General features: G+C 41.8%; 1 protein-coding gene and 1 long non-coding RNA gene across 5 annotated transcripts; one reads left to right on the top strand and one right to left on the bottom strand.

Annotated features, from left to right (window-relative positions):
- Positions 1–43,987: 43,987 nt before the first annotated feature.
- Positions 43,988–49,013, top strand: LOC116971064. The gene is made up of 3 exons (XR_004411393.1): positions 43,988–44,322; positions 47,226–47,231; positions 49,002–49,013. It is a non-coding gene; the product is annotated as an uncharacterized LOC116971064 (long non-coding RNA).
- zcchc7 (zinc finger CCHC-type containing 7) lies at positions 46,046–256,603 on the bottom strand. Of its 4 annotated transcripts, none has more exons than XM_033017878.1 (9): positions 256,524–256,603; positions 251,181–251,852; positions 133,759–133,802; positions 130,859–130,969; positions 117,574–117,744; positions 113,965–114,000; positions 47,471–47,566; positions 46,985–47,102; positions 46,046–46,582 (listed from the first exon to the last, which is right to left on the bottom strand). In XM_033017878.1, the coding sequence occupies exons 2-9, from the start codon at positions 251,830–251,832 to the stop codon at positions 46,074–46,076; spliced, it is 1,737 nt and encodes a 578-aa protein (XP_032873769.1). In that variant the 5' UTR covers positions 251,833–251,852; positions 256,524–256,603; the 3' UTR covers positions 46,046–46,073. The 4 variants fall into 4 exon arrangements, with proteins under 4 accessions (XP_032873769.1, XP_032873770.1, XP_032873768.1 ...); XM_033017879.1 differs by having other exon boundaries at positions 256,335–256,586; XM_033017877.1 differs by having other exon boundaries at positions 256,472–256,586.
- Between the last annotated feature and the right edge of the window lie 852 nt (positions 256,604–257,455).

The following is a 257,455-nucleotide window of genomic DNA, read 5'->3' as shown; positions in this document are numbered from 1 at the left end:
GGATGTCGGACGGATGGGGCGAGAGTTTTATATATTAATAGATAGATAGATAGATAGATAGATAGATAGATAGATAGATAGAGCATGAAACCAGCCTTTTTTGCCCGACGCATCCATGCCAAATAGGTGCCTATCTATGTTAATCCTGTTTGCCATATTGACTTACAGAAGGTAGTTGAGGCCAGTTCATTGGCTATATTTAAGAGGGAGTTAGATGTGGCCCTTGTGGCTAAAGGGATCAGGTGGTATGGAGAGAAGGCAGGTACAGGAGACTGAGTTGGATGATCAGCCATGATCATATTGAATGACAGTGCAGGCTCGAAGGGCCGAATGGCCTACTCCTGCACCTATTTTCTATGTTTCTATGTTTCTATCTCCCTCTAAAACCTTCCTATCCAAGTACCTGTCCAAATTATTTTTAAACATTGTCATTGTACCTGCTTCCACTAGTTCTTCTGTTAGCACATTCCATATAATAATAATAATCAACTTTATTACGGACTCGAGGTCCAGACAAGGGGCAACATTACATTAAAAAAATGCATTGCATATCATAAAGTACATATAAAATCTTGGTATATCACTTATAAAAGCATCATAAATTATATTTAAAAAAAGCACAATACATAAGTTAAAAATCCAGATTAAAAGAATGATCAATGTCCTACAACGAGACAACAATACCAGTGTCTCCACAGCTGGGATTCGTAGCGTGTAGTGCTAAACCTTATGTTTGACAAGGCCACAATAATTACATTATTAGAGTCATTTATCCTGCAAATAAATTTATACATGTGATGTCTTAGGATAGCTTCTAAAGTACTGACTCCTGCAGCCACAAACATATTACTGGCACTACACCATCCTTAGCAGTGTTCTCATCACTTTCTTCATTAAAATTCTGCGCCTCAGATCCCCTTTAAATCTTTTCCCCTCATATCTTAAATCTATACCCTCCTGTTTTAGACTCTCATCCCCTAATGAAAAGACTGTATCTTATCCATGACGATCATAATTAAAAAAAATCCCTATAAAACCGCGTATTACGATAAGTAAATATGCTGTCTTAACAACATTTTATCAAACCAAATGAAGATAACTGGTATTCACCCTCACTCCAGTATTTTATGCACTCTGCCAAAAATGGTTGGGTTGATTTGCGTATCTGATATAAATATAACTAACCTCCACTTACTGCAATTTTCTGAGGTATTGCCCAACTTTATAAGGAGAGTGTTGTAATATCTGTTGGCTCTACACTTCAGAGAGGTGTGGTTAAAATCTGTTTTGCTCATTGGCAAAAATAATTGGAGTAGCAATGGTGAAAATCAATGTAGAGTGATGTAATTATTCCATGGTCTCCGGTACCATTGACATCATATCACACTGAGACACAAATCTTTCCAGGTGAGGCAATGATTCATGGGTACCTCCTACAACCTTATCTATTGCATTTGGTGCTCTCAATATGGCCTCCTCTACATCAGTGGACCAAGCGTAGACTAGGCTGACTCCAATGACAGTCATGAGTTTGTTTGTCCTTTGCCTTCTCCACTGCCATGGTGCAAATAAGATGAACCACACCTCAATTCCACTTGGGTAGTTTATAACCCAATGGTGTGAACAGTGAATTCTCAAATTTTGTACAACTTCCTAGATGCTCTATCCTTTGTTCACCTTTTCCACCCCACCTCACCTAGATTCCACCCCACCTCACTTTTCCCCAGATGATTCCACCTGACCACCACCTACACAACAATCCACCTGGGTTTCTTCTCATTTGGCTGATCTTTCCTATCCTTTATCCTTGCTTGGCTGATTTGTTAATCTTATTTCCACATATCAATCACCAGCCACTGTCTCCGCCCACCTCACTTGAATCCAACTATCATTTACTAGTCACTGTCTCATCCCTCCCTCTCACCGCTTTATATTAGCTATCTTCCCCTTATGCTCTTAGTCATGATGCAGGGTCCTTTGCTCCATAGATTTTACAATTTTATATTTTTTAATTGAATCTTCACTTCAGCAGACATTCGTTGGTAGGCCATAGTTTGGCTTCCTAAATCTCGACACTTTGATGTTAAATTCAATCCCTAAATTCCTCTGCCTTCCATTCTCCCTTCCTCCAATAGGATGTTCTTAAAAACATTCATTTAATAGATAATTTGGTTGTCTGTCTTCATCTTGGGTCCATATTTATCCAATTCAATTTGGTATGGTGACTTTTTATATCTGCCTTCATTACCGGTGTTTAATAAATGCAAGGTGTTGCTTTGGTTCGAAAATAGAGTAGCAAGCTGCAGAACAAATAAGTTATCCTCAATTCTAGTGGTTCCAAGATTGTTCCTCTTTCTGCCACTTTTGTCTATATGTGGAGCCTCAAGGGTAATAATTTAAGTCACAACTTTCAGGAAGTTTTGGATGTTACCAGAACTGACTGAGGATTTATCAATCAGTGAAGCAACAACATTCACAGGTCTTCCCAAGCAGCAGGCCAATGAGTGAAAAATAAATAATATGTTGCCCTGCTTTAAAGAGAAACATTTCCAGATCTCCTTCTCCGACTGCAAGTTGTTTACTCTAGCCTTATATGAGAGTTTTATGTATCAGACAAACCCAGAATCCCACTGGTGAATGGAATTGTCATATTCACTTAGTCATACTGTGCAACTCCCTGAAAATCATTCATTATACGTTAAAGTTAACAGATATATATTATTTTCACTAGAAATAAATATGAATATGACATTTACATTTTCACAGTTGAGTCAAGTATTTCAATATGTTTACCGTCTTTCAGAATTTCCAATGATCAGAATTTAGCTGTAGCTATTATGTAGTAATGCAGTAAAATGTCCACATCACTCAAGAACTAATAAACTAAAGGCTTGATCCTATCTCTAAAACTAACTTCTCTATTCAGGGGTGAGTACATATTTGTCCCCTGAGAAAAGCAATAGAGAATGATTGTGAGAAAAAAAGTGTATGCATGATTCCAGATGAGTATACTTTACTTTGGAAAGGGACCCCAGAAAGGGATAGTGGAGCAGCAATGGCAGGAGTTTCTGGGAGAAATTCAGAAGACACAGGATCTTTTCATCCCAAAGAGGAAGATTCGAATGGGTGAGTTGACAAAGGAAGTCAAAGATAGCATAAACCTAAATGAGAAGGCATATAATATTGTGCAGATCAGTGGGAAGCTAAAGGATTGGGAAACTTTTAAAAACTAACAAAAGGTAACTAAAAAAACAATAAGGGGAGAAAAGATGAAATATGCAGGTAAACTAGCTAATAATATAAAACAGGATAGCACCCCCCTCCTCGCGGCCTACCAGCTGGATTGGTGCGGCCTTTCCTGCCGGGTACCCGGCCCAGAGCTTCAACAGCGGCGGCGCAGCGCTGGATACATCGCGGAACGGGCGATTGCTTACCTGGATCGCCATTGAAGCTCCGGAGTGTTGGGCCTGCTGCTTTAACATCGGAGTTGTTGTTTGTAGAGCTTCCAGCGTGGGCGGCGCTGACTTCAACATCGCAGAGTCCTGGGGCCCTTTGCCGAGGGCCTCCAGCGTTGAATCTCCGCCCAGCACGGCCTGTGGACTTCGGGAGCCACGGACTCAGGTAGGAGGTGGCAGATTCGGATGTCCAAGCCGCTGAGGATGTCCTCCAGTCCCGACGTCGGACTTCCATCACCCCGGCGTGCGGGCCTGAACATCGGGCCACCCGTAGCGGCGACAGCGGGGGGTTCGGGAGCCCCCCGACCACGGGAGGACAACAGAGGAGGGTGATTGAATTTTGGAGCCTTCTCTCACAGTGGGAAACTTTGATCCCACTGTGTGGGGATGTCTGTGTTAAAGACTATCATGTTCTGTGCTCTTTATTAATCGTATGACTGTATGGCAACCACGCATTTCACTGGACCAATTGGTACATGTGACAAATAAATGTATCTTGTACCTTGTATCTTGATCTATCTTGGATAGAAGGTTGACTGACAGGCAGGCGGCGAAGAGTGGGAATAAAGGGAGCCTTTTCTGCTTGGCTCCCAGTGACTAGCAGTGTTCTGCAGGGGTGATGTTGGGTCCGCTACTCTTCATGTTGTATATTAATGATTTGGATGAGGCAGTCTCAATTACACTGCCAGATTAGCTCGAGCTATCAATTCCAGAAAAATATTGCCCCATCCTCAGACTATTCTAGTTCATGTAAATGGGAGGAAGCAGAGGCAAGAGAGCGATATAAAGTCTGATCAGTGGACCAAAGTTGAAACAAACAGAGCTCAATAAAAGTCTGCATCTGGAACATTGAACATTTCCTTGGAGGTTATAGACCTCTGGCTTCCCCAAATGTATCTATGGATCTAAGCAATGGCAAGCCTTTTTCTGTTTGTCTCAAGGTTTGATTCATTTCTCAACTGAACCAGCTAACTGCAGTAATTGATTCCATTGCTGCTGAGTTACAGTGTAGATACCAGAAATGCAAGCAACGTTCATAATTAAAATTCCTTGTGACAGACCTCAAATCTCAACGGCCCTCGGAAGTGGTATTTGGTTATATCAAAGCCAGTTAGCGATGAGAAGTGAATTCTGTTCTTGGAATGAATAATTAATAAATAAAACACATTTATGTGGGTTTGTTTAGGATAACACTTTGTGCTAATGCTTTCTATAGCTAAATGGCATAACATTGTTAACTCTCACAGATCGATCATGAAAAATGACAAGGCCTGAGCAGGATTTTAAATATGACTTCTTTATGACACATTATGTACTCAGGCGCACATCCAGAATGTGGTTGATGAATATTCATGAGGTGAGGGGGTGGTTTTTATGACCCAGCTGCCTACTTTCCCCATCTCACAGCCAGACAGGGTGCTGTCCGTGTGGAGTTTGCATGTTCTCCCTGTGACTCTGTGGGTTACCGCTGGCTGCTTCAGTTACCTCCAATATCCGAAAGACATGCAAATTGGTAGGTTAATTGCCCAGTGTACTTTGCCCCGTGTATGCAAGAGATTGGCAGAATCTAGAGGGATATATAAAAGGTTGATGAGAGTGTTGGGGAAATTAAAAAAAACACAGGTTTAATGTAAAAAAATTGTGTAATTGAGTGGATGATGGTTTTTGAAGAGTTAGTGGACTGAAGGGTCGTTTCTGCATTGTATATCTCTGTGAAATATAATTTTAGCCACAGCAAGTTGACAGAAGTTTAAAATATCTTTGCAGATGACCTAACAGCACATTGTGTCAAACACATGGAAACATCAAAGGGGAAACCACCTCTGGTACAACTGTGTGAATTTTGTGGTCAGGATGTGAAAAATTAGAAGAGCCATAAGATTTTCTGCGGGTAAGATGATTTAAGAAGGCTGCTGGTTGGTTTTCAGTTGGGCCTCTGGATGTTCTAAACTAGCAAGCATCCTGTTTGTCATGTAGCAAGAATGTGCAAACCAGTTGGTGCACAGAGAGGTGATCTGCTTTTAGTAATGATGGTTTAAAATACATATTGACTATAATAAATAACCTGATCTCTTCCACCTGGCACTTCAGATTTTTTTGCTTTTGTTTGAAGTGACGGCCTGGATTTTGTTCTTGCGTCTTGGGAGATTTCTTAAACATAAAACAAATAGAATTTGTAACCAGGTCACAGATGATGCCTATAATAAATTGAGATGACAGATTGAATAAATCTGGCTTATATTTTCTTGAGTATTGAGGATTTAACTGTGACCAAGTTAACACCTAGAAAATGATGGACATTAGTATGAATAGATAGAGAATTTTCCTCTATTGTGGAATTGAGAAAAGGGGCGCACTAACTTTATGTTAAACTTGAATCATTTAGCGGAGAAATAAGGGAACATATTTTTTGTTTAAAGATGATGGCAATTCGGAATTTACATAACTTTGAGACAATTGATTTTTTTCTTACTGAGAGTCGTATACGTTTGTAGGGAGAGGGAATCAAGGGACGTATAGCTTAACCAATACCTAAAAGCAGGTTTAAGAGGCTATATAGCTTGTATGCAATGGTTTTAAGGATCTTGTTACATCAGAGATACCACTCTATAGAAGTCAGATGTAATATTTAATTGTTTGCTGCTATCATTTTCTGCCCTTTGTTTAGAGCAGCTTTAAGAAGTTCCAGTGTAAGTTCTGTCTGCAAGCATCCTATCGCTTGTCTGAGCTGAAGAGGCACACATGGACCCACACAGGAAAGTTACCTTATCAGTGCTGGGTAATTGCTTGTTCTTAATAATCAGATTTGTAAATGTGATAGTCTACTGCAGGTGTATTTGTTTGTTTTTTTGGGGGGGGTTTTCCCCCTTTTTAAAAAAAAATATTTTATTTTTATTAGAAGTACAGTAAATTACAGTAATACAAATCACATATATCTTATTACATTTGTTTTACCACTTCGTTTTTCGAGCTTTAAAAAAAGGTAGAAATAAAAGAAGTAAGGAAAGTGAGCAAGAATCGTGAAGGTGCAGGAAAGTGTTGGGAGAAGAAAGCCCCTTAGGGAAGAAGTTAGAGAAGGAAGTAAAGAAAGAAAATAGACCCTAGAAAGAAAAGAAATAAAAGGAAAAACAATCGCTCTATTATAACACAAAACTCCGCAAAAAAGGATATACCAACCGTGTTTTTTTAATTTTTAAAAATTTTTATACCCCCGTTACCAGATCCTGGTACCATTTATATTTTAAATTACTATTGCACCTTATGCTTGTAATAGTTACATAAATGCAGACCACGTCTTTTGGAAGTGGTCTGCTTTGCCTGCTAGGAGGAGTCTCATCTCTTCCAGGTGTAGTGTTTCGAACATGTTTGAAATCCACATTTTTATTGTTGGTATTGGAGCATTTTTCCAAAATTTGAGTATAAGCTTTTTTCCCATTATTCGCCCGTAATTAAGTAAGTTCTTTTGAAACACGTTTAGCTCGGGGTTACCTTCCGATATTCCAAAAATGATCCATTCTGCTTTTGGTACAAGTTTTATTTTAATTAATTTTGTGAAGATTTCAAATATTTTGTTCCAGAATTTTTAAATTTTTATACAAAAAACAAAAGAGTGCGCTATGGTAGCTTCTTGTGATTTACATTTATCACAAATGGGTGAGACATTGGGGAAAAGTTTATTTATTTTAGTTTTTGAATAATATAGTCTATGTAATGTTTTAAATTGAATTAGAGTATGTCGTACGTTGATCGAGCATTTATGCACATATAGTAAGTATTTATCCCAGCTCTCTTTTGAAATTTTTATAGCTAGTTCTTGTTCCCAGTCTCTTCTAATACCATCGGTTGTAGGTATTTCTATATTTAAAATAATGTTGTATAAGTATGATATTAGATTTGCTGATTCAGCCTTTGTCTTCATGGCTTCATCCAATAAGTCTGGGGGCATGTTATGATAGTCTTTTGTGTATTTTTTCAGATAGTCACGGATTTGAAGATATTTAAAATATTGATTATTTTTCAAATTATATTTCAGTTGTAATTGTTGAAATGATAATAATTTTCATAATTCATACAAGTCTCCGAGCGTTTTGATTCCCATTCTTTCCCATTGTGTAAATGATTTATCTATAATTGAAGGTTTAAACGACGGGTTATTGACTATTGGCATTAATACAATACAATACACAATACAATTCAATTTATTGTCATTTGGACCCCTTGAGGTCCAAACGAAATGTTGTTTCTGCAGCCATACCTTACAAAACAAAAAGACCCGAGACACAACACAGTTTACACAAACATCCATCACATCGTTGTGATGGAAGGCAAAAAAAAGTTATCGCTCCACTGCACTCTCCCCCCCGATGTCAGAGTCAGAGTCAAAGTCAAAGCCCCCGTCTGACGATGGCGATTGTCCCGCGGCCATTAAAGCCACGCCGGGTAATGCAAGGTCGCGCACCGGGTCTTGGTGTTAGAGCCCCCGGCGTGCGCTCGCAGAGTCCCGCGGCCATTCCAAGCCGCGCGGGGCGATGGTGTAAGGCCCCGCTCAGGTAATCTTCAACCCCGCAACTCGGGCGGGAGAAGTCGCCGTTGCGGAAGCCCCGAAAAGCGGTCACCCAGCAGGGACCCGCAGGCTCCCGGTGCCGCCGTCCGCCAAACCCGCAGTTGCAGCCTCCGAATCTCCGGAGGTCGGGTGGCAGCAGCGTCCACCACAGCTCCACCCGCTCCGGACTCGGCCAGCTCCGTGACGGTGAGTAGTCGGCAGCTCCGCAGCTGGGACCCCAGGTCGTTCCTGTTGGAGGCCGCTCCACGTTGCAGCCCCAACGACAACGGAGACCCGACAAAGAAAAGGTCGGGTCTCCCGTGCAGGGGAAAGATTTTAAAGTTACCCCCTCCCCCCCACACACATACCCCAACAAAAGAAATAACAAAAACTACATAAAAACGAGACAAAAAATAATAAAACACAGACGGACTGCTGACGAGAGTCGCGCCGCCCACCGAAAAGAGATAGATTTCTTAATTTTAGATTCTGTTTTATTTGTTTCCAAGTTCTAATTGTGCTATGTATCATTGAATTTTTATTATAATTTTTGTTATTCAGATTCATTGGTGAGAGGAGAGTCGCTCCTGTATTACACGGAGAGCAGTCCTCTCTCTCCATTACAATCCAGTCCACCTGCTGGGCAGAATTGTCCAGCAGGTGAATCATATTTTTAATATTTACTGCCCAATTATAGTACATAAAGTTAGGGAGCGCTAGACCACCCATCTCTTTTGGTTTACTAAGGTGTGCTCTTTGTATTCTGTGGGATTTATAATCCCATATAAAATTTGTAATGTCTGAGTCTAGTTTTTTGAAAAACTTTTTTGGAAGATATATAGGTATTGATTGAAATAAATATAGGATTTGTGGTAAAAAGATCATTTTTATAGCATTTATTCGACCGATTAAAGACATCGGGAGCGTTTTCCAGAATTTGATTAGGTTATTTAGTTTCTTAAGTAAGTGGCTATAATTGGCATTAAACATAGCGTGATAATTTCTAGTGATTTCAATTCCTAAATATTTAAATTTTTCTGTGGCTATTTTAAAGGGGAATTTCAAGAGATGTGTTGAGTCTTTCGGTTTTATCGACATAATTTCACTTTTGTTCCGGTTTATTCTGTATCCTGAGAAAGATCCAAAGTCCTCAATTAGATTTAATATGTTTGGTATACTGATTTGGGGTTTTGTGATATACAGTAGTACATCGTCTGCGTATAAGGATATTTTGTTATTTGAGTGTTTTGTATTATAACCGTAAATATCCGGGTGTGTTCTGATTTTTTCAGCTAAAGGTTCAATTACCAGAGCAAATAACAGCGGTGATAATGAACATCCTTGTCTATTGCCCCTTGATAATTGGAATTTCGTAGATAGTATATTATTAGTTAATATTCTAGCCGTGGGTTTGTTATATAATAATTTTATCCATGCGATGAAGTTCTCTCCCATTTGAAATTTTTGCAATACTTTAATCATATAATCCCATACTACTTGATCAAACGCTTTTTCTGCGTCCAATGAAATGATAGATAACTCTTGTTCTTGAGGTTTGTGAGAGTGCATTTAGTTAAGCAGACGTCTCAGGTTATTAAATGAATGTCTCTTAGGTATAAATCCCGTTTGATCCTCATTTATTAATTTACTAACATATTGACAGTCTTTTAGCTAGTGTTTTCGCTAATATTTTTTGATCTGTATTTAACAAAGTAATAGCTCTATATGAGCCTGGTTCTTCTATATCTTTATCTTTTTTAAGTATTAATGTGATCGTTGATTCTGCTAGTGTTTCAGGTAAGATTTGTTCTTTAAAAGCGTATGTATACATTTTCTGTAGACGTGGTGTAACTATGTCGTAAAAACATTTATAAAATTCATTACTGAATCCGTAATTTTCCTAATTCATACAAGTCTCCGAGCGTTTTGATTCCCATTCTTTCCCATTGTGTAAATGATTTATCTATAATTGAAGGTTTAAACGACGGGTTATTGACTATTGGCATTAATACAATACAATACACAATACAATTCAATTTATTGTCATTTGGACCCCTTGAGGTCCAAACGAAATGTCGTTTCTGCAGCCATACCTTACAAAACAAAAAGACCCGAGACACAACACAGTTTACACAAACATCCATCACATCGTTGTGATGGAAGGCAAAAAAAACTTATCTCTCCACTGCACTCTCCCCCCCGATGTCAGAGTCAGAGTCAAAGTCAAAGCCCCCGGCTGGCGATGGCGATTGTCCCGCGGCCATTAAAGAAACGCCGGGTAATGCAAGATCGCGCACCGGGTCTTGGTGTTAGAGCCCCCGGCGTGCGCTCGCAGAGTCCTGCAGCCATTCCAAGCCGTGCGGGGCGATGGTGTAAGGCCCCGCTCAGGTAATCTTCAACCCCGCAACTCGGGCGGGAGAAGTCGCCGTTGCGGAAGCCCTGAAAAGCGGTCACCCAGCAGGGACCCGCAGGCTCCCGGTGCCGCCGTCCACCAAACCCGCAGTTGCAGCCTCCGAATCTCCGGAGGTCGGGTGGCAGCAGCGTCCACCACAGCTCCACCCGCTCCGGACTCAGCCAGCTCCGTGACGGTGAGTAGTCGGCAGCTCCGCAGCTGGGACCCCAGGTCGTTCCTGTTGGAGGCCGCTCCACGTTGCAGCCCCAACGACAACGGAGACCCGACAAAGAAAAGGTCGGGTCTCCCGTGCAGGGGAAAGATTTTAAAGTTACCCCCTCCCCCCCCACCCCCCCACACACATACCCCAACAAAAGAAATAACAAAAACTACATAAAAACGAGACAAAAAATAATAAAACACAGACGGACTGCTGACGAGAGTCGCGCCGCCCACCGAAAAGAGGTAGATTTCTTAATTTTAGATTCTGTTTTATTTGTTTCCAAGTTCTAATTGTGCTATGTATCATTGGATTTTTATTATAATTTTTGTTATTCAGATTCATTGGTGAGAGGAGAGTCGCTCCTGTATTACACGGAGAGCAGTCCTCTCTCTCCATTACAATCCAGTCCACCTGCTGGGCAGAATTGTCCAGCAGGTGAATCATATTTTTAATATTTACTGCCCAATTATAGTACATAAAGTTAGGGAGCGCTAGACCACCCATCTCTTTTGGTTTACTAAGGTGTGCTCTTTGTATTCTGTGGGATTTATAATCCCATATAAAATTTGTAATGTCTGAGTCTAGTTTTTTGAAAAACTTTTTTGGAAGATATATAGGTATTGATTGAAATAAATATAGGATTTGTGGTAAAAAGATCATTTTTATAGCATTTATTCGCCCGATTAAAGACATCGGGAGCGTTTTCCAGAATTTGATTAGGTTATTTAGTTTCTTAAGTAAGTGGCTATAATTGGCATTAAACATAGCGTGATAATTTCTAGTGATTTCAATTCCTAAATATTTAAATTTTTCTGTGGCTATTTTAAAGGGGAATTTCAAGAGATGTGTTGAGTCTTTCGGTTTTATCGACATAATTTCACTTTTGTTCCGGTTTATTCTGTATCCTGAGAAAGATTCAAAGTCCTCAATTAGATTTAATATGTTTGGTATACTGATTTGGGGTTTTGTGATATACAGTAGTACATCGTCTGCGTATAAGGATATTTTGTTATTTGAGTATTTTGTATTATAACCGTAAATATCCGGGTGTGTTCTGATTTTTTCAGCTAAAGGTTCAATTACCAGAGCAAATAACAGCGGTGATAATGAACATCCTTGTCTATTGCCCCTTGATAATTGGAATTTCGTAGATAGTATATTATTAGTTAATATTCTAGCCGTGGGTTTGTTATATAATAATTTTATCCATGCGATGAAGTTCTCTCCCATTTGAAATTTTTGCAATACTTTAATCATATAATCCCATACTACTTGATCAAACGCTTTTTCTGCGTCCAATGAAATGATAGATAACTCTTGTTCTTGAGGTTTGTGAGAGTGCATTAAGTTAAGCAGACGTCTCAGGTTATTAAATGAATGTCTCTTAGGTATAAATCCCGTTTGATCCTCATTTATTAATTTACTAACATATTGACTTAGTCTTTTAGCTAGTGTTTTCGCTAATATTTTTTGATCCGTATTTAACAAAGCAATAGCTCTATATGAGCCTGGTTCTTCTATATCTTTATCTTTTTTAAGTATTAATGTGATCGTTGATTCTGCTAGTGTTTCAGGTAAGATTTGTTCTTTAAAAGCGTATGTATACATTTTCTGTAGACGTCGTAAAAACATTTATAAAATTCATTACTGAATCCGTCTGGTCCTGGTGTTTTTCCATTCTTAAGTGTGTTTATTGTGTCTTCTATTTCCTTAGATGTAATTTGTGCTCCCAGTTCCTCTTGTTCCTTCAGTTCTAGTTTTGGAAGGTTACAATTGTCCAAAAATTCTGAAACTTTATTATTGTCTATTAGCGTTTTCGATGTGTATAAATTCTTGTAAAATTGAGTAAATCTTTTATTGATATCATTAGGTAGTGTTAATAATTCCCCTCTATCTGATTTAATCTTTAAAATTGCGTGATCTTTTTCCCGTATTTTCAGTTGGCGTGCTAAAAGTTTATGGGGTTTATCCCCAAATTCGAAATGTTCTTGTTTTGTAATTTGGAATAAATTTATAACATTCTCTGACAATAATTTATTTAGCTTAAATTTCAGTATTAAAATTTTATTATGTTTATCCATAGTTGGATCTTTAGCATTATCTATATCTAGTTGTCTGATTTGTTCTTCTAGTTGTCTTTGTTCATTCTTATTATTTTTGTTTTGAAAAGCTTGATACGAGATAATGACTCCTCTAATAAATGCTTTGAAGGATTCCCATAGTAAAGTGGGCGATATATCTGGTGTATCGTTTGTCTCAAAAAATAGGTCCATCTGTTTTTTTAGATATATACTCCTTTGTGGGTCTTTCAGAATTTGCGAATTAAACCTCCAGAACGATTTGTTCGTAGACATTCCTTCTAATTTTAAAACAAAAGTTAGCGGGGAGTGATCTGAAATCGTAATGGTGTGATATTTAGGGTTCATAGTATAAGGGATTAGTTTTGTATCCACTAGGAAGTAGTCTATACGTGAGTGTGTTTTGAGACTTTTGCCTCCATCACAGTGAGAAGGTGCTATGTGGACTCACTGTGGTGGATGTTAATATGTGTTTATTGTTGTTTTTTTATTGTATTGTATATATGTATGACTGCAGGCACGAAATTTCGTTCAGACTTCGGTCTGAATGACAATAAAGGAAACCCTGTAAAACCCCCTGTAAACCCTGTACCATTGAATAAAACGAGTATTCCCTTCCAGTCGGATTCGCGATCCTCCAGACGTCTGCTATATTTGTATTTTTTATATATGTATTTAAGAGTTCACTAGTTTTAGATTTCATATTACCTCTTTGTTTTTGCATCGATTTATCTAAGTACGGATCTAAAACACAGTTGAAGTCTCCTCCAATTATAACATTTTGGTAGTTAAATTCTGCGATTGTATTCAGGATTTTATTAAAAAATTGAGGATTATCAAAATTGAGCGCATATATGTTTACCAAAGTGATTGGCGTAGCATGGATCTCTCCTGTAACTATAAGACATCTCCCTTCCTTATCTGATATAATGTTCTTTGATTTGAATGGTATTCCTTTGCGAATAATAATTGCGGTGCCTCTGGATTTCGAAGTATATGAGGAGTGAAATGTTTGGCCTATCCAATTCGCCCTCAATCTCATCTGATCTTGATGTTTATGGTGCGTTTCTTGTAGAAAAGTAATGTCCGTGTTTTATGTTTTCAACTGAGCTAGTATTTTTCCCCTTTTAATTGGTTCATTAATACCCCTTATATACCAGCTACACAGTGTGATTCCTCCCATTTTCTTTTGTTTATCATCTTGCATTTTCTCTGATTTTAATACCCTTATTTATTACGGTGCATCCATACCTCAGGACTCTGGATATTTGGGGGGCGTTTATATTACTAACTTCCTTGGTAGATCCCTTTTGCGATTGTCCTTGAAAAAAAACCACAGAGTAGTGACATATTGTGATTAAGAAAAAAATTGAACAAGTAAAATTACAGTGTCTGGAGTATTCGACACTGTAGTGCGTGTCCCACCCATCTGTGGGGTTCGACATCTATTCGACTTCCGAAGTTGATGTTGTACAATTAGCTCCGCTCCCTTTATTACTCTAAACCTAGGAGGGCGGTACCATTTCAAAATCAGTTATATTTCACCCAATTACACTATATATATATATATATTGAATTGAATACCTTTATTGTCATTCAGACCTTACGGTCTGAACGAAATTTCGTGCCTGCAGTCATACATACAATCATACAATAATAAACAACAATAAACACAAATTAACACCACCACAGTGTATCCTCCAAGCACCTCCTCACTGTGGTGGAGGCAAAAATCTTAGGGTTACTGTCTCTTCCCTCCTCTTCTCCCTCTGCGCTGAGGCGATTCCCCACCGGGCGATGGCACAACAGTCCCACGGCTCACCGAACCCTGCAAACGGGCCGGTTCAAACACCGCGTCCCGGGGGTGGTCGAAGCTGCCGCCCTCCAGTCCAGCACACGCAGCCGCTGGCTCGCGGCTCAACCCAGGACTCAGGTCACCGCCGCCAGAACGCCGTCCCAGCCACCGGAGCACCGTTCCAGCCCCGAGCCGGATCGCCCTCACGTGAGTACCGTTCTCCCTCGGGCTGGGCCACTCCGATGGGAGTGCCGTTCTCCCTCGGGCTGGGCAACTCCGACGGGAGTGCCGTTGCACCCTCGGGCTGGGCCACTCCGACGGGAGTGCCGTTCTCCCTCGGGCTGGGCCACTCCGACGGGAGTGCCGTTGCACCCTCGGGCTGGGCCACTCCGACGGGAGTGCCGTTCTCCCTCGAGCTGGGCCACTCCGACGGGAGTGCCGTTCTCCCTCGGGCTGGGCCACTCCGACGGGCCACAGCCCCTCACGGGAAAGTCTCTCAGCCCCTCGCCAGGCCGCTCTCACGAGAGCGCAGTTCCAGCCCCGGGCTGGGCCACCCTCACGGGAGCTCAGGGCGAGTCCTGTCAGCTGCCTCCAGAGTCCCGAGGTCGCCAGCTCCGCCATTAGGCCTCAGCGTAGACGGAGGCAGAGAAGGGGGATACGACAAAAAGGTCGTATTCCCCCGAAGGGAGAGACAGCAAGCCCCGTTTCCCCCCCCCCCCCCCCCCCCCCACATAAACACGACCTAAAAACCAAAAACGTAACTAGACAAACCGAAAAAAACAACACAAAAAAGTAAAAGACAAACGGACTGCAGGCGAGCCGCAGCCGTTCCCAGCGCCGCCACTTCCGGAATATATATATATTTCATTCAGACTGATCAGATCTGTGTTCAGCTACTGTGAAATGTATTTATCTAACACTTTCATCTACTAATTATTTATAATTAGTTATACCTTTGATAATAGTAAGCTGTTAGCTGTAAGGGTTAACCAGAAACAGGCTCCTGGAATTATGCCAGGTGCCTGAGTCTCCTCCCTTCCCCACACGAACTACATAGCACTTAAACTTTCAGTATTATCTACTTTAATTCTAAAATTTGTTATCTCTATATACGAGCTAGTCAGTCTTTTTAGCACATTATTACATTTTGCCCATTATATAGTTCAGGTTAGTTTCCATTTATATTTCTATATTAGTATTGTTAATTGTTGTTAATTCTCTATATTTTGTAAAGCTATTTTAAGATCTTAAACCGCCATTTGTCCTTGTGATGTTTTCCACATTCGGCTCTGCTGTTCGTCTCTGCGTTGCTTATCAGTCTTTCCTTCATTTTGAACAAAGAATGTCCTTGAGTTGAATTCCAAAGCGTCCAAAGGAGATAAGGTGTCTAGACCAGCGCACGTGGAAATGCTCTTCCATTTTAAACTTTTAGAGAATGGTGTTTCTTCCCTTATCTTCGGGTGTTCTCTGTGAAGTAATAAAAGGAAAGAATTTGTCCATATCGTCCCGCTGCCTTGTGATTAATCTTCTGTTTCTGCCACAATCTCTTGGGCATATTTATAAGATGCGTCCGAATTAGTGAAAGTTTTCTCTTTTCCCTTGAAAGTAATGCGCATCCTGGCCGGATAAAAAACGCCACATCTGACATCTTTAACTCCATGGAGAATCTGTCTTGTCTGTGAGAATTTTCTTCTCTTTTGCACGATCTCATAGGGATAATCCCGGAGGAGTTTGATAGAGTCGTTTCCAAACGTCATCTTCACTCCGTATTTGATTTTTTTCATCAGCTCTTCAAGTGCTGAAATGTCCCGAAGTTTGACTATGATCTGTCGTGGGTGGGCTGGATCTGCTTGTGATCTTGGCTTAAATCTAGGTATTCGATGTGCCACTTCAATTTCCGGTTCCACAGGTAAATTGAGTACATGTTTGATTAAGTTGGCAGTGAACTCACGGGCGTTGTTTCCCTCTGCCCCTTCAGTTACTCCCAGTATTCGTAAATTTTGGCGTCTTGAGCGAGCTTCGAGATCAAGACATTTATCTGAGACTTTCGCCAGTTGACTCTTGAGGCTGTCTAGTTCTAGCTTCATTCCCTGCATATCTTCAGCCATTTGATCAACAATTGTTTCCATGTCGTTCATTGCAGTTACATGTGAAGAAACAATTACATGCACAGCCTCAAACTTCTTCTTAGATTCTACTTCCCCTTTATTAATTCTCCCCGTTAGCTCTTCTTGCACATCCTCAATTCGTTTTTGTATAATGCCAATGCAGTCAATAACTTTTTGATTACCAGCATTGATGTTCGACATATTTTCCATCAATTTAACATTAATATTTTCCATCATTTTTGAGTTTCCAGCTTCAATATCCTTTCTCAGTTCTCTTACCGAGTTCTTTATCTCCTCCATTTCATTTTTCTCCTTAGTAGCCATCTCAGTCTTGGCTCTTGTAGCCATTCCAGAATCCACTTCAGAGGTCTGTTCTTCAGTTTTCTGTGCTTTCAGCAGTTTTGAGATTGTTCTCTGAGGGCTCTGAGCTGAAGACGGTTTTTTCATTTAAAATCCTTTATCCTCCGTTTAAATCACAGCGCTTACTGATAACGTCATCAGCACGACGTCCCGGGGCTCCGGTAAGTTTTTTGAATTGGTCCCGACCTCCAGACCCGATTTTAACGCGAAAAATCGCGATTTTACAGCAGCGGAGCTAAAAGTTGCGACTGCTAGTCCAGCATGGCGCCACCGGAAGAATACTGCAGGTGTATTTGTGTAAAGAAGGTGGCCTACAACAGCCAGAGTTTGTGTAGATGAAGTGTGAATTATACTGACCCTCAGTGAAGGTTTGTGTACAACTGGGTTACGAATGGTTTTGCGTAATGGTGATGTTCAGCCTGATCTTCGGCAGTTTTAGGTTATGTGACACCTAGTGTCATTGGATTCTCCGCCATCAGGTAGAACACATATGGATTCAACTTGTGTTTGTACTCTCTCTCCGATTACTCCAGCATGTATTTCACTTTTTCAGACATATGGCCAGTGGTTTGGATTTCAGAGAATTTTGGTTTGAGCTGAACAAATGCACAAATTACATGGAAGATAGACACAAAATGCTGGAGTAACTCAGTGGGACAGGCAGCATCTCTGGAGAGAAGGAATGGGTGACATTTCGAGACCCTTCTTCAGACTTCAGCTCCCAAGTAGAATATGAGGTGGTGTTCTTCCATTTTGGATTTGCCTTCACCATAGCAATGGAGGTGTGTGCATGGGAAGGAGTGTTAATATAAGATCCAAGTGTAAACTCAAGATGGTTGTTATGTATAGAGCATAGCTGCTCTGCAAAATGGTTGTCTAGTCTATGCTTCCCTCCTCCAGTGTAGAGAAGGCCACATCATGAGCACCAAATGCAGTAGACCAGGCTGAAAGAGATGCAGGTGAACCTCTGCTTTACTTGGAAAGGCTGTTTAAGTCCCTGGATAATGGTGAGGGAGGAGATGAAGGGACAGGCATTATACTGACAGATGCAGGGGAAAGTGCCAGGGCATGGGGGTCTGTGGGTGAGGAGGAATGAACACAACATGTTAACATTTCCTCTCCCATCTCAGTTCTGATGCCGGATCTCCTCCCAAAACACTGATATCCATCTTTTGCTTCCACAGATACTACATTACCTGCAAGTGTTCGATAATTTTTTTCTAGATTCCAGCATCCGCAATCACTTTTGACTTCATATAACACTCAGAAACTTCTCTACGGAAAAAAATCCAAGCAATTGATAGATAAATTGTTGATTGACCAGAAGGTTATCAAAGTTAGTAGGTAAGGAATTCTGTGAATCTTGAAACCAATTTCCTGGTAAGAGATTACCTTTCCCAAACTCGTATTCTACAAGTTCTTTAAAATAAAATTAGTTAAGTTATTAAATATTGTTTCCTGGAGTTTGACACATGGATGAAATGTGTATGAAGGATCTGTAGATGCTGGTTGAAACCGAAGATGGACACAAAATGTTTCTTCTTCTTCTTGCCTGTGGCGTGCACAGCCTAAAGTTGTAGGGCAACTTGTTCTATTTGATTGTGCACGCCAGGTAGATTGCATTCGTCGAAACAGGGCGGACCACGTGAAGGGTGCAATCTCCCACCCCATACATAACTCAACGGGACAGGCAGTATCTCTGGAGAGAAGGAATGGGTGACATTTCGGGATGGACCCGAAACATCTGAGTTACTCCAGCATTTTGTTCCTATCTTCGGTTTGACACATGGAGTTGTGTTGGCATTTTTCAGACCTATCCTGGCATTCCCATTTTTTATTTGCTTTCTTCAGAAACAAATATTCACAATAACTGGTGAATATGGAATTAAAAAATCACACATTAGGCAAGGTTAAGATTCCAGGGTGGATGGGATATTCTCTGGTCTTTTCATAAATTAATATCATCTCTGATTGCTTTGTTACATGTGGCATTGGTGTTCAGTCACCTGTCATTTGGCAGGGAAAGCCGTCTCCACAAAGCTTTCAATGTTAAGATTTGAGAATCATAATTTCTTAGAAAATCTAATTATGGGAAAGGGACATTATGATAATTGTTATCAATTTTGGAGTGATAAGAAGTGAAGTGCTAATTAAATGGATTTAATTTGTTTGACTCATCTTGCATTTCCAGTGCAGTAATTTGAGTTTCACCATCTGTCTTCTCCTACCACGTCTTGTTTTCAATGTTGTGTAATTTGGATGTGGAGTGTTCCTGCATTAATCGCGGTATTCTGGTTTTGCACTAGGTATGTGGAAAACCCTGTCGCCATCCCAGTAATCTGAAGAAGTACATTAGAACAGTTCATAGAGAGAGAAATCAGGGTGGAGATCGACAAGGATCATGCCTCCCCAAAACGTCTGAAGGACTTTCCGCCTCACGAAATGGAGAGTAATCAGTTGATCTCAGGAGAACTGGAATTTGGGAATGGCACTTTGTTTACTGTAACTTAATCTGGTCTTGATGGGTGGCTCAGGCCCCTCAAAATCCTCTTTCACAACAGCTGCATCAAGCCGTGGCGTAGTGCCGAGCATGTCGCATACACTCTGCCCTGCTCCTGTTGATTCCAGTGCTATCGTCCCATCTACGTAAACAAGTCTGTCCACTGCTTTAGAACAGCATCATAAAGTGACAAGACCGCTGCCGTCTTTCAAGTCCCTCTTGACCAGTCCCCCCATGGATATGCTACAGAATTCATTTCATCAGGAAACGACCTTAGAGAAGAAGCTCTGGTAACTTGTACATTGACCCATAATCAGTTGGAAACACATTGCACAAGGTGAGATTATGCAGCAGCTCTGGACTAGTTAATTTATTTCCCTTACGTTAATACAATGTTGTTTTGCTCGCATACGGGCTTCGGTCTGCCAGAACAATAGTCCTTAATGCAGTCTTCAAGTGAACCTGCTACATTATATTTTTTCTGTTTCAAATATTTCTGATTTGTTACAGCTTGCGTTTTTTCTTGATGACCCAGTTATAATATGAATTTGTCATACTAAATGATGGTACAGAAATTACAGAGTCTAATTAGAGACAAGAAGTCAGATTTACTGATCAACTTGTCAATGACTCAATCCCCAAACAACACCATCCCCAGCTCATCACCATTCCTACCCATCACACACCTCCAGGTGAGGAACATTGGTAACATATATATTTAAGTGGACCTTGGTATTATTACATAGAAAATTGGTGCAGGAGTAGGCCATTCGGCCCTTCGAGCCAGCACTGCCATTCAATATGATCATGGCTGATCATCTAAAATCAGTACCCCGTTCCTGCTTTCTCCCCATATCCCTTGATTCCGTTAGCCCTGAGAGCCATATCTAACTTTCTCTTGAATATATCCAGTGAATCGGCCCCCACTGCCTTCTGTGGCTGGGGTGCGGGAAGAAGAAAGGAAGAGGAGGAGCCAGAGGGCTGAGGGAGAGCTGAGGAGACAGCAAGGGCTACCAGAAATTGGAGAAGTCAATGTTCAAGCCGCTGGGGTGCAGACTGCCCAAGCAGAATATGAGGTGCTGCTCCTCCAATTTCCAGTGGTGCTCACTCTGGCCATGGAGGAGGCCCAGGACAGAAAGGTCAATTCAAAATGAGACGGGGAGTTGAAGTGCTGAGCCCCAGGGAGATCAGGTTGGTTAATGCAGACCAAGAGGAGGTGTTCGGCGAAGCAATCGCCAAGCCTACGCTTGGTCTCACCGATGTAGATCAGCTGACATCTAGAGCAGCGGATGCAATAGATGAGGTTGGAGGAAGTGCAGGTGAACCTCTGTCGCACCTGGAACGACTGCTTGGGTCCTTGAATGGAGTCGAGGGGGGAGGTAAAGCGACAAGTGTAGCATCTCTTGCGGTTGCAAGGGAAAGTGCCCGGGTAGGGGTGGTGCGGGTGGGAAGGGACGAATTGACCAGGTTACCATTGACCATTGAACAATTAAGTATGATTGACTTTGAATGCCTGGCAGACGTGGTGTATGTTATGTGGGCCAAGAACATTACAATTATTAAACTACAAAATCTTTTCATTTTTCTGCAACTCCTACCCTTCTCCACCACGGGTTTGATTTTAAAAAGCCCCTTCATGAGGTAATTATTGCATGGACTTCCTTTGAGTGTTGGTGTCGCCTGGTGGTCCTCTTTCCCCACAATGTAAACAACAAATACATCTTAAATTCTAATGTGCCATGGATCTGGCTGATTTCTGTGCAGTGGCGGAAGGTGCAATATAGCTACATGCAAGATAACTAAGAAACAACGAACTGCAGATGCTAGTATTCAAAAGGAGACAGTAGCTCAGTGGGTCAGGCAGCATCTCAGGAGAACCTGGATAGGCGACATTTCGGATTGGCACCCTTCATACAGCATGGAGAGGCGACATTTTGGGTCGGGTCCCTTCTTCAGACAACATGGATAGGAACGTTTTGGGTCAGGGCAAGTTTTCAGATGCCTGCAGGTGCTGGCCCATTGCAGAGTGTGGAATGCAGGGCATGGAGGGAACTGTTGCGGGAGGCAGGGGGAGGAGGAGGAGGAGGAGGAGGAGGAGGAGGAGGAGGGTAATAACAGGATTACACATAATGACCCCTGGAATTAATTCTGTCTCTCAATAAAATCATGGTTAATCTAATCTTGACGTCAAGCTGCGCACTCTTGCCTGTTCCCTACAATTCTTGACTGTCCTTGACACCAGAACTCTGCCTTTCTTGGCCTAAGTTGTTCAGCCACCAGGGTGTTCTGGGATAGAGAAATCCAAAGAATCATGAGCCTCTTAAGAAAACAATGTTTTGGTTTCCGAATATGGACTGGAGGCAGTGAAGAATGTTTGCAGCGTGATTCCTTGATGAATGGGCTGTTTTATGAGGAAAGGTTGAGCAGGTAAGCCTACACTCATCTGGGGAGCTTTACTGAGCAGGTAGGTAATGAGTGTAGCCTTTATTTGCTCAATCTTTTCTTAGAAGACAAACCTTTTGTAGATGGTTTATGCATGCAACCTATAATGTAGCTACCTCATCACCACTAACCACGCCCCATCATATTAGTATAACTGTGGTATCCTCCCTTTGTTTCCTCCCACTTGGTCCCGGTACGCCTGAAGGCTGGATGCAGTCAGTGCTGGGACGTGTGTGCCATGTGCTATAATAAACTCTTGGTAAAGGTTACAGTGTGTCAGCAATCACTCCTTTACATGGTGTCAGATAGTTAAACTCACGCCTCCCGTTTACCGGTTTTCTTTTATTTGTCCCCTGAGTGCCCAGTGTTGGGTTACCTTTGATATGGCATCCTCATGCCGAAAGCCATCTCCCCTTGTCTTTGACGCTGACATTGCGGAGCGATGGTCGACTTTTGTGATGGATTACACTCACTTCGTCAATATTGCGCACCGGAATGACCCAGCCGCGGTCAAAGCCTCACTCCTGCTCAACCTGGCCGGTCCCGACGCCATGAAGAGAGCTCAGGCTTTTGTCTACGATCCAGCCAGCCTGTCGAGCCAGCTGAATCTGCCGATGACCCGGTATGTCTTTTGCGCAAGTTTGCAGAGATTTGCGACCTGCCCTCCAACCGCATATTGGAGCGGGCCAGGTTTTTCTCACGGAAGCAGCAGCCGGACGAACCTGTCGAGTGTTTCATCGCTGACCTGCGCTACCTTGCTCAGCGGTGCCGTTTTGAGACCATGCGCGACCAGCTCACCAGGGACATTCTCGTCACTGGCATGCTCGACCAGAAACTACGTGCCGACTTGCTGCAACGGCCTGACATAACCCTGACTCAAGCAATGCATGCGTGCCGCATCGCCGAAGTGATCTGACAGCCGAGCCATAAATCTGACTGGCGTTGCTGGACAACGAAGTATGCAGGGCAACTTTCGCCCTCCACCGCGGCCCGTTCGTACATTTCGGGTCCCGCGCTCTCAGAAGTGTCCAAACTGTAATTATGTTCACCCCACGGAGTCACAGTGCCCAGCTCTTGGAAAATCTTGCAATTTCTGTAAGAAAATGAACCATTTTGCAGCTGCCTGCCGGTCCCGTGGGAATGTGCCCTCAGCTCCTAGACAATTCCTAAACAACCTTCAGCAAGTTGATAGTGAGATGGATTCTCAGTCCTCTGTCGACACTGCCCCCAGCTCTGAGCTCAGCTATTCCATGGGAGATGCAAGTGTTTACACTCTCCTCCACAGCCGATCTCGCCTCCCCGATCCATCTGTGCTCATTACCGTGAACAATAAGTCCTTCTCTGCGAAGCTGGATACGGGGGCAAAAGTGAACGTAATGTCAACATCACTGTTTCACAAGATAAGAAATAATGAGCTGTTGACTGCAGATCGCTCTGTTTTGCGTGCCTATGGGGGAGAGGAGCTAACACCTGTGGGGAGGGCGACCTTCCATTGCGTGCTACAGAAGTCATCCCGTGACCTGTCGTTCTTTATTCTGGATTGCGACTGTGTAACTCTACTGAGCAACCAGGCCTGCCAGGATCTTGGTCTGGTGTCCTTCGACCGTACGGTCCACGAGGTGCAAGCAGTGATGGATCCACTATCCGAGTACCCGGACCTGTTCGACGACAAGTTGGGGAAGCTGCCGCTGGTGTATAAAATCGCAACAGACCCCTCCGTGGTGCCTGTGATCCGCCCACCTCACAGAGTGTCGTTCGCCATGAAGGGCAATGTGGAGGCTATGCTGAAGGACATGGTTGACATGGGAGATGGAGGCTGTCAGCGATCCCACCGAATGGGTCTCCACCATGGTCGCCACAATGAAGAAAGGGAAGAATGAAATACGGGTATGCATCAACCCTAAGGACTTGAATCTGGCGATTAAACGGCCCCACTACCCTATGAGGACTGTTGAAGATGTTGCCGCCCAGGTCGGACAAGCCACGGTGTTTTCCGTCCTCGATGCCAGGAGTTCATTTTGGCAAACACCCCTGGACAAACGCTCCTCGGACTTGACCTCATTCGGTACACCCTTTGGCAGGTTTAAATTTTTGCGGATGCCGATCGGCATCAACTCCGCCAGTGAGGTATTCCAGCGTTCTATGGAACAATTGTTTGCAGGTCTGCCCTGCGCGATTATTGTGGACGACATTCTGGTCTATGGAAGGGATGTGGCTGAACATGACCGCCACCTCCGACAGATTCTGGACCGCGCACGTCAGATCAATCTAAAGCTGAACCAGTCAAAATGCAGGTTCCGGGTGCCTGAGGTCCCATATGTTGGCCACATTTTCACGGCCCACGGGTTAAAGCCCGACCCGCAAAAGACCAGCGCCATCTCAGAGCTGCCTGCCCCGACAGATGTTACCAGTCTACAGCGCTTCCTGGGTATGGTCAACTACCTGGGCAAGTTTATCCCTGACCTCAGCGAGTTGAGCGCACCCCTGAGACAACTTACTAAAAAGGACATTGCTTGGTTATGGTTTCCACACCACCAGCAGGCGTTCGACCTACTAAAGACGAAGCTGATCAGCACACCTACTCTGAAGTTCTTTGATTTACTACGTCCGGTCGTGGTTACGTGCGACGCTTCTCGTTTTGGACTGGGTGCTGCTTGCCTGCAGCCCCATGATGATGGTTCGTTGCAGCCTATCTCCTATGCCTCTAGGACCATGACGGACACAGAGCAGCGCTATGTGCAGATAGAGAAGGAGCTGCTGGCGGTGGTGTTCGCTTGTTCAAAGTTTAAGGACTTCCTCTTTGGCACCAGGTTCACTGTTGAGACGGATCACCAACCCCTGGTGACGATCCTTAACAAGCCTATACACAGCGCTCCAGCCAGGCTACAGCGGATGATGCTGCAGCTACAGCGGTTTGACTTTAAAATCGTATATAAGAGGGGCACCGAGATGCATGTGGCTGACGCGCTGTCCCGGGCCCCCCGGACTTCCTGCGACCAGCACCCCTTCGAGCAGGCAGACCTACAGGTACTGAACGTAAACTTCGTCCCTTCCAAGCAGCTCCAGTGCCTGGTTGAGCACACCGCTAACGACCCCGACCTGCAACAGTTTGCTGCTGTCATTAAGCGCGGGCGGCCTACCAAACGGACTTCATTGCCTGCTGGCGTCCACCCCTTTTTTCTGGTTCGCGATGAGTTGGTCCTCCGGGACGGTATTATTATCAAGGGACACAAGGTGGTCGTCCCTGCCTCGCTGCATGGTTTGTACTTCGACACTGCCCACATGGGGCATCCCGGGGCAGATGCCACTATCTCGCATGCCCAGGAACAATATTATTGGCCGGGCATGGCAAAGTACATCAAGGCCAGGGTGGCCTCCTGTCCGGACTGCAACTCTCTTGCCCCGCATCAGCAGCGACAGCCGCTTCTACAACAGCCTGCCCCTGACATGCCCTGGTCTTCAATGGCTGCCGATATTTTCGACTGGCGTGGGAAGCAGTACCTTGTGTTGGTCGACTCCTACTCAAATTGGTTCGAGGTGGACCTTCTCCCTGCCATCACCTCCGAGATGGTGATCAGTAAGCTACGCCGTCATTTAGCCACGTTTGGTTCCCCTGTTCGGTTGCAGACCGACAACGGCCGCCAGTTCACTAGTGCCGAATTTCAAGCTTTCGCTGCGAAGTGGAACTTCAATCATTTCACCAGCAGCCCGGAGTACCCGCAGAGCAATGGACTGGCTGAACGGGCGGTCCGCAGTGCAAAGCACTTGCTTGAACAATCCCGTCTCTCCAACGGTGATTTCTATCAGGGTCTGCTGAACCTTCGGAATATTTCCAGGGACAGTACAATGCGATCCCCTGCCCATTCGCCCTCCGATGCCGATCGCCCAGCAGTCCCTGATGCCCAAAGTCCTGCAGCCTGCTGCTGTCCAGCAACGAATTGCTCAGAAGCACGAAATCCAGCGCCGCTCGCACGACAAGTCCTGCCGCCCCCTATCCCCACTGCTGCCTGGCCAGGTCGTCCGTTTGCAGACGTCTACCGGCTTTTCCCGACTCGCCACCGTGGTCGGGTTCGACAGTTCGCCACGGTCCTACCTGGTGGATTTTGAGGGGACTATCTACCGGCGCAGCCGCCAGCACCTGTTGGCGGTCAACGAGCCCAAACCACCTCCTGCGATTCCGTATACCCCTCCATCGCGTGTCGAGCCTTCCTCCACCAGCTTACCCTCTGCTCCCTGCATGCCCCGGTCGGTCCGTTTGCCTCGGTCTCCTCCCCCTGCTCTTCCAGGGTTCGCTTCTCCGGCCCTGCCGTCCCCTGTCAGGTCTTCTCTCTCTCAGAATTCTGCTCATTCAACCCCTTCTGTTTCACCTGGTTCACCTGTGCCTCTCGTTTCCCCTTTCAAGCTTGGGTCTCCACCTACCTTCTCTCTCCCTCCTGTTCCTGTTCCTGTCCCTCCTCCTATTCTTTCGGGTGGGGAGGGTGAGGGTGCTGTGCGCACTCGCTCGGGTCGGATTGTCAAACCTCCGGCTCGATACGGAGAGTTCGTTTAGCTTTGCAGGTACTGTATTACCAACCTGCCATTGCCGTAACTTGTTCAATTTGTAAGGGGAAGGATGTAGATGGTTTATGCATGCAACCTATAATGTAGCTACCTCATCACCACTAACCACGCCCCATCATATTAGTATATGTAAAGGTTACAGTGTGTCAGCAATCACTCCTTTACACCTTTCATCCCAATAATCCGGTAGGCGGCGCGGCTCTTGCCAGCAGCGGCCTCTGCAGTCCGTCTGCGTTTTTATTATTTTATGTCTATGTTTTAATGTAGTTTTTGTTATTTTTGTTGGGGTATGTGTGTGGGGGGGTGGGGGTGGTGTGGGGGGGAGGGGGAAACTTTTAAATCTCTCCCTGCACGGGAGACCCGACATTTTCTTTGTCGGGTCTCCGTTGTAGTTGGGGCTGCAACGAGGAGCGGCCTCCAACAGGAAAACCGGGGACTCCAGTGCCGACACTCACCTCACCGTCGCGGAGCTGGCCGAGTCCAGAGCGGGTGGAGCTGTGGTGGACGCTGCTGCGACCCGACCCCCGGAGATTCGGTGGCTGCAACTGCGGGTTTGGCGGACGGCACCGGGAGCCCGCGGGTCCCTGGAGGGAGACCGCTTTTCGGGGCTCCCGCAACGGCGACTTCTCCCGCCCGAGTTGCGGGGTTGAAGAGCTCCTGGAGCGGGGCCTTACAGCACCGCCCCGCGCGGCTTGGAATGGCGGCGGGCTGCGAGCGCGCACCGGGGGCTCTAACACCAAGACCCGGTGCGCGAACTTGCATCACCCGGCGTGGTTTAATGGCCACGGGACAATTCGCCATCGCCCGCCGGGGGCTTTGACTTTGACTCTGACATGGGGGGGAGAGTGCAGTGGAGAGAGAAGTTTTTTTGGCCTTCCATCACAGCAATGTGATGGATGTTTATGTAAAATATGTTGTGTCTTGGGTCTATTTGTTGTAATGTATGGCTGCAGAAACGGCATTTCGTTTGGACCTCACGGGGTCCAATTGACAATAAATTGAATTGTATTGTATTGTATTGTATAACTGTGGTATCCTCCCTTTGTTTCCTCCCACTTGGTCCCGGTACGCCTGAAGGCTGGATGCATTCAGTGCTGGGACGTGTGTGCCATGTGCTATAATAAACTCTTGGTAAAGGTTACAGTGTGTCAGCAATCACTCCTTTACACCTTTCATCCCAATAATTAACCGAGTGAATATTCTTAGTCCTGCCTCAAATGCAAGTAATGAGACCAAAACTGTACACAATGTGACAATTGAAGCGTCACATTTGTAGAATATTTACCTATTTCTATACCTAAACCCTTGGGCAAAAGAATCCGGCATTCAATTTATTTTTGTCATTACATGTACCTACATGCTAACTTTGTGTTTCATTTGCAAGAACATCTTGCTGCTCTATATAAACAATAGCGTGTTTTCTGTTCTTCTTATTCGAGAAAATAAACTAAAATTTTCTTAGATTTTTCATCATCAGTCAGATATTTACCTGTACAGTTAACACATCTAAATTTATTTGAAGACTTTGTATCTTCTGTACAATTTATCTTCCCACCGTTCTTCACCGTGCTGTTTGTGAATTTGGCTATCTTTCGACCCTGCAAGTATGTAATCAATATATTTATAAAACTATGGCAAACTATTAATTAGAGTTTGCCAACTTGAACATGATCCATTTATCCCAAAATCCTGTCTGATATTTAGTCAATTCTCTCTCCATGCTAATATATATTCTAATGCAATGAGCATCTAGTTTATGTATTACCCTTTAAATTTAGGAGAGCTCCCCCTCCCCTCCCCCCACTCACCATCAACAACACCACAATCACATCTGTGGAGTCATTTAAGTTCCTTGGAACCATCATCTCCAGGGACCTTAAATGGGAGGCCACCATTGACTCCACAGCCAAAAAGGCCCAACAGAAGATGTACTTCCTGCGGCAGCTCGGAAAACACAAGCTGCCACAGGCATTGATGATCCTGTTTTATACTGCCATCATAGAGTCTGGCCTCACTTTCTCCATCATGGTTTGGCTCAGCCACCAAGCATGACATTCGGAGGCTGCAGCGCATCGTTCAATCAGCCGAGAAGGTTGTTGGCTGCAACCTTCCCCCCTTCGACGAACTGTACACTGCAAGGGCCAGGAAGCGAGTGGGTAAGATCATCTCTGAACCCTCTCATCCTGGCCACAAACTCTTTGAAGCACCTCCCTCTGGAAGGTGACTCCGGACTGTCAAAGCCGCAACAGCCAGACATAAAAACAGCTTTTTTCCACGAGCAGTAGCTCTACTCAACAACCAAAAGTCTGTAGCCTCCTTTTGCTCGTATTTTATTTCATTCTTCACATCTTTAAATTTTAATGTTTTATTCTTAATTGTTTACTATATATCGTGTTGTTGCTTGCGAGCAAAGCACCAAGGCAAATTCCTTGTATGTATACATACTTGGCAAATAAAATCAATTCAATTACACATATTGAATAGCTTTTGGAAATGCAAGTACAGTGCTTCCACTGTATCCTTTTAACCATCCCTCTTATTACTTTTATTAAAAAAACTTTAAATAAATTTATCAAACATTATTTCCCTTGTAACTGTTGATTCTGCTTGCTTGTGATATGAATTTTAAATATCCCGAGGTTATTATAATAATGAATTGCGTTTAAGAAGGAACTGCAGATGCTGGAAAATCAAAGGTACACAAAAATGCTGGAGAAACTCAGTGGGTGCAGCAGCATCTATGGAGCGAAGGAAATAGGCAACGTTTCGGGCCGAAACCCTTCTTCAGACTATATAATAATGCAGTTCACGTTGTTTCGAATCATAGATGTTACCAAACTGACTTTCAGTCTGAAGATGGGTCTCGGCCCGAAACATCACCTATTCCTTCGCTCCATAGATGCTGCCTCACCTGCTGAGTTCCTCCAGCATTTTTGTCTACCATCAGTTTCTTACTTTCAGTTTTGCTGTTTTCTTGAATTGGATCAACTCAACTGCAAATGTTCAATTCACTGGGACCTTTTCAGTATTTAGGGAATGGCTCAACCAATGCATACATTGTTTCTAAAGGCACCGCTTTTAAGAACATTAGATCAAGGGTTCACAACCTGGAATAAAATTTCCCCTCAGGGGGTAAATTTTGCCAACCCCAGGGGGTAAATTTGTTGATTCTGGATTTGTTCATATTTTTTCTCATTGACTGACTGTGTTTGGTTCTGTTCATCATTAGTTCATAAATAAGTGAAATAACATTGTTATGCGCTAATAAAGTTTCCTGGGGTAAACGGGATGAAAAAGGTTGGGAACCCCTGCACTAGATGCATGGCATCAGATCAAGGGAACTTTTTAACATTAGTTCCTTTGCTTAGTGCTCTGGTTCCTCTCTCCCTTTCCCTATGAATTTCTATTATTACGGGATACTTTTAATATATTTTACTGTGAAGGGAAAACAAAATGTTGTTCAAGTCCCTGTCACTTCTTTACTTTCCATTATTAATTTACAATCTCACGCTCCGAAGAACCATCATTTATCTTAGCTACACTCCTTTTGTATATACTAGTCCAGCCCCTTAAAAATTTCTAAAAATATTTCTTGTTAGCTTATTCTAATAATCTATTTGTCCTTTTATTTTTTTCTTATCAGCCTATGGTAATTTCTAAACATTTGCCACCTTCGGGTCACTCACTCAGCCTCACAACATTGCAGGTTATTTTTAATTTTATCCCGTCCCAAATTTCCTTAGTTAGCCATCATCCTTCTCAGAGTATTTTATTTCTCTGTGGAATTGATTTTTGATGAGAATTTTGAATTAGTTCCATAGATGTCTGCTACTGCTTACCCACCTTCTTACTTTTTAATCTATTTACCCAGTCCACTTTATCCTTGTAATTGCCTTTATTTTGGCTCAAGGCACTAGTTTCAGACTTAAAATTTCATGATCAGTTTAGCAGTGAGAAATTTATCATGATCATTCATTCCCAGAGGATCCCTTACCATACAATTATTAATTAATCCTAGCACACATGAGGCAGATCCAGAATCATTTTTTTCTTGGTTGGTTCCATAATGTATCTCAAGAAATTGTCTCAAATACATTTTATGAGCTTGTCTTCCAGCCAACCTTTACCAATTTATTTGTCCAATTAATGTCACCCAAGATTATTGCAATACCTTTCTTGCAAGGAATTAAAATGCTGCTAATTAAGCTCCAAATGCCTGAATGGTGATAGTAAGTGCAGAGCACAGCAAGTGCAGAAAGCCCCCCTAAGGTTTTAGACTGACTCTTGGTTGGGAAATTCAGACTTTAGGAATGTGCACAACAGGGGTTAGTGTAGTTCTTCAACAAAGAGTACAATGGACAGAACACTTCTACAAGTTATGGGGGTGGAGTTCCCAGGACCGGATTTAGATGAAGAGAGGCCCTAAGCTATTTCACTTGTGAGGCCCCCCCTCCCAATCCCCCACCCCCACAACTAGAAGACCATGACTACGCGACAGTGACAGTGTGACACTTTTAGATCCTACTGTATGTTGTCATTAAACAGTTGGTTTTAAAATACATATTGGATTCACCGCAGAGCGGGCGATGCTTTACCTGGATCTGGTTTGAAGCTCTGGAGTGTTGGGCCTGCTGCTTCAACATCATGGAGTTGTAGTTTGTGGAGCTCCCAGCCTCGGGCTGCGCTGATTTCAACATCATGGAGCCCTGGGATCCCTTTGCTGAGGGCCGCCAGCGTGAATCTCCACCCTGTTCAGCCTGTGGACTTTGGGTGGTGAGGGAGGGAAGGGAAGAATTGACCAGGGAGTTGCGGAGGGAGCGGTCTTTGTGGAAAACAGACAGGGGGGGGAGATGGGAAAATGTGGCGAGTGGTGGGGTCACGTTGGAGGTGGCAAAAATGAAGGAGACATTTTGTTGTATGTGACGGCTAGTGGGGTGAAAGGTGAGGACTAGGGGGATTCTGCCCTTGTTACGAGTGGGGGGATGGGGAGAGAGTGCAGTGTTGCAGGGTATTGAAGAGACCCTGGTGAGATCCTCATCTATAGTAGGGGAGGGGAACCCCCGTTCTCTGAAGAAGGAGGACATTTCCAATGCCCTGGTGTGGGACACCTCATCCTGGGAGCAGATGCGGCGTAGATGGAGGAATTGGGAGTAGGGGATGGTGTCCTTACAGGAAGCAGGGTGGGAAGTAGAGCAGTCTAGATAGCCATGGGAGTCAGTGGGTTTATAGTGGATGTTGGTGAGAATTCTATCACCTGCGATGGAGATAGTGAAGTCAAGAAATGGTAGGGAAGTGTCGGAAATGGTCCAGGTGTATTTGAGTGCCGGATGGAAGTTAGTGGTGAAGCGGATTAAGCCAGTCAGTTGTGTGTGGGTGCAGGAGGTAGCACCAAAGCAATCATCGATGTAGCGGAGGTAGAGGTCGGAGATGGGGCCCTGGTACGCCTCTAACAAGGATTGTTCGACGTACCCGACAAAGAGGCAGGCGTAGCTGGGGCCCATGCGCGTCCCCATAGCTACGCCTTGTATTTGGAGGAAATGGGAAGAGTCAAACGAGAAGTTATTGAGGGTAAGGCCAACTCCGCTAGGCAGAGGAGAGTATCAGTGGACGGGTATCGGTTGATTCTCCGGTCGAGGAAGAACCGGAGGGCTTTGAGACCATCCTGGTGGGGGATGGAGGTGTAGAGTGACTGGACGTCCATGGTGAAGATGAGGGGATGGGGGCCTAGAGAATGGAATGCCCGGAGACGACGGAGAGTGTCTGAGGTGTCTTGAACATAGGTAGGGAGGGATTTAACCAGGGGGGGGATAGGGTGGTCAAGGTATGTGGAAATGAGTTTGGTAGGGCACGAACGGGAAGAGACAATGGGTCTACCAGGACAGTCAGGTTTGTGGATTTTGGGGAGAAGGTAAAATCGGGCCGTGCGGGGCTGGAGAACGATGAGGTTGGAGGCTCGGGGGGGGCAGGGAGCCGGAGTGGATGAAGTCAATGATGGTGCTAGAGATAGAGGCCTGGTGCTCGTCTGTGGGGTCATGGTCCAGGGATAAGTAGGAGGAGGAGTGCGAGAGTTGGCGCGTGGCCTCAGCTTTGTAGAGATCGACGCGCCAGACTACCACGGCGCCTCCCTTGTCGGCGGGTTTGATAACCCAGTCTGGGTTGTTGTGGAGTGAGTTGATGGCAGTACGTTCAGGGGGGGAGAGATTGGAGTGAAACAGGGGAGTGCAGAAGTTGAGGCGGTTGATGCCCCGCCGGCAGTTTTGGATAAAAATATCTAAAGCCGGAAGGCCATGAGGGGGGTTCCATGAGGAGGGGGTTCGTTGGAGACGCGAAAAGGGATCATCAATGGGGCGCGAGGACTCCTTCCCATGGAAGAACGCTGTGAGGCGGAGGCGACGATAGAAGAGCTCCAAGTCGTGGTGGGCGCGGAACTCATTGAGGTGGGGACGGAGGGGGACAAAGTTAACGCCTCTGGTGAGGACCGACCGTTCGGTGTCGGAGAGGGGGAGGTCAGGGGGGATGGTGAACACATAGCAAGGATGGGGGTTGGGGCCGGAGGAGGGCAGGTGAGTGGACTGAGGCCGAGGCGATGTCTGGTGGGGGGGGGGGGGGGGGGGGGGGGGGGGGGGGGGGGGGGGGGGGGGGGTATGAAGACTGTAGTGTGGGTGGGGAAGAGCAGGGGTCACATAGTTTGAGGGGGATGGGGAAGACCCAGTGGAACAGCCACTGAGGTTACCAGGGTTAGGGAGACTAGCACTAGGACCCAGTGCAGTCAAACCCGGGGGAGTGGGAGTTAGCAGCGTGGAGGCTTCAGGCCCGGTGCTGAGTCCAAGGCGATGGCTGTGGAGTGGCGGGCGTCGGCGGAACCGATGGTAGGAGTCCGCGGGCAGTAGAGTCTGGGTCGGCGGGCGATGCGTGTGAGGTCCCGGTGGGCGGAGGGTCGGTGGGGCGGCGCGGTTCGGCAAGACCGGTGAGGCGACAAGGTGAGTAGGGCGCATTGCGGCGGCCATGTTCGGTGAGCCCCGGTCTGGCGGCGGTGTTCGGTAGGTCCAGTCCGGCGGCGATGTTAGATGGGCCGGGTGCGGCAGCAATGTTGGGTGGGCCCAGTGCGAGGTGGGTCGGCCAGGTGCGGATGCGAGGTGTGTAGGCCCCAGTGCGGCGGCGTGGTGGGTAGGCCCCAGTGCGGCGGCGAGGTGTGTAGGCCCCAGGTGCTCCGGCGAGGTTCGGCGGGGGAAAAGGGTTAAATAAACTACATACCTTTTGCTTTGTCCTGCACTTCCAATGATCCAAGGATCTGTGGAGCAAATTCCTCTCCACAACGAATATATACCTCACCTGCATTTTAATCCCTCTCACCCCCCCCCCACCCCCCCACACACCACCAAAGCCTCCGGAATCGCAAGCACAGCGCCACTGATGGTAGGTTTTGTAACAACGCCACTATCTCAAAAGTTTTATACACCTTGGTGGAGCGAGCAGAGGCCCCCCTAGATCTCGAGGCCCTAAGCTTAAGCTTGTCTAGCTTATACGTAAATCCGGCCCTGGGAAGTCCTCATTTAGGCCTTTCATTGACCATTTTTATGAATGCATCTTTTGTGCAATTATGCTTTGCAACATACAAGGAATATGATTTGCCATACAGTCATACCAATAAAAAACAAGAGAACACACAAAATGCATTTTAACATAAACATCCACCACAGTGACTCCTCCACATTCCTCACTGTGATGGAAGAAGAAAAAAAGTTAAATCTCTCCCTTGTTTGTCCTCCAGCGGTCGGGGGCCTCTAACCTTCCGGTGACGGGACGATCTTACTCCCGTAGCCGGCAGCGGGACTCCCCGTCAGGGCGATCAAGCTCCTGCATCGGGGGGGAGTCTCAGCTCCCGCGCGCCGGGCGATCTACCCCGGGTCGGGGCTGGTCGAACGTCATACGGCCTTTGGAGCTTCCCGACGTCGGTCTCAACCCGAGACTGGGAGCTCCTTGATGTTAAAGTCCGCAGGCCGCAGTTGGAATGTCGATCCCAGGCAAGGAATTGGCTCCGATGGTAAGTCCACGCCCCGTGGTGGGGCTCAAAGTCAATCCCGAGCAAGGCCTCCAGTTACACGATGTTAGGCTGCAGAGTGACCGGAGATATGATCCAGAAAACAATCGCATCTCAGGCAAGGTAAGAGATTGAAAAAAAGTATTCCCCCTACCCCCCCGCCCACATAAAACAAACTAGAGAACATTAACACATAATTTTTAAACATACTAAAAATAACAAAAAAATAAAAAGGACAGGCTGTAGGTGATGCTGCCATCGTAGCGCCACCCGGTGGAATGGAAAATTTGTACTTTTCAAGCATTTGTATGAACTGCTATATCCTTTTCAGAAATAATGTACTGAGAGTTATATATAATTTAGTTTAGTTTACTTAGTTTAGAGATATAGTGCGGAAACAGGCCCTTCGGCCCATCGCGTCCGCGCCAACCAGCGATCCCTGCACATGATTAACATTATCCTACACCCACTAGGGACAATTTTTATATTTACCAAAGCCAATTAACCTACAAACCTGTACGTCTTTGGAGTGTGGGAGGAAACCGAAGATCTCGGAGAAAACCCATGCAGGTCACGGGGAGAACATACAAACTGTACAGACAGCACCCGTAGTCGGGATGAAAGCCGACTTATAAGGCAGCAATCCATCGCTGCGCCACTGTGACTGCCCGTGTCCAATGACCCTCACAAAGTCAACTTGAAAGATATCCCACATTTTTATTTCTCCCCGATAATGATAAAACCCTGCCTATTTGTGTTGTACTTGGAAGGTCTGGATTTATTCAAAAAGTCTTCAATGCTTTTTAAAGAGTTTATGGTTCATTTTATATTATAAAGAAGAATGAAGAGAACAACAGGGATGTGAACTAAGGTAGTCCAGCTGAACGAATGCTTTTGGAGTCATTTATTAATAAAATAATGAGGGCAATTAAAAAATGAATAGCAAAAGCATTAGGAATTCTGAAACAAGTATTTTCTAATTTTCTCGAATGCTGGAAATACACAGATATCAGCCAGCATTTGTGGAGACAGGAAAAACGGAGTTACGATGGATAACTGTACATCAGAACTGGCTGGTTCTGATGCATCAAGTTCAATGTCATCATCAAACGGTGTGATAAACATTGAGAATAACAGTCGATTGCATGTGAACCTAGGTTGGCTTAACAGACAAGAGGCAGATGAAATTTAACACACAAGATTTTACCTGAATGAGGAGAAAAGTGGATTAAAGAGCAAGATTTCAAGGTGTGTGCAGGAGCAGAGCGACCTAGATGACGCATAAACCTCTGAAGGTGTCAGGATATGTTGAGAATGCAGTTAATAAAATGTATGAAATTCTGGTCTTTGCTAAATGAATAGAGTATAAAAGCAGGAAGATTATGTTATAGAATCATAAAGTTGTACAGAATGGAATCAAGCTCTAACGCAACTTGCCATGTCAGACAAGTTGCCCATCTGAACTAGTACAATTCGCCTGCATTATAGACAATAGGTGCAGGAGTAGGCCATTCGGCCCTTCGAACCAGCACTGCCATTCAATGTGATCATGGTTGATCGTCCACAATCAGTACCCCGTTCCTGTCTTCTCCCCATATCCCCTGACTCCGCTATCTTTAAGAGTCCAATCTAGCTCTCTCTTGAAAGTATCCAGAGAACCGGCCTCCACCGCCCTCTGAGGCAGAGAATTTCACAGACTCACAATTCTCTGTGTGAAAAAGTGTCTCATCTCCATTTTACCCCTTATTCTTAAACTGTGGCCCCTGGTTCTGGGGCCTCTAATCCTTCTAAATTCCAGAGTATACAAGCCAAACCGCTCCATTCTCTCAGCATATGACAGTCGCGCCATCCCGAGAATTAACCTTGTAAACCTACGCTGCACTCTCTCAATAGCAAGAATGTGCTTCCTCAAATTTGGAGACCTAAACTGCACGCAATACTCCTGGTGTGGTCTCACTAGGGCCCTGTACAACTGCAGAAGGAGCTCTTTGTTCCTATACTCAACTCCTTTTGTTATGAAGGCCAACATGCCATTCGCTTTCTTCACTGCCTGCTGTACCTGCATGCTTACTTTCATTATTTGCATTTGCACCCTTCCCAGCTTAATGACATCCTTCCTTTGGCTGAGCTTCCAGAACTCCACACAATACTCAAAACATGGTCTCACTAACATCTTGTGAAATTACAACATAACGTCCCAACTCAATGTCCTGACTATTGAAAGGAAATTGTGCCAAAATTCATTCACTGTATCTTCGGTTTGCTTCCAGTTCCTCGTGCTGGCGAGAGCAGGAACAGGGAGATATACGGGACCTGAACGTGTGGCTGAGGAACTGGTGCACAGGGCAGGGATTTAGATTCTTAGATCACTGGGATCTGTTTTGGGGTAAGGGGGAACTGTACAAAAGGGACGGATTGCATCTTAACAGGTGTGGGACCAGCATTCTGGCAGGCAGGTTTGCCACTGCTACACGAGTGGTTTTAAACTGAATAAGGGGGGTGGGGTGTCGAATGGGATAGTGGAGGATGGAGTTAAAGGGAAAGGGTTTCTTAAATGTGTGAGCGTAGAGAAAGAGGGGTGTAAAATGAGGGTAGAAGCAATAGGTAGCAAGGTGAAAAGTAAAAGTGGCAGGCCGGCAAATCCAGGGCAAAAATCAAAAAGGGCCACTTTTCAGCATAATAGTATAAGGGGTAAGAGTGTTGTAAAAACAAGCCTGAAGTCTTTGTGTCTCAATGCAAGGAGCATTCGTAATAAGGTGGATGAGTTGAATGTGCAGATAGCTATTAACGGCTATGATATAGTTGGGATCACGGAGGCATGGCTCCAGGGTGACCAAGGCTGGGAGCTCAACATCCAGGGATATTCAATATTCAGGAGGGATAGACAGAAAGGGAAAGGAGGTGGGGTAGCGTTGCTGGTTAGAGAGCAGATTAACGCAATAGAAAGGAAGGACATTAGCTTTGAGGATGTGGAATCGATATGGGTAGAGCTGCGAAACACTAAGGGGCAGAAAACGCTAGTGGGAGTTGTGTACAGGCCACCTAACAGTAGTAGTGGAGTTGGGGATGGCATCAAACAGGAAATTAGAAATGCGTGCAACAAAGGTAAAACAGTTATAATGGGTGACGTCAATCTACATATAGATTGGGTGAATCAAATTGGCAAGGGTGCTGAGGAAGAGGATTTCTTGGAATGTATGCGGGATAGTTTTCTAAACCAACATGTAGAGGAACCAACAAATGTAGGTCCCTTGCAGTCAGAAACGGGTGAATTGATCATGGGGCACAAGGACATGGCAGACCAATTGAATAACTACTTTGGTTCTGTCTTCACTAAGGAAGACATAAATAATCTGCCGGAAATAGCAGGGGACCGGGGGTCAAATGAGATGGAGGAACTGAGTGAAATCCAGGTTAGCCGGGAAGTGGTGTTAGGTAAATTGAATGGATTAAAGGCCGATAAATCCCCAGGGCCAGATAGGCTGCATCCTAGAGTACTTAGGGAAGTAGCCCCAGAAATAGTTGATGCATTAGTGATAATTTTTCAAAACTCTTTAGATTCTGGAGTAGTTCCTGAGGATTGGAGGGTAGCTAATGTAACACCACTTTTTAAAAAGGGAGGGAGAGAGAAAACAGGGAATTACAGACCAGTTAGTCTAACGTCGGTAATGGGGAAACTGCTAGAATCAGTTATTAAGATGGGATAGCAGCACATTTGGAAAGTGGTGAAATCATTGGACAAAGTCAGCATGGATTTATGAAGGGTAAATCATGTCTGACGAATCTTATAGAATTTTTCGAGGATGTAACTAGTAGAGTGGATAAGGGAGAACCAGTGGATGTGTTATATCTGGACTTTCAGAAGGCTTTCGACAAGGTCCCACATAAGAGATTAGTATACAAACTTAAAGCACACGGTATTGGGGGTTCAGTATTGATGTGGATAGAGAACTGGCTGGCAGACAGGAAGCAAAGAGTAGGAGTAAACGGGTCCTTTTCACAATGGCAGGCAGTGACTAGTGGGGTACCACAAGGCTCAGTTCTGGGACCCCAGCTATTTACGATATATTAATGATTTGGACGAGGGAATTGAATGCAACATCTCCAAGTTTGCGGATGACACGAAGCTGGGGGGCAGTGTTAGCTGTGAGGAGGATGCTAGGAGGCTGCAAGGTGACTTGGATAGGCTGGGCGAGTGGGCAAATGCATGGCAGATGCAGTATAATGTGGATAAATGTGAGGTTATCCACTTTGGTGGCAAAAACAGGAAAGTAGATTATTATCTGAATGGTGGCCGATTAGGAAAGGGGGAGATGCAATGAGACCTGGGTGTCATGGTACACCAATCATTAAAAGTAGGCATGCAGGTGCAGCAGGCAGTGAAGAAGGCGAATGGTATGTTAGCATTCATAGCAAAAGGATTTGAGTATAGGAGCAGGGAGGTTCTACTGCAGTTGTACAGGGTCTTGGTGAGACCACACCTGGAGTATTGCGTACAGTTTTGGTCTCCTAATCTGAGGAAAGACATTCTTGCCATAGAGGGAGTACAGAGAAGGTTCACCAGACTGATTCCTGGGATGTCAGGACTTTCATATGAAGAAAGACTGGATAGACTCGGTTTGTACTCGCTAGAATTTAGAAGATTGAGGGGGGATCTTATAGAAACGTACAATATTCTTAAGGGGTTGGACAGGCTAGATGCAGGAAGATTGTTCCCGATGTTGGGGAAGTCCAGAACAAGGGGTCACAGTTTAAGGATAAAGGGGAAATCTTTTAGGACCGAGATGAGGAAAACTTTTTTCACACAGAGAGTGGTGAATCTGTGGAATTCTCTCCCGCAGAAGGTAGTTGAGGCCAGTTCATTGGCTATATTTAAGAGGGAGTTAGATGTGGCCCTTGTGGCTAAAGGGATCAGGGGGTATGGAGAGAAGGCAGGTACAGGATACTGAGTTGGATGATCAGCCATGATCATATTGAATGGCGGTGCAGGCTTGAAGGGCCGAATGGCCTACTCCTGCACCTATTTTCTATGTTTCTACCTGTGTTGCTACTTTCAGGGAATATGTCCTTGTTTCCTTATGTCTCTCTACTTTGCAACATTCTGTGTACACAACCATTTAACATGTAACTCCTGGATTCACTTTGAAATCAGAGTCAGTCAGAGGTTCCAAGAGAATTGAACAAAATAATAATTTACAAAACTGGGGGAAAATCCAGACTGGGATTTACTGGATTGCTCTAAAGACAGTTTACATAGACTGAGGGGGCTCCTTTGATGCTGTAATAACTCTAATTTTGATAGAAGCCTGTTTTCCCAATTTAAAAATTAACATGAGAATGAGAGCAACCTGATCGGAATTGTGTATGCCAGTGGAATTTTGATGTCATGCGCAGAGCCAGGGCTCCATTAATTCATAACAAAATCTTATGCAGGGAACATTTTGCTGTTAGGAATCCGTTATAATGAATCGATCCACCTATATCGGATCCTGCAGAAGGAATTTGTTGACCAACTGGGACTCTGGAACAGAGACCCATTCATTTCTAGAGCCCTGTACAAGAGCTCCATTTTCCAGATATCTTCCCCATTCTTGTTTTTGTGATACATATATATATTTATATATATATATGAAAATGTAGATAGGTTAGTGAGTTTACAGCCAAAACATTTTTGGAGTTGCAGAAAGTGAGGAAGGCTGTTAAAGGACACAGTTATGTATCAGTTACAATATGGATGAAGAAAAGGCAGATGGAGTTTGATCCAAGCAAGTGTGAGGTGTTGTACTTTGGGAGGTTGGATTTAAGGGGAAAGTATATAGAGATAATGCCAAGGCTCTTAAAAGCATTGATATATCTTGGGACCCAGGTCTAGAACTTTTCACTGTACCTTGGTACATGTGACAATAAACTAAACTGAACTATAGCTACCTGATACGGCAATTTAAGTAGGTGTAATGGTAAAGGAGGCATATGGTATACTTGCCTTTATCAGTCAGGGTATTAACTATAGGAGTCAGGAAGTCATGTTGCATGAAACTTTGATTCTGATACATTTAGAAAATTGTGTAGTTTACCTCAATGCAGGAAGTATGTGGATGATTTGGAGTTTACCAGGATGCTGCCTGGATTAGAGTGTTAAGCCCCTGTCCCACTTAGGAAACCTGAACGGAAACGCCTGGTGACCTTGCGCCCCACCCAAGGTTTCCGTGAGGTTCCCGGAGGTTTTGGTCACTCTCCCTAGTAGTCGAAAGTGGTTTCCACGTAGTCGAGGTTTCTGCGATTATTTCAACAAATTCAAAACCGGCCTCGACTAAAAATAGGTTGCCGCTTGGTCAAAGCCAGTGGAGTGGGGTTGCTATTTACTTATGCTGACCGGCCATTTTGATTGGCTCATTGGAGTTTTCAGCAAAGATCCTATAGGATCTTTGGTTTTCAGGACCTAGAAGATCCGCCGGAAGGTAAAATGCCCGCTAACTTTATTAAACTTCTTAAAACTGTCTCTTCACTCCTTCTTCCCCCCCCTCTCCTCTCCCCTTTTCTCTTCCCTTCTTTCCCCTTCTCTCCCTCCCTTCTGCGCTTTCTAAATTACTTACCGTGCTCTGTGGCAGCCGTTTATCTTCCTCATCGTGCAGGCAGCGCTCCTCCACTGTCCCTGGCCCCATCTTCGCGATGTGTTTGTTTGTGTGTGTGTGTGTGTGCGGTCGGTAGCAAAGAATCTTTGGTCAGTAGATGCAGCTCACGCTTCGGTCGAGACTTTTGGACGAGTGACCAAAATCTCTGGCGACTCATGGAAACCTTCGGTGGGACGCAAGGTCACCAGAAGTTTCCGTTCAGGTTTCCTAAGTGGGACAGGGGCTTTAGCTACAAGGAGAGGTTGGATAAACTAGGACTGTTTTCTGGAATGTCCTAGACTGTGCAGTGACCTGAGAAAGTATATAACATTATGAAAGGCATAGAAAGGGTAGAATGTCAGAACCTTTCTTCCAGGGTGGAAATGCCAAAGGCCATAACTGTAAGGTTAAATGGCAATGTTTAAAGGAGATGCACTGTCTAGTTTTTTTTTACACAGAGTGGAATGTGTCTGAAATGCACTGCCATGAGTGGTGGAAGAAGCATATATAATAGTGGTGTTTAAAAGGCTTTTAGATAGTCACATGGATATGCAGGAATTGGAGGGATATACAGTCTGTGGGTAAGCCATTTGCAGACTCCATGTAACATTTGCTCAGCACCCCACTCCCTCCCTGGTGACCCTTGTGCCCCCAGATCCACTCTATTATTATCACTATTATGGCACAATTTTATTTTTGGAACATGTTACTCTAATTTACTGCTCTCCTAAAACCTATAACCCCCCTCCGTACCATTCCAATTCCTGCACCCATTATAATTTTATTCTGCTGCCTATGTCAATAGGTCTAGAGGCCTCTCACTAAACCTCTTTGCCCCTCTTTCCTCCTTTAAAATCTTTTGATCTCCCGTGCCTCATCTGGCTTGGTGTCAATTTTGACGATGTCAAGCTGACATGATATACCTTGGGAAATTTTATGTGACGCATATTGCTATTTATCTTATTGGAGGCAGGCACCAGACCCACTGAGTTGGCACTGATCAATCTCATTGTCTCATTCCCCTTCTCATTTTCATGCAGCTATGCTATTTTCCCATATCCCATCAGCTCTATTTTGATTCTTTCGACGAATTTACATCAAGAGATAATTTGTAATAGTCCATTACTAGATGTGGGAGGAAACTAAAGTACTTGGGAGTCACAGGGAAACAAACTCTACACAGGATCAACTTCAGTACCCTGGAGCCGCGAGGCAACTGTGCAGTGGTGTTCTGCCTTGTTATACAAAGAATCTGCCAACTTCAACTTGAAATCAGTGCAAGAGGCTCTCCAGTCTCAACAAGGCCTAGTGAGGTTCCATCGAATCTGATACAAGGGACTTGTTAATTCCTACCAAAACTTATCTTGACTGCCCCATAAATATTATAATGTGGATGATTTTATTTTGGTAATTTCCCCAGCACAAGAGATCTATCAAATTGCATTGCATTCTAATACAAAGTGTCTACAATTAAGTGTGCGCATGATGCAATGTAATTTTTTTTTTAATGATTCCATTTGTGTTGAAAAGGAGCAGATTTTTTCCCTTACCCTCTCACTTATTTGTGAACAGGAGCGTTGAGGTGAGAGAAAGTGCACAGTAACCACTACCAGTTTCTTGAAACTTATACACTCAATTTTTGGAATGTATTTATAAAGAACCTTTAAGTTTCATAATAGGATGTAGTTAAAAGCCTGGTCAGAACTGAATTTAAAAGGTCTTCGAAGAGGTCAGGTTCATTTCTGGTTCAGAAAGGTTGTCAAAACTGTAAAGAATCTGTCTCAACCCAGATTTGGCTAGGAAGGATGATGAAAGTACACAATAATTGGCCGCCCAAAGATTATGTGGAGCGAAATGTGATTAATTACATGTGAATCATTTCTCCAACATCCAATTTCTGGAATGTTTCCTCTCATATTCTCAACAATTCATAGATTCATAGAACATCTATTACGTGGACAATTTTATTCTTTGCTCTGTCTTAGAGAGTGTTTGTGTAATTTATGTATAAGTTATGTTTTTATATGGTGGCTGAGTCTATGTGCCTGTGATACTGCTGCAAGATTTTCCTTGTACCTGTACTTCACTGTACTTGTGCATATGACTTTGAATACTTGGCTTAATTTATCTCAGGATTCCCCATAAATGGAGAATACGACCCAATCTCCATTTATGGGGAAAGTGTGGAGAGAGTGTCCAGCTTTAAGTTTCTGGGCACTCACATTTCAGAAGCCCTCACATGGTCCACAAACACCGCCGCGCTGGTCAAGAAGGCACAGCAACGACTGTTCTTCCTGAGGACATTAAAAAAGACTGGTCTGCCCCAACAGCTGCTGACAACGTTCTACCGCTGCACCACAGAGAGCATACTAACGTATGGCATCTCTGTGTGGTATCTCAGCTGCACGGAGGCGGAGAGGAGAGCTCTTCAGCGCGTCGTCAACAGAGCGCAGAGGATCATCGGGACAGAGCTACCAGCCTTGGAGGGCAATCTACCACACGCGGTGCCTCAGGAAGGCCCTCAGCATCCATAAGGACTCATCACACCCCTGCCACGGTCTGTTTCAACTACTTCCCTCCGGCAGACGTTACAAGGCCTTCTACGCCCGAACCTCCAGACTCAGGAACAGTTTCATCCCAAGAGCTATAGCGGCTCTGAACCGGCCCTAATGAGTGCCCCCCCACCCACCCCCTTTGGACAGTCTCCCTCAGATGGTCACGTCAATCAATTCAGCTTGTTTATTTATGTATTGTATTTATTTACCTTTCCTGGACATCAGTGGAGCTGCACACTAAATCTCGTTGCACTGACGTGCAATGACAATAAAAGATATATTATATTATTAATAGGAAAAGACAATAAACATTCTACATGAAGAGATTTATTACATATGGAATGCTGAAATTTTAATAACTTGTAAAGTGAGAACACAAGCAATAAGTCATTTTACAAATTGTAACAAAGAACAATGTAGCACATAACTTCACAGCATGTAATTGAGATGAAAATTCATCAAACCTTTGTTAAATGAAACTATTAATCTATTTGGGAATAAAAGTAAGTATTAACTTGGGCCGTTGTTTAGAGACTATCTTGATGGCCCGCCTTCTGATTTTGCTGTCTCTTTCTACACAGAATGTTCAAAAAGCAGGTCATGACGAATCATTGTCAATGTATTCATCCTGGCATTTACAGAAACCCCGATTTTGCTTGGTACAGGTGCACAACCTTTTATTCGAAGATCCAAATAACGAAAACCTCCGAATAGCGGACATTTTTTTGGTCCTTGAAGAAAGGTCCTTGAAAACGTTCACCGAGGGCGGCCCGCAGAGGTGACAGCGGAACCTCCGGTCGGTCCTCGAAGAAAGGGGAACTAAATCCCCATTCATAAAAGAGAAGGTGAGAGTATATTGCGCGGGAGGGTTAATAATTGACAATATGCTGCTGCCTGCCCGCTGAGTTAAAAAGTGTATCGTGACTCTTGCGTGGGAACTTTTTAACTCAGCGGGCAGGCAGCAGCAGATTGTCGCTCCCTTCAGTTTCACCCCACCTACACCCCTCTGCTTCCCGGCCATGTGTGTGACCCCTTCCCTCCCCTCTCCAGCTCCCCGCTCATTGCACCGGCGCGGGGGCTTTGCACTGTCTTCACGTCGGCGATGACAGCAGGTCAGTGCCAGTCACCGGAGACGTCAGGACCAACGGGACACCGACCCCCAGGCCCACTGCAAGCACGGAGATCCCAGAGACCCACAGCCAGCAGCAGCCCAGCCCCGTTCCAACTCCAGAGGAAAACTGCAAACTGGCCGGAGACGTCAGGACCACCAGAAGCCGTTCCCCGAGCTGCGCCCCCTCATCGGGACACCGACCCCCAGGCCCACTGCAAGCACGGAGATCCCAGAGACCCACAGCCAACAGCAGCCCAGCCCAGCCCCGCTCCAACTACAGAGGAACCTGTGTTGCGGATGAAGGGGCGCAGCTCGGGGCGTCGTAGGGGCCCATCGGGGAGCGGGTTCCTGTTGGTCTTGACGTCTCCGGCCACCTGCCATCCTCCGGGAACTGTACCGCCCTTGCAGGAGAGTGGGGTTGTTTGCAGTTGCAGAGGGAGGGGGCAAGGGCGGTACAGTTCCCAGTCTCAGCTCCAGTCCAGGGGGGTGGCCGGAGACGTCAGGACCAACGGGACATCGACCCCCAGGCCCACTGCAAGCACGGAGATCCCAGAGACCCACAGCCAGCAGCAACTCCAGCCCAGCCCCGCTCCAACTCCAGAGGAACACGTAGGGGCAGAAGCTGATGGTGTGCAAGGTACGTCTTGTTCTTGGGGTGGCGGATGAGGGGGCGCAGCTCGGGCTGTGGGCAAACTGCCACTTGTCGCCGTAGCGGCCCATCGGGGAGCGGATTCCTCTGGAGTTGGAGGGGGAGGGGGGTATTGTGCTGTTTGTTCGCCCCCCTGCTATCCCAGGGACAGGGAGACACAGCGGCTTTTTAGACTGGTGGGCAATCACTTCCAAAGTTCTGCCCACACAGTCAGTACACCTCTCCTACACTGCATTTCATACAAACATTTATTCTGCAAGAAAAAACTACATTGAAGACTCAAACTCGCGACCGAGTAACTGCCGGGATCAAGGCGCAAACTCGCGACCTTGCGGATATGAGCCGAGCACTCTACCACTGAGCCAGCCATTAAAATCTACGCTAAAAAATTTCCATTCCGAAGGCCGACAAATTCTGAATTACGAAAAGTGTCTGGTCCCAAGGCTTTCGGATAAAAGGTTGTGCACCTGTATCACCTTGTGGCTTGGTGACATGCAAGCTTCTATGGGTGTGTTTCCATATATGTCATATTAAATTAGAACCAATGATGTTTACATTATTTAATTGTTGCCATGTGGCATCTATAATCCCAGAAACAAATGCAACTATTTACTATTTTGACTAGTCTACAGATTCTTGCAATTTAACTTCTAGTGCTTCTTGTGCTTTTTTTTTTGTTTTATCATTAAAAGATTATTTGGGATGGGGGATGCTGTGTCAGATACTTTTGTTTTCCTAGCCTTTATCTTTTTTTTTGCCTGCATACGTTTCTGTTTGCTTATCTTGATCTTTTTTCGATCTAGTCGTGCTTCAGTCTGTGGAGGATTACTGTGCACAAACAATCGGGAGCTCCCATGTTTTCTCCGGTGAGCAGCATTCGCAGCTTCTGATTTTGCTGTTCCCCCCCTTGGAAAATCATCTTCGGCACCTTCATTGAACTTTTTCAGAGAAGGGGAAGAATGATGGTGATGTTTTGTTTTGCGTTTTGTCAAACTACTTTTGTTTCTATCTCCTTGCTCTCGTCTCTCATATCTTTTTCTAAGCATCTCCTTCCTCTGTTTTTTCTTTGCTTTCTTGGAAACCAAATCTTCGTTTGCAGACTCCCTGCACATTCTCTTAGATGGAAAGTCGGTTTCAAGAAGGCCGGCATCTTGAAGTTCTGGAGGAGAAAAGGCAAATGAACACTTGAGAAACGTAACTTCCTTTACTTTTCACCTGTCCAGTGATCATGAGAGGAGTAAAAATGATGGTTCCGATATCAACCAAAGTTCTTGCAATTAGTTATCAGGTTTAAACTAGTTGATTAAAACGCTGGTCTCCCAGGGCTCCACTGTTGCCACTCATCAGCTGGTTGTTTTTAGTCTAGTGACAGTGGTCTGTTGTTGGTTCTCTTCATATTATCTCTTACAAAGTAATGCTTTTGAGATTGGGAGCTCAAACCGATCACTACATTCCACAGAATCTACCATGTAAGTCATATTACAAATCAGAAAATCCTAACTGACCAGCTTCTTTTCAGAGACTGATGCCAGTTATATCCTGAACAATAAATAGGACTAACCTTCAACTTTCTTCCACATCCTCCGTTCCCTACATTTTATGTCCCGCTCAGTATCATAATAGTACACAAGTGACGAGGTAGGAAGGATATGCTTATGCATCCATTTGTTTGAGCACTCCTACAAATGACCAAGGCAGTTTTTTTTAGTATAAACAAAAATATGAAATGCATTCTCAATCCAGGATACAAGACATTTGCAGATCCAAACAAATTTGCTCTGCTATCTCACATTACTAACCAGATATCAGTGCATCAGGTTATTAGTAACTAACACTGATTTCTGCAGTGAAACATGCAGCAAAATCACAGTTAATAAATATTGAAATTAAATTCTCTAAGACAGCAACATTTCAGATCATATGTTTTGACTTTGTTTTTGCGAAATATCTTAAATGCAATTTTACAATCATTAGTTTTAAATACGGCAAAAAACTATGACATTCAAAGCACAAAAATGATACAGTATAGATTCATGATTGAGCTTACGTGGCCATAGTGTCCTCTTTTTGCACAGTTGTAGCAATACACAGATTTCCTGGCTGCAGGCTCAGATGGTCCACTTATTATTGGTCCTTGTCTGGTCTACAACATGGAAAACAGCAATTTGCTCATGATCTTTAAAATCTATCAAAAATGATCAATAGAACGATGAAACCACAAGGTACTTAAATAATAATACTGTCACCGTAAAAAGATTGCATGCTTGGGCTAATCTACATGAAAAAACATTTTCATCAGTCCATACTAGATTAACTAAGCCGGAGGGGCTGGTGCAAAAGTAGCAAAATTGGATGCAGGAAAAACACAGAGATATCTCAAATTATGTGCTACCATCTCATTAGCATGCCATTTGGTATGTTCCCTTAATAGGCGGAGGCATTGAGTATAAAAATTGGGACATCAGGTTGCAGCTGTACATAACATTGATTAGACAACATTTAGAATATTGTGTACAGTTTTGGTTGCTCCACTACAAGAGCAATGTGGCACTAATAGTGAGCGAACTTCACCAGGAAGTTGCCTGGAATGGAGACTTGTAGTTATTAAGAAGAAATTGAATAGGCTCATTGAAACATAGGAGGCTAAGGATCAGGATAATTGAAGACTGCACACAAATTTAAAATAAAATAAAATTCAAAGATGTGTCCTTTGGAAAGCAATGTAAAAAAAAATCTAAAATTAAAGACCAAGGAGCAAGACCAAGGAAAGAATAGGGCCAATAGGTTCAAAAAGATAATGCATGTCTGGAGGTGGAAGATGTGGATAAGGATCTTAATGAATACTTTGCAGAGCAGAACTTTGAAGAAATGTCGTGAGGGAATAAAAATATTTCACAATGGATTCATAGAAATATAAAGCAAAGGAACTGGTGCCGACCACTAGGCAACCATTTTTACACTAATCCTATCCTTACCCACTTTACACTACACACATGGTCATCAACTGCCACCTCCCCCCCCCCCCCCCCCCCCCCCCCGCCAACAGGATTCGACTCCTCATCTTCACCCTATTTACATTCAAAGGGAGCAATATAAATTTACATTTGACAGTTAGCCAATTAGTGTTTGTACTGTACTGCTCACATATACTTAGTCAAAGCATTTGACTAATTTTAAAATAAGCTATGTTAATAAAATCCAATTGGAAGTAATTTTTTCAAATCAGTTGTGGAAATCAGTCGAAATGCAGCAGCAAATGTTGAAACTAGAGAAGCATAGAAGTACATTGGAACTTAAATGAATAAATTCCAACTGAATTATACTTTTCACCTACTACTAAGATTAAAATTCAGAACAGATGAGATTACAAATGATATTTTGAGAATAGAATGGGAGTACACAAATTTTCAAAAAATTGATTGGAGAATACCTTTTGGTTGAGACACCATAATCTGATAAATCCTAAATGTCAATAAATTGCAGATAATGCAAGTGATTTACATAATATAGAGATTATTTAAAAATATTTGTACTATACGTCCAGTGGAGTAAATCAATCCTAATATATGTGCTCGGAGCCTTGTTGGAGACTGTTTTGTGGCAAAACCTCCGCTCCCCCTTCCAGTTTACGGTCATGTTGCCAAAAACCTTATTCGTAACTTTGTCATATTCAGCCTCCTATCACCAAGCTAATTTCAGATGTAATTTGACAAACTGCTCCTCACCCCATGGGCTCTTACCTTTTGGACTAGTGGTATTTTGTCAGAGGCCTCACTCAAGTCCGTATGGACTTCATCAACCACTCTCCTCAACATATTTAATCACCTCCTTAAAAAAATTAGTCAAACAGGAACTTCCCTAACAAAATCATGCTGACCATCCCTGATCAATCTCCTTGCCTATCCAAGTGCAGAATAATCCTGTCTCAGATGTTTTTCCAATAATTTCCATATAAGGGTTCCTTCTTGAATTAATTCACTGCCCTCTAGTTATCTGGCCCCTCTGCTATGGTTAGCAAAGATTTGAAAATTTCTGTTTGAGCCACAGCAGTATCCTCCATTGCCAACCTGCGACCTACCTGTGCTCTTTCGTGCCCTTCTTAACATCTCATCTTGGTTCAGGAGCGAGTCTCCATCGCATGACTTAATGACTCGAGTGAGATTTAAAGATGCTAAGAATTCCCGAGATTTCCTGCAGGGTCTCATTTTTTTAGCTCTCCCATCCTTTCAGGAGCCACCTTTGTTTTCTGTATCCAATCCTTGAAAGCTCTTTAAATCAGCCAACATTACCACCATCATTATCCAAATAATGGGTAATGATAAGTAAGAGGTTTTACATATTCTGTTGTGCTGCTGCAAGTAAGAATTTCATTGTTCTGTTTGGGACATATGACAATAAAACATCCTTGACTCTCTTGGGGAAAAAAAGAGTACTGGAAAGAGAATAATGAGTTGGTTGAGTGGTACCAGAACAACAATCTTGCGCTGAATAGTAGCAGTTTGATCGTTGACCTCAGGGAAGGAAAGGCAAGAAAGAGGCCATACACCTGTCTTCATCAGCGGGATGGCAGTGGAGAGAGTTAACAACTTCAAGTTCCTGGGTGTACACATCTTCGATGGATCTGTCCTAGGCCCACCCATCACAAACAAAGTTCACCAATATCTATACCGACATAGAATAGCACAGCACAGGAAAAGGGCCTTTGACCTACTGTGTTTCCACCATGATACGAATCTGCCTGCACATGGTCCATATCCTTCCATTCCCTGCCTTTCTAAATGTCTCTTAAACGTTGCCATTGTATCCGAATCTACCACATCCCCTGGCAGTGCATTCTAGACATTTACCATCCTTTGTGCAACAAGAAAATATTTTTACCCTCTCTTAATCTTATGGTCTCTACTATTTGTCAGTTCCACTATAGGAAAAATACTGTGACCATCAACCCCATCCCTGCTTCTCATTTCTATCTACTTTTATCAGGTCTAATTTTATGTACTTTTATACTTGGCTTCCTGTCCTCCATCAAAAATAATCCAAGTTTGTCCAACCTTGTTATAGCTAATGGTTTCCAATCCAGGCAATGCCTTGATAAATGTCTTCTGCATCCTCTCTAAAGCAAATACAGTGACCACAAAGGCAGAGAATACTCGAGATATGGACAAACCAATTTTTTAATATAGCTCCAACATAACTTCCTGACTTTTATACTCAATGGCCTGACAAGATGAAAGCAAGTGTGCCATAGGCTTTCATTTCATCCCCTTATCCATTTATCATGCCACTTTCAAATCTCTGTACACCTCTGCTCCTAAGGATCCTGCCATTTACTTGATTTATTCTGACTGAACTGGATATTCGTTACCAGGTGCTTCCCTGTTGTTTGTATCTTTTGAAAACGTCCCGCACTATAAACAACGGCCAATTTTTGTGTCTTCTACAAACTTATTAATCAGACCAATTTAGTGTGTAGAATTAAAGAAAAACTCCAAGGCTTTTTATACATACTTTAAAAACAGGAGGGTAACCAGAAGGTAGAATTGCTCAAGGGTAAAGGAGGTAATTTGTACGAATTGGTGCATGTAGGCAAAGAACTACATTATTTTTAATCAGTAGAAGGGCATGGACAGTGAGCAAATACTGTGTGTAGGAAAGAACTGCAGATGCTGGTTTAAATCGAAGGTAGACACAAAATGCTGGAGTAACTCAGTGGGACAGGCAGCATCTCTGGAGAGAAGGAATGGATGCTGTTTCGGGTCGAGACAGTTCGTCAGACTGATGTCAGGGGAATGGGCGGGGCAGATAGAATGCAGTCGGAGACAGTAAGGCAGGTGGGTGAACTGGGAAGAGGAGAAGAGAGGGAAAGCAAGGGCCATTTGAAGTTAGGGAAGTCAATGTTCATACCGCTGGGGTGAAAGTTACCCAAGCCAAATATGAGGTGCTGTTCCTCCAATTTGCGCTGGGCCTCACTTTGACAATGGAGGAGACCCAGGACAGAAAGGTCAGATTGGGAATGGGAGGGGAGTTAAAGTGCTGAGCAACCGGGAGATCAGGTAGGTTAAGGCGAACTGAGCAGAGGTGTTCAGCGGACGTGAGCAAATACTAATCCGCTGAGAAGATGTTGGGTCTCTTGAAGAGCATGAAGGTGGATAAATCCCCGGGGCCTGATGAGATCTATCTTAAGTTATTGGGAAAGGCAAGAGAGGAGTGCAGAGGCCCTGTCAAAGATCTTTGTATCTTCTCTAGACACCAGTGAGGTCCCAGAGGACTTGAAAGTAGACAATGCTGTTCCTTTGTTTAAAAAGGGAAACAGAAAGAATACAATAAATTTTAGGCTGATGAGCCACATGTCAGTGATAAGGAAGCTATTGGAGAGGATTCTTCATGATCCGATTTACTTGCATTTGGAAGCAAATGGGCTAATTAGGAGCAGTCAACATGGCTTTGTCTGCGGTATGTAACAGAAACAAAGTGGTTTCAATAGGGAATTTTACCTGTCATTTTGATAGCAGATGTCCAAGAAGTAAAACCAAAAAAAAAGTATTTTTGTCATGCCTTTGGGCAGAGGTTTGAAACAGAATGTTTCAGAAGCAATAAAGGAGCTGGTGTACCAAAATAAAATCATATACATATACAAACCATATACAAAAGTAATTTGTTAGAAAGGGGAAAGAAAAGAGTAGGGATAAAGTAAATGTACTCCAATTGGTAAGAGATGAGAAATGATGATTGTCAGAAATTAGTATTATAGTTTCAGCTTTATCAGTTGCATTAATGAGTTGGATGAACAATGGGGTTATACCTTCTAGTGTGCAATACACTATGTTAGGAAACACAGCAATACATGCAGTTTTTTCAGTAGCACAACGACTTGGATTTGGTTTTGAGCACCAGACCTCATGATAAATTGTCTATGGAGAATTTTCCCAGAACAATGTCAGAATGAATGGACTTTAAATTATGAAGTAATGTTGTATTCACTTAGATTTCTGAGTTCTGATTATGTTAAGGTATTTAAATTTAAAAGAACATGTGTCGACTGGTGTAATTACAAGACTCAAACGCACGTAAAGATACAAAAACATCTTTATTAAACACTTACAGCATTGGATCTGCAGTATGTTACATCTCCGAGCTGCTACATCTACTGCCTGACGTAGACGAGTTCTTAATATTATAAAGCACGTACTAGGCGGGGCATAGGCTAGCATGCAATAGCCAATCTACATCTCTTCTTGTAGAAAATAAAGAAACTATGGTGCCTTAAACAATATAATAAGGGGATGCTAAGGATATGCTAGCAGGATTATACAAAATCGCCATGTCTAACAGGTGGCCTGCAAACCCTTTCAGCACTCGTGCGGTAGGAGATCGCCTCACCTCCTTTAGCGGGATAACAGACTGGGGAATGGAGTGGGGTCACTACCGGCGACCCGGCAGGGCTGGTGGGAGGCGCCATAGGCGAGCCAAGCGTCAACCGACGTGGGGAACGCAGAAGTAACGGCTGGTGGTGGAGTCGCTGGAACGGCTGTGGGAGCGAACACGAGAGGCGGGGCATCAGGACCCGGAGTTGCAGGACGCGGTTCTTTCACTGGAAGGATATGTTGACGGTTGCGTCTGTAGATGACTCCGTCCACTTCGACCAGGTATGAACGTAGTTCTTTGGACGGGCCGTAAATGTGCCCCAGTCGTGTATGGCCCTTGTCAGTTTGCAGGCGAACCACTTGTCCACGTGCAAGTGGTTTGAGTGGCTTGCTGGACTTGTCAAAGAAACGCTTCTGTGTGTCATGTTTGAATTGTAGCTGCTTCTGCACCACGGGCGGGGAGCGAACGCGCGGCTGCAGCAGCTGCTGAGAGACGGGCAGGGATGCACGGGTTTGGCGAGACATTAGTCGCTGGGCTGGAGAGCCTAGGATGGGTCCCATGCAATGTTTCATAGATCGAGCGAGTCCAGGTATACGTCGGATTTGGCAAGGTGAGAACGTTCCAAAAGTTGGTTCGCACTCCGAACAGCTCGTTCGGCCAGTCCATTGGACTGCGGGAACTCGGGGCTGCTGGTAATGTGTCGGAAGTCCCATCTTTCAGCAAAGTTCTTAAATGCTTGGCTGGTAAATTGCCTGCCATTGTCAGTGGAATACGTGCAGGGGAGCCATGCATGGAAAGGTGCCATTGCAGCTTCTCGATCACTGCCTCCGAGGAAATGGTTTGCAGTAGGTCTATTTCGAACCATCCCGAGTAAGAGTCAACAAGAACTAGATAGTGTTTCCCATGCCATTCGAAGATGTCGGTGGCCAGCGAGAACTACGGAAGAGGAGGAACTGGTTTGGGCAGAAGAGGCTGCTTCTGCTGATGTGGTGCTAAACAGTTGCAGACAGCGCAAGTATCGGTTCTTGTACGTATGTATTTTGTCATTCCGGGCCAGTAAAACATACTTTGCGCCCGTAGGAGGGTGGCCTCTGTGGATGTCGTTGTAGTATTCGTCCCATAGTGCGGTTAGGACCACCACCTTGTGGCCCTTGACTATGATCCAGTCCTGTAGCACTAATTCGTCAGCAACTAGAAAGTAGGGGTGCATCTCGAGCGGGGCATTTGACTGTCTGTGGGGCCAACTGTCCTGTATGACTGTTGACAGCAATTGTAAATCTCATCCGCAGCCGTGTGTTCGGCAAGACGGCGCAAACGATCAGTCGGCACAAACGAGATCTTCATGACTGAGAATTTGTCCTGTTCGGAGAGGTGCTGTTCACGGGTTTTGCGCGGGGCTCTGGATAGCGTTTCTGCTATGTGCATGTCTTTACCTTTCTTGTAGACGGTGTGGAAGTCAAAGCGCTGCAGCTGCATCCGTTGCAGTCGTGATGGGGGTGAATTGGCTTGTTCAAAATAGTGACCAAGGGTTGATGGTCAGTCTCGATGGTAATGGTCTTACCAAAAATGAAGTCCTTGATTTTAGAACATGCGAAAACCACAGCGAGCAGTTCCTTTTCAATCTGGGCACATCGCTGTTCGGTATCAGTCAGAGTACGGGATGCATATGAGAAGAGCTTGATGCCACCATCGGTAGTGGTATGTAGGCACGCCGCGCCTAGCCCGTACTGGGACGCATCGCAGGTGATCATAACGGTAACTTTAGATCAAAATATGCAAGTGTTGGCGCGCTAGGCAGCTGTAGCTTGAGGGTGTCAAAAGCCCTTTGATGCTGCGGGTACCAGGACCATGTTGTGTCTTTGTGTATCAGCTCACGCAGGGGAGCCGATAACTCGCTGAGGTTAGGAATAAATTTACCCAGGTAGTTGATCATGCCGAGGAATCGTAGCAAACTCGTGACATCAGTGGGAACTGGCAGTTCATTGATGGCTGCAGTTTTCAATGGATCAGGCTTGAGGCCACTGCTGGTGAAAACATGTCCGACGTAAATGACCTCGGGAACTCGAAACCTGCACTTTAGTGGATTCAGTTTGAGATTAATGTCTTTGCACGGTCGAGCACTCTCTTAAGATTAGCATTATGTTCGGCCAGGTCGCGACCATAGACGTGAATATCTTCAACAATGATGGAGCACGGGTACTCTGCAAACAGTTGTTCCATGGTGCGCTGGAAAACTTCGCAGGCGGAGTTGATGCCGAAGAGCATCCTCAGAAATTTGAAACGGCCAAAGGGTGTGCCGAAAGTGGTGAGGTTAGATGAGTCCGGGTCTAATGGAATCTGCCAAAAGGAGCTTTTGGCATCCAGGACTGAGAACACTGCTGCGTTTCCAATCTGTGCAGCGACATCTTCTGTGGTTCTCATTGGGTAGTGGGGGTGCTTGATTGCAGTATTCAGATCTCTGGGATCGATACAGATGCGTATCTCCTCTTTGTTTTCCTTAGTTGCAACGACCAAGTTGGAAACCCAGTCCGACGGGTCGGTGACTTCAGCAATGACTCCCATTGAGACCATGCGTCTGAGTTCATTGTGTATTCTGTTGCGCATGGCATGTGGAACACGATGTAGTGTTCGGACTACAGGTGTGACTGTAGGATCAACAGTGATTCGATATTTTGTAGGCAACTTGCCAAGTCCATCATCAACAGGTCTTTGTACTGGGAAAGCAGTTGTTGAGCTGGCTCATCAGTGAGGCATAATTTGTGGTCCGCACGTCCAAAATACACCAGGCCTAGATCGTGGCATGCATTGATACCAAGCAAAGTCTCTGAATTTGATTTGACAATGTGAAACTGCAGGGTGCGCGTCTGCTCGTCTACTGTGCACTTTAAATCAGCTTTTCCCAGTAGGATCTCTCCCCCGTAAGCCCGAAGCGTTGAGGAGTCCTTAGGCATTTGTTCTGCATTTAGAATTTTATTAAATTCTCTTATCGAGTTGACCTTTGCCCCGTGTCTACTTTGGCGAGTATGGGCCTGTTTTTCACGAACACAGTCATTTCAGGGTCAAGTAGCTCTTTAGATGAAGGGAGAAGGGAGTGAATATCAGAACTGTTATCAGCACTGTCTGAACACTGCTCATGGGATGGCGTTTCAAGCTCTTGGGAGTCAGTATCAGAGAACTCTTGTTGAAGCAGGTGCAAGTTTGGCCTTGAAACATTAGCAGTCCCACGGGAACGGCAACATTTCGCGAAATGGTTTTGTTTTTTACAATAATTGCAGGTCTTTCCGTAAGCAACAGAACTGGCGACCCTTCACATGAAAATAGTTACAATTCTGACATCGTGCAGCAGGCACATTAGAGGCTTTGAGGAGTGGTCAGTAAGATTGACATTGTGTTGCTGTCGTGGGTTGAAAGAGACAGGATCGGCATGGGGTGCAGTAATCTCTGAAATTCGACACGTGGATTGCTTGGTCAAGCTCTCAGTTTGCTATCAATGATGCCCCCGACAAGCTTATCTCTAACAAGTTCATTTGTCAACACACCGAAACGACAGCGCACAGCCATGTGTTTTAAGTCACTAATAAATCGTTCAATAGGTTCATCAACCTGCTGCAAACGAGCATAGAACTTCATCCTTTCAATTATGTGGTTGGACGGCAGATCACACAGCTCTCTAAATTTTCTGAGCAGAACAACGGGGTCATCTATAGTCTCGGAAGGAACTAGGACCTGCCCGTTGTCATCCAGAACAGCAGGAGCAAAGTCAAAGTTGCTGGCACGATTCATTGCCTTAGGACCCGCTAGATTAAGCAGGAGTGGTGCTTTCAAGTCAGCAGGGTCATTCCGATGAACAAAGCGGATAAAATGAGTGTAGTCACGTTCGAAAAGACGCCATCGCTCAGCGATGCATGAATCAAAGATCAGAGGGCTTGGTCTGCTGCACGAATTAGCCATAACGGAGATTAAAAAGTGATAAAATAAAACTGATCAAAAATAAAAGAAACCCGATAAACTTAGCGGAGTGAGTCTGAGTCACGATCTGACACCATGTAATTACAAGACTCAAACGCACGTAAAGATACAACACATCTTTATTAAACACTTAAAGCATTGGATCTGCAGTACGTTACATCTCCGAGCTAGCTGACGTAGGCGAGTTCTTAATATTATAAAGCACGTACTAGACGGGGTTACTACTAACAAGCACTATGATTGGCTAGCATGCAATAGCCGATCTACAACTGGATACATATAAATGAATTCATATGGTGATGCAATTGAGAACAGTTAGAATCAGCTATCAAGGAGTGAAATCAATAAACGGTATTATGTACGGGGTGTTTAAATCTGGATCATTTTCACCCAAAAGCCATCAAGGAAAAAGACCAATTTATATTTATAAATTATACCTAATTTATAATTGGCACAAAACACAAACTTCCATTAAGGACCATATACTGAATATGCAAACCAACCAATGTTTGATGATAATCCGGTAAAATAAAAGTACATATGGATGAAAAAAAAGTATATAAAGACACAAAGTTCAGGAGGAACTCAGCAGGTCTGGCAACATCTCTGGAGAACATGGATATGCAAAATTTTGTGTAGGGACCAATTCAGATTGATTGTGGTCAAGAAGGAACTGCAGATGCTGGAAAATCGAAGGTACACAAAATAGCTGGAGAAACTCAGCGGGTGCAGCAGCATCTATGGAGCGAAGGGAATAGGCAACGTTTCGGGCCGAAACCCTTCTTCAGACTGATTGTGGTACTGGATGAGGGCAGGACAAAATGCTGTGAGATAAGAAGGGGAGTGAACTGTGAAGCCTGAGGAAGGGGTACAGGTGGAAGGGGACGGGGGATGGGGGACGGGGGGGGATTGTGTGAGAAATGAGTACGCATCTAGGTGGGGCACAGGGAAGAGAGGAGGGGGGAAAAGGTAGTGCTTGTTGGTCACTTTCCTAGATAATTCAAAGGTTCTTACCGCTGGGTTATAAGCTACCCAAGCAGAATATAAGGTGCTGTTCTTTCAGGTCCTCTCTCTGATAATGTTGGAGGCTCAGGACAGAAAGATCAGTATGAGAATGGGAAGGAGAGTTAAAATGCTGAGTCACTCCAGCACTTTGTCTTTTGTTGTAAACCAGCAATTCCATGTGTCTAACCATATAAATTATTTGAAATCTTTATTTGTGAAGAACAAGGAATTGTGAACAAAACGAGCTCTAATAGTTATGAAGAAACAAGGAACGGTAGATGCTGGTTTACAAAAGACACAAAAGTGCTGGAGTAACTCAGCAGGTCAGGCAGCATCTCTGGAGACAAGGAATGTGTGACATTTCAGGTCGGGACCCTTCTTCAGACTCTGAAGAAGGGCACTGACCCGAAAGGTCACCTATATATGTTCTCCAGAGATGCTTCTCTGGAAAAGGACACCGACCTGAACCATTACCTATCGATGTTCTCCAGAGATGCTGCCTGACCCGCTGGTTACTCCAGCACTTTGTGACTTCTAATGGTTTTGACATGTTTTCAACAATAAAGATCCTGAGAAAGGGAGAACTAGAATAGTATATTTATATAATGCAGCCAATAATATATTTCCTGCTAATGCTGGAATAGAAGGATTTTAAGTTGAGACATAATAAATTGGCATTTGATAGATAAAATTCCTTCTCTTTTACTGAAATCGATGCAAAGTAGTTAGCTTTTAGGATAATTCATTGCAGGAATTTGAGGAGGGGGGGAGGGGGGGACCATATACCTGCTTTTATCTTGCAGTATTGCTAGAAAATGAAGTACAAGAACGACATGATACAAGCACCTTACCAGCCATGTCAGAGTGGGGTAATACTCTCACTAGTCTCAGTAAGTCATGTGATGAATTCTCACTCCTGAGGCATTCCTGACATTAAGTCATGGCCCACTGTTATTTCGAGTACAATATAATAATAACCATACTTCAAAGTACTTGATAGCTACAAAGCATTTTGAGGTGCCCTGCGATCATGATTGGCACTAGATAAATGCATATTTCTCTTTTAAAAACATTACTAATATTAAAAATGAAAATGCAGTAAAATAACCAGATATTTGCATGAATTTATACAGTGCATCAAAAATAGCAAAATCACTGTGACCATCAACATGCGTCAAAATATTAATAAAATTATTTGGTTCCTTGCTACTCACTGGAGAACAATGCATTTGAGAATTTATCTACAAGCACAGATAGAACAAGGAGAAAGGATCTATTGGTGAAAATGCCTCCATGTCATAATTTTAACGAACATTTAAATAATCTGTACTTGCAGACTGATATCTTGCAGATTACCACACTATCAAAATATAAAAGTAATAAGTCAGTAGATAGCAATACCTATAAACGATTCATCCCATCTGCTATCCTTGGTGAAAGCTTTTCATGCACCAGTAAACTCAGTAAATATCAGAAGATAAAGCGTAAGCCAACTACGCCATGGATTTGCTCCTAATGTCTCCTGAAAGTGCAGCCCGATGCGATTACAAATGATTTTCTCCTAATGTCATTTTACATAACCCTTTTTCTGCATGAGTAGTTACTACGGATTGAATGAATGTCATTAAAACAGTTAATCATTATCTTGCGACACTAGCCTCCCTCCTTCTCTCACATTGGAATCTCCATGACAAAGAACCAGGGGACAAAATGCACGGGCTGTCTGGGCAACCCATCTTTGCAAGTAATTTTTTATGTAAATGCACTTGTCCGGCAGTTCCCTGGGTGACCTTGAGCTATTCATATCAAAACTGACTTCAATTCGATAAGCGTTCCCTTCAAATAAAACTCATGATTGCAAACAGGTACCTTTAACAACAGGGATATAATATCACGTTGGGGTAATCATTTTATTCAGAATTGTGTTTTGGGTATCAATGATGGTGCACCTGTCTTTCTTCAGACCAAAAATTAAATTCACTTATTTGAGCAAACAGAATTCTTAATGGACACTATGTAATAAATGATTTCAGAAGCAACTGGATTTGGAGGTCTTACTTGCCATTGGTGCATTAGTACAAGAATGCCATGCTGAAATATGGGCCAATAATTACTTGGTCTAAGCCAAAACAGTCTCAAAGAAACAGTAAATGCTGGAATAGGAAGACCTCAGTACAGTTTACTGAATTAATTTTTAAAATTCCACAATTCGAGTGACAACATTTTGCTTCATAACCAGAAATGGATATAGATAAATCTACCTTCAGAAAGCCAAACCCCATAAAAACATTTGCTAATAAGTATATCAGCTGCTCCTGGAGGTACCGAGGTCTAAGCGGAAGCTCAGAGGGGATAGAGCCTTCTCTGTTGCTGCTCCGACATTATGGAACACTCTGCCGTTGCACATCAGACAGGCCCCCTCACTGTCCATCTTCAAAACCAGTCTTAAAACCCTTTTCTATTCCTTGGCTTTTGACCCTGCATGAGACTTTGCTCCTGTTTTAGTGTTTTTAATGTTTTTTAATTGTTTTTACTCTCTTTTTTAATGTTTTTATTGTCTTGTAATAATTTTTTGTTCATGATTAGTCATGTACAGCACTTTGTTGCAACAGTGGTTGTTTTTAAAGTGCTCTATAAATAAAGTTATTATTATTATTATTATTATCAGAGAGACAAACAAGTAGGGTTATGCAGTTATATCTGTAATAAAATTTCAGCAGGATAATTAAAAATGCCATCTTCAGTTTTCCCCTTTGCTGTGGACCTGATGGTCTGCTATCCATTCCTTATATTTTCAGTGTAAACTAGTAACCTACTACTAGCTAAAGAATCAACTTCCCTATCAATTTCACTGACCTCTTGCAAATATATTTATTTTTAATTTGCATGCGTAGGTGCAACAAATGCGCATTGTCGATGTTTAAAGGTGGAAAGTAAAATAATTAATATTTTCTCTTGCTGTGCTAATTACTATCTATTGAATCTGTGCAACACAATGCACGGTCACCTTGATTACATTTAATATGCAATCATTTTATTTTCATTGTTTTGATTTGGGTAGAAGTATTGAATACATTAACGAGAACAAACAACGATGAATCAACCCCTTACCCACTATACATTCCCAAATGTACAAGTTATATCAGTGGCTGAACAAACCTGTAAAAACAATGGTTGCCACATTTAAACTGGATAATTGTATGTTTTTTCTTGTTTGTATGATAAGTTTGATTGTAAAATCACAAATGTATACCTGTGGTACACAAAATTGCTGGGGAAACTCAGCGGGTGAAGCAGCATCTATGGAGCGAAGGAAATAGGCGACGTTTCGGGCCAAAACCCTTCTTCAGACTGATGGGGGGTGGGGGGGGAAAAGAAAGAAGGAAAAGGGGAGGAGGAGGAGGAGCCCGAGGGCGGGCGGATGGGAGGGTGGGAGGAGACAGCTAGAGGGTTAAGGAAGGGGAGGAGACAGCAAGGGCTAGCCAAATTGGGAGAATTCAATGTTAATGCCATAAGGACGCAAGGTCCCCAGACGGAATATGAGGTGCTGTTCCTCCAATTTCCGCTGTTGCTCACTCTGGCAATGGAGGAGACCCAGGACAGAGAGGTCGGATTGGGAATGGGAGGGGGAGTTGAAGTGCTGAGCCACCGGGAGGTCAGGTAGGTTATTGCGGACTGAGCGGAGGTGTTCGGCGAAACGATCGCCCAACCTACGCTTGGTCTCACCGATGTAAATCAGCTGACATCTAGAGCAGCGGATGCAGTAGATGAGGTTGGAGGAGATACAGGTGAACCTTTGTCGCACCTGGAACGACTGCTTGGGACCTTGAATGGAGTCGAGGGGGGAGGTGAAGGGACAGGTGTTGCATTTCTTGCGGTTGCAACGGAAAGTGCCCGGGGAGGGGGTGGTGCGGGAGGGAAGGGAAGAATTGACGAGGGAGTTGCGGAGGGAGCGGTCTTTGCGTATCTCCTCAATGTATACCTGTTACTGTTAGAGGACATATCACTTTCAAATAGTTTACAATGTTCACCCAAAATATTGATTTCCAAAACCAGTTTTTAAATACATTAAAAAAGCGAGAGCAGCTTTAGGAACTCAGCAGGTCAGGCAGCATCTGTGGAGGGAAATGGATACCTGACATTTCAGGTCAGGGTCTTTCATGTAGGTTACAGAACTGGAATTATCTTTGTTCTAGAAAGAAGTGGAGGGCCCCAAGGTCTTCCTGACAGCTTATAGGGACTGGATGGTCCATGGTAAAGATGAGGTGGTGGGGGTAAAGGAATTGGAGGTGGTTAAAATAGCGCAGAACATGCAAGGTGCCCCATATGTAGATGGGAAGGGACTGAATAAGGGGGGAGGGGAGAAAACAAGATAGAGTCGAGGTACAAGGAATTAAGTTCAATGGGGCAAGAACAGAAGTATAAAATTGGCATACCAGGTCAGTCCTGCTTGTGGATTTTGGGGGAGATAGAAACGGCAGTAGGTTGGGGAACTATCAAGTTGCAGTCAGATATCGGCCTGATGTTTGTTGGAGGGGTCATGGCCAAGGAGGAAGTATGAGGTGGTGTCAGCAACCTGCTGCCTGGTCTGGTGGAGGTAAATCGCCAGACCACAACACCACTGCCCTTATTGCACTCAATAGTTGGATTGGAGGGGAGAGGGGGGGGGGGGGGGGGGGGGTAGTGGAAATGTCAAGCCAGCCAGTTGTTAGAAATAAAATTGGTTGTTAGAAATAAAAATGTTGAAAGATGGTAAAAGGCCAGAGGGGGATGTCCAAGAGGAAGAGGAGTGAGGAGAAAGGATCATCAATGGGAAGGGGGGACATGAGGACTCCTTGCCAAAGAAATAGGTTGTGAGGCAAAGATGATGGAAGACGTCACTGTCATGGCACAGGCACAGAGGTACCAAGGGAAGGCCTCTGCTGGTGGCAGACCACTCAGCATTAGAGAGAGGGAGGTCATAAAGAATGGTGAAGACTCAACAGGGATTGGAGGTATGGTCAGGTATGGGATCAGCACAGTGCGATGGGAGGGAGAGCTCAGAGGGTGATGGAAAGGGTGCTCAGCGGAAAGAGGAAGAGGGCTTAGGAATGAGATCAGCAGCGGGTGGGGCAAAGTGTAACTGGCAGCAGGGAAGAACGATGGGCCCCCTGCATGTTGTTGGAGGCTTGGAGGTATATGAGCTTACTATCCTTGGTGGATGTTAGATGCACGTAAAACCGCAGGTGAAAAGTGTGGTTCAGGTAGAGGATAATGAAGAATTATGGTCCAAGGCACTTTGGGAAAACGAGGCCCGACACTGAGGGAGAGAAAGGGAAAGGACCAAAAGATACAGGTCTGGGTGAGGACATTGATTTCTACTGCTGTTTGACACAAAAGCGGTGGAGTGAAAAGGGGTCATATGTCTAGTTGAAGAGAGGGAAATACAAAGAGCATACCTTGAAGAAACGTTGCAGTTGAGCAGTATGGAATGGAAGATAGACACAAAAAGCTGGAGTGACTCAATGGATCAGGTAGCAACTCTGGAGAAAATGGATGGGTGAGGTTTGGGTTGGGACCCTTATTCAGACTGATTCTGGGGGGGGGGGGGGGAGGGGGTGCTGGAAGCAAGAAGAGATGAATCAGGGCCAGCACCAGATGACCTCAGGCAGGGAGGTTTCCTAATAAGCTCATTGTTGACAGGGGATGGTGTGATCCCAAGATCCCTTGTATGATCCCTCAGCGGTATGAACATTGACCTCCAATTTCAGGTAGTCCTTGCTTTCACCCTCCTTCCCCTCCCCTTCCCAGCTGTCCCACAGCCTACTGTCTCCGCCTCTTCCTTTCTTCTTCTCGCCCCTCACCCCCACATCCGTCTGAAGAAGGGTCTCGACTCGAAACGTCGCCTATTTCCTTCGCTCCATAGATGCTGCCTCACCCGATGAGTTTCTCCAGCATTTTTGTCTACCTTCGATTTTACCAGCATCTGCAGTTCTTTCCATAACCAAGATCCCTTGTGATCCCTTGTGTATCTATACAAGTCAGAAAAACAATACATGATTACAATCATGTAAATGGATCAATTGTAATCATGTATTGTCTTTCTGCTGACTGTTTAGCATGCAACAAAAAGCTTTTCACAGTACCTCGGTACACATGACAATAAACTAAACTGAATTATAGTCATAGAGAGTCATAGAGTGATACAGTGTGGAAACAGGCTCTTCGGCCCAACTCGCCCACACCAGCCAACAATGTACCAGCTACACTCATCCCACTTGCCTGCGCTTGATCATATCCCTCCAAACCTGTCCGATCCATGTACCTGTCTAACTGTTTCTTAAATGATGGGATAGTCCCAGCCTCAACTACCTCCATACACCCACCTTTGTGTGAAAAAGTTACCCCTCGGATTCCTATTAAATCTTTTCCCCTTCACCTTGAACCTATGTCCTCTGGTCCTCGATTCCCTTACTATGGGCAAAAGACTCTGCATCTACCCGATCTATTCCTCTCATGATTTTGTATACCTCTATAAGATCTCCCCTCATCCTCCTGCGCTCCATGGAATAAAGACTCAGCCTACTCAACCTCTCCCTATAGATCACATCCTCTAGTCCTGGCAACATCCTCGTAAATCTTTTCTGAACCCTTTCAAGCTTGACAATATCTTTCCTGTAACATGCTGCCCAGAACTGAACACAATATTCTAAGTGCGGTCTCACCAACGTCTTGTACAACTGCAACATGATCTCCTAACTTCTATACTCAGTACTGATGAAGGCCAAAGTGCCAAAAGCCTTTTGGACCACCTTGTCTACCTGCGACTTGACCTTCAAGGAACCGTGCACCTGTACTTCTAGATCCCTCTGCTCTACAACACTACCCAGAGGCCTACCATTTACTGTGTAGGCCCTGCCCTTGTTCGGCGTTCCAAAATGCAACACCTCACACTTCTCTGTATTAAATTCCATCAACCCCCATTCCTCAGCCCACTTGTCCAATCGATCCAGATTTTACTTCGGAGTCACGTGAGTGACTACGTGAAGAAGCCCGCCAGGACGCATGCGTGCCATTGCGCTACACGCATTGCAATTCGTCATTGTCGGGAGGAAGGACGTTCCTCCCAAATGGCAGGATTTTTGAACCTGCAACAGTAGGTAAGGGAACGTCGTTTTCTTTACTTACCTTTTTTCTACAGGAAGGCTGTTGAAAGCTGGCGGGGGAGGAGTCTGCAAGCAGCAGGCAGCCAGCAACGGCCGATGGCACGACAGTCTCCCTTAGCGGGAGTTCGTGCGACTTTAGCTCCGGGGAGAAAACACCGACAAGGAAGTACTCCGGAGCCGTCAGTCCGACAAACTCGGACAACAGCCCCAAGGACTTACGCTACATGGGTCCGTGGGGCTGCGGAAATCACAGCGGGAGGCAGGACGTTTCTCCCGAACGGCAGGTTGACAACCAGCAACAACAGGTAAGAGACATTTTCCTTACTTTTTTTCTTGATTGCAGAAAGGCTGCCGAGCTGCCGCTGAACAGCAGCAGGCAGCCAGCAACGGACGTCGGCATCACTATCTCCCATAACGGGAGCGAGTGCCAAACGTCACCCCAAACAGGTGGAGGAAATCGGAACCAACAACCCACAAAGACAGTGGGTTGTATTGTGTTCTGTCCCCTTTTTTAAATTAGGGGACAAAAGGAGAAAAGCACCGGCAGCAGCAACCAAAGGCAAGGAATAGCTGTGCCCGACTTTCTCTCCCGACTCGCTCCCGCACCGGGCCGGGCGGGAGAGGGAGCAAAACTAATGTTTCCCCGCGCTGGGTCTGTACAGGAGGGGAAGCTGGACAAAGGAGTGTCCACAAGTGCTGCTAGTGAAGCTGGCTGGGGAAGACAGCGGAGTCGCAGGCAGCCGGCAGCAGCTGAAGGCACGTTTATCTCCCGTAATAGGAAGAGCAGTGCCGACTTTTGGTCCCGCGCTGGCCAGAACACCACGGCCGGGCGGGAGACCATTCAAATGACTTTTGACCAGTCAATAACGGCAGCAAACGGGATGGAACGACGCTCACCCGTAGCAATGATTTTAACTTGGACCTGCAGGTAAGAGCTGCGGTCTTTTTTGTATTTCCATGCTGATTGCAGGTGCAGAAACAATGGGCTGCGACAAAGCTGGTGGGCTAGATGGAATCAGCTGTGCCCGATGTCGCCTCCGCACCGGCCAGATCCACGCGGCCGGGCGGAAAGGCTAGACACAAAACAAACAAAGTCGTGGACTCAGAGGAGTCCGACTTTGAATAACCGCCGGCGGCCAGCGCCCGAGAGCGCTGGAGCGGGAAGAAGCGGTGTATGGAGCTTTGCTCCAACGTGACAGACTCCGGGAGATGGAGTCGGGTCACTGTGGGCCCTATGATAAACCCACAGCAGTACCTCTTTCAGGGCTGCACAGTGCTTCTACCTCATCAGAGGGGAGCACTGCGGGTCAGTTCTGGGCTGACCTGGAAGCGGGGTCCGCAGAAGAAAAGACAAGTGTGCAGGTGGTGCAGGAACAGGAGAACCTACTGGAACCCAGCACCCCCAAGCACCCACCAGCAGAACTGGTGAAAGCTCGAAGGACCGGTACCCACAAACATGAGTCTTTTAGGCCATGGCCCAGGCCGGCCTTCTTGGAAGATGCGGGACCTCCAACGCCAACCAAACCAAAAATCCAGACCCCAGCGCTACAACAACAGCGAAGAACCTACAAAAAGTAAACCTCCCACTGGTAACTATAGAGGTAGGTGGGTCTGGTTCCCTACAATATACAGTGGGCATGGAGATTGGGTGGAGATTACACTCTTTTCTGAATGCATGATTAAGCAGTATCCAGGGATATACAACAGAGTTTATATACAAGTACAGCCCTCCAGTTCAACATATACTGAACCGAATGTTCGTGCTTTCTGATAAAGGGAAATCAAAAGCGCAAGCTGAACTGAAGGGGCTTCACATAAAAGGTGTAATTGAGAAAACTCAACACGAACCATTAGAATTCGTGTCCAATATATTTATCAAAACAAACAAGATGATGGTCATCGCATCATCATAGATCTGACAAAATAGATACCTTTGTTACTGCTTAACAATTAATTCCTTCCCTAAGGTTACTTCAAGGGCCAGCACCGATTTAAAAGATGCTTACCATTCAGTGCCTATACGAGGTGACCACAGATGTTACTAAAAATTTAACTGGATGGGACAACTCTGACAGTATAAAGTACTGCCAAATGGGTTATCATCAGCCCAGGCTGTTCACAAATTTTTTTTGAAACCAGCCCAAGCGTTTCTACGGAAACGTATACACATGGTCATGGCATATTTAGATGACATACTCATTATGGGCAAAACTTTGGAATTGGCCAAACAAACTGTAACAGCCACACAAAAGTTATTTGGAAAACTGGGATTCATTTTTAATCCAGTTAAATCTAAACTAACGTCTTCCACACTATGGACTACCTGGGGTTTCACTATTGACTCAGTTCACATGTCGGTGACTCTGCCTAAGGGAAAGGCTAGAGATTTAATAGAGGCTTGCAATAACCTCACTGACATCAGCAAACCATCCATCAGATTGGTAGCTAAAGTAATTGGCATAATGATGGCTGCCTTTCCAGCCACACAATTTGGAAGCACTCTAAACTATGCAGGTCACTTTGACAGATCTGTGAAACTACCAATCAAGCTAAAATGGAACTAAAATGATGGATAGACAACATCTGGCCTTGTTCCTATCCAAGCATTGTCAGTAACCTTTCCATGGTACTACAAACTGATGCCAGTGCACTTGGGTGCGGAGCCACCAATACCGTACCACCATGGTAGCATACATTAACCACAGGGTGGAAACAAATCGACATCATGTGACAATCTGGCTATACAAATCGGCAATGGTGTATCCAGAGAGATATTTGGATATCAGTCACTTACCTACCAGGAAGACTAAATTCAGTGGCAAACACCAGGTCACGCAAATTTAATGAAAAACACCAAATGGATGTTGAATAAAATAGTATTTGCTGATATCACAGCAAAACATGGAGCACCAGATATCGATTTATTCACATCCAGACTTAGCCACCAGTTATCAAGTTATTTTACGCATTCCCGCCTTTTCCTGCCTCATCAGTCGGGCATTAAGGAAATACAACAAGACTCTGCATCTGGTATTGATAGTACCCGATTGGCCTACACAACCATGGTTCCCAGTGGTATCAAACATGGAATCAGAGACATGAACATCCAATCTGTTCTGCAATATCTGGCAGGCCTCCACTATGATGAGGGGCTCAGTTACAGTTCCATCAACTGCGCCAGAAGTGCCCTATCGACTTACCTATGGCAGGGGACAGACCATTACACTGTTGGGACTCACCCACTGGTACAAAACCTATGAGGGGAACCAGATACTCCCTAATATGGGATGTGAGAATAATCCTGAAGATGCTCAGGAATTGGTCTCCAGCAACAGTTCTGTCCCTACACAGACTGACATTAAACAGTCATGCTAATGGCATTGGTCAGGGCACAGAGGATACAGTCACTGCAAAAACTAGACTGGACAACATGACTTCCTCAACAGTAAATATTAAGTTTCATATTTATGAGATAGTAAGCAGAACAGAAAAGGGATCAGCAGGCCTCAATATACAATTAGGTCATACCCAACAGATGACCGTCTGTGTATAACAAGACATCTGTCGTTATACATGAAGAAAACGAATATCCTAAGAGGCAATGAAAAGGCACTTTTGGTCAGCCACTAGCAACCACACCAAGAGTGACGGTCCAGACCATCTCAAGATGGCTGAAACAGTTGCTAACACAGGCTGGGGTGGATACTAAATTTAAAAAATCTCTTTCCACCAGGGCTGCAGCTACATCGGCAGCATACAATTGGATGTACCAATGGACCAAATCCTCAAGGCAGCAGGATGGTCTGGAGGGGAAACATTCCAATTATTTTGTAATAAACTAGTAATGAAAGCTGGAACGTTTGCAGAAAGAATTTAAGTTCTGTAAATTAATTTAAACCCATAAAAAGGGGTTATAAACTTGTGTTAAACATTTTTATGATTTCAATGTCGAATTCATGTCCAAATTATGTTAACACAATTCCTCCCACAGTCAAGGCAGACGTGATGCATGGACTCGTTCCACGGCATGAAATCACAGAGCTTTAAAATCTTCACGTAGTCACTCACGTGACTCCGAAGTAAAATAGTAAGATTAAACGAGAACTTACCAGTTTGAAGTTTGATCTGTATTTTATGAGGAGTTACGATGAGGGATTACGTGCCCTCCGCTCCCACCCTGATCATATACTTAACTGGTACCTCTTCTCTAATCTTACTATGTTTAGTCATTACAGTTATCTGTGATTTCACACCGCTGCTTTGAAGAATGACACGCATGCGTCCTGGCGGGCTTCTTCACGTAATCCCTCATCGTAACTCCTCATAAACTACAGATCAAACTTCAAACTGGTAAGTTCTCGTTTAATCTTACTATTCTGCTGCAATCTTTCATAACCATCTTCACTATCTGCAAAACCACTCACTTTTCTATCATCAGCAATCTTGCTAATCTTGGCCTGTATGTTCTCATCCAAATCATTGATGTAGATGACAAACAGTAACGGGCCCAGCACCAAACCCTGAGGCACACCACTAGTCACAAGCATCCAGTCTGAGAAGCAACCTTCCACCATTACTCTCTGTTTCCTTCCATAGAGCTAATTCGTTATCCATTCTGCTATCTCTCCTTGGATCTCATGCGATCTAAACTTCCAGAGCAGCCTACCATGTGGAACCTTGTCGAATGCCTTACTGACATGTACACAACATCTGCAGCGCTGCCTTCATCAACCTTTTTGGTCATGTCTTCAAAAAAAAAATCAGATTTGTGAGCCACGACCTCCCATGTACAAAACCATGCTGACTATTCCGAATCAGCCCTTGTCCATCCAAATGCCTGTTTATTCTATCCCTCAGAATACTCTCCAGTAACTTACCAACTACAGATGTTAAGTTCACTGGCTTATAGTTCCCAGCATTTTCCCTGCAGCCCTTCTTGTAAAGAGGTACAACATTTACCACCTTCCAGTCTTCCAGCACCTCTCCTGTATTTAAGAACGACTCGTAAATTTCAACCAGGACTCCCGCAATTTCCTCTCTAGTTTCCCCACAATGTACTCGCCCTGGAGATTTGTCTACCTTCAAACACGACAAAGTACTTTCAGTACTTCTTCAACAGTAATCCTAATTGCTCTCAAGACACTTCCAGTGACTGCTCCAATTTCCTGTCTTTCTCTTTGGTAAATACAGAGGAGAAATACTCATTGAGGACCTTGCCCATCTCCCATGGCTCCACGCAGAGGTGACCAGAGATTCCTGAGTGGTCCCACTCTCTATCTAGTTACCCTTTTCCCCTTGTGTATTTATAAAATCTTTTGGGATTGTCCTTAATGCTACCTGCCAGAGCTACTGTATCTCCTGGCTCTTATTTGCCCTTCTGATTTCTTTTTTTAGTTTACTCCTTAGTTCCCGAATCTCCTCTAGGGATGCACTTGATCCCAGCTGCCTATACCCGGAGATGTGATCATTTAGCTTGGAGGATGTGTAATCGATATGGGTAGAGCTGCGAAACACTAAGGGGCAGAAAACGCTAGTGGGAGTTGTGGACAGGCCACCTAACAGTAGTAGTGGAGTTGGGGATGGCATCAAACAGGAAATTAGAAATGCGTGCAACAAAGGTAAAACGGTTATAATGGGTGACTTCAATCTACATATAGATTGGGTGAATCAAATTGGCTGGGGTGCTGAGGAAGAGGATTTCTTGGAATGTATGCGGGATAGTTTTCTAACCCAACATGTAGAAGAACCAACTAGGGAGCATGTGTGTGTGTGTGTGTTTGTGTGTGTGTGTGTGTGAGTGTGTTCCACTCTGACAGTCGCCGTTCTAGTTCCCGGTTTTTCAGGCGAGTGCCGTGAACTTGACAGTCGCCGGCAGTCCGCTGAAAAGTCGCCTAAGTGGGACAGGTCCTTCACTAGACGAACCACTGGTAATATCACCTCTGAACACAGCCGTGACATCCTCCTTAACCAACAATGCAACACCCCCCCCCCTCCTCTTTTTTCCTCAGCCCTGTCTCTCCTGAAGCTCCTGTACTCCGGAACATTGAGCTGCCAGTCCTGCCCTTCCCTTAACCAGGCTACAACGTCCCAGTTGCTTGTACCTATCTATGCTCTGCCTTAACCGTCAGGCCCCTTGCATTAAAATACGTCAGTTTAAACCAACCCTCCTTCTTCGCTCTCCGCCTTTCACCTGCCTATTCTGTCCACTGACCTTTCCCACACCACCCTCTATACTAATGCCTAGCCTCGTACATGCCACTATCCTGCACGTGATCCCACCCCGCTACCAATCTAGTTTAAACCTTCACGTGTAGCATTAGCAAACTTGAGGAAGGATACATAATTGCAAACTGGTTAACCAACTTTTATGGAAAGGGGGGGGGGGGGGGGGGGAGGGGGAAAGAGGGAGGGGAGGGTGGAGGGAAGTGTTTGTAAGAGTTACCTAAAATTAGATAATTCAACGTTTATACTGATGCGTTGTTAGCTACACAAGCAAAATAGGAGGTGCTAATCCTCCAACTTGCATGCGGTCGCACTCTGGCAATGCACGAGGCTCAGGACAGAGACGTCAGTATGGGAATGGAAAGGAGAGTTAAAATGGGAGACTGGGAGATCCAGTGGGCCTTGACTGATTGAGTGTAAGTTTTCAGAGAAACGGTCGCCGAGTCTACGCTTTGTCTCATCAATGTACAGGAGCCCATATTGGGAACACAGTCGATGAGATTGGAGGAGGTGTATGTGAACCTCTGTCCCACCTGGAATGACTTTCAGGGTCTGTAGATGGAGTCGAGGGAGGGGGTACAAGGACAGGTGTTTAATCTCCTACGGTTTACCTGGGGAGGGGGTGGTTTGCATGCGAAGGGATGAGCGAACCAAGGAGTTGTGGAGGGAGCGGTCTGTGCGGAAGGCAGAAAGGTTGGAGATGGGAAGATGTGATTCATGGTGGGATCACATTAGAAGTGACGGAAATGTCAGAGGATGATGTTGTGGATGCAGAGGCTGGTGGGGGAAAGGAGAGGACCCGGGGAACTCTGTCCTAGCTGCGTCTGGGAGGAGCTCTTCCACCCCCTTCTTCCACTAAAGGTCGGTTAATCAGTTCCACAGTTTGCAACTGTGTATCCCACTTGGGATTACACCGTCCCAAGCAAAGATACTAGTATCTTTGGTCCCAAGCCAACAATTGGCCATGCAGGGAACCTCCCTGCCTGAGGTTATCTGTTGCTGGCCCTGATTTGTCCTGGTCTTTTCTTGCTTCCAGTACACCCCCACACAATCACACTGAAGAAAGGTCCCGATCTGAAACCTCACCTATCCATGCTGGAGCTACTGCAGTATTTTGTGTCTATCCTTTGTATAAACCAGCATCTGCAGTTCCTTTTTCTTACACAAGAGACTGCAGATGCTGGAATACGTATCAAAAAATTAAGAGCTTGGAGAATAGGATATGGGATTTTGAATGTTAAACCTAAGAAGGTTACTAGATTGGATGTTAGCATGCAACTTCTACAGATACATTGTAGTAAGTACCCTATCGGGATGCATCAAGGCTTGGCTTTGTAACAGCTCTTCCCAAGACTGCAAGAAATTACAGTGTGTTGTGGATGTAGCACTGTTCATCACACAAATCCCAGCCTTTCAACCACTGACTCCATCTACGTTGTCTTGAAAAAGCAGTTAACTTAATCATGGACCATTTTTACCCGTGATAACCTCAGCTCTTCTCTCTTCTCTCGTCAGACAGAAGATACAAAAGCTTAAAAGCATGTCATGGAGTCATACAGTATGGAATCAGGCCCATCGGCCCAACATCGACCAACATGTCCCATCTACACTAATCCACCTGTCTGTGTTCGGCCCATATCCATCTGAACCTATCCTATCCATGAACCTGTCTAAACATTGTGATAATACCTGCCTCAACTACCTCCTCCCGCAGCTCATTCCACCACCCTTTGTGAAAAAGTTACCCATCAAGTCCCTATTAAATTATTCCCCCCCTCACCTTAATCCTACGTCATCTGGTTCTCAATTCCCCTACTCTGGGCAAGAGACTCCGTGCATGTACCCAATCTATTCCTCTCATGATTTTGTACACTTCTATAAGATCCACCCTCATCCTCTTGCATTACAAGAAATAGAGTCCGAACCTGCTCAACCGCTCCCTATAGCTCAGGCCCTTAAGTAATGACAACATCCTCGTAAATCTTCTCTGCACACTTTCCAACTTTACAACATCTTCCCCATAATATGGTGCCCAAACCTGAACACAATACTCTAAATGTGGCCTCACCAAAGTCTTATACAACTGCAACATGACCCACCCACAACTTCAATACTCGATATTCTCGATAGGCCAAAGTGCTGAATGCCTTTTTGACCACCTTATCTACTTGCGACACCACTTTCAAGGAACTACGTACGTGCACTCCACAACACTCCCCAGAGCCCTACCATTCACCGTCTAGGTCCTGCCCATGTTAGACTTCCCAAAATGCAACCTCATATATTTCTTTGTATTAAACTCCATCAACCATTCCTCAGCCCACCTACCCAACCGATCAAGATTGCGCTGTAATTTTTGACAACCATCTTTATTATCTACAATATCACCCACTTTTGTGTAATCAGCAAACTTGCTGTGTCATTGATGTAGATGACAAACAGAAATGGGCCCAGCACCAAACCTTGAGGCACACCACTAGTCAAAGGCCTCCAGAATGAAAAGCAACCTTCCACCAACACCCTCTGCTTCTTCCATGAAGCCAATTGTCTATCCAATCAGCTATCTATTCTTGGACCCTATGCGCTCTAACCTTCCAGAGCAACATAACATGCGGAACCATGTACTGGCAGATTCAGGAACATCATTTTCTCTGCTGTTATCAGACTTCTGAACGGTCCTCCCATAAGATAGTATGATCTCCTAACTTACCTCATTGCGGACCATGCATTTTATGGGCAAAGCTATAACACTGCAACACTATATTTAGGTATGTTGCAAAGCGTACCTGAAGCGTCGCTGAAAATCTGTCGCTGCGGGTGTGCGCGATTTTGGCGCCATTTAGAGGGGGGCGGGTTTAAAACGCGATTTTCTCTAGGCTGTTCAAATCGAAGTAGTTCAGCCTAGTTAATTATTAACGAAAAATCGCTGGAAGACCCCGTCGCAAAAGCTATTATTAGTTTTAAAGGCCTCGTAAAATAGTTATAGTAGTTTAAAAATCAAACTCTAAACCCGCGACCGCCAGCAACCGCAGGGTCTCATAAAGCAAATAACTGAAGGTAGGCTGTATATTTTTACATTAAAAAGGGCTTCTAAAGATCCCTTTATACAAAGTTTAATATTGCGAGTAGCTCATTTTGGGCCTATTATATCCCGCAGTATTTTTCTGGGCATTTGAGGGCACAAATCTACCGCAATGTGAACGTTCTAAACCAGCGCGTTCACAGGATCCCACTAGAAAGCTGATTTAAATGGGCATTTATTTACAGCAATTGAACACTAAATTCCTTCCATTTGGTCTATAAATTAATGTAAATGAGATTTAAAAATCATGTTTTATTGTGAATTATTTGTGAATATTATTTGGACATTTAGGCTATTTAAAAATGTTAATCATTTATTAAGAAATGGATAGATGTTTAGATCTAGTAATTGAAGTCTGAAATTAGCTACAATTAGGTAACTAACTAATTATATGCTTTAATTTCAGGTCATCCAAGTAAGATTATTTATATTTGTTTCAGAATGCTTCAATCTATGATAACTGAAAATTTCATTCAGTTCTCTTAATTTTTAAGAAAGTTATGGGCTTTTGACTGTTCACGATCACAGCTTTTTTGTTATGTCCATAGAAAATCAATAGGGAACTAGATGCTCATTTCCCAGTATGAAAATGGCCATAACTTTTTAAATACTTGAGATATGAAAGTGAATTAGGTGTCAAATTAAACTTATTTTTATGCTGTATCTGATGGGATAAATTGCAGACTTGATTTTTTAAATCTCAAAATTTTGTAACATTGCTACTATATTCTGGGCTATATTCTGGTATTTTCTCCTATAGTATAATTAGACCGGTTAGTACACAACTATTTTTATTTTATCTCGGTACACTTGATAATAATAAAACAATACCAATAATTAGATTCGACTCATATTTTTCTAATCATCTTTCACTAGAGGCATTAAGAACCAGTACTTACTCATCAATACTTAATGCACAAGGTAGATATCTGCATCTCTGGGAGATGATCATTGGGGGCTGGGGTGAGAAATCAGGAAAAATTAACAAAAATAGAAAATATTGGAAATAATCGAAGTTCAGGCAAATCTTCATAAAATAAATGCATTTAATCCTTTAAGTTAGTGATCTTTCACCAAATATGAAATGTTAACTGTTCCTCTCTCCTCAGATAAAGCGAGATGTGTTGAGTATTTCTGTTTTATATATTTCACACTTCTAACATGGAGTATTTACGTTTTACAGCATTGGTCGTCATGATAGGTTATGTACTGTCAAGTAAAAATAAGGATATCAATTTTGTAACAGTCTATTAACAGATGAGAATCATCAACAACTAACACTGGCAAATGGAGTATTAAATTGAATGATGCTATGTCTAAAAATCAATTTTATTGAATATGCTACATTAGCATAAGAAGGTAAAACAATTTTCAAGGAGGAAAAAGCATCCTTTTTTATGGTAGAAAGTTATGTGCGGTGTGGGTGAAATTGGTTCGGCTTTGAGTTACTCTCTCAACATAATTCATAATGCTTGAGAAATAGCAGTTTTTTAATAATCTGAAGAACTTATTTTCTTTTTAAAGTTTTGCTTATACACACACAATAGAATACACACTGCAGCAATGCGTGAGCAAGTTCTTTGGCTGCATGTTAAATATCTTGACAGCAAATACATTAAAAACAGAAAATGCCATAAATGTGAAGACCGACAAGACACAAGAAAGCAGGAGGATGAGTAAACCATCTGGCCCTTCAAGCATTCCTCACCATTCAATATGGCAAATCTGATCCTGGCCACCATTCCTCCTCAGTGACATTTCCCCATAGCCTTAATTTTTTTCAAAAAGTTTTCAAAAAATGAACGGCTTTTTAAAAAAATAATACCCACAACCCTTCAAAGTTCAGAATTCTAGACATTCACCACCCAGAGCAAAAATAAATTCCTATGCATCTCAGTTTCAAATGTCTGCTCTCTTATCCTGGGACATTATGCCCTCTTTTGAGGGTCCTCCACGAATGGAAATATCTAACCTCCACGCTGACATCTACCTTGTTAGGATCTTATATAGTTATATAAGATCACCCACGTTCTTCTGCACTGCAAAATATATTAATGCAACTTCTTCAGCATATTGTGATAGGACAACCCTCTCTTGACAGGCCTTAACCTGGTGAATCTCTTACGGACTGTCTCCAATACCAGTATATCCTTTCTTAAATACTAGAAATTCACCTTCATATTCAATCCCAACCATAGTTGTAAAAATAGAAAATACTGGAAACATTCACCAGATCAGACAGCATTTATGGAAAGGCAAACAGACGCAGTGTTTCAGGTTGAAGACCTCTCCATTCTCGTTCTACAGACCTGTGGTGGTTTGCCAGTATTTTCTATTTTTATTTCAGATTTTCAGTTAATGTACCCTTTTGCCATAATTGTGTCCATCCTGCAAATATCCTCATTGTTCATGATCCAGTTGCCACTACTCCTGTTGCACGCTCTGGTTTGTCTCCTCATTTGGGGCACTTTGACAATGCTTATCCTACTTTCTCTTTCTCCCAATCACTTGCTTGATGTTCCCCATTTTTATCCTTTTATTTTTAATTAAAACCCTGACATCTATATATAGTCATTTGTTTCATGTAATGGAACCTGTATTCCATTCCAAAAGTGTTACTCTATGACTTCCTGAACCAGTCTGAATTCAGATTTCATGTTTTTAAATTCAGACATTGTCAAAACTCTGTTTTTACCGCTGCTCTAGAAATAAACACAATTATGCGGACTTTACAAGTATTTAGATCCTTACACCCTTTTCCAGTGAGCATGAGAAAACTGTTGCATTCATGCTGCCTTGTTCACCATCTCAAGCCTTACAAGTTCCTTATAATGTACCGTTAGCTTTTCTGAGCTACATTAAATATTTGCACAGAAGGCTACAGTGCTTTGAGAGTGTATTTAGTCTTTGGCTGAATGAATAGTGAACCTATTGCTTCAGTCTTCAAGGAAGACTTCGAGGAATGCTTAATGGGTGTTAAACACTTGAATTAGTTGTATTTGTTCTTCTGGATGAGTAGCCTTTGCACAAGCAAAGCCTTGGTTCTTTGTCCTCATTGTCTGTCTTTTGTTTCTTTGGCCCCATGCCTATATTAGCTACATTAGTTATAAAAGCTTTATATGGTCACTGGATCCATTTAACTTTTTTTATAGAAGGGTGTGAATTCACAACCTGCTATATTGAAGGAGATAACAATTATTACACTTAATAAGATTAAGTAGCTACATAAAAATAAAAACATGTAAAATCAGAAATATACTTGAAGATTTGGAGTAAACTAACCAAATAATTTTTAAAAGTGCAGAATTTAATTATTTCTTCCAATGTACAAGCACATAATATATACATAATATACATTATGTAATGATGCATTAAAACTCAAAAATTACACTCAGGAGGCAGAAAATGTCAGCAAGTCGAAAGAATCTTCAAGAGACGAGGTTGACTAGCTTTTCTGACTTCAGTACATCCTCTATAGTTGATAGATGAAGTTCAAGAGAGCCAAGAGTCAAGAATGTTTTATCGTCATATGTTCCAGATAGGACAATGACATTCTCGCTTGCTGCAGCACAACAGAATATGTAAACATAGTACATATCGGGAGAAGAAAAAAAAGTTCTGTGTAAAAAATTATAACCGGGACCTGCTAATATTAAAAATCATCTTGTAAAAATCTTATAAGAAGCACCCAATAGACTTTTATGTCAAGCTGTTCACTGGTAGCACCGTCACCAACGACACAGGTTTATGGATTCAATTATCGTTAGACTTGAGCATATAATCCTGCGCAGCACTTAGGTACTGGAAAAGCCAACCTTTTGATGAGATTTCAAACTTGAGTATCATTTCTCCTGGACAAATATGTATAAGGTCCCGCAACATGATTACGAACAAAATTCAATATTTATGCCTAAACCAACCACGTTTAGTTTAGTTTAGAGATACAGCGAGGAAACAGGCCCTTTGGCCCACCGAGTCCGCACTGACCAGCAATCCCCGCACACCAACAGTATTCCCACACTAGGGACAATTTACAATTATACCAACCAATTAGCCTACAAACCTGTACGTCTTTGTAGTGAGGGAGGAAACCGGAGCTCCCAGAGAAAACTCACACATGTCATGGGGAGATCATACAAACTCCATACAGGCAGCACCCCTAGTCAGGATTGAACCAGCTCTCTGGCGCTGTAAGGCAGTAATTCTACCGCTAAGCCACCACCCAGTTCTTTTGTAACTTTGCTGCTTATAACTGGGTGCTACATTTTCCTGCATAACAAACTGATTTACACTTCATATTCTTTCTTTAGACTTTAGAGATAGAGCGGAAAAACAGGCCCTTTGGCCCACCAAGTCCTCGCTGATCAGCTATATCCGTACATTAGCACTATGCTACACACAGGGAGAATGTATAAACACCGTACAGGCAGCACCTGTACTCAGGATCAAACCCAGGTCTTTGCCACGGTAAGGCATCACCTGCAAGAAACCCTTATGGCCTCGTAATAACATATACAGTGCCCTCCATAATGCTTGGGACCAAGACCCATAATTTATTTATTTGCCTCTGCAGTCCACAATTTGAGATTTGTATTAGAAAAAAGCACATGTGGTTAAAGTGTACATTGTCAGATTTCATTAAAGGCCATTTTTATACATTTTGGTTTCACCATGTAGAAATTACAGCTGTGTTTATACATAGTCTCCCCATTTCAGGGCACCATAATGTTTGGGACACATGGCTTCACAGGCGTTTGTAATTGCTCAGGTGTGTTTAATTGCCTCCTTCATGCAGGTATAAGAGAGCTCTCAGCACATAGTCTTTCCTCCAGTCTTTCCATCACCTTTGGAAACTTCTATTGCAGTTTATTAACATGAGGCCAAACAGCGCCGACCTTAGGAGGTGCGGGGCCCAATTTGGAACAATTTTGGTGAGCCCCAGGTTCCTAGCCATGGTCTGTAGAATCATAGAAATACCAATAAAGTATATTATAGACTTTATATCTCTATGGTAGAATGGAAAGTAATCAAAATGTGCGCTTAAAAAGTGCCTGCGAGTTAATGGACCAAACAGATCTGAGCTACATTTTAATATAAAATTGCATACATGTAAGCCTACAAGTAACAAACAAAATATTGGCGAAAAACCAGTCCAGGCATTACATTTTGGCCTTCTACCCCATCTAAACTTAGGTGTGTGCGTGTGTGTGTGTGTGTCTTGGTTGTATGTATGTTAGTTGTCTGTGCGTGAAGTGTGTGTGTTAGTTGTCTGTGCGTTATGTGTATGTGTGTGTGTGTGTGGGAGGGAAGGAGAGAAGGGAGGGAGGGAGAGAAGGGAGGGTGGAGAGAAGGGAATGAGGGAAGTAGAGAAAGAAGGGAGGGAGGGAAAAAGATAAAGAAGGGAGGGAGGGAAGGAGAGAAGGGAAAAGAGAGAGGAAGGATGGAAGGAAGGAGAGAAGGGAGGGAAGAAGGTAAGGGTGAGAGGGAAGGGAAGGAGAGAAGGGAGGGAGAGGGCCGGCGGCGGGGATGGATGCCGGGGTCTGGGCGTGAGCTGAGGCCGAGGTTTGTAAACGTTACTCCAACCCCCGGCCCGGCCCTCCCTGTATTGTTCACCGTGTCTTCCCGGGGAGAGGGAGGGGAGCCGGGGCTGTGTGCGTGAAGCACCGCGACTGGAGGGGCGGGAGCGTTGCCCCGGGACCGGGAGGGCACCTCCCCCTTCTCCATTACCCCTCACACACCCCTCCCCGTCTACCCCTTGCTTCCCCCTCTACCCCTCTACTCTCTCTCCCCCCTCCACCCGGGGTAGATCTACCCGAGCCGAGAGTAGATTACTCCAAAGCAAAGCTGAGAGATTAAAGGATAGACAAAAATGCAGCGGGTCGGGCGGCATTTCTGGGCAAAAGGAATAGGTGTCATTTCGGGTAGAGACCCGTCTTCAAACTGAGTCAGGGGAAAGAGGAACTTAAACCACCCCCCCCCCCCCCCTTCCCTCCGACACGGACACGGAGCGATCGCCGGCCGCACTTTTTTTTGGTAAACATCTATTTCCTTCGGGTTTTTAAAAAAAATGTCCTCCTTACCATTTCCGTACTTTTTCGCTAGCTGCCATGACCCGTTTGATGTCATCCTTCGACCTGCTCCTCATAGCTGCTCCTGGTCTCGGCTCGCGCCGATCTGCCGGACATGCTGTGTGTGTTTGTGAGTGTGTTTGTTTGGATGAGTCTGACGGGAGAAGCGCCGGCACCAAGAGTGAGCGAACGCGCGGACAGACGGACGAAAGCAACAATCATATAGCCGAATAGGTGACCAAAGATCTTTGTAGGTGACATTTCGGGTCGAGACCCTTCTTCAGACTGAGTCAAGGGAAAGAGGAGCAAGAGATATAGACGGTACTAAGGACAAATGAATGGAAGATATGCCTATATCTCCCGTTTCCCTTAACTGTCTCGACCCGAAATGTCTACCAATGCCGCTCTATGATCATTGCTTTCGTCCGTCTGTCCGCACGTTTACTCGCTCTTGGTCCCGGCGCTTCTCTCCTCATGGCAGCTATGGAAAAAGTCGACCCGAAATATCACCTGGTCCTCTCCAGAGATGCTGCCTGATCTGCTGATTTACTCCAGCATTTTGTGTCTGTCCGGTTTAAACCAACATCTGTGCCGTTTAAAAAGAAAAGTTTAAATAACATTTAAAAACACATAAACTGTTCCCACGCAACACTGCGAGAGGCATAACTGAAGTTGGGTCGGGGTTACTGAAATGACGGAAGTTAAGCTCCGGTGCGTACTACACACGTCAGTCCATTGTATTTCGCAGGAGTGGACCATCTTGCGCACTATAAGATCTTTGATCCAATTGATCCTAGAGCGGAGCTCTCGGATGTTTTGATTACTCTAGTGCGGGGCCCCCTTAGCTGTGGGGCCCAATTGGGAGCAATCGGTCCAATCGGCTTAAGGCCGGCCCTGAGGCCAAAGGTTGTGCCAATGAAAGTCAAATAAGCCATTATGAGACTGAGAAACACGAATAAAACTGTTAGAGACATCAGCCAACCTTAGGCTTACCAAAATCAACTGTTTGGAACATCATTAAGAAGAAAGATAGTACTGGTGAGCTTCCTAACAGTAATCGTAAAGGGACTGGCAGGCCAAGGAAGACCTCCACAGCTGATGACAGAAGAATTCTCTCTATAATAAAGGAAAATTCACAAAAACTTGTACCGACAGATCAGAAACACTCTTCAGGAGTAAGGTGTGGATTTGTCAATGACCACTGTTCGCAGAAGACTTCATGAACAAGATTACACTGCACTGGTTTGCTGTAAAAATAGAATGGCCAGGTTACAGTTTGCCAAGAAGTACTTAAAAGAGCAACCATAGTTTTGGAAAAAGATCTTGTGGACAGATGAGACGAAGATTTACTTATATCAGAGTGATGGCAAGAGTAAAGTATGGAGGAGGGAAGGAACTGCCCAAGATCCAAAGCATTTCACCTCATCTGTGAAACACTGTCGTGGGGCTATTATGGCCTGGGCATGTATGGCTGCTGAAGGTACTGACACGTATCTTCATTGATAATACGACTGCTGATGGTAGTAGCATAATGAATTCTGAAGTGTATAGACACATCCTATCTGCTCAAATTCATGCAAATGCCTCAAAACTCATTGGTCGGTGCTCATTCTACTGCAAGATAATGATCGCAAAAATATTGCTAAAGCAACAAAGGAGATTTTCAAAGCTAAAAAATTGTCAATTCTTAAGGCCAAGTCAATCACCCGATCTGAACCCAATTGAGCATGCATTTTGTATGCTGAAGAGAAAACTGAAGGGTACTAGCCCCCAAAACAAGCATAAGCTAAAGATGGCTGTAATACAGGCCTGGCAGAGCATCACCAGAGAAGACACCCAGCAACTGTTGATGTCCATGAATCGCAGACTTCAAGCAGTCATTACATGCAAAGGATATGCAACAAAGTACTAAACATGACTACTTTCATTTACATGACATTGCTGTGTCCCAAACATTATGGTGCCCTGAAATGGGGGGACTATGTATAAACACAGCTGTAATTTCTACATGGTGAAACCAAAATGTATAAAAATGGTCTTTATTAAAATCTGACAATGTGCAATTTAACCACATGTGATTTTTTCTATTACAAATCTCAAATTGTGGAGTACAGAGCACATGAATAAATAAATGATGGGTCTGTCTCAAACATTATGGGCACTGTATAACCTGGTCTGTTGAAATGAAAAAAGTTTGTGACATGATAAGGATTAAGATGACAGATGTTGGCATTTCCACCTTTTTCACATTGCCCTACTTAACTATTTTTTCTCATAATAACATAGAACTTTATTGCTGATAGAACTTACAAGAAAGTGAGTGTGTAAGATTGTCCTTTAGATTGAGCTGAAAGATTTCAGTTGAAAAGAAGGGAGCTCAACGGGCTTTAGTTAGACAATATTCCCCAGAGATGCTGCCTGACCCGCTGAGTTATTCCAGCACCTTGTGTCTTTAATTATGGGCACATATATTCCGCGAATGGTGATGTTTATGAGTGTATGTGTGTGAACTTGGGAATATGGGAATTAGAGAATATGCAATTTTGATCGTCAAGTTACATTTAATTAGGTTTGTGTGCGCGCGTGTGCACGTGCAAGCGCACACATGCAGATGTTGGTAATGATGTATTTACGATATGCCAGCTGTCCAAATTAAAATAAAATTGATCCTGAAATCTTAAAGCAGGTATCAAACAGGTATCTTATAGTCGATATCACCCACTACCCAAGTCACAATTGGTTTTAATGTTCCTAGTCAGAACAGCTGTTATACTTTCCCCTCAAAAAATAACATTATTCCATCAGCTAAAATATGCAGTTAAACTACCCATTTGTTTGAGTTCTTGGTAATATAATGGTTTATGTTTTGTAAATGTTTTGCAATATTTTCAGCAGTTTCTATTCACATTTAAAGGAAAAGCACTGTTCTAAAATAAGGCGATGGCTGCTGTCCAAGCTGTAAGTATGATGGGTGATCCTTGTGATTCATTGAATTGTGATGTTAATGCCTTAAATATATGACCATGAACCAACTTTGGGCTGTGAATACTACTTTCAAGACCTATGACCAACTTACATTTTTACGTAGTCTTTGTGCATTAAAAAAAATGGTATCCAGCTATTTTACTGTTAAAGACACAATAAAGGGTAGATTAAAAAAAAATGCTGCAGTCCTTTAAGGGTTAAAAATGTGACAACATGATTGAAATATCCAAGCACTAGTGTAACAGTCACACGAGGCCTTGCCACATTGTCATGTGCTCTGATATACATGTGCACCATCACCAACAGGGTGAAAAGCCCGAATACGGAATTTCATGTTACTTGAATGTTAGCGTTTCTCAAATTGAAGAGCCTCGTGCTCCTCTGGTTAACAGATAACCTAACATGCACGATAATGTATTAGTACATCACTAAAAAAATTAATTCATCATCCACATTCAATTTATATACCTTAAGGCAACACATGCTATTGTTTACTCATGAATTTGAAGTTATGAATTTTCCCCAGTTCTGTAAGAATAACTGCAGTGTACAGGACGTTGTAATTTTCAAAGAACAACACAAACGCACGCACATTAAAACACAGAAAAATAAGGACACCGTTTAATAGATTAAAATATTCTATTTTTATAATATTAAAAAGATTTATCTTCAAAATACATCATGGTCTTTGTAGCCTTACATTGGGCTTGTGGTTCCCTTTCATACTTACAGGAGCAGATGGGCTGCATAAATAAGCATACTGCTCTGAGGCTACAGACCACCGATAACCCCCTTCAATTTCCATGCCAGCTTCTTTCTTTGTAATTCAAATCTGGCCAGAAACTGGCAGCTATGAAAACTGAAACAAGCACTGCCACAAATACCTTGTAATGCTATCGACCTTGTCTGCCCATGCAGTAAGAAAAGGGAATGCATATGTGTCTGCAGTCATCCAGATAACACAACTAATTTTTGGATAACAGAGGCCTGGTCTGACTGTGCACCAAAGCAGTCATTACCAGGCAGGGAAGGAATAAGTCTCTTCAAATACAGGATGCATTTAAAACCACATACAGCAGCTCAGCCACTTTCAAGGCTGCTTTCATTACCAATTTTAATTTGCTGCTTCAGTTTGCTGGTGAGATAAACTCTTTAGTGCTGTTTTTTAATCTGTTTGCCACATTTTATGTTTAAGATTATAGTAATATCAGAGTGTGGAAGGAATCCTTTTGTGGGAAATAAAGAAATAGATCCTCTTATCGGCAGCAATCAGAAAGTTCATTAATCACTATGGCTTTGTGCCCTCTAAATTGAAAGGTTAAATAATCCTCTCAGGAATATTTCTCAGCACTGCTGATTGTCCAGGAAGGAGCAGCCATTCAAGCACTCTAGATCACTGACAGAATATTTTTCACTGTTTTGACCACAAACAATGATGGACAAGTGGGATGACTCAGGCAGAATTCACTTGAAATAAGTAGCAGAAGGTTGACTTTGTGCTTTAAATGAACAAAGTGTTCTAATACCACAAAAAGATAAGCCGAAAGATGAAGAAAAAAATCTTAAACAACTGTAGGAGATGTGAAGCCTCCACAAGCATTTATTTATGCACAATCCAACATCAGGGCTAATAAATACATCATTTAGTAATTAAAGATCATTACAATTATATAAAAATACCATAGATTGCATTTCCCGAAAAAAATCTCAATCTGGTGAATAATAAAATGCAAATTGATAAACTAAATTAATTAGATATCATGAAGTTGAAAGCAAAGAACTTAAACTCATCTCAAGTTACAGATCGGAATCTATTCTATACAATTAGTCTTTTTCCTGACAAAATATATAATGAGAGGTTTGGACTGACAATGGGGACAACTCATTCTTGTTTATTGCCATCTTAAATTAGAATTCTACGTTAAATTGGGGATTACTGTAGCAAGGAGACTTCCCAGAATTTGACCTTGGCAAAATTCTGATAAATAATATTTAATGATTAATTTCCCATTCCCAGTGTGAGAGCTACAGACCATGATTTAGCAAGAGATAGCTAACTCTGCATCTGAACTATTTTCCATATTTTAACATTGGCTGTTGTGCCACTATTATCCAAATCTGTGATGGTATCAGGTGGCTGAGGTACCAGATGGTTCCCTGTCCTTTGCCCAAGTAAGTACAATAAACGCTCAGTTATCTGGCTTTTCATGTTCATGTTCCACTTACTGGTACTGTAGGCCTGGTATTAGAGCAGCACTAAGAGAACTTCCAGGCTGAACAAGGGGCTATTCAACATAATTGATTAAGCAGCACCTTTCAAGTCTGGCATGTACCAGATAATCAAGCCTTTGCTTTACTGGCAATTGCTCGAGTAGAGAGGGAGACTAGAGCAGAAAACTACAGGGCAGTTGATTTAACATCTGCCTTAAGAAAAAGGTAGAAGCTTTTACTGAAGGCATTATTGCATGACAATTAGAAAAATAAATCATGGTAATTAGTAAAAATGGATTTGTGAAAAAGTTTGACCAAATTGTTAGAATTCCTTTGAGAAACATGTTCCGTGGATAAACGGGAATAGGTGTACACTAGGCCCAGACCAGAAAATAACAACTCCTGGTATGGAAAGTAGATTGATTGGATAACAAAAAAAAGAATATAATAAAATGTGCTCTCACCGAATTTGTGTGGAGAGGAAGTAAATAAGTCACAGATTTTTTATAATTCACATTTCTTGACGTAGGCATAAATGACGCAGCTTTGCATTGTGAAAAATTATGATGTGGGCAATTTTCCAGGGACACAAACCTCCATAGGGCAGGGGCATCTGTAGAATATCATTGTTTATTATAAAGGAAACTGAAACAAAAATAGTGAGGTTATACAACAGTTGCACGGATTACAGTTAAGACTATATGTGGAGGATCGTGTTTAGAATTGGTCATATTTAAGGTAGGATGTTCATGCATTGGGAGTAACTCAGAGAAGGTTTACTGGAATAAAACCAGAGATGGACAATTTGTCTTACATGGAAGTGTGGGACAGGCTAGGCTTATATCCACTGAGTGGATGTAAAGAGGATCATTCCTCTTGTGGAACAAGCTGGATCTAAAGATCACAATTTAAAACGTCTACAAAAAAAACACGAAGTGCTGGAGTAACTCAGCGGATAGGCATCATCTCTGGAGAACAGAAATAGGTGATGTTTTGGGTTGGGACTCTTCTCTTTCGAGAAGGTCCCGTGCCAAAACGTCACCTATTCATGTTCTCCAAAGAAGTTGCCCGAATCCAAGTTACTCCAGCATTTTGTGTCCTAGATTATGCAATTTCTTTTTGAATTTAAAGCATTCTCTCAAAGGCCAATTAAAGCTTTGTACAGTTGTTGCGCAACATCTTTCTGCCTGTACTCCAGCTTTTCACTAATTTAGTTATTTCATTTACAAAATTTAGAATATTACCGATCTATGCATTGGGGAAACCCTGCCCATATGGCCTTTTACGTCATCATCCAAGTTGTTTATATTGCACGCCTCATATAATCCATGCAGCACCCATACGGCATTTCCTGTCACTTTGGATATTTGTCCATTTACTAGAGGCACGATATCTCTCAAGGGTTTTTGCTGCGGTGCCCAGACCTCTTCAAAATGATGGTCCCAATTCTCTTTTCCCTATCCCTTTATCCGAAAAAAACCCTCTGATTTTTTCACCGATCTGCCTTAGCAGAGGCTCAAAAGCTTGAGAGCCTACTCCAATGCTTTCCACACACATTTCTTGGAGTCATACAGCACAGAAACAGGCCCTTTGGTCCAACTCGCTCATGCTGACCAAGATACCTCATTTACGTTAATTCCACCCAACAGCGTTTGGCTCTAAACCTTTCCTATCCATGTGCCTGTCCAAATGTCTTTTAAATTATGTGACAGTACATGCCTCTATTACCTTCATACACCCACCACATGACCACCATGAACACTTTCCCTCTACCCTTCCTCTCCAACACAAACACAGAAAAGAATATCAGGCAACAAATTTTTGGTGCAAAATTTTTTTTTTTCAACTGAGTGCCAATAGCTGAAACAATTGTTGGTCCAATTGTACGAGCATCTCACTCACTCATTAGAATTTCAAATTGAGTGCATTGCAAATTCCCTGACTATAATCTTTCAAAGAGATCCTCATTTTGAAGCTTTCTTAAGATTGCATTTCTATGCATTCACTCCATCCATCTAAAAAAGGGACATCAGCGAATTATAGGCCAGTTGACTTGAAATCTGTTGATGGGAAAATAACATGATTTAATTGAAGGATAAGTAGCTGAACACCTTCAGAATTTTCTGTTGATCAGAGAGAGCCAGCAAGAATTTGTGAAGACTCAAGAAACTGCAGATAGTAGAACCTTGAGCAAAATGCAAAAGACTGGAGGAACTCAGCGTGTCAGGCAGTTTATGTGGAGAGAATGGGCAGATGACGCTTCGGGTCAGGGCCCTACTTCACACTGATGGATTAGGACAGAGAAAACTGGAAAAGAGAGCTTGGTCTGGGGCAATGCCAAGCAAGGAGAGATGGGTACAGAATGGTGCAGTAACTTAACGGGTCAGGCAGTATCTCTGTTGTTATCAGTGATGCTTCGGGTTGGAATTCCTTGGGATCTAGGGATTGTAGTAGGGAGAGCTTTCCTCCCACTCTCCCTACTACCACTGGGTTTACTGTATATACATGTAGATCCCTCTGCTCAACAATACCCCCCAGGATCCTGCCACTCATTGTCTAGGTCCTGCTCTTCAGATCAGTCTGAAGAGTCTCGCCCATTTCTTCTCTACAGGGATGCTGCCTGTTCCGCTAAGTTACTCCAACATTTTGTGTCTATCTTTGATTTAAACCAGCATCTGTAGTTCCTTCTTACACAAGAGCCTGATGTAATCAATCTTCGCTATCTATGATACCATCCACTTTAGTGTCATCTGCAAACATACTGATCATGCCTTGGTACATTCTTAGTCAAATCGTTGACATAAACCACAAAATGCAATGGGCCCAGCACCGATCCCTGAGGTACACCATGAGTCACAGGCCTCTAGTCTGAAAAACAATCTTCCACCATCATCCTCTGCTTTCTTCCATGAAGCCAATTCTCTATCCGGTCAGCTAGCTCTCCCTGGATCTCATGCAAGCAGCCTCCAAAATCTAATGCTGAATTCCATTTACACATCAACCACTTTTTTTTAATTTTTTGAATCATAATTTCACATTCTTTCGTTTACCTTTGACCAGCAGTGTATAAAGTGTCATTTCTAATAATTTGCTTTTCTCCCTTACTGGGGAACTTTATTAATACTACCTCAAGAACTCTACACAATACTCCAGAGGAACTAATCAAAGATTTATAACGCTTCGACATGTTTGCTGACTTATATACTCAATGCCCGAAGCAATGATGGTAAGCACACCATTAGCCTTCTTTACATTTTATCCACATGTGTTGCTTCGTTCAACGACATACAAACTTGGACCCCCAGATCCCTCTGCGCATCAATGCTGTTGTGTCTCTTGCCATTAACTGTAAACTTTCCCCTTGTATTTGACCTCCCAAAGTGCAACATTTCATAGCTTGGATTAAAATTCACCTGCCATTTCTCTGCCCTTATCCGTAACTGATTAATATCTCGCCGTATATTTTGACAGCCTTCCTCACTGCCCTCACAACTCCACCAATTTTAGTGTGGTCTGCGAACTTATTAATCAGCCCATCTACATTTACGCCCACGTCGTTTATATGTATCACAAAGGTCCCAGCACAGATGCCTGTGGAACACCATTGGTCACATACCTCCAGACAAAATGACACTCTTCCACCACTAGACTCTGTCTTTTATGGGTAACCAATTCTGAATTCAAACCACCCAAGTCGCTGTGCAGCCCATGCACTTTCATCTTCTGGATTAGCCTACCATTTAGGACTTCATCAAATGCCTTATTGAAATACATGTCTACAAATCCACTGCTGTACCCTCATCACCTTGTCAAAAACAAAAGTTAGTAAGACATGACCTGCCGTGAACGAAGCCATTCTGACTGTCCCTAATTACCCCATTCTCTTCCAAAATCGAGTTAACTGAAGAATCCTCACCAATCAAAGTCAAAGTCAAATTTATTTGTCACATGCACCAACGAAGGTTCAGTGAAATGAAATTTCCAGGCAGCGATACACTTAAAAAAAGAACACACAATACACAATAGAATTTAACACAAACATCCACCGCAACATTCTTCACTGTGGTGGAAGGCAACAAAGATCAGTCATTCCTCCTCCTTTGTTCATCCGTGGTCGGGGCCATAAACCCTCCCTAGTCGCCGCTACGGACGGCTGGATGTACAGGCCCTCTTGTCAGGATGATCTAAAATCCGACGTCGGGACAGTTGAACACACTCCGCGGCTTGGAGCGCCCGAATCAGCACGTTCCTACCGGAGACCGCTGTATCAGGATGTTATAGGCCGCAGGCTGGCGGTCGGAGCTCTTCTCCGACGATCCCTGGCAAGGGATCCCAGACTCCGGATGGTAAGTCCAAGCCATGTCCTCGGCTAGAAGCTCTGCAGACCACAGCCCCATGATGTCAAAGTCATCAGGCCAGCATTCGGAGCTCTCCTTTCTGGCGACCCCCGGCAAGGGTTCGCCCGCTCCGCGATGGAAAAGTCCATGCTGCGCCCGTTGCTGAAGCTCCGGGCCCGACTCCGGGAAAGGCCGCTCCAATCCAAGCCGTTAGACCATGGGCAAGGCGACATGGAAAAAGTCGCCTCTCCGCTGAGGAGGCGACCGAAAAGCGGTTTCCCCCTTTTCCCCCCCACCACAAGACATACCGAGAGACACCTAAACTAACATTTGGACACACCGCAAAAAACAAAAAAAGTCGAAATAACAAACACGCTGCTGGCAGGGCAGCCGACTCGCAGCGCCCCCAACCAACCTAGTTGCGGAGCTTCCCTACTACTGATGTGAGGCTCACCGGCTCACGTGAGTCTCACTGACCTAATGGACTATCTCTACTTCCCTTCTTAAACAACATTGGCTACTCTCCAGTCAACCTGTGCCTGTAAAGGGTACAAAGTGAATACAAAGGCCCCTACAATCTCTTCCCTTGCCCCACTTAAGAACTTGGAATAAATAACATCAGGCCCTGGGGTTTTATCTATCTTAATGCCTTTCAATAGACCCAGCACTACCTTCTGCTTGATCTCAAACTGCCCTAGAATATTAGTATACCCCACACTGATCTCACTCTCCTACATGTCCTTCTCCTTGATTACTGTAATACAGATGCAAATGACACTGGTTGTGAAGGCTATATCCCTGGAGGTATTTAAATAGGAGACTGGTGAATTTGTGAATGATCGGGGAATTGAGGGCTACTAGGAACAACCACAGAAAAGGAGTTAAAACCTAACCTGAAGAAGTTCTCGACCCAAAACGTCACCCATTCCTTCTCTCCAGAGATGTTGCCTGTCCCGATGAGTTACTCCAGCATGTTGTGTCTACCTTCGATTAAAACCTAAGGCAGATCAACTATGATCATATACAATGACGAGGCAGACGTGAGGGACCAGGTGGCCTACATCTCCTCTTTTCTTGTGTTCTCACGACCCTGGACCTTGCCCAGTTTTGATGGAAGTCATTACAACAATATAGATATTTCTTGTCCCAGAAAAGATGAAAGGAAGAGCTATAACTAAGTGGGATGATCAAAACCAAGTTCATTTTTGCCTGAATTTGGATAGGTTTATTCTGGAAGTCATGGGACTATTTGCACTCCAGAGGCTTGACCACATATCTTTGGCTAACTTTCTGAGCAGCACAGCCAAAATGCTGCACTGTTGACAAACTATCTCTCAGATAAGCAGGATAGTAAAAATCCTTCAGGTGAAACCAGTTTGTGCTGACCAATATTTACCAAGCAAGGTTACCAAAGTGAACTAACTGGAAATTTATTGCATTGTTTACATTTCTTCCTGTATGCAAAATAACTACTTTGTTTGCCCTGGGTGTAGCTAAGACTACACTCGATCATGATGTGTTGCAGAATACTTGGAGGATGTGTAAGTGCCTTGTAAACAGAGATCTTTCTTTCTATCAATTAGCTGTTATGTTAAGGATAGCAAGTTGTCAGGTATGCTTATTATTTTATATTCTCACAACTGGCCAACAATAGGTGAAACACAAGGAATGCAAGAATAAATGTGGCTGTAATGCAGAGGAAGAGCTGAAGTTGGAATGAACTACAAGGTCTTTCTTGTGATATGATATGTTTAATTGTCGTAATCACCCACACTCAAAAGTAATTATACTGACATAAAAAGCAACCGATCATGTAATGCCACATGTTTAAAATATAAAGCTACAAATTTAACGTATTTTTCTATCGGGCCTTCCCTTCCCAAGGTTGTCCCTTCCCAAAATGTTCTCTCTCTGACTGACTATTCACCCCAGTAACTTATTCATGTTAAAGACTCCATAAACATATATTGTTCTTGAAATACTTAGCATATCCATTAATTTTAAAAGGTTAATGTTTCAGATAAAGATTCTACTTCAAAAAATAACATAATCTTTGATGAATTCACCAGATGAAATTTTGGCAATTTACAAGGTAATGTAACAGGGTTTGTTGAATTCTTACATAAATTACCAATAAGGAATGTGAACAGATACATAAAAAATGTTGCAATCTATTTAATTTTGTACACACACACAGATCAATTCAGACAGTGTAAAAAAGTGTTCATTACTGTATTCTAAGAATCAAGGCAAGAGAGCTGCAATTTGAATGAAAGAGGCATGCATTATTATTATTTATTATTAAATCGTTGAAAACATTAGTGACGCAGCGGTGCTGGTTTCCGACAGAAACCAGCACCACTACAAATTGTTTAAGAATCTAAAAAAAAAATCCATATTTATATCTCTTTGATGACCTGAGGACGATTCAAAGTGCTTTACAAGTAATTAAAGCTTATTCATTGCTGTAATGTAGAAAATGGCTTAGCCAATTCAGCAAAACAGCAATGATATAAATGGCCAGATTTCAATAACATTTAATTTAAATTAAAATGTTGCAAATGCCCAGTCCTTTAAAGTTTACAGGGCATAGAGAAGAGGACTTAAGAAGGATAGGAGGACAGAAAGGATGTATGAAATGACCTTGGTAAGTAAGATTAAGGAGCATCCTAAAACATATAATTAGAAGCAAAGGGGTAGCCAGGAAAAGAGTAGGTCCTAAATGAATACCTATCATTGGTATTTACCAGGGAGAAGGATGTGGAAGGTGAGAGAGTTGGAGGAGGGTTATGCTGATATTTGGAACATATTTATATCAGGAGAAAGTGATAAGACATTGGTAAATGTTAACCTGGATAAATCCAGGACCTGATGGGATCAATCCTAGGATGCTATGGGAAGCAAGAAAATGATTGCTGGGACTCCTGAGTTGCTGACAGAGATTATTGTTTTTTTTGTTAGCTTTGTACCAGAAGATTGGAGGATAATCCCAGATTCACCAAGCTTTGCAGGGATGAGCCAGGAAAGTACAGGTTAGTGAGCTTCACATCAGTAGTGGGATAATTATTGGAAAACATTCTAAGGGACAGGATTTAAATTCACTTGGAAATGCAGGGACCAATTAGGACCAACATGGCCTAGCCCAGGAAAAGTCCAGTCTCGTGAATCTAATTACGTTTTTTGAGGAGGTAATAAAAAAAATTTGTTGGAGGCAATGATGTAGATGTGATGTACTTGCACTTTTGCAAGGCTTTTAGCAAGATTCTGCATAATAGTTTGGTCTAGAAGGTTAAAGTACAGGAGATCCAAGGTATATTGACAAACTGGATCCAAAATTGGCCTGGTGATAGGACGGAGGGGGTAGTAGTGGACTTTTCTGACTGCATGTCTGTAATCAGTGGGATCAGTGATGGGACTTTGGTTGACATATACACAAATTACGTGCATGAGAATGTAGGTAATCTGATTAGTAAATGTGCTGGTAATATAAAAATAGTGGAGTTGTAGATAGTGAAGAAGGTTGGCTAAGGATACAGATCAGCTGGAAAGTCGGGTGATATATCGCAGAAGGATTTTAATCCAGATACGTGTAATGCATTTGGAACCTTAACAGCTGCCAGCGACGTTAGGAACATTGATATACAAAGAATATGGTGTGCCAGTTAGTCATTCTCAGAAAATAGTAGCACAGGTGAAATAGAGTAGTGAATAGGGCGCCTGGTCTGTTTGCTTTCACAGGCAAGGCATTGGGTTATAAGAGTTGGAAAGTAATTTTGCAGCTGGGCAAAACATTGGTTAGGCAACACTTGGAGTATTGTGTACAGTTCTGGTCGCCACACAACAGGAAGAATGTGGTAGCATTAGAACGTGTGCAGAAGAGATTCACCAACATGTTGCCTTGAATGAGGGTTTTAGTAACAGGACAGATTGGATAGGCTGGGTTAGTTCTCACTGAAGCATAGGTGGCTTATTGGTGACCTTATAGAGCTTTATAAGATTATGAGAATCAAAGCTGAGTAGATAATCAATCTTTTAATGCAAACTTGCATAACTGCTCAATGTATAGACATCGCTCTCATGCCCCAGCTCCTTCACCAAGATGGAATAACATTTGTTTGATTCTATGTACTGTTTGCTTCATAGCAAGCTAGCTACCAGATGCTGCAAATGTTAGTCACGACATAAGATATGGGCCGTTTTCCACTCCCTAAAGACATCTTATGGGGCTCCTCTCATTTGACAAGGTTCCACATGGTAGGCTGTTCTGGAAGGCTAGATTGCATGGGATCCAAGGAGAGATAGCTGAATGAATAGAAAACTGGCTTCATGGAAGGATGCAAAGGGTGATGGTGGAAGGTTGCTTTTTGGACTGGAGGCCTGTGACTAGTGGTGTGCTTCAGGATTTTGTGCTGGGCCCAGTACTGTTTGTCATCTATATCAATGATTTGGATGAGAACATACACGGCAAGATTAGTAACTTTGGAGATGATACAAAAGTGGGTGGTTTTGCAGATAGTGAAGATGGTTGTGAAAAATTGCAGCAGGATCTTGATACATTAGCCAGGTGGGCTAAGGAATGGTTGATGGAATTTAATACGGAGAAATGTGAGGTGTTGCATTTTGGAAGGTCTAACAGGAGCAGGACCTACACAGTGAATGGTAGGGCTCTGGGTAGTGTTGTAGAGTAGAGGGATCTAGCAGTGCAGGTGCATGGTTCCTTGAAGGTGGAGTTGCAGGTAGATAGGGTGGTCAAAAAGGCATTTGGCACATTGGCCTTCATCAGTCAGAGTATTGAGTATAGAAGTTGGGAGTCATGTTGCAGTTGTACAAGAAGTTGGTGAGGCCGCACTTAGAGTATTGTGTTCCGTTCTGGGCACATGTTATAGGAAAGATATTGTCAATCTGGAAAGGGTACAGAGAAGATTTACAAGGATGTTGCCAGGACTAGAGGGTCTGAGCCATAGGGAGAGGTTGAGTAGGCTGGGACTCTATTCTTGGAGCTTAGGAGGATGATGGGTGATCTTCCAGAAGTGTATAAAATTATGAGAGGAACAGATCAGGTAGATGCACAGATGTCTGTGCATCGAGTAGGCGAATCGAGGACCAGAGGACATACTGTAGGTTTAAGGTGAAGGGGAAAACATTTAATAGGAATCTGAGGGGTAACTTTTCCACACGAAGGGTGGTAGGTGTATGGAACAAGCTGCAAGAGGAGGTAGTTGAGGCTGGGACTATCCCAACATTTAAGAAACAAAGACAGGTATATGGACAGGACAGGACAGGTTTGGAGGGATATGGACCAAACGCGCAGGTGGGACTAGTGTAGCTGGGACATGTTGGCCGGGGTGGGCAAGTTGTGCCGAAGTGCCTGTTTCCACACTGTATCACTCTATGACTCACTGTAATGTAGCTGAAATCCAAAAATTAGTAGCACAAAGTGTCAAGACCCAAGACTTTGTTGCCAGTGACCATTTTATTGTTTACATATACTCTGAATGTTAGGAGTATCGCTTGGGGTGGAAGATTGCAACCTTCACCCTGTTTCGATGAATGCAATCAACCCGGCGTGCACAATCAAATAAGATCAAATAGGCCAACTTGTCCTACAACTTTAGGCTGAGCACGCCATATGCAAGAAGAAGGAGTATCGCTAGCTGCTGGGCATTTTTCTGCTTCCTTGCATTTAGCTTCTATACAAAATAGTTAATTTATTGCACAACATAACACCAACTAGCTTCTCGAAATTTCCTAAATTAAAAAGCTCTCACCATCAGTATCCATGCTGCAACATTGTCAGTTTCCATATAATACTTCTTGATGTACCACATATTCACAACATAACAAAATGGCAGCCTCACGAGCACTGGAAGAAGCATCAATAAAATGCTGCAAAGTACTTACGCAATCTTACCAAGTAGAATGAATGCAATGATTACAATATATAATTATCAGAGCATATACAGTGATCAGCTAATACCACATTATATAAACAGCAGTATAATTATATTATCTTCAACACCCAAACACAGGCTGTACAGGTAGCTTTCAAAGCATGTCCAAACACAAACTCCTAAAAAAATTCCAAAATAAAAAACCCAAAATGTCACACAAGATCAAAAATCAAGTTTATCTGTTAACATAATTATACGAATTAATACAAGTATATTATCCCAAAACACATGTTGAGTTAACCTCCATTCTAATAACATGTCTTGTGTAACTTATTTCAGGGATGGCATTGCGAACATTCAATATTTCAAAACAGATATAAAAATGCTACTAAACTTGAGTCAGAATGCCCCCTTTACTCAAATCCCCTGAAAGCCAAAGCCTTAATTCTACTGTTAATCTACACAATACTTATACAGTCAATGCTTCAAATCAATTATTTTAATGATTAGATCAATTCAAATCACCACTCTGATGTGCGCTTTGTCGTCACCATAATGATAATGTCTTGCAGTATCAATTTTATGTATTACTCCAGCTTTTTGTGTCTCTTTTTGTGTGTATGTTTGGAAAATAACTGTATTAGTTTCATTTTCATGTATCAGTTTTAACATTAAAAACAAGTCATTCTTAAGGAAAATACATATTTATTCAAGAAGGAAAGATTGTAAAGTTGACTAAAAGCTTCAAAATGGTGATGAGTCTTGTAAAGATGGAAAGGAAAAATAAAAAAAGTGGTTGAGGGATGGAACGAGAGAGTAGGCTCTAACGTTAGCCCTTGTGTGAAAGTTTGTTTCTTAAAAAGCAGATGGCAACAAGCGTTGAAGGCAATGTTTAATTGATTCGTCAGACGGAAGTGGCGAGATTACAATGAGCACAAACATTGCTCAGTGCTTCTCGGGCTCCCACTCACAGAACAAAGGACAGTTAGCACAATTATACATTTTTCTTATCAGTAAAACACTCCGACCAAGCCTGAATATGGCATGACTGAAAGATTCTGTAGGCTTTCACAATATAGGAAAGCTGGGTCCAAATCGAGCTCATCCAATGACAAGTTATTACTTATCTCTGGACTGTCAGCTATTTTTTTTCAATCTTGGCTTCTTTATGGCCTTGAAGAAGCACATGTTATTACTGCAGGCTGCCATCTTAATGTCTTTATTGAAAAGACAACCTGTCCTCCATATTGTTTCATATCATTTACAAAGTCATTCAGACTTGGCACCAAGCCATTCCTTTGTTCTACTAGTCCATGCTTTTGTAGAAGAACGACCCCATTTTAGATTTGACTATTAGCTCTTTCATTCCCTCCTTTTTATCAAACGTGATAACATTCACAGTCCTTGGTAGGTACACACACTGGTCGCAAGTATTAGAGCAATGATTAGCTGAATGATAGAGCCATAATGTATCACAGTACCACAAAGTCCATCAAACAAATGGTATGGCAACCAGTTCTCACTCTCTTCATTGACAACCATCCTGATGAAGCTTGTTTAGGGTCAATGGATCAGGTGCCACCTGTAGGCGGTGTAATCCTTTCAGTCGATATTGAGGTTGTGCCATAAAGTTCGCACCTGTCCGAGGGTGTTGCCAGTCTCTTTGTAGATCGTTGCACAGGTGAGGTGCTCCCCCATCCCCTCTCGTCCTGTGGTGGGGTTCATCACCTTGATCTAGACGCTAGCGTAACCGTGGATTTGGACAGCTTCTCCTCCCAGTAGGTTTGGGTGGCCTGCTTCCACATCATCACATAGAAGCGGCTGCTGGGCTGGAAGCCAAAGACAAAGCCAGCATAGATTGCAGTCTGTGTTTATGTAGAAGGTGCCATCGAAGTTGATGGCGTTGAACTCCTCAATCCGACAGCAAGGCCAGGGTCAGAGTTGGCGGTCTGCAGTACCTCCCTGCCCTTGTTGCGCACTACCCAGTTAGGAACGATCTGCATCATCCCCTTTGGAACTTCCTCAGGTCAGTCTCACTGATGACGCTGTTCTCGGGGCACACGTCATAGATATCTGGGATGTTGTTGTCAAAGTCCTCCTTGCAGGTGTCTCCTCTGCTGTCACCATCGGCATCGATCTGGTCAGGGTTGGGAACAAAACAGCAATTGTCCTTCTCATCAGAAACACCATCATTGCCATCCTCATCAATGTCCTGATTGTCATCACACTGATTACCCACCAGGTCTGAGTCATTGTCTTCCTGGATAGGCTTAAGGGCCTGTCCCACTTGGCCGTCATTCCTGCACCATTTACGCGATCTGCTAGCGTGTGTGGGTAGCGCGGGACGGGCGCATGGAGTGGTGTGGAAGAGTGTGGAGTGGCGTGGAGGAGTATGGACTTCGTCCTGCACAAAATCTTCGCATGCCACCGGCCTGTCGTGTAACTGACGGCCAAAGTGGGAAAGGCACAAGACCCTGGCGCGGCGCAACGTCTCACCTCCAACAGCAGCAGAAGCAGGCAAACGATCGCCGAGCTCGGCCTGGGGCTCACGGCCGTTGCGGATCCGGATACACCCCCACTCCTTTTCCCAGAACGGAGCCAAGACAGTTGGAGATAGACACAAAATGCTGGAGTAACTCAGCGGGACCGGCAGCATCTCTGGAGAGAAGCAATGGGTGATGTTTCGGGCCGAGATCCTTCTTCAGATTGAAGAAGTCTCGACCAGAAACATCATCCATTCCTTCTCTCCAGAGATGCTGCCGGTCCCGCTGAGTTACTCCTGCATTTTGTGTCTATCTTCAAATGATGTCTGTGCGGACACTTGATGACGCGCGCGACCGTCGCGCGTCAGTCACTACCGGCCTGTCGCGTAAATGACGGCCAAGTGGGACAGGCCCTTTAGGCATAATCTCTTTCAAGAGGTGCATCTGTTTCAAAATGTTCAGCTTCTCTCTTTCTAGACCCTTGGTCATACGATAGAGCTCAAAATGCTTCAAGATGGTTGATCAAATGTGGTTTGTCTTTCCAAAGTTGTGACCAAAGGTTTTGCGCTTCCTCCTGATCTGTAAAGATGTTCTTACTTCTGTATGGATCAGCTTTACATGGCGCTGCAGGTAGTGGTCAATCACAAACACCTTGTTACCTCCTAGGTGGGGGCAAGGTCTTTCACGCACCTCTTCATGCTGCTCTTTTATGTGTTTCTTAAGTCCGTCAACTCCTCTGTAAACAGCACAGCAACCCTTATGCTGACATCGATACACGGTGGGGAAATCTTCCCTTTCCAAGTTTGACTTTGGTTTCTGGCCACGTTTTTGCCAAGATTGTTTCTTCACATCCTGAATATTGCACTTCTTAACTGGTAACTTACTCTTCTTCTTCCAATATGGTTGAAAAGACTCATCTGAAGCGCCATTCTTAACTTTTATTTCACTGTCATCTTCACTTGATAAATACCTTTCAGAAAGATCACTGGACTCCAATCCATCCACAACATCATTTCTTATAGAACAAGATGTTTCATTGCAGTTAACTGTTTTTTTCACATTTAATGGTTGAATTGCATCTTATACCTGAACTTTTTCCCAAGAGCACCCTGTATATTCATGATCAGAGCACAAGAACATATCCTTCTTCAATGGGGATTCCGAGTTGTCCACATCCACTGACCGCAAAGTGGCTCCACTGTATGTACAAGGCTGAAAGTATGCTAACACTGGGACAGGTTGATGCTTCGCAACATTATCACCCTTACCATTTTCAGTCAATGTTCCATTCTGAGGTGAAAGGGTTATTGAACCATCCAGAACTTCCTCCATTGAGTCCTTATTTCTACTGGATGGGCACTGTCCCTCATTCAAAACAATGCTGTAACTTGAATGCATGTCCAGGATGTAACTGTGACCCTCTGTATTCAGAGTTCTGAACAGTCCTTCAAATTGCTAGTATTCTGCCTGATGCACCTCTACCCCATTACAGACATTGGACTTTGTCTCTGGAACTGGTGTGCTACAATGCTCAGAACTATATTCTCCACAATAACCTTTCCTTTGCTCTACCCATTTTAGGCGAGCCTGGCTTGATTGCATTTATTCATGTTAACCCTTTGTGTCTTGCTGACATTGAAAAAGGGTGCAAGATTCTTTAGACTCATCATTTAGCTGTTGAATAACTATTAACTGGGTTCCTGCTTAATTAATGTTTCTATACTTAGCAGACTTGATTCAATTTCAATAAGTTTGTTTTTATCTGTATTCTGGGTCAAGGGATGAACCATGGACATATGAACATTCAAATTGTGAGCCTTCTCGAACCGCTTCTCACATTGGTCACAAGCAAATTCAAGTTCAGCTTCTGTCTTGTGCTTGGTCAGTGTTATAAACGTAAGGACAGTTGTCAGCCTTATTCAGGAAGTCTTGGTGCAGGGGTGTTTCCCCAAGTCCAGCTCATCTTGGCCAACCTCAGGATAAAAAGTAGGGTCAACAGCCCCATTGTACTTTCTTGGTTCTCCTCCATTTATAGTCAATCGTATCAGATGTCTTCAACGGGAGTGATCTTCAATCTTCATGGCGGTTGGTGTCGTCGTAGTAGCACCTGGTACAGTCCCCTCCAACATAGTCCCAATTTTGTCCGGTCCCAGTAGTATGGACTGTCTGTATTCAACTGGCAGTGACTTCTGCATGAATGCCTGTGAATGCAAGACTGACAAGGTTGTGCTTAATTGCTGTGCATATGTAATTAATTAATTGCTGTGGACCTGTAGGTCACAACTAACTTCCACACTTTAGTGTCCTATTCATTCCCTCCACTAATCCAGAATTCTACTGGTGGTGGGGGATGTGAGATAACTCTTTAACTACCTATGGCAAACCCTTTAAAAATAGATCATCATATAAAAAAAACAATTAAAAAAATATTCCCAATTGTTCCAATCTATCTCTCCCAATTTACAATTTCAAATTAACAGATTTTGTTCTGAGATAAAGGTATCCCCAATCTCATCTAACACATCTACCTGAATGCCACATGGCCATCGTGGAATTCAGGTCTCTGTTTGAACTCTATTCAAAAGGTATGAAACAAGGAAAAGAAAAGAAAATAAACCTAAAGTTAAGAGAAAACAAAGAATAAACAATTAATTTTCATATATTGCAAACTCATTCAATGACATCCTATTTCATCTGACATGGACCATTTCATCAAAGTATATATATGATTATATAAATATAGCCTGATGTCAAGTATCCCGATAGGCTTTGGGAGAAATTTTAAAAAACATAGCAAAATTCTGAACACAATAAAATGAAGCTGCCAGTATCTTAGTAGCATATCCTTGAACAGAACACTGAGCTTCTCTAGTCAGATAAGAGACAGAACTTGGATGACTGACAACTCGAAAGAACAAGGAGATCTGAGTAATCAGATAAGAGCCAGAACTTGGATGAGTGACAATTTGAAAGAACATTTAAAAATACTTTTGAAATAGCTTTTCGGTTTTAACAAATACTAACTTTCGAACATTGAAAGAAAACGAGTACAAAAACAGGCAAAATACACAAATTTAATCCGAGCAGTTAGCCAAAGTAGCGCAGCCCCTCTCGTTTCCAAAAAAACCGTGCAAAACATTAGAAATGTCTCTCTGTATTAATTTTATATTTCCCTCCCTTGTCTGACAAAAGCGTTCTGTTTAAAAAAAAAACTTTGTTTCTATGGGAACCAATTTGCAGAATTACCAAGCTAGGAAATTCCCCTGGCAGATTTTGTGAATTAGGACTGGGAGGTTTGCAAAAGTCATCTTCTTTGTTGCAGTAGGAGTTTAAAATGAACAAAGGGAGTAGTTCAATGTAATGGTGGGTGGGCTAATGTTGCAAAATGGGAGTGGTCTGAGCTGTGATTGGACAGTGATCCAGATTGTGGTTGACCACCTCCCCCTAGATCTAGACAGTGTTGCCATTGCCAGACATAGGGTTTTGAGAGGCTCGAGAGGATCTCGAGAAGACTTACTGGTACTGGGTTTGTTTTCAGAACTCTATCAGCGCCTTCTTTCTCTGCCTTAGCCCTTATCTTCTATTCCTTTGAATTCCCACTGAAATTCCATCTGAAGTACTTTCTATTCTTTTAATAGTTCTGTCTTTATTCCACAATTCAATTCCTCTTTTACAAGCATAATTTATCCAACCACTATCTCGTGTCTCTCTCTCTCTCGAGACGGAGAGAGAGGAGAGAAGAGAGCGAGAGAGAGAGAGAGAGAGAGAGAGGAGAGAGAGCAGCAGAGAGAGCAGGAAGAGAGAGAGGAGAGAGAGGAGGAGGAGAGAGAGAGAGAGGAGAGAGAGAGAGAGAGAGAGAGGAGGAGATAGAGAGAGATGAGAGGAGAGAGAGAGAGAGAGAGAGAGAGAGAGAGAGAGAGAGAGAGAGAGAGAGAAAGAGAGAGAGAGAGAGAGAGAGAGTGAGAGAGAGAGAGAGATAGGGAGAGAGAGAGAGGGAGAGAGAGAGAGAGAGAGAGAGAGAGAGAGAGAGAGAGAGAGAGAGAGAGACAGAGATAGAGGACGATAGAGAGAACGAGAGAGAGAGAGAGAGAGATAGCGAGAGAGAACGAGAGAGAACGAGAGAGAGAGAGAGAGAGAGAGAGAGAGAGAGAGAGAGAGAGAGCGAGAGAGAGAGAGAGAGAGAGAGAGAGAGAGAACGAGAGAGAGAGAGAGAGAGAGAGAGAGAGAGAGAGAGAGAGAGAGAGAGAGAGAGAGAGAGAGAGAGAGAGAGAGAGAGAGAGAGAGAGAGAGAGAGAGAGAGAGAGAGAGAGAGAGAGAGAGAGAGAGAGCTAGAGAGAGAGAGAGAGAGAGAGAGAGAGAGAGAGAGAGAGAGAGAACGAGAGAGAGAGAGAGAGAGAGAGAGAGAGAGAGAGCGAGAGAGAGAGAGAGAGAGAGAGAGAGAGAGAGAGAGAGAGAGAGAGAGAGAGAGAGAGAGAGAGAGAGAGAGAGAAGAGAGAGAGAGAGAGAGAGAGAGAGAGAGAGAGAGAGAGAGAGAGAGAGAGAGAGAGAGAGAGAAGAGAGAGAGAGAGAGAGAGAGAGAGAGAGAGAGAGAGAGAGAGAGAGAGAGAGAGAGCAGAGAGAGAGAGAGAGAGAGAGAGAGAGAGAGAGAGAGAGAGAGAGAGAGAGAGAGAGAGAGAGAGAGAGAGAGAGAGAGAGAGAGAGAGAGAGAGAGAGAGAGAGAGAGAGAGAGAGAGAGAGAGAGAGAGAGAGAGAGAGAGAGAGAGAGCGAGAGAGAGAGAGAGAGAGAGAGAGAGAGAGAGAGAGAGAGAGAGAGAGAGAGAGAGAGAGAGAGAGAGAGCAGAGAGAGAGAGAAGAGAGAGAGAGAGAGAGAGAGAGAGAGAGAGAGAGAGAGAGAGAGAGAGAGATAGATAGATATCTCCTCTCTCTCTCTCTCTCTCTCTCCCCCTCTCTCTCTCTCTCCCTCTCTCTCTCTCTCTCTCTCTCACTCTCTCTCTCTCTCTCTCTCTCCCTTCAATAGTCTCCACATTCCATATGCCTCCTGGTCAAGCCACATTACTCAAACGTTTGGTCAATTTGTAATTCAATAGTCTATAATCCGTGTTGTTCTAATGAAACAAATAACAAATGAAAGAAATAACACATGTGTTGTGCAGCCGTCTTTCCGTCACTCTTATCCAAATTATTTCCATGTTTATCCAATCACCAAATCACTTCTTAGTACACAACTTAGTACACAAATTGTAACAAACTTTTTCAGCCTGTTAAGCCCAATCCTTTATTTTGTAACAAACCTTTGCAGTCTGTAAAGCCCAATCTGGCTACTCTCTCTGGAAGCAAATTCACAAGTCTTTTCAAAACATTGTCTCTTCAAGACATATTGTCTTTTCAATACACATCTTTTCAAGACACCCAGTCTTTTCAATACACATTTAGTGACAAAAACTTTATAGCCTGCCGTGCCCAATCCTTTAATCATTTCCAATACACAAGCCAATCCTTTACTCATTTCCAATACACAAGCCAATCCTTTACACAAGTGGTCTTACCTTTGTGGTCTGCTTCTAAGGATCTTGTCTGGAACCAGGCCAACCTCAGACTGAGGGACCTTAGTTTTTACCGGGAGCTTCTTCGGGACACCAGACTCAAATGGTCCGACTAGAGCTCAGTTTATCTCCCCTTCAGATCCCGGTTAACTGCACCCTCTTACTCAGTCATCTGTTGCTGGTTCCAGCAAGATCTCTGCCGACTACAGCCAAATGTGAAAGTTTGTTTCTTAAAAAGCAGATAGCAACAAACGTTGAAGGTAGACCATGGCAATCTTTAATTGATTCGGCAGACTGAAGTGGCGAGATTACAATGAGCACAAACATTGCTCAGTGCTTCTCGGGCTCCCACTCACAGGACAAAGTGCAGTTTGCACAATTATACTTTTTTCTCATCAGTAAAACACTCCTACCAAGTCTGAATATGGCTTGACTGAAAGATTTTGTAGCCTTTCACAATATAGGAAAGTTGGGTCCAAATTGAGCTCAAGTTATTACTCATCTCTGGAGCGTCAGCTATTTTTTTTCAATCTCGACTTCTTTATGGACTTGAAGAAGCACATGTTATTACTGCAGGCTGCCATCTTAATGTCTTTATTGAAAAGACAACCTATCCTCGATATTTTGTTTCATATAATTTACAAAGTCACTCAGACTTGGCACCAAGCCATTCTTTTGTTCTACTAGTCCATACTTTTGTAGAAGAACGACTCCATTTTAGATGTGACTATTAGCTCTTTCATTTGTATCCGATTTAGAAGATTGAGGGTTCAAAGTCTGTCCAGAAAGCTTGGCATGTAATAAAGACCATCTTTGGAAGGCAATGCTAATCTATGGGCACATCTGCCCTCTCAGGTCATTGTATTGTATCCCAGTTTTATTTAATTGTAATTTATTTCAATTTTAAATAAACAAATAATTCAACGATTTTAACCCTCTTGATATCAATCTGCTTGTTCTATATTATTTTCATTAATGATAAATCAAAAGAATTTAACTCAAAATCGAAAAGTTAAATCAAAAGAATAACGGGCAACATGGCGGCGCAGCATTAGAGTTGCTGCCTTACTGGGTTCGATCCTGATTACGGGTGCTCACCGTACGGAGTTTGTAGGTCCTCCCCGTGACTGCGTGGGTTTTCTCCGAGATCTTTGGTTTCCTCCCACACTCCAAAGACGTAAAGGTTTGTGGGTTAATTGGCTTGGTATAAGTGTAAATTGTCCCTAGTGTACGTAGGATAGTGTTAATGCGCAGTGATTGCTGGTCGGTACGTATTGTGTGAGCGCTGTATCTCTAAACCATACACTAATTTCACCTCCCCGACTACAGTAAAAGGTCCCTTCTATTTGTGGGCCACGCCTACTTCCAAGCAATATTAGCTCTAATGCAATCAGGTTAAACTCCAGAAGTCAGAACTGCTTCACATCCATTGTAATGTAACAGCAAGGTGAAAATCACACACTGGTTTCAGAATATGAAAGATAAAAGATTTCTCTAAAATCAAGAAATAAATGAACACAAAAGATAAACATTTAAAAATAATGCATACTTGCAATATATCCCAAGTAGCTCCCATGTTTTGTGTTTACTTATGTACATCTTTAATTGTTACCAAAACAAGACTATCATTCAGCACACATTTTCTTTCAAGAATATGACCCCAACGAAATAAACCGCGTCAACAAAGCCTTGAAATTCTTTGCCAAAGTGTAAGGAATCATCTCTCCAGTAGATGGCAGAGAGTATCTGAAATATAAATAATTTTGCATTGTGCAAGCTTGCAATGTGTTTTCAGAACCGTGTAGCTTTATGTTCAATAGTACGATAAAATATACATCTTAGTTGCTTTCACAATGGAGTCATAGAATCATTCACCACAGAAACAGGCCCTTTGGCCCACCATCAAACACCTATTTACAGCAGAATTTACTGCACTAATCCCACCTTTATTCTCCAATTAGCGGAAATTTACAGTAGCCAAATAACCTACCAACACACGTCATTGGAATGTGGGAGGAAACCCATGCAGTCACAGGGATGACGTGCAAACTCTACATGGACGACAACAACAAAGACTCAAAGTTGTGGAGTTACTCAGCAATTTAGGCAGCATCTCTGGAAAACATAAATAGGTGATGTTTCGGGTCGAGACCCATCTTCAGACTGATTATGGGGGGGGGGAGCAGAAGAATGCTGGAAAATGAGAATGCTGGAGAGGCAGGATAAAACATAGCAGGAAATAGGTTGACTTAGGCGAGGAGGCCTTTTGATAGGTAGCTGGTTGGAACAAAGGCCAGAGATAAGGAAGGAAGACATGTGACAGGTTTGAAGTTGCTGATTGTGAAGCCAGAGAAAAGAAAGTAGAGAAATAGGTGAGGGTCCAAGTGGGGCACAGGGGAGAGAAGGAAAGGGGAGGGGGAGTTCAGTGAAGGGTTGAATAAATCTGGAGAAATCAATGTTCGTACCTGTATATCGGCAAGACTAAGCACAGGCTCGGCGATCGTTTCGCTGAACACCTCCGTTCAGTCTGCCTAAACCCACCTGATCTCTCAGTTGCTCAACACTTTAACTCCCCCTCTCATTCCCACGTGACCTTTCTGCCCTGGGCCTCCTCCATTGTCAGAGTGAGGCCAAGCCCAAATTGGAGGAACAGCACCTCATATTTTGCTTGGGCAGTTGACACCCCAGCGGAATTAACATTGACTTCTCTAACTTGAAGTAGCCCTTGCTTTTCCTCTCTCTCCATCCCCTCCCCTTCCCAGTTCTCCGACCAGTCTTACTGTCTCAGACTACATTTTATCTCTGTTTGCTTTGGTGTTACCTTCTCCCAACTAACAATGATCGATTCTACATTTTCTTTGAGCTCCGTTGGTCCTGTTTTCACACCTTACACTTCCTTATCTATACACTTCCTTATAAATGTGCCACCCACTCCCCCTACATCAGTCTGAGGAAGGGACTCGACCCGAAACATCACCCATTCCTTCTCTCCGGATATGCTGCCTGTCCTGCTGAGTTACTCCAGTATTTTGTGTCTATCTTTGTACCGTTGGGTTGTAAGCTACCCAAGCAGAATACGAGGTGCTGTTCCTGTAGTTTGCGTGTGGCTTCACTCTGACAACGAATGCAGCCCTGGACAGAAAAGTCAGTGCGGGAATGAGAAGGGGAGTTAAAATGGTTAGCAAGCCCCGGGAGATCCAGCTGACCTTGGTGGTCTGAACGCAAGTGTTTAACGAAGTGTTTACGTTTGATATTGATATACAGGAGGCCACATCGGGAACACCGGATGCACTAGATCATTTCTACATTTGAACTCTAGTCACTGGAGCTGTGAGGCGGCAGCTCTACCTTCAGTGCCTTGAGACCACCCTTAGTCTCAGGATTTTGTGCAATCTTGCTGCAGGATCAAGGCTAAAAATAATATTTTTTATATGCATTAAAATAAAAAGAGAGGTGTGCAAGGCATGAAACCATCATGGACAATAAAGAATTTATCTTGCATCCAGTTATCATGGAGGGTGCTGTGAAAATTACATTGGTAAAACTGTACATAAAATTCTCAAGAGGAGTAACATAAAAAAAGAACCGCTTAAGGAACTCAGCACGTAAAGGGCCTGTCCCACCTAAGTGTCCTTGGCACGCAAATTACGCGACCTCGTGGTCGCATTGAGGCGCACGGGCATCATATGGCCGCGCGGGGCCAGTTCCACTGAGAAGCGCGGAGGGGTATATAGTTGTGCACGACATCGCGTGGGGCTCCGAAGGTTTTTGTAGCGAACAAAATCTTTGCGCACCAACGGCCCGTCGCGTAACTTACGGCTAAAGTGGGACAGGCCCAAGATCCTGGCGCGATGCAACGTCTCACCTGCAACAGCAGCAGAAGCAGGCAAACGATCGCCGAGCTTGGCCTGGGGCTCACGGCCGTTGTGGTCCGGATCCGCCCCCACTTCTACTGCCAGAGTGGGGCCAAGAAAATTGAAGATAGACACAAAATGCAGGAGTAACTCAGCGGGACCGGCAGCATCTCTGGAGAGAAGCAATGGGTGATGTTTCGGGTCAAGACCCTTCTTTCAGACTGAAGAAGAGTCTCGACAAGAAACATAACCCATTCCTTCTCTCCAGAGATGCTGCCGGTCCCACTGAGTTACTCCTGCATTTTGCATCCGTCTTCAAATGTCATCACGCGCTCCAGACGGCTGTGCGGTCAAATGAAGTCGCGCATGACCTTCGCGGGACCGTCGCGGCTCAACGCGACCACGTGGTCGCGTAATTTGCGTGCCAAGGACACGTAAGTGGGACAGGCCCTTAAGGCACCATCCGTGGAGGAAATGGTAAGGCAATGTTTCAGACTGAAGAAGGGTCTCCCCGACCCTAAATGTTCTCTGTCCATTCACCTCCACAGTCGCCACCTGACTCACTGAGTTCCTCCAGCACTTTTAATTTTTGCTCAATATCCCTGCATCTGCAGTCTCCTGTGAATGCACTAGAATGTTGCCTGGAATGGAGAGCTGTAGGTTATAAAGTGAGATTGGATAGACTGCTGAGAGGTAGCGTTCTTCAATTATGAGAGCATTGACTGGATAGATGGTCATAATCTTTTTCGGGAACTAGAGAGCACATGTTTAAGATGAAAAGCGAGAAATTTAAAGGAAATCTAAGGGATAGGTTTTTCACAGAGAGTGGTGAATAACTGATTCCATTGTTGTTTTATCTTGTATGGATTTAACACTGCAATGTATTTATGTGCTATAGGCATATTTATAAAAACTGCTTTAAGTGAAGATATCAAAGTTACATGAAAAGCAAAATGTATTTTTCATGCAAAGCATAATAATGCACAAAACCCTCAATGACACAAGTTCAAATATTGGCTGATAATGTAATATGGAAATCTGTATTGACTATTTTAGCCATGTTAACTTTTACGGAAATTTTATTAAAATACATTTGTCTCATGATGGTTCGTCATTGATAAAAATACATCTATTGATGCTCCTGAACACATGTGATGTAACCTGGGGTCATTGGATGTTTCGGGTCTTTCAACATCAGACACCATCATCCAGGTGACCCAGCCATGGTTGATCAGACCACGATTTATGTTCAGGTGGCATTATAAATAGCTGGAATTAAAACAAGCCAAATTCATGGTGGGCCAAATGTACTCAGAAAGCTTCAACACATACAGATATTTAAATATATTGTGTTATATCTATTTAATATTTGTTTGTCAAAAAGCAATCTTGAGCAAGATCATATTATGTAATTATTGATACCTCAGTTACATTTAAAAAAAACAGCTGAATTATTTTTCCGACTAACTGCCTAACTTAAAGGAAGGGTGAAAATCAAATTAACATGATTTGAGATTGAAGTCAGAAAACAGTTAATGCAATTAACAATAAACATTAATGAATGTTTTTGGAATTTCACACATCTTGTTTTGATCTAAGTTTAAAATATAAAATATTTATTTAGAGCACATAAATATATATTTTAACAAAGATAAAAGAAACAAAAAAATTAGCTCTTTGACAATCAGTAACATCAGAAACATAACACTGGTAGCCCCTCCCCAATCACCACTTCACACCTACTCACAGCCTGACTCCAGTCTGCAAAGACTGGACCCTTCCCCACCCACTACTCCCCAATCACCACTTCACACCAACTTGCAGCCTGACTTCAGTCTGCAAAGACTGGTCCCTTTCCCACCCACCCCTCTCCAATCACCACTTAACACACACTTACAGCCTGACTCCAGTCTACAAAGTCTGGGTCCCTGTCCATGACCCACCCTCTCCTTGCAGCCCAACATCAGTCTGGCCACTTCTCCATCGCCAACAATAGAAATTGAGGAGGTGGAGAGGCTATTCAGTAGAAAGAAAAGCCGGAAATCTCCAGGACCGGATGATGTTGTTCCCCCTCTACCCTCAAGTTCTGTGCCGAACAACTGGCACCGGTCTACAAAGACATTTTCAACCAGTCTCTGCAAACCTGTACTGTCCCTGCCTGCTTCAAAGTCTCCACAGTTGTCCTTGTACCCAAAAATACAAGGATTACTGGTCTTAATGACTACAGACCTGTCGCACTGACCTCTGTAGTCATGAAGACCCTAGAAAGACTTGTGTTGGCCCAGCTGAAAAATATCACAAACCCACTCAGCAGTTTGCATACCGGGCCAATAGATCTGTGGATGACGCAGTCAACTTAGGCCTACACTTCATCCTCCAACACCTAGACCGCCAGGGGACCTATGCAAGGATTTTTTTTGTGGATTTTAGCTCTGCATTCAACACCATGGTGCCAGAGCTACTACGCTCCAAACTTTCCAAGTTGACTGTGCCTGAACCCCTCTGTCAGTGGATCACCAGCTTCCTGACAGACAGGAAGTAGCATGTGAGGTTGGAAAAGCACATCTCGGACCCGCTGACCCTCCGCATAGGTGCACCGCAAGGCTGCGTACTCTCCCTTCTCCTTTACTCTCTCTACACCAACAACTGCACCTCCAGACTCCACTGTCAAGCTTCCCCCCCCCAACCCCCACCCCCCACCACACACACACACTCAACATCAACAACACCACAGTCACATCTGTGGAGTCTTTTAAGTTCCTTGGAACCATCATCTCCAGGGACCTTAAATGAGGGGGGGGGGGCACCATTGACTCCACAGTCAAAAAGGCACAACAAAGGATGTACTTCCTGTTGCAGCTGAGGAAACACAATCTGCCGCAGGCAATGATGGTCCAATCCTATACTGCCATTGATGAGTCGATCCTCACCTTCTCTATCATGGTCTCGTTTGGCTCAGCCACCAAGCACGACATCCGGAGGCTGCAGCGAATCGTCCAATCAGCTGAGAAGGTTATTGGCTGCAAACTTCCCCCCCATTGACGAGCTGTACACTGCAAGGGCCAGGAAGTGAGCGGGTAAGATCATCTCTGACCCCTCTCACCCTGGCTAAACTCTTTGAAGCACTTCCCTCTGGAAGGTGACTCTGGACTGTCAAAGCCGCCACAGCTAGACATAAAAACAGCGTTTTTCCACGAGCAGTAACTCTACTCAATAACCAAAAGTCTGTATCCTCCTTTTGCTCTGGTATTTTATTTCATCATATGTTTAAACTATAATGTTTTATTCTTAATGTTTTAATGTTTTATGTTTTATTCTTAATTGTTTACTGTATGTCAAGTTGTTATTGGCGAGCGGAGCACCAAGGCAAATTCCATGTATGTGTACATACTTGGCCAATAAACTTATTCATTCATTCATTTTTACACATAGAAATGTCAGCTGTTTTTGGTTATATGGAGCATAGTACGAGATCAATTCTTGGGATCTGAAAAGTGAATGACACAAAAAGTCCTCGTGTTTATATTTTAGATTTACAGTAAATCTGCAGAAGTACAGATTATTTATCATAATCTATGCAAGTCCTCTAGCTTTTCAGAATGTTAATTCAAACCTTTCTTTTCAGAAAGCAGTACTATGTAAACATATTCTGTAGGAGGATCCTTCTTATTATGGAAGCTTAATCATGCTATTCTTTTTTAATCTATTATGCTGCAGGCTCTCTTTTTTATTTTATTTAAATACTATTCATTCAAATTGCTATTTTTAAGAAAGACTGCAGGGCCTATTTGAGAGCCTTTTTTACCTGCTGCTGTAAGGATGCAAATCTATTCTGGGCTAAACAAATCACAGAAATCAGTGTAAAAAGTCAGTCAACATGAAGAATCAAACCAATTTCCAATTATCATGCGTTATTTATGCATTATATTAATACACTACTTTTGCTAGTAGACATTTGCAAATGAATATAGGTTTCATGTTATTGAGGCATTGACTATGCCACTAATTCTATGTAGAAGATGCGATCAACAGCTCCCTCTTTGCTATCATCAATAAAAGGGTGCATTTCCTTATTCGTATTTTCCAATGTACATTAAAGCAGTACAAATTTGTCTTAATTAAATACATCAAAACAATAGACATTAAAGGGACTTTTTTAATTTAAAAAATGGTATAGACATATTTAACATCTTATTTTCATGGTTATGGATCAGAATGCAAAAGAAAACAAAAGCCAAAATGTACATCATTTTTTCTGATCCAGTGACCTTTTATAAACTAGATTTTCTTGTTTTGTGTGCCAATCCATGAATGCAAACGTTATAGTTTTAAATCAGTTTTAGAACTAATTAATACAAGCTACAGTTCAAATAAGTATACCACATTAAAAAAAAGTTATATTTCCTTTAAACCATTCTGTATATAGTTGAAATAAAATGTTTGCTACTTTTTTCAGATATTGTAATGTAAATAGTAATAGTAGTAGCAGTACTATTACTTGTAATTGTAATCAAACAAAATATGTTTAGATTTAGAAAGTAAAATAACTACTTTGAATTGTGCAGTGAAGAGACAATTTTGCTATGAAACTTCTTTGTACAGTTTCCCTTATTCTGGCATTGCAATTTTGTGAAAGGACATGATTTGTTAGTAATTTGTACAGTCTAACAATTACAATAATTAAATCAGTCAACCACCAAATGGCATTTTGAAAACTTCATAAACTGGCCCTAGAAGTTAACATGGCATAGAATAAGCATACTGTATACCATTGTCATAACAGACCATTATGTCCGTTATTGACGATTGTCCGCTGTAACTGAGTAAGGGCAAGTAGTAGAGCATTATTGCATAGTGTGGCGGGCTGAGCCATTTTGTTATCGAACCGTCGTTGGTCAGGGTCAAGCTCTTGTGTGGACCGGGCGTGATCTGGGCCGACCAATTACGCGGTCAGGGGGGCGGGCCGTTAGGCGGTTGGACTTCAAAGGTTGTAGTTGGAATTCGAAGGATTGGCAGTTGGAGTGGAACTCGGGTGCTCACGAGCGATGACACAGTAGTAGTAAAATATTAACTTGATGCGAGCGTGAGCGACGGGGCTGAATCGGTTCATTATTACACAATGCGTGGACCTCTACAATAGTAGAAATAAAGAATTCCAATGCTGGTTAATACACAAAAAGACGCAAAGAGCTGAAGGGACTCAGGAAGTCAGGCAGCATCCCTGGAGTACATGGATAGGTGGTGTCTCGGACAGTGTCCCTTTTTCAGACTCACGGTCTGGAACTGAGCCTGGAATCCAGGTGATTTGATGACCTCAACTTGCTGGCGGCCGGGGGAGAGGCGATGATCAGCGGAGTCATTGATCGTGAAAGTGGCGGCTAGAATGCAGGTAAGATTAGCAATGGCGGGCATGACCTAGAAGTGGCTGGAGAAGCTGTGTGGGGCTGGCGTAGGAAGTAGTAGGTCCAGCCTGGAAGCAGCCGAGAAGTCGGTGCGGGCCAGCGTCGGCAGCCCGGCCTGGTGGTGAAGGTTGGGAGGTCCAACCTGGAGTTGGTCAGGGTGGCGGTGCAGGCTAGGGACGGCATCGGCAGTCTGGACTGGAAGCAATCGGGTAGGCGGTGTGGGCCAGGGATTGTATTGACCGGCCAGCCTGGTGGTAAAGATCATTTGGTCCGGCCTGGAAGCGGCCGGGCCGGGGGTAGATTCGGCAACCCGGCTTGGAAGCGGTGTGGGCTGGGGGTAGATTCGGCAACCCGGCTTGGAAGCGGTGTGGGCCGGGGGTAGATTCGGCAACCCGGCTTGGAAGCGGTGTGGGCCGGGGGTAGATTCGGCAACCCGGCTTGGAAGCGGTGTGGGCTGGGGTTGGCAGCACCGTGTCTGATTACTGTGGGAACACTCTGTCCGATATAACCGAAGTCCATTATACAAAGGTCCGTAATAAGGGTGTACTGCAATTTATTACCTTTAAACTTTTAGTATAATAATCTGAACGATCGCAAACAATGGACATACAATTTAGGATGTTGGTGGATAAAATGTAAGATGCAATATGTGATCTCATATGGCAAGAGAATCACAGAAGGAAATTGACTTCTCCTTGAATAATCTGATTGGAAATATGTGCAAATACAAGAATGAGTATATGCAGAACTTTTCTCTTAGCACAAAATGAAATGAATTTCATCACAAAAAGAAGACATGTGGGAGGCACACATACACTACCTTGCTGTATAATGAGCTGAGCTAACAATTTTCATTTTATTCAATGGATTCTACTGACTGGATAGTACGTGAAAATGTCAGAAATAGATGATTAAAAATTAATAACCAGTGACAATTTAAAAGTAAAATTAAAATGAGGTTATGTTTAAATGTTTTTACCGTTAAATGGTACTGCCTCCATATTTCAGGACAAGCCTGTAAGAGAAAAGGAAAAAACAATCAGCTCAGGTCAGTTATACACCAACTTCAATGGGCGTGAAATTTTGGTCTAATAAACTGCCATTGATCTTTGACCGAGAATGACTTCATTACAACTTTAGAAATACAAACATTTCTGGGCAGTTGTCAGTTTAATAGTATTTCATATGACATTGGTAATATGTCAATGATCTAAAGAAATCAATTTAAAATTAAGAGGTTATTTGTTGCATTAAGTAGTGTTTAGAATTTAAATAACAGATAAAGCAAAAAACTGTCGATATTGTCAAATGACCATTAGATGCAGGCAATTCAAATTCCTGTAGTTGAACTTTGTTTTGAAACCCTTTAGAAGGATTGCCCTAGTAACCTTCTAACAAACTACAACGTCATTCCAAAAGTTGAAAATATACTGTCTTATAGAAAGATCCTGAAAAACAGGCAAACCCGACTACCTGCCATTTACTCCATGTACACTTCAAGCTTGCTTAGAAAAGCAGCAAACATAATCAAAGACTTGTCCCTTCCCAGTCATTCCTTCCTTTTCTCTGCTGCAGTCCGGCAGAAGGTACAGAGGTTTGAAAGCACATGTCACCGGACTCCGGAACAGCTTCTTCCCCTCTTATCAGGCTCCTGAAAGGTCCTTCCATCTGCAAGGGTACTTTCCGATTCACCTCTACCCCATTGTGAACAGTGGACCTGTCTATGGAACTGATGTGCAACAATGCTGAAAACTATGTTTTGCACTCGTACCTTCCCTTTTGATTTATGTATTATACACAAGTTTGACTTGATCGTATTTATGTATGGTATATCTGATCTGTTTCGATAGCATGCAAAACAAATATTTTCACTGTACTTTGGTATATGTGACAATAATAAGCCTAACCCTCCTTCCTGATTTCAGGACCTTTCTGCATGACAATACAATTTGTCGTAGTGTTTATACGAATTCTGTGTATTTTCAAACCAAAGGAATCCCTTGAGACATTCTGGTCTGTCTTTTGCTATTTGATTAAGAAGTGGAATAACCCAAGGTTGTTTTTTATCTGCTATCAAAGCCCACCAGCTTTATCCCACACCAAATAAACGGAAGTATCAAATTTTGCCACTTTTGACCACAATGAAATGGACAAAATGTTTGCTTATTAAGTAACTTTTGAATATTTGAAACTGTTTTTAATTAAGCATTGAGGAAAGACAAATTGTTTTTTAAATAGTATTTTGCATCATTAGACTCAAATATGTCAAAGGATTATTTGAAGCAAACAATTTTACTTATGATCCAAGCAGATTTCATTTATTGTACAATATGTAGAACAAGATGTTGCCAATAAAACTAAATTATATTTCTTACATCAAAATTTCAAATTTTGTTAATCTTTTAAAAGCAAAAGTGGATAGGAAAAAATAAGCTTCTGGGAGAATATACTGTATATAACCTAATCAGATAGGAACAAAAGCTTTAATTTAAATTGAGTCAATTATTATAATAAAAGTTTACTTCGTGGTTCAAGATGTTGATCTGATTTCCTCTTAACTAAAATAGTAAATATTAGAAACAAGTAAGAAAAAAATAATTCTTCAGATTTCCTAACATGTGATTTGGCTTTCTCTCTAATTTTAATTAATTGGAAACTTTAACGTAAATGTATTAATCTAGTGATTAATTTTAAATACAAGCAAAGTTTTGATTGGGTGCATTTCAGATATTCAACATGCCAGCATCTATTTGATTTGTTCAAAAATGGCTAAAAATACATATGCCTTCATTTATGTAAATGAACCCCTTAAAAAGAAACTGTCTTTAATCTTTACTTCAGGTCAACTTTTAGGATGCGTGGGTTAAACTGCCACCTGATTGTTTCTATATTTTCATTAGCTATTAAAAGAAGAGCAATAAATGCTGGCCTTACCTGTGAATCCAGAATTTAATCAGAAATTATTAAATGACACATTTATGTGAAACAAATAACTTAATTTCATGCTGCAAGTTAATTTCAGTGAATATAATAGTTTTGTTCAAATTTCTTGTAAAGTCACAACATATCTAAGCTGGAGTGAATAAACTGTGGTCCATCTGCACTTTATCAAAGTACTTTTATTTTATGAACACAATTATTGATTTTTTCAATTATCCCTTATATTTATTTTTCCTTTCCCCGAAATTAAATCTGTGTCCTATTAATTTGAATTTTCCGTTTTTTTGGTATGTGCAAAGCATTTATTTTTAAACATTGGCAGGAAGTGCACATTTTACAAGTTTAAGATATACCTGCAGAAAAATTGTTTTCATATTCATTGAATTTGCGTCAGCTCACATTTTCTCAAAAAATAAAATACTTTTACATCTGCTGTTTAATTCCTACTTCCCTATTCTCAAATGTGAACATCAAAGAAAATAAAAAACAATTTTGAACAGGCCCCGACAGCTGACAGAGACTTGAGTGCTCAATAGACAGGGCCCTTGCCACCAGTTCGCATATTTCCACAACAATGAACAAACACAAAACACCACTAAATGGCCTTTCCCTCATCCAGCTATCCTTAGACAGTAGTCTGTCTTATACTAGAGGACCTTTATACAAAATCCTGCTGGGAAAAGAACAGACAAAATCTTAACGTGTTTTGTGACTTGCAGATAAAGGAAATTCCTATAATTCATATATAAACTTGCAAATTCTGTGTATTTGTAACCGTAATTGGGTAAGTTAACAAAAATCCTAATTTGCCAGCAGGTCTCTGGAAAAAAAACATTGCTGTGATGACTGACAGGGCTTTCAGAAAATATGTTCACAATCACAGACAGTGAAGGCCATGACCTAGATCGTTTAAGAGCTTGTCTTGTCAAATTATCAAAAGCTTCTTCCTTTCTGAATAAAGAGTGACATAAGTGAGTGTCACGAAACGGCACACTGACATGCAGAGCTTACAATAACAGAATGCACGTCACATACATGCATAACATTGGTATTGGTAATGGCAGGTCCTAATGAGTGAGCGACTTGCCCAGGAGACTTGGGATCCTGCAGCTACAGCCGTTCCACTCAGAAAAAGTCTTGCAGCACTAACTGATCTGTGGCATGGCACCAGGACACCAATCACGGTAGATAACTTACATTTCTATTTTTACTGCGATCTCTGGTGTTTTGCCAGCTTGGTTTTTGTTAAGAATGCCCCCGCTGCATGCTGTAAGTCAGCTCAACACAGCAAGGTCAAGCTCTCTGGAAGTTGCTTTATGGGAATCAGTGAATTTATTTTGCACTTCAATGTTACAAAACATCTAGTCAGCCCATACCCAGAAAATCTAAATATATTTAAAAGATACTTTGTTCGTCCTCAGCATTAATTTTTTTTTTTACTTTGCAAAATGGAAGAATAAATCTCAATAAAGCAGCAAAGCATTCCCCATGAATAGGTAATTCTTTCAAAAAATGTTGCAAAATACAAAACAAAAGGAACACTATTATCAACAGAAAGATATATGACCAAATTGATTTCACAAGTGAATTTTTCCTTTTTATTTTAGATATTGATGATCTTTGTTTCTTTATTGAGTAGAATACTTACGTCTGCATAGTGACCAGTCATGCTACAACGATGACACTTCTTTTTCCAGTATGCCCTTTCAATGCACTCCTTAAACCAGTGACCAGGCATGTTGCAGTTCGTACAATATCTCTCTGGGCAACTTCTCTGAAGGTGACCTCTAACTCCACACAAACAGCAAGGAGGCCATTTCTACAAGGGAGAAAATTTACAACTTTTACCAAGCAAAATCGAACTGATTATAAAATATTGTCATGTAACAGATATTATAGCAAAGAACTGCAAGTCACCATTAATTTCCTTCACCTTTTGTTCCATTTATTTGTTTAGTGTTCTTGAAAATTCCAGCATGACAATAGGTATAAAAATGTTAAAGATAATGGACATTGTAATTTTATTTTTATGAATAAAATACTGTAAACTTGGCATATATAATTAATACATTTAAAATACAGGTTCCTTTACTGTTGCCTGTTTGATCACCACTCAACCACTTTAGTTTATTGTTTTGAGTTATAACAAAAAGTGGGATTAAAGCTTTGTTATTGATATAAATGTTTATTGAATTACATAATCCCAACCCAACAAATAATATTTAACTGGTAGAGCCCAGATGCTATGATTTAGGATATTCAGTTTCATAATATATTGAATACAACAATCACAAAAAATCAGGAACTACGGGAAATGTGCATTGCCCCGATTAAAAAAAGAAAAGCAATTCATAGGAAAGCGAGGCCATTCAGTTGGAAAAATGGGTAGACTTAAGTAGAAAATAATTCAAGATAGGCAAAATTTATACAAATAAAATCTGAGGAAATATGGGAAATCTGAATGGCTAACTTTTATGCAAAAAAAAGGAAAATAAACTGATACTGTTAATAAAACGAGTAAAGCTTGAGAAACAGGCCCCACAGAAACGCATTAATTTCCACATTAACATTGGTTAGATGAATAAATCTACTCATTTTGTTGTTGCATTTTTAGGTGTGGATGTGAGGATGTTAAAAGAATATTTGTAACTCCCTACGACAAGTAGGAAGGAAGACAAATCATTATTAATTTGCATAACTCAACATAATCAACCAGTTTAAAGTTACGTAGGAGGTGGGCAGGAGACCAATGCATTCTCTGAAGATAGGATAGTCACCAAATCTTTTAAGAAAGGTGCTGCCCCCTTTTAACTCAATTTTCACAACATTTATACTACTCGAGTGTCGGAAGAATAAACTGATGCAAGGGTCTGTGTGAACGTCCAACATGGCACAAAAACATGTTCATTTGTTCACCCCAAATACTCATATTTTAATTCAATGTTCCAATCACTATTTACCATTCCCATGCACATCCATTTCTATGTTTCAAATAACTCCTGCTCACTCTCCAATACCTCTTCCATCCAACTGCACATATGTATCTCAGCCCTGGCTACATTCAATCATCCCAAGATGTCAACAAAATATACCCCTCCCCCCCTCCCCAATCCTGCTACCAGCCCCTCCACAAGTTGTATTCTTCCCTGATACACAGAAAGCTCTTAAATCTGAGCAGGCGATAAGTGTAAAGCATAATATTTGAAACCATCCTGCCATTAAATACATCAAGAAACCCTAACTTTAGAAATCCCTATGCACAAATCCCTTCAATCCCCTTCTCAATTCCAAGTAAATACTTGGACCTTAATTTGAAGGTCTTTTTTTCACAGAAGGTTGTTACCTTCTGTGAAAAAAAGAGTGAGCAGGAGTTATTTGAAACAGAAATGGATGTGCATGGGAATGGTAAATAGTGATCAAGTTTGGCTGCAATCAAGTTTGTTTGAAACAAAAACTTTTCAAATTGTTCAAACGAAGCGATAGTGGTGCAGCAATACAAATCTTCTTTATCAAGGAAAAGAAAAAAAGAAAGAAACTGAGCAAAAATCACTTAGGAAACAAGATGAGACATCAAATAGAATGAGATGAGGAAAGAGTATACTTGGTGAGAAAAAGCAGTAAAATGTAAGAACATTATTCAAATGAAAAAAACAGAAGACTATTGTAATCTATGATTATTGAGGAGTCAGAGGAATAATTCTAAATGCACAAATATTTATAGCCATAAACCATTGAACATGTAGCCACAATCATCATGATTTGGAACAACATAATTTATGGAAAGGAACAGAATCGTTTTGGAATTTGTGGCCCATTTGTGATAATATTAACAACTTCAAATGTGTGCATCGGGAATATGCAGTTTTCTGTAAATGGGAGAAGGAAATTGCCTCGCCACAAAGTATCCACTGCCTGATGGCCTCATGCATCGTGCCATTTAGTTCCCACATTGGCCTCATCGCAGGAGAGGAACCCACTTAACCTCAATTCTCAGGAATTGTTAAAGTAGTAGTAGTGTGGGGCTTTACGAACCATCCAGACTGTCCTACTAGTGTGGCAAGAAATTGTGATATGAAAGACTGGAATAACCTGAGCCACACTGATACGCTGGGAAATGATCTCTTAGCAAAAGACCACGTATCATGGATTTTATTGAAAAGCTTTCCTGCATCTCATTTTTTGTTTGGGGGGGGGGGGGGGGGGGGGGAGGGGAGGGGAGGGGAGGGGGAGGGGGAGGGGGGGGGGGAGGGGGAGGAGTGGGACGAATGGTTAACAGAAAATTACTGTTCATTCTCCACTGAGATTTTATTGGTTTTATTAGGGCCAAGTGAAGGCAGACTGATGTGATCAGAGATCAAAATTTGCTCAACATCTGTACAAAGTCATATTATCAATTTCTTCTGATACAACTATCAATTCAGGAGTGTAGGAGGTCAGGCACAGAGAACAATAGGTAAAGTAGAAGTGAACTGTAATTTTTCCAAATCATATCTCCTCAAAGATTGTCATGGTTTGCTCATGAAAACACAGACCAACCCAACCTAAACGAAAAGAGTTAGCCCGTTGAACCTGTTCTGCCATTCAAAGAGATTATAAGTGATCTGTAAACCCTCTTTGGTAACAAAATCTCATAAATAAATAAGGGTCCAAAGGTTCTTTATTAGTCACATACAACAATTGGTGTAGTGAAATGCGGATTGCCATTGCAGCACATAAAAAAGAATACAACATAACAATAATAAAGACATTTAAACATAAAAAACATCCCCCCACAATGGTTCTCACTGTGAGGGAAGGCACAAAGTCCAGTCCCCATCCCCATGTCCACCCATAGTCGGGCCTATTGAGGCCTCCGCAGTCGCCTTTACGGAGGCCAGATGTTCCAGGCCGTTCTCATGAAATCTCATAAATAAATAAGAATCTACGATCTAAAATTAATTGCCATTTGCAGAAAAAGATTGAAGATTTATTTACTAAATTCACTCTGGGTCTCTACTCCTGGGTCACTACTAAGTGTAAAAAGTTTATATTTACCCCTTCAGTTCCTCTAACTATCTTGGCAATGTTGATCCATTCTTGTAATCTTTCAAATTCCAGGGAATATGATCCCTAGTTTGCATTACCTCTCCTTGTTATTGGATTGCTACTCCTCTCCTTGGAATCAAAGTATTTATACAGAACTCACAAGTCAACAAATCTTTCTCGAATTTCCCTTGTATTCTAGATGTGGTCTAACTAGAGATTTGTATAGCTTTAGTAGAACTTCTATATAAGAGTTCTCTAATCATCCAGGTGTGTTGGCCAGCCATCCTTTCATAAGAGGTTTCATTTATTTCATCAATCTGCCATTGATATTTTGATCATTTTTGAGCTTGCATCCTAAATGTTTTTGAACTTCCATCATATCTATCTTTTCACTGTCAAGGAAGATATTTTCTTGCACTGAACTCCATTTGCTTTAATTTTCCTATTCAGGTTATTAACAATATTTTGGGAGAAATGTTGGTATTCAGACTACTCCACTTGGGATGCCATTCATTTTAGTGTCATTAGCAAAGTATGATTTTCTATATTGTGCATTGTTTAGCCCTGAATTGATGTGGTGAAGGACCATAATTTAAATCATGCAAGTGGAACACATGCCCATTATCGATACTCACTTTTTTTTATGCTGCTAAGATCATCTTCTAATTAGGTCAGTATTTTGTCATTACTTCCATGAGAGACATCTTCAGCTAACAGATTCTTGAAATATTTTACTAAAAGCCTTTTTGAAGTGCAAATTAACAAACATCCGCAGACAAACATCTGCCACGTATCTCAGTCGGAGATGACCTACAAACCCCAAATGAAAAGCAAAAAAACAGCCGATGCTGGAACTACCACATTAATTAATTTGATATCAACCTTTAGGAGATAGCTCCCAAATCCAATCCATATCTCCCCCACCAACTTAGTAACTTGTTTTCTCTTTTTCCAGTTCTGAGAAACAGAATTGGACCTGGAATGTTATCGGTTTCTCTTTCCACTGATGTTGCTTGGCTTGCTGAGTGCCTTCATTGTAAACCCACATTGGTTATATGATTAGCATAATATTTTCAAGGTGCTCAGTCTCACTCTCTTTAATTATACATTCTAATAATTTTAAAATAACGATCTCTTATCCCCGTATCACAGCTCACTGAACTTCTGTCATTTTATCAATTGACATATTTGACAAGTTTACTCTGAGAAGTTTCATCCCAGAGATGTCACCTTTATCTAGATCTAAAAATGTGGTTTGCTATTTTGCATCCCTCCTTTTCAAAATTGTTGCTAAATACATGCTAATACATAAAACTGTGAAGTAATCTGCTTTATTACTATTTACTAATTCTACATTAGTCTGCTCAAATGTTGGTTTTAGAACATTTTGTTCCAGAAATTTATATTGAAAATGCTCAAGAAATTTCCCATCTTTCTATCATATTCACCTTTCTATTCACCTTATCTTAAATATATGAAAGTTAAAATCATCAATTAAAATCACTCTGTATGCTTGTCTAATCTGCTTTTATAGATGCCTGCATTACATAGATAATACGAGGTGGCCTGTTTACAATTCCCAAGACAGTCATAAAAAAATTTCTGTTCCTCTTTTCTTCCCGTTAAGCCTCGACTGCTCTTGAAAGTACCATTTTATAAGCATTGAGATTATTTTCCTTTTTCCCTACAACATAGAAGGTGGTCGTTCAGACATTAAGTCAACACCAGCTCACAGAGAAATACCACCCCCCATTAATTTTCCCTGGAACCTATTCTCACCTATTCCCATCAACACACCCATATTCTACCACTCAACTACACAACAGTGGGAACTTTTAATTCTTAATCCTTAGACAACAAAATTGTTCTTCCATATCAAAAGAGAGTTAGATAGAGTTCTTAGGGCTAGCGGAATCAAGGGGTATGGGAAGAAGGCAGGAACGGGGTACTGATTGTGGATGATCAGCGATGATTACATTTAATGACGGTGCTGGCTCGAAGAGCAGAATGGCCTATTCCTGCATATATTGTCTATGTATCTATGTATGTATATCTTCCTTGTAACGTGTATATATTGTTCTAAGGTTACAGTCATGTCACAGTAATAGCCGCTATATCACACTCTCAAAGTTGACTGCATGATAGAATTTTTTTTTAAATCTGTTGGACGCTCTGTGTATTTCTGCAAAAGCATGTATTTAGACCATATACAAGAATCACATACCATTCATTTACTATATGCATCCTGAATTTCAAAGCATTAAATTATTTAACTTAATCCAAAACATCAGCACGGATGGTCAACGTGATACTTAACTTTGTACTATAAACATAATTGTTTCGAACAATGAAATGTTGTAGCTCAGTTTAAGATAAGTTTCACTAACATTGAAGACAATTTATTTTCCCTAGGTCAACTTTTTAAAAATCTCCAAGGTATTGATTAATACAATTTCTTTAACTTTGCCTTAATAGTTTAACATATGTATAGTAGGAAAATTTTGCTAAGTATTTGTTCAGCACGGACTAGAAGGGTCGAGATGGCCTGTTTCCGTGCTGTAATTGTTATATGGTTATATGGTTATTATTAATCATGGTTTCATGGAATTAACAGATTGTTCAATAGGTCAGACAGGGAGGCTCTGGCCATATAGAAATTATCCTAGTTCGCTTACAACATTACGTTATGTTAGAAAATAAACTGTGGGGAGGATTCACAGTGCGCAAAGAAAATGGAAAATTTGGTAAGGAATGCTAATCAAGAGTTCATGGAATTAACAAATTATTTAATAGGTCAGAAAGGGAGGCACTGATCACATAGAAATTATCCTAACACCGTTAGAAAATAAACAGTGAGGAAGACTCAGCAAAGTCCGCAAAGAAATATATAAGAAAAGTGTGCAAATGTTGTTCCACAGGAAGGGTCAAATCAGATTAATTTATACATAATTTTACAAACCCACTGACCTCCACAACTATCTCAACTACACGTCTTCCAACCCGGCTTCCTGCAAAGACTCTATCCCCCTACTCCCAATTCCTCCGTCTACGCCGCATCTGCACCCAAGATGAGGCGTTCCATACTAGAACATCCGAGATGTCCTCATTCTTTAGGGAACGGGGTTACCCCTCTCCCATCATAGATGAGGCCCTCACGCTTGTCTCCTCGGTACCCCACAGCTCCGCCCTTGCTCCCCTTAGTCACAACAGAGACAGAGTCCTCCTAGTCCTTACCTTTCACCCCATTAGCCGTCGCATACAACACACAATCCTCCGAAATTTCCGTCACCTCCAACGGGATCCCACCACTAGCCACAGAGACTGTTCCCTTCGCAACTCCCTGGTTAACTCATCCCTTTCCACCCAAACCCACCCTTCTCCTGCAATCGCAGAAGATGCAACACCTGTCGCTATATCTCCTCCATTGACTCTATCCAGGGACCCCGACAGACCTTTCAGGTTAGGCAGAGGTTCACTTGCACCTCCTCCAACATCATCCGTTGTTCAAGATGTGGACTCTTAAGGGCCTGTCCCACTTGGGCGTCATTTGCGCGCCATTTACGTGACATCATTTACAAATGACGCCCAAGTGGGACAGGCCCTTTATACATCAGCGAGACCAAACGCAGACTGGGCGAGCGCTTCGCGGAACACCTTCGCTCAGCCCGCCTGAACCAACCTGATCTCCCGGTTGCCGGACACTTTAATTCTCCTTTCCATTCCTACACAGACCTTTCTGTCCTCGGTCTCCTCCATCGTCAGAGTGAGGCTAAACGCAAATTGCCGGAACAGCATCTCATATTTCGTTTGGGCAGCTTACAGCCCAGTTGTATGAATATTGATTTCTCTCACTTCAGGTAGCCCCGGCATTCCCTCTCTCGCTATCACTCACCCTCCCAAGTCGCACTAGCTTCTCATTTTCACCCTACAAACAGCTTACAATGGCTAGTTTCCTTTATCAACGTTACTTTTTTGCATATCTTTCATTCATTGTTCTTTAATCTCTCCACATCACTGTCTATATCTCTCGTTTCCCTTATCCCTAACCAGTCTGAAAAGGGGTCTTGACCCGAAACGTCTTCCATTCCTTCTCTGCAGAGATGCTGCCTGTCCCGCTGAGTTACTCCAGCTTTTTGTGTCTATCTTCTTTAATTTATACATAATTAATAATATTTAGAAGACTGAAAGGTTGGTAGGATTGAAACTGAGAAGTTTTTGCTCTTGTCGGAGATCTAGAACTGGTGTTGGGATGGGGAGCATCATCTGTGGGTAAGGGATAGTCCTATTTGAAGAGGAGCACTCTGAAGGTAGGGAAACTTGTGAATTTTCAAGCCTGGAGCACTATGGATGGTCATTCTTTAATGTTAGAGACCAGGGAGAACACATTTCTGGACTTGAGGGAATGAGGCATATGGGATACAGAGATATAGAAGAGACGAATGTTTGAAAGGGCGGCAGAGAATTCTGTGCCTTTGTCTTGTTCTTATGATTTCTGACATTTAATTATTTTATCACACACGTCACTAAAAGCTATGAATGCAAGTTTTCTTTTTAATTGTGCGTGTGAGCACGCATGCACCCACACAAAGCACGGGCAGGAGATTATGTAATATATGTAGCTTTTATAGTACGCTACAATTATAAAGTCAATTATTCTGTGTCAGCACCTCCCTCCCACCTTGACCAATTGGATTACAACAGATTAAAAAAAAATCATGACAGGTCAATGCTGTTGTTTATTTTCAATATCAGTCTTCCAAGTTTAATTTAAATAATCCCATCAAAAAATACTTTTATTTTCAAGAAATTTGTTTTAAGCAATTTCTAGAAAAAGCAAGTTCCACAGCCTAATTGCAATCAGGATAAAGAAGTTTTACTTAATCTTCCACCGGACAAAAATTCTCATGGTACATTTCTGAGAAAGCGCCAGGGATTTATCCTGAGCATGTTTTTTCTCCAATTAGCATCATTAAATTAGATTATCAGGTCACAGTCACAGAGCTGCTTGTGGAAGCTTGCTGTGCACAACTGGCTTCTTATTGTTATTGCCTTGACCACACTTCAAAAAGTACATAATTTTTAGCAAATTACTTTGGGACATACTTTAATGGATAGGAAAGGCACAACATAAATATAAGCCTGCCTTCCGTTTCTTTGTGGCCCTGAGTTGTGGTCACACCCTCGAAGTGAAATCTTCATGTGTAATCTATGAAATTCTTTCATAATGTTAAAGGTTTCTTCAGGAAACAACTCAATTGATTCATTGCTACAATTTTATTTCAAACAAATTTAAGAATAAGAAAAATCTGTTCTTGATGAATGCATTAGTCAATTTCATTCTTATGAACATGGACCATGTCTTCCAGTAAACACGTGCAATATGTACTCCTGATTCTGAGTGCTCTAGGCCACAATTGATTATTCTTTGACATTTTTTTTTTTGCAAAAAAAAATATACAACCATGCATAAAAATCATGCAAAGACAAATGATAGTCAACATTGCTCTAATATTGCTCTAATGCCCCTCCTCCCGTCTCCTCCAGACCCCCACCTCTTGGACTCTCCCGATGGCCCTCTACCTCTTTAGACCTTTTCATTTCCAACTACCGGTGGGACATCAACCGCCTCAACTATTCCACTCCCCTTACTTAAAAAAAGGAAGAAGTGTTTCGACCCGAAACATCACCCATTCCTTCTCTCCAGATATGCTGCCTGTCCCGCTATGTTACTCCAGCATTTTGTGTCTACCTTTGCTCTAATAACTATATATTTGGTTGGAAATAGAGCAAACAATCCCTGAAATAAACCTCAAATAAACAATATTGTTATATTTGAAAGGATGATCGTATAATAACAAAGAATGCCAGTTGCCCATTGGGTTCATATCAGCTCTCATGGAAGCAATCTCATCAGTCCTTTTCCCTATCTTCTAATTCCCTGAACCCCTGCAACTTATTATTTCATACATCCCCATCAATTCCCCTTGGATTCATTTTCTGTCATTTACCTGCACTAAGTGATGAATTGCAGTACAGAACTGTACAGCACAGGAACAGGTCCTTCGGTGCACAATGTTTGTGCTGACAACGATGCCTAGTTAAATTGATCTGTCCCTGCATGATCCATATCCCTGTATTCCCTGCACTTCCATGTGCCTATCCAAAAGCCTCTTGAACGCTACTATTGTATCTGCCTCCACCACCACCCCTGGCATTGCGTGCCAAGCCCACTGTGTAGAACTGCATGCAATATTCCAAATGTGGCCTGACCAAAGTCCTATAGCACTGCATTATGACTTTCTGACTCTTATACTCAATGCCTCAAACAATGAGGCAATCATATCATATGCCTTCTTAACTACCTTGTCTACTTATGTTGTCACCTTCATCGAGCTATGAATGTGGACCCCAAGATCCCTCTACACATTAACATTGTAATGATCTTTCCATTAATTTTATTCTCTCTCCTTACATTCAACCTCCCAAAGTGCATCACTTTACACTTGCTTGGGTTAAACTCCATCTGCCATTTCTCTGCCTACTTCCACAGCTGGTCTATATCCCGTTGTATCACCTGAGAGCCATCCTCTATCTGTAATTTCTCCAATTTTGGTGTCGTCAACATACTTACTCACTAAACATGTATATTTATGTTTAGGTCATTTATATATATCACAAACAGTAGAAGTCCAAGCACAGATCCCTGCAGAACACCACTGGTCATAGACCTCCAGCCAGAATATCTACCTTCCACAACTACCCTGTCTTCTATGAATAAGCCAGTTCTGAATCCATATGACTAAGTCATCATGTATCCCATACCTCTCAATCAGTCTACCATGAGGAACATTGTAAAAAGGCCTGTAAAATCCATGCATACAATATCCATTGCCCCACCTTCATCAATCTCCTTCATCACCTCTCAAAAAACTCAATCAACTTTGCCATGTACAACGCTATGTTGACTATCCCTAATTAGCCCAATTTATTCAAAGAATTCTCTCCAATAGTTTCCCTACCACTGACATGAGGCTCACCAGCCTATAGTAGCCAATTAATCTCTGCATGCGTTCATGTGGGAGGAAACTAGAGTACTTAGAAGAAACCCACACATTGACACAGAATATGAGCAAACTGTAATAGACAGAACCCAAGGTCAATATTTAACACCGGCTCCTAAAGCTGTGAGGTAGCAGCACTACTTACTGCACCACTATCGTGCCTGTACATCACCATGCCACCTGTGGCCAATTAGCCAATGATCTTATGTTATAAGCTTGCTCGATAGATCATTTCATAGAACACATCTCACCTAGGAGCAACAGGCAGCACAGACTCAAAGAAAAAAGAAAAGAGACATTTTTTAAATGACCGAAGAGAACTCAATCTAACTGGAGAATGGAGCAAATTTCAGTAAGATATCTTTGGAAATAACCATTAATGATAGGGCTCTGGGGAATGTTGTAGTGCAGAGGGATCTAGGAGTGCAGGTGCATGCTCCTTGAAGATGGAATCACAGGTAGATATGGTGATCAATAAGGCTTTTGGCCTATTGGTCTTCATCAGTCAGAGTATTGAGTATAGAAGTTGGGATAGGATAGGATAGGAATCCCGTCTATATCTGGGCGTGCATATTTCCGAAGATCTTTCCTGGTCCCAGCACACTGATGCAATTATAAAGATGGCACATCAGCGCCTCCACTTCCTGAGAAGATTACGGAGAGTCGGTATGTCAAGGAAGACTCTCTCGAACTTCTACAGGTGCACGGTAGTGAGCACACTGATTAGCTGCATCGTGGCCTGGTTCGGCAACTTGAACGTCCAGGAGCGGAAAAGACTGCAGAAAGTTGTAGGGATCTATCGCAGTCGCTGCGAAGACCCACACCATCCTGGTCACACACTCATCTCACTGTTGCCATCGGGAAGAAGGTACAGGAGACTGAAATCTGTAACATCCAGGTTCAGGAACAGCTTCATCCCCACAGCCATTAGGCTGTAAAATGTGACAACAAATAAGCTCTGAACATTAACAGTCTATTATTATTATTGCCCTATATCTGTTTATTTATTGTGTATATATGGTCTATAGACACACTGAACTTTTATCTTCTGTTTTGTATTATGTTTACATATTCTGTTGTGCTGCAGCAAGTAAGAATTTAATTGTCCTATCTGGGACACATGACAATATTTCCTTCGCTCCATAGATGCTGCTGCACCCGCTGAGTTTCCCCAGCAATTTTGTGTACCTCTGACAATAATACTAGTTCTTGACTCTTGAGGTCATGTTGCAGTTGTATAAGACGTGGTGAAGCCGCATTTAGAGCATTGTGTTCAGTTCTGGGCAGTATGTTATAGGAAAGGTGTCGTCAAGCTGGAAGGGGTACAGAGAAGATTTACGAGGATGTTGCCAGGACTAGAGGGTCTGAACTATAGGAAGAAATTGAGTAGGCTGGGATTCTATTCCTTGTAGCGCAGGTGGATGATCTTATAGAGGTGCATAAAAACCATGAGACGAACAAATCAGGTAAATGCACAGAGTCTCTTGCCTAGAGTTGGTGAATCGAGGACCAGGGGACATAGGTTGAAGGTGAACCGGCAAAGATTTAATAGGAACCCGAGGAATTTGTTCACACAAAGGGTGGTGGGGGTATGGAACAAGCTGCTGGAGGTGGTACTTGAGGCAGGGACTGCGATAGTCCCTTCGATGGTTTGGAGGGATATGGGCCATACGTGGGCAGGTTGGACTAGTGTAGATGGGACGTTGGCCAGTGTATGCAAGTTGGGCCAAAGGGCCTGTTTCCATGCTGTATCACTATGATTCTGATTCTATGATTAGGTTTAGAGTAAAAATGGAAAAGGACAAAGAATATCTAACTAGCTGTTAATAGATGAGAACAGTACAATGCATTGACAAACTTTGACATACCACAACTGCAATGTCATGTGATTAACTCAATGTCATCTAACACAAGGGGAAGCCAGTTATGCGCACCCTCTCTAAACCTGCAAGGTTTTGGCAATAGAGAATGAAGTGGGGTCATCTCCGAACAGAGAAGGCTAGTGCCTCCCTTATAGATGACAAATGGCAAATTGCAAATATCTCAACACAGTCAGAAACAAGGTAATCCTAGCCTGCATTGAGGTTGCAGCCAAGGCTGCAGCAGGTGACAGCTGTCAGTGAGAATGTCGATGGTGAAGCACAGTTATATTGTACAGTATTTCTTGTTCACATAGGTGGGCTATTCATTGAATACTTAGATAGATATGCCATCCTGAGAAGAGCTTTTCTCATCATTTCTTTCCTTTTCCAGTGGCTTGTTTTACTCTGCATGCCTCAGCTCACCCTGCCCGTCATGATATATTCCTCAGAGATGATCATCATCACATCGCATTAGATCTCTTCAGGAAAACATCATTTATCAACTACCATGCTCTACCCTTTAGATTAAAACTGCATGTGCATTTGATAGGCAAATTTCATGTCTACACAGTTGTATTGTAGGGAGATTTGTGATAGCTCCCTCAAATATTAATGAGATAAATGACTAGTTAATCTGTTTTAATGTTGTTTGAGAGTTAAAGAGTTAGTTGGAATGTTGGAAGAGCACCCCTACTTTCCTTTGAGCAATGTAATGGATTCATTTTGATCCAGAGATCCCGTGTATCTAGCCAAAGATCGTCAAGAATGTTTATTTGTCATATGTACTGGATACTGTTACAATCTGGGCCAACCTGTTAACAAAGAGAATCTCTCGGCACACAATTGCAGAATCAGTATCAATTGCAGACTAAGCTCGAAAGTCATAGTTTATTAGACAGCACAAGCAAAAAAGTATCAAGCAGCAAACTTGACGGCATAAATCGGAAATATTAAAATTGAACAGCATTAAAAGCTAACACGTTACCTTTGGAGCCAGGCAGGTTTTGGATATGTGTCCCTTTTTGCCACAGTTCCTGCAGTCCACATTTTTGTTAGTTGGTGCATAGTAACGATAGCGATAACCCACAAATGACCCCTGAAAAGAATCAATGATTAATAATATAAAACAAAATAAGGAAAAGTTCCTTTGTGGTATCATTTAATTTCTTTGCACAATTACACCCAGAAAACCATCCTATTTTTCTGTGGTTCCAAGTTGACTAATGAGCAGATCAGGCTGTGGATAGCACAAAGCCTGAAGTCAATGTCTCCCGAGGCTCCGTTGCCAGGACTGTCAGGAGAATGACTTATTTTGGGTATTTTAAATGTCCCTGATAACCATAGATTAAATAATTAAAACAATGAAATGTATTCAATTATCAACTAAAAATATCAATATGGGAAAAGTAAAAAAATCTTTACTGACTTTTTTTAATTGGTTGACATTCCTTTGAATGAGATTACATAATATACTGAAACATACCATGATGCTCTACAAATCTTCCTGCCCATGATTAGTGATTAATCAATAATCAAGATTTAACCAACCATCCTCTTTGCATGTTTTCCTTTGCATTAACCAAGTGTTGCCCAAATAGAACAGTCCATTGGGGGAGCCAAAACATCAAATTTAGTTCTACATATACAATTCAAAATAAATAATTCAACATTGATCAAACAGCCAGACCCGATTTCACATTATCGACGTTTTACACTTCAGACAGGCACGCCAAACTCAATTTATGGAAATATTATTTGTGCAGTTTGTTCTTGCAACTTAATTGCAGGAAGTTGTGCAGTTTGTGCAGTTGTGCAGTTTGTTCCTGCAACTTAATACTTCTTTCAGAATATCTTAGCATCAGACATTATTTCACATTTTACGTACCTACTGAAATATTGCAAAAATGACAATTTATATTTTGAAAGCATTGCTTTCAAAATATAGCAACAAAACAAAAGGAAAAGAGAGATATAACGGAAGCCAGAAAACAAAATATTTAGAAATTGAGAAACAAAAGCAAAATAACTGGTCATTTTAAACAAGGAGATAACAGAACACTTTGATAATATCAACAGGATTAGAGAAAGTCAACACGGATTTCTGAAAGGGAAATCTTATTTGATTAATTTACTAGAGTTGTGAAGTCATAATTGGAAGAATAAATAAGGGAGAACCAATAGCTGGACACTTGGGTTTTGATAAAGACTCACATGTAATGTTAGTGTGCAAAGTTAATATGCATGTTATTGGTGGGAATGTATTGGCATGATTGAAAACTGGTTGATGGTCAGGAAACAGGTAGGAAGAGGAAATAGGTATTTTTCAGGCGATAGGCTGAAAAGTAGTGGGGCACCTCGGATATCAGTGCTTGGGTCAGCTATTCATATTGTACACATTAATGATTTGGCTAAGGGAACCAAATATAATATTTCAAAGTCTGCTGACAACAATGATGTGGATGGGATAATAAATTGTGATGAAGTTGCAAAGTGGCTTTATGGCACTTTAGACTGTTCAACCTGCCCACGCCGACCAAAATAAGTTCTCACAGCTTCTTTGTAAGTCCCTCTGCATCTCGCATATGCAATAACACCTTTTCTGTAGAGTGATAACAGAATTGAAAGAACTATCATCTATCAGCATCGTACCTATTCCCAGCAAAACCTACCCACTCCTACACTCTGCGCTTTAGTTAAACATCCTCTTTTTAAAAAAATCAAAGTATTGATATTCAGCCACCTTCAAGAATGTGTGGATATACTCACCCCAAGTTCCAACCGTTCCTCCACACTACTTATATTCAGTTCTCGTGCTTTATTGCACCTTCCCAAATGCACTGCTTCAATCTAACCTGGATTAAATTCCATTAGCCAATTTTCTGTCCAATTGATTATACCATCTCTTCCATCCCACAGCGATCCCTCTCACCGTCAACCATATGATCAATTTCTGTAACATCTATGGATTTCCTCATTGTATCCCTTATAGTTATGTCCAAATCATTAATATATCAAACATTGTGTTCAATTTTTTTAATTAATTACTCCAATAAATACACTAGAGGGATAAATTAAAAATTAAATTTAACTTCAACTTGCCTTCAACGCACATGAAAATTCACTATTATAGACTCCTAATATTTGCAGTGGTCTGAACATTGCAGCCATTTGAATACTGTTAAACCTAGTAAAAATCCAAATAATAGTTCAGTTATCAGTTAACACCAACATTTAAGAATCTACATTTTTGTATCTAGTTAGTTCAGATCAAACCTTTGCATTTGATACTAGTCAAATCAAACAAGAACTATCCCTGTAGCCGAGAATACCAGATTAAAGCCTTGATTGATAATTTTATATCAGCATCATTACCATTTCGCCACAATGCCGCAGCCTCACAGTGCCAGAGACCTGGGTTCAATCATGACCTTGGGTGCTATACCACATAGCACATTCTCCCTGTGACCGTGGATTTTCTTCAGGTGTTCTGGTTTTCTCCCACTTCAAAAAGAAGCTGAGTTCTGTAAATTACCCCCTGTGTGCAGAAATGTGTACCCCAGGGTACAAAAATGCGATAACATAGAACTAGTGTGAACGGGTGAGCTATGGACTCGGTGTACCAAAAGGCCTGCTTCCAATCTGCATCTTTCAATCAATCAATGATTTACTTAAGAAGTATAATTAAACTGTGTGGGAAGGAACTGCAGATGCTGGTTTAAACCAAAGATAGACACTAAATACTGGAGTAACTCAGTGGGACAGGCAGCATCTCTGGAGAAAAGGAATGGGTGACATTTCGGGAGGCCCTTCTTCCGATTGATTAAACAGTTTTTTTTCATTAAAGTGGTAATAGGCTTTGCATTCCCTTGCTTCTGAAAAACTCACCTTTCGATCTTTTTCAGAAATTAACCACTGAGAATGACGGTTACCTAAAAAATAAAATAAAGTTTCAATGAATATTATGAAACCTGGATGAAAACTAGAAGAATTAATTGTAACAAGTTCCATTTCCACATTAAGAAAATAACACAGATTTTTACCCCAATATATCACCATTCAATATTTTTCAGAAGCTAAAACAACTTGAGAATTTACAATGGTGAAATTACCATTAAAACACAAAGTACTTGTGCTAGAACTCCAGGATAAGTGCTCAACTGAGAAAACCCAGGCCAAAACGAAAGTATTATCTAAAGACACCAACTTACAATAAATGACTCCATATGCGAAAAAAAACACTTGCACAGACTACAATTACAAAGAAAAACACATACTGCATGTCATACGTTTCCTTTCTGCCCCAACTATTTCTTCTCCACCAAATCCACCTACTGCCTTGCTCTGCTGCCTCTGACATTTCCTTTACAGCCTGACACAAACTCTGTTCGCAAATTCCTTGCTCTCCAAATAGCGATATGGTTGATCTCGCTATGAAACCTCTACAACCTACCTCTACAGGACGTACTCTTGCTCTCCATCCTCGCTGCTCAACTTCTGCTGCCAACTCTACATATCTATGCCTTTTCCTTTCACAAGCCTCATCCACTAAGTTCTCCCAAGGCACCATCAGTTCTATAAAATACACTATCCGCTGACTAACTGACCATAACACTATATCAGGTCTCAAACTAGTAGTCATTATTTCCTGCGGAATAACAAGCTTTCCTCCTAAATCTACCCGCATCTCTCAATCACTGGCTCCCCGTAACTGGCCTGACTCATACCTATCTGCAAACTTCCATCCTCTACCTTTCTCTCCCTCACAGCCAAAATGAATTGCTGCACTCCCAGTCCTGATGCCTACTGAATTCACCTGTACTCTCCTCCTCTCAATTGCTGCAGCTATGTACTTCAAGACCTGGTTATGTCGCCAACCCTGAGAAAGACTAGTTCTACATCCTGACAAAATATGCCTCAACGTTGCCACCTCTGAACACAAGGGGCACGCCGGGTCCCCACCTACCCATTGTTTGAGGTTCTGAGGTGATGGCAGCACATCATAAATAGCCCTTATGAAACTTATATGACCCGCCTCCGTACACCACAGGTACCTCCAGCTAAACCTCCTCTTTTCTACACTTTCCCAGTTCATCGACTGTCCCTGAGTAACCTGAACTACTGCCCTTACACTTCTCACTGCTTCCTACTGATGAAGTACCTGCTCTACAACCAATTTCCTCTTCTCTGTTTGACCTGCTTTCCCTGTGCTAAGCCCTAAGCCTCTTTCCCCTTGCTGCACCCTACCAACAATGTCTGTATGCCTCAGAACTGCTTGTGCTTCTTCTACTGCCTGCTTTGAGTTCCACTTCCTCCCTCTAGCTACACTTGGCACCAGATTACTAACTAAGGTATCCTCACTCCCTGATAATTGCAACTCTAACCTCACCTTAGCACACTTAAACTCCTCTGTTAGGCTCGGCAACGGTAAATGGAGAATACCTTTCCCATATAAAGCCACATTACTAAGACACCGTGGAACTCCTAACCATTTCCTTATATATATGAACTAACCAATCTCTCTAACCGTTGCACCTTAGAAATAGGCACTTCATATACTGTCAATGGCCACATCAACCTAGGGAATAGCTCAAACTGCAAACACCACAGCTTCAACTTGCCTGGAAGCCCTGATTTCTCTATCCTTTCTAACTTGTCAGTAACATCCTTTCTAAGTTGCTGGACCTGTTCAGTGTCATCCAACTTCCTGTTATACCACCTACCCAAACTTTTAACTGGTTTCTCCATTATTGACGGGACTTCTTCTTCATCTACACAGAACCTTTTCTCTGCTACCTTTCCTCGTGCCAAAGAAATACTCCGTGACTTACTAGGCTTAATCGCGTTTATATCAACGGGTCGATGGTGGAGAGGGTCAAGAGCTTCAAATTTCTGGGCGTGCATATCTTTGAAGATCTCTCCTGGTCAGAGAACACGGATACAATTATAAAGAAAGCACATCAGCGCCTCTACTTCCTGAGAAGATAATGGAGAGTCAGTATGTCAAGGAGGACTCTCTCGAACTTCTACAGGTGCACAGTAGAGAGCATGCTGACCGGTTGCATCGTGGCTTGGTTTGGCAACTTGAGCGCCCAGGAGCGGAAAAGACTGCAAAACGTTTTAAGCACTGCCCAGTGCATCATCGGCTTTGACCTCCCTACCATTGAGGGGATCTATCACAGTCGCTGCCTCAAAAAGGCTGCCAGCATCATCAAGGACCCACACCATCCTGGCCACTCACTCATCTCCCCGCTTCCTTCAGGTAGAAGGTACAGGAGCCTGAAATCTGCGACATCCAGGTTCAGTAATAGCTGCTTCCCCACAGCCATCAGGCTATTAAACTCAACTCAAACAAAACTCTGATCATTAATAGCCCATTGCACTTTATCTGTTTATTTATGTGTGTATATATATATATTCATTGGTATATGGTCACACTCATCAGTTCTGTTCTGTATTTATTTATGCCTACTATATTCTGTTGTGCTGAAGCAAAGCAAGAATGTCATTGTCCTATCTGGGACACATGACAATAAACTCTCTTGAATCTTGAATCTTAATCTTCAATCTAGCCCATTTAAGAGTATAATTTAACTTCTCTAACAATCTTCTTGTACAAGCTACTGTTGTGGTCACCAAGGTCATATCGTCCATATAGGCCCTGATTGGAGGGAGGCGCAGTCCTTCCTGCCGTTTCTCCCCACTGACGACCCACTGTGATGCTCAATAGTGCACCCTTCCATAATGCCCATCTCTAGTCTCTGCTGTGCTGTCGTAAAGTCTGCTGTATTAAAACACATTTGGACATCTTGGAAATATGCTTTCACTAAATTTACTATTGATACTGGAACTCTAAATAAATCAAAAGCACTACAAATAAGACTATGTGGCACAGATCCAAAAGCATTTGCCAGGTCCAAAAACACTACATGCAAATCTCTTCTCTCGAGCTTGGCTGTCTGAATCTGGTGCCATATTACACAAATGTGTTCTAAGCAACCTGCGAAACCTGGGATTCCTGCTTTCTGCACTGTGGTATCTATTAACCTATTCCTTTCTAAATAACTTGGCAGCCTCTGTGCCACTATACTAAAGAAAATTTTGCCTTCTATATTTAGGAGACATATACTGTAGGGCTTAAACAGACAACTCTGAAGACTCTTTCTCCTTGGGAATGAAAATTCCCGCACTATACGCCAAACCCCTGGTATAACCTGCTTCTCCCAAACTATAAGCAAGTTCCTCCACAAGATTCTAAGCACACAAGGTGCACTTTTATATACCCAGTAAGGGATTCCATTTGGCCCTGGGACCAAAGCAGCCTTCACAGAACTTATTACGGCTTCCACTTCCTTCCACTTTGGTGGCAAAACATCTAACATACTCTATCTCTCCTAAGGATGGTATATCCGGAAGGAAACCCATTCCCCTTTTCTTTTCTGGATCTGAGTTTGTCCTTTTTTTAATATTCCTCTTCCTTTGAAGCATTGAGCTTTCCACTATTTTCCTGACTAAACATTATTTTAACAAATTTAAATGTATCCCTATAAAATACTGACCTGACTCGCTCCTTCTTCTTTCTCTTCCTCCAAAGGGGTTCTGTCCTCCTTAATATTGCTAACTGATTTCTTAACTCTTCTTGCAAAACATTAATTCCCTCTCTCTCATCAACTGTAGACTTTCTCCACTGTCTCCTCTCCTTCACTAGTCATTTATTTCTCTCTCTCTCGTCTAGATCTAACCACCTGTAGATACATCCATATTCCACTCAAGTAAAGAAAATAAACACTGATTTTTACCCCAATATATCAACATTCAACATTTTTCAGAAGCTAAAACAACTTGAGCATTTACGATGGTAATGATATCAAACAGAAGACTGAAGTATTTTCATGCAGGCAATATTAAAAATTCAAAATTACACTAATTGTAAAATTGAACTAATTGGAGAATTTTGATGACATAACTGAATTTTGCCAAGCCATGCAAAAATAAGAAAAATGCATGTTTTAACCTATTTATTTTATAAAGTAGCAGATTTTAAATGAAAGTATGGAAGACAGAATTATAGTAATTAGAAACATTTCACAAAGAAAAACAACACAATGCATAACAAACAAATGATTGACAATTTTAATTGCTTTCTATTTCAAACTGGAGAGGAATATTTTAATATGCAAGTTCTTTAAAAGCAATCGTGGACCATTATTCTTTATGCCCAATATGCCTGAATCTACCTGAAGGAATATAACATTAGATTTAGATTTTAGGAGTTAGATGTGGCCCTTGTGGCTAAAGGGATCAGGGGGTATGGAGAGAAGGCAGGTACAGGATACTGTACTGTACAGGATACAGGATGATCAGCCATGATCATATTGAATGGCGGTGCAGGCTCGAAGGGCCGAATGGCCTACTCCTGCACCTATTTTCTATGTTTCTATGTTTCTATTATATTTGCCAGTATGGTTAAGCTGCAAAGTTTTGTTTAGTACAGTACCTACTTAACTAAATAAATTAATTTATTAAAAATACATGTCTAATCACTGTTGTAAAGCTGGATCGGTTTACTGAAAAGTATACATTGAAATAAGATTATTTCAGCAGTTTTTCCGTATTAGAATTAGCATTTTATTGGTTATGTGCTTTCAAAGCTCAAATATCGATAAAAAAGATTGAAAAAATATTCCTGCAATAGAAGATTCCTGACCATATGGGTTATTCTATAGCAAAGTAAATAATTTCTGGTGTTGGTATTTATACTATTTGGATTGATAATGCTACAAGGATTTTTGGGATGGTGAACAACACACAACACAGTTCACCCGTTTCAAATGTCTGGAAAGGTCCTAAATATCTGAGAGATCTGCCTACCATCAGAAGTCAATTAAATTAAATTATTACAGATTAATTTATAATTCACGTTGTCTGTTCGTCCCATTTGTCAATATTATCTGTAAATTTATCAACAACATAGAAAATGCAAAAAGTACTAAAGTCGCGCTCCCGTAAACATCCATTTTGTTACCATATCAGGGTTTGCCATAGTGGTGGGGTAGAGAAAGAACGTAACATAGGTTGCCACTGTCATCAAAAGATTGCACAATTGTTACACCCTGAATCTATAAAATCTCACAAAATAATTTTTACCTTTGTTTAAATGTAACTACCTGATAGAATGATGACCAATTAGTTATTTTATTCAAGGAATACGAGTAAATAGCATCTATGAAACCTATTCCAACAACATTTTCCACAAAAATCAATCTTGAATACAATGCTGCATTCAAGAAAAAAAGATTAAAAAGCTCTAACACATCCATCTAGTTATTTCAGTATTGAATTGATTGAATTGAATTGAATACCTTTATTGTCATTCAGACCTTACTTGAGCATAGTACAGCCTTCTTGTTTAGAGCCTAACTCACCACAAAAGGAAAAAAAATGAAGACGTTGTTTGAGGCCTAGTATTAATCCAGTTTCCCTTTAAACTGGTAAAGTATCGGAAATCTCAATGGATTGGTTTAGAAATATTAATTAAGAAACAGTACAATGTATATTTTTAAAATCAATTTTCACCACTGACTGAAAATAGGGATGGCAAGCAGTATTTAACGTAAATGATATTTGGATTGAGGTGGCTAGGGTTGCAAACTATTCAGCCTCGACTCACAAGACATCACAGAAATTGAACACAATGCATTGGTTCAGAAGGCATTTGCCTTCTGCTGAGACTGCACTGAAACCACTTTCAATGTCACTATCACTACACAATCTGCCTGTATATTTTAAAGTAACTTTTATTAAAAAATACTTGAAATTTATAATACTGATGTATGGTTCAAGACAGAAACCAGAAGTTGCTTTTACATTTTTAAATAACATTAAGTAGCCAACAGCTCCGATCTACAACATATAGCAAACTTATTTAAATGTTAGCAGCAAATTATTATAAACTAGATATATTTTGGGACCCATACTTTCTATTACCATATAAATGGATAACTTCACAAACAGTGATTCCTTTCTCTCAAATTCATTCAATTTCTCAGTTCCTGCTTGGAAGGAGTTTCAACTACTTTATTTCTCGGTTATCCATTCCTTTGCTCCAAATGCTCTTAATAGGGATTGTCTGCTCCCTTTTCTCAAACTTATTTTGTTTTTGTTGTGGACATGATTATACTTTGGGCTCCATAAGTTAATTTTATATTGGAAGATTACAATTTTTTCCATTCACTCATAATGCAATTGCTATTCCCTCTGATCTAATTAAAAAACACGGCAGTTTAGCAATCAACCATTTCACAAGTGGTTGAATTTTCGGCACGAGGAACCTAAAGGTAGCTGCTGCATCACTTCTTACGATTCCTAAAGTGCCTGCACACATTAGCACCTTTGACGTTAAATCATTATATTGTTAGGAAGGCATTGTGAAGCCTATTTTGCAAACACTTGGTAACTATGTAATTTAATTGATCATTCAAGAATATTTAAATCTAACATCATGAAGATCCTTAGTATGCAAGAATAATTTGTACGATTATGTACGATATCATTTCAAAAAATATATATATGGAAGACCTAAATTAAAGTGGTAATTTCTGACGCTTACTCAATGTATTGCAATGCGCACAGTGCAATGTAATAAATGGGGCCCAGATTTACTTCCCATTTCCAAGTTCTTGACCATGGCTGATTGCTAAGTGCAGTTTGCTCCCTACTGATGCGAGAATCATCACTGAATACTTTTACTTCTCTCAAGGATGAGCTCAAGAACAGCTGGTGAAAAGATGAGAGTGAAAAGAACCAAAATCTATTTTAGAACGACAACAGGCAAAAGAGCTGTTTATTTTTTAATGTGAAAATATTTAATTTTATATGGATAAATAGTACAACTATATTTTGCTAAGCCATATGCACTTTGCATACCGTTCATGATTTTAGTGGGTCACAAACTATATTATTATATGTTCATTGAACACAGTTAACTTATAAGCAGGTTTCCAGCTCATGCAATTTTTATGTATGCAACAAAATGCGACTGTCTGTGCAGCCTATATTTGAATGTATAAGTACTGCACAACTGCACAATACCTGTCATTCATACATGTACTCTGGAATACGGAATATGATAATATATTTTAATCTTAATACAATTTTGATTTTCACTGGATATTAAAAATGATCAATTTTCACTTACATCCTGATCTTTTGCATTTGATCATTTTTGCTAGATATTTTAAGATCTATTTCAAGGCCGCTGTATTTATCTTATTTCATCAAATGCTAAGTTCGTTAAAATGAAAGCAAATGCATAAAAAAGCAATGCTGCAATGCACATGCATGTGTATATCGTCTTACAATGCACTTTATATATTTATTTGTAATGGAAAATATTTAATGATGTGTTGTAGTAAGTGATCGCTGTGCAAGTTTACGTTGCAAGGTGCCAAAAATCTAAACATTGAGAGTATTTAAAATGCCATTAAAATGGGAAATAATATTATTTGTTGCTTCATCTTATTTTTTGTATAAACATTGCAAAAATACTATAAAATATCCTATTTTCTGCTTCCAACTGCTTTCAGGAATTATTTTTGTTAAGAGTAGCGACGCACAAGATCATAACAAGAAAACCACAGCACTGCCATTATGTATTCCACAAAGCTCCTCGACAATTTTAAGCAATATATTAAATTTTACATCAATAGAAAAATATGATCATAACAATTTTTTTCATATTGTGGAAAAATGCTGCTCTAATGGATTAAACTCTGTGCTCCTAACCTTCAACGTGATTATATATCTTTATGTGCTGCTGAAAACTGCCAATTCTGATGACTACCCAAGTTTGATTTTAAGGTTGAAATCTGGTTGGTCACAGTATGTTTTACAGTTACTGTGCATTATGCTTTGCTCTTTATTAAGCCAAATGGAATTGATATATATCATGGTTATCCACCTAATACTTCTATTGATGTCAGCTTAAACAATTTTGGGAAGACTATGGTGGCACTTGATCCAATTTTCTGAATAGCATTTGCTAAGAGTTGGAAAATGATTTGATTTTCTGCACAGCAGGATAAATTTAAACCATTCTAAATCATATTCAAAAAAGTATCCAACCAAAAGCTCCTAAATAGTAATAGTCTTGACAGTTTCTTCAAATTAATCTTTTTAACCCTAGTGTGATCAAGTGGAATTGTATTTAGAAATTTTGCATTCAGACCACAATTTCACTATATTTGAAACTATGGTTTGCAGCCTTTTGTCACAATATCCACAATGGTAAAATAATTTTACTAAATATATCAAATTTAGATAACATGAATTAATATACCATAAAGTTGCACAAGTTTGGAATGTGTCAAATATGTTTCTGCAAAGGAACTGTTTTCTCCAGAAGACACTCCCGTTAATGTTAACAAAATCTTTGTTATGGGCTTCTTTGAATGTTTTCAGAGTGTAGCTCCAACAGGCAATTGGATTGAACTCTTTGGTTAGGTTGTAATTGGCCTGTATGATAAAGTACGAGAGGTAAAAACAGTCAACTGACCATTTTTAAGAGTTCTGTCGGACAAACAGAAAGCATGTGTAGGAAGGAACTGCAGATGCTGGTTTATACTGAAGATAGACACAAAATGCTGGAGTAATTCAGCGGGACAGACAGCATCTCTGTATAGAAGGAATGGGTGACGTTTCGGGTCAAGACTCTTCTTCAGACTGAGAGTCAGGGGGGAGGGAGACACAGGGATATGGAAGGGTAAGGTGTGAAAACGAGACATCAAAGGGGACGAAGGTCAAGGAAAATGTAGAATATATCATTGTTAGCTAGGGGAAGGTGCAAAGATAAAATTTAATCAGGAAGACAGCCAGATTGTTCAAACTAGGATGGGGAGGGATGGAGAGAGAGGGAAAGGAAGGGTTACTTGAAGTTAGAGAAGTCAATATGCATACTGCTGGGTTGTAAGCTGCTCCAGCGAAATATGAGGTGCTGTGCCTCCAATTTGCGTAGGGCCTCACTCTGACAGTGGAGGAGGCCCAGGTCAGAAAGGTCAGTATGGGAATGGGAGGGGGAGTTAAAGTGTTTAGCAACCGGGAGATCATGTAGGTTTAAGCGGACTGGGCGGAGGCATACAACTAAACGATCACGGAGTCTGCACTTGGTCTTATATATAGAAGTTCACACCTGGAACAGAGGGTGCAGTAGATGAGGTATGAGGAAGTACATGGGAAGAGTGACACAAAGTGCTGGAGTAACCACTGAATTTACATGGGACCATTTTTTAGACAAATTTACAAGGCATCATTTACGTCCTCAATGCACCTCAAAGCATTTTAAAACAATTCTTATAATTCTGAATAATTTTACAATGTAGGGACCATGGCAGCCAAATGCACAAACGGCTACAAACAGCAATACATGGATGATTAAAAAAATTATAATTTTGCGATATTGACTGAGGGATTAACAATGGTCATAACACTAGGAATAATTCCACAGTCTTCTCTGATTATATTGTCACATAGGCACAGTACAGTATCGATGGATGCAAATCCTCCTTTACCTCCCACAGTACAGCACTGTAATTCAGTATTCTTTAAAGTGATATTTACAAGCTTCTAATTCAGAGGTCTGAGTGCTACCATCCACTTGAGCCTCACCTCATATAGCATTGATATGAAAACAGCAAAAAAATATTATACCACAAACAGTGTGGATCAAAACAACAAACAATTGATGAGTTACTGTAGGATCATTTAATATGTAGCAATTAGAAATAAAAATGTGAATGCTGGGAATCAATGAAACTCAAATTATTGAAAATGCATAAAGTCAAGACCAATTATAGACTGAATTGTGCATCTTTCGTATTTTCTTCCATTTGTACATAACAATGCTTTTAGGGGAAGGAACTCTTTAAAAAAAAATACATCTGATCTGTAATGTTTTCTCAAAAATTGTTTTAATCCTGCTGTGATATTTACTGAAAACTAAATACATTTACACTAGCATGGTGCGACTCCTAAGCAATGCAAACTTTGAATATTGCCCTATTGGTTATGTGTTATTAGAAGTTTGAGTACCTATCACCACTGTTGTAAAAATATTGTGTTCAGTATGTCTACAGCAAGCGAGGTTCCTTAGTTCTAATAAATACCACTTACAGAATTAATCCTTAATGAAGCAGACCAAATCAGACTTAAAATAACACTGCATACATTGACATTAAAAGATCTATGCTTATTGTCATGGCACGGCCAAGAATCAATATGTAAGAAACAGTAAACCCTTCCTCACCACCCTCCAAATTGTTGATCGCTACTCTTGAGGTTTTATAACTAATATTTAGATTTCCATGGCTAAATAAAGTAATACCCAAGAATTAGTAATACAAATGTGTACATCAAAATATATAGTCTAATATGATACTGAGTGGGAAATGGCAAGCAAAATCAAAGTTTTGCATGCCACATGTTCTTAATCATCTTAGTTTGTTGTTACCACATGGTATTGCATGGGCTGAACATTTTTCAACAGGGTTTTAAAATCAATAATAGCTATGTGTGCTTAAATAACTTTAACCAAAACTTATATCAGCCATTACTGAATATCTATATGTAGAATTATAATAAAGCATGCAGTTTCTGGATAAATAACACGCAGCTGGATTCAATCTTAAAACTTTTTTATATTATTGGATCACTTTTACTAACTTCTAGACTTCTGTTAAATGAATTTCGATATATCATGTACAATTCATTCTTGTGTTGTATCATGTGCCACATGCCACCTTCCTGGTGTCTGATCATGCAAAAGTTATTTGGTGAGATAACTGAGTGGGTTTCAAATAAACAATGCAAGTCATTTTTTTCATATGTACCTAACCATCATCCTAACCTCATTATTCAGGTTCAAGTTGAAATGAGCAATTTATCATAGGGGGAAATACTAAATGTAAAATTAACTATCACCATCCCAGAAAACAATTTGCTGCATTTTCTCACTGATAATTATTCAGATATTCTTTGCTGCTCCATACTTTTTAATTCTGCTCATGTTCTGTTCAAGATGGTAAAAATATTTTCTCTCCAAAAGAAAACGCTTACTTATAAAAAGTGGTGAAACAGAAGAATCAACCTGTGTGTATTTTCTCTTTCTCTTTCTCTCTCCCTCAACCTCTATTTCTCCTCCATATTGACAACCTAACAAAATAACAATTTATCACTAATTTAGCTAATACAACGAGATCAACAAAATGCTCACCATTGAGGTTATTCTTTTCAGTTAAATTATAGGTGATCAAATTAAATTTCCAGTATTTGAGGTAAACTGCATGCAAGTTAACAAAGATAAACAGAGCAGATAATGGATTTTATTAATTTAGGCTGAAATATTTTGCTTGTGCACTGCTCAAGTCTCTATGGTCCCATTCCACAAAATGTCATAAAAGATTACGGGTAAGAATATCCCACTTCATTGAAATAAAATCCAAATATTAATCATTTTGAAAATATCAGATTATTTCTCTCCAGCACCTACCTCATTGTTAAACTACACACTGCTTTGATGATCCATTTTCCTACAATTCTGTTAAGGAGAATGGATTTGTCCACTCACAACCACACCTGACAATCATACAACAAGCTTCTTTACAGGAGGTTCCGTTAAAAAAAAAGATGAAGACGATACCACCCTCCTGGTACAATGCAGTAATCCCCTAGCACTCCTGAATGACACATGCACATGGGTAATTTCCTGAGTCAGGGTCACACAGCTTGGATTTGATTCAATTCACTGACTCTGTGTAAAAGACAATGTAGTGCACTGTGTAAACAGGGACAATGTTCACTTTGGGTCCACATAAATGAGTTCAAAAATGAAACATTTTGCACCAGCGATGATATATGGGTTTTGTTAATACTGTGATTTCTAAATGTTGGAAAAAGATCAGGCCGTGTGTTCTTCAATTTATTTGCAAAAGTAATATGTCGTCTCTTAAAAAATAAGTTACGGAAAGGAACACAATACAAGTGTGGTGTAAGGATTTACTTTTCTACAAAACCATTCTAATTACATGACATAAGGTCCTTTGTACATTGCCGGATATTACATGTGTTAGCAATGAGCTATTTAAAAAAAAATTAAAACCTAAGGTATCCAGGAGCTTTTAGTAATCAAGCCTAATATAATAATTAAACAAAGACTCATTATTTTTAAACAAAAATCTGCTTCCATAATTTGGTGATGAATTGAAGAGAACTACTAGTACATACATCCACTTTCTCTATCGCTCTTTTAAAACATCACTGACTCCTGATATTAAAATCCCAGAGTCATGTCCACATAGTACAGTGATTTCAGAAACAAGAACATCGCCAAGTGGGCTTGCTTTTAAATATCAGTGTTACATTTAATTAACAAAATACCTTCTTCATCGAGCATCAATACACTACTTTGGAGATCAATTGAACAGTTATGTGGAATAGTCAGTCTGCCTACCTAGCTATGGAAATAGCTCAAATTATTCTTAGTTTCAATATGAAGTCTCACTTAAGGTAAAACCAGCAAGAAAATGTGAGTGGCAACAATGCAAGTTACCATGAAGAGGAAGAAATAGACTTTGGCATACTTAAAGATGAACATAATCTATCACTGTATTGTATAGGGGATCAAACCAAAAGTATATGCATGTTTGTATGTATGTCACAAATATGCGTACATATATATCATGCTTAAGGTACAAGACCAAGTTTGTTATGGAAACAATAATGACATTTTCTATTCCATAACTGCCGCCACTTCACAATTATTGTAAATCAGATGTCTGTATTTTTTTTAATCCATAGATATAAAATTGATTCACATAGGATTGACAATTTTATGATGACAGATAATAAAAACTGAGAAAGTTAATTATAGTTAGTATGATAATTATAGAATAGATTGGTTAGAAAATCAGGAAGGAAACCTAGACTTCAGATTAATGATTGAAGAATGATGCAAGTACATTTTTTATTATCCTACATAGAGTAAATTAAAATATAGAATACTTTTTAATAGTTGAGATAGAGTGTATGCCATCATTTTAAATGTAACTGTCATTGTACTGGCTAACTTCTGCAAATGCACTGGAGAAAGTCTCCTGACTGGAGCATCATAGCCTGGTACAGTAGTTCCATGGCAAAGGCCGCAAGTGCACAGAGTGGTGGACTCAGCCCGATGGGTCATGGCCACAGTCTTCCCCTCTATCAAAAGCATCCACATGAGATGCTGCCTCAAGAAGACGGCATCCATCATTAAGGATCTGCACAATTCGGGCTATGCCTCCTCTCACTGCTGTTATCCAGCAAGAGATACAGTCCCACACCACCAGTTTCAACCACTTTCATACAACCATCAGACTCTTGAACCGACCTGTACAACCCTAATTCTAGCTCAATAATAGAGCACTACAGAGCACCTACACTACACTACCATGGACTTGTTTCTAATTGCGATTTTTTTACTAAAGTCGTGTCTTAGTCTTTTTCTTTTCACTGTATTGCATAATTTATGTATAATTTTAAGCACTATTTTTATTGTACCTGTACCTCTTCGTAATTGTGCTTATGACAATAAACGTGACAGTATAATTGAAAAGCTAGAGTATAAAAGAAACCAAAGAACAGGCAGGGAAAGGGACTAGAATCAGTCACACAGCACAGAAACAGGACCTTCGGCCCAACTTGCCTATGCAGACCAAGATGCCCCATCTGCAGCAGTCCTATCTGCCTGCATTTGGCTCATCTATTTTCTATCTATCTATACTATTACTAAAACTTTCATCTTGACCACTTCTGGTCTGCGTTGTAATTAAATTTGCACAAAAACGATCCCCCATAGCGCTACGATTTTTCGCCACCTTACTCACCATTCTCCTCTGCTGCAAGTCAAATAAGTTTTGTCCCCATTGGTGAAATAGTACGAAAGTTATGAAGGTTTAAAAATCGTAAAAAAACGCCCCTTCTGGAACCCGCTGTCAATAACGCGGCAAGGAGAATAAAAAGCTGAAGGGGCGCAGTGTGTTGAGCAGCTTGCGGACAGTCAGCGGCTCATGGAGAGTCAGCGGCTCGCGGGCTGCTTCTGCGACTACCAGAACGACCAGCCGGAAGCCTCTGAGTGAAGACGGAGTGGGACTGGGATCTGCTGCGTGAGGCCGAAAGCTGAAGGTGCGGGGTGAGCAGAGTGCGTGCCCCCCCCCCCCCTCTCTTCCCCCTCCTTCCCCCACCCCCTCCTTTCCCCACACTCCCCCTCCCCCACACACCCCCTCCCTAACCTCCCCTCCCCCACACCCCACCCCCTGAGTGGTGGAATATTGCTTTGGGTGAACGGGTTGCGTTGGGGGAACAGGTGAGTGGTGGAATATTGCATTGGGGAATGGGTTGCGTTGGGGGGACCAGGCCTCCCGTGTGACTGGGACCCAACGGGTCCCAATTAGTCTGGTATATCACTAATCCTCTCCTATCCATAGACCTATCCAAATGTCTTTTAAATGTTCTTATAGTACCTTCCACAAATATCTCCTCTGTCAGCTCGTGGCATATACCCACCACTGTCTAAGTAAAAAAGTTGCCTCTCAGTTTCCTATACATTTTTCTCCTCACACATTCAACCCATGTCCTCTGGATCTTGATTCCCATACTGAGTAAAAGACTGTGCATTCATCCTATCTATTCCCCCCATGATCTATACCCCTCATCCTCCAACGCTCCAAGGAATGTAGTCAATGTCTAGTACAACTGTAACATAACATCCCAACTTCTGTACTCAACACCCTGACTGACGAAGGCCAATGTACCAAAAGCCCTCTTAACCCCCCCTATTTACCTGTGGTGACACTTTCAAGGAACTGTGTACCGACACTCCTAGATCCCTCTGCTCCACAACACTGCCCAAGGCCCTGTCATTCACGGTGTAGGTCCTACCTCGTTTGACTTCCCAAATTCAACACCCTGCACTTATTTGCATTAAATATGATTAGTCAATCAATAGCCACTTGGTCAACTGATCTAGTTCCTGCTGTAATTTATGATCAGCATCTTCGTTATCTACGATGCTACTCACTTTAGTGTCACCTGCAAACTTAGAAACATAGAAACATAGAAATTAGGTGCAGGAGTAGGCCATTCGGCCCTTCGAGCCTGCACCGCCATTCAATATGATCATGGCTGATCATCCAACTCAGTATCCCGTACCTGCACCTAAGCATAACTTACTCATCATGCTTTCTGCATTCTCATCCAAATTGTTAATATAAACCACAAACAGCACCGATCCATGAGGCACACCACAAGTCACAGGCCTCTAATATAAAAACTGGCTTTCACCTTCACCCTATGCTTCCTTCCATGGAGCCAATTCACTATCCATTCGGCTAGCTCTCCTGGATCCCATGCGATTAGTACAGCATTTGGCAGGATACGATCGACCAAATATCCTAATTCTGTACTGAAAATTCTAGAAATCTGGAAACAGATTTAAAAGTTGTATATAGAAAGGGCGTATTTCAAGTACAACCGCGTAAAAGATAAAGCATGAATTAAAATCGATGGTAATGTTGTTAGAAGGATCCACCTAAAAGTAAAATTCTGGCTATTTGAACCTCACAGAATCCCTGTTTAACAACTACCGGTACATGCAATATATTTATGCAAAATACACTGAACTGATTTTATAATTAACTAACAATGATTTAGGGAGTGTATGCAATGTGTTGCTCAATCTCAAAGTGTAAGATGACTTCTGCTCACATAATATCAGTGATGCTACAAGTGTTCTCAACATCCCTGGGTTACGGGGGGAAAAAAATGACCCTCATTACCTGCTCTTAATCTCAATTCAATGCCTGTAGCTGGACATGTGAATACATTTACATTGAGAATAGACAGAATCAGACTCAGCTGTGATGTTGTTTGTCCTCACATCAGTCAATCAAAGAAGAGGGAATAGTCATTGTCTGTGCCACTTAAGGTGCTCAAAGGCAGAGTGCTAGTAGAACAGTATCACATCAAGAAGCTGATGACTTCAAGAGGGGGGGGGCAACTGGTTAGATGATAATTACTTCACTAAGTAAATTATAAAAGCAAAATAATACAATTCTGTTCTACCATTTTCATTAACTAAGGGTTTGCAAGTGCATAACTGCAGAATTTCATTACCATTTATATCTTTGTTTCAGTAAAACCCATTGTGTTTTTTGCTGTACACTGTTTGCATTATATCATGAGGTTAAGTAAAGGGCAGGTTTTGTGTGGTATATACTATGCTTTACATTCATTCAAATCTTAATCAAATGCTTAAGCATGTACATTCCTAAAAATGTGATTTAAAAAGATTCCAGCAGCCAATCTATATATTATGTAGATAAAGGATACACAAACACAATCAAAAGCAGTTTTGCTTTGTGTTTTACACAGAAAAAGTGAAAACAATGCAATCTACTCCACAACCCAGGCTTTTGGGATGGTACACACTAGTGATCACACAATACTGATGCACTACAGTTACCCCTGGCAACCTTCCTCAACTGTAACAATGCTGCTGTACAATAGCTTTCCCTGGATTTCTTTCTCTTCAGTTAGCTAAACGCTTGGGGACCATCTGCGTCGGCATGCTTCAAAGAACGGCCTGCCTGTGGGCCTGTCACTCCGAACATCACCTCTCTGACCCTGACTAAATGGAACTTTCAATGCATTTCTGTCCTCCCTGTTGACTTCTCCTATTAAGGCAACTTTTGACAAAGAAAGCGGAAGAGTGGGCTAACTGCACCCAAGAAAGGTGGTGTCTGATACATTTGAACACAAGGATTAGGAAACCAATACATAACAAAAGATGTGAAGGAAAATGCAGTGGCGTAGAACAATATTGTTTTAGTCAGTTTCTTCAAAAATACAAAGTGTACCTGTTTCAATCAGTCAACTGGGCAATAATTATTCAAAGTAAGAAACAAGTTCTGTGCGACAATAAACTTAGATCTATTTTTAATGAGTCATTTGGATTCTTTTTTGGGGGGAGGGGTGGATGATTGAGGAATTATATGATATGAAATTAAATGGAAGACTGATTGCTCTACAGATGAATCCAGGTTTCAAGGTAACAACTTCATATTTGATCAATCTGACTTTTCCTGAGCATATTCCTAAAGTAAATATTAGATTGGCTCAGCTAAAGCCCATTCATGACTGCCATGGGTTGTGGGTCCATACCTCAAGACAGTGCTGAGTTTTGAAAATGAAGCTAAATTGAGGACCAACGTTTCTTTTGAGATGGGTACAAACAAAAATGTGGGTTGTTTTACCTGCTATAGACTTATCCCTCATGTTCAATTCACAAATTATAATATTTACTTAATTCGTTGTTTTTAAAACTTTACTGGTGAACATCGGCTAGATGTTTAACTGCCACAAAATGTGCACCTGAAATCAGCTGGGTGTGAAGTGCTCATTGTTGTAAAAAAGCACCAGTTTTGCAGTTTTAAATAAACGTTTATTCAATTACATAACTTCTTACTCAAATACAAAATCACTAAGTTACATTATAATTGATTTTTCCAAATTTTAAATATTCCTTCATATTTGTATCCATCACATTGAATAGACTCATCAATGATGATTATGCTTTGCTTTAATTCATTTGTATTCCAGTCACAATGGATTGATTTCTGATTTTGTTTAATATTGGATAATTCCATTTTTTTTAACTCACAGTAGCACCTTATTGCGAGCATGTACACATGTAAGAAATAATTAGAATTTCTTTCTTTCAAATTAAGGCAAAATAAGATTAACAAATATTTCAGCTCATGGACTCTAACAGATGAATTACTGTTACAGTACACTATGTGCAATTAGCACTGCACATGGATTCTTCAAAGAAAAGAATTATAAACTTCCATAATGCATTATCTCGTGCCTTCTCTGGCAGGTGCGGACTAAAGATAAGGTATAATTTCAGGAGAACCATGGCTAATTTTCTTCCAGTCTCATTCGTCCAGAAAAAGCCAGGCCAATGGAGGCTTTTGCCATAACCCTAATCAAGATGAATATTAGGGAAATTGTTAAGATTAATTTTAGGTCATATTTAATAATAATTTTGGTTGAAATCAAATTTTCTCTAAAATAATTGCCAGGGACCTTCAGGCAAGAAAGTGTTTGTTTGGACATTCTAGAGTGATTTTAGCAATTAAAAATATTTTGTATATAAGAAAATTTCATAAGATCTGAGAGTTTAAAAACAGAGATGATTATTCACCGCTTTCAAAATGCACACGTATATTTGCATGCCAATGTCACGAGCGAGAGAGAGAGAGGGGGTAGGAAATAGAGAGAAGAGAAGAGAGAAAGGGAGAAAAGAGGTGGAGAGAGAGAGAAAGAAAGAGGTAGTGAAAGAGAGGGGTGAGGAGAGAAGTGGAGAGAAGAGAGAAATGGAGAGAGGGAGAGATGTGAAGAGAGAAAGTGAGAGAGAGGTGGAGAGTGAAAGAAGGTAGAAAGAAAGAATGAAAGGGAGCGAGGAAGAAATAGAGAAGCAGAGAAAAAGAACTGGAGAGAGAGAGAGAAAGTGGTAGCGAGAGAGGTCGAGTGAAAGAGAGAAGTAGAGAGAACGATGAGAAGTGGAGAAAGAGAGGAGTGGAGAGAGAAGTGGAGAGAGAGAGGGAGAGAAAGAGAGAACACACACACATACACGGAGAAACAAGGTGACTGGATCAAAGCTAAGGATCCCAACCGAGCCTATGCATTAGGTAATCCAATGGTAACAGTTCAAGCATTCAATCAAAATTGCAGCTGGTGGAAAAACTGAAATTAGTTGTAAAAGAAGACTAAAACTGTTTGATAAAAGCAGTGGATCTGAGAATTCATGAGTGGCGAGAACAGAGAATCAAATTCAATTTTTAGCTTAGGGACCCACTGAGGCAAAAAAAATGTCAATGCAGTCCTCTCAATAAAGGCACGGCCGGATGAGTTTTACAATCAAAGCTAATGCATAGAGAACTGAAATCCCAATTCTAATGTAAAATATTTAATAAACAAATATATATATTTTAAAATAATAATTTCACTGAAAAGTATTCCAAAAATAACCTTCAATATTCGATAGTATTTTGTAAAAATACGCCCTCCGAAGACATATACATTTTGTAATTCTCTTCCGTTCAAGCTTTTCATGCCCATACATCTTTCCAATGAGCTTAAGTCTGTTGTTGTTTCACAACTTAGGGATCTTCACTCCTTCAGCTCCTAGTGAAACATCTTTCACTTTTTTCAAATCGCAGCTTTGAAATTGCCTTGATCCAATCATCAATCTGTGCAATTGTGACAATTATATAATATTTTCATTCATTACTCCAATACTTTCAATGGGATTTGTTAAACCATCCTCCATTCTATCCAGCTCTTCCCCAAGGTCCACTTTGTTTGATTCAAATCCTATAATCGTCAGTATATTTCTAACAATGGCTTCTCCTGCCGCCTTTATGTATTTGTCTCTGGTGTACCCAAAGGTTGCTCAGATACTACGTTTTACATTTGCATGCATCTCCTTGGCAAAATCTTTCCAATTATTTTTCTGTTTATGCTCTTAACAGCCAACTCTACATCTCCACTAGTTTTTATTTTAAGAGATAAAGTGTGGAAAAGGCCCTTCGGCCCTCTGTGCCGACCAACAATCACCCGTATACTCGTGCTACGTTACCCACCTCTGCAACCTACACACTGGGGCAATTTACAAAAGGCAATTAAACTACAAACCTGCACGTCTTTAGAATGTGGAAAGAAACCGGAACACTGGAGAAAATCCACGTGGTCACAGGGTGAACGTAGAAAATCCTTACAGACAGCACCTGTAGTCAGGATTGAACACAGATCTCTGGCTGTAAGGCAGCAACTCCACTGCTGCGTCACTGTGCCGCCCCAATTCCACACCTATCTCTCTCTCTACCCGTCATTTCATATCAGTCAAGGAAACAGTGATTATAAACTAAAATCTGCAACAGCCTCCCAATTCTTTCTTAATTCCTACAATTTATGATCCTACATCTTTAATCCTATTGTTGTTTTAAACAGTAATACACTGATAAAAAATATTTTTTATTTTGCTAATGCTACCACCCCTCTGATATGTCACACCAAAACCTCACAATCCAAAGGGCAAAATCTAGCAACAGAAGATCCTGTTAGGATTAAGTTAAGATCTTTCTTGAACTTAATATGAATTAATTAAAATGAAAAGCAAGCATGATTAACGAGCAACAAGAAGTAATCATAAAAATAGGGCAATCAAATTCTTTAGTCAGTTTTCTTTAAGCTACAAACCATAATCCAACTGACTGTAACACTATTCACATGAAAAATAAGCAAAAAGGATACAATAATATGAATACAGAATTTATCAGCAATATTTTTCCCCAATCAAATCCATCCTTGAGGTTATTGGTGTGACATAGATTGAGGTATTTCAACAAATTCAATATATTTACCAAGGTAACATTTTCGCTCTGCTTCAGCCACCGGGATATCCAAGATGCACAAATCAGATACTCTCTAATTAGACATTCAGATTCTTATTAGTTTATTGTCATACACACCACGGTGCAATGAATTTCCTTGGTCGTATGAAGTTCATAGAGTAAATAGTATAGATGGTAATGATAGTGCCAGGCTGTAACACAATCTGAACTTGAGCTAAAAAAGTGCAATAATGGAATAACCAAATCACAATCACAATGATACTTTATTAGCCAAGTATGTATTGCAACATACCATAATTTCATTTGCCAAGTCAGTCATACAAATAAAAAGCAACGGAACACACAAAACACATTTTAACGTAAACATCCAAAACAACGACTCCTCCACATTCCTCACTGTGATGGAAGGTGAAAAAAAGTTTAAATCTCTTCCCTTCATTGTTCTCCCGCGGTCGGGGGCCTCGAGCCTTCTGTTGACGGGCAGATCTTGACTCCCGTAACCGGCGGCGTTTGGGCCCTCCGCATCGGGGCGATCAGCTCCTGCATCGGGGAATGTCAGCTCATCCGCGCCGGCGATCGGACCCCAGGTCGGGGCTGGTCGGACCTCTGCGTCGTTGGAGCGTCCGAACCTGGCCTCTCCCTAGACTGCTAGCTCCCGATGTAAAATTTGCAGGCAAGGGATCAGCTCTGATGTTAAGTCCACGCCCCGCGGTGGGGCTCAAGGTCAGTCCGAGGAGGCCTCCAGCTCCATCGATGGTAGGCCGCAGAGAGACCGGAGATCTAATCCGGAAAATAAAAGAATTCATATGAACATGCCGCATCTTCTCAGATGCCTAAAAAGGTCAATACTCTGATGTGCTTTCTTGATCACTGCATTACTGTTTAGGAACCAGGTAAGGATGCTGATTATATGGATGTATATGAACTTGAAGATGTTGACCATTTCCATAGGACCTGAACTGCACACTCCCCCCTCTCCCTCTCTGGCCAAAACCTGAAGAAAAGCCAAAAGCTTTATGCTTGAATCCATGGTAAATGGTAGCCAAATAAACAAAAGGGATAAATCTGAATAAAAGATAATGTCCTAGAAACACTCATCGGGTTAGGCAGCATATGTGAAAATGTTTAATTGTTTCCTCTTGCAAATTTCTGTAATCTAATTCTAGTATCCTTATTTCAAAATATAGTTCATTTCATATTTTCTTTCAAAGGGATGAACTTACTTTATGTCTTTCTTCACAGTATATTTATTGCATGATGACATTGGTAGAAATTACCATGAATACATACTTTCTGGAGGCAAAAATCCTACCTTCACACTGCTATCCTCCCCACAGTTAAGTGATCTAATATTCTGTTAAATCAGATGGATTTAGAATTATCTGTACTTTCGCAAAGCTGTTCCGTATTGCTTCAATGACTGCACCCCCGTGACAAAATAGAAAATTGTCCAAATATGTAATGGATCTTAAAAAGGACATATCCAATCTGACTAATTACTATTCTGTCAATCTACTATGAATTAATGGCAATGTGGTGGAATGTATGGTTGACATTACTATTAATCAACACATTCACAAATAACTTGTTTACTGTACTGCTGTCTGGGTTCCATTGCAACCTTGATCAAATTATGGACAAAACAGCTGAAATTAAAACAAGAAGAGTGAGAAAGCAAAGTCCAACTTCAAGAACTGAATGTGGCATAATGAAACCCTGGTAACATTGAGGTCAGTGTCAATTAACAAGGAAACTCCTCACAAACTGTGCTGTTGAAGGGCAATCATAAAACTTAGAAAAGTGCAGCACAGGAACTGCCCCTTTGGTCCACGAAGTCTGTGCTGAACATGATGCTAAGCTACACAAATTCATCTGCCTGCCCATGATACATACCCCTCCATTCCCTGTATATCCATGTGTCTTTATAAAAGCCTCTTAAATTCCACATTCATACCTGCCTCCACCATGACCCATATGGCAGAGCATTCTAGGCACCCACTACCCACTGTAAAAAAACCTGCTTCTCACATCTCCTTTAAACTCTGGCCCTTTCACAGTAAAGCTATGCCCTCGAGCCTTTGACATTTCCACCCTGGTCTGACTTTCTACCCTATATACACCTCTCATAAGTTTATATATTTTTTATCAGGTCTCCCCTCAGCCTCCAAAGCTCCAGAGAAAACAATCCAACCTCTCCATATAGCTAATACCCTATAATCCAGGCAGTGTGATTGAACTTCCTTGCCATTTCTCCAGCTGATCTATATCTCGCTGAATACAGCCTTTCCACCACAACCCTCTATCTGCTATTAATAAGCCAGTTCTAAATCAATATCACCAAGGCATGGTGAATTCCGTGCATCTTAATCTTTGGATCAGGCTACCATGGGGGACTTTATCAAATGTCTTACTAAAATCTCCTTGCAGACAACATCCACCATCAATATCCTGTAAAGTTCAAGCAAGATCCCTCTACTTTTGCACTCAACTTTGATAAAGGCTTTCCAAATGAACTGTTATACCTGCAATGCTAACCTCAAGTGCTTCACATACAAGGACAAGGACATGAGATTAGTTGACACAGTGGCATATTAGTAGAGTTGCTGCCCCACAGAACCAGCAATCCGGGTTTAATCTCGACCTCTGATGATGTATGTGCAACTTGCATGTTCTCTCTGTAACTACATTGGTTTCTTCTTTGTTACATCCCAGAGAAATCCTAGTTTAATAGGATATTTCACTATTTTTGGACTCTGTTCTCCTTGTAGATTTTCTCCACCCATCTTTGTGTCATCAGTTAATTTAGCTAGAACACACTTAGTTGCATTATCTAAGTTATTGATGCACACTGTAAATACATGAGGTAGTAGTGCTGGTCTCAATGAGCCTCAATCTGAAAATGATCTATTAGTCCTGTGGCTTTTCCTGCGATTAACTAATGCTCATCCATGTTGATATATTTCTCCCAACTTCATGATCACTTATGTTGTGCAGTAACTCCCAATACATGGTCCCTTATCGGATGCCATTCGGAAATCAAAATGATTAACATCTACAGATTCTCCTTTATGTCGTTTACATCGTCAGAGTTCCTTTAAATTTGCCAAACACAATTTCACGTTTATGAAACTATATTACGCCCAATGGATTGTATCAGGATTTCTTAAATGTCCTGTAGCTATTTCCCTTATAATTGACCCCAACATTTTCTCAACAATAAAACATTCGGCTAACTAGCTACTAATTTCTTGCCTTCTGATTCCTCCTTTTTTCAATATTTGTGGAAGTTCACTACCAACCTACAGGCATTTGTTTTAAGACCATAAGCTAACAGGTTTGGGGGCTTGTACATCCTTCTTTCCATTGGTTTATCTAATTTTGTATTTATTTCCCTCTAGTGGTAATGATAAATTTAATTTCTCCCTTTTTTTGTCTCCATACTATTATTATTAAGATGTTTTTAATTTCTGTTACCATGAAAAGATACAAAATATTTATTCAATATCTGCCACATCCTCATTTCCTGTTTCTTCATTGTTTGCCCCAGAGGGACCAATATTTATTTTTGTACTTTCTTCCTTGTTATGCATAGATAAAAACAGATGGTTAGAGTTTCTATTTAGACTTTAGAGATACAGCACGGAAACAGGCCCTTCTGCCCACTGTCCGTGCCGATCAGCGAGAAATCTCACGCAGTCACAGGGAGAACATACAACTTCCGTACAAACAGCACCCATTGTCAGGATCAAACCTAGGTCTCTGGCGCTGTAAGGCAGCAACTCCTCTGCTGTGCTACTCTGCCGCCCTCAATCAGATGCTAAAAGACTTTAGAAAGATCATCAATATCAAATGATATAAAAATCTAAATCAATTTACCTTCAAAAATCATTCCCTTCCAAGTCTTAAAATGGTTGTACATTTTAATATACAAAAAAGGCATGGTTCTGGAATTTTAAATTTAATTTAGAAAGAAAGACATTTTGTATCTCAAAAAGGTGCAGGCAGTAGATGAATATTCTCTACCATTTTGATGGTTAGTGTGAAAGAATGGGAACAAATTTCAGAGTGCACAAATAGCGTTCTCACCTACATAGTTAATATATAATGCTAAAATATTCACATTAAATGTAAACTTACAAACAGTTTCCCTGATTAAAATTCTGTAAATTCATTGTTTATAAGAAAAGAAAGTGTTGGAACGGTCAGACTCACACCTAAAATTATCAGCACGACACTTAAAAAGTACAGAAGTTTGAGTTTTGTCAAAGCTGAGTCGCCTTGATGAACCCGAGATCACCAGGACAAACCTGAGACCGCCTGCGCCTCCTCTTGAGGCAAGAGTGAACTGCAAGGAGAAGCTTGCAATCACCACACCTCTTCCTTCGAATATCAGGATTGAGATGCCAGGTGGTTTTTCTGGGCAAAATAAGCATGAAGATGACAAACTTTTCAATATTATACCGATATTTAACAATTGCCCCAAAGTTATATCGGGTTCAGGGGCAGTTCAATTTCCTTGTAGCAGCAGAACTGAAGCAGCTACAGAAAAAAAAGAACTCTCATTCCATCAAATTACTCACATTCCATTCTTTCTATGTATGACTAACCAAATTAATAGCCATTTCATTTCACAGATTAGATTTCAAATAGGTGTGTGAAGTTCCAATGTGCAAAGTTCTCCCAACACAATCCAGGTGCAGCGACAAACCTTGAAAGTAACTTGCAAGGAATAACTCATCAGTAACTATCGGCGAGCACTTAATGCTACAACATTGGTCAAAAGTGTTCAGACGTATTTTAGGCCACTTCAAAATAAATGTTATTCCCTTATCATGTATCCGTACACTGTATTGCCTTTGTATTGTCTTTCCACTGACTGGATAGCACGCAACAAAATCCTTTCACTGTACCTCGACAATGACACATGACAATAAACTAAACTGTAATTGTAAATAACAAAAACATAGTAACAAATAACTTGAAATGTTACTGAAAATTACTTTATTTTTCAGCTAGTTACTGAAAATATCATAATTTACTATTTTGTGCACTTTAACAGCAGCTAGCAATTTATTCAAACCTGATTCCACTGAACAGAAGAGGAGACCATTTAAATTTCTTTCAAATTGTCACAAAACAGTGTGGACCTTCATGCCATATGCTTACCTGAACTCTAATTCACAATATAGGTGAAACGTTTGCTCTAACAGAGAAGCACTGGATTCCCTTAAAATATTCCTGACCATACAAAATTAAATATAAAATATTATAACATAAAATAACATTAAATTATTATAGCTGAAGATCAGATGCTGGCTCGAAGGGCCGAATGGCCTCCTCCTGCGCCTATTTTCTATAATGTCAAGAGCTTCATTTGCTGTCAGCAGCACAAATGACTCAATTGAAAATTTTACCGTAAGACTACTTTTTTTTTCTTTTTCATGGCACTGTAGTCAGTTGGACTGGTCATGTAATGTATTATAGCTTTTACCACAACTGTGGTGTCAGAAAGCAAACCTGGAACAAACTAAATTTACTTTTTATTTATATTTACACGTTTAATAATGAAATACATTAGCAAAGTAATGCATTTTTTTATATAAATAAAATTTAATAAGATCTGTACTCATTTTGAAAATGAAAACCTCATTGTGAATTAATTATATTATTATAAATGGGAGCCAAAACAGAAGATTTGCTCAGTTTTACTAAATAGCCTGTTTGAGAATAAGCGAGTTTGGTATTCTGACTGCGCATGCCCAGGTCATGGGTCACTCGCGATAAATATTCTCGGCGGCTGTGCTGCTGCGTGGGTGCAGACCTGCGTTTCGTCTGTGGTCGGGATCGGGCCGGGGTCTCCGGCACCGTTAAGTTGCTGCTGGGCCGTCCCCGTCCCCTCCCGAGTGTCCTGTCCCTGTCCAGGGGCGGCCAGGGATGTCCGGGTCGGCCCTGGGCTAGCGGGGCGCCGGCCCGTCCCGGGCTTGCAGCCAGCGCGGAGAAAAGGTGATAGCTCCAGTTCGGCTCTGCCGGTCCCGCCGGGTTGACCGGTGGCCCTGGGCTGGTGGGGCGCTGGCCTGTTGCGTTTGCGGCTCGGGCTTGCAGCCGGCACGGAATGATAACACTAGCTCCATTGCTCCGGGCCGTTGTCCCGTCAGTCCAGGACTGTCGGTTAACCCGGTGGAACAGACAGAGCTGAGCTGGAGTTGACGCTTCTTCTCCGCGCTGGCTGTGGGCCTGGGCCGCCACTGCAGCGGGCCGGGGTCCCGTCGGTCCGGGGTCACCCCGGGCGTCTCCGGCCGCCCCCAGATGGGGATGGGGCACTCGGAGGGGAACGGATGGTCCAGTGGCGTTTCAGCGGCGCCGGAGACCCGGGTTCGATCCTGGCTGCGCATGGGGTGCGGGTCTGTGTGCATGCGGCGGCACGGTTGCTGGGGGAGTTTATCGCGAGTGACCTTTGACAAATCCCATGATTCCTTGCGTTTTTCGGAATACCGAACTCGCTTATTACACATTTAAATGAAATTAGGTACATTTTCAACTTCAAGCGTAGAACTGGGCAAAAGAATTTCATATGTAATCATATTCAACATAAGAAATACATCACCATATTTGATAGACGAGGGTATCCAAAGATAAGCACAAAGCTCTGGAAATATACAATTTACCCAAATATCCTTTCTTGTAAGATGGAGATACATGGAACTTTTTCAATCAGTCTGAAGAAGGGTACCAACCCAAAATATAATTTGTCCATTCCCTCCACAAATGCTGCCTGATCCACCGAGTTCTTCTTGCAACTTTGTGTTTTGATATATTCTTATAAAATCTTTGCAATGCCCATTATAGATTTTAACAGAATTATACTAAATAATAGCAACTAGTGGCTTTACTGTACTGGTTTGAAATTGCAGAAGTGTATTGGAATTACAACAAAGGATAACTTATTATTTTTGAAAGCCAACAAAATTTACTTTCAAAATTTAACAAATAAAAGCCCGGGTGCAATGTTATGGATATTGTAATTAATTCGGTAATTAAAGTTAATTGTAATTTAGTTGCAATCAGTGCTGTACTGAAATAGGGACGTGCATACTGCTCCAGATTTACTGTAATAGGATAAAGATCACCAATGCCAGGAGAGACAAACTATAAATAACCAGAAATAAGGATTATTTTTTTACATTTTGGGTTGATCTTCAAATCAAATAATACAAAAAATAATAGGTATCAAAAAGAGGCTATTATATTAGACTATTATATACTGACAGAATAAATTCAGTCACCATGTGCAGCATGACACTTTTTTTTTAAGATTCCAGTATAGGCAACATGCTGTAATTTAAATATGCATCTTTAATTAATACAATGGTATGCATAGATATTTGAAATAATACAACTGAAAAGCCATTTATTAAAACTCATGTTCTGCATAACAGTTGTAGTACTTTCATCTCAGAAGGCTAAATGAGTGACAAGGATATGGATCCAAATCTATCTGGCTGCACAAGTACCAAAGATAACAATAGTAATCAATGTTTAGATATTTATAGAACGTTAAAGCAGATTCAAAGGTTCACCATTTTTGAATTGGTATTTTTACACACATATTAAAATTGAGGATGTTGGAAAAATAGGGCCAGGCTCTTGGGTGGGGAAAAAACCCTCAATACTGGCTATGTTTGTAGTCACACAAAGACAAGGTAACTGAATTTGAATTATTCTTCATGCTCATCATATCTCCTCTATCTTTAAGATCCAAAGTGTTCCTATGTACCACCACTAAAATTGAATAATATTGTACAATGACAGAATAATGAAAAAATAAACAATAATGAAATATCATATATGTAATACATTTTACTAATTTATATTGATGAAGTTGCGTCCTGGTATTACTCCGTTTTTACAGGAATTACCACAGCAACCTAACGAGATTTCCCATAAAATTGGTAACAATAAAATCTAAAATGTAATTATTAATCTCCAGATGAACATATCACTTAGATGTACATTGAGAAAACAGAATACATTTTTAATTACTTTTTTCAAAAGAAAATATATTTGAAAAATCCAAGATGCAAGTATAGAAAAGTAATCTTTGTAAAGAAAAAGTATGCAGGCAGCATAGATTTTTCTGCTTTCTGTGGAATGATTTGATAAAAATGAATGAGCAGGAAAGAATTCTGGACTATGTTTTCATAAATTTGAATAAATGCCTGGAGGCTGAAAGTGAGGGTCACCAGGGTCCTCCAGACGGATGTACAAGTCAACAAAGAATCACTGCAGAGCACAAACCAAGAGAGTTACAACAAAGTAGCTGAAGATTTGACAAAAGAAAACCTTGTGAACAGCACTGCTCTAATGAGAATGAGCAAACATGCTGTGTCTGCTGTCAATGCTCTCTTTTCATCTCATTCTTTTTTTAATACCACCATCAGAGTCAAATTTTAAATTATCTTCTGACCAAGATGTATGTGCACTCTTAATTTCAGCATCATAAAACCACATGCATTGTTCAGAAACACTACAAACCTTCAATTTAAATTTATAGTTAGAGCAAATCAAAGCAATATGCACTCAACAATTTTAATAACCTATTAAGTTACTACTTCAATTTCATTATATAAATATTTTCCTTGGGGAGCAATACCATCATGAAGAAAGATAGAATATTTTTTTGAAAGATAAATAGCATCATTAATCAGCAACATCTCTTTTCTATTATCTTTCAAAATGAGATGTTATTTTTCAAAATGAGTACAGATCTTCGTGTAATTAGCTCCTTTTTCACCACCAAGAAATGACAAGTGTTCTGAAAATTAAAAGAATTTCATTAAGTAGAATTTACCATGATATCATCTATCTTTATATAATTTATAAGTGACAGCAATAGAACTGGGAATCCAACAGCCTTTACCGCAGCAGAGTTAACATTTTGTAGGAAATAATCCAGCTGACTTTTCACAAGTCTTCAAGCTTTTGGATAATCAAATGATCTTTAAAGTTTTAGGTCAACATATACCACTTTTGATTAAAACCCATGATTCCCATAATAACAAAGTGGCGGACAACTAAAGTCCTTTGAATGATTGTGAGAAACCAACACTGCCAGAATGTTTACTAGACTATTTACAATTTACTTGTATTATGAGATACTTAAGCTGCACAAATGCAATTGGTGATGTTGCAGTAAGTGGTCTGATATGAAATGTAAAACAGCCACATGAAAAACAGACTAATGGCCCTGTCCCACTATACGAGTTCATTCAAGCGCTCTCCCGAGTTTAAAAAAAAAAATCAAACTTGTGGTTAGCACGTAGAATGAACGTAGCGGGTACGTCAGAGCTTGTGGACATCTCTTAGTGGCTAAACGCTAACGGCAGGTACTCGGGAAAAGCGGTATGCTCAGCAACATGTTGAAAAATGTCCACGAGAGCCCCGAGTACCTGCGAGCAGCCATTACCGTAAATCTCCGAGTTCGAATCAGGGCAAACTCAGGAGAACTCTTTGAATGAACTCGTACAGTGGGACAGGGCTTTAAATAAAGCAGCTTCAATAGAATCAGGTTTACTTGCACAAAACAGATATATTACTCACTGTCCGATGAAGAGTCGTGAGCACATGCTTAAACTCTTACTGCAGAAAAGCAGCAACAGACATTAACAATATTTGTGCTGACCACCCTTTCCAATGATTTCCCATGCCATTAAATTTTAAAAGACAAACACAAATTTTCGTACAAAAATGAAATATTTCTCCCTGCATATCCGTTGCACCCCACCACACTTACTGAGATTAAGTCACTGAAATGTAAAAAAAAATCAGAAGCTGGCTACTCTGCCACCTAAATAACTGAGTAAAACATTATAAATTCGACACAATCATTAATGGGGACATTTTTACCTTGGCAGTTTTGCATGCAGCTGAGGTATAATTGGAGCCAACCAGAATTGAAAATCGTAAGAGTCCAGTTAATAAATATCGACAAAAAAGGTTCATTTAATCAACAATAGATAATTTATCAATTAATCTATACCAACAACATAGCAATCATTAATCTTGTAATTGGTTCCATGTCAATAGAACAGAGAGCATTGAAGTAATAGCTCTCAACAACTAATCAACAAAAAAAATCTATGATTGCAGTGTACAAATTTAAATAGCAAATACAAATGCAAAGCCAATAGTTTCCGTAAAGTGGCATCACAAGGTGGTGAAGATGACTTTTGGCATGCTGGCTTTCATCAGTCATGGAGCTGAGTATGGAAATTGTGACATTACCTTAATGCACATTGGTGAAGCCACATAGTCTTTTTCCCAGGATAGGGAAATCAAGAACTAGAGGGCATAGGCACCGGGGACTAACTGCAAAGCTACTTTGGGTGCTGCCAGACAGGCGCATGGTACGCTACATCATGGAGCTGTTATCAAACCGCAGCTTTGCACTTACGACCAGTGATGGACAGCAGAATAGGCTACGTAGACTGAAAAATGGCGTCCCACAGGGATCTGTCTTGGCTCCGCTGCTTTCAAACGTGTACATCCATGACCTCCCAGAGACCATCGCTGGAAAATATGGGTATGCTGACGATCTAGCCATCCTGATGAGATACAAAGAGTGGAAGACAATCGAAAGCTCCAGAATGGGCCTCGACCGCCGATGCAACACTCCTAAACGACCCAAAGGAGCCACGCACTTTCTACTCTGCACGCTGGAACAGCACCACCAACCCGGACCTGGCCTTCGCAAAATGTCGCAACAACGAACCGCTCCCAGTAAGACACATCCTGGACAGGTTTCCCCGGTCACACGATCGACCGTCGCTCATAACCATTCCATCTCTGGTCCAGGGAAAGACGTCAAGAGGTGGTACTTCCGGAAAGCAAACTGGGTAGGCTTCACACAACAAGTGAATAAGGCAGCCGCTGGCCTCCCACACCCACGCCCCACCATCCAGAAAAATGCCTACGACTGATACTGCAAGATGCTGCTGGCCTCCGCCAAGAAGAACATCCCCCGCGATGTACATAAAGCCTATGTTCCCTGTTGGGAAGACGAATGTGAAGAGCTACTTCGCGCCCACACAGAATCACACACCAGCGAAGACAGGGACAAAGCAGCGAATGACCTAATCTGCAGACTAAACGAGAAACGCAGGCAAAGATGGATGGAGACAGTGGAATCAATTGATTTCACACACTCCAGCCATTAGGTGTGGCAGACCATGAACAAGCTGATGGGCAGGTCGACAATCCCAGCTCAGTGTCCCATCACTGTCTCATCATCCAGTTTGTAGCAGAAGTCCCTTTTGGCCTTTTTGATGGCCTTACCAAGGTCGTATCTGGACTTCTTGTAGGCCACTGTATCATCGGACGTGAATACCCTGTGTCTGGACTTCAGAAGAGTGCGGATCTCAAAGTTCATCCAAGGTTTCTGTTTGGGAAACACTCGGAAGGTTTTTGTAGGGATGCAGTCCTCCACATATTTCTTTACGAAGTCTGTAACGACTGTGGCGTATTCGTTCAAGTCCGTTGCCGAGTCCTTGAACATTGCCCAGTCTACAGACTCCAAACAGTCCTGGAGTTGTTCCTCTGCCCCCCCCCCCCCCCCCCCCCCCCCCGACCAGCTCTGTACAGTCCTCACTTCTGGGGGTGCACTCTTCAATTGCTGCCTGTAGGCAGGAAGAAGCAGCACCAGGGTATGGTCGGATTTACCGAAGTGAGGGCGAGGGATAGAATGATAGGCATTCTTGATGGTGGTGTAGCAGTGGTCGAGGGTGTTAGGTCCTCTGGTGCAGCAGGAGACATGTTGGTGGAAGTTAGGGAGTGATTTCTTTAGGTTTGCCTTATTGAAGTCCCCGGCAATGGTGGTAAATGCCTCGGGGTAAGACGTCTGGTGTTTGTTGACCACGGCGTGCAGCTCCTCCAGTGCCAGAAGGACATCTGCCTGGGGTGGGATGTAGACTGCGGTCAGGATAATGGAGGTGAATTCCCTTGGGAGGTAGAAGGGACAGCACTTCACCGCCAGATGTTCCAGGTGCGGAGAGCAGGAGTTGGACAGGACTGCCATGTCTGAGCACCAGGCAGAATTGACCATGAGGCAGACGCCCCCTCCTCTCCCTTTCCCAGATGCCAGGGTACGGTCCATACGGTGGATGGAGAACCCTTGTATTGTATTGTATTGTATTGTATTCAATTTATTGTCATTGTCTCAATTAGAGACAACGAAATGAATTTCCCTTACAGGCAGTATCATAAAAATAAATAAATAATAAATAATAAAACATATTAAAAATAAAATTGAATTAAAAAAAAAGCACAAACACAGAAAGTCCACTACACAACATAACATAAATGGCACCAAGGTGAGGAAGGCACCATAGTCCAGCCAGCCTCCCCTCCGTTCTTCCCAGATGTTCATCCATGGTCTGGGCCTTCCGGGCACCCGCAGTCGTCGCCCCGGGTGGCCCGATGTTCAGGCCCTCACGCCGGGCTGGTGGAACGCCGACGCCGAACCCCGACGGTGAACATCCTCCTCCTCAGCGGCCCGGACCTCCAGATCAGCCGCCTCCCGCAGCCGGAGTCCGCAGCTCCCGAGTCCGCAGCTCCCGAGTCCGCAGCTCCCGAGTCCGCAGCTCCCGAGTCCGCAGCTCCCGAGTCCGCAGCTCCCGAGTCCGCAGGCCGAGCTTGGCAGAGTCGCAGGACCCCGCGCTGTCCATCAACGCCGCCCGCGTTGGGAGCTCCGCAAACCGCAGCTCCATGATGTCGGTGCAGCAGGTCCAGCACTCCGGGCTCCAGATGGAGACCCCCGGTAAAGCATCACCAGCCCCGCGATGTTACAGCGCTGTCCCGCCGCTGCTGGAGCTCCAGTCGATCCCGGCAGGAAAGGCCGCACCAATCCAGGTAGGCCACTGGGGGGGGGGCGAGGACGCGACTCGAATAATAGTCGCGTCCTCTCCAGGAAGCGACTGAAGAACGGTATCCCCCGCACCGTACCCTCTTCCCCCACATAAAAACACCAAAAAAAACACACTTTAACATAACTAAATAAACAAAAAAACAAAAAGATACCGGGCTGTAGGTGGAGGCTGCTGACACCAGCACCACCGGAAGTACAAAGTTCAAAGTTGTGAGAACCCTTCAGGCTGGACCGCTGAGTCTGGGGGGCTGGGGGTGAGCCATGTCTCTGTGAAACAGAACAGAGCATTCCCTCAGCTCCCTTTGATAAAGCAGCCTTGCCCTTAAGTCCTCCACTTTGTTTTCAAGGGACTGTACGTTGGCCAGTAGGATAGTATGGAGAGGGGGCCGAAGTCCCCAGCGCTTCATTCTGACCTGAAGTCCTGCCCGTCGGCCACGTTTCCGGACACAATGGAGGCTTCCCCTTTGCTTCCAGGTACGGTGCTTGCTGTACCTGCTGTTTCTGCGGACCTGCGCTGGAACGGAGAATCCCTCACAGACGGCAGCTCCAGCTCCGTAACGAACGGGGGTTCCCTCAAAGTCGGCAGCTCCAGCTCCGTTGTTCCTGGAAGATCCAGCCCGTCGGCTCTGGGGGTCATCCCGGGGTCTCCAGGTACCGTACCTGGGTTCCTCAGTCTGGTCGGGTGATTTCCAGCCAGCGTGGGAAAGTTTAAAGTCCGGGGCTCCTGCAGCTGCGGGAGATCGTGAAATTGCGAGAGCCTTGAGGTGCTCAAGCAGCTTATCTGAAAGGGCACCGATTTCTGCCGTTTTTCTGATCCAGGTAAGTCGTTGGAAGTTGTAATTGAGCCTTTTATGTTCCGGAGCTCTGCAAAAGTCGCCGCAGGCAGGCGCCATCTTGCATCAAGGCGCCTCACTCTGTATAACATGGTGAAAAATATATAATACCAGTTAAGTAGCAAATAATTTGCAGCAGCAAGCCAACAAATGAAGTGTCACTGGGGCATCCATAGGAAAGGCTATACCAGCACATGAAATTATCTTACCCAAGATGTTCCGATGGCTGCAACAGGCCTTTGTGGGACTTTAGAAAATGGCACCAAAACCTGGCGACTCTTGCATCTGGACTCAGTGGCCTGTTTCTCAGCATTCTGTACTCAATCTGGGATTGCATTTACGTATGACAATAATCTTACGGATCTGGATGCTAAAATACAATTTCACTGCATCTTGGTACACGTGATAATAAAGAACTAGGTAAATTAACCAGCCTCAAATTTTCAGTGCCTATCCCTCAAGATCCCTCTTCTCAAAGAATTCTTACAAATAGGAAAAGGTTTGAAATGACTTCTATGATATGCAAAACAATGACATCAGATAACTGACGGTATCATAGCGATCAATCCACTATGCAGAAAACTTCCCAAATGTAACTCAAAATTTAAATAGTTACAAAGATTTATTGCATTCATTCAAAGACCTATGATCAACGAGATGGGATTGTAAATGCTGTACTTGTTTTATTTTTTTTAAATACAACTTTCTAAACCTAAATAAGAGACAAGGTTCCAAAGTTCAAATCGAAATACCTGATGCTATTACACTTGGGATGTTTAAATGTTTACTTTTCATATTGTGTGCTGCCGTTATGCCAAATGTTATATCCAATTTACTATTTGGAACCAAGCGCTATAGCAGAACTATCTGTGTATCATATCAAATGATATCTTAATGGCTTAAGTCAAATCACCATTACAAAATATCATCCTAATCAATACAATGGTTGAGCTCCAATTAATATTATAGTAAACTTTTTATTATAATAAATTATTTTGCATTCAATACCATAACAGTCAGCCCATTAGTATATCAAGTATGCCTATTGTTCCATCTCTCACAATCATTTTGTCTAGTCTGATCATCTCTCTGTGTCACTCCTGCCAGTTTACATGCCGAGATTAAAGAACGAGGCATCAACTAAAAGAGCAACACAGCAGTGGTTGCTCTTTTAGTTGATGGTCTTGAATTGTCGCGACCATTTCACCAAGCCTGGTCGGCATGGACTCAGTGGACCGAAGGGCCTGTGTCCACACTGTATCTCTAAACTAAACCAAACTAAACTTCCAATAATTGCATTGACAACTGCATTCCAAAGAAGATGAGGTTCTATTTTAAGCAGAAACCTTGGATAAACAGGGAGATTCACCCTCTGCTAATGTCTGAGGTTTTCAAGAAGGAAGAACTTGTCCTGTACAAAACAGCCAAGTATGAGCTCCACAGTGTTATCAGGGATGCCAAGAAAGAATAACAGAACAAACTAGAAGCACAATTTAATAATAGGATGCCAGGTGACTGTGGCAGGGCCTGAATATAATCAGGGGCTACAAGCTTAAAATCAGGGTCGATCTCTGGTAATGATGCATCTCTATGAGCTCAATGCTTTTGACTCAATTTGAAAAGGCAAACAAAGTTTCACCAAGGCACGTCTCCCCCATTCTCCACTGACTGTCCCATATATCTCAGCGGCAGATGTAAGATCCACTTTCATATGAGCAAACCCTTGAGAAATCGTTGGCCTGGATGGAGTCCTTGAACGGGATCCGAAATTGTGTGCCAATCAATTGGCTAGTCTTTGCCGACATCTTCACCACATTAAGCTCTGAATCATCTTGACAATAAGAATAACTATGTCAGGAAGATATTCATTGACTGCAGCTCAGCCTTCAACATCATAATACCATCATAATAGCTCATCTGTAAACCTCTGGACCTTGGCCTTGGGACCTACATCAGCAAATGACTTAGAGACTTTGAGGTGACTGGAAGACCTCAGTCGATTAAAATTGGTTCTAACATTACCTCCATCCTGACCCTCAACAATGGTGCTCCTCATCCATGACTTTAAGTTCGCCGATTATATTATTGTTGTCTGCCAGTTCAACAAAAAATGAAAACATGGAGTACAGTCGCCTCCTTTACTCTGGTATTTTATTTAATGCACATGTTTAATCAATGTTTTATTATTAATGTTTAATGTTTTATGTATCTTTCCCAACTGTCACTGTATGTCATGTTGTCACTTGCGGGTGGAGCACCAAGGCAAATTCCTTGTATGTGAATACTTGGCCAATAAACTTATTCATTCAGTACTGGAGGTCACAGCCTCAGAATAAAAGGGCGTATCTATAAAAAGATGAGGAGGAATTTTTTTAATCAGAAGGTGATGAATCTGTGGAATCTCCAAAAAATGGAGATTGTTAGGTTCTTGATTAGTGAGGGTGTCAAAGATTATCGGGAGAAGGAAGGGGACTGGAGTTGAGAGGGAAAGATAGATCAACCATGATTGGATGGCAGAGTAGACACGATGGGCTGAATGGCCCAATTATGCTCCTATGACTTAGGATATGTAGAAATTAATTTCTCCAATGAGAGAATGAAAACAAGCAAAAATAAACTTAAGCATAATGCGAGTATACTCAGACCAATTTTGCCCATTCAAATAACACTCTACCTCCAAAGATTGAGGGCTTTACAGTAAATGAAGCTTTTGAGACAGATATCAACAATTGTTAGCTGGCAAGAGTGTTTAGCATAAGATAGTGATACAACAAAGTGAGTTGGGGTATTAATCAGCTCTAATGTAATTGAATGGCAAAATAGGCTTGAAAGGCTAATGGAAAGGATATGGAAAAGTTATTAAAACAGTAGCAGGAGTGGGTTTTTTTCAATGTAGCAATGGATCTAAAATAAATTCTCAAAATTGCAGGAATTTTTTTTTGTTGATAGAAGAATGGGGTACAAATTGAAGATTATCAAGACAAAAGAATGAGATTTGAAATAGGCTCTCCCTAGACGTATTAAAACATAGAATATCTTAATCACAGGCAATTACTGAGGCAGACACAAATTAAGGAAGAAATTGGTGAAGTATTTGAAAAGACAAAAGACAATAGACAATAGGTGCAGGAGTAGGGCATTCGGCCCTTCGAGCCAGCTGATCATGGCTGGTTCGGCCCTTCGAGCCAGATGTTCATGGCTGATCATCCCCAATCAGTATCCCATTCCTGCCTTCTCCCCATATCCCCTGACTCCGCTATTTTTAAGAGCCCTATCTAAGCTCTCTCTTGAAAGCATCCAGAGAACCCGCCTCCACCGCCCTCAGAGGCACTATTAAAAGTAAAATAAACAGGTATCATAGAGATGAATGGGATTGAGGCTCACCTACAGCAAAAATTAGATAGAAATAATTGGTTTACTTTCCTGTGTTTAGCCTTCCAGGACACAACACTAATTATCGATCCTAAAAGAAAACAAATGACCTGAATAATTTTGTGGAATTATTTTGTGTTTTTATTGGTTTTGCTGACAATTTGCTGACATCATTCATGACTTTCTCCTATGGCAATTCTGCTTTGGTGTTTTATGGACATTTGAGTTAATCAGATGGAAGAGTACTTGCAATTCCAATTACATTTGTGATACATGATTCTTTGAGATATGATATACCAAAAGGACTATTTTTATGTACATTTATTAAATCCATGCAATCCCATGGCAAGTACAATCCAGTTGACTTAATCTGTATGTAGGCAAAAATTAGCAATGAAGAGAAAATATCTAGACAGAAACAACAATAAAAAGGGTTTCCAGAGACAATTGTGCCAATAGTAGTATCATTTCTGTCTAGTAGTATAATTTCAAGTACAGACACGATTGATGGCAAAATTCAGTATCTTAAGCAAATGAACTGAAGAAAAAAGTTAAACAACCTACCAGATGAGAGGAAAGATTATTAGAGATAAGTAAAGGGAATGGTATTAAGATGAAGATAGCAAACTAGATTAAGAACTGCAATCTTAAAATACATATCCTATTATCTTCTGGTAAAGCAGAGGTTTTATGGTGCACTGTAATGCAAACATTACCAATTCCCAGGAGCCAAAAAATATATGCTTCACTGTCAAGGAATAGGATTCTTATAAAGGTTTAGAGACTCCTTCATTAAATGTAAGGCACACTGCATAATGTGTGAACATGCAAAACTATTAATTTTGATATGAAGAATAGAAAAGCAGTATTTTTAAACAGAGAGATTACATACAAGTAATACAATCTCAGAAGGTTTTATTAATAAGCACCTCCACTCAGTTCGCCCCAAACCAACCTGATCTCCCAGTTGCTAAACACTTTAATTCCCCCTCCCATTCCCACACTGGCCATTCTGCTCTGGGCCTCCTCCATTGTCAGAGTGAGGCCCAGCACAAATTGGAGGAACATCACCTCATATTTCGCTTGGGCAGCTTACATCCCAGCGGTATCAATATTGTCTTATCTAACTTCAGGTAACCCTTGGTTTCCCTCTCTCTCCATACCTCCCCCTACCCAGTTCTCCGGGCAGTCTAACTGTCCTTGATTACATTTTATTTCTGTTTGCTTTGTTGTTACCTTCTCCTAGCTAACAATTATCTATTCTATATTTTCCTTGATCTCCACCCCTTAAATGTCATGTTCTCACACCTTACACTTCCTTATCTCTGTATCTCCCCCGACTCTGTCTGAAGAAGGGTCTCGACCCGATACGTCACCCATTCCTTCTCTCCTGAGACGCTCCCCGTCCCGTTCCTCCAACATTTTGTGTCTTTTTTCATCAACAAGCAGATAGCTTCTTTATTAAGTCAACATCTAAACCTTCCTGCAACCATGCCAATGACCAGCTTCCAAATAAATTAACCAAGAATATACCAAGCAAAGAAAAGGCTACCAATTATCAGTTTCTTTCACAATTTACTAGAGTTCCTCTTTAGATCAGATTTCAGACCAAGGAAAAGGCAGGTACAGTGTCAAGATTTTGATAGGATATAAGGGATCCATAATTCTTCTTTTATCAATTACAAATTTCTGCAGGCACCACAAATGGAAGGTGAACAGCAGCAGAATTATTAATTTCATTGCGCCATGAAAAGTTTTCAGATGAGCTGATGGTAAGGTTCTGTAGGTTTATCCTGGATCTTACTGGAAGTTTAGATTTACCCAATTAATTTTATTTTCCAATAATTCTTTAGGATTGCTGATTCATACAAAAGGCCCTAACTACTCACAGCATTAGATAAGGCAAAGAAAATCAAATATCCAAGGATAGATAGCAATGAAAGCAGAACAGATGGAAAGAAAATTACAGCAAGTTATTAATAGGTTAATTGACTGGGGACAACTGTAGTCAAATCTGTAGTCACCCACTTTGGATCTAAATATAGAACAGTGCACGTGGTAAACGTGAAACAGATGGAAGCAAAGTGACTGGAATCTAAGTAGATTTTTCATTAACATGTTAGTGACACAGAAAATAACCAAAAGTAATGGTGGCCTGATATGTGGAAGACTGGATTACAAAGGGGAAGAAGTTAAACCATAACTTGTCAAAGCCTTGCTAGGACCTCCCCTAGATGATTACATTGCTCAGTTCTGGCTAACACGCTTCAGGAAGGTTGTATTGGCACTGCATCTGCTTGTCAGATTGATACCTGGACTTCAAATAATAAAACATGGGGAGAATGAACTGGTTAGGAGCTAAGTTGAAAGTTGCAAAAATATTAGCAGGGATTGATAAAGAAATAAATCTGAATTGATTGCAAAGAATGGCACAATATGATGTACTCCTCTTCCTGAGAAAAGTCAAAGGAATGGAAGAAAAAAAACCTAATTATTCTGCATATTTATATTCTATCGGAAGATTTTATGTGTTGGCTGTTTGCAGTGCTGCATTCAACCATCTTACAGGATTGGTGTTAATATTCCTCGATGCCATGCTAAAGATTTTGTGACACTTGGTGAATGCAATACATGCCAGTTTTCTCAAAATGCCCTGATTCATCAAGCATGATCAATTCCCACCTTGTGGTGATCTTGTTGCCAGTGGGATGCAAAGCCAAACATCAATCCATAGAATGCAAGCACTGTGACAAGGAGGGGCAGAAAGAGGGAAGGTCACATGCAGAAAAGGTAGATGACAGTAGGTTGTGTTTTTCTTCCTAGGATGGGATTTAAAAAAAAGCAGGTACATTACTAAATGATTTAATATAATCATTAAGATTGTTCACAACCTTCTCTATCCAAGAGTGCTTGTTACGACTCCCGAATGCAGGTACTTCAGAGACCAGGTTCAAGTTCAAAAATAGTTTTAATTTTTCAATGGAACACAAAACCCAAACCTGATTCAAACAACCCAGTCAGGGATATGGATGGACTAGCAAACAATTAAACAGTGCTCCAGCCAGCCACGTAATGGGCCGTCGAACCGGAGACTCTAAAACCTGCCTAAAGAGATATAACCCTGAAACAAAATACCCGAAAACACTAAGGTCAGCCCTTATCCGTCCCAATTCAATATTTGTTAACAAGTAATGGTGAAAGTACACAAAGATCTATGCCATGTGGCCAGGCCTTCCTCAGCTCACACCAGCAGGCTGCTCACAAGTCAGGGTCTACGAAGAAGAGAGAGAATCCTGGGAAACTCTGGTATTTAAGCTTCAGATGAGTCACCCGTCACCTGACGCAGCTTGGCCAATCGGGTACAGGAGCCTTTAACCCCTTGATTCCAGACTCACAGCCACAAGGCCTGTACTCAGGAGAGAAACAGAGAAAGGTAAGTACATAGCATTCACCAGGGGGGGGGGGGGGAGCACCTAACACTCCCACCCAAAGATACCGAATAAGTTTCGGAAGAAGAGAGAAAAAACACCACCAAATCCCAGAAACTATTCAGGAGCTAAAACACTACTGGCGCGACAATGCATCAGCCAAGACATTATCTTTGCCACGGATATGCCTGATCTCCAGGTTGTAGTCTTGCAGCTGCAAACTCCAGCTCATTAACAGCCGGTTCTTATTCTTCATATTCTGCAAAAATACCAAAGGATTATGATCCGTGAGTACGATGACAGGGACATTCGAGGAGCCTACATAAACCTCGAAATGATTCAGAGACATTAAAATAGCAAGGGCTTCTTTCTCAATGGTGGAGTACCACTTCTGATGACGATTAAACTTCTTAGAGAAGTACGAAACTGGATGCTCCACTCCATATGAATCATCCTGTAGAAGAACTCCACCAACCCCACGATCACTACCCGTGTCAGGGGGCAGCACCACTGCAGCCAAAACAGGCTTAGACGAAACCGAAGGACACAGCTCCTCCCCATCAACCTCCACAGGCTCCTGCTCATGGTACTGCTTCATCATGTTGACATGACAGAGCTGAGTCTTACGCCTCCGATCAGGGGTACCAATAACGTAATCCCTCTCACCAACCTTCTTAACCACCTGATAGGGACCGCTATACCGAGCCTGCACACTGGAACCAGGAATAGGCAATAACACCAGGACCTTGTCACCTGGAGAAAAATTCCTACTAGAAGCCTTCCTGTCGAACCAGTCCTTCATCCTAGACTGAGCAGTAGCAAGATTACCCATTGCCAGTTCGCATGCCCTCCTCAGTCTAGACCGAAAAGTACAGACGTGGTCTAAAATACTACGTTTTGTATCCTCCTGCAACCATTTCTCCTTCAGGACCCTCAACGGACCACGTACAGTATGCGCGAACACCAGGTCAGCAGGACTGAACCCTAAAGACTCCTGCACGACCTCACGCACCGCAAACATAACTAGATCAACCCCCTCATCCCAGTCTTTTTCAAACTCCAAGCAGTAAGTCCTCAACATAGATTTCAAAGTCTGGTGAAACCTCTCGAGAGCTCCCTGGCTCTCAGGATGATACGCACTGGAGTAACAATGCTTAATATCTAACAACTTCATTACCTGACCAAAAACCTTCGACATGATGTTGGAACCTTGGTCACTCTGCACAACCTTGGGCAAACCGAACAACGAAAAAAACTTAGTGAGAGGCTTCACAATGGTAGGGGCCGTAATTCTACGCAAAGGGACCACCTCCGGAAAGTGGGTAGACGCACACATAATTGTCAATAAAAACTTGTTGCCCACCTTTGTCCGAGGTAGAGGACCCACACAATCAACTAGAATCCGCTCAAACGGCTCACCGACCACAGGGATTGGATAAAAAGGCGCAGGAACAATCGATTGGTTCGGCTTTCCTGCCACCTGGCAAATGTGACAACACCTGCACTGCTGTTTCACGTCCTTTTTCAACCCTGGCCAAAAAAAATTCCGTAAGATACGGTCGTACGTCTTATTGACCCCCAAATGTCCACCCAGAGGACCATCATGAGCCAAACAGAGTATCTCGTCCCTATACCGACGACGTATCACAATCTGATCAACCACGCTCCAATCATCATGCCCAGATATATCCAAGGGAGACCACTTTCGCATCAGTAAGCCATCCCTTAGAAAATACCCCTTTGCTGTGGAATCCATATCCCCCTCAGGCACCGCGCAGTCGAACAGATCAGATAAACCTGGATCACTCTTTTGCTCCTCAACCAGCCGGTCACGTGACAGCGACACCGGCACATTTCCAGACACTACCCCATCTTGAGATGTAGAAACACCCTTCACAACACAGGATCTATCATCCTGATCCCCAAAAATGCTCTCACTCAGGTCCACCACATCCTCAAACTTCGCCTGGCTCTTAGCCATAGCCCTCGTGACAGCACAAGCTGCGAAGACCCTCGGATGCTGCATAGCCAATCTATCAGGACTCTGCACCATCGGAACAGCCGTCACCTCAGGAGTAACTAAAACTCTACCTCCTGCCAAGTAATTCCCCAAAATCACAGAAACTCCCCCAACGGGAAAACACGGCCGTAACCCAACAGTCACCCGGCCTGAAACCAACTCGGACTCGAGACTCACGGTATGCAAAGGCACTACCATGTCATCCATCCCGAATCCTACCACTGGGACACTTGACCCAACCGATGATTCCCCAGAAAACGGCAGTACACTATCCAATATAAAGGACTGAGTAGCACCAGTATCACGCAAGATGGATACTGGAACTCTATCACCCCCATCCTCTAGAGAAACAAAACCATTCATGATGAACGCAGAATAATTCCTACACTCATCAGACTCAGGCACCTCAGGAACCACAGGTGTCTTCTGTGTACCCACCAAAGCCACAGGCTTTGCATCCTTCTTTTTCAGCACGGGACACGACTTTAACCTGTGCCCTTTCCCTCTACAATAGTAGCACACAGGACCTTCCTTAGTCCTCAAATTTCCGTCAACCTTATCAGCTTGGACCTCCCCCTGTATCAACGAGCTGCCACTTGCAGGCACAGAAACAGCTTTGACACTGCCACCGGCGACACCACCACGATCAACCGGCCGTGCACCAAAACTATAGGATCGCCCAACAAAATCAGATTTATGAGTCAATACATACTCATCTGCCAACATCGCGGCCTTAGACACCTCATTCACCTTCTGCTCATTAAGGTAAATAGCAACCCTCTCAGGGAGACAGTTCTTAAAGTCTTCCATAATCATCAAGGCCCGCAGTAGCTCAAAATCCTTCACTCCTTGAGAAGCGCACCACCTGTCAAAAAGTGCCTCCTTCTCCCTAGCAAACTCCACATAAGTCTGACTATCAAACTTCCTAAAGCGCCGGAACTTCTGCCGGTACGCCTCTGGAACTAATTCATAAGCCCTTAATACTGTAGACTTCACACACTCATAGTCCAGACTGCTTTCAACAGATAAAGACGAGTACACCTCCCGTGCTTTACCCACAAGGACACACTGCAATAGCAAGGTCCACACGTCCCTAGGCCACTTCAAGGACAAAGCCACCCGTTCAAACACTGTGAAATACTTGTCCACATCCTTCTCACGAAACGGGGGAACCAGGCGGATGTTCTTGCTCATATCAAACTCCCGTTCCCTAGAAGAAACCCGGGAATTATCTATTTCTTTTTCCCGCAGCTGAAATTCAGCCCTTTTGGTTTCCTCCTCAAGCTCAAGCCGTTTCATTTCAAGAACATGCATGAGCTCTTTCTCTTTTAACAAAGAGGCAATTCTCTGTGACTCAAGCTCCTTCAGTTTAATGACGGCCTCCATGTTCTGAACTGGCTGAACAGAAGGTGGGGGACTGTCTGCACAGCCAGGCAAAACCCCACCCTCCACCAACGCAGCCCACAACTCCAATTTAATGGAGTGTTTCTTTGAATGCTTGTCAATAGGCACGGCATAGTTCTCAGCCAGCAAAATCAAATGCTCCTTCATACATCTATCAAACAACTCCCGACTAGGAGCCTCAACAAACTCTTTCACCTTAAATTCCATCTCTAATGTAGCACCAAACCACCAGCTAAACCCTGGGCACCAATGCTACCACAAGCAGGGAAGAAAAAATCCCCTCACACACACAGACATCCTCAGTCACCAGAAGCCTACCAAAAAAACCCCCAAAACGTCTAGGATCCTCAAAACTTAGGACGAGCCCCCATTTTGTTACGACTCCCGAATGCAGGTACTTCAGAGCCGCGTAACATAATTCAAAAACCAGGTTCAAGTTCAAAAATAGTTTTAATTTTTCAATGGAACACAAAACCCAAACCTGATTCAAACAACCCAGTCAGGGATATGGATGGACTAACAAACAATTAAACAGTGCTCCAGCCAGCCACGTAATGGGCCGTCGAACCGGAGACTCTAAAACCTGCCTAAAAAGGTATAACCCTGAAACAAAATACCCGAAAACACTAAGGTCAGCCCTTATCCGTCCCAATTCAATATTTGTTAACAAGTAATGGTGAAAGTACACAAAGATCTATGCCATGTGGCCAGGCCTTCCTCAGCTCACACCAGCAGGCTGCTCACAAGTCAGGGTCTACGAAGAAGAGACAGAATCCTGGGAAACTCTGGTATTTAAGCTTCAGATGAGTCACCCGTCACCTGACGCAGCTTGGCCAATCGGGTACAGGAGCCTTTAACCCCTTGATTCCAGACTCACAGCCACGAGGCCTGTACTCAGGAGAGAAACAGAGAAAGGTAAGTACATAGCATTCACCAGGGGGGGGGGAAGCACCTAACAGTGCTGAGAATATGAACTCTTGGCCAGTGGTTGTGGATGAAACAATAATTGTAGATCGGTTTAAAAGGAACCTGGTCTGAATATAGTGAGTTGCACTCCTAGATAAGAAACGACAGGAAAAGGCACAAGTTGAGCTAAATGGGCTAAATGAATATTTCTGTTGTTCATCCAATACGATGCGGTTTTCAACTGTTGTATTTTGCCTTTCAAATAGGGTTGAAAACCATAGAAATAACGTTTTCAAAACACACAAATGGGTATTTATATATTTGAAATTATTCAACAAGCCATACAAATATGAACCAGAGAAAAAGAGCACGCAATGCTTTTAAAAATATATGTCAATTGAAAGATTGGGACACAGAAGGTGAGGGGTGTTGGTTATGGAGGAGGAAATCTTTTGGGGAATTCGGCAAAATATAAACTTGAATCAGCATGATAGAAAATAGATACAATCTAGAAATAAAGATTATTTGCGTAACATCATTATAAATTAAAGATTTAGAAGCCAAAAGTATTATTTGTGGGATAAAATTAGGGATGATGCCACTAGAGGTCACTCCAGAGTGGACTGATCAGATGTGAAGCTATTGTAAATAATTCAGTTATAAAATTAGCAATTTCATAATATATTTTGGATCTATTTGTACTTATTTCCCTTCCAGAATTGTACACGTATCAAGGCTATTCTGCTCTTATGGACTTTAAATGAAAAGAACAAAAATAGTTTGATTCTTCTAATTACTTGATCCAATTCCAATTTCATCTATTGGTGTGTCTTTTAATGCCTTTATCCCACATTACTGTAGATCAGAAAACCCACCTATGTTTGTTTTCTGCGGTGCTGTTAAGCAGAGCAGATGTGAAGCTAATTATCATCCTTCTATAATACATATCATTCAAGTTCTTGGCTGCAAATCTGAAGGAATAACATCACAAATAAGTAAACCAGATAACACCCTTTGTACACTTAATGTAAAGGAACACTTCTTTCCCAAACTGGGACTTTATAAACTTCAAATAAAATGCCTAACTCGTTGGTGTCTTTATTCTTATTGATCTTAGATTAAATTAATTCCGGTTAGAAACAAAGAAAAATAAGTGCAGGAGTAAGCCATTCGGCCCTTCGAACCAGCACCGCCATTCAATATGATCATGGCTGATCATCTAAAACCTGCTTTTCCCCCCATATCCCTTGATTCCTATAGCCCTAAGAGATAAATCTAACTCTCTTGAAAAATCCAATGAATTGGCCTCCACAGATTCACAACTCTTGGGGTGAAAAAGTTTTTCCTCATCTCAGTCCTAAATGGCCTACCCCTTATTCTTAAACTGTGACCCCTGGTTCTGGACTCTCCTAACATTGGGAACATTTTACCTGCATCTAGCCTGTCCAATCCTTTACTAATTTTATATGTTTCTATAAGATTCCCTCTCATCCTTCTAAATTCCAATCGGCACAAGCCCAGTCGCCCCATTCTCTCATCATATGTCAGTCTTGCCATCGTGGAAATTAACCTGGTGAACCTATGCTGTACTCCCTCAATAGCAATAATGTCCTTCCTCAAATAAGACCAAAATTGCACACAATACTCCAGTTGCAGTCTCACCAGGGCCCCGTACAACTGCAGTAGGACCTCCTTGCTCCTAAACTCAAATACTCTCGCAATGAAGGCCAACATGCCATTAGCTTTCTTCACTGCCTGCTATACCTGCGTGCTTACTTTCAGTGACTGATGTACAAGCATACCCAGGTCTTTGTTGCACCTCTCCTTTTCTTAATCTGACACCATTCGGATAATAATCTGCCTTCCTGTTCTTGCCACCAAAGTGGATAACCTCACATTTATCCACATTATACTGGGAGAGATAGATCAGCCATGATTGAATGGCAGAGTAGATTTGATGGGCTGAATGGCCTAATTCTGCTCCTATTACTTAGTTTAAAGCTAGAAAGTACAGGGAAAATATTTATTGAGAGATTGATGATAAACTCTGTCACCAGGGTCAGTGATTGTGATTACAACAATCTTTTGATACACAGATTTGGACATGGGTAAAATTTCTGAATTTGTGGATAACGAAGACGTTGAAAGTGTTATAAACAGTGAAGGTATTTACAGACCAAAACAAACCTAAGCAGGGTTGAGGATTTCAGCTATGTTTAATTGGAGAATCCAGAGTTGTTTTTGCAAATGGGTGGTTCCTGACTGATTTTGATTGGCTAACCAGACAGAAACTGTTCCCAGATGCAGGGCTCATAGATTTAACATGTTGGGCAAACAATACAAAAGTATAAGTAAGATTTTGCACCACTCAAAAATATTTTGCACCAGAGTTTGATCCCTATGAGGCAGTGGAAAATATGCCTTCAAAACAAAAATGGATAAGTAATTGAAACAGAATAATTTGCAGAAGAGCAAAGGATTAAGACTGACATTAGACACAAAATGCTGGAGTAACACAGCAGGACAGGCAGCATCTCTGGACAAGAGGAATAAGTGACGTTTCGGGTCAGAACTCTTCCTCAGACTGAAAGATAGAGAAAGCCAGAACAAAACAGGGCCGGCAACACATGACCTCAGAAACTGTGGAGTCCATAACGGCCCATTGTTGGCTGGTGAAGATGTGCTAACGATAGGGATACAAGGATGTGAACAGTGGAACTAGTAGGATGACTAGGATGGAGGATGAAATGCATAGCTACTTGAAATTAGAGAAATCAGCATTGATACAGCTGGGTTGTAAGATGCTCAAGCAAAATATGAGGTGCTGCTCCTCCAATTTGCGTGTGGCCTCACTCTGCCAATAGTGGAGGTCCAGGACAGAATGGTCAATATGGGAATGGGAGTTGCAATGTTTGGCAACTGGGAGATCGTATAGGCCAAGGCGGACTGAGCTTAAGTGTTTAGCAAAACAACTGCCAATCCTACGCTTGGTCTTGCGAATATATAGGAGCCTACACATTAGAGAAGGAGCAAGTAAACGACCTCTTCTGAAAGGACCGTCAGGGTCCTAGGATGGTGTCAGGGGAGGAGGTATCAGGATAGATGTATAATGACAAGGATCAAGACTGATGGGATTGTCCCAAGGGAAGCAGAATGGAATCACTGCATCGAATGGCAAGCTTCTGCGCTGTAATGTTTCTATACTGCAAACTTTTAGCTCTTATAAAATTCTTCATTCTGAAGTATTAACCAACACAGAAACACTCTAAACACTTGAGAGTCATAATTAATATATGAAAGCCAAGCAAAAGAAAGTCATAGTAAAATGCATGACCAAATGTATTATTGGTTCCTATACTTTTCGGGATGCAGACAGTTTCAGCAGGAGATTATAGAATTTTAGACCCTATTTAGATGGCATAGATAGAGTAAACCAGGTGAGATTATGCAGAAAATATAAAAGAGACAGCGTTAAGGTGGTGATGTCAGGACCAATATAATTTGATAGGATGCAAAGCCATTGATAAGTTTAAACTGAGAGTGAGAATTACAAATTTCAGGAATTGGGATCAATTTGGAAAGTGAGAATAATGTGCTTAGTGTGGACCATGGACTGAGATAAAAGGAGCAGCAAGTTTTGGATAAGCTGAATGGAGGCAGAGGTGGAAGATGGAAGATGGATGTCCATAGGAGTGGAGGCTAGTGAGAAAAGGGTTTCAGCAGAAGAGCCTACCATTCCAGCAGAATTGAGTGATGTTATATAATTGAGATCAAGCTCTTTTTGATGGAGATCTTACAGGGTCAAAAATATTTTCAACTTGTTGGTTAGGTATGCTTTAACAACACACTGCATCATTTTGGAATTAAATCACCCCATTCTTGAAGTAGAAATTGTAACTGTCATGTCCTGAGTGAGATGGAAGATAATTTCACTAGGTTACAGAATGTGATGATAACAAAAGACATGGACCTCAGTACAATCTACAAAGTTATAATTCCCTACCTCCTCCTATTTAAACTTCATCATATACCAATATTTCCAGACTATCCAACCAATATTTGCAAGATGTGTATTTTTACTAATTATTCCCAGATGAAAGAGAACATTGGAAAGTGAAAGTAACTCGAGTATAGAAATTATTTTGCACAAATTTTATTACACACCTAAGTGATGTAGCATTGTACTTCTGCATTTAACTTAGACGGTATGTGCCTTACTCCACAACCTGGATGAATACACCAGGATGCCATTCCACTGCAGAGCATGAGTGTGCTGTATTGATGAACTTTAGAAGCAATATGCCTTGATGCCTTGTTTTCTGCTCGAGAGATCTTGTCATATGCAAAGTGATTACATATATCGCTTGGGATGAAAGAATTTGTAACTGTAATATAAGGTTGCAATATAGTCAAATAATATTAATAACGGAAAAAATAGTTTTAGTCACTGTTTATCAATGTGACCAAATATTATGGAATAATATGATTCCTGTTGATCTAAGGCTTTCAAGTTATGTTACAGCAATAGTATGAATAATTTCATTGTAAAGTGTTCAGAACACAGCAGTCCTGATAGATCACTAAACATCAAATAGTAGACACAATAAAAACAATTCGTAACATCCAGAAGGAGACCAACCATTTTGTTAGGTAGATCTACGCCACAATACCAGCTGCAAGAGATTAATGGACTCTACATTTAAAAGTTTAGTAGCAGTTTGATATTCACAGCATGTGACTCCAGTTTTATGTTGTGGAGTAACCTCTTTACTACCCTATGAAATGGCAGAGCTAGTCACTAAATTGTGCCACATCGGGGCAACTGAGATGGACATAAGGCACCAGCCTCTCATCCATGTTTTGAAATTTAAAAAATGTACTGCTTGCAAAGCAATTTGGAATGCATGGAGAATGAGATAAGTTGCTTTATAAAAAGGCATTATCCCCCTTGCTTTCGGAGATACAGCAAATAAAATTGCTATTCAGGCTCAGACCAAATACGATCAATATATCATTTTTCGGAAATAAGATTTTTCGGAAATAAGATTTCAAATAAAGTCAGCTTTAAATAAGTAATAACTGCATTCTACATGGCATGAATTTCACTATGTTACAAAATACGACTTCTCCTTTTGTAGTGTTAAAGGAAGTGAAACTAAAATCCCATGTGCATCTTGTTATGTAGTCCATTCACATCAACCAGTTTTTGAAAGATAAGATGCTCTTTCTAGGACATCAGTTCCCATATGACTTCAGCCGCCACCTGGACCAGTAACATATTGTAGGCTAGAATCTAATTATAATATTGTATTTTTACCAATGGCAACTGATTCTGTTTGTATTTATTTATTTTCAGAATAACACTAAAAGGAGGATCGATACTGGAAATATTACATTTTTGAATAACTTTCACACAATTAATAATCTATTTTTGTGCAATAGATTTTGTTCTGTACACCATTGAATAAAGAGTCTGGATTGCTCCTTCAAACATCAATAGATCCTTGACATCCCTTCAATCTATTGCTAGAAATGTGAATAGTTAAATCATTTTACATTATTCTGAAAGCGAGATCTAAGAAATATATCCTCCAGATAGCTGATAGAAAGTGGTGGTGAATCTTCTGAAAGGCAATAAATGCCAAATTCGCTGATGGATCCCACATCTGGTTGAATCTGGCTGCTTTTGTTAATGCAGCAAAAGCCATAGTGGATGTACTGATGTAGATATAGGTCTCTATTTTTTTTCCCAATGCCGTTTTCCAAATCACTGTCGGCTCGGAATCTTCATGCACTTTGAGCTTGAGCATTTACTTCCAATGCACAAACCCATCAGCCTTCTTCTTCTGCACCCGCTGAGTTCCTCCAGCAATTTTGTGAGCCTTCTTCTTAAGCTTGTCCAACCGAAGTCCTCACTTGAGTCCTCTGCAGAACTGCCAATGAGTGTTTCAATAATCCAATCCTGCCATCCCCTCACAAGACAAAACACAGGCAGAAGACAGAGAGTTTAGCAGCATAATATCAAGTCAGCAACCTCTCTTTCAATGTCAGAAAAATGAAGGAGCTGGTCATTGACTTCTACTTCCTCTACATCCTGAGAAGATTACAGAGTCCGTATGTCAAGGAGGGCTCTCTCTAACTTCTACAGGTGCACAGTCGAGAGCATGCTGACAGGTTGCATCGTGGCTTGGTTCAGCAACCTGAGCGCACAGGAGCAGAAAAGACTACAATAAGTACACTGCCCAGTCCATCATCAGCTCTGACCTCCCTACCATCGAGGGGATCTATTGCAGTCGCTGCCTCAAAAAGGCTGGCAGCATCATCAAGGACCCACACCATCCTGGCCACACACTCATCTCCCCGCTACCTTCAGGTAGAAGGTACAGGAGCCTGAAGACTGCAACGTCCAGGTTCAGAAACAGCTTCTACCCCACAGCCATCAGGCTATTGAACTCAACTCAAACAAAACTCTGAACATTAATAGCCCATTATCTGTTTATTTGCACTTTATTTGTTTTATTTATTCATGTGTGTGTATATATTTATACAATGGTATATGGACACACTGATCTGTTCCGTATTCATGCCCTCTATAATTCTGTTGTGCTGAAGCAAAGCAAGAATTTCATTGTCGTATCTGGGACACATGACAATAAACTCTCTTGAATCTTGGAAGCACAGGGAGTGCACACCCATGTCTGCCTCAATGGTACTGAAGTGGAGAAGGTCACTAGCTTCACGTCCTTAAGTGTAAATATCACCAACAATTTGACCTGTCCAACCACATCAACGATAGACAAAAATGCACAACAGTGCCTCTACTCCCTCAGAAGACTAACGAAACTTGGCATGCCTTCACTTTATACATTTATACATATGTGCCATAGAAAGCATCCTAATGGGATTCATCAGAGATTTATGGTAACTGCTATGCCCAAAACCACAAGAAATTGCAGTCATACAGCCCAGCTCATCACGCAAACCAGTCTCCCTCTTATCCCAGATTCAGATTCAATTTTAATTGTCATTGTCAGTGTACAGTACAGAGACAACGAAATGCATTCATTTTTCCCATTCTAGGGAGACACAGGGCGTCGCGGTGTGCCCGCGCCGCCGCCATTTTGACCGCCGCCATATCTACACTTCTTGCTGCTTTGGTTATTGCACCTTGCACCTCGTACCTTGGTTATTCTCTTTTCTCCCTTCTCCTGTTGGGCAGAAGGTACAAATGTTGAATGCACGTATCACCAGATTCAAGAATAGCTTCTTCCCCGCTCTTATCAGACTCTTGAAGAGATCTCTCACATGCTAAGGATATATTCTGATCTTCCAATTTATCTAATTGTAGCATCTTTATTCATCCGCACTATCTCTATAGTTGTAACAATATATTCGACAATCTGTTTTCCTTCTCCTTTTGCAGACCAATGTCTGTCCTTTCGTCTTTTTTGTTATTTTTAGTGTATTTTAAAATGTTGTGTTAATGTTTTTCTGGTTTGTTTTATGTGGGGGGTGGGGGCGGGGGAAACTTTATCTCAATCTCTTACCTTGCCGGTGATGCGATTGTTTTCCGGATCATATCTCCGGTCGCTCTGCGACCTAACATCATGGAGCTGGCGGCCTTGCTTGAGACTGACTTTGAGCCCCACCGCAGGGCCGTGGACTTACCATCGGAGCCTGCGATCCCGACGCTCCAACCATGGCCTGCAGATTTTATCATCGAGGAGCTCGCAGTGTCGGGTAGAGACCGATGTCAGGAAGGTCCAAAGTCGCAGGAGGTTTGACTAGCCACAACCCCAGACTAGCTTGATCGCCCTGGCACGGAAGGCTCGACTACCGGCTACGGGACCCAAGAATCGTCCCATCAACGGAAGGCTCGAGGCCCCCGACCGCGGGACAACAAAGAAGGGAAGAGATTGAACTTTTTTTTTGCCTTCCATCACAGTTAGGAATGTAGAGGAGTCACTGTGGTGGATGTTTATTTTAAAATGTATTTTGTGTGTCTTGTTGCTTTTTATTGGTATGACTGTATGGCAAATCAAATTCCTTGTATGTTGCAAAACATACTTGGCTAATAAAGTATGATTATGATTACCTATTGTACTAATCTATAGTATGATTGCCCTCATGTATGGTATGATCTGCCTGCACAACACATGGAACAAAGTTTTCACAGTACCTCACCACACATGACAATAATAAACCAATACCAAAATGCCAGAGCTGAAAATTGTGGCATGCTTCATCCTGCTATTGTTCAACAGATCGATGTTTACTGTAGTTGATCCCCAGCAAGTTGTCCATGGAGTGCATGCTCTGTAGTGGATCCCCAGCAAGTAGTACATGGAGTGCACACTCAACTAAGCCAACCCAAGGAACCTTGTTGTTCCTTCTAGTCAACCGTACCAAAGCACAATCATTCATCTGAAGCAAAGCCTTCAGACACAGGCTTAAGAACCATGTCCAAAGTTCACCAGAATGGGTGTGCACTTGAAAAGGCAAAGAGATAAAAGTAAAGAGTTAATTTTCATTTGCATTATGCTGTGATTTAGATTATAAATTTATGTTTACAGTAAGTGTGCATTGGTCTTTTTTTAACTTTCCTTACTGCATGTCTAAATGAAGGCAAGACATGTAATGGTCAGTAATAGAGTGAAAGTAACGAGTGTGGGATTGTTGTGAAATGGTGGGTATAGTTGAGGTTATAACTATCCTTTAAATTACATAATCATGTTGAACTAGGTAAAAATAAACAGCCTAAATTGCACTCTCCCTTACTTTTATACCGCAACCAACTTTCACCTTTTCCTCTTCCTTATACTCCTGCACCTCAGCTTCTTGCCATTGCTTCAGGTTCTTGCTCAGTTGTGGTAAAACAACAAACTTGTCCAGCGTATCATCATAAATTCTTATGCATATGTATTGCAATGAATACCGAAGGGAAGGTCAATAACCTAAACCATTATATCTTTTTATTCTCCTTCATTTGGCTGACCTGCTGAGTAATTCCAGCATATTATTTTGAGTTCGACATGGCTGAGCGAAAATGATGCTGAGGTTTTGGTAATGCATTCCAATGGTGTGCTCCAAAACCTACCTTGGTGCTTAGAGGCTTGTGTAGTCTATTTATTCTAGACAAGAGTAAAGAGCCATGGTCTTATGTATAACTCTTGCTGCCTGTTAGTTAGCATTTAACTTACCATGATGAGCTAAAAGCAGGTAGCGCTGATTTCTAAAATAAGAAATCTTGACAAGTGCCAAGATAACAATAGAATTACTCCCTAATGTCTTTCAGCGGATATTGCCACAGTTGAGAGCCTTTCTTCCTCTCCCAGCAGCTAAATGTATATTGCTTGGCCTCTCTTCATTCTCTCAGCTACATTTGAAAGCCACATGTCTGGAAGCAACATGTTTCAGCACATGCTTTTAAAATAACAAAAAGAAACTTGAGCACCAGCCAGAACAATCCACATGGATTATTCAAATTTTAAACCAAGTAAAGGAAAGTTCCCAAAACTCCCAAGTTCATAACTGATGCCATGATTGTTAGTTACGTGCAAAGCCACGATGGTGCCTGCAGCATTTAAATTGGAATTGTGCATTCAGGGCACTGTTAGACAGCATCTAAAGAATAGACACCGAGCCTAATCTTTCCAGTAGCAGCAACATAATATGATTTAAAAAACTGGCAAGGAAATTCTTGAGTTTAACTTTAGTATTTTCCTTAAACAAGCACTGCAACAAATATTGTAAACTGTAACCAGCCTAAAAGCTTCAATAGCTGCTTTGAGGCGATTTAAATCCAAAAGGTTAAAAAACATGGTTAAACATTCACTATTTCTTTCACTCTCTCTCTTTCTTGCTCTTTCTCTCGTGTTCTACTTCTTTCTTGTTAAATTTAAAATGGAAGATGTACATTAAATGTGTTTTGTCATATGCCGCGGTTTATACTACTGTACATTGCTTCTAATAAAAATATTTTTTTTAAAAACATGGTTAATGGCTAGACTCCAAAGATCTTTTAGATGTCCAACTAGTAAGTTGCTGCCGAATTAGTCAATTCAATGGCAGTCAACAGGAAACAACTCCACTGATTCCATAAATAATGGTATCAAGCAGACTTTTGTTCTCAATCCCAAACAACGATCGTCACCAAGATAATGATTGTCACGCAGTACTAAATAGCACAGTGGCACTATGAATAGTGCTTCTGATCATTGCTTCACAGCTCCAGTAACTCATGTTGGATCCTGATCACAGGTTCCGTCAGCATGGAGCTTGAATTATTCTTCCCATTGCTGCATGGGATTCCCATATATGCTCAGGTTTCCTTTCCAAATCCCAAATTGGTGCTGTTTTGTTACTCTCGTGCAGCTGGGTAGCAGAACTGGAGGGGCGAAGGATGGAGGTAATGGGCAAATGAAAGGGAATAGGATAGAGAGAAATAAGTGCAGAAATGGCATTGATAGAATTGTGAATTCTGCACGAACTTGACTCGCAAGAAACTGCAGATGCTGGAATCTTGAGCAGAAAACTAAAGGCTGGAGGAAGTCAGTCAGACAGGCAGCATTCGTGGAAGTAATGGACGGATAATTTTTGCGACTTACCTTGAACATTCCCTGTTCATTCTCACAACAGAAACTGCCTGACTCTCTTGAATTCCTCTAGCCTTTTGTTTTTTGCTCTGCATAGACTCGTTGGTCTGAATATAGTCTGGTCTACTTCCATGTCATAAAAAAATATTTAAAAAAAATCACAAACATATTTCAGTCTCTTGACCAACTGTTTTTACGATCCTTTAGTTAATTAACAGCACGATCTTGCATTGTAGCAATTATAGAAAGTATTTTTGTAATATATTTTTTTATTAAAGGTAATCAATTACAGTGCTTCAAACAACTTTATATCAAATTAATTCAATTTGCATTAAGTAAAACACTAATAATACTTATCTACTATTTTTTTTAAGAAATAATGATAGAAAAAAATAGAACAGTTATAAATCATTAAGAGAGTGATTAAATAATAATTTGATTATATATAAGAAAGAAAAGAGAAACGAAAAAAAAAAAAAAAAAAAAAAAAAAAATGAAAAACCACAATATGTATTGTTAATAACACTACTACAAGTGATAGTATCAATAAAGACATATATGTTAATTCCAATATAGAAATGAATTATTCTCACCAAATCCCGCAGGGTGCACGCCGAGCTGTGTTGCCAAGAACAGCTACTTCTCTAAATACTGTATATATGGAGACCATATCTGTTCAAAAGAATTATACTTGTCCAATAGGACAAATCTAATTCTTTCCAGATGTAACGTCTCCATCATCTCTGCTGCCCACATTTTGGTTGTGGGGGATAATGTTCCCTTCCAAAATTTCAATATGATTTTTTTCCCAATTATCAAACAGTAATCAAAGAAATTTCTTTGATTTACTGTAAGTGATAGATGTAAATCCGGAATTCCAAATATTATTAGCTTTGGGTTAGGGTCCAATTTAACTTTGATGACTTCAGAAATAACTTAAAAAATTTCTGTCCAGTAATAATTCAATTTAGGACATGTAACGAAACTATGTATTAAATTTGCCTCTGCTTTCTTGCACTTATCACAAATAGCGGAGAGATTCGGAAAAATACTATTTAATTTAGTTTTCGAATAATGTAACCTATATAATACTTTAAATTGTATCAATATATGTCTGGCGTTTAATGAACACCGGTGTATTCGTTGTAGACTTTCTTCCCAGTTTTCTTTTGTTATAGCCAATCCCATTTCATTTTCCCATGCTTGACGATATATTTCCGTTATTGGATTCTCCTTATCTCCTTATAGAAAGTATTTTGCTGGTATATAGAATTATATAAACCGTTGTTTTGTGATCACTCGGAAGGATTAGCCTCCCACAGTCAAACTACAGGCGCCTCTGAGGCAATAAATATAATTCCTCATCTTATTCTTTTTCATCAGGCAGCTCTTAGTCTGAAAACATGTGCACAAATCCTACTCCTAAGACTCAGCCACAAAATCTAGGCTGGCACCTCACTACTAGGACACAATTTTCAATTGACAAAGTGCCATCTTTCACATGAGATATTAAACAGAGGCAGTTTTCCCTCTGACATTGGTTTCAATCATCAGTTATGTTACAAAAAAAAGTAGGAATTCCTATGAAATCCTGGTAGGTATTTACTCCTCGAAGAACATGATTAGAAAGTAGATTATCGAGTTATTAAAATGTAACAGTTTTGAGAAATGTGCATGGCACAAAATTATGTTCTAAACAGACCAGCAATTATATGGTAAAAATAATGCATAAGCTTAAATTACTTTGAGATGACTCAAGGCCACAAAATGCACAAAAAGGAAGTTTTTAGAAACATAGAAATTAGGTGCAGGAGTAGGCCATTCGGCCCTTCGAGCCTGCACCGCCATTCAATATGATCATGGCTGATCATCCAACTCAGTATCCCGTACCTGCCTTCTCTCCATACGCTCTGATCCCTTTAGCCACAAGGGCCACATCTAACTCCCTCTTAAATATAGCCAATGAACTGGCCTCAACTACCCTCTGTGGCAGAGAGTTCCAGAGATTCAACACTCTCTGTGTGAAAAAAAGTTTTTCTCATCTCGGTTTAAAGGATTTCCCCCTTATCCTTAAGCTGTGACTCCTTGTCCTGGACTTCCCCAACATCGGGAACAATCTTCCTGCATCTAGCCTGTCCAACCCCTTAAGAATTTTGTAAGTTTCTATAAGATCCCCTCTCAATCTCCTAAATTCTAGAGAGTATAAACCAAGTCTATCCAGTCTTTCTTCATAAGACAGTCCTGACATCCCAGGAATCAGTCTGGTGAACCTTCTCTGCACTCCTTCTATGGCAATAATGTCCTTCCTCAGATTTGGAGACCAAAACTGTACGCAATACTCCAGGTGTGGTCTCACCAAGACCCTGTACAACTGCAGTAGAACCTCCCTGCTCCTATACTCAAATTATTTTGCTATGAAAGCTAACATACCATTCGCTTTCTTCACTGCCTGCTGCACCTGCATGCCTACTTTCAATGACTGGTGTACCATGACACCCAGGTCTCGCTGCATCTCCCCTTTTCCTAATCGGCCACCATTTAGATAATAGTCTGCTTTCCTGTTTTTGCCACCAAAATGGATAACCTCACATTTATCCACATTATACTGCATCTGCCAAACATTTGCCCACTCACCCAGCCTATCCATTGTCTTCCATTGTTATTTATCCCTCTGTTTTGAACTTTAGATCTCAAGCTTTTTGCTTTACTTTTATTTGACCACTGCCTGCAGGTTGTTTTTGTGCATTAATTCATAGAAAACATTAGAGATGAGAAACTCACAAAGCTTTGGCTTTAGCAAAACTCTTCCACTGAACCCAATGGCCGAAACTACAAGACACCGTTAATTTTTGCTTCTTTAGTCTTCCCTTATCTTGCCAGAGAAATCAAGTGCAATAACTAAGAAGATAAACTATCCCCAGGCCTTGAATTTTTGACTTTATTTTAGAAAAGGAGAAAAAGGACCCTAGACCGTTCCTGAAATAAAAGGATCGGCAAACTGGTTAATTTTGGTAATTAACATTCAGTAAGAGTCAACTTTTGTTGTCTATAAAGAACAACTAAATTAAAATCACAAAAACAAACATAGGCTAATGTGATTTGTCCATGTATTGAGTCTGCAAACTACGAGACTGTTCAATTATTTGATAGGTACTTCGACATGTGATCCCTGCCACTTGTTAGACAGTGTTAAAGCTAGCCTTTATTCTGTTTACTTTTGAGGCGGTAGTGGATTTTGTCATTAATGCTGGTACTTTATTCAACAATGCATGAGAGTTGAACCAAACCTACTTTACATTGGCTAGTAAAGGGATTTAAACATCAAATGTGAGCATGTCAGTCTTGTTAGTTTACGTTTATTGAGACTCTTGGCTGCCTGGTTGAATACAGCATAGCATTCACAAAATTTCTAAGGTACATGCTCTGCACCAAGATCCATCCGGCTGAACAATTTTGATAGACTCTTTTATTCACATAATTGTGCACTGTTTGTTTGCTTTTGAAAGCATTATTTTAAAATAAATGTACTTTACTGACCAGTGCATTTCATAGAAAAGTGGTTTTGGTTAGTAGCCAAAGCCTGTATTGACACACAACATTCTCAGAAGTCAAGTCTGGTTCTGGTTCTGGTTCTGGTTGATTACTGCGCAAAAACCTTATCAGTGGTTATCTCGTGCAGGTCGATAGTCAATAGTCAAGAGAGTCAATTGACTACTGTTGTTTAATTGCCATATGTACCGACAACAAAACAATAAAATATTTGCAACCACTAAACAGGCCCATAAATGTAATATACAAATATATACTGATTACACAGTTTCAATAAATTAATAACCATAATATTAGTGCAAAGAAAACCAAAATCCTTAGTGCAACCAAAGACAATTCCTAAAAGTTCATAATTGTTGAGGTTTGTGTTATGTAGTGTTCAAGAGCCTGATGGTTGTTGAGAAGCTATTATTCAACCTGGTGGTCATACTTTTCAGACTTCTGTACCTCCTTCCTGATGGTAGGAGCAAAATGAGAAAGTGGCCAGGTGGTGTGGGTCTTTGATGATTTAATTCTAAAAACAAAATGTAATTCTGCATGGTTGCCACTAACCTCAGCACGGAGGCTTTTTTTAAAGTAAAAAAGGACCAAGCTGGCCCTCAAGGATGTAATTCCAATTTTAGTATTTGGTTTAAAAAAAAATTCAACCTCAACCTATTCCTAACATCCTTCTGAACGATTGACACAATTGATCACCAAAGTGTCCACCATCACTCCACTGCCATGCAGTTGGATAGACTAGACTTGCCAGGATCCATTAACTGTGCAGCAATGGCTTCTGTTCCTGTGCCTACAACATTACCTCTTGTATGCCTATCTATTCTTGGCCTCATTTTATTTAAGAGTCAAGAGTGTTTTATTATCCCTGACAGAACAATGAAATTCTTACATGCAGCAGCACAAGAGAATATGTAAACGTAGTACTCTGTGAACAAAAAAAAGTTCAGTATATGTATGTATATATACATACACACACACACACACACACACACATATATATATATATATATATATATATATAATACAAATACATACATATATACACACACACATACATATTATAAAAACAAACAATAATAGGGCAAAGCCAATGCCTCCAATGAGGTTCAGAGCTTATTTGGAGGTTGTGTTTAATAGCCTGATGGCTGTAGGGAAGAAGCTGCTCCTGAATCTGGACGTTACAGTTTTCAGGCTCCTATATCTTCTTCCCAATGGCAGGAGTGAAATGAGTGTGTGGCCAGGGTGGTGTGGGTCTCTGATGATGCTGTCTGCCTTTTTTGAGGCAGCGACTCCTGTAAATCCCTTAGATAGTGGAGAGGTTAGAACTGTGATGGACTGGACAGTTCACCACATTTTGCAGTCTTCTATGCTCCTGGTTCATATTGCAACCAGTCAATATGCTCTCTCCTGTACTAAGCCTGGATGTTAACTACTCACCATATGAAAGCACACAGATTTCCCTACACTTCTGCAACACTTCTCCAGACCTCATCATTTCCCCTAGAATCTTCAAGACTGCTTGATCAACAGCCATTATCAGTGAAAATTCCTGCTCATCCAGTAAAACATAGGCAATAAATTGAATCTTTCCTGCAGTCCCCATTTCAAATTCATCTTGCATTCTATATATCACTCTACCAATTGTTGGAACAGAATGAGACCTCACCTGACCTCTGTACCATATATTTGTGGCAATCCATTGTCCATCCATTGCTAAACCAGTAACAAATCCTAAATCAATATCCCCCAGTTTCTATTATCAGAATTATGATCTATGCCTTTCTTTCAATAGACAATAGACAATAGGTACAGGAGTAGGCCATTTGGCCCTTCGAGCCAGCACCGCCATTCAATGTGGTCATGGCTGATCATCCTCAATCAGTACCCCGTTCCTGCCTTCTCCCCATATCCCCATATCTTTAAGAGCCCTATCTAGCTCTCTCTTGAAAGTATCCAGAGAACCAGCCTCCAGCAGAGAATTCCAGTCTCACAACTCTCTGTGAGAAAAAGTGTTTCCTCGTCTCCGTTCTAAATGGCTTACCCCTTATTCTTAAACTGTGGCCCATGGTACTGGACTCCCCCAACATCGGGAACATGTTCAAACCCTTAATAATCTTATATGTCTCAATAAGATACCCTCTCATCCTCTCTCATCCTTCTAAACTCCAAGCGGAGTACAAGCCCAGCCGCTTTCCACAAAAATTTGACAATTCTAGTGCAGCCTCATTCTACTTTCATAGAAACATAGAAAATAGGTGCAGGAGGAGGCCATTCGGCCCTTCGAGCCACCACTGCCATTCATTGTGATCATGGTCCCCTATCAATAACCCGTGCCTGCCTTCTCCCCATATCCCTTGACTCCACTAGCCCCTAGAGATCTATCCAACTCTCTCTTAAATCCATCCAGTGACTTGGCCTCCACTGCCCTCTGTGGCAGCGAATTCCATAAATTCACAACTCTCTGGGTGAAAAAGTGTTTTCTCACCTCAGTCTTAAATGACCCCCCCTTTATTCTAAGACTGTGGCCCCTGGTTCTGGACTTAGCCCCACATTGGGAACATTTTTCCTGCATCTAGATTGTCCAGTCTTTTTATAATTTTATATGTTTCTATAAGATCCCCCTCATCCTTCTAAACTCCAGTGAATGCAAGCCTAGTCTCTTCAATCTTTCCTCATATGAGTCCCACCATCCCAGGGATCAATCTCGTGAACCTACCCTGCACTGCCTCAATCACAAGGATGTCCTTCCTCAAATTAGGAGACCAAAACTGTACCCAATACTCCAGATATGGTCTCACTAGAGCCCTATACAACTGCAGAAGAACCTCTTTACTCCTGCACTGACATCCTCTTGTTATGAAGGCCAACATTCCATTAGCTTTCCTCACTGCCTACTGTACCTGTAAGCCAACTTTCAGTGACCGGTGTACAAGGGCGCCCAGGTCTCGCTGCACCTCCCCCTTACCTAACCTAACCCCATTGAGATAATAATCTGCCCCCTTGTTTTTGCAGCCAAAGTGGATAACCTCACATTTATCTATATTATACTGCATCTGCCACGCATCTGCCCACTCACTCAACCTGTCCAGGTCACCCTGCAACCTCCTAACATCCTCTTCACAGTTCACACTGCCACCCAGCTTTGTGTCATCCGCCAACTTGCTAGTGTTGCTCCTAATTCCCTCTTCCAAATCATTAATATATATGGTAAACAGTTGTGGCCCCAACACAGAGCCTTGCGGCACTCCACTCGCCACTGCCTGCCATTCTGAAAAGGACCCGTTCACTCCTACTCTTTGCTTCCGGTCTGCCAACTAATTTTCTATCCATGTCAATACCCTACCCCCAATACCATGTGCTCTAATTTTAGCCACCAGTCTCCCGTGCGGGACCTTATCAAAGGCTTTATGAAAGTCTAAATACACTACATCCACTGGCACCCCTTCATCCATTTTACTTGTCACATCCTCAAAAAATTCCAGAAGATTAGTCAAGCATGATTTCCCTTTCATAAATCCATGTTGACTTGGACTAATCCTTTTACTGCTATCCAAATGCCCCATTATTACCGCTTTAATAATTGACTCCAGCATCTTTCTCACCACCGAAGTCAGGCTAACTGGTCTGTAATTCCCCGTTTTCTCCCTCACTCCTTTCTTGAAAAGTGGGATAACATTGGCTATCCTCCAATCCACAGGAACTGATCCTGAATCTATTGAACATTGGAAAATGATCACCAATGCGTCCACTATTTCTAGAGCCACCTCCCTGAGGATCCTGGGATGCAGACCATCAGGCCCAGGGGATTTATCATCCTTCAGTCCCATTAGCCTACCCAATACTATTTCTCGCCTAATGAAAATTTCTTTCAGTTCCTTTACCCCCTTAGATCCTCTGTCCTCCAGTACATCTGGGAGATTGTTTGTGTCTTCCTTAGTGAAGACAGATCCGAAGTACCTATTCAACTCTTCTGCCATTTCCTTGTTGCCCATAATAATTTCACCCGTGCCTGCCTTCAAGGGACCCACATTTGACTTTGCTACTCTTTTTCCCTTAACATGTCTAAAAAAGCTTTTACTGTCCTTCTTTATATTCCTGGCCAGGTTCCCTTCGTACTTCATCTTTTCAGCACATATTGTCCGTTTTGTTTCCTTCTGTTGTCCTATGAAAGTTTCCCAATCCTCTGGCTTCCGGCTACTCTTTGCTGTGTTATACATCTTTTCTTTTAGTTTTATTCTATCCCTAACTTCTCTTGTCAGCCACAGTTGCCTCCTACTCCCCTTAGAATCTTTCTTGCTTTTTGGAATGAAATGATCCTGCGTCTTCTGGATTATGCCCAGAAATTCCTGCCATTGCTGTTCCACCGTCATTCCTGCTAGGATCCCTTTCCAGTCTACCTTGGCCAGCTCCCCTCTCATGCCTTCATAGTACCCTTTGTTCAACGGCATCACTGACACTTCCGATTTAAATCTTCTCCTTCTCAAATTGCAGATTAAAACTAATCATATTATGATCACTACCTCCAAGCGATTCCTTTACCTCGAGTTCTCTTATCATATCTGGTTCATTGGACAACACTAAATCCAGAATTGCCTTTTCTCTGGTCGACTCTATTACAAGCTGCTCTAAGAATCCATCTCGGAGGCATTCTACAAACTCTCTTTCTTGGGGTCCTGAACCAACCTGATTTTCCCAGTCTACCTGCATATTGAAATCCCCCATCACCACAGTGGCATTACCTTTGTTACATGCCAGTTTAAACTCCTGCTGCAACTTACACCCTACATCCGGGCTACTATTTGGTGGTCTGTAGATAACACTAATTAGTGTCTTCTTGCCTTTACAATTCCTCAACTCAATCTATAGTGGCTCCACCTCGTCAGTCCCTATGTCTTCCCTCGCAAGGGACTGATTTTACTTTGTAAAAACACTTTGGGTTGTGTCAAAAATCCAATCAAGTCTCTTTATCCATCACCTCTGTTTACTGCACTATTGTGGTTCCCAATTAAGCCAAGCTTTGCAATTAAAATGTGTATCCTCATCATTAATTCCCTCTGCTATTTTGTTTCTTTCCTTTTACTTTACTTTTCTTGTCTTTCTTCTGGTCCTTTAACTACACGATGTCTGCACTCCTCCAATACTGGTATCTTGCTCAAGTGAGAGATTTATTATTCCTTCATTGGTAGTCATACTTGTCCAGCATGGCACTGTCTTAAACATCAGCCTCCCTATTTCTCTTTCTTCCTTGAAGATACTGAAGGCTGATGTCTAAGGTTTTAGACATAATAACATCTCAAACATAATTTACCATTAAATTTGTTGTTTCAAAAAACTTGTGTGAAGCACATTCAAATATCTTTGATACACAGAAAGTTAAAATTGAATGGAACTTGCTGATATTCTGTCATAGTACAGCTTCAGATTTTATGTATAGATGTGCAGACAGTAAACTGATAAACCAGCACTTCAGGCTGCAGCAAATATCTCAAGAACAGAATTATATTTCCACTTAGTGATGTGCCATGCCCAACAGTTTGAGTGCATTCCTTCTTCCTTTTTATTTATTTATGTGTGCTTTTAAAAACATGTTAAAAGCAGTTAAAAACATTTTCAATCTGGCCTTCTCTCTACGAGTGACTTTTTTTGCAAACTCTTTATCACATCTGCTTTATGCCAAAGGATTTTATTTTCTTCACCTCCAACAAAATACATACAAGTTAAATAGCTGATTTCAAACTTAAAATAGAAAGTTGAATTCTTATCAGCTGGCTATGTTCTTCTTCCTCAATGTTCAATGCATACAAAACTCTATCTCTCTCATTCTTTCTCCAAAATCTGTAAAATAAATTGCCACAGCAAATATATAATTAGAACATTTCTTTGCCCCTGTCAGACAGACAATAGTCATAGGATACAAAAACATGCCCTTCAGCTAACCAAATCAACACCGATCATCAAGCACCCTTGTACACCAAAACCATTTTACTCTTGTGACAATCCCATTAACTTCCCCAGATTCACCCAGAGGCATTTTTTAGAGGCCGATTATCATATATATCCACAAATATTCAGGATGTGGGAGAAAACCAGAACACTAGGAGGAAATCCACATGGTCATACAAAATGTGCAGAAGGAGCACCATAGGGCAAGATTGAATTTGAGTCACTTGAACAATGAAACAGCAACCCCACTAGCTGTGCCACTGTGTTGCCTAATACAGTCAATATCAGGGGATCAGAATCTAAAATTACATCTGATTACAATAGAGAGAATAGAAGCCATGACTTCTGACTTCTCATGCTTTATCCTTCCAACCTAAGCAAACATTCTTTCCTAGTGATCACTCTTTAAAACATAGGAATTAGACTCGGTAATGGTTAGGATAGAAGCACAACAGCAGGGGTAGCATCCAAATTTAGCAATGGATCTATGGAATTATTATTTAGCACAGTCAAGTTAGAGAGAGACAGAAAAAACTGAGGGGAATATTGCATTGTCAAAATATTTTAGATGCAGAGCCAGAAGGGATTTAAAATTTTATGTGAGGTGCTACACCTTGGCAGAACAAATCAAAATAGGACGTACATGGTAAATGGTAGGGAATTGAAGAATACAGTTGAACAGAGGGATCTGGGAATAACCGTGCATAGTTCCTTGAAGGTGGAATCTCATATAGATAGGGTGGTAAAGAAAGCTTTTGGTATGCTAGCCTTTATAAATCAGAGCATTGAGTATAGAAGCTGGGATGTAATGTTAAAATTGTACAAGGCATTGGTGAGAACCAAATCTAGAGTATGGGGTACAATTTTGGTCGCCCAATTATAGGAAGGATGTCAACAAAATAGAGAGAGTACAGAGGAGATTTACTAGAATGTTGCCTGGGTTTCAACAACTAAGTTACAGAGAAAGGTTGAATAAGTTAGGTCTTTATTCTCTGGAGCACAGAAGGTTAAGGGGGGACTTGATAGAGGTCTTTAAAATGATGAGAGGGATAGACAGAGTTGATGTGGATCAGCTTTTCCCTTTGAGAATAGGGAAGATTCAAACAAGTGGACATGACTTCAGAATTAAGGGACAGAAGTTTAGGGGTAACATGAGGGGGAACTAGTGGTAGCGGTGTGGAATGAGCTTCCAGTGGAAGTGGTGGAGGCAGGTTCGTTGGTATCATTTAAAAGTAAATTGGATAGGCATATGGATGAGAAGGGAATGGAGGGTTATGGTATGAGTGCAGGCAGGTGGGACTAAGGGAAAAAAGATGTTCAGCACGGACTTGTAGGGCCGAGATGGCCTGTTTCCGTGCTGTAATTGTTATATGGTTATAAAAGGATAAAATGATGGAGTAGCTCAACGGGTCAGACAATGTCAGGAGAAAATGGACAGGTAATGTTCTGCGTTGGAACCTTTTTCCACACTGATTGTTTTGGGTGTGGGGGGGAGGGGGGAGGGACCAAGGGATGAGTATTTACAAAGCAGGATTAGTAAGTTTGAACATGACGCTAAAGTGGGTGGTCTTCAGTCTGAAGAAGGGTCTCAACCTGAAACGTCACCCATTCCTTCTCTCCAGAGATGCTGCCTGTCCCGCTGAGTCACTCCAGCATTTTGTGTCAATCTTTGATTTAAACCAGCATCTGTTTAAGAATAAGGAGTAAGCCATTTAGAACAGAGGAGGAAACACTTTTTCTGTGGAATTCTCTGCCAGTGGAGGCAGGTTCTCTGGACGCTTTCAAGAGAGAGCTAGATAGGGCTCTTAAAAATAGCGGAGTCAGGGGATATGGGGAGAAGGCAGGAACGGGGTACTGATTGGGGATGATCAGCCATGATCACATTGAATGGTGGTGATGGCTCGAAGGGCCAAATGGCCTACTCCTGCACCTATTGTCTATTGCAGTTCCTCCCTATACATTTCATCCATGTGTCAAACTCCAGGAAACAATACCACCCACTTTAGTGTGGGAAGGAACTGCAAAGGCTGGTTTAAATCGAAGATAGACACAAGATGCTGGAGTAACTCAGCGGGACAGGCAGCATCTCTGGACAATAGACAATAGGTGCAGGATAAGAGCCCCTCGCTCTCTCTTGAAAGCATCCAGAGAACCTGCCTCCACCGCCCTCTGAGGCAGAGAATTCCACAGACTCACCACTCTCTGTGAGAAATAGTGTTTCCTCGTCTCCGTTCTAAATGGCTTAATCATTCTTAAACTGTCGCCCCTGGTTCTGGAGTGAAGGAATGGGTGACGTTTCAGGTCGAGCCCCTTCTTCAGACTGAAGACCACCCACTTTAGTGTCATGTTCAAACTTACTAATCCTGCTTTGTCCTTGAGGCAAGAGGAGGGCGAGGCAGTGCTAGTGGATACTCCCCTGCACAGTTGGAGGCTATGGGTGTGTGCTGGAATATTGGGGAACGGGTGAGTGGTGGAATATTGCGTTGGGGGACCAGGCATCCCGTGGGGGCTATGGGTGAGTGGTTGAATATTTCGTTGGGGGAACGGGTTGCGTTGGGGGAACGGGTGAGTGGTGGAAACGGGTTGCGTTGGGGGAATGGGTGAGTGGTGGAATATTGCACAGGAGGGAACCAAGCCATCCATCCCTCCCTCCCTCCCTCCCTCCAACTCTGATCTTGTGGTCTTCTGGTTTTGCGTTTTTTTCTATTTGCGCAAAAATGGTACACGATAGCGCTACGGTTTCCCCCCCACCTTACTCACCATTCTCCTGTGGTACAAGGCCAACAGATTTTGTTCCGATCTATGGTATATTTTAAAAGTTATTAAGGTTTAAAAATCTTAAAAACAGCGCATGCACAGATTGGTCTCCCCTCCTGTCAGTTGCCGCAATGCAGATTGGTCACCTCTCCTGTCAGTCGCCGGATCGGCGACGTCCCTTCCTGCACCATCGCCGCACTGATTGGCCGGGTCCGATGTCAGTCACGGGTGGCACCTGCCTCGCCCTGGCAAGAATATAAAGCTGAAGGAGTGGAGTGAGCATCACTAACGCTCCGCCAGCTGGAACTGCATCTGTGGGCGCCTCCGTAGTGCCAAGCGGCCGAGCCCAATTCACAACCTTCGTGGTGCCCAGGCGCAGGCGCCGTCCGACCCGGGCTTCTACCCGCGAGGCCCCGACGATCCAGGAGGTATGGTGATTGCGGCGATCCAAGAGGCATGGACGCCGCGGCAGTGAGGCCTTGCGACAATGGGGCAGCGGCGGCTGGACCTCGCGGCGATGGAGCCGCGGTGGTGGTGGGATCTTGCGGCGGCTGCGAGGCCTTGCCGGATTTCAAAATCCACGGAGAAATCCATCTCTTCCTCTTTTTTCAGTTTTTTCTGTCTCATGTCTGGTGGGGGAAGGAGGGAGAAGAGGGAGAGGAAAGGGGGGAGTGGGGGTGGTAGGGAGTGGGCAATAGAGGGAGAGGAGGGCAGTGGGGAAAGTGAGGAGGGATAGTGGGGGGATAGGGGCAGGTGTGGAGTTGGGGAGGTGGGAGGTAGAGGGATAGGTGGGGGGTAGGGAGGGGAGAGCAGTTATGAAGGGGGGAGGGAGTGACTGATGATAGGGGAAAGGAGAGGGAGGGAAAGGTGAGGGAGGAATTGGGGGAGGGGAGGAGGAGAGGTGAAAGATCCTGGGGAGGTGAGGAGGGAGCATCGGGTGATTCAGGGAGAGGAGGGAGAGGGGGAAAGTGGGGGAGGTGAGGAGGGAGAGTGGTGGAGGAGGGGGAATAGAGGGGAGGAGTGGGTGGGAGAAGTAGGGAGTGGGGTATAGAGGGAGAGGAGGGCAGTGGGGGAGGTGAGGAGGGATAGTGGGGGGGATAGGGGGAGGTGAAGAGTGGGGGATAGAGGGGGGTAGGGAGGGGAGAGGAGCTAGGGAGGGAGAGTAGGGGAAAGGAGGGAGAGGTGAGGGATGGATTGGAGAGGGGAAAGAAGAGGGATGGTGAAGAGGATGGGGAGGGAGTTCTGGGAGATGAGGGGAAATGAGCTGTGCCTGTGCAGTTGGGGGCTATACATGAGTGGTGGAATATTGCGTTGGGGTAACGGGTTGCCTTGGGAGACCAATGGATCTGCACTTAGTCTAGTATCTATCTCTATACGTGTGTGTGTGTGTGTGTGTGTGTGTGTGTGTGTGTGTGTGTGTGTGTGTGTGTGTGTGTGTGTGTGTGTGTGTGTGTGTGTGTGTGTGAGAGCGTGTGTGTGTGCGTGCGTGTGTGTTAAAAAGTCTACTTTGAAAATAATAACAGCTTCTGAGAGACAGTCTTCCAGCAGCTTCCAGTGATAATGTCACAATGCCATCTCCGCAGTCCACCAATTACAATATCATCTCATTTACATAGGCTGCCGAGTTGTCAAAGGTAACGGCAGCCAAGACTTCGCAAATTTTACCCACAGCCCACTCCGCGGAGCTGGCCGTCTTCGGAACGGGGAGAGCTGTGGTGACGCGCGGCTGCGATCCGACTTCGGAGCTTCGGAGTCTCCGGCCGCAGGCCCGGTGGACAGGAACATTGGGAGCTCGCAGGTACCTGGTGGGAAACCGCTTTTCGGAGCTCCCGCAACGGCAACTTCCCCCGCTGGAATCGCGAGGTTTAAAAGACTCAGAGCAGGGCCTAACATCGCCCGGCATGGCTTAAACGGCCACAGGACTTACCATCGCCCGCCAGGGGACTTTAGCATCGTGAGCCCCAGTTCGCCTCGACGCTGCGTTTGGACTGCTGGAACGCGGGAGAAGAACAAAGGGAAGAGATAAGACTTTGCCTTCCATCACAGTGAGGAGATGTTGGAGATCCACTGTGATGGATGTTTATGTAAACTTGTGTTAAGTGTGGGTCTTGGGTTTTTTTGTAATGTAAGACTGTAGAAAATGAAATTTTGTTCAAACCAAGCTGTTTGAATGACAATAAAAGGCATTCTATTCTATTCTCCCCACAGCCAACAGAATTTTGAGAGACAGAATTTTGGCGATGCCCCTCTCTGGCATTGGTGGTCCAATCGTTGAGCAGCAGCATCACCATTAGCAGAATCACGTGGAAAGGATTTATTGACTCCACGGAGCGCCAAGCTCAAAAGTCGAGTCCATTAAATTGGCTCCGGGAAGCGCCAATTGCCCCCCACCTCCCAACGTGGGAATGATTGATTTGTTCCAGGGAGCACCGACGCCGACACAAAAGTCGAGTCCATTCATTGGCTCCGGCAAGCGCCAACTATCCCCTCCCCACGTGGGAAGGATTGATTGGCTTCAGGGACGCCGTGGGTTGCGTTGGGGGTCGAGGCTTGCCGTGGGGGCTATGGGTGAGTGGTGGAATATTGCGTTGGGGGAATGGGTGAGTGGTGGAAACGGGTTGTGTTGGGGGAAGGGGTAAGTGATGGATTATTGCGTTGGGACGGGGCCCAACTGGTCCCACGGTCTAGTTTTCTTTTAAAAATCAGAATATAAAACAAATTGGTCAATTGTCACCCATTTTATATAATCACACAACCTCAAAGTCCATCCATTTTTTTTATTTCAGCAATGCTTTAAACATTTATTTTCCATTTATACCTCAAATAATTTCATTCATTCTTCATTTGTAAAGCTACCTACACCACACCAACACCAAATACCTTAAACTGTCGTTGCAGAATACAGAGTCCAACATTTACCCAAATCATATGCCTCTATCCACATATGCACCCTGCTCAACTTGAAAACATACGTTGCCCTACACATTTTATCTATCCAGCCACGTGAGTACCAAGATCTTGAAAACCTATCTAATATCTCCTTTTTGAGAGAAAATTATCAGTTTAGCCGCTTGATTGCTTTAGGGGTTCAGCATTAGTGCTGTCCAGAACCAATAGTAAATTATTGCAATTAAAAAAGATTATCATAGTGTTGAGAGAAATAAATTTAATCTGATTGCAATAATTAAAATACATTTAACTTACACCTTCCATTTTCTGGAAATCCCTAACAGCTGAGAGATTAAACACTTTACATTTGTTGGAATTGTTGCTTGACAAAATACACTATAAACAAAATCTACCTAATTCAAACTGCTATTCAAAAGTATCCTCTCTTGTTACTTGAAGATTAACAACCTTCTGAAATGATTGTTATTCAATTTCTATTTATAGTGGTTCTGCAAAAAAGTTACTTGTTAATTGGATACGAATGTGACAGTTTTCCAGCATGCAAACGAGGGTCTATTTATGAACATATGCTTACTTCCTTGAAAAAGCACCTCTGTCAAAACAGCTGCCATCATAACATAAACCAAATGTTACTGTTGCAGCAACCAACTTTAACCTATGTTTCAAACATCATGGTAAAACCACCGTTTCATGTTTTTTTTCCATTTTCATAAACTCTTTCAGACATCTACAGTGGTATATTAAAAACACCTTTGGAAAAATGATTCAAATAAATGTTATCCAGCAACAGCAAGCAGCTTGCTTTGTAGCATACAAACAATGTTCTAAAGGCCATACTTCCAGTGGTTTAAATAAAGAAAAACTTTTCCTGAATTAATCCATATCCAAATTCACTCAGACACAAGAAACTGCAGGTGCTGGAAGCTTGAGCAAAAAAAGTGCAAGAGGAACTTTGAGAGTCCCAACCCAAAACATCATCTGCTCATTCCCTTCACAGAACCTGATCCACTGAGTTATGTCATGTCATAAGTGATAGGAGCAGAATTAGGCCATTCGCCCCATTAAGTCTACTCCGCCATTCAATCATGGCTGGTCTATCTCTCCCTCATAACCCCATTCTCCTGCCTTCTCCCCATAACCCCTAAGAAAGAATCAGTCAATCTCAGCTTTAAAAATACCCAATGACTTGACCTCCTCCGCATTCTGTGGCAAAGAATTCCATATTCACCTCCCTCTGGCGAAATAAATTAATCCTCATCTCCTTCCTAAAGGCGTCTCACACATTCCCCCCTCTCTGCTTGCCAGCGCCCTCTGCTGCTGCTCTCTGACCGATGCGGACATACACACATAGACACACACACTGACACACACATAGGCACACACACACAAACACATATACAGACACACACGGAATCTACACACACACAGGCACACACACAGACAGAACAGCGCGCGCTGTTTTTGCTCCGAATTCATTCAAACTGGTTGCTTATTTTCTGTATAATTACATAGATAGTTGAGAATGACATTTTGCAAAACTTTGATATTCCTGTAAGAGCGCCATCACATGCAAGAGATTTTATTATTTTACGATATTTATTTAGGAATTACAAACATTTTTATGTAGCTATATTTTGATGCCCATGTGCATTTTTACTTTGGTCCAATATTTGTACCTCCCATTCATCTGGATTTTTATAATTATGTTACTTAAATCAGACTGCCTATTCTCACCCAACCAGGTGGTGTGGGGTTGGGGGATAAGGAGAAAAAAGAATGCCGGAGGGAGTGTGGAGGGTGGAGAGTTAGTCACTTACAATTATCTTTTCTCTGGACATCGACAGGGATGTCCACATGACCCACCCATTTTCAAGTAACATCAAACACACATCAAAATACACTTTTGTTTTTAATATACCCTCCAGAAACCCTAGGCAACACAATTTTCTCACACACACACACTAACGGGAGGCACCTACTGCCACTGTTTTCTTGAATGTTTCTACTGTAGGTAATAAAGCTCTTTTCACCTACCAGCTACACAGTTGATAGATTCATCTGGCACTGCTTCCTCCTCTAATTCCACAGGGACCAGATTGTAGCAATGTTACAAAATTTTGAGATTTTAAAAATCAAGTCTGCAATTTATCCCATCAGATAAAGCATAAAAAGAAATTTAATTTGACACCGAATTCACTTTCATATCTCAAGTATTAAAAAAGTTATGGCCATTTTCATACTCGGAAATTAGCATCTTGTTCCCTGTTGATTTTCTATGGACATAACAAAAAAACTGTGATCGTGGACAGTCAAAAGCCCATAACTTTCTTAAAAATTAAGAGAACTGAATGAAATGTTCAGTTATCATAGATTGAAGCATTCTGAAACAAATATAAAACAATCTTACTTGGATGACCTGAAATTAAAGCATATAATTAGTTAGTTACCCAATTGTAGCTAATTCCAAACTTCAATTACTAGATCTAAACATCTATCCATTTCTTAAGAAAAGATTAACATTTTTAAATAGCCTAAGTGTCCAAATAACATTCACAAAGAATTCACAATAAAACATGATTTTAAAATCTCATTGACATTAATTTATAGGCCAAATGGAAGGAATTTAGTGTTCAATTGGTGTAAATTAATGGCCATTAATCAGCTTTCGAGTGGGATCCTGTGGAACGCGCTGGTTTAGAACGTTCACATTGCGGTAGATTTGTGCCCCAAATGCCCAGAAAAATACTGCGGGATTTAATGGGGCCCCAAATTAGCTACTCGCAACATTAAACTTTGTATAAAGGGATCTTAAGAAGCCCTTTTTAACGTAAAAATAAACAACCTACCTTCCGTTGTCCTCTGTATGAGATCCGACCCGTTGTCGGCGGTCGCGGGTTTAGAGGTTAATTTTTAACTTACTATAATAATTAAATAAACCCCTTAAAAGTAAAAATAGCTCAAGCGACGGAATCTTCCAGCGATTTTTCATCAATAATTAACTAGGCTGAACAAGCTCGATTTGAACAGCCTAGGGAAAATCGCGTTTTAAACCCGCCCCCCTCTAAACGGCGCCAAAATCGCGCACACGGGCTTGGACAGATTTTCAGCGACGCTTCAGGTAGGTTTTGCAACATACCTACAGATTGCTCGTCAACTAGATGACAGATGAATAGAGAACATAGACATAGAAAACATAGAAAATAGGTGCAGTAGGAGGCCATTTGGCCCTTCGAGCCAGCACCACCATTCATTATGATCATGGCTGATCATCCACAATCAATGACCCGTGCCTGCCTCCTCCCCATATCCCTTGATTCCGCTGGCCCCTAGAGCTCTATCTAACTCTCTTTTAAATTCATCCAGTGAAATGGCCTCTACTGCCTTCTGTGGCAGAGAATTCCACAAATTCACAACTCTCTGGGTGAAAAAGTTTATAATCTCAGTTTTAAATGGACTCCCATTTATTCTTAGACTGTGGCCCCAGGTTCAGGACTCCCCCAACATTGGAAATGTTTTTCCTGCACGGAGCTTGTCCAGTCCTTTTATAATTTTATGTTTCTATAAGAACACCTATCATCCTTCTAAATTCCAGTGAATACAAGCCCAGTCTTTCCAATCTTTCTTCATACGACAGTCCCGCCATCCCGGGGATTAACCTCGTGAACCTATGCTGCACTGCCTCAATAGCAAGGATATCCTTCCTCAAATTAGAAGACCAAAACTGCACACAATACTCCAGATGTGATCTCACCAGGGCCCTGTACAACTGCAGAAGGGCCTCTTTACTCCAATACTCAAATCCTCTCGCTGTGAAGGCCAACATGCCATAAGCTTCCTTTTTTTTCTCTCTTTTAAAATCTTTTTATTAGTTTTTTTCCCAAAAAACAAAAACAAAGCAAAAAGAGTAATGATAAACATACCAATGATATTGATACATTGGGATCAGGATTACATTAATAACAGGTATAACCTAAAAATGAGTCCAGTTTTAAAATACACATTGAATATAGACCTCCCGGTCTCTATGTAAATATAGTTAAATGTTTAAAACAAAACTTATATATGTAGAAAAAAACACAAAGATAAAAAGAAAAAAAGAAAGAAAAAAGAAAAAAAAGAAAGCAAAACAGAATCTGAGCTGAGAATTTCAACAATTTAAGTCTGTTTGTCATCAAGTCCGTTCCACCATACAAAGGTAAAATAGTTTTTATAACGGATAGAGAGGGACCAATTTATGTTGTGTGAAAGTGTTGAATAAATCTTCCCCAAGTCTTATCAAATTTAATCAAGGGTTCAACAATGTCACTCCTGATTTTTTCTAAATTTAAACATGATATTGTTTCAGAATACCAATGGAGTGTGGTCGGAGGGTTGGAGTCATTCCATTTAAATAAAATAGATCTTCTGGCATAAGCAATTGTTGTAAAACAATCAACCGATGGGTGGAGCGGGACAAATGACTAGAATCTAACATTGGTAGCCCAAAAATTGCAGTAATAGGGTGAGGTTGAAAATCAATACCTAAGACTACAGAAATAGTATCAAAAATGTATTTCCAATATTTTTCCAAAAGTGGGCAGGACCAAAACATATGGGTCAGTGAGGCCACTTCAGAGTTACATCTGTCACAGGTAGGATTTATATGACCATAAAAACGAGCCAACTTATCTTTTGACGTATGAACTCTGTGAACCACCTTGAATTGTATCAGAGCGTGTCTTGCACACATTGAAGAGGTATTGACTAATTGAAGAATCCTCTCCCATTTCTCTATAGATAGAGAAATTTGGAGTTCTCTTTCCCAGTCATTCTTAATTTTATCAAATACTAGACCAAGTGCAGACCCGTTGGGTCTGGTCCCCGAACGTGCTTCAGACCCTGAGTACGGGGGGGGGGGGGGGGGAGGGGTGGAGAGGGGGGGAACCTAACCCGCTGAGTTACTCCAGCACTTTGTGTCTATCTTTGGTGTAAACCAGCAACTGCAGTTCTTTTCTACACATGGATAGATGAGTTTTAGGGTTGAGACATTTGTGTTTTTTTTCCCTATATAATGTTTCACATTGACATTACTTATCTGTTTGGGATTAAATCACTTAAAACATTGTTAATTTCATAGATAAGCTGTAGAAAGCATTAACATAGGTGCACGTTCAGTGCAAAATGTTCACATACTTTCTCCGCGTTCAATGAACCCTATGGCTGCCAGGAATATTTTTGTTACAAACAACTGCTCTATAGCTATCAACAGCTTCACATTCACTGAGAGAAAGTGACTTCACCAAAACATCCGTGGGAAGCACATCCACAAAAATACAAAGAATCACAGTTTTCAGTTTTATGCACAGTTTGGAAGCTAAACTGATTCAGTGCTGAACAGGTTCTTCACTTTTCTGAAGTTTTTTTTTCATATTTTATTGATGATTTAAATAAGAGCAGCTTCTAAATGGAATGTAGAAATGAAAACTACATGGAATTTCATTGCTCGCTGAAAATGAGCAGCTCATCGGTAACTATTGGTCATTGTCAATATAAATACATCTGCTCAAGTTACTGGACCTCCAACAGCTGGAATGCAGGCATTTGATACAAGATTATAACAGAATAAATATAAAAGTCCATAGGAGGTGAAGATTGTATGGATATGCGTGGGTGGGGAGGGATGGGGAAAGAAATAGTCACCTGAAGAATTTTAAGAGCAAATTTTCTCTTAGCTTCAAAGAACCTGCAACGTTTCATAAGGTTATGTGATAGGAGCAGAATTAGGCCATTCGGCTCATCAAATCTACTCTGCCATTCAATCATGACTGATCTATCTCTCCTTCCCAATCCCATTCTCCTGCCTTCTCTCCATAACCCCTGACACCCATATTAATCAAGAATCTATCTATCTGCTTTACAAATATCCATTGACTTTGCCTCCACAGCCTTCTGTGGCAAAGAATTTCACAGATTGCCAGCCTCTGACTAAAGAAATTCCTTCTCATCTCCTTCCTAAAGGAACGTCTTTTAATTCTGAGACTATGGCCTCAAGTCCTAGACTCACCCACTAGTGGAAATGTCCTCTCCACATCCATTCTATCCAAGCCTTTCATCATTTGGTACATTTCAATGAGGTCCCCCCTCATTCTTGTAAACTCCAGCGAGTACAGGCCCAGTATCGTCAAACACTCATCAGAAGTTAACCCACTCATTCCTGGGATCATTCTTGTGAACCTCCTCTGGATCCTCTCCAGGGCCAGCACATCCTCAGATATGGTGCCCAATACTGCTCACAATACTTCAAATGCAGCCTGGCCGGCACCTTAGCATTACAGCCATGTTTGTGTATTCTAGCCCTCATGAAATAAATGCTAGCAATGCGTTTGCCTTCTTTACTACCGATCACCTTGCAGATAAACCTTTTAGGAATCCCGCACCAGCACTCCCAAGTCACTTTGCACCTCGGATTTCAGGATTCTCTTTACATTTGGAAAATAGTCTATGTCTTTATTCCTACTACCAAAATGCATTACTCCACACTTTGCTACACTATATCCCATCTGCCACTTCTCTGCCCACTCTCCCAATCTGACCAAGTCCATCTCAGAATCCCTGCTTTCTCTGCACTACCTGCACCTCCACCTGTTTTCTTATCATCCGCAAACATGGCCACAAAGCCTTCAATACCGTTATCCAAATAATTAATATTGATAATATATTGTAGCGGCACCTAGTGGTTAGGCCACTCTTGCTATGCGAATCCTCGGCAGTCACGGGAAGGAGTCACAGGATATAGGGGTGTACCCTAGTATATAAGAACCGACCTTCCCTCTCTCGCTCTCTTCCTCTTCCTCTCTCTTCATGAGTGTCCTGCCACCTTAGCAGGAGCTCAACCGAGCCCATGAGGAAACAGCCTCTCAGCAACAATGACTATTATGTTAGAGTGCTAAACGTGCATGTATATCTAACCTACAATGCCTGAATAAAGAATCCATTTATTCATGACGTTTGTGCCTCTACATTGGTGACCCGACTTTCCAAAACGAATATTTTGGATTTCAAATTGGTGGTGACCTGATGTCTGCAGCCGACAGCCCAACCCATCTCTAAGGTAATTAACGCTATGTATGCAGCCGTCAATTCTGCGTGGCAACCGGACGCCGTCTTGAGCCCTGCCGCCGCGATCGGGCCCAAGACGGCAGGCAGCCAGGGTCGCCCGCCCGCGTCCCTGGCCCACCGCAGCAGTCAGCGGCGCAGCAGCCTCGGTCCTCGCTTTCTCTCCCACAGGACCTAACCGGAGCTGCCCACCGGGGCTGAGAGGCCGCGGCTGCCGTCGCTTCCCCACCAGCTGCTGCAGGGGCTGCGAGTGTAGCAGCCCTCCGCCCCCAGCATCACCGACTCCCGCCTGACGGCCTCGGGAGTGGGGAGAGAGAGCGGTCCCATCCATTACCCCGCCGGCCGTTGCTCAAGGCCTAGCCACCAGATAGGGCGGGCCTACCTGGGGCGGCTGCCCGAAGGCGTCCATCTTCTCCTCGCGCAGCGCGGATTTCGACGCAGCGACTAGAAAAATGGCCGCCGCCGCGACTACAAAAATGGCCACCGCGGCCGGCCTGAAGCAACACACAACCTGCTGACTGCCATCAGCATCGCCACCTCTGGTCGAATGGTGTCTATGCAGCCTGACCGACGTCTACAGCGCCACCCCTGGTCGGTGGGTGTTACTACAGCCTCCGGTTACAAGCACAGTTTCTCATTGCACATTGGACATTTCGAACTTTGGTTTCCTGTCCTACCCTGCTTGAACAATGGAACCTTCGGCATCCGACCACTTTGGACTTTGACATATATTTGCAGTTTGCTCACTGTAGTTTTTTTTTTCCATTTTACTCTGTAATGCCTTAGCTTAATATTGCTATTATTTTCTTGTTGTTGCTGACGTTTTTCTCACGATCCCCTGCTGGTCGACGTGACTGGTTTATCCCTCGTCCGTCCTGCGGTTTTTGCGTTGGTCTTCTGGCACCCCTCGGCATACCTCAGGATCGCCCACAGCCGGGGCGTCGACTGTGCCCGCGGGTCCCTCCGTCCCGATTCACAGCCGGGGTGCCACCGACCCCACAGCAAGAGCCGCCCTCGATCTTGCTTCCGCACCCCTTTTCGACGTCTGCCTGTAAGTTTACGTCAGGCTTCCGCGAGTCAGCTTGCTCGTTTTCCTGCCTCCAGTTCTGGGGGGGGGTCCTGTAGCGGCACCTAGTGGTTAGGCCACTTTTGCTATGCGAATCCTCGGCAGTCACGGGAAGGAGTCACGGGATATAGGGGTGTGCCCTAGTATATAAGAACTGACCTACCCTCTCTCGCTCTCTTCCTCTTCCTCTCTCTTCATGAGTGTGTCCTGCCACCTCAGCAGGAGCTCAACCGAGCCTACGAGGCAACAGCCTCTCAGCAACAACAATGACTATTATGTTAGAGTGCTAAACGTGCATGTATATCTAACCTACAATGCCTGAATAAAGAATCCATTTATTCACGACGTTTGTGCCTCGACAATATAATATATACTTGTTTCTGCCTTTGGTAAACAAAGATTCATCAAAAGTTAAAGTTGTACCAATTTTAGATAAGTGTTTTCGCAGCAGCATTTTCAAATTTATTCTAATAATGATATAAAAAATAAATTAGGACCTGTCAATACTTAACAAAATGGATAATAGAATCAAATAGTAATTTTTTTTAAAAAGCTGGCAAATATACTCTTCCAGGCACAAACTTGTCCTTGTGGCTAATGGGAACCCATCACACTGGTTATATTTTCATGAACACCGAGAAAAAACAAAATATATGTGCATGTTCACAAGCATAGGAGTGAAGCAACAAGTCCACAAAGAAGTTGCATCCAAACAGGAAACCAACAGATCTTCATGAATCAGAAATTAATTCTTGGTCATTTTTCACAGTTAGAAAAAACTTAGTCTAACAATAAAGGCAAACAGTCATGTTAAGGAGAAAAGCGACACGAGGGAGATGCATTTAAATACCGCTTCCAACGGTATGAACATTGACCTCCAATTTCAGGTAGTCCTTGCTTTCTCCCTCCTTCCCCTCCCCTTCCCAGCTCACACAGCCTACTGTCTCGGCTCTTCCTTTCTTCTCCCCCCCCCCCCACCCCCTTCTTTCCCCCCCACACCCCAACCCTGAAGAAGGGTCTCAACCCGAAACGTCACCTATTCCTTCGCTCCATAGATGCTGCCTCACCCGCTGAATTTCTCCAGCATTTTAGTCTCCCTTCGATCTTTCCAGCATCTGCAGTTCTTTCTTAAACTTAATGTTGAATTGAATTGAATTGAATCCTTTATTTGTCATTCAGACCTTTCGGTCTGAACGAAATGTCATTGCCTGTAGCCATACATGTAATAATAAACAACACACAATAAACACAAATTAACATCCACCACAGTGAGTTTACCAAGCACCTCCTCACTGTGATGGAGGCAAAAGTCTTACGGTTGCTGTCTCTTCCCTCCTCTTCTCGCTCTGCGCTGAGGCGATACCCCACCGGGCGATGGTAAGTCAGTCCCGCGGTTCAAGCTCCGCGGCCCGGGGGTGGTCGAAGCTGCCGCCCTCCAGTCCAGCGGACACAGTTGTTGCCACGGGAGCTCCCGAAAACAGGCATCAACCTGTGAACCGCTAGCTCCCGACGATGTCATCCACTGGCCCGCGGCCGAGCCCCGGATTCAGGTCGCCGCCGCCAGAACGCCGCCTCAGCCACCAGAGCACCGTCTCCGCCCCGCACCGGGCCGCCCCCACAGGAGCGCCATTCCAGCCCCGAGCCGGGCCGCCCTCACGGGAGCGTCTCAGCCCCGCACCGGGCCACCCACACGGGAGCGCCTTGGTATTACAATATCGTATTGTACAAATATACCATATTGTACAATATGGTATTGTACAAATATACCACAATATGGTATTGTTCGGCTTGGGATTGCCAGGTCTCGGGCAAACAAACTTCCTGTTTCGTCATCTGTACAAGGTAGCTATGATTGGATATCTGAATGTTGAAACGGAGTGGGGAACCACTTCAATTCTGCAAAGAATGGGCACTAGGCTGCTGCTTGCTTGTCTGTGTTTCGATATGTCACCTGTCTTTTAACAGACCAATGGTCTTTATAGGAAAGCATCCTGGTTAGCATGTGATTTCTGACCTAGAGGAAACCCACGTGTTCATGGATAGTTAATGCACAGGTTGCTCAGACAACAGCCAAGGTCAGGAATGAACCCAACCCCAAAACCTATAAAGGATTAACTGCTATGTCATCATGCCATACCATCCAGTGGCTGATTCCTCCGTATCTATTACGAGTTGCAAAATTTATGAATGCTGAAAAATTGAGCATCTGGCTTCTACCATCTAAAGTCAGTTTGATGTCACAGATGTTCCAACTGCTTCAACTTTGATTCTGGAGCATTCTAAATTATTTCAAGGATTAACAGCACCCTGAATTATACCAGGTTTATTAATATCCTGCTCAGGGGATTGACAAGTCGTACCAATTTGCCATCTTCTCCCAGAAAGATAATATTCATGCACTTACTATTGCTGCTTTGAGTGTTGATTGGTAATGTTAGTTTGCTAGCAAAGATTGCTGCCTGTGATGTCAAAATGACACAATCGAAACCGAGACAATCTTGGCTCATCTTTCTATTAAATAATTTTGCTATTGACTCGATGTATAAAATTGTCTGATGTGTTGATTTATTTGGTTTCTGTATTCATTATTTGTGCACAAGCAGACACTGAGGTAGAAAGCTGCGACCAACGGGGATTCGGGTTTCTTTTTATGTCTATTCACTTACTGGCAGGTCAGCATGCATTGATAATTTCTAACTTACAGTGAAGCTACCTTCCTGACCCTCCAGGATGGTTGTATCATAGAATCTCCAGCAGTGTTAACACACAGGCAGCTCGCGGTATAGTGAAGGATTACACTGAAATATACATGCAAGTTTTGCAATAGTGCACAATATGGAGCCCAATTTGCTGGTGCTAAAGTAGCAAAGTAATTCCTGGCATTATCTGCCTGGTGGGTATTTGCTCAAGGGATTCTCCACATGCTGGCAAAGAAGCTTTAAGAAGTTGCCATTCATTTTATTCTATAAAGGCAATGCATTAATGGCACGCAGTGAATGCTCCACGTAGGTGGACAAAATAAGTAAATCAGAGGTTATTATTTGCTGAATGAATTAATACATCTTCAATCTCTTCGCAGAAGCATTGTTAAATATATGTTTATTCTGCACAACCCTGAACATGAATTAAGAGGCAAGCCACACCATATTCACATTTGATGTGCATATGCAACCCCAATTATTAGGTGACTATTCCAGTTCCAGGTCAACACTAAAGATCAGAATATTGTAGTATGGTAAATCCTCCTAAGTACTGACCTCTATATAATGGATTTTGGTTATAGCGAACCAAAGCGTCCATTCGGGGTGGTGGTTGGCGGCAGTGAGGAGGAAGCGAGCACTAAAACAGTCTTGAAGAGCATTGCATTGGGCATAGGTTTGCAGTGGCTGCCACAAAGTGAGGTCCCGGGGTGTTGGATGCAGACACAGTGCAAGCCAATGCACCTGCGTCGCCCTGGTGGTGAGCACCTTGGTCGTCTGGTAATGGAGTGATGCTCCCGTTGCACACCCCACACTTCCAACAGGAACAAGCACCACGTGGCGTGCTTCTGGTTGCGGGAGCGCATAGCGCGAGCAGCATGAAGGTGGTGTGTGTATCTGCCCATCCCCAGTGCACCACATGTGGTGCCGGAGGCTCCCCAGCCTGTAAATTCCCACTAGTTTAACCCCCCCCTCCATCCCCCCAGGTGCCGCATTTCTTCTCACCCAATCTTGGCTATTCAGGAACCCTCATATAAAACAAAATTTGTTATATGGGGGATACAATGGATGATAATGAAGTAGAGTTCCCTCAATGCATGACACTGCTTGGCTAGTCAAATCAAAGTGATTGCGGCTCTGGTTATAATGGTGCTCTACAGTACTTGCTGTAGTCTGAAATGGAGTGATCAGCTAGGGATTGTTATTGTAAGTTTGGTTCATTAGCTGAAATATGACAGGCACAGTAGATCATCTCAGAATGAATCAGATAAGCTTTCAGAGTGTTTTGTTTTGACCATGAACATTTTTAACAATGGTCATTATTTCTATGTTCTGAGTGTGATCATTTTTCTATTAATGTTTGGCTTGAATTTCAAACATAAGAAATCTGACTGAAGAAGAGTCTGAAGAAGGGTCTCGACTCGAAAAGTCACCTATTCCTGTGATGTTTGGTGGACTGTGTGGGATAGGAGGACCCGTTGCTCCTCCCGTGCAGCAGGTGGCATTGCACAGGACAAAGGGAGATGTTTTGTATATAGTTATCTCTGTCTGCACACAGTGTGAGTGTGCAGTCAGATCGTGTGGTTGCAGCCATTTTTAGTTGTCTTGCTGCCAGCATTGAGTTAATGTAATAAAGACTTCTGTTGTACCTTGAAGATCTCAAGTTTTATACAGACATAGAACAAGAACACGAAAGTGGTGTCAGAAGATGTGTAGTGTACTCAAACTAACATGTCTCAGCAATTCGATCGTTTCGATCCCGAGCGAGAAAGGTGGTCGACGTATTTAATGCGCGCTGAGTTTTATTTTGAAAGTATGGCAATTACGACTAACCTGAGGAAGAAGGCTCTCGTGTTCATCAATGTCAACAGAAACTTTTGCACTACTTCAAAATTTACTTAAAGAAGTAACTGAAGTTTCATATGCTGATATCACAACGGCTTTGCACCTGCATTTCGAAGAAAGTCGAAATTTCCTTGCAGCTCGCCTTGATTTCTACCAGACGGTGCAACAGGAAGGGCAATTGATCACCGAATTTCTTGCCGAACTACGCACCAAGGCAAAGGCATGTAATTCTAAAGCTCGATGCTGCGAAAAGTGCCAAGACAATGCGTTGCGGGATAGACTGGTCATGGGCTGCAGGCACGCATTCATCCAGCAGGCGATTCTCAAGGAATCGGACGCCTCATTGAAGAATGTGTTGCAGTATGCTAAGATGGCCGAGTTACTAAGTAAAGAACTGCACAGAATGGCCGTCGAAACAGCGTCGAAGCTCCCTCAGGAGATGCATACAGTTCGTCAGACTCGTCCGCAATGCCAGAAACCAATTGATCAACCCAGAGCAAATCCAGAGAAGGAGGGACAGTTTCAAAAGAGTCGTCCCCCTGTGGGGGGAGGATCAAAACCCTGCTACTGGTGTGGCTCGACTGCTCATCATCACCATGAGTGCCCATATATCGAGTCCATTTGTTATGCCTGTTACCAAAAAGGTAATTTCCAGGCAGTCTGTCAATCTGTAGGAAAGCTGAGAAAGGGCAAGAAAGCGCAAAACACTGTCGACCAAATTGTGGAGACCATTTCTATTGAAGTGCTCAGTGTGTCCACGATCACCGACAAACCAAGGATTTCGCTGCGGGTCTCGAACGTCGATCTACAGTTCCAGGTGGACACTGATGTGGCTGTGTCGCTAGTGGGTCAGGACATCTGGGAGAGGATCGGTCGCCGAAACTGAAAACGGCCTTTTCGGATACGGACGACAGCCCATTCCCTTGAAAGGCAAATCATGGTATGACACAGATGTTGCCGCTGATCGTCGTTGGCAAAGAAGGTGCACCATCGACTGGATCCATGCTTTCAAGCTTGACATGAACGCCCTGATCTACGATGGATCAACTATGGCTGTCATCTACCACGGATTGCAACATGGTCAGCAAGTGTGAGAACCACCGGCAGAAGGTTCTTGACCAGTTTCTGGCCGTTTTCGCACCTGGACTCGGGCATTGCACAAAGATGAAGGCACGGCTCATATTCAAAGCCGATGCCGTCCCTAAGTTCTTCAAACCAAGACCAGTTCCGTTCAGTCGGATGGACGCCGTCGACAAGGAACTCTGCCGTCTTGAAGAAATAGGAATTATCACCCACGTAGACTATTCAGAATGGGTCACACCCATAGTTGTCATTTAGAAGCCTTGCAGCAAGGTGCGCATCTGTAGAGACTACAAAGTGACTGTAAACCCTCAATTGCACATTGATCAACATCTCATACCAAGAGTGGACGAGCTATTCGTCAAGCTGCAAGGAGGACAGTACTTCTCGAAATTGGACATGTCCAACGCGTATCTCCAAGTGGAACTGGACGACGAGACAAAAAACATGCTTGTGATCCACACGCACAAGGGACTGTTCAGATACAACCGATTGTCGTTTGGACCGGCACCGGTGCCGGCCATCTTCCAGAAACTGGTCGACAATCTGGTTGCCGGGATTCCATCATAGCCGCCTATCTGTATGACATAATTGTCAGACAGAGGAAGAATACGAAAATTCCTTTTCTCAAGAGGTGTTGTCTGACCCGCTGAGTTACTCCAGGTTTTTGTGTCTATTTTTGGATTAAACCAGCATTTGCAGTTCCTTCCTGAACAGAAATCAAACATATGCATGTAAATTCACTTGCAGAAGTTTTGGCAAGCTCAAAATCTTTGAAAATCTACAAGCCTGTGAGGATTTTCTACAAGCGCGACGACGATTTTCCATATAACTGATTCAAGAGCATCCAGTCATTCGTAATTGTATCAGAATTCAGTACAATTTCAGAAATATATCATTCTTTTGCTCCAATACTCCTTTGACCACAGTTTTGAGCTACAATTGAGGGATTACTTTTTGAGAGTCTCTAGCTATAAGTATGCTAAACTTTGATGGCCATACTATAATGTAATACTAAAATACAACTTTAAAACAATTGTATAGTTACTGGTATTGGTTTATTATTATTCCAGCTGCGGGCGGCGCTGACTATAACATCGCGGAGGCCTGGGATCTTTCTCTGAGGTTGCCAATGTTGGAGCTCTTCGGGAGCCGCGGTCTCCAGTGGGAAGCGGCCAATTCAGAAACTCCAAGCCACTGAGAGTGTCCTTCCGATGCCGGAATACCATCATCCGGCGAGAGGGCCTGAAACATCGGGCCATCCGTAGCGGCGACTGCGGAGGCCTCAATAGCCCCTGACCACTGGTGAACAAGAGGCAAAGGACTGAAATTTTATTGCCTTCCCTCACTGTGGGAAATTGTGATTCCGCTGTGGGGGATGTTTTATGTTAAATTCTACAGTGTTGTGGTTATCTTATTTGTGTGCTGCATGGTAACTCAAATTTCACTGCACCAATTGGCGTATGTGACAATAAATGTCCTTTGTCCTTTTATTGTCACATGAATCGAGATACAGTAAGAAACTAGTTTTGTGTCTTATTCAGGCAAATAGAGAACAGAATATTGGTTTACAACTATAACACAAAAGTACAGATAACAAAAAGGTTCAAAGGCCACATTGAGGTAGAGTAGAAGATATGGAATATATCTTTAACTTATGAAAGGTCCATTGAAGAGTTTGATAATAGTAGGGAAGAATCTGCCCTGCACCTGGTGGTATGTATTTTCAAGTGTTTGTGTCTTCTGCCCAACAAGAGAGGGGGAACGGAAAGTGTGGGTGAGTGTTGGCTGCATTCCCGAGGCAGCATGACGTGCGGATGCAGTCCATGGGGGTCGGGGGCTGGTTTATGTGATGGATGGACTGTGTCCACAACTCTTCGCAATTTCCTGCGTTCTTCAGTAGAGCAGTTGTCATACCAAGCTGTGATACATCCGGATAATTTGCTTTGTGGTGCATTTGCAACACACCAACTGATTTTATTTGCTGATTCCATTAATGAGTGAAAACTTTATTCTAACTTCACTTTCCCCAGCTGAAGGTATACTTCTTCCAAACTTTTGCAAATGCTACTCAAGTAACAAAGGTGTAATGATTTTACTTCCAATTCAATTTCTCCTGCCACAGGGAAATGCCTGGCTTCCAGTCAGCATCCTCCCAATGTGACACAACTAAATTCTAGCATCTCAGCAGCATGAGGTATATGAAACCTGCATTCCACTATTACTATGGAGCAGTCACACAATTGCCATTCAATGTTATTTTGTTAGAACAAATATAATTAAATGTTGGCTTTCAGATTCACCTATTTCTTTCACATCTTTATTGAAATTAAATGTAACATTAACTGCTTGCACACAGTAGAATTAAATACTGCAAATTTCATATAGTCTGCTTCTTTTTTTCATTACGCAGATGCAACATTATTTGTTAACCGAGTGTCTTTTTAAGTCACATTTCCAGAAATTTGAGATATTACTATAGTTGAGAGTATGAGAAAACGTTCAAAACATGTCACTTACTGTATAATATCCATCTTTAGCATAATCTAGACATTTTAAATTATTCATTACTCTTCTACAGTCAAATCTAGTAAAAATTAAATTATTTGAATCAACTTATACATATAGAATATACAATAGAATGTAATTAAAATTTACTCTGATCATAGTTTAGGAGTTAGCCCCGTGCACAATACATTTCCCCATCAACAAAGCTTATTCTTAGACTTATCAAAAGGAAACTACTTCAACATGGTCTGGTCAAAGGGTTTTATAAGAATTACTGCCACACACAGGTAACTAGACAAGATTCAGTGGCAATAGATGAAATATTTGAGGTGATAAATTATTATTCATGGATTAGTTGCACAGACTGGCAGTTCCCAGCATGTCCATTTTGAAAAGCAACTCAAGTTGAAAGAAAGGAAGTTGCCCATCAAGTTCAGTGAAAATCAAAAGAAAGCATTTTGTAGTTACCAAGGTGACACAGTGGCATTCATTTACAGATAGCAGATCAATCCTAGTTCCCAGAATAATGCCTCTTAAAATGATTGCGGAAGTCACTTAAACTTGAAAGCCTTGACAAATATAACAAGTTTTATCAAATTTTTATTCTATATGATGACAGAATTCTTAGTAATCTTCAACTTTTCTGAAAATGAAGATGCTTTGCCAAAAAAGGAATGGGGAATGATTTTAGTGAGTTTCAGAAAAATGACTAGTCTCCAATTTCTATTTATTGAAAAACAGAAATTCTCAATGTAGCCATTTAATGACAAATATTTAAAATGCAGTGTAAATGATCAAATCAATAAAACATTCTGATCTCTAACAATGACAGTATGTAAACTGCATGGATATCCATGACATTGGGAAACTATCCTTACTGTCGTCTGATAACAAACACATATTTGTGTGTCAAAAATCGATTTTCATGAATATGTGCTCACATTATCAAATTATGTGTTTACCAACCTCCAGTATTATTGACTGTTAGGATACCCAATGCCCAACACCAAACACTACCATCATATAGTCACAAGAGTTTTCCAGTCACAAATTCAGCTCAGTGGGCCGCAGTCACTTTCTTGAATTGTTGATACCGGCAGACCTTCTCCTCTTACATTATTTTGCCGTGGATATAGACTTTCTGGCTTATAATTTCAATACTACTTTCCACACGTCCAGAATCAACATAAAACCATCCTTCCAAAAATGTAAAAATCTCAATCCAGCATGTGCTTCGATCTGTCTTCTAATCTCCTTTAAACATATCTATGATTAGCTGGAATAATATAAAATCACATTTTCTACCGTGATGGGTAAATAATGATTCTATAGACAATTTTCTGATGGGAATCACAAACTATTCAGCACCTGTGCAGTGCTGCAAACCAATAAAACATTAATCTGACGCACTAACCAACTCACTAAAAACAACTTATAATATTTGTCTTGCGCTCGGTATCTATATTTTCCTCATTTGGGGGATGGGGAAATACATAAAACTGAAACCAGGTAGTCAATTAAGATGTTACTTGTTTCTTCATTATTACCAAATACAAATGCTTAACACACAAAAATCCTCACATTACAAACAAAATATATTATTGTTTTATTTATCCAATTACGATCAAATTAGTTAGTTTTACAAAGATTGAAATATGAAAAGGTTGAAAAATCAAAGTCTACAATAACAGTGTTATGTGGTGCAGACCAGTCAAAATGTGATCTCTTTAAAAGGCACAAATTTGTTGAGCAATATTAGTTTCTGCAGTCAGAAATTATGCAGTTACCAGTATTATTATACGTCTTGAATGAAGTATCAACATTTGCAAAGAATCTTCTATAGCTGCATAGTAAAAGAAGAAATACTTCTTAAAAGCAGACCTTGAAAATTCATATCACATTTAGTATCCGACTTTTATAGTATGGGCATCCCTCCAGCATATAAAAATAAAGTATAGCTACTTCATTATTCCACAACTGCGCCAATCTGAACAGCCATTGGAACTTATAGGCAGTTTGTACCACTACAAGGCATGTAGGAGGTCATTCCATTAAAACTGACCAATTAAAAAAAATTATGTTCTGCAAAAATCTACTGTCCTCGACCTTTCTCATGCTTGGTATCAGAATGCTGAGATATCAGTATGTTGTGGTCATTTAAAAAAATGCAGTGTGTGATTTTCACAGGCTGATAACAAGGCAACCTGAAAACCCCCCAGTAAACTAAACACTATGTACCATTTAATCTATAGATTACATCTGAAATTTCTCCCAACCTTATAACTTCCACCAATGTGTATCATATCGTACTGACAACTCTTTGCTGAATTACTATTGAGCATAGATTTGATCACTATGGCAAAACTGGGACACAACTATATTGTGGTATGTTTTAAAAGTACGCAGTTTAAATTACTTCCAAGCATTTTCAAATAGCTATTATCTTTCACAGGTACTAATTTAATTTGTTAGAATTTCCTCAAATGTTGATAATCCCAGAAATAAATTCCTAGACTTTATAACATCACAAATTATTATAATAAATTTAGTTGTCACGCGCATTAAACAAGATTATGATGGTGTTAAGGTTGGTCAAATAATAAAATCTATTTTTCCCCTTCAAAACAATTACACCATCCAAAATATTGCAAAAATAAATCTATGTGATAAAACACACACAATATTTGAATGCATGCAAACTAATTCATATACCCTGACTAACATGATTTAACTCACTATTTTGTCATACGTGGATTAAAGGAACAATCTCACAAGCACAGTCTTAACATAGCATTGCTATTATTGACAGTGTTACATCAAGTGGCCAGGCAGACAGAGCAAGTTACGTTTGAATTTCACGCATGAGAAAGTGATGAAGACTGTGGTCCAGACACCCCTTTTGGTTTTTGTAATAATTTATTGGTACTCAACTAATAAAGTCAACTTCACTTATGATTAAATCTTTCAACAATTGAATACATTCTGATCAATAAAATCTAAAACGTTCTTAAGGGTATTGCAGCAGATGTGCAACATCACAAGATAAAAACATTTGTAAGAGTTGTTAGTTCCTGCTGGTTTTGCCTTTGCTTACACATATAAAATTTCTAACTCTATATTTGCACCAGAAGGGTTACTTAATACTAATACCAAATGTATAATCTACCCACCCCAAGCTGGAGCATTAATTTAAACTCTATATTTCAAATCAATAATGTTTTTAGTTGTTCTTTATTGTCCTCACAAGTGGAAATGTTTATCAGATGATTTGAAGAAATCTGTTTGTACCACACAGCAATTACAAATGAGAATCTTTGTATTACTTGCAATCAGGGAAACAGAAGTCCAAACATTCACCGAACACAATTGGTGGTCTTCTCTAGCATAGTAGCATACCTTATTTCCCTAAAGATATGAATTGCTGATTTTGGCAATTGTTTACAAATACAGACAAGCAAGGCAACATTATTTGAAATCTGTGTCATCAATTTAATTCTCGATCATTTAAATTGATCATGACTGTCATATGAGGAAATGCAGGAAAAATGTTCCCAATGTTGGGCGAGTACAGAACCAGGGGCCAGTCTTAGAATAAAGGGGAGGCCATTTAAGACTGAGGTGAGAAAATACGTTTTCACCCAGAGAGTTGTGAATTTGTGGAATTCCCTGCCACAGAGGGCAGTGGAGGCAAAATCACTAGATGGATTTAAGAGAGCGTTAGATAGAGCTCTAGGGGCTAGTGGAATCAAGGGATATGGGGAGAAGGCAGGCACGGGTTATTGATTGGGGATGATTAGCCATAATCACAATGAATGGCGGTGCTGGCTCGAAGGGCCGAATGGCCTCCTGCACCTATTTTCTATATTTCTAAAGGATAGGATGAAACTTTTCTCAAACTTCATATTAATATTAATATACCATAATAATAAATTTTGTTTGGATAGAGTTTTTAATGTTCAGAATTCTGAAAGCAACAAATGTTCCTTGATATCACAAGCAGCAAAGACTGTAGCCCATAATGAGGATGGGTCTAACCTGTTGGTCATCAGATTATTTGTCCACACAAACTAATATCAGGGCAATTGTGCAATCTAAACTCTGTTACATCGCGTTAAAATGTTTCATTTCCACTGGCTTTCCCTCTTTAATTTGCTGGTGAATCTCTCATCTTTGCAATGCTAATCAGTATAGCTTTATAGTCACAAAACTATCCAACTGAGTTACCAACTCATTATTTTAGGCCATTCTGAACTGCAGAATTGTTCTATTCATAATATATATTCTTTAACCCTAGTCAGCAATAATGTTACTGCCAATCCCTCTTTCCATATATGCATCCCTCACAACTACTGATTCCTTTTAGCAACTTCTTTATTTGTTGGACTCAACGTGCAAGTACAAGCAGATGAACAATGATGTCAATTAAATTTTGCAATGATGAGAACACTGCTGAAATTCCGATCTCTGCAAACAAAAAATAATTTGAAAAGTCCTAAAATAATGCTCAGCAATACCCCAAGGGAGAAGTAAAGATTTGAGTACTATTGGTACCAGGCCCTTCACATTTCTTGGTAAACAACTCTATATCACAATCAAAAAGAGAATATAGCACAAATAGGTTCTGTCACGCTTTAGCCAAAAATATAATAAAATGAACAGAGCAAATGGGTCGCATGGAATTAGCGTCTTACAGCGCGGAAACAGGTCATTTTCCCAACACATCCTTGCCAACCAATATGCCCCATCTAAGCGAGTCCCATTTGTCCGTGTTTAGCCCATATCCCTCCAAACCTTTCCTATCCATGTACCTGTCAAAGTGTGTTTATTATATATATTTTTTTAATTTTATGCCACTATCAAAAATTGGAAAATTAAGCTCAAGAACATTAGAGGTACCAGCTGAGAAAAGTACAGGAATATATTTTACAGTAAATTAACACCATCTATTATTCATAATTTACCAAATGTGTAGAATTGTTTTTTATCATTGGGCAACCGTGCACAACTCCTGACAGACAACTGTATCAGCTATATGACAGAATTCCATACCTAATTGTCAACTTCCATCAAGTACTCGGCTATCACAGATATTTGTGGATTGGTCAAAATAAATAAGAGCAATGTGATCAGAAACTACAGAACATTGATGCCAAAATAGTACATTGATGGTCACAATTAACTCAAATGAAAGAAAGGAAGAAATAACGCATTTAGGTTATTGTACTTAATACATATTCCTCTTTGAGAGCCATACATTACATCAGGTTAGATGACAGATTAGATTGCTTATATTGACTATTAGCATTACTAACACAACATTTACACTATTCTTATCTATATCTTATTCTAAAAGGTGAATAGAAGGCATTGTTATTCTGAGCACTACTCCCACTGTTTAAATTATTCTATAGCCAATTTAGAGGAAATGATTTAGCAAATCAGCAAAAAATATTCTGAAAAATGTCAAGTACCAAACTATAATGCAATTTAATAAATTGAATCTAAAAATGAATCAAATCAAAGAGTAAGCATGGAGATCAGTCCCTTAATTTAAAATATTTCATTTGGGATTGTGAGAAATAATATTAATTATATATATATATAAAAAACAAATAACCCATCTTTAAAATGTATACTGTTGTTTGAAATTAAATTTATTTTGTTCCTTCTACAATCAACCAAGAAATGTGAAAAGTAAAAGTATATATTTTGCATTAAAAAGTAAAGATATTGAATTACTCAGTGCCATGAAAATAAGCACAATAGAACAATTAAAAGATCACATTGTCCTGCTGCTCAGCAATGTTTAACTTTTATTTTTTAGGCTTGCATGGATTTAGGCTGATATACAAAGGAACTATTAAAATAATGTAGTCAAGTATCTTTAAAAGTACATTTAAAAGTAATTTAGTTCTACAAATTTGTATTTTGCTAAAAAATGTATTCATACGGCTTTTTATGATGATAGATACGAAAGCTTCCTTTAAAGCGACCTTTCACATAAAACAATTCTTGGATTTCATTTCCATGACCCCCACCCCCAGGACCTATAACTAGGAGAAATATTTATATATGTTCTGGAAAGAGATTGTCTTTTATTAGATAATACTTGTGTCTTATGAAATAGCCTGCGATGACTACGAATATCAGATCTTCAAGTACACCCCAACCAGAAGTCGGAAGATCATCTGTTTCTTATTAGGAATTTGGGATACCCGACCAATAATTTTGATTGTAGCAGTATCATAATGTCACTTAAAAACGATTGGTTAAGTATTTGAAATGGATAACATTAAAATGATTCAGTGACGGGGAACTTGTGATCTGCAGTTAAGAAGCTGATACCAGCACAGGCACTAAGGGCAAATATCTTCCATTCATGCTGCAATTTGCTTGGTTTTAATTTTCTTTTAAATCTCTAGAGGAGTTGTCCATACTAACACAAAATATTTCATATCTCCATTACATACTACAACATAAATTTCTTCCTATTATGGAAAGAATTCCCAAAATGATAGTCTAAATTAGGACAATTTCAAACGTGGCAGCCCCTCACCTGACCTGATCTGTCCACACACGATCTCAATGCCTAGCACAGAAATGACATGCATTCAATTCTGTTATCTATTTCACTCAAAACAATCTTGCTGCTGCATAATTTAACCTGTAAAGACCCGTCACAATAGTTTGACATAAATGAATGCAATAATTTAGCATAAATATTACAATGCCTCAAGAGGAAAAAGGACCAGAACACGGTTTTGTCGAGAAAATTGGATGATTCTGGACAGCCTTCTAAAATATATTTAAACTATATCATTCAAAATTAAGTAAAACTACTATTATATTGATTCAATTAATTAAAATGGTCAATAAATATAGACCTCATCTGGACTTCTATACTCGTCATTTTTATTAACACTGCATTAAACAGTTATCCAATTAAATCACTTTCTTTGCAACTTCAGTATAGCATACACATAATATATTTAGAAAGTAAAGCACATATTAAACTATTATTATCATTTTGTCACTTTCCCAAAACCTTCACTATGTAAAAGAATAAAATCTGAAATAAAAATAATAAAATGTGGCAGAAGCTTCGACTAGATGCTGCCACAGGAAGCTGCCAATCTTAACCGTAACTTCAAGGTGCCAATTGATGGATTCTGCATAGAACATCCATGATTGAAATGTATTCATATTTATATATAATGCATTATATTGAAATACAAATAATAACACTAGATATTTCCTGAGCTAAATATTTATTAATTTTCTTCTCTCAACAGAAGTACATAGGGACTTGCTTAAAATATTTTCAGAACAGAAATTCTTCTATCAATAACATTAGACCTAGAAGAGTGCTTGTCCTGTGATGATCCACATTTGCTGTATCAGAGTTACCACTTGCTGCTTCAGAGGCGAATTTAATAGAAAGCAATGCTCATATTTCTTTTTAAACTGGTTTCAAAGCTATTTCTGGACTGCTTGAAAATCATTATTTAAATCTAGAAACTATCAACAGTTAATTTTGATTAGAGATTTTGACTGAAGCATACAGAAATGTGCAAATGAAGGAATATTTTATACCACAAAATAGCAGTCACCACTAAAATGTTAACAAATCTGTAACTAATGTCCCATCAATTAACCATCATTATGTAGAAAATATAGTTTGTTTTTAAAAATTTTAAACAGACATATATGGATCCTTTCACATGAACGTAGATTTTAAGATTCAAATTGTCTATCCGTATAATTGACTGCCAAAGAATAATAATTATGTGATCATCTAGAATTTGGATGCTAATTTCCAGTAGTAAGAAAATATTATTTATGGCATATTAGACACCAATCACTGAAAATAATAAAACAGTTGTCAATACCAAAAGTGAGAAATCTCACTCAACACACGCACCAAGGCCCAACACAAGTTCAAGTTCAAATTCAAATAATAAAATGGAACTAAAATTTTAGGGATTTTAATACAAAATGGCTTTTAACCAATAACAGATCCAATCGAACTTTAAAATTTCTATTGAAGAGTTTAATATAAGCATTTCAATTTTTAAAAGAATCAGAACAAAATAAACACAGCTGAAGATGAGGAAGGTGTGAAAAGTATCTATTAGCACCCCAGACGTATATTTAGGCAAACATTTAGAACACCAAATTAAACTTCCATTTGACATAAAACACTTCACAAGCAAAATCTTAAAACAAGAAATATAAATATGTATTTGCTATGTGCACATTCTAAATATACAATTTTTATTGTATATATATCCAGTTTTTCAATGTTATAGAAACTGTTTGCATATGATAAGTTTGACAAAGTCAATGAAGTGAAAAAATGTATAATTGCTTTGTGATACCCATTTTAAGGCATTACATAAAGCTACAATTAAAATCTCAAAGCAAGCATCACAAACGTACAACCATATTAATATAATCAACACCCATGTTGAATTTAGCTAAATTCAAGGCATGTAAAGGGGGAAGAGAAACAGTTTGATATAATATTTAAGTTTTATCATTTACAGCACTGGTATATACAATGTTAGGATTTTAGATTAATCTGAAACAATAAAGCATTCAACTGTATTTTTAATTGAGCTGGAGACTATAGTTACATGACATGGATCTGCTTATGGAATATTTATAGTAGTTAAACCACTATTAAGAAAGAAACACAAAATTGAGCAGAATTATCTTGAATCAATCAGAACAAACCTCAATGCCTTACCGTATAGGAGTCCCAGATAACTAAAATTGATACCAGTAAAAAATATCAGGAAACTTTAAGACTTCTATTTCACTTGTTTAAGTAATAACAGGATTCAAGTTTTTCAAGATTGACCAAAAATGACCACAATGGTTGTCATAATGCGAGTTTTACAGTTGGTTGAAAAGGTCCAGCAAAGAGTAGGAACACTCATCCATAATCAGTGCTCCCTTCAGTGAGCTAAACTTGAAAGAAACTTTAGGTTTGGGCAGAGGGGTGGGGGTGTAACAACAAGGATTACATCAGCATAAAGTGCTTACCAATTGAAAATCTGAACATTCAAGTAAAATTGGTGATAATTAACATTCAACTAAATTATCGTCTTATTGTGTCATTTTTAAAAAATGGAAAATGCACAAAAGAAGGCATAATACATTATATATTAAAACTTGAAATTGCACTAAATATTCAAATATATGCCACAGCAAAATGAAGTGCCGATGGACAAAGTCAAGAAGCACAGCTTTTCTGTTCCTTATTAACAATTCTAGATTTTAAATTTTATGATGTGTGAATTCTAAAGAATCTGTAATCTTAAAAATAAATATGCCTATCTTTGGAACAGTTTCACATTTTGGAAAGAAATTCAGATTTTGCATAGATCCTACGATAATAATGAAGGGGCCATTGTTAGTGTGCCAATGTAATGAACCAAGAGCAATGAGGCATCTACCTTGCCTGTCTGATGCGCTCACCAGCTGATTCATCTTTCTTCCACCCCCACTACATTCAGTTAACCACAAGGTTTATTAACATTAAAAAGGAAATCAAATTTCTTATTACAAAATCAAAAATTTAAGTAATTGCACGTTATAAAATTCCACGGTAAGGTGACTGTACCTCACCTTGGTAGTAATATGCAAAATATATTTAGAGAAATGCTTCTGACTATCTGAATAGGCATGGCATTAAGTTAAAATTCTGTTATTTGCCAACACCTTTCCACCCCAGCCCCCAAAGAATGATAAAACTAGAAAAGCAAAAAAAAGAAATGCAAGTAGCAGAACATATATGACCATGTAAGCATGGGCAATCTTGCAGAAAACTAGTCAGCAAATGAAAGCCATGGGAAATTTAAATTACTATAAACCCACTCTACAAAGGACTGAAGAATCTTTAAAAGATGAAAGAGGCTGCTGAAGCTGCAGCTTTTAGCCAAATCTTTGCATTTACCACACTATTGCCAAAGGGCTTTATTAACAATTAACAAAACTATTGGTGTGAAGTTCAGTTTTAAAAAGTTGCACTTTGATACATGCAAGAGAGATTTGCTACTTAATATTATTTTGGTTGGGCGAATGAAAAATAAATAGAACATTCTAATCTACCAATTAAAAATGTGCACATTTTTAAATCATCAATTTGTCGGCAATCAAGATTTGCTACCATCTGATACCCTATGTTGATTATTGAAGAATAGTCTTATCTAATTGAACAGTTCATATCGTGAAACTTGACTGAAAAGCCTCGGTCATTCCCAGGTAGTATATGATTTTAAATTAAAACACAAATATATTTAAAAGTAAAGATGTGTGACTTTTTCCCTCCTTTAGCTGCCTGTCAGAGGACTCGTTGTTATTAACAGCCAGAATAATTCATCCAATTGGTGTGTGATGTTATCTTCACTGAAAAGTTACCTGCTGTGATGTGATTGATGCAATTTAGTCAATTACAAATTGCATTAAAAGTTTAGTCATTATCCCCAAGGAGAAAAACAAGATTACAAACATCAGAATATAGCTATTACTGGATCTAAATGATAAAATAACTAACCAGTGATGTGACAAACACTACAGTGAAATTCTCAGTAGTAAGTTCTCTGTAATGCATTCTAAGACATTTTGCATTGATTATCCATTTTTCCTTGTTAACCTTCACTGCACCTCTTGTTGTCATGTATCCTTTTTCAATCAAGAGGTGGGTCTAGTCTGGACTGTTGAATTCTCCATGCCCCAATAACAATCAGACAGCAGGAGGCACAAATCATGCAAAGCCAGTGAATATTAGTCACTTTTTGCATCCTCCCTACAGCAATTGAGAATTAAACAACATACAATTTGCCTTGCTGAGAATGAATTCTTCAGTGAACTGATTGTTGAGTATTGACAGATATAGCATTACTTGCAACCTTTCATTTAGTTAAGACTGCTCAAACAAAAAAAAACAAAGCAACAAGTGAAAATACCCTGGCTTGAATATATTTAACTGCACAGCCCACATATACGCTGCAAAAAGATAACCAAGATGCGCCAATACCACCATTCCAGTTATTCACGGTATTAGACAGCAGCAGATTAACACTAGGTTGAACATGGCTCAGAAGAACAAATCCCTTGTTTTAATGATTATTGCATTTTAAAACTTAGTCGTCCTGTGGTTTACTTGCACTGCAGAGAATAAACTGCTATGTGTTAATGAGGATGAATTAATAAGTAAAATTTGTGTTTGAGATTATAAAATAAGTGCTTACAATATAACATCACTATGCATTCATTTGAGGGCCCATGAAATAACCACACACAAATGTAAGATTTTTTTTTTAAATGAGGAATCTACAATATACAAGAATAGAAGATTCTTAATTTAAAACTTATAGAATCAATATTTTATTCAATAGTCATTAAATCAATAATCTACTAATACATCATGTCACAATTTCTAGAGAGCATTGATAGCATTAATTTGTGTTTTTGATATAAACAAGTTAAAATGGAGACAGGAAACATATTGTTGTAATGTAATATCTTTATATGTATGTAACCAAATTGTGCATATTGAAGAAATACATAATTTCATCCTAAATTTATTTTTTCACAACAAACAATTTAAACTTTTTTAATTCCCTTGTTTTACATATGACAACATGAGATGTGTTTGATACATAGCAGGGTTTGCAAATCTAGCATATTGCAATGACCTCTAGCAGAATAGCTATACTAATACAGCAGCTGTGAATGATCATCAAAATAATTCAGTTACTTCAGGTTTGGATTACTAGTCCAATGAGCTTAAAAATATTAATAGTAGCTTTATCATATTTACAATAATTTAAAACCGTAAAAAATGTAATTTCTTTCTTTTGTTCAATTGCTTTGTCTCTTTTATATATCCGGCCAATTATACAAATTGTACACAAGAAAATGTTTTAAGTGCAGTAGACACATCAGTTATATTTCCAACATTTAGGATGCATTTTAAATCCACATGAAAATTATTTTGTTTCTTTCTGCTCTGGTTAATATTATGTAATAGCCAGAAATGTACAAATATTGATCACCTACTTCAGCATGTAGTACAGAAAACTTCATATAACCATTGAGGGCACTAGCTGTGCAGCAAACGGTTTTTTCTGCTTCTGTTAAATTTAAGAGATTTTCCTTAACACAAATGCATTTAGGAACAAAGTACCTAACTTATTCTCCCCCTTTTAGATTCCCCCCACCCCACCAAAAAAAAAAAATTAGCCTTTTCAGAAGGTTGGTGAAACCATTGATGACATTTTCTCGTGAAGGAATTCAGGTTAAATTCTGCAACCAATTCCACACTGGCAATAGTTTCTTGCAATAATTATGGGGATTTCAAATGACTTTCAAAAAGCAACTTTGTAAATAAAAATCCAAACAATTTTCTTTGTTGCAATTTGTTTTCCAAACCAGAACATTGCTCCTATATAGTATTTTAATGAGGAATGTTTTGCAAATGAAGTTTCAAGATCACCTCACACATATTTTGCCCGATGACTAGAAAATGAACAGAAGCAAGTACCAAAATGTGTGACAAGGCATAAGATGCTGTAAATACTCAACACACCAATCAGAATAAATGTCGAGACTAGACACGTTAACAGTTCCCAGGTGGACCCTTTCAGCAGAACATGAACGGCATCTCAAGCGATCTAGCTGGTAGTTCAAATTAGTTCAAATCCCACGACAACAGCTGGGGAATTTAAATTTAGTTAATTAAATAATCTAGAATTTTAAAACGCTCATTGCAGTAATAGTGACAATGAAACTATCAGAATGTCGTAAACCCCATCTGGTTCATTAATGGCCTTCAGGCAAAGAAATCTGCCAGCTTTATCTCGTCTATCCTATTTATGAATCCACACCCTCAGCATTGGAGTTGATTCTAAACACCTTCAGATATACATTAGCAAGCCATTTAGTTTGTTAAGCACTAAAACACACAAAAAAATGAAAGCAAATTAATTACCCAATCTTCAACCAAGTATCACGTCCGGTCTGGACCCAGCAAAGATTCCTCCAGCCAAATCTATCCTCCAGTTGTCCATATGAACTTGCAGACTGGCTTCTAAATTAGGAGAGATGTCCCGCAGGCTACTCAAGCTAAAGCCTTACAGTCACATTTGCAGAATTGCACCTTTCAGGCTGTATCCTAGATGCCACTACTACAACCCTCAATACACTGTCCATCAGCAGGAGAAAATGAACAGAGATAACACAAGATATAATATCCCTTAGATTGTATGACATTTACATAGAAGTTCTGGAAAAATAATTTGTATACGGTCTACCAGCACATTAAATACCTGATCACATTTATCAAAGATAATTTAATAATAGTCACGCATCACATCAATATCTTGTGCCAACTTGGGCTTACTTTGACAGGCTCTTTTGTTGAAAACATTTTCCCTTATGTACACTTCCAAAATGTCACCTTCATTTTTTCCTCAATATCCAATGTGATAAGGAATAGTTAGTGGTGCAGGTATGATACGTTAAATAAATGTATCTTCTGTGCTCGTCCATATAAAGATAGATTGAACACTGATTGTTCGGCACCCTTTTCTGGACCAACAGATGTCACATAATAATGAAACGACACCCCTTCCCGTGTCACTAAAGCACCATGGAGTGCCAGACACTTGAATAAACAAGCATAAAATGTAAACTGAATGTGAATGAAATGAGCTGCCGACCCACCCCATTCCCACCGTCTCCTCAGCCATTTAGAGCCCTGGCTTCCGGCTCCCCTCCCGACTGGCAAAGTGCACCAATGAGCCCTTCTTCACCCACCGCACATTCTCTTGGGGACAGCGCTTTCTTCGGGTCACCGCCCACTCCTCCCCTCCCCTTGCCTCTCCTCACCCAACCGCTGCTGCCTCCTCCTTCGCCCAGGGAGTTGCTGACATACTCCACCTTAGAAGCAACAGCAGGTGAGAGGAGAGGGGGCCCCACGGTGATCAAGCTTGTTCTGTCGTTGGGAGCACACTGAAGAAAATGCTCGCCCCAAGGACATAACGTAAGTCGTAACAACAGCCATGTAAACTGGTGTAGAAGGGCTCACTGGTGCAGACCAGTGGCATTGGCACCTAGTTTTAAAGTGAAACGACACAATGTGCTGGAGTAACTTAACCAACTGAATCAGTCTGAGGAAGGGTCACGATGTCACTTATCCGTGTTCTCCAGAGATCCTGATCCGCTGAATTACTCCAGCACATTGTGTCCTTTCGGTGGGTGAAGAAAGGCTTGTTGGTGAACCTTGCGAGTCTGGAGTGGGGCCGGAAGCGGGGGCTCTAAACAGCCGGAGAGACAGTGCGTGTCGGGGATGGCTCAACAGATCCGTCCACTGTATCCAACATCTGTTATAAGGGGGTCGTTAAAACAAGGGTTTTCTGTACTGTTTGCAAAACAGTTAGGAGAGAAGATTGAGACCATAGTTGATTCTTTCCCGACGGATGGACATGACCGGAAAGAGCGCTCGCCACTCACAATGCCATCTGTGGCCGCTCAGGGAGTTTCAAATGAGCTCCAGAATGACGGGGTGGGTGGACCATCATTTGGTGTTCAACCTGTATTGTACTTTTCAATGGTTACCAACTGCTGTAAATTAGAATATTAATAGATCTGATTTGTTTCTTGTTAGCAGTAATACAATTGGGCTTATATTTTTTATTTCCTCTGTGCATTTGCTGCACAATAATAATTATTCAATGTTATTGTGCTACAAAATCATTTCATAGGGTCATAGAATCTTACAGCATGGAAATAGGCCTTTTGGCCCAACTTGCTCACACCAGCCAAATGTCCCATCTACACGAGTACCATATGCCTGCATTTGGCCCATATCCATCTAAACCTATCCTATCTGAATGCAGTGCACAAGATTGGAAAAATAGCTAGTGAATTGCTGCTCTGAAAGGAATGCTTCACCTGAAAGGAATGTTTGGGTCCATTGATGGTGAGAAAGGATGAGACATTGTTAAATGCTGTTGCGTCTAGTGCAGTTATAGGGAAAATGCCTTGGGAAGGGGATAGTTGCTGGAGATGAAAAAGTGAACAGAAGTTGTGAAGGAAATGGGCCCCTTTTGGAATGCAGAAAGGGAGGAGAAATATGTGTCTGGAAGTTGAATCTCATTGTAGTTGATGGACAAGAGAAAGAATGATCGGTGTCAAATGAAGGCTGGTAGGGTGGAAACATAGAAAAATAGGTGCAGGAGTAGGCCATTTGGCTCTTCGAGCCAGCACCGCCATTCAATATGATCATGGCTCATTATCTAAAATCAGTACCCCGTTCCTGCTTTTTCCCCATATCCCTTGATTCCTTTAGTCTAAGAGCTAAATCTTACTCTGTCTTGAAAACATTCAGTGAATTGGCCTCCACAACCTTCTTTGGCAGAGAATTCCAGATTCACAACTCTCTGGGTGAAGACATTTTTCCTCATCTCAGTCCTAAATGGCCTACCCCTTATTCTTAAACTGTGACCCCTGGTTCTGGACGGTCTCAACATCGGGAACATTTTTCCTGCATCTAGCCTGTCCACTCCTTTAAGAATTGTATATGTTTCAATAAGATCCCCTCTCAACCTTCTAAATTCCAGTGAATACAAGCCCAGTCCACCCATTCTTTCATCATATATCAGTCCCGCCATCCCGGGAATTAACCTGGTAAACCTACGCTGCACTCCCTCAATAGCAATAATGTCCTTCCTCAAATTAGGAGACCAAAATTGCACACAATACTCCAGGTGTAATCTCACCAGGGCCCTGTACATCTGCAGTAGGACCTCTTTGCTCCTAAACTCAAATCCTCTCACAATGAAGGCCAACATGCCATTAGTTTTCTTCACTACCTGCTGTACCTGCATGCTTACTTTCAGTGACTGATGTACAAGCATACCCAGGTCTCATTGCACCTCCCCTTTTTCTAATCTGACACCATTCAGATAATAATCTGCCTTCCTGTTCTTGCCAGCAAAGTGGATTACCTCACATTTATCCACATTATACTACATCTGCCATGCATCTGCCCACTCACCCAACCTATCCAAGTCACCCTGCACCCTCATAGCATCCTCATCGCAGCTCACACTGCCACCCAGCTTTGTGTCATCTGCAAACTTCAAGAGACATTTATTATTACATGCACCAATTGGTACAGAAAGATTTGAATTACCATACAGCCATACGAATAAAAAGGACACAATACACGATAGAATTTAACATGAACCTCCCCACAGCAGAATCAACGTTTCCCACTGTGAGGAAAGGCAATAAAATTCAGTCCTCTTCCTCTTTATTCACCCGTGGTCGGGGCCTTTTGGGCCCTCCGCATTTGCCGCAGCGGCGGCCCGATGTTTCAGGCCCTCTCACTGGGATGATCGGAGCTCCGGCATCGGAATGGAGAACACTCTCAGCTGCTTGGAGTTTCCGAATTGGTCGTTTCCTACCGGAGACCGCGGCTCCCGAAGTCCACAGGCCGAGCTGGGCGGAGATTCAATGCTGGCGACTCCGGCAACAGGTCCCAGGACTCCGCGATGTTAGAGTCAGCGCCGCCCGCGGCTGGAAGCTACGTAAACCACAGCTCCACGTTATACGTCTCAACCCTATGGAGCTCCAGCGATCCTCGATAAGGCATCGCCCGCTCCGCGATGGTAGCTCATTGCTGCGCCACTGTTGAAGCTCTGGCCGGTCTCCGGCAGGAAAGGCTGCGCCAATCCAGATGGTAGACCGCGAGGAGGGGGCGAAGATGCGAGTCGGAGAAAAGACGCATCCCCGACCAGGTAGTGATTGAGTAGACGGATTCCCCCCCCCCCCCCTCCCCCCCCCACATAAAAAAGACTAAAAGACCTCCAAAACAAAACTTTTAGACAGACTAAAAATAATAAAAAAGATGAAAGGACGAACAGCTGCTGGCGAGGCTGCCGCTCGCGGTGTCACCCGGTGACTTGGAAATATCACATTTAATTCCCTCGTCTAAATCGTTAATATATATTGTAAATAACTGGGATCCTAGCACCGAGCGTTGCGGCACCCCACTAGTCACTGCCTGCCATTCTGAAAAGGACCCGTTAATTCCTACTCTTTGCTTCCTGTCTGCCAAGCCGTTCTCTATCCATGTCAATACCCAATATCATGTGCTCTAATTTTGCACACTAATCTCTTGTGTGGGACCTTGTCAAAGGTTTTTTGAAAGTCTAGATGCACCACATCCACTGGCTCTCCCTTATCCATTCTACTTGTTATAGCCCTGTCCCACGGTGCGAGTTCATTCCAAGAGCTCTCCCGAGTTTAAAAAAAATCAAACTCGTGGTAAGCACGGAGAATGAACGTAGCGGGTACGTCGGAGCTCGGGGACGTCTCTTAGCGCTAACGGCAGGTGCTCGGAAAGACTGCTAACGGCAGGTAAGCACGGGAAGACTCGTGAAGAATTTTCAACATGATGAGAAATGTCCACGAGAGCCCTGAGTACTGACGAGTGGCCATTACCGTAAATCTCCGAATTCGAATCAGGGCAAACTCGGGAGAACTCTTGGTATGAACTCGTACCGTAGGACAGGGGTTTTACATCTCAAAAAATTCCAGAAGATTAGTCAAGCATGATTTCACCTTCATAAATCCATGCTACTGCTTTCCAAATGCGCTGCCATAACATCTTTAATAATCGACTCAAGCATCTTCCCCATTACCGATGTAAGGCTAAACGGGGTCTATAATTCCCCATTTTCTCTCTCCTTCCTTTCTTAAAAAGTGGAGTTACATTGGCTTCCCTCCAGTCCACAGGAACTGATTCGAGAGAACATTGGAAAATGATCACCAATGCATCCACGATTTCTTGGGCCACCTCCTTGAGTACTCTTGGGATGCAGACTATCAGGCCCTGGGGATTTACCATGAAGGTGAATACCATGCGAGCATGGTCATTGTCGTGGAGTGGTGGTGGACCAGAGCTTTGGGAAATGGATGGGACATGGTCATGGTCTCTGTCAACATTGCTAAAGAAGTCATGTTTGTGGGGAAAGGAAGATATCCCACAGACAGCGATGGGAAGATTCTGTGAAACAGCTAAGACTGAGACAGAGGAGCTGGAAGAATGGAATCGGATCCTTCCAAGAAGTAGCGTGGGAGGAAGTATGGTCAATAGCTCTGACACCCACTCGCTGATCATCTTGTTCTAAAACTGTCACTCGCAATCGTAAAAAGTTTATTTAAAAAAAAAAAAAAAAAAGTTTTAAATTATTTTTATTAGAAGTACGGTAAATTACAATAATACACAACACATATATCTTAATACATTTTTTGTACCGCTTCATTTTTTTGAGCTTTAAGAAAAAGATAGAAGTAAGGAAAGTAAAGAAAGTGCGCAAGAGTCGTGAAGTGCAAGAGAGTGTTGGGAAAAGAAAGCCCCTTAGAAAAGAAGTTAGAGAAGGAAGTAAAGTAAGAAAGTAGACCCTAGAAAAGAAAGAAAAAGAAAGTAGGGACAATCGCTCTATTATAACATTAAACTCCGCAGAAAGGGGACTACCAACCAAGTCTGTTTTTGTTGTTTTACCTCCCATTGCCAGGCCCTGATACCATTTATTTATTTATTTATTTTTAAAATTACTATTGCACCTCATGCTTGTAATAGGTCCATAAACGTAGACCACGTCTTTTGGAATTGGTCTGCTTTACCTGCTAAGAGGAATCTCATCTCTTCCAGATGTAATGTTTCAAACATATTTGGTGTCCACATTTTTATTGTTGGTGTGGGCGCATTTTTCCAGAATTTAAGTATGAGCTTTTTTCCCATTATTAGCCCGTAATTGAATAAATTCTTCTGATACACGTTTAATTCAGGGATACCTTCCGATATTCCAAAAATGATCCATTCTGGTTTTGATACCAGTTTTATTTTAATTAATTTTGAAAAAATATCAAATATTCCATACCAGAATTTTTGGATTTTTGTACAAAAAACAAAAGAATGCGCTATGGTAGCTTCTTGAAACAGACATTTGTTTCTTATTTTTTCTAATATGTATAAGTTATTGCACCATTATTGTACTGTAAGATCTAGGCTGAAGAAAATTGGCGACATTAAACACTTCATGAACTCTGAGATTTTCCTATTGGTTCCTCTGAATATTTGAAGTGCTAAGGCATGGAGAGCATGCTCAATGGCATTAAATCCCACAAGAATCACTTCTGTAGTGTGGCTCATGAAATTACAATGTGCGACTTCAGTGCTACTTAAAATCAATCTTCCCACACAAATCCTAATCCATAGATTCTGGTGCTGGAAACCTGCACACCCAATTTGGGTGTCGTTTTATAGGATTCTCACTCAAAATTCTCTCTTACAACTCACCACCACAAATATATTGCCTGGAGCTAATCGCCATCGCTTTTCACCCAAACACACCATCTGCCAATGCTACCCTCAGTTAGGTATTTTCCTTTTGATTTCCAGCATCTTATCAGGCTTCATAATATGGTACATGGTATAATTACATGGTATAATCCTGTCATTATATCAACAACCATCATTATCACATCAGCTCTGGAACTTTGCTCTTAGATTTTACTGATGTCAAATAATCCTGAAAAAACCCAAACTGAACCAGCTCACAGAACAAAATTCAGCAATAATCTAAGTAGTATTAATGAGAGGTGTTGCTTAACAGAACTGTTGATGCCAACGTCCATTATATTGCTATTCATCATTAGTAGATCAATAAGGTGACAATTGTTTTTTTTTTAACTGAAATATCTGGGTGGAATTTAATAGATTACTATTTATTTCAAGAAAAATGTCCACATTGTTTAGACACAGTCGGCGGCACAGTTCTCCCTGTAACTGCGTGGGTTTTCTCTTGGAGCTCCGGTTTCTTCCCACATTCCAAAGGCATGCAAGTTTGTCGGTTAATTGGCTTCTGGTAATTGTCCCTAGTGTGTAGGATAGAATTAGTAGATGGGTGATCACTTGTCGGAATGGACTTGTGAGCCGAAGGGCTGGTTTCCACGCTGTATTTCTAAAATAAAAACATTTCAAATAACAATGCAAATCTTCTAGTTTCAATGAATGAAACTTATTCTCAAACTTTCCTTGCTTTGCACTAAACAAGGAATCTATTTTCTATGCACCTTCTAGCGATTGTAATAACAGTAGCAAAATGTAATTGTGTTATTATTTTCTAATGCAGAAGAACTAAGTCAGTACTAAAACCAGATGAAGAAATGGGTAATGTGGTAAATGGAATGGTATCTAGCCCAATAAAGTGCTTAGTGCGCAGCTATCCAAATTACCTAACTGCTCAGTCAAACCATTCACCAAATAATTTAAAACACCTTGCAGGCTAGGTAGAATGCATTAGGAAAGTCACATGTTACTTCTGAAGGGCCATCCAGAATCGTGAGCAGGAATCGTGGTGGAAGATTGCAACCTTCACGTGGTCAGCCCTGTTCGACGAATGCAACCTGGCTTTCACAATCAAATAAGATCAAATAGAACAAGTTGTCCTACAACTTTAGGCTGTGCACGCCATACGCAAGAAGAAGAAGCTATCCATCCTCTATCCACAAAATCTAATGTTAACTATAATTTAAAATAAAGCAACACAAATCAGAATTATTGTTGCTCAAACATTTAGCAACTATGGATAGCAAGATATTTGCCTCATGGACAACACAAAGTAAAGTTAGATCATTCTGTAGAACAGAAGGCAAATGCAAGGTAGCATTTATTTCGAGAAGACGAGAATATAAAAACAGGGAAGTAATGCTGAGGCTTTATAAGGCATTGGTCAGACCGCATCTGGAGTATTGTGAGCAGTTTTGGACCCCAAATGTGAGGAAGGATGTGCTGGCGTTGGAGAGGGTCCAGAGGAATGATGCAACAAATTATTGGGTAAACATATGATGAGCTTTTAATGGCACTGGGCCTGTACTCGATGGAGTTTAAAAGGATGAGGAGGGACCTGTTGTGGGTACCGAATAGTGAAAGGCAAGGATAGAGTGAATGTGGAGAGGATGTTTCCACTAGTGGGAGTGCCTATCACCAGAGGCCATAACTGCAGAATAAAATTACATACCTTTAAAAAAGGAGATGAGGAGGAATTTCTTTAGTCATATGGAGATGAATCTGTGATATTCATTGCCACAAGCAGCTGTGGAGGCTAAGTCAATGGATATTTTTAAGGCAACCTCGCTTGCAGCATTCCCTCCCCTACTACAATCAGGCTGAGTGGTAATTTAATAAATATTTATAGCGCGTGGTATACACACTTTTTCTCGGCGTTTGTGTGTAAACTTTGAATCATGGACCCTTTAAAACAAAGAGGACCCCTCGTTAAGGGACTGTATTAAATACAGAAACCAACGGATTTCCTTATCCAATCACCTGAAAATTCACAAGGATGCAACATGCAATCAAGCAAAGAAATCATTTTGCTTCAAGAGAGGTAAATAGGAAAGAAAAAAACGTTAAAAAGGCACAACGTTCTGGAATAACTCAATGGGTCAGGGTTCCGACCTGAAATGTCATTTAACTATGTTCTCCAGAGATGTCGCCTGACCTGCTGAGTTACTCCAGCACTTTGTGTCTTTATTTATTGTTTTGTAATCACCCCACTACATTTGTAAACCAGCATTTGCAGTTCCTTGGTTTTATGAATAATAATTGATATTAATTTATTTTAAACTTTCTTGATAATTAAAATCTGAAAGAAACTGGATCTTTTTGCTAAAAATCACAAGCTAATGGATAAACCATCATTTTTATCAACCGTTGAATCATAAAATGAAACTATGCAGCTCAGAATGTAACCATTCTGCTTATTATAAAACTAAAACATGCTGGAAACACTCAGTGAGGCAGGCGGCAGCTGTGGAAAGTTATGCAGCTAACATTTCAGATCTAGCACGAAACGTCACCCATTCCTTCTCTCCAGAGATGCTGCCTGTCCCGCTGAGTTAAGGGCCTGTCCCACCAGCATGCGATTGCATGCGTCTAGCGCGACCAAGCGTGGTCGCTTGTGGCGTACGGCCTTGCGGGGCCGGTCCCACTTCGAACCGCGGAGGCGTATGGAGTTGTGCGGGGCTGGTCCCGACAATCTTGCACTGTCCAAAAATTCTGCACGCCAACGGCCTGTCGGCCCGCAGGCGCATTGACGGCGTACGCAGCGTCTTGACGTTGTACGCAGCGTCTTGACGGCGTACGCCTAGCGCGTGGCGTTGCGCGATGACGTCACCGCCCGGCGTGCCATTGCGCGATGACGTCACCGCCCGACGCCGTGCGACGTCTAAATTCAGTCGGCCCACCTCCTGCCCAGCTGATTGGTGAGTATGACGTAAATTACGTAACGCGCGAACTTTGCGCTTACGTACCGCGTACTCTGCTTCCGTTTGGTCGCGCTAGACGCATGCAATCGCATGCTGGTAGGACAGGCCCTTTACTCTAGCTTTTTGTGTCTATTTCAGATCTAGGACCCTTCATCAAAACTGGGAAAGAGAGAAAACAAGTCTTGAAAACGGCTTTCAAAAGCCGAGATGGCGAGGTGGCAGAACTCATACTTACTTTATCAGCCAAGTATGTTTTACAACATAAGAGGAATTTGATTTGCCATACAGTCATACTAATAAAAAGCAACAGAACACACAAAATACATTTTAACATAAACATCCACCACAGTGACTCCTCCACATTCCTCACTGTGATGCAAGGCGAAAAAAGGCGACCAAGGAGAATATTACTGAAAGGATGCAATGCAATGCAGCAATTAGAAGCCCATTTTGTTTCCATTTGTGTATGGTTATTTGTGCCAGTCATCATTTTAGCTCCAGGCTATCATCTTTCTCAATGCTTTCTGAAATATTATTTCAAAACAGAGAACACTATTATCGGCAATTAGCAGCATGTAACAAACAAAAACAAAGAAAAGTTTCCAAGTTTATAGAACTTAGAGCCTGAATCAGTGCTTAGAACTATGACGTCGTGGCCATTTCGAAAACGTGGTTGCGAGAGGTCACAGCTGGCAGCTCAACATTCCAGGGCATGTTCCAGCAAGGAGGAGAGATAATGATGGTGACAGGTGAGGAGACTTGGATGCACAAAGAGGTTGTAAATTTAGTCAAAAAGAAAAAGGCAGCATATGCAAGGTTTAATAATATTAAATAAGACAGAACCTTTGGGGAATACAAAGCAGAGGAAAGAACTCATGCTTTGGCGAGTTGGATTAAAGAAAATCCCAAGGCATTTTATTCCTACATTAAAAACAAGAGGGCAACAAGGGAAAAGGTTGGACTGCTCAAGGATAAGAGAGGGAATTAGTGCTTGAAGTCAGGGATGTTTTAAACAAGTACTTTGCACCTGTATTCACCAAGGAAAAGGACATGGAAAACAGTGACACTCTAATATGCAAGGGAAGTTGAGATTAAGAAGGAGGTGGTATTGGGGCTCTTGAAAAGTCCAAGTGCTGCAAACTCTTGAAAAGTAGCAAGGTGGTTAAATTGCCTGGGCCTGATGGGATTGATGCCATGTTATAGAGAGAGGCAAGAAAGGGGTTTACAGGAGCCTTGATGAATATCTTTGCATCTTCGCTAGCCACAGATGAGATCCCGTAGAACTGGAGAGTAGCTAATGTTCTTCCTTTCTTTAAGGAGGGAAGTAGAGAGAATCTGGGGAATTATATTCCGAAGAGCCTCATGAAAGTAGTAGGTAAACTGTTGGAGAGGATTCTTCTGGATAGGATTTACTGTTTGGAAGAGGAATTGGTGAAATATGGATAATCAGCATGACTTTATACACGCCGGTTGTGGACTGTGAAGAAGGCTACCAAAGCATCCAATGGGATATTGATCAGCTGTTTTACTAATTTGATTACGTTTTGAGAAGGTGACAAATGTGATTGATGAGGGTATGCAGTGGATGTTAGATTTGGCATTTGATTGATTCCTCCATGGTTGGCAGTTCCAGAAGATTAAGATGGATGGGATTAACAGTGACTTTGTCATATAAATTCATAACTGGCTTACTGATAGAAGACAAAGAGGCAGAAGGTTGTGTTGGAAGGATAATGTCAGGCATGTATGACTAGTGGAATTCTGCAGGATTTATGCTGCAACCTCTGTTGTTTTCATACATACAAATGACTTGAACATAAATGTAAATGGGTTGGCTAGCAAGCTTGCAGATGATACCAAGATTGCTGGGATCAGGTACAGTGAGCAAGGCTATTAAAGTATATGGTGGGATATAGATCAGCTACAGGAACGGGCACAGAAATGGCAGATAGAGTTTAATTTGAACAAGTGTGAGGTGCTGCATTCGGGAGGTCAAATGAAAGGGGAAAATATATAATGAATGTCATTATCCTTAACAGCTTTGATATATAGAGGATCTTAAGCCCCTGTCCCACTTAGGAGACCTAAACAGCAACCTCTGGTGACCTTGCCCGTCATCCAAAAAAAAATCAAGGTCAAGGTGACCTGCAACGTCCTACCACCTCCCACGCATATGTTGAAAACCTTCGTCGACTATGAAGAAAACCGGCTTCGACTAGACCTGCAACAAAAATATTATTGATTTTTAAAACGGCAACCTATTTTTAGTCGAGGCCAGTTTTAATCATGATGAAAAAATTGCAGCAACCTAGATGAAGCCTCGACCACGCGGAAACCACTTTCGACCATTAGGGAGAGTGACCAAAACCTATGGTGACCTCATGGAAACCTTGGGTGGCGGGCAAGGTCACCAGAGGTTGCTGTTTTGGTCTCCTAAGTGGGGCAGGGGCTTTAGGGACCAACTCCATAACTCCCTGAAAGTGGCAAAACAAGTACCCGGGAGATATCGGCAAAGAAGGCATATGGTATTCTTGCTTTCATTGGTCGGGGCATTGAATACTAGAGTCAAGAAGTCATGATGCAGCTTTATGGAGCTTTGGGTAGGCAGCATTGAGATATCATGTGCAGTTTCATTTTAGTTTTTAGAGATACAGTGCGTAAATATGCCCTAGGGCCCACCTAGTCCATGCTGACCAGCGATTTCCGCACATTAACACTATCCTACACACACTAGGCACAACTTTCATTTTTTTAAATGGAAAGCCAATTAACCTACGCCGTTGGAGTGTGGGAGGAAACCAAAGATCTCGGAGAAAACCCACGCAATCCCGGGGAGAACGTACAAACCGTGTATGGACAGCACCCTTAGTCGTGATCAAATCCGGGTCTATGGAGCTGAAAGCGCCGCAAGGCAGCAACTGAAGATGGCGCCTGCCAGTGATGGTGACATTTAGCCAGCAGCTCAACAGAAGAGATTAATTATAGCTTCACTCAACTCACCTGGATCAGAGAAACGGCAGAAATCAGCGCCATAACGGACATGCTGCTAGTGCACTTTAAGGCACTAGCGATGTCGCAATCTCCTGCAGTTGCGGGAGCCCCTGACTGTAAGCGATCCCTCGATCGCTGGAGAACACCCGACCCAACTGAGGATCACACGTACTGTACATGGAAACACCGGGAAGACCTTCCAGGAGCAACGGAGCTGGAGATGCCGACTGTTTGGGAACCCCCGATCGCAACGGACCTGCCGTCTGCAAGGGAATCCCCCTTCCAGCACAGGCTCGCAGAAACAGCAGGTACAGTACATACAGTACCTGGAAACAACGGAGAGGCCTCCATTGTGTCCGGAAACGTGGCCAACGGGCAGGACATCAGGTCAGAATGAAGCGCAGGAGACTTCGGCCCCCTCTCCCTACCATCTTACTGGCCAATGTACAATTACTTGAAAATAAAGTGGAGGACTTAAGGGCAAGGCTGCTTCACCAAAGGGAACTGAGGGAATGCTCTGTGTTCTGTTTCACAGAGACATGGCTCACCCCCAGCTCCCCAGACTCAGCAGTCCAGCCTGAAGACATCTTCATCCATCGCATGGACCGTACACTGGCATCTGGGAAAGGGAGAGGAGGGGGCGTCTGCCTCATGGTCAACTCTGCGTGGTGCTCAGTCATGGCAGTCCTATCCAACTCCTGCTCTCCACATCTGGAACATCTGGCGGTGAAGTGTCGTCCTTCTACCTACCGAGGGAATTCACCTCCATCATCCTGACCACGGTCTACATCCAACCCCAGGCTGATGTCCATCTGGCACTGGGGGAGCTGCACACTGTGGTCAACAAGCATCAGACGGCTTACCCCGAGGCATTTACCACCATAGCCGGGGACTTCAACAAAGCCAACCCGAAGAAATCGCTCCTTAACTTCCATCAACATGTCTCCTGCAGCACCAGAGGACCAAACACCCTCGACCACTGCTACACGACCATCAAATGGTGCCTATCGCTCTATCCCTTGCCCTCACTTCGGTAAATCCGACCATACTGCTGTGCTTCTTCTTCCAGGCAGCAAGTCAAGAGCGCACCCCCAGAGGTGAGGACTGTACAGAGCTGGTCGGGGGTGGGTGGGGGGGGGGGGCAGAGGAACAACTCCAGGACTGTTTGGAGTCTGTAGACTGGGCAATGTTCAGGGACTCGGCAACAGACCTGAATGAACACGCCACAGTCGTTACAGACTTCATAAAGAAATGTGTGTGGTGGACTGCATCCCAACAAAAATCTTCCGAGTGTTTCCTAACCAGAAGCCTTGGATGAACCATGAGATCCGCATTCTTCTGAAGACCAGATCCCGGGCATTCAGGTCTGGAGATACAGAGGTCGACAAGAAGTCCAGATACGACCTTGGTAAGGCCATCAAAAAGGCCAAAAGGGACTTCTGCTCCAAGCTGGAGGATGAGATGGATGTTCGGCAACTGAGGCAGGGCTTGAATGCGAAATCAGGAGGCAGCTCAAATGTCAGCGAAGCATCACTCCCTGACGAGTTCAATGCGTTTTACGCACGCTTTGATAGGGAGAACACTGATGTGCCATCCGTAGCCCCCAATCTCAGCTGTGGCAAGAGAAGAAACAAAGATCCTCGTGCAGGCCCCTCCCCCCACCCTCTGCAATTTTCTTTCTTGCCTCCCTCAATAACCTGGGACAGATCCCATCAGGCCTTTGGGACTTGTCCACTTCAATGTTCTTCAAGGACCTCGTCACAACCTACTTCTCCATCTCAGGACAATCCCTGGAATAGAGCGTTTTAAATACAGGGAGAAGTTGCAGATTTGGACTGTTTTCTCTGGAACGATGGAGGTCATGAAACCTGATGGTAGTATAAGAAATCACGAGGCATAGATAGGGTCGACAGTGAAATACTTTGTTCAAGGATGGAATATTTAATACTAGATGGCATAGCTGCAAAGTGATAGAGCCAAACTTTAAAGGAGATGTACAGGGCAAGTTTTTTTATTTCCCCACACAGTGGGTCCCTGGAAAGCACAGCCTGTGGTGGTGGAGGGAGATACCATAGCGGCATTTAAGATACTTTTGGATACGCAGATGGATATGTGGGGAATGGAGGGATATAGATTATGTTGCAGGCAAATAAGAGTTGGTCTTGGCATCATGTTCATTGCAGACATTGCAGTCTGAAGGACCCATTCCTGTGTTTTATTCTTCTTTGTTCTATGTTAAGTTTTGTTGCTATTTTAAATTCCGATAACACAATTAAACATCTCTATGAAATACCGTTACATAAAATTGATGTTACACTAATAGAACACCAAGACAATATTTTCTTGAAGAGGTATACTTTTCATGAAGATTAATTTCTATGACACACCTGTCTATTTCTATTTCTGCACGTGTTATTTCCACCACTTTCCTTCAGACTGCTATAACAGCAACCAATTACACTTTTATTAATCCAACCACTTAATTGGGCCACTGTGCTGCTCAAATGTACAGACTGTGCCCTGGTAACAAACAAGCTCCATTTTTATATATGTCATATGTCGATATTGTTCATAAGTCCATGCAGAAATACCATTCAATATGGTAACTATATCTCTGTTACTGCAATGAATTACATCAAAAACAAATAAGATTGATAAGAAAGAACAATTACTTAAAAAGCGAGGATACGTTCTGTAGGTACATAGGTGAGATTTTGAATTTAATAATATTATGGCAGCTCATTTGTATGAGCAGTGCTCATAAATCAGATGTGCCTAACCCAGGCTCAGTCTGTATTTGCTCTAACTGAAATGTTCCATCTTCTCTCGCATAGAGACATCCCCATCTTCAGTTGCCCCTCATAACAGAACTCCTTCCAAAGTTCTACCAAGCATTCAGTCCTCAGTACCACCAAATCCAGAAACAGCCCAGTTGTCTGTCCAATTGCAAAACTCCTTTTCCAATGTTCTCAAGTTTAAGGTTTCCCGAGCTTTTCCACTTTGAAAATCAAGCAAAGCCAGTGAATAATCAGAACCCACTTAGCAAGCAAACTAACTCATAGATGAGAAGTTTTAAGTTATCCAGTCAGACATATTCTTCACGTTATGCGCTTCATTCTATGTAGAATTATTGTTTTACAAAAGACCTATGACACTTGGAAGGAAAGATGTTCACAGGATCCTGTTCAAAACAAATACTGGCTACCAACAAAAAAAAGTTCAATGAGAGAATAGAGGGTGAAGGAAAGATCATCTTAGTTAGGTGCTGACACTAGAATTAAATAAGTATGTTTTAGTTCCTGCTGCCCTTGATATCTTCTCTTTCTTTCCAACTGCCCCATCCCCCGGCAAATACATTTTTTGTAACCAATCTGGTCTATTAGTTGATGAAAGAATGTACAGCAGCTTGGTTAAGCTTAGAACTACTGTTTTTCTGTTTTTAAGATTTCTGCTTTTAGGTTTTGCATTATTTTGGTTTAGTGTTGTATAGGCAAGTCCTAGAAAAAGGCACCGTCCCTAGTGTTTTAGTGAGAACGGTGTTATTGAACCACGGTGTAGGTGAGTAGAGTCAGTACACTATCTATATCCAGGTGACAAATATATTCAATACAGCACCTCAACTCCCCCTCCCATTCCCAATCCGACCTCTCTGTCCTGGGTCTCCTCCATTGCCAGAGTGAGCAACACCGGAAATTGGAGGAACAGCACCTCATATTCCGCCTGGGTTGCTTGCGTCCGGATGGCATGAACGTTGAATTCTCCCAGTATTGCTAGCCCTTGCTGTCTCCTCCCCTTCCTTAACCCTCGAGCTGTCTCCTCCCATCCCCCCACCCTCGGGCTCCTCCTCCTCCCTTTTTCCTTCCTTCTCCCCCCCACCCCCCATCAGTCTGAAGAAGGGTTTCGGCCCGAAACGTCGCCTATTTCCTTTGCTCCATAGATGCTGCTGCACCCGCTGTTGTTTCTCCAGCATTTTTGTGTACCGTCAAATATATTGTTTGTTTGTGTGCGGTTGCGTCTAGAATAATAATAATAATACTAATGGATGGGATTTATATAGCGCCTTTCTAATACTCAAGGCGCTTGTAGAATGGCATCTAAAAATGGACTTTTATAATATATCTGAATGCACTCCACTGATTACCCCAATTAACACGTTAATAACCTCAACTAATCCTCTTGTTCATTGCATTTTTTTTAGCCTTTATATTTCATGCGGTTACTGAACTTCATCTAATCTGAAATGTCAAACTTACAAATGGACTCATCATTACGTTTAGTTTCTCATTATAAGAATCAATGCCTGGTTTGGAATTCCACCAGTGCAAAAATCTTCCTTTGGCAATTTCAGCAGTTAGTTTGCAGATTTGTCTGTATAACTGGTCAGAAGCATTGCGTGGATTAGCTTAATGGGCAACAAGGTTCACCTTTTATTGTCTTTTCACTTTGGGAAGAAAAATATAATTATTTCACAAAGCAGAAATACTTGTTATGATTACATTCAACTGTGCATTTTGATAATTGTAAAAATTCATACCTCCTTTGTTCCTCGGTGCTTCACAATCTACAATATTGATCTGAATGTTGTCATCATCTTTTTCTTCCTTATCATTTCCCAGAACCATCCAATTCTCTATCGCATCATCACTTTCTGTTCCAGAACTTCCACTCTCTTCCATCGTTGTTCCCTCTTGGATCTGTTGACATATTCTGCCCATCCTTTGGTTTAATGTCTGCATTTCAGCCAATCTATTCATGCTTGATGTTGAATGATTTGAACAGCGGTCTGATCCAGGTGCACGTTCACCCATGGACTGTTCTTTGTTTTGCTTAAGGTAACATTCTGAGGGTTTAGCATCCTTGTGTGTATAAACACTATCATCGCATTCAGAGTCTGACAAAACTATGACATCGGGGCTATCTGAAATGACTACAACATCACTATCAGTCAAAATAATTTGCTCTTTGCTTTTTCTTGAATGCTTTGCTTTATCTTCAACTGAAGTGATATGGGGATTTATAGCAACTGTGTCCCTCTTTCCATCCATCTTCGCTTCATTAATATTGTTTGCATAATGTACTTGACTGTATAACTGGAACTCCACTTCACTATCAATTTCTGCCTCACTAGAAGATTCCTCGTGATACAGCTCATCTTCATAGGCCTCCAAGTCATCATAACCCAACATTGTGGAAAAAGTAAATTATCCTGTGTAAAATGGAGGGAAAATATTACTGGTTTAAAACATATCATTGTTCATCATTGTACATTTTCCAGTGACTTCCTCGTTTAGGAGGCAACATTTCAAAATATTCAAGACCCTAATAATTGAGCAATGCATCTTGAAAAAAACTGTTAATTTTTTAATGTTTAACAGAGAGAAGAAAAATAAGTATTGAACTCAAAACCTCCAACACTTAAGTAATTTTCTGCAGCAGAACTGAAATGGCAGAGGGAAGATAACCAACATAAAGAGGTGAGAGGGAGGGGTGACCAGCGCCCTGCAAGGCAGCATTCTCAGCCCCTTAATACACTTCCTGTACACTCATGACTGTGAGGCCAATTTCTGCCCTACACCATGTTCAAGTTTGTAAATGCCAACACCATCATAGGCCTGATCTCAAACAATACAGGATGGAGCACAAGAAGTAACTCACGGGACAGGCAGCATCTCTCGAGAGAAGGAATGGGTGACATTTCGGGTCGAGGCCATTCTTCAGACTGAAGACCTCAAGTCTGAAGAAGGGTCTCGTCCCGAAACGTCACCCATTCCTCTTCTCCAGATGCTGCCTGTTCCTCTGAGTTACTACTGCATTTTGTGTCTATTTTCAGTGTAAAGCAGCATCTGCAGTGGTCTGCCTCAATGACTACCTCAACATGGTGATCTGCCTCAATGACTACCATCCTGTTGCACTTGCATCCACCGTTATGGAGTGCTGTGAGATTATGGTTATGATGCAAATCAACTCCTGTCTCAGAAATCTCAAGATGGCAGGATGGAAGGTGCAGGGGAAAGTTGGTGGCCATGAACTGTCTGCAAGATCACCTTCCGAATCCTTGGAAACTGCTCTAAAGTTCTGCGGTCAGTTCAGGAAACGGGACATGGCAACCTCACCACACAGCGGAGAGACGACTAGAGGAGGCATTGTAAAGTTGTGGTGGTTACTTTGTTGGTGGAAGCGGCAGCTTGGGGTTCTACAGCAGCCTGATGAGTGAGCAGTCGGAAAAAGCCTGCAGCAGGAACAGTAATGGAAGGAAGCAAAGGCATTGTACAGGGCCCAGTCGACCTCAACATAATTGATCCAATGCCGCCAGGACACCGGGCCTTAAAGTGAGTAAATAAATCATATCTCCTTATGCCAAGATCAGACTTTTCCGTGGCCTCATACTTGAAAAGTTGCAAGATGGTAACAGAACATGGCGACTCCTCGCATACTGTCCCAAAAGAGGATCTAATTACAATTATTTCACTCTTTTACTTGTTTATGATTGTACTTGGGCATAGTATGATGATATGACTGGATAGAACACAGAACAGGTTTTTTTTAAACTGTATTTCAGTACACATGACAATAATAAACTTAAATAACCTGTATCGGCTTCAATTGGCCACAACAGGTCAACAGCAGAAGACATCTCACTGTCTCCTCGCTGACCATCTGGATAACAGGAACACATTTTATTTTAAAAGCACCTGGAACACTCCTGCCCAATTCAATTGACAAGTTGCATCATTGATGTCAAGTTCTCCCCAAAGCCCCTATCCAGACTTCCAAAGCCACGTGTAGATAAAACCCAAATCATAGGCCAAAGATCCACTCTTCCTCGCGCAAGAGCTCCAATTACCATTGACTCTCCAAGAATCCAGAACAACAAACTCTTCTTTACAAAGGACAGGGTGCACTTGCTAACACTCGTACCGCTTGTACAAACCATACAGTCAACAAACACAAAAATCATATAATTATAGGGAGGTTTCACGGCAGTCGGGTCATGACCCATGACCCGTACTGTTGCTACGCTACGCCAAGTGGAGTACACGCGATAAACTGCAGGTAAGAGCTTACCATTGTTTCCAGCGTAGCGGGCCCGTTAAAACCCGCCAAAATTTTTGCGCTGTAAATAATTATGGAAATCGGGATAAGCATGTGAGACATTTAGCCTACTTCAGAATTCCAAAAGTGAGGAGAAATGATGGTAGATAGAAGCGAGAGCTGAAGGGACAACAACAGCCAGAGTGCTTAGCGAACATTGGCCGTTTGCTCACTGCATTTCATCAACAAAGGCATTATTTGTGTTTTTTCTTGATTCCTTTGGCATCTAAAAAGTTTCAGAAGTAATAAATCTGGCTGTAAATTTTTTAAATCGCCCATGGTTCTCGTGGGATTTTACATACAAAATGAAAATGCATCTGAAGAAAAATTTACAGCCAGATTTATCACTTCTGAGACTTTTTAGATACCAAAGGAATCAAGAAAAAACACAAATAATGCCTTACTGTTGATGAAATGCAGTGAGCAAACGCGATAATTCCCAATATTTTCAATTCTAATATCTGCACGGCCAATGTTCGCCAAGCACTTTAGCTGTTGTTGTCCCTTCAGCTCTCGCTTCTCTTTACTTTCATTCCGCTTCACTTTTGGAATTCTGAAGTTGGGTACATGTCTCTCACACTTACTCCGACTTCCACAATTTTTTACTGCGCAAAAATTCGAAATGTTGGCGGTTTTTAATAGGTAGGAAAAGTACGCGTTTCTTGCATTAATAACATATACCCGAAGTTACGGATGTCCTCCAGATGGATTGAGCGGCTCCGTGCGTCAAGCCCTATGACCCAGTGACCTTACGAGCAACCCCCCTATAGAAGCTAAAACTACAACCTGCACACTTGGCTCACACAAAATCTGTGGCCCATCAACTTTCATACTGGAGGAAAGGCTCTGCACATATGGGGTTTCTAACTGCATGAACTTTATGTTAGCACAGGTTCGGCAAGTAAGCAAAACTTGGCAGATGGACACAAAAAGCTGGAGTAACTCAGCGGGTCAGGCAACATCTCTAGAGAAAAGGAATAGGTGATTTTTCGGGTCAAGACCCTTCTTCAAACTGAGAGTCAGGGCAAAGGGAAACAAGGGATATAGAATAAATGAATGAAAGATATGCAAAAAAGTAATGATAAAGGAAACAGGCGGTTGATAGTTGTTTGTTAGGTGAGAACGAGTACAGTCAATGAGACTCAACAAAATTACTTTGAAGCTAGTATGACTTGGGTGGGGGAGGGATAGAGAGAGGGAATGCAGGGGTTACTTGAAGTTAGAGAAATCAATATTCATACCTGGGTTGTAAGCTGCCCATGTGAAATATTAGATGCTGTTCCTCCAATTTGCATTTGGCCTCACTGACAATGGAGGAGGCCTAGAACAGCAATGTCAGTGTGGGAATGGGTAGGGAAATTAAGGTTTGGCAACCGGGTGATCAGGTAGGTCCAGGCAGACTGAGCGAAGGTGTTCAGCGAATCGATCGCCCAGTCTATGTTTCGTCTCGCCAATGCACAAGAGTCCACACTTTGAACAACGGATACAGTAGATGAAGTTGGAGGAGGTGCAAGTGAACCTCTGCCTACCCTGAAAGGACTATTGGGGTCCCTGGTCAGAGTTGAGGGAGGAGGTTTACAGACAAGTGTTGCATCTCCTGCAGTTTCAGGCGAATGTACCTGGGGAGGGGGTGGTTTAGGTGGGAAGGGATGAGTTAACCAGGGAGTTGCAGAGGGAATGGTCTCTGTGGAAGATGGAAAGGGGTGGAGATGGGAAGATGTGACTAATGGTGGGATCCCGTTGGAGGTGGCGAAAATGTCAGATTAAGGGCCTGTCCCACTTGGCGATTTTTTTGGCGACTGCCGGCATCAATGACTGAAGTATCAGGTCACCGAAAAATTTGCAGCGTGATGACGTATTGACGAACGGTGTTTTTTCAAGTGTCGCAACATTTTTTTTGTCACTGCTGGATTTTGAAATGTTCAAAATCTTTTGGAGACACTAATATGACGCCAGCAGTCGCCGAAAAAAATCGCCAAGGGGGACAGGCCCTTTATGTGTTGTATGCAACGACTGATGCTATGAAAGGTAAGGACTAGATGGACTTCAACACGGAAGAATGCGTGGCTATCTACTTTGGTAAAAAAGTATAGAAAGTTATAATATTTATTTTTACATTGATGAGAGATTGAAAGATGCTGTTATCTTCCCTCTCAGTCCTAATGCAGGGTGTCGACCCCCCACCCCCACAGATGCTGCTCGACCCACTGAGTTCCTCCAGCAGGTTGATTTTAATTAAATATGGTCTTCTGCGCATACACATGAAAAGTTGTAGTAACTCGATGGCTCAGGCAGCATCTCTGGAGACGTTTTGGGTGGAGACCATTCTTTCAGAAATGTCATCCATTCCTTCTGTCCAGAGATACTACCTGACCCGCTGAATTACTCCAGCTTTTTTTGTCTATCTTCAGTGTAAACCAGCATCTGCAGTTTCTTCCAACACAATTACAGTAAATCGTAGTTACAACTTAGTGACATGTGACCACCATGGGGTTTTCCCGGTCCCAGGGTCTCCGCGCGCTCCCGCTCGCTCGCTGGGGATGGCGGGGTCGCGCGCGCGGCCACGTGCTCGTGCTCGGCCAACATGTGCTGTTACCGATTGCGCGCGGGGCGACAGTTAGGCCCCGGACAGCGGCGTCGGTATCGGCTCCTCCTGTGGCCCCGCAGCTGTGACACCGGCCCTACTTCCGCAGGCTTTTCACGCGTCGATGCCGCGCGGAAAACGTTCCACACATTTGAACGGCCGTTTAAAGAATGTTTATTCCGCAGACAGACAGACCCGAACCTGTTTACATCAGGAACAAAGCCGCTCAGCAGTTCTGCCCCTCTTTCACTCTGCCGTCTCAGCTGGCCGACCAAACCATCTTCCCCGACGTTTGTGCCGGCAAAAGCAACCTCCGAACCAGCTGGCCGACCATGACATTTCCCTTGGTGATATTTTTTTACAAATCAAGTACGCAATGCAGCGAGGCTGCAGTTTCAGCAATTAAATTACGCGCAGTTTAATCATAGTACAATAAAATGTGTGTACCTAATTTAAAATATAAACTAATTCAGTACGGAAACTGGCCTTTCTGCCCATCGTGTACAGGCAAGCTGAAATATTCCATCCTAAATTCAATAGGTGCAGGAGTAGGCCATTCGGCCCTTCAAGCCAGCACCGCCATTCAACGTGATCATGGCTGATCATCCCAAATCAGTACCCCGTTCCTGCCTTCTCCCCATATCCCCTGACTCCGCTATCTTTAATAACTCTATCTAACTCTTAAAAACATCCAGAGAACCGGCCTCCACCGCCCTCTGAAGCAGAGAATTCCACAGACTCACCACTCTCTGTGGAAAAGTTTTTCCTCGTCTCCGTTCTAAATGGCTTACCCCATATTCTTAAACTGTGGCCCCTTTTGCTGGACTCCCCAAACATCGGGAACATGTTTCCTGCCTCTGGCGTGTCCAAACCCTTAATTACCTTATATGTTTCAATAAGATCCCCTCTCTTCCTTCTAAATCCTCCAAGCTACTGAGTGTGTTCTTCCGTTCAAATGTCGGAGTTCTATCATCCCGACGAGAGGGCCTGAACATTGGGCCGCCGTAGTGGCCACTGCGGAGGGCTCAAAGTCCCCGACCACGGGTGAACAATGAGGAAGATGACTGAACTTTATTGACTTCCCTCACAGTGGGAAACGTTGATTCCGCTGTGGGAGGATGTTTTTGTTAAAC

This window comes from Amblyraja radiata, chromosome 3 (genome assembly GCF_010909765.2).
Source record: "Amblyraja radiata isolate CabotCenter1 chromosome 3, sAmbRad1.1.pri, whole genome shotgun sequence".
NCBI lineage: Eukaryota > Metazoa > Chordata > Chondrichthyes > Rajiformes > Rajidae > Amblyraja > Amblyraja radiata.
Note: the sequence above shows the minus strand (reverse complement) of the source record. Positions and strands in the feature narration are given on the sequence as shown.

Coding starts and splice junctions, on each gene's coding strand:
- zcchc7 (XM_033017878.1), bottom strand. CDS start 251,832: ATGTTGGGTTATGATGACTTGGAGGCCTATGAAGATGAGCTGTATCAC. Junction 47,567..113,964: donor GGAGGCAGTACCATTTAACG/GTAAAAACATTT, acceptor TCCATGTTGTAG/ACCAGACAAGGACCAATAAT. Junction 46,583..46,984: donor GATGTGGAAGAAAGTTGAAG/GTTAGTCCTATT, acceptor TTTCTCCTCCAG/AACTTCAAGATGCCGGCCTT.